The 288,358-nt window shown below is 42.7% G+C and overlaps 1 protein-coding gene across 1 annotated transcript; it reads right to left on the bottom strand.

Moving 5' to 3' along the window:
- Nucleotides 1–72,420: 72,420 nt before the first annotated feature.
- phlpp1 (PH domain and leucine rich repeat protein phosphatase 1) lies at nucleotides 72,421–280,020 on the bottom strand. The gene is made up of 17 exons (XM_043719602.2): nucleotides 278,397–280,020; nucleotides 147,002–147,192; nucleotides 143,275–143,400; nucleotides 126,225–126,391; nucleotides 120,263–120,409; nucleotides 119,693–119,923; nucleotides 112,735–112,937; nucleotides 110,471–110,531; nucleotides 107,940–108,035; nucleotides 105,532–105,687; nucleotides 100,122–100,322; nucleotides 97,070–97,232; nucleotides 94,155–94,285; nucleotides 92,120–92,236; nucleotides 91,135–91,329; nucleotides 79,069–79,297; nucleotides 72,421–74,403 (listed from the first exon to the last, which is right to left on the bottom strand). Exons 1-17 carry the CDS (start codon nucleotides 279,793–279,795, stop codon nucleotides 73,249–73,251), a joined length of 4,968 nt encoding a protein of 1,655 aa, XP_043575537.2. The 5' UTR covers nucleotides 279,796–280,020; the 3' UTR covers nucleotides 72,421–73,248.
- Nucleotides 280,021–288,358: the final 8,338 nt, after the last annotated feature.

Genomic DNA, 288,358 nt, shown 5'->3' with positions numbered 1-288,358 from the left:
AAAATAGAGAAAGAGACAAAAAAAAAGAGCTGACGAGCCTGTGCTGGGCTTCAACTCGGGTTCCCTAGCTTCCATGTCTTTCTCCATGGTAACTACTGATGCAAAATATTTGTTTAGGATCTCATCTATCTCCTGTGGTTCCATACATATAAGGCCCCGTTGATCTTTAAGGGGCCCTACTGTCTTGAGTTACTCTTTAGAATTAGAATTAGCTTTATTGTCACAAGTACTCAAGCGAGCACAATGAAAGATTTACAAGTGCCACTTAACGGTGCCATTTTAGGTACAAAGGTACCTAGGTATAGATTCTTTAGTACAAATTCTTATGGAAAAACAATTAGGAAAATAAAGAAATAAAAAGTTCAGACAGGACATTGGTTAGGCCACTGTTGGAATATTGCGTGCAATTCTGGTCTCCTTCCTATCGAAAAGATGTTGTGAAACTTGAAAGGGTTCAGAGAGGATTTACAAAGATGTTGCCAGCCTTGGAGGATTTGAGCTATGGAAGAGGCTGAACAGGCTGGGGCTGTTTTCCCTGGAGCATCGGAGGCTGAGGGGTGAATTTATAGAGGTTTACAAAATTATGAGGGGCATGGATAGGATAAATAGGCAAAGTCTTTTCCCTCGGGTCGGAGAGTCCAGAACTAGAGGGCATAGGTTTAGAATGAGAGGGGAAAGATATAAAAGGGACCTAAGGGGCAATTTTTTCACGCAGAGGCTAGTGCATGTATGGAATGAGCTGGCAGAGGAAGTGGTGGAGGTTGGTACAATTGCAACATTTAAAAGGCATTTGGATGGGTATATGAATAGGAAGGGTTTGGAGGGATATGGCCCAGGTGCTGGCAGGTGAGACTAGATTGGGTTGGGAAATCTGGTCGGCATGGACGGGTTGGACCGAAGGGTCTGTTTCCATGCTGTACATCTCTATGACTCTAATAACAGTCCTTCCAACTCAGTCCATGCCAGCGCCTACCTTTTTGTTTAGTATGTATATTTATTGAAAAAATTATACTTTTTTTTACAAACAAAGAAAACCAAAAGCTATAAAAGTACAAAAAAAGGAGGAACGTAGAAATAATACTGCATTATTATATTACAGTGATGTTAATAATAAACAACCTACTAATGTTTGAGATACAGTAGTTTCTTTCTTAATTTAACCCAAGTTAAAATAACCTCATTAAATAAAATAGTATTAAATTAAATTACTATCCAATAAAATTAAATTACACTATACTACATTACTCTACTCTACTCCACTCGTCGCACCTCCACCAAAGCACCTGTCAACAGGAGCAACAATTATTATACCCATATTCACTAGGCTTCCTCCCGCGGGATACCCAGACTACCATGCACAGCCCTCACGGCTATATAAAGGCCCTAATCAATACTGCACACCTCAACAGCCATTAATTTAGAGACTGTGTCAACTAAAAATTTGAGAGGATGCGCCGGAGGACAGTAAATGTACAGGACACCATATTCTTCTCCATGTAGCAGAGCCTTGAGAATGATGAACCGTCCATACTCATCCTTAATTTGATCTATCACCTGAAATGGGAGGTTTCTTCGTACCAATATGGCCACTCCTCTTCTTTTGGAGTTGAAGGAGGAGAAGAATACCCTATCATAGCCCTCCCTATTGTAACTTCAGATGTTCCCTATTGGTTAAATGTGTCTCTTGTAATAGAGTAATGTCAACTCTTTCCTTCTTAAGATTTGAAAGCACCTTTTTCCTTTTACTGGGGGAGTGGCTCCCCTTTATATTCCAGGTGCACCACGTATTCAGATCACTAGCCATGACTGCACACCTGCGATCCACTAACAGGAAGAAGCCCATTCAATGTGTGGTGAGTGGAAAAAAACACCCAATTTATCAAATTTGAAAACTATTCCTACAAAAGCTACTAAAACTAAAAATCTAACCACTACTCCTAACTTAAACAAAACCACAAATCTCCAGAGACACCCCCCATAGGGGACATTCATTCCCAACCTTACAGCCGTCTTGCCATCTTCCAATTAAGGCCGCGCCCCAAATCCCGGCAATGGAAAAAAACATGTTATTTACACTCATACAAGTTAACAATGGACACCCTCCCCTCCCCCTTCATACCTCAACCCCACACATCTTTACACCGAACAAGTAACCACCCCTCACCCAGAAAAATAGAACAGTAAAATAATAGACAACTGCCAAATGGATATAATATGAAATAAACCAGATTTTACACCAAAGCAATACCAAACTTATAAGGCCAGAAACCATGAAAGGGAAAAGAACAAAGAAAGAAAAGATTTTATTAAAATTATGCCATTGTCTGCAAACAACTCTTCCTCTTGCTCCGTCCCCCTCGGTCCAAGTCTATTATTTCAGCAAGTTCACAAATTCTTTTGCTTTTTCTATCAAGTAAAGGTTTTGGACATATTCCCCCATAATTAAAACCTTCTAGAATATTGAATATTTAAGTCTCTCAATTTTCTCTTGACATCATCAAAGTCTTCCTCTTCTTAATTACAGCATTGGAAGTCTTGAAAAAAACATTGTGTTTGAACTTTATATACCAGATCTCTTCCCAGTCTTCTGGATATTTCTATTATAAACTGCTTGTCTTTGTAGTGCTGGAGTCACACTAGGATCTGATCCGGACCTGCGCATCGCAATCCGGCGGGCCTGCTCCACGCTCACCCAGCCTAACCTGATATCCAGCCTGAGGAACTCTAGGAGCCACTTCTCCAGGAAATTGGTGAGAGGTTTGCCTACCTTGCACTCCGGAAGACCCACAACACGTAAGTTTTTTCTCCGACCTCGATTTTTGAGGTCATCTACCTGATCCAGCAGCGCCCAAGGCCAGCCTTCCAAGGTTCGGATCTGCCCCTCGGAGTTCTCCATTGCGGTCTCCGATGCTGCAGTCCTTTGTTCAACTGCTTCCACACAGCGATCTAATAACCAAATCTCCTGCTCATGCTTTACCAGCATGGCAGAAATTGGTTCCAGCGCCGTTTCAATTTTTTTCAAGGAGTTTTGCGAACTCCGAGAGTAGATGCTGTTCCACCGAGCTCAGCGGCACCTCCAAAGGGATCGAAGCAGTGGCTGCGGGTGTACCTGACACAGTAGGGGAATGCCCTGCCTGCTGTGCTCCTTTTGCTCCCTTTCTCTTGTTTGCCTTCATCTTGGCTCCAAAGCCTCCAAATCCAAATTAAAAAGGTTCTAAGTGTACTGCTTGTTTCACACTGACAATTTTTCTTAATGAGGCGGGGTGGTTAATGAGGCGGGGTGGGGGATACGCGTAGAAGCCCACCTTGCCTAGGGTATGGCACAGAGCCTAACGTAGCAGACTTCTCAGACTGCTGCCATCTTGAATCTTCTGGCTTTTAGTCTGCACTGGGCCTTGACTGCAGTCTGTATAGGACTTCACTTCAAGGCTGAGAGAATCATCTATGCATCTGCTATGGAATCATCTCAGGCTGGGACTCCATACTGGACTGAGAGACCCCAGTGTTGAGCAGCCAAGAGACTGTCACGCTGAATCAGAACACCACCACATTGGGCCACTGAGAGACTGCCATGGTTACCTGAGAAGCCACCAAACCAAAAGATTGCCATGCGGTCCACGCTGAGGCTGGGAGTTCAGGACATCACCAAAAAGAAGGAACAAAAAGAACACAAAAGGCAAAAGAAAGTGGATGAGCTCTGACCGCCATCTTGGATCTTTTGCCCTTAGTATACTTGTCGAATCTCTTTTGGATTTTCCTTTCATCTATCTGTCAGGGCTATCTCATTTCCCCTTTTTGCCATCCTGATTTCCCTCTTAGGTATTCTTCTACATCCCCTAAACTTCCTTGGGAGTTTCACTTGATCCCAGCTGTTAATACCTGATATATGCGTCCCTCTTTTTCTTGATCAGAACCTCAATATCTCTAGTCATCCAGTGTTCTCTCCTCCTGCCAACCATGACCTTTACACTAACATGAACACGCTGGCCCTGAACTCTCGTTATCTCACTTTTGAAAACCTACCACTTGACGGACGTCCCTTTATCTGCGAACAGCTTTTCCCATTAAACTTTTGAAAGCTACTGTGTGATACCATCAAAATTGGCCTTTCCCCAGTTTAGAACTTTAACTTGTGGACCAGGCCTATCCTTTTCCATAACTATTTTAACACTAATAAAATTATGGTTCTACAGTTCTTGCCCACGAACACCTCAGTCACTTGCCCTGCTTTATTTCCAAAGAGGAGGCTGATCTTTGCCCTTTCTCTCGAAAGGCCATCTACATATCGATTGAGTTTTCTTGAACACATGAACAAATTCCTCCCCATTCAAGCTCTTAACACTATAGCAGACCCAGTGTATATTTGGGAAGTTAAAATCCCCCACTATTACAACCCTATTATTCTTACAGCAATCTGCGATCTCCCTACACATTTGCTCCTCAATTTTCTGCTGACTTTTGAGATCCTTTAGTGCAATCCTAATAAAGTTACCGCCCACTTCTTATTTCTTAATTCATCATACATAGCTTCACTGGACAATCACTCAGGAATATCCTAAGTATTGCCATGGTACTTTACCTAATCAAAAACACCACTCCCCCCCTCCTCTCTTGCCTCCCCTTCCTATAGCATCTGTATCCCAGAACAGTGAGTTGCCAGTCCTGTCCCTCCATCAGACATGTTTCTATAGAAACTAATGGCATCCCAGTCTCATATTCACATCCATACCCTGAGTTCACCTGTCATACCTGTCAGGATTCTTGCATGAAATAAATGCAGTTTAATACATCAGTCTTTCCTCGCTCCCTGCTGCTGTTGTTTGCCTTATCTATTTAACTTGTTCTTGTTAACTTCTATATCAGCCTCAACTTTCTGTCTCATCTCACTACTGCTTAAAGTCCCAATCCTTCTTGCTTGTGAAACTCTCATGTTTGTAGAATTCATTTAAGTTTGATTTACTTTGAACTTGCAGTGTAATTTGGTGTAACATTTCAAAATGACAATCTCACATGCCAACACCAGCAGTTCACATTTTTATCCTCAATGTATAAATTGAACCCTGCTTTAGGAAGAGTTCTTTGAGACTTTGAAAATTGATGTATATACTGCTATGTATGGTAATTTTCAGATGATAGTCCAGGTGGGAAAAGTGAGGAGGTAGTTTTCAGTCCAATTTCCAACCCTCTGCATTTGTTCTGAGACAAATCATCATAAATACTCAGCATTCTTTAATTACCTTTTAACTGCATGATTATTGTTTATGTATCAAGGTTAGGATTAGGCAATGAGTGTCACCAAGATATTCAAATAAAAGCAAAATACTTGGTTGCTGGAATCTGAAATAAAAACAGAAAATGCTTGTAAAACTTATCAGGACTGGCAGCATCAGGTGAGAGAAAAACAGAGCTAATGTTTCAAGCACAAGAACTTAAAGAAGCCCTACTTCATGTTTCTCCAGTACTTTTTGTTTTTACGTCAAGATAGTTCATTTAAATGTGATCCTTCCCTTCCCCACTTTCAGCAGGATAGCAACTAGGTTGGCGAACCCAGATTCGTAATAGCTTGAATCTGAAGTTGGATTTGAAGGGGCTAAGGCCCATCTGTGAGCCACAGCTTCAGCTCAGACTGTGCTCTGATGCAGAAGCGAGCATCAACCTTGCAGCACTCCTACGTCCCATGAGACAAACAAACCTATCTAGATTACCGTATTACTGGAGAGAAGAGATATTTGAGCTTTGACAGCTCACTGACAGATCATTTGCTGATTTTTTTGGGACATTGTGTAACCCCTTATAGTGCTGAGGATGAGGGAAACTGGGTAATTCAACATTGATTACAAATGTTCCGATTTTCCTGTAAATTATATTTTTTTCCCCTAATATGCAAGATATATTGATAATTCAGTTTTGGGCTACAAACCTGTTTCTTGAACAAAGACCATTTTAGAATTCAAACTCGCACTTTATTAATTAATTTAATCCAGAGATTAAATTTCAAATCTGTTTAATTTGTATTGCTGAACTACTTGAAAAATATTGTTCGGTTTTTCTTTGATTCGGGTCTGTATACTTGCTATAAATATACAGCAATCCCATTCGCGAACAGAAAATACAAGCCAATGCTTTGATCATAAACCCTTTGTCAGAACAAATGCACCATGTATTCAGAAAATGTCTATGTATTTTTTCTTTTGCTTGCACAGATGTCTTTTATATTTCTGTTGTTCCAAAGCATTTGGGAGCAGCTTTCACAAAGGAATTGCTGTTTACAGGAGGCACTCCCTAAAGTGTATTTTCAGGAGTGTGCAGCTGTTAATGTGACGCAATTATATGGAGTCTAAAATTATCTCATGTACATAGAAGAAATGCCCTCAAGGGTCTTGTGGTGTAATGGTAGTGTCCTTATATCTGGCCTAGAAGATCTGGATTCCAGTCCCAGCTCAGAATGTATTTGCCAAGAAGGGTCCTTTTCAGGATGGAAGCTAGTGACTAGTGCTGTTCCACAAGGGTTGGTGTTGGGACCTCGATTTTTCACTTTATGCATTAGTGATCTGGATGAAGGAACTGAGGGCATTCTGGCTATGTTTGCAGATGATACAAAAATAAGTGGAGGGGCAGGTAGTATTGAGGAGGCAGAAATATTTAGGCTAGAGTGGGGAAAGAAGTGGCAGATGTAATACATGGGAAGTGTGAGGTCATGCACTTTGGTAGGAAGAATAGAGGCATGGATTATTTTCTAAATGGGGCGAAAATTCAGAAATCTGTAGTGCAAAGGGACTTGGGACTCCTAGTCCAGGTTTCTATTAAGGTAAACTTGCTGATTGAGTCAGTGGTTAGGAAGGCAAATACAATGTTGTCATTCATCTCGAGAGGACTAGAATATAAAAGCAGAGATGTACTACTGAGGCTTTATAAGACTCTGGTCAGCCCATATTTAGAGCATTTTGAGCAATCTTTGGCCCCATATCTCAGAAAAGATGCACTAGCCCTGGAGCGGGTCCAGAGAAGGTTCACGAGAATGACCACAAAAATGAAAGGCTTAACATATGAGGAACGTTTGAGGACTCTGCGACTATACTCGATGGAGTTCAGAAGGCTGATTGAAACTTTCAGAATACTGAATGGTCTGGATAGAGTGGACATTGGGAAGATGTTTCCATTGGCAGGAGAGACGAGGATCGGAGGGCACAGCCTTAGAGTAAAGGGAAGCCCTTTTAGAATGGAGATAAGAGAAACTAATTTAGCTAGATAGTGGTAAATCTATGAAATTCAATGCTACAGAAGGCTCTGGAGGCCAGGTCATTGAGTATATTTAAAATAGAGATAGATAAGTTCTTGATTGCCTATGGGGATCAAAGGTTACGGGGAGCAAGTGAGAAATTGGGGTTGAAAAACCTATCAGTCATGATTCAATGGCGGACCAGACTTGATGGGCCAAATGGCCTATTTTCTGCTCCTATGTCTTATGGTCTTATGGAGATGTGTAAGATATTCAAATAGGTTAATAAATATAGAGCAAATGCCAAACATGTACTATGATGATACATGTAATACAAGGACAGAAAGTGCTAGAGAAACTCAGCCGCCTCTGTGGAAAGAAAATCAGAGTTAATCTTTCAAAAGTCCAGTTACCCTTTGTCAGAACTATGTAATCTGATGTTTGGTCTACATGGGTTGAGCAAGACGACATTTTAATTAAAATTAGAGTTATGAAAATCTTGATAATCCTGACTAGAACGCCACCAAAATTGCTAAATTTAGTGTGTAATTGTTTTTGGTATAAATATCCACCACCAAGCCATTTTAGAAGCACTAAGCTTTTGTTGACATAACTGTGGAGTTCTTTGTATATGGAGGAACCCCTCTCTCTTTCTTTACCTCCCAAGAATGGTCAGCTTGGTCTATGTGCTAGAATTACTTGTTATAATTTTGCTAAATATTTCATCGCTTGAAGTGTTTCAATATTCACAATTTGTTAACAATACCAACAGCACCAATTTGTAGAACACCTCTAATATAATGTACCACGGTGCTTCACATGAGACTATAAAACAAACTTTAAGATAAAATTAAGGTTAAAGACACTGAGTCTCCTAAAGAAAGCAAATGATCAAAATCTTGATCGGAGATGGGTTTTAAGGAGAAGTGAAGTAAACATACGGGATACAGTGCATAAATCTCCAGCATTGCATCTACTGATCCCTCAAGCACCAGCTGGCTCACATGTGGCAGAGTCTGCAGATCACTCATTGTTCTCATTAGCCATCTCTGAACCCAACGAACAAGTGGAAACAAGTTGGCCTTTATCTCAAGAAGCTGCCTAAGAAGAAGAAATGGCTAATAACTTTAAATTACATGCACTGAGGCTAATTCCCTCCCCATCTATAATACCCCAAAATCTACCACTTCCCAAATAATGCAAACAGAAGAAGCTTGATAGGTACGATAAATCCATTCCTGATGAAAGGCGTTTGCCCGAAACATCGATTCTCCTGCTCCTCGGATGCTGCCTTATCTGCTGTGCTTTTCCAGCGCCACACTCTTGACTCTGATCTCCAGCATCTGCAGTCCTCATTTTCGCCTAGATATGACAAGCAACCTTATACATAACATGCATATCATTCCATTTGAAACAGGTATGATGAGTTAGATGGCTTGATTTTCCTGTTGTAAACATAGCTTTCTTGAAAAAAACTCCCAAAAAACAGTAAGTTAGAAATTGCCAACTCAACTTTGTTAATGAAAAATTCTTAAAAGGGGTCCACAGCAATTTTCACTGTGCTTGTTGTTTTGTTTAGTACCCCTTCATCAATTCAGACAAATGAAACTAGTGGAGTTTTGCATTACAATGTTATGGTCCAAAAACCAGACCACCAAAGCTGTTACAATCTGGCGAGGAACTTCTAACTTTGTTTTGCATAGAAATAGTATGAGATTTTTGGAGACATAATAAAACCGCATGATTCCATGGTTTTGAACAAACAATAAACTTTACTTTGCAAAGATGTAAAAGTAAAATAATCTACAATATATATTTATGTTCCTCCAGATTTAACGTGAATAAGCATTCAGAATTAATATGAGGTAAATATGGCTATCAGGGTTCCTCAGTAAACCTCCCCCCCACCTCCCACTATGACCCCAATAAGATGCAAGAATAAAATATTGGCATCCCTACACTATGGAAGCAGTCCATTCAACCCATCGAGTCCACGCCAATCCCCTGAAGAGCATCCTACCCTGACCCATTCCTGTAGCTCTACTTTTTCGATGGCTAGCCCACCTAGCCTGCACATCCCTGGACACAATTGGCAATTTAACATGGCCAATCCACTTAACCTGCACATTTTTGGACCTATGGGAGGAAATTGGTGCACCCAGAGGAAACCCACACAGGTGTGGGGATAATGTCCTGCTTAAATTTCTAAATGTGAGAGTCATTATTGAATTCAACATTTAAAATGATTCATTTATTTAAGTGGAATTTTTTGAAAAAAATTTTATAGGAAAAAAAGGAGTTTTTTTGGATATTACAGCAAATACAAAACAAAACAATTCAAAACAATACAAACAAATCCACTAATTACATAAATAAATGATAACTAATAGATCATGACAGTAATAATAATAGTAATAATCCAGCTCAATGAAACAAAGTAATACCCCTCAACATCGAGAACATAAATTTATACATATTCATGTGTTCATAGTTCCTCCTGTCTGGATACCAGACTCATTAAACAGAATCGTCATGACTATATAAAGGTCCTTATAATATGGCAGACAAATGTGTACCCAAGTAGTCCAAAAAGGGCTGCCGTGTCTTACAAAATTATGTTATATGGTGCACCATACATGTAAGAAAGGGATGTGTTCCATGACAAGCTTACGCCAGCCCGACAATCCCAGGAGGTTTTCAGACACCCATCCTAACAGAATGTTCTTTCTTGCACAAAAAGTGAGGATACTGAAAAGCTTTTTTTAGTGCATGTTGAACGCAAGTGAATTAACAAGGCCAAGAAGAAGAGATACTGGGTCCATCTCCACCTCTGTCCCAAGACCCTCTCAATTTCGCCTGCCACAACTCTTCAGTATGCCAGCAGCCTGTGGCAGGACCAGAGACAATGAGTGAGCATACCCATACTCATTTTGCATTTAGGACACATTGGAGATACTCCCATGTTCAATTTTGAAAGGCAATCTGGTGCCATTTGGACCCTGTGGATAATTTTCAATTGCAACACATGGGTCCTGTTGCAAATCGAGATCCTCCTTGTGTTTTCCCAGATATCTTCCCATACTTCAGAAGAGATCTCAAAGTCTAGCTCTCTCTCCCATATCTTACAGACCCTCTCCCTAATAGGTGATAGAGATTGTTGACAGAAAGTCAGTTCTCAGCACTCAGCACCCTCTTCTCCATGTCAGAGCTATAAGAATGGTCGCTTTTTGTGTGAAATATCTCATTTGAACAAAACGGAAGTGGTCCCCATTGGGCAACTCGTATTTCTGAGCCAACTGGTCAAAAGACATCAGTATATCCCCCTGGAATAAGTCATCCAGGCAAGACACCCCCTGGCTGCCCATAGTTTAAACCCCAAGTCCATCATCTCCAGCTGAAAATCCAGCATACCAACAATGGGTGTAAAAAATGACATCTTGACAATATTGACCTCACTCTGATGCATTGCCCTCCATGCTTTAACAGTATTAATAACTATTGGGCTTTGGCAATATTCCTTAACTGTCCTCATTTTGTCCAAGAACAGCAAGCTAATAAGGGGGCATCTTGCCTGAGATGCTTCGATGTCTAACCATAGTGAGTGAGGGTCCCTCGTGAGATAGCAATGAGCTTAATTGATAGTTGTTGATATCTGGGAGATCCTCTCCCTCCTAGTCTGTGGGGTAGCTGCAGTTAAGTTAGTTTAATAAGGGGTCGCTTGGGAAACCAGATAAAGAAACTGAACCAGCCATTTAGTCTTCAAAATGTTTGCTTAGTAAAAAGCAGAGGAAGCATTTGCATAGGGTACAGCAGGTGGGGGAGAATGTTCATTTTAATTAGGCCTATCCGACCTAGCCAAGAGATCGGAAGTGCCTCCCAGCTTCAAAGGTCTTGTTTGATTCTGTCAAATAAATTGGCAAAGCTGGTTTTAAATAGCCGATCAAAGACGGGAGTAATGAATATACCTAAGTAGAGAAAGCCCTCCTGTGACCATTTAAAGGGAAATCGCGATTCGTCCTCTGGACCAGGCATTTTCAGGAGACTGCCTATGGGCATGGCCTCTGATTTTGCAAAGTTGATCTTCCAACCCGAAAAGCCACCAAGTGAACTAATGCATTGTATTAGATGAGGCACTGAAACTGTTGGGTTTGATAAAAAGATGAGAATGTTATCTGCATACAATGCAATCTTATGTGACTTTGTCTCCACTTCTGGAGTGGATATATTGGGATCCCTGCTTATTGTCTTCGCCAGCGGTATCATCATGTGAAAAGCAGTGGTGATAAGGAACAGCCCTGTTGACAGCTCCTAAGAATATTGAAATTGCTTGACCATACACCATTGGTGAAAGCCACAGCAAGAGGGTCACTATACAAAACCTTTACCCATTTGATAACAACCTCGGCCAAGGCAAACCGCTTTAAAGTATTAAAAAAATATGGCCACTCGACCTGGTGAAATACCTTCTTCGCGTCTAGAGAGATCACTAATCCCTGTACCGATCATTGTTGCCATACTTGGGTCGTATTAAGTAACCTCCTGACATTATCCAATGAGCTGCAACCTTTTATAAAACCCGTCTGATCCTCCTTAATGATGGAGGGCAGTATAATTTCTAGTCTTAGTGCAAGAGTATTGGATGGGATTTTGAAATTGACATTCAGGAATGAGATGGGCCTATAGGAAGTACAGTCCTCTAGGGCTTTTCCCTTTTTTAAGGATAAGAGAGATGTTCGCCTCTCTTAAAGATGGCGGGAGGAGGCCACGACAATGTGAATTGTTAAATACTAAGCACCGGTCCTGACAGTATACTTATAAATTCCTTATAAAACTGACTGGTAAGTCCGTCAGGACCAGGTGCCTTTCCATTCTGAAGCTGCCTCATAGCCTCCTGCTCTCTTGAGCTGATAATGGAGCATTAGGGAAAACCTCTTGCTCATGGGTCATCTTTGGGATGTCCAAATTCTTGAAAAATGACTCCATCCTAACCCGCCCATCCTCACAGCTTTCAGACTGGTATAGTTCGGAATGAAATTCCTAAAATGCTGCATTAATCCTTTTAGAATCATGGGTTAAATTTCCAGTATCTTCCCTGATCGAGGTAATGGCTTAGGGAGCATTCCTTTTCCTGGAAAGACACACTTTGTACTTGCCCGGCTTATCCCCATGCTCAAACAACCTTTGTTTTGCAAATGTAAGCTCCCTCTTATATGTCTGTGTGAGCATGGAGTTCAGTGTGGACCGAAGTGCTGTGATCCTAAACAGTTTAACCAACAAGGGCTATCAAAGTATTCCTTTTCAGCTGCCTTCAGCTGTGTTTCGAGCAAGCGTTGCTGTTCACCCTTCTACCTTTTCTTACTGGCAGAATAGGAAATAACTAACACACTAGCATAGGCTTTAGCAGTTTTCCAGAGAATGGATGGGTTACTGGCCGAGCTTGAATTAATGTTTAGAAAAGCCCTGAACTCAGTAGAAAATAATTCAGTAAACTTGCTATCCTTAAGGATGAAAGGATCCAGTCGCCAGTACCTCAAACCTACCATAGTATCCTTACTCTTGATGATCAGAAATAGTGACATAATTGCACATGACACCACTGAGCCCAAATGCTACAGGAATCAAAAAGAGATCAATTCTGGTATGGCATTTGTGCAGATTTGAGAAAAACATAAAATCCCTACCGGTAGGGTGAAGGTGCCTCCAAACATCTACCAGTCCTAGTTCAACACACAAATCCCTTAATAGCTTAGATCATGAAGAAAATATTGGGGAACCTTTGGGCAGTCTGCCTACCGTAGGATCCATTAGACAATTAAAATCCCCCCCTATGATAATATGCTGAGATGCGAGGTTAACCAGTTTAGAAAGTGCACCTATCAAGGACTTGAGGGGGTGGGCCAGGGGACAATAAAAATTTAAGATCCCACATTCTTCTCCATTTATCAAAGCTTTAAAGATTACAAATCTCCTGTCTTTATTACACTTTCACAACTTAAATTGGAAATTCTTCCTAACAATTAAGCCCCCGCCCCCTACTTCTAGTGTTGAAGAATTAGAAATAAATATGGTCATACCCATTCTGTTGCAGTTTCAAATGCTCTGCATTGTCTAGATGTATTTATTGCAATAAGGCAACATCCACCCTCTCCCTTTTAAGACTGGAAAGTACCTTCTTCCTCTTCACCAGTGAGTGACTCCCCTTAATATTCCAGGTGCACCACTTGAACAAATCCTTAGCCGTAACCTTCTGTTGCACCAGACTCCAGAGAGGAAGAACCTGAACTGTGAATTGCCGAGCCTCAGTACAAGAAAATCCATAAAACACAAAAATAGATAAACTAAAACAGCTATAACTAACAAATCTACAAAACTTGCAAAAACTATGTACATCAAAAACAAAAAAGCAAAAAAGAGGCAAAGACACTGATTAGAGGAATTTACCTTCTATTCAAAGGGAGCACCTACACATCCCATAATCCTACTAACCATCCCAACCACCCTCTTAACTCCTACTAGCCAGGGTCGTGCCATAAACACAGGCAAGCCAGGATAAAGTAGCGAAAAAAAGGTAAAAAACAAGATTATTAATATACACAAGTAAGTTAAAAGTAAATCTGTCACCCATCCCCTGGTTATAACAACTTAGAAATTAAAGGTAAACACTGTATCCATCCTGAACATGATTTAATGTAATTTGTTACCAACAAAAGGCGACTTCACCAGGACCTCTCTAAAGAAGGACGAACCCAAACAACTCTGTTATCTCTGCCTATTCAAATGTCCGGCTTAAGTCAGCATGTCCACAAAGTTCCTCGCTTTCTCTGGCCAGTTAAATAAATGTACAGATCCATTATAATTAATCCGAAGCACTGCTGGATATCTTAGAGTACTGGATCCCAAACTCTGTCAATCTCTTCTTGATGCCGTTGTAGAACTTCCTTTTCCGGATCACTGCTGCTGAAAACTCTTGGAAAAACATAACCCTGAAGCCCTCACACACCAATGCTCTCACATCCTTCCCTTGGGCTTTGGAAGCATCCATGACCCTCTATTTGCCTTTATAATGGCAGAACCATACCAGGACAGGGCGAGGGCGCTGAGACCCGGTGGGCTCTCTCAATCTTTATCCTTCCCTTTTCAGACTCCAAACTAAGAAATCCCAGGAACTCCTTCTCAAAGAATTCCACTGGACGCTCATCTTCCATCCCCTCCGGCATGCCAGCAACACAAAGATTCTTTCTTCTGCCCCTGTTCTCAAGGTCATCCACCAGATCCAGCACACCAGTGACCTGTATTTCCAGGGCTTCAATCTGACTCTTGGATGAATCAGGCTCTGCTTCCCCTCCCGCCCGATGACCTGGCGTTCGAGCTAATCAGTCCTTTTCCCCAGGTCTTCAAGGTGCTGTTTGTACTTTTGCAGCATAGCAGAGACCGGGGCCAGCTTTTCCACAAGTTTTTTCTTCAATATGCTTCCCCAAGACCTCGTAAGATTTGGTGAGCTCCTCAACCAAGGCCTGGTGAGTAAGCAAGCCCGCCACCTCGGTGAATTGAGCTGTGGCCCCGGCAAACACCTTCCTTTCTTAGGCATTCTCCCACAGCAAAAGCAAAGGTAAGTGAGATTTTCAGGTTCATAGTTCTTTTACTGTTTTTTTGTTCACAGGAATGTAGGTGGTACAGGTTCTAGCTCTGTCCAGCTGATGTTGTAGCGCAGAGCCCAGCAACATGATCCCCCTAGTTTGCCGCCATCTTGGATCCACCAGTGGAATTTTTTAAATATTTAACTTTCAGCATTTTGTGACTTGAAGTATCACTTCACATGATTGTTATGGATACCTTAAAAGCAATCCTTGTCCTTATATTGGTGCTGTGAATTTGGTATTTAATTTTCCACAAACACAATGGTTTTTGTAACTTAATAAATTAACACAGACTGTATGTTGGTATTGGGTGTTTTAAAAATAACCACACCAAGCACTGAGTTTAGGATTATGATTTCAAAAACCTTTTTTTGCATAAAAGAGTCTCCTCTGCCACTTTAAAGCTATAATTGCTATTTGTGTTTTATACTTCAAGGACTTAAATATAACTAGCGAATACTAGTGGTGAAAAATTGAATAATTGTGAATATGAACTGCAAGGGTGGTATCATCCAGACAATGATATTCCATTTCATTTTGTTTGATTTTCATCTGTATTTCCTGCTCTATGGAGTTTAATTTGGATGGAGATGAGGAAGCAATTGCTTTACATTGTGTTGGAGGTTAATTTTGATAGGGTTTATGACAAGTAACCAGTAGTTCTAACATGCTGTTTCTCAGTAGCTTGATTGAGTTTTTTTGAGGAGGCATCAAAGAAGTTTGATGAAGGCAGAGCGGTAGACATAGTCTATATGATTTCACTGAGGCGTTCAACAAAGTTCCGCATGGTAGATTGGTTAGCAAAGTTAGATCACATGGCATATGGGGGAGGCGAGCCAATTGGATACAAAATTGGCTTGAAGTAGGAGGCAGGGGGTAGTGGTAGACGGTAATCTTTGGACTGGAGGCCTGTGACCAGCATATAGGGCCCTGGGGAGTGTTGCTGAACAAAGAGACCTAGGGATGCAGGTGCGTAGTTCCTTGACGTGGAGTTGTAGATAGACAGGGTGGTGAAGAAGGCAATTGGCACATGTGCCATCATTGGTCAATGGATTGAGAGTAGGTCTTGGGACATTGGTGAGGTCACTTTTGGAATACTGTGTTCAATTCTGGTCTCCCTGCTAAAAGAAAGATGTTAAACTTGAAAGGGTTTAGAAAAGATTTTGAAGGATGTTGCCAGGATTGGACATTTTGAGCTATAGGGAGAGGTTGAATAGGCTGGGGCCTTTTCCCATGGAGTGTCAAGAGACTGAGAGATGTCATTATGAAGGTTTATAAAATCATGATGGACATGGAAGGGTAAATAGCAAAGGTCTTTTTCCCAGGATGGCAGAGTCCAAAAGTAGGTATAGTCTAGGTTGACAGGGGAAAAACTTAAAAGGGACCTGGGAGGCAACCTTTTCATGCAGAGAGTAGTGCATGTAAGGAATGAGCAGCCAGAGGAAGTGGTAGAGGCAGGTACAATGACAACATTTAAAGGGCATCTGGCTCGGTACATGAATAGGAAGGATTTAGAGGAAGATGAGCCAAGTGCTGGCAAATGGGATTAGATCCGTTTAGGACATCCGGTTGGCGCAGGCAAGTTGGAACGAAGGGTGTGTTTCTGAGCTGTATAATGCAATGGCTCTAAGACCACTTTTTATTCAAATAATACAAACCCAGCATGTCCAATTCCCTGAACTGCTTCTATTGTAATTATGTCCTTTTTGTAAACAGGAAACCAAAATTGTACACAATGCTCTAGAGGTCTCAGCAATACCCTATACAATTGTAGCAAACGTCTCATTCCATTCTTCAAACTACATGATATTTACTTCTAAAATCAGTTCCTGTGCTTGCATACTATTTTTTTGTGATTCATGCATTCTATACCACGCAAGTTCTTCAGTCTCTCTCCATTTAAATAATATATTGCCTATTTATTCTTCACATTTCCCACAATACATCCCATGCAAAAAATCTATGTCTACTCCTTTAACCTATGTGTATCAATTTGCAGCCTTATGTCGTCTTCACAATTTACTTTCTAACCTATCATTGCATAATCCACACGTTTTTCAATCATCTGTTTGGTCCTTTCATTCAAGACTCTGATATTGTTTGTATTCAAGAGATGAGGGTGTTTGTCCATCCCTAATTATCCAGAGGGCTGTTTAGAGTCAACTACATTTCTGTAGATTCTGAACTGCATGTAGGCCAGACCAAGTACGGATGGCAGTTTCCTTCCCTAAAAGACATTAGTGAACCAGATGGGTTTTTTCAACAATTGAAATGGGTTCATGGTAATTATTAGACTCTTAATTCCAGAGTTTTTTTTATTGAATTCAAATTCCATCATCTGCTGTAGTGGGATTTGAACATGGGTCCCCAGAACATTAGCCATGTCTCTGGATTAACAGTCCAGTGATAATACCATTAGGCTATTGCCACCCTTTACGATTGTAAATAATTGAGGAACCAGCACTCTTCCCTTTAGCACACCACTAGTTGCATATTGACAACCCAAAAATAAATTGTTCACTCTGTTTGCTTTAGGCTAATCATTTCTCCCTCTAAGATAACATGTTCCCCCTAAACCATGACCTCTTCAAGGGTTCACTGATTCTTGAATTTTCACCTTTTGAAAGCCTATTGGAACCTTGCGATCAAGTTAGCATTCGATTCCAAACCTTAAGGAATAAAGGTAGGCCATTCAGCCCCCTCAGCCTGTTCCACCATTCAATGAGATCATGGTTGATGAGTAGACTATCTCCACATACCTAACTTTGGCCCATATCCCTTAAACAAAAATTCATCTGATTTAAAACCAACAAGTGATGCAGTTTGTGGAAGAGCTCTCCAAATCTATACCACCTTTTGTGCGTAGAAGTGCTGGCATCTCTCCTGAACAGTCTCACCCTAATTCTTTTACACAAACGCCCCCCGCCCTCCCTCCCACCATTGTAGAATCTCCAACCATTGGAAATAGTTTATCTTTATCGACCCTGTCTTTTCCTATTAGTATCTTAGATACTTCGATCAGACCATCCCTTAATCTTCTCAATTTTAGAGAAAACAGACCTATTTTGTGCAAACTCCTTTCACTTCTTTATCCCTGAAGTCCAGATATGAGCTATCTTTCCTGCAATAATTCTCAGTCTTATACTTTTTCTGACTGGAGTTGAATTTGATTCTGTTATTATTACTTATGAATTTTTTACCTAACCAATAACATACCATACATGCTTTTCCTAACATGCAATGCACTGATACAGAAAGTAGTTGACTAATGAGCTGTTTGCCTGATGGACACATTCTGTTACCCAATAGACAAGAAACAATAGGAGAAAACTTCCAGATGTTTCACAATGATTTACAATAAATCCCGTACGTCATTAACAGAATGAGCTTTATCTAGGTGTGAGCGCACTCATCTCTGAGTAAGGAAATCAGAGACTTGAGCACATAATTAAGAATGAAATTTCCATGAAACACTGAAGTCAGAGGTACCTCAGATGAGGTTCAATCTGCCCTCTTAGGTAGACCAATGAAAAACATGGATTTATTTGAAGGATAGAATGAGTATTCCACTCATGTTCTGGTCAATGGCTATTTCTCAATTACTGGTCAGAAATAGATTACTGGTCATTTATCTAATTGCAGTTTGTGAGATCTTCTATATGCAAACTGACTGCTATAATTTCCCACACTCCGCACTTCAGAAAAGCATATTAGCTGTGAAGCACTTGAGGACATCTGGTGGTGATAAATGGCATGATATTAAAGCAAGATTTTATTTTGCTTCTTAACAGTCTCTCTGTGGTCTTGCACACAGCTATGTATTAAAGAATGAGCTGCAGGGTCTCAGCTTGTGTTGAGAGAATCTGCATAGCATAATATGCATTGATGCTCCTAACCAGCATTGACAGAAAAAGGGCCACTTTAAAAGAGTCAGTGAGCTGCCATCACTTGTGTAAGTGAAGCTCAGTAAATGTCAGCCAGACAGACATCCAATTTCAAAAGTTACCTAAGTGCAGGATTCAGTTTTAGTGCACAGCTACTTTAGTAGAAATGATAGCTTGAAAGTGAACAATCTTTCATTTAGAACAAGAGCTGTACAGTGTCTTCAATCAAGAAGTGCTATATTGAATTTTGTGCTGTATGAATGAAATATCTTTATGTGATACTCTGTTATATCTCTGTGAATTCGACATCTTGTTTTATGATCTATTTTCTATTCTAAACTGTCCTATCCTGACAGGCTCACTAATGAGTTCTACAAGTGAGGGCTGCAATCAATAACTTGCCCAAGCAGTTGTTCCTCCTGTGAGAGTCTAACCAAAAATTTACACTTAGATAATATCTTTAATACAGTAACCCATTCAAAGAACTATTCTCTTGCAAAATTTGACTAGAAGCCAATTAAAGAAGATCAAATGGCAAGTGACTAAACATTTGGTCAAATAGTTAGGCTTTAAATATCTTAAAGAAGGGCAGAGGGATAGAGAAGTTAACAATGAATGTTAACCTGCTGACCCAATCTCTTCCTTTACAGCAGTCTGACATCTACATTCCACAAGGAAAGCAGTCAGTAACAACTCTTAATTATTCTCTCTCCTTGGCATGGGTGAATAGATGCTAATTGTAATGCTCTGCCCACTCATCCTAGCCATCATGAAGAAACCCAACATAATTAGTCATACCGAAATGGTAAACATTGAATAAATTTACCACATTGACTATAGCAGTTCAAGGCAGCAACTCATCCCTAACTTCTCAAGGATCATTAGGTATGGGCATTAAACACTGGCCCAGCAAATGATGCCCACATTTCTTGAAGGAATAAATAGTATAAATTCAATAAGAAGAATTTGTATTTATGAAGCACTTTGACAATTTGACATTAGCAAGGGGATTGCTTAGTTCAGTTGGCTGGATGGTTGATTTGGAATACAGAGTGATGCCAACAATTCAATTCTCAAGCAGGCTAAGGTCACTATGAAGGCCCTGCTTTCTCAACTTCTCCCTTTGTCTGAGGTTAAACTCACCAACTCTGTTAAGAGAGCAGCCCCATGGTCCTCAGGAACTATAGTGACATTATTATATATTGTTGCAAGGTAGGAATATGTAACAACTAATGTTGCACACCAATATCTGACAGATAGCAATGAAACAAGTCAAGAGTTAAAATTTATGTTCGAGATGGTTAGTTAAGGGCTAAATATTGGCAAGGTCACTGAGAAAGATTCCCTTCCTCTTCTAATAGCTACTATTGATTATTTTACAAACAACTAGGAGGCCTTTATCTTATCTGAAAGACAAAAAACAAAGAATATTTACAGCCCAGGAACAGGCCCTTCGGCCCTCCAAGCCTAAGCCGATCCAAATGTACTGTCAATTCCTAAGCATCTGTATCCCTCTGTTCCCCACCTACTCATGCATCTGTCCAGACGCATCTTAAATGAATCTACTGTGCCTACCGCTACCACCTATGCCGGCAACACGTTCCAGATGCCCACCACCCTCTGTGTGTATCCCCCTTAAACTTTCCACCTCTCACCTTGAAAGCGTGATCTCTGTTATTGAATCCTTCATCCAGTACCTTTGACCTTGTGGCAGTCCCTCAGTACTTCACTGTAGTTTGTTTATGTGCTGGTGGACTTGAATCCATGACTTTTTGACTCAAGTAAGAGGGTTGTACATTTGACATATTTTTTTTGAAGCAGGGGATGATACATGGTATTAGAGACATGTTCAAACAGATGCAATCAGCCAATGTCATGATTCTGTGCTGCAAGTGCGTATAGTTGTATGAATGATAAACAGAACTTTCAGCATAATTGAGAATTTGGATGAATGTCAACAAACCTTTCAGGATTTTTGACCTATTATTTTATAATGAATGTAAAACCTTTAAGGGTTTCCTGAGCTGTCTCCAAGTTTCCAGGGTTGTCTTATTTTTCACTAAACTACGAGCATACATGTTAAAATATATGTTTTCTGTAGTTGTCAAAAGGCATTTCTTTTTGTTAATGTTGTAAAGCATTTTAAGAGAAGATATCTTCTGCTGGCCAACATTACCAAGTACTCCTGAAAGCAGCTGATTTGCCTCCAGGATCCACAGAGAACCTTCCCTCCATTCAATACCCTGCTCCTGCAAACCAACTACAAAATCAGGGTAACTGATGTGAAGACTCAGAAATTACACAGAGAAAACTTTCCACAACACAGTAGTTACTAAAATAGGTTCCTCTTTTCCTTACATGATGGACTGAATACAGTATTTGCTCAGTCCAAGTCTCAGGCTCCAAACCAACAGATGGTTTCTTTTAACTTTAATAAACATTATAAAATGCTGAGCCATACATTTCACTGGCTTTCTCAGTACAAAAAATAATAAACATGCACCAAGGCCTATCCAATAGAAGCATACATTTTGTGCTATAATTTCCAAAGTAACCTGACCACTCTGTTGATTGACATAACTTTAATTCATAGAATCCCTGCAGTGTGCTAAGAGGCCATTTGGCCTAATAAGTCCACACCAACCCTTTAAGAGTAATCCACCCAGATTCATTTCCCTACCCTATTAATCTATATTTATCCCTGACTAATGCACCTAACCTACACATCCCTGAACACTGTGGACAATTTAGCATAGCCAATTCATCTAACTTGCATATCTTTGGATTATGGGACGAAACTGGAGAACCTGGAGGAAACCTGCACAAACACAGGGAGAATGTGCAATCTCCACACAGACAGTCAGCCGAGGTTGGAATCGAACACGGGTCCCTGGTGCTGTGAAGTGGCAGTGCTAACCACTGACCTACCACGCTGCCCCCCACCTCAAATAAAACTTTAAATATAGACTTTTATTTTGGCAGAAAGTTGAAAACAAGCACTTTCTAAGAATAACAAGTTTAATGCAGAAATGCAATTTTAACCTTTAAAGCCATATATAGTCTAGCTTGCATTTATGTAGCTCTTGCCACAATCTCAAAATGACCCAGCAGTCCTACAGCCAAGGAACTGCAGTCAAGTAATGCGACAGATTATTAATGGACAGTGAGGTCCCATGAACATCGGTGTTATTATCAAACCATCTGTTTTAGGTTTTGGTTGAGAAATAGTTATTGGTTAACAAAATAGCACTCCAGATGTTTTCTTCTCTTTTTGCACATCAGCTTGAAATTAATTTGAGGCCGGAGTTTAAAATCACATTCCAAAGATAAATACTAAAGCATTAGGCTGTTTTTCCCTCATCAATAAATTAATTGCCAATTTTTTACCTTGGCATTTAATGATTAGTGTGGACAATTGAATTTCTAGAGCACAATTTCAGTTAGCAAATGATATAAAACTTGGAGGTGCAGAAAAGAAGGTGAAGAATGGTTTAAAAGAAAACCTAGATGACATGCACAGGTAAAATGGATAGATCCATAGAAGATGCAGTGAAAGTGTGAAGGAAGACAGAGAATGGTGATAGAGAGTTGCTTTTCAGACCGGAGGCCTGTGACCTGGTCAGAATCAGTGCTCGGTCCACTGCATTTTGTCATTTATACAGTAATTTGCAAAATACTGTGCAAGAACTGTAATAAACGCTACATTGGACAAACAGGCAGAAAACTGACCACCGGGATACATGAACATCAACTAGCCACAAAACTCACTAGTATCCTTACATACAGATAAGGAAGGACACCACTTCGACTGGGACAACACATCCATCCTAGGACAAGCCAAACAGACATGCACGAGAATTCCTAGAAGCATGGCATTCCAACCGGAACTCTTATCAACAAACGCATTGATTTGGATCCCATTTACCACCCCCTGAGAAAAAGAACAGGAAATGACATCACCAACTCAAGGAACCCCAAACATAAATAGAAAGCAGGAAACACCAGCAGTGCTTTGTCCGGAGTCTCACTGAAGACGTTACCTAGTATAGTGATGAAATGTCTGAAAAAGAACCTTGCAGCTCAGTGAGCAAACCTATATCCAGGACCTCAAATTGAGCTACAAATCTTCTCAAAACTCATTAAAGGAGAATGCAGGAACAGTCAGGCCTGGGACTGAAAGTGACATCTCCAGGAAGATTGCTTAAAATAAATGTGTTTTTGCATCTAGTGATTAGAGGCATTGAGTTCAAGACCTCAGAATTTATGCCAAATCTTTAGAAATCATTGATCAGGCTTTTGCTGCAGTATTGTATTTGATTCTGAGCACCACACCTTAGGGAAGCAGTCAAAGTCTTGGAAAGGATGCAGAGGGCATTTGCTAAAATGCTACTCTGGTTGTGGGTTTTCAGTTTTATCGAGACTGGGGAAGATTGATAGAGTTTTTCAGAATCAATGATTTTGGTAGAACTTGAGTATTGCTTAAAAGATATACATTTTGCCCTAAAATGTCCATTATACAAAGATGACAACTTTGGTGTCATCTTCAGACTTACTAACAATACCTCCTTTGTTCACATTTGCCCATTCAGTCTTGTGCTCATCAGGATAAATCACAAGAAGTACCAAAGTAATAGGAAAACAAGATTTATACTGTATGAGAGGGGAGTGCTGATTGGTAGAAATGTTGCCATGGAGAACTCTTGAAGCAATGATAGCTGACAGGTGACTGATAGCTAACTGCCAAATTAAGTAGATTGACTCTGGTCAAAGCATACCCTGAGAAATGAGCTATAGATTGGCGTTTTTGGTGACTTGAAATAAGCTCATTGTGGATACATATTCTTTCCGACTGCATATGTTTTGATAGAATAAATTAGCAGAAACTGTTCACAGTTGTGGGAGGGTTGTGTAGTGATTGGAACCAGGGCCAAGTGATTGGGGTTGTTAATCTGGACCAACAAATAGAAGATTCAGACAGTCTTCTCACTGTTGGGACTGGCTGTGAACTGCCTGGTCAGACTCCATGCACTGTACACGTGGAAGTAAAAAGTGACTTAGTGATGGGATGTCTGCGTATGTGCGTTTTTTTCAGATTGGGAGGGGTGTAGGGGCTGGAAGAAAATGTAGAGAAAATGAAAATGAAAAAGAAAAATAGTTAATAGGAGATTCAGAGAGTCTTCTCACTCCAGAGACTGACTGAACTGGCTGGTTAGAGTCCATGTACTGTGCATTTGTAAATAAAGGGAGATTTCATGATGGGGTACTGATCTCCGTGCAACTATTTCAATGGTAACAAGAGAAAACAGTGTGTGCCTGAAGAAAATTCACTTGCAACAGTCTTTGATTTGGGATAAATATTTCTGGCATCATTTCTTTTTTGAGAAGCTCGATTCTTTTGATTAGGCCAAAAGAATGCAATATTTTTTCTCTGGTAAATGACATTGGGGCAGAAGAAAGGCAACGTGTAGCATTTTAAATTATTAGGAGCTTAACTTTTCCTGAGATACTAAAATCTTTCAGGGTTTGGCGGATTTAGTTAAGGAATAAGCCTCCTCTAATTCAGAGATGCTATTAGTTTTAATGAGCTGTATGAAAATGGGGAGAATCCATATCAGAATCTTTGACCAGGTTAAGATGACAGGCAGAGGCTTGTGATTTTGGGTTGACCCTGAATGAGATGCTGAGAGAGTGTTTTGTATGTGGCATTAATGACGTAACCATGCAAAAGCACTACTTGCTGAGTTGGACTTCATACAGGTGCTACAATGGGCTTTGTCATCAGAAAACGTGGCAAGTGGAGCTTGGGAGCTACAGAGCATCTTAATGGAAATGGACACCCTTGCTTGTCTGACTGAATTTGGGGAACATCATTTGATGTTCCTTATGCAGACCATATCATGATTAGAGACACCCTAGGTCAGCCCGCAGCAAAACTTCATAACAAAGCCAAGTCTTGGTCAAATGGCTAAAAGGTTCTTCAGGATCCGAGCCAGAAAGCCATTGTAGTTGTTGCCAGTATGTGGACTCAAGACGACAAAGAAGTCCTACGAGGCCTGACTTGAGTGAGAGAACTCATAGGCCAGTATCCAGAAAAGCAACACCCTGGAAAATCCACTTATATATGGGTTGGACAATTAAATTGCTTTGCAACATCCAACTCAGAACCAATTAAAATAAATGTCTAGTTACATAGTCACCCGGTTGTCATGAAGGACGAGACCAGTACAGTTGTCTCAGTGGTTGCAGAATCAGATTTTAAGATTTGCTCTGGACTCCAAACCATAGGTTTACGCAAATACTTGGTCAAATACTTGAGAATGTACACCAGTGAACCATTGCAGATTAAGGATACAACTTTGGTTCTGGTCACCTATGAGAAGCAATTGGTGCAGTTACCACTGATGATAGTAAGAAGCTCAGGCCCAAGTCTATTAGGGCAGAATTGGTTGAGAAAGATTCTCCTTGATTGGCTTAACATTTTTCAATTAGAAAATGGCTGCTTGGATTAAGGAATATTAAGTCTTAATTAAATACCCCTAAGTTTTTCAGTAAGTGTTCGGGACTATCAATGGAACAAAGGCCACTTTACATGTTGACCAGAAAGCAATTCTGTGATTTTGTAAGGCCTGCCCAGTGTCATTTCGCCAACATCTTCATTTTGTAAACCCCTGGATGACCAGAGTGGAATTGAGCCAGTATCTAGAGATTAACTTTACACGGGACATTCACTCTTGCTCCCCATAGTGATATGCTGTCATCTGCAGTGATCTGGTCTCACCAGTGCCAGAAAGGTTTGAATCCAGGTTGTGACGGCCCTTCTGTTTCCCTCATTACCACCTCATTTTAGTTTTGCCAGAGTGGGGCATCTTTGTGTCCACAGTCAGATATTATCAGCAGTGACCAGAAGGGTGTCCAAAAGGTTTAAAACCAGAATGGACAGTCCCAGGGGAGGCACCACCTGTGGAGTATCTGCGAGTAGGAGGTGGTTCAAGGCATCCACATTTGCCATTTGGCCTCCTGGCTGACGTTCCAATTTGTAATTGTACACAATGAGAAAAAGGGCCCACTGCTTAATTCAGCCAGAAGCCATGGGCAGCACAGCTTTATATTCTTTAAGTAGCCCAGAAGGTGGTTGTGGTCCATTACTATGACAAATTTATGTCTGTAAAGATATTGGTGAATGACCGCGAAACCTTCCTTCTCTAGTTCGGCATATTTGCGTTTTTGCACCAGCCAATGTCCAGGTAACATACGTTATTGGGCGTTCCTCTCCATTGGGCCACACTATCCTGGTACTGTATAAGGAGGCATTGCACGTCAGCACCACTCCCTGCTTGGGATCATAGTGGGCCAACACCTTGGATGATGATAGCTGCTTTTTCGCTTCTCTAGCGGCTACTTAGTTTTGTCTTGTAGCTAGGACTGGATACCAACATAGCCAGAATGCCAATAAAGTACAAAATTTACTGCTGCCAATGCCTCCATATTTGTGGGAATGGCCAAGTAAAATCTGGACTCAGTTACAAGTCGACTATTCCAGTCCTTTCCTGGGGTCAACATTCCTGGTCATTGTGGATGCACATTCAAAGTGCCCGGATGTGCATAGAGTTCATTCTGCAAACTCAGGGACGATGATTGAAAAGCTGTGAGCATAGTTTACGATACACGGACTCCTGGAAGTATTGGCCACGAACAATTGGACATCATTTATCAGCAGGGAATTCAAGCATTTCCTAAAGTCAAGTGGAATTTGGCAGGTTCATACAGTCCACACCATCCATCGTCCAACGGTCTAGAAAAAAGAGCAGTCCAAACATTGAAAGCAGGCTTAAAGAAACAGCCTACAGCTTCACTCGATACCAAACTATCCAAGTTTCTGATCGAGTATAGGACCACACCTCATGGAATAACAGGTGTAGCTCCAGCAGAGTTGCTGATGGGGAGAAGATTCTGCACCAGGTTAAACCTGATATTTCTGGACCGGGGTGGGGCAGTGAAATGGCAGCAGGAATGCCAATGCTGACCATATACCTCCTCTGAGTGAGAGAGACAGTTTACTTCGGTGGGGGGGGGGGGCAAAGTTTGGTGCTGGAACCATGGAAATGGCCCTGTATGGGTACAAGGCAAGGTCATTGTGAGCTCAGGTCCCATGACGTATAAAGTTAAGGTAGGTGAGGTGGTTCTGAACAAACACGTGGATCACTGGAATGCTACTATTGCACAAACGGGGCAAGAGCAAAACATACCTGGGCCCTCAGAACAGTCAGGAGAAAGTGAGGACTGCAGATGCTGGAGATCAGAGCTGAAAATGTGTTGCTGGAAAAGCGCAGCAGGTCAGACAGCATCCAAGGAGCAGGAGAATTGACGTTTCGGGCATGAGCCCCGGGCTCCTGCTCGATTCTCCTGCTCCTTGGATGCTGCCTGACCTGCTCCCTCAGAACAGCCAGAAAGGCTATCAAACACCATGGGCAAAAACATTCCAACATAAGCTACAAGAGAAAGAACAGGCCTACCTCCCCAATTTTGAGGTGGGGGGGGGGGTGTAATGTAGCGATTGGAACCAGGGCCAGGTGAATTTCATTGATCCTTGTTTGGGGTTGTTAAACTGGGCCAGAGAGCCCTAGCTGACAGGTATAAATAGAGTGGCTCACTGGCCACCCGGGTGTTTTCCTATCTTCCTGGTGGCGGAAATTGAATAAAGATTCGTGCACTTTGTGTCTTTCACTGTGTCTCACACCTGACAAATTAAAAAAAAACAGGCTTGTAAGGGCAGTGTTTGTCACTGGCCACCCGGGTGTTTTCCTATCTTCCTGGTGGTGGAAATTGAATAAAAATGTTCGTGCACTTTGTGTCTTTCACTGTGTCTCACACGTATACACACACACCATGGGTGCTGGGGATAAAATAAGCACTACCGCACTTAGGTGGTAGTGCGGGAAAAAAGAAAAAAAGAGAAAAAAAAAGAAAAAAAAAGTAACACCCGGCCACCCGGGTGTTTGCCTAATTTGAGTGTATGTGCAAGGACTCTCCTTGAAGGTGACTAAAAAATAAAAATAAATAAATAAATAAATAAATAGAGTGGCTCACTGGCCACCCGGGTGTTTTCCTATCTTCCTGGTGGCGGAAATTGAATAAAGATTCGTGCACTTTGTGTCTTTTACTGTGTCTCACACCTGCGCACACACACACACCATGGGTGCTGGGGAAAAAAAAAGAAAAATAAAATAAATAGAGTGGCGCCGCAGGAAGAAAAAAAAAAGAAAAAATAAATAAATAGAGTGGCTTTGGGCACCCGGTACGGAGGAGGAGGGCAGGTCTGAAGACCTCCTCGTGGGTCTGCTCCTGGGCCTGGCCAAACTGGCCATCAACAGGTCCAGGCAGCGGGCCGTGGAGGGGGTCGTTAGGGCCGACTGCCTGCCCCTCTTCCGCGGTTACGTTAGAGCCCGGGTGTCCTTGGAGAAGGAGCACGCGGTGTCCACCAACACCCTGGAGTTGTACAGGGAGAGGTGGGCGCCGCAGGGAGTGGAGTGCATCATTTCTCCCTCCAACTCTATTTTGATTTAGTCCCTACCCTCCCCTTCACTGGTTTGATCACACAGCACTGCCCTTTGATGTGAAGGGCACTGTTTGTCACTGGCCACCCGGATGTTTTCCTATCTTCCTGGTGGTGGAATTTGAATAAAGATTCATGCACTTTGTGACTTTCACTGTGTCTCACACCTGCACACACACACCATGGGTGCTGAAGAAAAAAATAAGCACTACCGCACTGAGGTGGTAGTGTGGGGGTTAATTAAAAAAAAAAGAGTGGCTCACTGGCCACCCGGGTGTTTTCCTATCTTCCTGGTGGCGGAAATTGAATAAAGATTCGTGCACTTTGTGTCTTTCACTGTGTCTCACACCTGCGGACACACACACCTTGGGTGCTGGGGAAAAAAATATATAAAAATTAAAAGAAATTTAAAAAAAAAATAGGAGATCTGTCACTGGCCACCCGGGTGTTTGCCTATTGTGAGTGTATGTGCAAGGACTCTTCTTGAAGGGGACTATCCCAAGACTAGCTGCCCTACAGAGAGAGGAAGGAAGAAAGAGGAAGAAGGAGGGACCAGCACTCCCACTGCTGGTCTCTGGGACCCCGCCCAGATTTGCCTCAGCTGTTGCTGCTTGGGGCCTACCTCACTGCTGCTGCCTGGGACTTGCCTTGGGGCCCCTCCCAGGACCTCCACCACTGCTGCTGTTACTAGAGGCCCACCTCCATTGCTGCTGCATGGGACTCATTTTTGGGGCTGCCTGAGATTTGCCTTGGGGATCCGCCCCAACAGGTCTGCCCCCACCACTGCGACCAAGGGCCTGCCCAGGACTTGCCAGAGGCCTGCCTCCACGGCTGCTGTTGTCTGAGGCCTGCCTCCACCACCGCTGCCTGGGACTCGCCTTGGGCCCCTCCCCAGGACCTCCACCGCTGCTGCCTGGGACTCAATTTTGGGGCTGCCTGGGACTTGCCTTGGGGACCCTCCCCAACAGGTCTGCCCCCACCGCCGCGACTGAGGGCCAACCTAGGACTCGCCCGAGGCCTGCCTCCACTGCTGTTGTCGCCTGAGGCCTGCTTCCTCCACTGCTGCCTGGGACTCGCCTTGGCCCCTCCCTACAACCCCCACCACCACTGCTGCTGCCGGAGGCCCACCTCTGCCGCTGCTGCCTGGGGCCTGCCAACGTCCAGCAGCAGAGTATGGCGAGCCTGAAGGTCGCGGGGCCCAGCCGCACCTACGCCGGGGTAGCCGCTGCTTTGGGCTCGGCTGTCCCAACCCCGGCTGCGACGTCAACCCCCTTCAGGCACCTGACCAAACGCCTGGGGGTAAAGGCCTATCCCCACCCCAACATGACCATCGAGGCCTGCAGCAAGGCCATGGCTAGTGTGGTCGGCCCACTGGCCATCGTCGCTGCGGCCCGGATGTACGGGAAGGCCGTCTTTTTCCTAAAGAACGAGCAGGCGGTCCACCTGGCCGTGGAGAGGGGGCTCACTGTGGGCGGGACACATTTGCCCGTCGACCCTCTGGAGGTTACGGCCCAGAGGGTCGTGATCTCCAATGTCCCGCCCTTCATTGCCAGCGAGCTCCTTCTCCCCCACCTCACCACCTTGGGGGAGAGTCGGTCAGAGGTCCAGCCGCTCCTGCTCGGTCTGAAGGACCCTGCCCTAAGACACATCTACTCCTTCCGACGCCAGGTATTTATTTGCCTGGCCCGGGAGGAGGTCACCGAGGGCAATTTTACCGTCCTCCACGAGGGCATGGCCTACCGCGCCTTCTGGACGGCGGACGGTGTGCGGTGCCACCTGTGCCGCGAGGTGGGGCACATAAGGAAAAACTGCCCCACCCAAAAGGCTGCCCAACCTGCCCCGATGGCTGATGGTGGTTCCGCCGCACACACTCCCCCTCCCCCGAAGCCAACACCTCCAGCCCCGGCACCGAAGCCGGAGGCTTGCAACGTTCCAGCCACTGGCAGGGAGGGGGGTGAGCGTCCGGCCGGCCAGAAGGCACGGAAGAAGACACGACGCGGAACCTAGCCCACGACCTGCCCCGCCCCGGCACGACAATGCCCCTGCGGCCGTGCCAGCGTTGCCCCGGCGCGGGAACCCTGACCCTCAAACCCCCGAACCTGTACCTGACCCTGACCCCACACCCACTCCCCACCCCGATGGAGAAACCACTCTGGCTTTAACGCCCGACCCTGGCGCCATAACACCTGGCCCGGGGGCCCCTGAGCCCGAGCCCGAGCCCTGCCCAACCCAGCCACACCCTGGGGGGAACCACCGCTGGACCACCTCCTGCGGCAACCATGTCTCCGGGCCCCGGAGAGGGAACCGGACCCCTGCCCCGCCCGCCCTCACCTGATAAACTCGGGGCAGGGCAGGAAGTGACACGACTGGCCCTCCCCACTCTGGCCACGCTCCCTGTCTTCCCCCAGCCATTCGTATTCCAGGAAAGGCTGGGGGGAGGGACCCCGGGCCCCATGACCACCAAGGCGGGCGGGGAGGGGAAGGCCCATAAATCCCCCCCGGTCTCTCTGGGGAAGAGGCACCGGCCCTTGAAGGGGAGTTACTCTCCAGCAGCTGCGCCGGCAGTGCTGCCCCTCTCCGGGGGATGAACCAACGGTGCCCCACGACTGTCCCGCACCGCGGCCCGACTTACCCAAACCCCCAGGGGCTACAGCAGGGCCTCCTGCTGCTTCGACTCCTCCGGCCCCTGGGGAGGACCTGAATAACCACAAGGGCCGTGGTGCGGGCGACGACGGAGGACCCTCCGCTGGGTCGTCGAGGGGAGGAGGGTGTTATCCACGCTCCTCCCTCCCAGACTGTTTTTCCGGGGGCCTTAGCCCTGGGGGACGACCTTTTCCTGTGGGATGACCTTTTCCCCGAGGAGCCAGGCGTCCCGGTGTCGGGAGAGGAGCGGGGCCCCGAGCCTCTGCCGCCCGACGACCCGAACTCGGGGCGTTCCGGGAAGGGGTGCGCCGAGGAAGGTACCGCCGGTGACCCTGGGGGTGGGGTCGCCGGGGGTTTGAGGCCGGTTGGCGGCACCGGACCAGCCCCCATCCTCTCGGTGGGGGAGGGGTCGGTGACCGAGGGCGACCACCCGGAGGAGGGTTCGGGATCAGTGGCGGACACCGGGGAGGACGCGGACTCCGTCTGCAGTGACGTTTTTGAGTCCCAGGTGCCCCCCACCGATCTCCCCCTCATCCCCCTTGAGGAACTCCGGGAATTTGTCGAGGAAAATCGGGGTCGCCGGGATAGAGCCCAACTGGCGCTCGACCGCTGGAGCTCATTTGAAAAAGTTTACTGGTCGGCCCACGCTGCCCGCCAGGCGCCTGGGCTCGACATTAATGAGCGAAAGCGAGTCAGGAACTTCCTGGGGGCACTCCTGGTGAGGGCGAGGGACTTCAGTGCCCCTCCCTCGTCCTCCCTGTAAATATATACACAGGTTTGTTAATTGTACTGGTGGTGGTTGCACAAAGCTTCCGACATGGAGACGACTATAGCCAGCCTCAACATCAACGGCAGCAGGGAGTCGCAGCGCAGATTCCAGACCCTCTTGGTTCTTCGGGACGGGAGGTATGCGGTGTGCTTCCTGCAAGAAACCCACACTACCCCGGGAGACGAAGCCACTTGGCTCCTGGAGTGGCGAGTGGGGGTCTACATGAGTCACCTCACCCGCAGATCTGGCGGGGTGGCTATCCTGTTGGCCCCGCATTTTCAGCCGGAGATCTTGAGGGTCAGGGAGCCAGTGCCAGGCCGTTTCCTTCACCTGACAGTTCGGCTGGGGGGCGCGGTGCTTCACTTGGTGAACGTCTACGCTCCCCTGGCAGGGCTGAGGCAAGCGAGCTTCTTCGAAGAAGTGTCCGCTCATCTCGCTTCCATCGACGAGAACCAGTGCGTCGTCCTCGGGGGAGATTTTAACTGTGTCCTCGAGGGCAGGGACCACGGCGGTGCCCGCACTGGCTGGGCGTCGGGGAAGAGGTTGGGGGACTTGGTCAAGTCCTTTGACCTGGTGGACGTCTGGCGAAATCTCCATCCCGACTCCATCGCCTTCACCTTCGTGAGGCCTGGGGTCGGAGCGTCCAGAATCGACCGCCTGTACGTTTCGCGGGCGTACGCCTCCTGTTTTCCAAAGGCCTCCACGCGGTAGGTGTCGTGCATGGACCATCACCTGGTGTGGGCGGAACTCCTTCCGTTCGGCGCCAGGCTCGGCTCCGCGTACTGGCACTTTAACAACCTGCTGCTGGAGGACGAGCGGTTCCGGGACTCGTTTCGTCGTTTCTGGGCCGGCTGGAGAAGGAAGCGGGGAAGCTCCCTCTACCTGAGGCTATGGTGGGACGTGGGCAAGGCTCATGTCCGCGTCTTCTGTCAGGAGTACGCGAGGGGGTCGACGAAGAGGCGGAAATCCAGGATCGGGGAGTTGGAGAGGGAGTTGCTCGACCTGGAGTCGCGCCTCAGTCAGCCCGACGTGGACCCGGCCCTGCGCGGGGCGTACGAAGAGAAGAAGGCCGCGCTCCGGGACCTGCAGCTCGTCAGGGCTCGGGGCGCGTACGTGAGGTCGCGGATCCAGCTCCTCCAGGACCTGGACCGCGGCTCCGCCTTCTTCTACTCGCTGGAAAAAAGGCGTGGCACCCGTCAGCAGCTCCTTGTGCTGCTGGCCGATGACGGGTCCCTCGTCTCGGATCCGGGATATCAGGGCCCACGTCCGAAACTATTACATGGCTCTGTTCTCTCCGGATCCGTCCAGCGAGGATGCTCGCAGAGTTCTGTGGGAGGACCTGCCACAGCTCAGCCCGGAGGACGCCGGAAGGCTCGACGCTCCCGTCACCTTAGAGGAGCTGACCGGCGCCCTCGACCGGCTCTCGAGGGGCAAAACCCCAGGGCTGGACGGGCTGACTGTGGAGTTCTTCAGGCATTCTGGGACATCCTGGGGAGCGACTACGCACAGGTCCTGGGGGAGTGTCTAAATGCCGGACTGCTGCCCCTTTCTTGGCGCAGGGCGGTCATCGTCCTGCTGCCAAAGAAGGGGGACCTTCGTTCCTTAAAGAACTGGCGTCCGGTCTCCCTCCTCAGCACGGATTACAAAATCTTCGCCAGGGTGTTGTCTTGTCGCCTGGCCTCCGTGCTGGCCCACATGATCCACCCGGACCAGTCCTACACGGTCCCGGGCCGGAGGATACACGATAACGTCCACCTGGTCCGGGACCTGATCCATTTCTGTCGACGGGCTGGTCTGCCGAGCGCCTTCCTGTCTCTCGACCAGGAGAAGGCGTTCAACAGGGTCGAGACATGCTCGGGACTCTGCGGGCATTCAGGTTCGGGACGCAGTTCGTCGCCCGGATCCGACTTTTGTACGCCGCCACAGAGTGTCTGGTTAAAGTTAACGGGTCCCTGACGGCGCCCCTTCGCTTCGGGAGAGAAGTGCGTCGGGGCTGCCCCCTGTCCGGCCAGCTGTATTCCCTGTGCGTGGAGCCTTTCCTGCGCCTCTTGCGGAGGAGGTTGTCGGGGCTGGTTCTGCGCTGCACGGGCACGGTGGTGGTCCTCTCTGCCTACGCCGACGACGTGCTCCTCACTTTCACCGACCCGGCTGACCTGGGGAGGATGCGCGAGTGCCAGGCCAAATGTTCCGGACTACTGGTCGGCCCGTGGCGGGTGGACTCTCTGCCGGGGGAGTTACGGGGGTTCAGCTGGAGTACCACCCATCTCCTCTACCTGGGGGTCTACCTCAGTCCGGCTGAGGAATCCTGGCCGGCCAACTGGCAGGAGCTGGAGGCCAAAGTCTCGGCTTGCCTAGGCCGCTGGACAAGACTGCTCCGAGTGCTATCTTACAGGAGTCAAGTGCTGGTCATAAACCAGCTGGTGGCTGCCATGCTGTGGTACCGGCTGGTCACTTTGGTCCCTCCTCCTGGCTTTGTCGCTGACATCCAGAGAACGTTGGTCGATTTCTTCTGGGACAAAAAGATGCACTGGGTCGCCGCGCAGATTCTGAGTCTCCCTATTGAGGAGGGCGGTCAGTCGCTGGTGTGCGTCCGCACCCAGGTCGCGACGTTCCGCCTTCAGACCTTGCGGCGATACCTTTACGTCGAGCCTCCTCCTAGGTGGTGCGCCCTGGCGACGTATTTTTTCTGCCAGGTGCGTAACCTCAACTACGACACGCAGCTCCTGTTCGTCGACCGTGACGGTTTGGAGTTCGCCCTCAAGACGCTGCCTGTCTTTTACCAGGACCTGATCACTGTCTGGAACATGGTCGAATCGCGTCGCGCCTACCCTCCGGCTGGAGTAGCGGCTGTCGTCAGGGAGCCGTTGCTCAGGAATCCGCACCTCCCTACTCGCGGGTTCGAGTGGCTGTCGGAGGGGAAGGCCGTGGCGGCGAGGGTGACCAGGGTCGCGGACGTGCTGGGTGCCGGGGGCCTGGGCTGGACGCTGCCGCAGGACATAGCAGGCAGGGCAGCGGTAGACGTCCAGTACGTGGCCACCGCCATCCGACGCCTTAAAACGGCGGTGCTCGGACCCGACGTAGTGCACCAGTTGGAGGACGCTCAGGTGTGCGGTGGGATCCCGTCCGCGCTCACCCCAGCCCGGACGGAATTTCACATTGGCCCCAAGGTCCCGTACTTCCCGCGGGAGCCTGTGCCCCACAACCTGAGCCGCCTCCGAAATTTTAATTTTGTCTCATTTAGGGATATAAAAAGGAAAGCCCTGTATCGACTGCTGCTGCACACCGTCCACCTCTTCTCCCTCATCCACCGTCCGGACACACCTTGGCGTGCCCATTTGCCACCGGGCGGTGGGGATCCCCAGTGGAGGGCTCTCTACGCGGGAGTCCTCCCCCTTTCTCTCGGGGATCTGGGGTGGAGGGTGCTGCACGCAGCAGTCCCCTGCAACCGCAGGTTGCGGTGGTTCACGGACTCCCAGCCCAACTGCTTTTTCTGTGGCGCTGTGGAGTCTGTGGACCATGTGTATATTGGGTGTGGGCGTTTGCACTCCCTTTTTGATTTCCTTAAAAACCTTCTCCTCTGTTTTTGGCTGCACTTCAGTCCCATGCTCCTGATCTTTGGGCACCCGGTACGGAGGAAGGAGGGCAGGTCTGAAGACCTCCTCGTGGGTCTGCTCCTGGGCCTGGCCAAACTGGCCATTAACAGGTCCAGGCAGCGGGCCGTGGAGGGGGTCGTTAGGGCCGACTGCCTGCCCCTGTTTCTTATTTGATTGGACTGTCTTCTGGAAGTGGGATTTGAGGTTGCCCTCATTTTCCCTCAAAACTGGTTGAACGGGTTTGGGGTCAGGCTTTCCACCCCTTTCCCTGTAAATTGCTGTTTCTCGTACACGGCTGTTCATGTTAACTGTTTGTTTTTAATTTGTATTGGTCAATAAAGTTTAAAAAAAAACAGGAATGTCAGGAAGTCCCCTCAGTCCAGGGATTGAATTTGAACTGACTGGTCAGAGCCCCTATATTGTGCAAATGTATATAAAGGGTGACTTAGTAAAGGGCTACTGACCTCTGTGCAGTTATTTCAGGTTGTTAGTTAGGAGATACAGATTTAAGACAACAGAACCAAGGGCAATTTGAATTTTTAAAATATCAATATAAGTTATTAAAAATTGGAAAGTGGTGCTTGAAAGCACATTCAATAGCAACATGCAAAAAATGGACAATCAATGGGATTGTTTTCAAAACTGTGGGTAAAGAATAGGGACTAGAACTAATTGGACTGCTCTACCAAACAAACCAGTACAATGGGCCAAATGGTCTCCTTTAATTTTCTGACACTCTTACTTATTTTTTGTTCTTTACTGCCTAACAGTAGTATGCTTATTTTCCCCCAGCATCCATGTCATATGTGTGCAGGTATAGGACACAGTGCCACCAGGAAGAAAGGCAACCGAGTGGCCCATGCCAAGCAGTGCCCTTCTCAACAAAGGGCAATGCTGCATGATCAAAAAAGTGAAGGGGAGGGCAGGGGCTACAGCATTCTTAAGTCACAGGTCACAGATGTACAGCATGGAAACAGACACTTCAGTCCAATCGTCCATGCTGACCAGATATCCCAACCCAATCTAGTCCCACCTGCCAGCACCCAGCCCATATCCCTTGAAACCCTTCCTATTTATATACCCATCCAGATGCTGCAATTGTACCAGCCTCCACCGCTTCCTCTGGCAGCTCATTCCATACACGTACCATTCCCTGCGTGAAAAAGTTGCTCCATTATATTTTCTTCTCTCACACTAAACCTATGCCCTTGAGTTCTGGACTCCCCGACCCCAGGGAAAAGACATTGTCTGTTTACCCTATCCATGCCCTTCATGATTTTATAAATCTCTATAAGGCCACCCCTCAGCCTCCGACGCTCTAGGGAAAACAGCCCTAGCCTATTCAAACTCTTCCTGTAGCTCAAATCCTCCAACCCTGGCAATATCCTTGTAAGTCTTTTCTGAACCCTTTCAAGTTTCACAACATCTTTCCGATAGGAAGGAGATCAGAATTGCACGCAATATTCCAACAGTGGCCTAACCAATGTCCTGTACAGCTGCAACATGACGTCCCAACTCCTGTAATCAGTACTCTGACCAGTAAAGGAAAGCATACCAAACGCCTTCTTCACTATCCTCTCTACCTGCGACTCAACTTTCAAGAAACAATGAACCTGCACTCCAAGGTCTCTTTGTTCAGCAACACTCCGGAGGACCTTACCTTTAAGTGTATAAATCCTGCTTAGATTTGCTTTCCCAAAATGCAGCACCTCACATTTGTCTAAATTAAACTGTACCTGCCACTTCTCAGCCCAGTGATTTTAAAAGATCTGGCACCAATTGACCTAATAGCATATTGGATTTGTTTTTTGTATTTTTTGGGCCTTGTAAATTTTACCATATCCTTCTCTGAGCATTTGCAATTTACTTTGAAAAATACCTGCTGGAAATGTAACACTGTTTATGTTGAGGGCAACAGAATTAGTGGCTGGGATTTAAGAATAGAACCATTGTAAGTTCTGTGAGGGAGGAACAGAATCAAGTGCACTTCAGGAATTTAATTAGTTACCACTGAGCCTTGCTTCATGATTGAGGAAGAAGATCTGTCAAAGAGCTGCTGACCAGAGACTGGAAGTTCACGTTGCCAGTGAAGTGGTGATTGCTGGTGGCACTACATGCCATCAGAGACTCAAGAACAAAAGCAACTGCAAGACACAGAAGAATGGGCAGGATGTGGGTCAGCAGAGAGGGGGCCAGGGTATTAGCAGCAAGGACATGGATTGGTGACTTTAGTCGCCACTCTCCTTGCCTGATGGCACAGAGTACCTGATAGCAAGGCCCTCCCACGAACATCCTGACCCCCAGGAGGCTGTTGGTAAACTCAACAAGTTTTGCAGGTGCTGGGCCTCCTCCATCACCATACCCTAACCACCCGATGCCTAGAGGAAAAACACCTCATCTTTCACCTTGGGACCCTCCATCCACATGTGATCAAAGAACAAAGAAAATTTACAGCCCAGGAACAGGCCCTGTGGCCCTCCAAACCTGTGCCTATCCAAATCCACTGTCTAAACCTATCGCCCAATTCCTAAGGATCTGTATCCCTCTGCTTCCCATCTATTCATGCATCTGTCCAGACAGACCATAAATGAATCTACCGTGCCTGCCTCTACTACCTCTGCTGGCAACACGTTCCAGGCACCTACCACCCTCTGTGTAAAGTACTTTCTGCATGTATCCCCTTTAAACTTTTCTCCTCTCACCTTGGAAGCGTGACCTCTTGATATTGAATCCCTCACCCTGGGAAAAAGCTTATCTCTATCCACCCTGTCTATACCCTTCATGATTTTGTAAACCTCAATCAGGTCCCCCCTCAATCTCCTTTTTCCGAATGAAAACTATCCTAACCTACTCAACCTTTCTTCATAGCTAGCACCTTCCATACCAGACAACATCCTCGTAAATCTTCTCTGCACCCTCTCCAAAGTATCCACATTCTTTTGGTAATATGGCGACCAGAACTGTACACAGTATTCTAAATGCAACCAAACCAAAGTTTTGTACCATTTTAACATGACCTGCCAGCTCTTATACTCAATACCCCATCCGATGAAGGCAAGCATACTATATGCCTGCTTGACCACTCTATTCACCTCTGCAGCCACCTTCTGGGTACAATGGACCTGAAGTCCCAGATCTCTCTGCTCATCAACTTTTCCCAAGGCTTTCTGTTTACAGTATAGTTTGCTCAAGAATTAGACCTTCCAAAATGCATTTGCCTGGATTGAACTCCATCTGCCACTTCTCCACCCAACTGTCCAGTCTATCTATATTCTCCTGTATTTTTTGACAGTCCCTTTGCTTTCTGCTACTCCACCTATCTTCATGTCATCTGCAAACTTACTGATCAGCCCACCAGTGCCCTCTTCCAGATCATTTATGTATATCACAAACGACAGTGGCTTCAGCACTGATCCCTGTGGAACACCACTGGTCACCTTTCTCCATTTCAAAAAACTCCCTTCGACTACTACTCTGTGTCTCCTGTTGCTCAACCAGTCCTATATCCACCTAGCTAGAACACCCTGCAAATGCCTTACTAAAGTCCATGTATATGACATCTACAGCCCTTCCTTCATCTATCAACTTGGTCCCTCCATCAAAGAAGGTAAAAACAATGACTGCAGATGCTGGAAACCAGATTCTGGATTAGTGGTGCTGGAAGAGCACAGCAATTCAGGCAGCATCCGAGGACAGGCAAAATCGACGTTTCGGGCAAAAGCCCTTCATCAGGAATAAAGGCAGAGAGCCTGAAGCGTGGAGAGATAAGCTAGAGGAGGGTGGGGGTGGGGAGAAAGTAGCATAGAGTACAATAGGTCAGTGGGGAAGGAGATGAAGGTGATAGGTCTGGGAGGAGAGGGTGGAGTGGATAGGTGGAAAAGGAGCTGGGCAGGTCGGACAAGTCCGGACAGGTTGAGTTACTGGAGGTTAGAAACTAGGATGAGGTGGGGGAAGGGGAAATGAGGAAACTGTTGAAATCCACATTGATGCCCTGGGGTTGAAGTGTTCCGAGGCGGAAGATGAGGCGTTCTTCCTCCAGGCGTCTGGTGGTGAGGGAGCGGCAGTGGAGGAGGCCCAGCACCTCCATATCCTCGGCAGAGTGGGAGGGGGAGTTGAAATGTTGAGCCACTGGGCGATTTGGTTGATTGATGCGGGTGTCTCTGAGATGTTCCCTAAAGCGCTCTGCTAGGAGGCATCCAGTCTCCCCAATGTAGAGGAGACCGCATCGGGAGCAACGGATACAATAGATGATATTAGTGGATGTGCAGGTAAAACTTTGATGGATGTGGAAGGCTCCTTTAGGGCCTTGGATGGAGGTGAGGGAGGAGGTGTGGGCACAGGTTTTACAGTTCCTGCGGTGGCAGGGGAAAGTGCCAGGATGGGAGGGTGGGTCGTAGGGGGGCGTGGACCTGACCAGGTAGTCACGGAGGGAACGGTCTTTGCAGAAGGCGGAGAGGGGTGGGGAGGGAAATATATCCCTGGTGGTGATCAAAGAACTCTACTAAGTTGGTAAGGCATGATCTCCTCTGCACAAAACCATGTTGCGTATCACTGATAAGCCCATTCTGTTCCAAATATGAAATAGATCCTATCCCTCAGTATCTTCTCCAGCAACTTTCCCACCACTCACATCAGGCTCACTGGTCTGTGGTAACCTGGAATATCTCTACTACCCTTCTTGAACAGGGGGACAACATTAGCAACTCTCCAGTCCTCTGGCACTTTACCTGTGTTTAAGGATGCTACAAAGGTATCTGTCAGGGCCCCAGCTATTTCCTCTCTTGCCTCCCTCAGCAACCTGGAATAGATCCCATCCGGTCCTGGGGATTTGTCCACTTTAATATCCTTTAGCCTATCGAACACATCCTTCCTCCTTATGTCAACGTGATCCAGAGTAAACAAACTTCTATCTCTAATCTCAACATTCATCATGTCCTTCTCCTCAGTGAACACGGATGCAAAGTAATAGTTGAGAATGTCACCCACTTTCATAGGTTCAACACACAACCTTTCTTCCTTATCCTTTAGTGGACCAACCCTTTCTCTAGTTACCCTCTTGCTTCTTATATATGAATAAAAGGAATTGGGATGCTCCTTAATCTGCTCGTTAAAGTTATTTCATGACCCATTTTAGCCCGCTTTGTTCCTCTTTTAAGATTGGTCCTACTCTCCCGATATTCCTCCAGGACCCATTCTGTTCTTAGCTGCCTGGACCTTACGTAGAACATAGAACAATACAGCGCAGAACAGGCCCTTTGGCCCTCGATGTTGCACCGACCTGTGAACTATTCTCAGCTTGTCCCTCTACACTATCCTATCATCATCCATGTGCTTATCCAAGGATTGTTTAAATCTCCCTAATGTGGCTGAGTTAACTACATTGGCAGGCAGGGCATTCCAAGCCCTTACCACTCTTTGACATCTGTCTTAAATCTATCACCCCTCAATTTGTAGTTGACGTCATCATGTATGCTTCCCTTTTCCTCTTGGCTAGTCACATAATTTCTCCTGTCATCCATGGTTCTCGAATCTTGCCTTTCCTATCCCTTGTTTTCAAAGGGACATGCCTATCCTGCACTATATTCAACCTACCTTGAAAGTCTCCTACATATCAAATGTGGACTTCCCTTCCAAAAGCTGCCCCCAATCCACACTTCCCAGCTCCTGCTGAATTTTGATATAATTGGCCTTGGCCCAGTTTAGTACTCTTCCCTTAGGACCACTGTCATCTTTGTCTATGAGTATTTTAAAACTTACAGAATTGTGATCACTATTCCCATAGAAATCCCCCCACTGCAACTTCGGCCACCTGGCCTGGCTCATTCCCCAAAACCAGGTCCAATATGGCCCTTTCCTTAGTTGGACTATTGACATACTGCTCTAGAAAACTTTCCTGGATGCTTCTTACAAATTCTGCCCCATCCAGACCTCTGGCACTTAGTGTATCCCAGTCAATGTTGAGAAAATTAAAATCTCTCATCACCACTACCCTGTTGCCTCTACATCTTTCCATAATCTGTTTAGCTACTTGTTTTTCTACCTCACACTCACTGTTGGGAGACCTGTAATACAGCCCCAACAATGTAACTGCTCGCTTCTTATTTCTTAGCTGCACCCATAATGCATCACTGCTCAAGCCCTCCATACTGTCCTCCTTTAGCACAGTCGTGATATCATCCCTGACCAGCAATGCAACTCCACCCCCCACCTTTTACTACCCTCCCTGTCCTGTCTGAAGTGTCTATATCCTGGAATATTTAGTTGCCAATCATGCCCTTCCTTCAACGAAGTCTCTGTGATCACAATAACGTCATATTCACAGGCACCAATCCTGTAAGTTAATTTGCCTTACTCACTATACTCCTTGCATTAAAGCATATGCGTTAGACCACCAGTTCATTTGCGTTTGTGTGCTCTCTGCCTACTCTTCCCCTTGGTAATGTTAACTTCATGAGCCTGTTCCTTACAGTCTCTAGTTTCCACCTCACTGTCTACTAGTCTTCTCTTCTGGTTCCCAGCCCCAAGCCACATTAGTTTAAACCCTCCCCAACAGCAGTAGCAAAAACTCCCTCAAGGACATTAGTTCCAGTCTGGTTCAGGTGTAGACCGTCCAATTTGTAATAGCCCCACCTTCCCCAGAACCGGTCCCAAAGCCCCACAAATCTGAACCCCTCCCTTCTACACCATCCCTCAAGCCACGTGTTCATCCTGTCTATTCTTTCATTTCTACCCTGGTTAGCACATGACACTGGTAGCAATCCTGAGATCACTACCTTTGAGGTCCTTCTCTTTAACTTCTCCTAGCTCCCTGAATTCTGCTTTCAAGACCTCATCATATATCGTTGGTGCCTATATGCACCACGACAACTGGCTGTTCACCCTCCCCTTTCAGGATGCTCTGCAGCCAGTCGGTGACATCCCTGACCCGAGCACCTTGGAGGCAACATACCATCAGGGAGTCTCGTTTTTGGCCACAGAACTACTCCCCTTATAATAGAATCCCCTATGACTAAGGCCCTATGAGTCTTTTTCCCGCCCTTCGGAACAGCAGTGTCCACCACGATGCCATTATACTGGAAACTGCTGCCCTCCCCTGATGAGCCATCTCCCCCAACAGTATCTAAAATGGTACTGTTGGAGGGAGATGACCGCAGGGGACACCTGCACTGCCTTCCTACTCTTTCTCTCCCTTTTGGTCACCCATTCGCTGTCTCCCTCAGCAATTCTAATCTGCGGTGTGACCAATTCACTAAATGTGCTATCCACGACCTCCTCAGCATCGCAGATGGTCTGCAGTGAGTCCATCCGCAGCTCCAGAGCCATCATGCGGTTAAACAACAGCTGCAGCTGGATACACTTCTTGTAAGTGTAAGAATTAGGGACATCAGCCACTGTCCTGAGCTCCCACATCGAGCAAGAGGCACATGCCATGGGTCTGAGGCCCCCTGCCATTGGAAGCCTTGACCTTAACTCAACCAACTAATACCGAACAATGCACTTGAGTATATAAAAGAAAAAAAGAACTTACCTTACAGAGTCCTTTTCTTATGGTTACAGGAGGGGTCCAGGAAGGAGATTTGAGCTTCTGCCGAAATATATACAAAGTCCTTACCTTCCCGGCCTTCTCCTGGTCCCAACATCACCTCCACTCTGTCTCCCACTGCTCCCGAACAGGCTTCAAAGGTAAGTATTTATATCAATGTGGATTTCACCAGTTTCCTCATTTCCCCTCCTCCCGCCTTATCCCAGATCCAACCTTCTAACTCGGCACCGCCCTCATGACCTGTCCTACCTGTCCATCTTCCTTCCCATCTATCTGCTCCACCCTCCTCTCTGACCTATCACCATTACCCCCACCTTCATTTACCTATCACACTGTTAGCTACCTTCCCCCAACCCCACCCCCTCCAATTTATCTCTCAGCCCCCAGCCCACGTCTGATTCCTGATGAAGGGCTTACGCCCAAAACATTGATTCTCCTGCTCCTCGGATGCTGCCTGACCTGCTATGCTTTTCCAGCACCACACTCTCGATACTCCAGCATCTGCAGTACTCACTTTCTCCAAGTTTTGCTGGACAGTTGTCCAAAGGTTGCAGGAGAATTGTGACAAATCACAATAGTTCAGAAATAACCTGCACCCAATCGTAGGGAGCCTCATTGACATCTTGCTGCCAGAAGCTAGGAATCCTGCATCAGCCCCATCTCATTCTCCGATTTCCCTATTGCTGGGAGACTAAAGCCAAGTCTCCCTGCAGTCAAGGCTTGTACCACAATGGCTGCATAAAATCCAGGCCAACGTTGATGGTGTTTTTCATCAGAACTGGATCATGTTAAGAGGTTTCATAACTCCTAACAAGTGCAGAGAATGAAGAGAGGAGACGAATGAAGAAAAAGGCCACGCAAAAAAACACTCCTGCTTGGAAAAAGGGTAGAAATGGGAAAAGCATTTTCCATTAGCCTAAAAAATGCTTGCTTCTTCATTTAACTCGCAGAACCTTGGGTATGATGGTGATATTTTGAGAAAACTACATTTTTTTTTCTGTTTGTAAATTGTTCATGTTTGCATAAAAAATTTTCCATGCAAAGTGCTATTGCCCAGTATTCCCTCACACAATGCTTTGATAGAGGTAATATAATAACACCAAAAAGGCCAATATCTATTCCATTCTCTTCATACATGGCAGTTTTCCCATTATATATTTCAGTACAATACATATACATACATGGTAAAGACCCAGAGATTTTGGACCAGAGCTGACAGTTGTAGTTCACTGCATAGCAGTCCAGCGTCTGAGTGAGAACATTGTAGATTTAAGTCCCACTCCAGAGAATTGAGCACAAAATCCAGGCTTGCATTCCAGTAGTGAAGATCTACCATGTTATCAGTGATGCCATTAACTGTTCGACCTTGGACCTCTTCTCTGTTAAGTGTTCATAAAGGATCCACACAGCAAGCATGTTATTCCTGAGTTTCCTACATGACAATAGTTGCATGATCACTGCTTTACAGCAACTGGGAGAAAGTGAGGACTGAAGATGCGGGAGAGCCCAGACTCAAAAACTGTGGTGCTGGAAAAGCACAGCAGATCAGGCAGCATCTGAGAAGCAGGAGAGTCAATGTTTCAGGATTAAGCCCTTCATCATGAATGTGGAGGGGAAGGGAGCTGAGAGACAAATATTGGAGTGGGGGGTGGGTGTGTGGCTGGGGTAAGGTAGGTGGGAAAGTGATAGGTGGATCCAGGTGGGGGGTGATTATCATAGGTTGGTGGGGAGGGTGGAGTGAATAAGGGGGGAAGGAAGATGGACAGGTAGGACAGGTCAAGAGGGCGGTGCTGAGTTGGACAGTTGGATCTGGGATGAGGTTGGGGAAGGGGAGATTTGGAAACTGGTGAAGTCAGTGTTGATGCCATGTGGTTGTGGGGTCCCAAGGTGGAAGATGTGGTGTTTTCCCTCCAGTTGCTTGGTGAATTTGATTTGGCAGTGGAACAGCAGCCTACGAGTATTTTCTTAAAAGTGGATGGCTACAGTTTCAGACAGAATACTCAACCATCTACAAACCATTTGCATCACTATTTCAATCTCCTATATTCTTTCAAGGTCATTGCAAAATACTGAAAAGTTTGGCAACTAGTAGAAAGATAATGCCATATCGTTTGGAAGAATTCCAACCACCTAGGTTCTCATGGAAGAAAGTTCCAACTTCAAATTTTTGAAATCACTATAAATCCTTAACTCTCGTAACATCCTTAACTAATCTTTTCTAATTTCTTTCATATGTTTTCTATACATTTAAAAAAATCATTCATGGAATGTGGGCATTTCTAGTGAGGCCAGCATTTATTGTCCACCTCTAATTGCCACCGAGAAGATAATGAGTTGCCTTCTTCAAGTGCTGCAGTCGTTGTTTTTGGATATTAGTGTTGTTGGGCCTGCATTTATTAACAATCCCTAGTGTTGGTACAGCTAGTGCGATTAGGGAAGGATGTTAACGATAGTAGCTCAGTGACAAGCCAGTATGGTGTGTGAATTGGAGGTGGGGGGCCCTTGGAACAGATGGTGTTTGCTATAAGTGTTGTCTTTGTCCTTCGGTATGATTGTTTCCTAAAACCAACACAATGCTCCAACCATTACCTAACTATTACTGTAATAATAAATGCAAAAGAATTATGTGTTCTGCACCTATTTTCTAACACTTACTGTTTCTAACACTTTCCTGACGAAGGGCTTTTGCCCGAAACGTTGATTTTCCTGCTGCTTAGATGCTGCCTGACCGGCTGTGCTTTTCCAGCACCACTGTAATCTAGACTCTGATTTCAGCATCTGCAATCCTCACATTTACCTATTTTCGAACACACTAATTAAATACAACCCATATTTCCCACTTGAACCACCGGTTTATGACATAGATATAATTTTCTGTAGTCACATTAATGAGGTTAAATGAATCAAATAAAGATAAAATTTTGGAATTCTATGAAGACATTACAAGCAAGGTAAACAACAGGAACCGAATGGATGTGGTGTACCTAGATTTCCAAAAGGCTTTCGATAAGGTGCCACCCGAGACTGCTGCATAAGACAAGGATGCATGGCATTATGGGTAAAGTATTAGCATGGATAGAGAGTTAACAGGAAGCAAAGAATGGGGATAAACGAGTGCTATTCTGGCTGGCCATCGGTGACTAGTAGGGTGCCTCAGGGATCAGTGTTGGGACTACAATTATTCACAATTTATATACAGAACAACCTTGATTATCGAAACGACATAGGTGGAGAATATTTTGTTCGGATAACTGACCTGATGGCTGTGGAGAGTGCATGTGAGAGCACGTTAAAGTTTCCCAGTGGCTGGTTGTGTCGTGCATTCCCCTTGCTATTGGCATGCCATTGCCCCGGATCTGGTCTCTCTCACTCGGTAAGTTCTCTTATTTAAGCTTTTATTTAATATGTAGCTATTATGTTGCAACAAAGGACTTTGTTTCAAATGCAGAATCATACTTCAAGTGATACAATGTAAGACGGAGCAGGAAATTTTTAACGACCTCAGGTCTCAGGCATCGTTGTTGTCAGAGTTTTGCCAAGCATCGGGACCGCGAGAACTTGTTAAGATAATCCAAAATTCAGATAATCGAGGTTCGGATAACCGAGGACGCTCTGCAGATGGTTTGGAGTTGGGAACTACATGTAGTGTGTCAAAGTTTGCAGATGACACTATGATGAGTGGCAGAACAAAGTGTGCAGAATAACATAGATACTTCAAGTGAGTGGGTAAAGGTCTGGCAGATGGAATACAATGTTAATAGATGTGAAACCATCCATTTTGGTAGGAGCAACAGTAAAAATGATTATTACTTGAATGGTAAAAAGTTGCAGCATGCTGCTATGCAGAGGGACCTGGGTGTCCTTGTGCACGAACCACAGAAAGTTGGTCTGCAGGTACAAGTAATTAGGAAGGCAAATGGAATTTTGTCGTTCATTGCTGAAGGGATTTTGGTTAAAAGTAGGGAGGTTATGTTGCAGCTGTACTGGGTGCTGGTGAGGCCACACCTGGAGTACTGCGTGCAGTTTTGGTCTCCTTACTTGAGAAAGGATATACTGGCACTGGAGGGGGTGCAGAGGAGGTTCACTAGGTTGATTCTGGAGTTGAGGGACTTGGCTTATGAGGAGAGCCTGAGTAGACTGGGATTATATTCATTGGAATTCAGAAGAATGAGGGAGCATCTTATAGAAACGTATAAAGTTATGAAGGGAATAGATAAGATGAAAGTAGAGAGGATATTTCCACTGTCAGATGAAACTAGGACAGGAGTGCATAGCCTCAAGATTAGAGGAAGCAGATTTAGGATTGAATTGAGAAGGAACTTCTTCACCCAGAGGGTTGTAAATCCATGGAATTCCTTGCCCAGTGAAGTAGTTGATGCGACTTTAATAAATATTTGTAAAGCTAAGATAGATTTTGTTTGAACAATATTGGAATTAAGGTTTAGGGTGAGAGGGCGGGTAAGTGGAGCTGAGGCCATGAAAAGACCAGCCATGACCTTATTGAATGGCAGAACAGGCTCGTAGGGCCAGACGGCCTACTCCTGCTCCTAGTTCACATGTTAAAATACTGCAGCTTCGGCACATCTGAAATAAAAACAAACTGCTGGAGAAATGCAGCAGGTCTGGTGATATCTATGAAGAGGGAAAAAGAGTTAATGTTGAGTCCAGTATGACTCTTGTTTGAAACACTTGTGATTTGACATAGTTTATTTTCATTGTGAAAAACTGTACATTTGTATGTCAAAGTTGAGATTGTAATAATTATGGGAAGTATTGGATTTGGACAAAGATTACCTCCATAAATTTTACAATTTAGTTTATCTAATAATTCCTGATGAAGGCCTTATGCCCGAAACGTTGACTTTCCCCCTCTTCTGATGCTGCCTGACTGGCTGTGCTTTTCCAGCACCACGCCGTTTGTCTGTGACCCTCCAGCACCTGCAGTCCTCACTTTCCTATCTAATAATTTATAATTAAAAAAAGAATATTTCCATTTTAATATAATTCTTTTTTTTATTTTCAATCATTATAATTTGAGGGATTGAGTTGTTTGTTCGTAATTTCCTTAAAAAATCAATATCTGTACAGTATAGTACTCATTGTCAAGCCTCATTCTGTCCGGATTTAAATTGTTCAGAGCTATGTTCAGGTCCAACCACGAGATGGCAGAAGATTCCACAACTGTTCTCGCAAATTACTCTGAATTATTCATACAATGGAAATTGGTCTTTGCCCACTGCAAACCAAATAGTTTAACACATTTCGTTTCAGTAGGATAAATTAGCTGCTCATAATTGTGAATTTTAGCATTAAAGAAAAATCTGAAATATTAATCAACATTTATTTAATTCTTAAGAAGTGTCCCTGGATTTGAACGTCAACTCTGTTTTATCTTCGTAGATGCTGCCAGAGCTGAGTTTCTCCAGCAATTTATTTGTTTATATGATTCATCTGTGTATGTGCAACCTAATAACGTTCTACAGATTGAAATCTAAGTTGGAACTTGCTTCTGCTCAAATCTAATGAGAGTGATGTTCATCAGTTTCTTAAAAGTGATGAAGTCTAATTATTACCAAATTTAAAGGCATCCTGGATTTGCTGAGCTGGAAATGTCAACTGAGATTCATTGTCAGATGAAGGCACAATTACACTATCTGCTAAATTAACAATTATGCTTTGCCTGTTCCTTTTGAAGATTCAGTAAATTTGTTTTGATTAATTTTCTCAATTTAACAATTATTCAATTCATTTTCATGTTTTAACAATCCATTTAATAATTAGTAAAATGTTCAGTGTTCAGCTGTAGGAAACTGCATCTCAGAATATTCAGCCACAGAAAACTGCATCCAGGAGTTATTAGATTACAAGTATAAGAGCATTATTTTATCTGATGAACTTTTCAATATATTAAAGGACTTCACTTTTTTTGTACAATTACATTTATTCCTCCTTGACGTCCACGCATTGACTTTTAAATCTTGATGTGGCGCTTTGTGGAACAGATGCGCCATTGATAAATTTTATCATCAAGTTTTCTTGCTTTCAGTTCAATAGCTTCATTGATATCAGAGAGAAAATTGACAATAAAAAGTCCTAATTAGAAACAACTCACTTTTAAAAGATGTATGAAGACGTCTCGAGGAAGGCATTGTTATAGAACATAGAACATTACAGTGCAGTACAGACCCTTCGACTCTTGATAGAACATAGAACATAGAACAGTACAGCACAGAACAGGCCCTTCAGCCTACGATGTTGTGCCGACCACTGATCCTCATGTATGCACCCTCAAATTTCTGTGACCATATGCATGTCCAGGAGTCTCTTAAATGCCCCCAATGACCCTGCCTCCACAACTGCTGCTGGCAACGCATTCCATGCTCTCACAACTCTCTGTGTAAAGAACCCGCCTCTGACATCCCCTCTATACTTTCTTCCAACCAGCTTAAAACTATGACTCCTCGTGTTAGTCATTTCTGCCCTGGGAAATAGTCTCTGGCTATCTACTCTATCTATGCCTCTCATTATCTTGTATTGATGTTGTGCCAACCTGTGAAACCAATTTGAAACCCACCTAACCTACACTATTCCATTTTCATCCATATGTTTATCCAATGACCACTTAAATGCCCTTAATGTTGGTGAGTCGAGTACTGTTGCAGGCAGGGCGTTCCACGCCCCTACTACTCTTTGAGTAAAGAAATTACCTCTGACATCTGTCCTATATCTATCACCCCTCAATTTAAAGCTATGTCCCCTGGTGCTCGTCATCACCATCTGAGGAAATAGGCTCTCACTGTCTACCTTATCTAATTCTCTGATCATATATGTCTCAATTAAGTCACCTCTCAACCTTTTTTATAACGAAAACCAGGCAACATCCAAGTAAATCTCCTCTGAACACTTTCCAATGCTTCCACATCCGTCCCATAATGCGATGACTAGAACTGAAGCCGCACCCCAGTTTTGGACAGCTGTAACATGGCTTCACGGCTCTGAAACTCAATCCCTCTCCCAATAAAAGTGAACACACTGTATGCCTTCTTAACAATCCTATCAACCTGAGTGGCAACTTTCAGGGAACTATGCACCTGGACACCAAGATTTCTTTGTTCATCTATACTACCAAGAATCTTACCATTAGCCCAGTACTCTGCATTCCTGTTACTCCTTCCAAAGTGAATCACCTCACACTTTTCCACATTAAACTCCATTTGCCACCTCTGCAGCTTATCTATGTCCCTCTGTAGCCTGCAACATCGTTCGGCACTATCCACAACTCTACCGACCCTGGTGTCATCTGCAAATTTACTAACCAATCCTTCTACGCTATTATCTAGGTCATTTATAAAAATGACAAACATCAGTGTCCCCAAAACAAATCCTTGTGGTACACCATGAGTAACTGAACTCTAGGATGAACATTTCCCATCAACCACCACCCTCTGTCTTCTTTCAGCTAGCCAATTTCTGATCCAAACTGCTACATCACCCTCAATTCCATGCCTCCATATTTTGTACAATAGCCTACCATGGGGAACCTTATCAAATGCCTTACTGAAATCCATATACACCACATTAACCACTTTACTCTCATCCACCTGTTTAGTCACCTTCTCAAAGAACTCAATAAGGTTTGTGAGGCACAACCTACCCTTCACAAAACCGTGTTGACTATCCCTAATCAACTTAACAAGATATTTATAATCTAGATGATTATAAATCCCATCTCTTATAACCATTTCCAACATGTTTGGAAAGTCAGTCTGTACCTAAAGTTGACAATGATATTAAAGGAGAAAGTGAGGTCTGCAGACGCTGGAGATCAAAGCTGAAACTTTATTGCTGGAACAGCACAGCAGGTCAGGCAGCATCTAGGGAACAGAAGATTCGACGTTTCGGGCACATGCCCTTCTTCAGGAATGAGCAGAGAGTGTTCAGCAGGAGAAGATAAAAGGTAGGGAGGAGGGACTTGGAGGAGGGGCGTTGGAAATGTGATAGGTGGAAAGAGGTCAAGGTGAAGGTGATAGGTCGGAGTAGGGTGGAGGCGGAGAGGTCAAGAAGAAGACTGCAGGTCAGGAAGGCGGTGCCGGGCTGGAGGGATTCGGCTGAGACAAGGTGGGGGGAGGGGGGATGAAGAAACTGGTGAAGTCCAAGTTCATCCCCTGTGGTTGGAGGGTTCCCAGTCGGAAGATAAGACGCTCCTCCTCCGACCATCGCGTTGTTGTGGTTTGGCGGTGGATGAGTCCAATGACCTGCATATCCTCGGTGGAGTGGGAGGGGGAGTTGAAATGCTGTGCTACAGGGTGATTGGGTTGGTTCGTCCGGGTGGCCCAGAGGTGCTCTCTGAATCGCTCCGCAAGTAGGCGGCCTGTCTCCCCAATATAGAGGAGGCCACACCGGCTGCAGCGGATGCAGTAGATAATGTGGGTGGAGGTGCAGGTGAATCTGTGGCGGATATGGAAGTTTCCTTTGGGGCCTTGGAGAGAAGTGAGGGGGGAGGTGTGGGCGCAAGTGTTGCACCTCCTGCGGTTGCAAGGAAAGGTGCCGGGAGTGGAGATTGGGTTGGTGGGGGGTATGGATCTGACAAGGGAGTCGCAGAGGGAGTGGTCTCTACGGAAAGCTGATAGAGGATGATATTAAAGAATTTTAATATTAAAGAATATTAAAGAATATTAAAGAATTAAATGATATTAAAGAACTTACTGTCACAACCCACTAGGGTAATGCTAGTGAAATAGGATATCATGTTCGCTGTTCTCCAAATCACCATAAACATGAAAAGATTTACTCAAACTATCCCAAATCCCCAGTTTACCTGACTGATGAACCCGACTTAAGAGAAAATAGTCACCAGGTCTATGTACCTAACAAGAAAACAATTATTTATTACAAACAAAGTGCGACCAGTTATGGGGTGGAGTAGTGTTTGTCCCTGATGCTATGCCGTCTTTGGTAGGATAGGTCTTTGTTCTTCCCTTCAGCTAATGTACAGGAACTCCTGGTCAGCTCTCAAGATGATTCCTTGTTCCCCCAGGTCCTTTCATTTCACCATCCACCCATGCACAGACTGTTTACTTTGAACAAGAAGGCTGAGGGAAGATCTCAAAGTATTCCACATTGTTAGAGTTCTGGGTACAGTAGTTGGGAAAAATGTTCCCTTTCATAAATTGAGAATGAGGGTACAAATTAGACCATATGATGTAGAAGCAGATGTCGGCTATTCAGCCTATGGCTGATCATGGCTGATTGTGATAATCGCTGCTGAAAATGTGTTGCTGGAACAACACAGCAGGTCAGGCAGCATCCAGGGAACAGGAGAATCGACGTTTCGGGCATAAGCCCTTCTTCAGGAAGAAGGGCTTATGCCCGAAACGTCGATTCTCCTGTTCCCTGGATGCTGCCTGACCTGCTGCGCTGTTCCAGCAACACATTTTCAGCTCTGATCTCCAGCATCTGCAATCCTCACTTTCTCCTCCTGATTGTGATAATCCCCAACTCCACTTTCCTGCCTGTTTCCCATAACGGAGATTTTGATAGCCGTGACTGAGTCAGGAAGGAGTGGGTTCTAGTCTCTCTGCATTACTGAAGGACATGTAGACCCCCTAATAGTCAATGGGAAATTGAGAAACAAACTTATAAGGAGATCTCAGCTATCTGTAAGAATAATAGGGTGGTTATGGTAGGGGATTTTAACTTTCCAAACATAGACTGCGACTGCCATAGTGTTAAGGGCTTAGATGGAGAGGAATTTGCTAAGTGTGTACGAGAAAATTTTGAGTCAGTATGTGAATATATCTACTAGAGAAGGTGCAAAACTTGACCTACTCTTGGGAAATAAGGCAGGTGACTGAGATGTCAATGGGAGAGCACTTTGAGGCCAGCGACCATAATTCTATTAGTTTTAAAATAGTGATGGAAAAGGTTAGACTGGATCGAAAAGTTGCAAGTTCTAAATTAGAGGAAGGTTAACTTTGATGGTATTAGGCAAGAACTTTCAAAAGGTAAAAACAATGACTGCAGATGCTGGAAACCAGATTCTGGATCAGTGGTGCTGGAAGAGCACAGCAATTCAGGCAGCATCCAAGGACAGGCAAAATCGACGTTTCGGGCAAAAGCCCTTCATCAGGAATAAAGGCAGAGAGCCTGAAGCGTGGAGAGATAAGCTAGAGGAGGGTGGGGGTGGGGAGAAAGTAGCATAGAGTACAATAGGTCAGTGGGGAAGGAGATGAAGGTGATAGGTCTGGGAGGAGAGGGTGGAGTGGATAGGTGGAAAAGGAGCTGGGCAGGTCGGACAAGTCCGGACAGGTCAGGGGATCGAGTTGCTGGAGGTTAGAAGCTAGGATGAGGTGGGGGAAGGGGAAATGAGGAAACTGTTGAAATCCACATTGATGCCCTGGGGTTGAAGTGTTCCGAGGCGGAAGATGAGGTTGGAAGCTGTGGGTGGGAGATCTCCTGAGGTGATGAGGTTCTGTATGGTCTGGGAGATGATGGTTTGGTGATGGGGGGTGGGGTCATGGTCAAGGGAGCGGTAGGAAGAGGTGTCCTCGAGTTGGCGTTTGGCTTCAGCGATGTAGAGGTCAGTGCGCCAGACTACCACTGCGCCCCCTTTGTCCGCTGGCTTGATGACCCCTCCAACCGCAACAAGGACAGAACGCCCCTGGTGCTCACCTTCCAACCTACCAACCTTCGCATAAACCAAATCATCCTCCAAACAGACCCCACCACCAGGGATATATTTCCCTCCCCACCCCTCTCCGCCTTCCGCAAAGACCGTTCCCTCCGTGACTACCTGGTCAGGTCCACGCCCCCCTACGACCCACCCTCCCATCCTGGCACTTTCCCCTGCCACCGCAGGAACTGTAAAACCTGCGCCCACACCTCCTCCCTCACCTCTCTCCAAGGCCCCAAAGGAGCTTTCCACATCCATCAAAGTTTTACCTGCACATCCACTAATATCATCTATTGTATCCGTTGCTCCCGATGCGGTCTCCTCTACATTGGGGAGACTGGGCGCTTCCTAGCAGAGCGCTTTAGGGAACATCTCCGAAACACCCGCACCAATCAACCAAATCGCCCAGTGGCTCAACATTTCAACTCCCCCTCCCACTCTGCCGAGGATATGGAGGTGCTGGGCCTCCTCCACCGCCGCTCCCTCACCACCAGACGCCTGGAGGAAGAACGCCTCATCTTCCGCCTTGGAACACTTCAACTCCAGGGCATCAATGTGGATTTCAACAGTTTCCTCATTTCCCCTTCCCCCACCTCATCCTAGCTTCTAACCTCCAGCAACTCGATCCCCTGACCTGTCCGGACTTGTCCGACCTGCCCAGCTCCTTTTCCACCTATCCACTCCACCCTCTCCTCCCAGACCTATCACCTTCATCTCCTTCCCCACTGACCTATTGTACTCTATGCTACTTTCTCCCCACCCCCACCCTCCTCTAGCTTATCTCTCCACGCTTCAGGCTCTCTGCCTTTATTCCTGATGAAGGGCTTTTGCCCGAAACGTCGATTTTGCCTGTCTTCGGATGCTGCCTGAATTGCTGTGCTCTTCCAGCACCACTGATCCAGAAAGAACTTTCAAAAGCTAATCGGGGGCAGATGTTCATGAGTAAAGGAACGGCTGGAAAATGGGAAGCCTTCAGAAATGAGATTACAAGAGTCCAGAGACAGCATATTCCTGTCAGGGTGAAAGGAAAGGCTGATAGGTATAGGGAATGCTGGATGACTGGAGAAATTAAGGTTTTGGTTAAGAAAAAGAAGGAAATGTCAGGTATAGACAGGATAGATCGAGTGAATCCTTAGAAGGGTATCAAGGCTACAATGGGAGTATACTTGAGGGAAATCAGGAGGGCAAAAAGGGGACATGAGATAGCTTTGGCAAAGGAGAAACCAAAGAGTTTTTATAAATACATTAAGGGCAAAAGGATAACTAGGGAGAGAATAAGGCTCTTCAAAGATCAACAAGGCAGCCTATATGTGGGGCCGCAGGAGATGGGGGAGATACTAAACAAGTATTTTGCATCAGTGTTTACTGTGGAGAAGTTCATGTAAGATATAGAATGTGGGGAAATAGATGGTGACATCTTGAAAATGTCCATATTACAGAGAAGGAAGTGCTGGATGTCTTGAACACATAAAAGTGGATAATTCCCCAGGACCTGATTAGGTGTACCCTAGAACTCTGAGAAGCTAGGGAAGTGATTGCTGGGCCCCTTGCTGGGATATGTGTATCATTGAAAATCACTAGTGAGGTGTCAGAAGACTGGAGGTTGGCTCATGTGGTGCTACTATTTAAGAAAGATGGTAAGGAAAAGCCAGGGCGCTATAGACTGCTGACCCTGACGTTGGTGGTGGGCAAGTTGTTGGAGGGAATCCTGAGGGACAGGATTTACATGTATTTGGAAAGGCAAGGACTGATTAGGGAAGAGTCAGCATGGTTTTGTGCGTGGGAAAACATGCCTCATGAACTTGATTGGGTATTTTTGAAGAAGTAACAAAAAGGGTTGCTGAGGGCAGAGTGGTAGATGTGAAGGTGGTATTTGGCATGCTTTCCTTTATTGGTCAGAGAATTGAGTATAGGAGTTGGGAGGTCATGATTCAGTCACACACAACATTGGTTAGACCATTTTTGGAATATTGCGTGCAGTTCTGATCTCGTTCCTATCGGAAGGATGTTGTGAAATTTGAAAGGGTTCAGAAAAGATTTACAAGGATGTTGCCAGGGTTGGAGAATTTGAGCAATAGAGAGAGGTTAAATAGATTGGAACTGTTTTCACTGGAGCGTTGGAGACTGAGGGGTGACCATACAGAGGGGCATGGATAGGGTAAATAGACAAGGTCTTTTCCCTGGGGTGGGGGAGTCCAGAACTAGAGGGCATAGGTTTAGGGTGAGAGGGGAAAGATATAAAAGAGACCTAAGGGGCAACTTTTTCACGCAGAGGGTGGTGCGTGTGTGGAATGATCTGCCAGAGGAACTAGGACTCTGGTACAATTGCAACATCTAAAAGCCATCTGGGACACCCAAGATGGCAGCAACCCAGCAAGTCTGAGTCTATAGTGCTTCTCCCAAGACTTGGGCAAAGTGGGCCACCCGCCTCCACTACACTCACCAAGTCATTTAAAATAGTTTTTCTTTAATATAATTAGTTGCTCTGTACTAAATTTAAACAGTCTAATCTCCAGCAAAAATGACTAAAGGGAAAGGTGCCCACAGTTCTCAGCAGAATTCCTGAAGAAGGGCTTATGCCCAAAACGTCGATTCTCCTGCTCCTTTGATGCTGCCTGACCTGCTGCGCTTTTCCAGCAACACATTTTCAGCACAGTTCTCAGCAGGCAAGAACCCCTCCCCCATCCTCCCCAGCTGCAGCAGAGGTTTCCGCAGCCGCCCTGGGTGACTTACCTATTGTGGCGAGCTTTGTGGAAATAATCTCCAAACTTGACACGAAGATCAACGCCTTCATCGAAGAGTGCCAGAGCAGATGGAATTCACTCTCGGCTGCGCTACAAAAGCACGACTAAGACATTGAGGAAATCGAGTGCCGAATCAGAGGGGTGGAAATAAAGGCCGCGACCTCTGAGATTACTGCAGAACCGGCCGTGGGTTGAGTCCGGACTCTCGAACAGTGAGTCCGGACCTTAGAAAATCACATCGATGACCTCGAGAATCAAGGTCGTCGAAAATATATTCGTTTGCTGGGCCTTCCCGAACGGGAAGAAGAAGGCCAGCTTACACAGTGTTGCTCGAGCAATGGCTTCCACAGCTGTTAAATCTGGAGACTAGATCAGGCCAGGTAAGGGTGGAATGGGCCTACCAGGTTGCAATGCGCGGGCCCGGCTCGAACCAGCGCCCCCGCCCGGTCCTAAGAGTAGATGCTCTTAGGAGCTTCCAGAAATCTTGGGAAAGTTCCCCAAGCCATGATTTATAAAGGATCCAAGATGATGCTATTTCAGGACTTATCCCCAGCTATAGTCCGAAAGAAGAAGGCGTTTAACGAAGCGAAGAAGCGTTTAAAGGACTTAAACATCCAGTACTCCCTGCACTACCTAGCAACGCTACATTTTAGCCATGAAGGGTCCGTGTACAACTTCGGATCGCTGGAGAAGGCCAAGGAATTTCTGGACTGTCTTAGATAAATTGTAAGAGTTAATTAGAGTGGTGAATGATGTTGTTCTGCCCTTCCCCCATCCCGGTTCACCCCCTTTTGTTTCCCTTTTATTATCTTACTGTTTAATATGCAGGTGGGGAGAGGAATTTATTTATTTGTTCTTCACTTAGCAATTTTCTTCCCTTTTTAAAAATATATTTATATATATAGGCCGGGTGGTCTAGTTAATGTAGGTGGGGGGAGGTGGTTACCTTATCCTATTTTATCTCTGTCTTTAAGAGCGGGGCTGTTTTCCCCTGTTATTTTGTATTACTATATTTAATTATTATTTGTTGAGACTGTAATTTTATAGTTATATATGTTCATACATGGTATTAACATTACCAAATATATCTAGGTATTGGTGTGGGTGGGGATAGGGTACCCACTGTTAACTCTAGCTTTGTAGTATATTTGAATTTTCTTTATTCTATCGTGGGGTGCCTGGGTCAAGGGTGGGGCACTGGTTGGGAGAGGATATGATGGGTTTTTGGAAAGGAAGTGATGCCCCCTGGGAACAAGGAGGAAAATCTCCGTTTAGAGATGTTTTATATTTTTTCTATTTAGAAATAGTTTTTTATTATATTGATGTGAATGTATTAAAGAACCTCTATTTTTGTGAGGTTCTATGCTCGGAATGTTTTGGATGGGGTTTCTTCTCCCGAGGGGTCTCAGACTTGCCCAGATGATTATGGTTAGTCAGTCGATTAAATGGTGCACCTGGAATGTCAAGGGGATTAATTCACCAATCAAAAGGAAGAAAATATTATCAAACCTCAAGAAAGAAAGGGTTGATATAGCTCTCCTACAGGAGACACATTTATTGGATAAAGAACACTTGAAATTACGGCAGGGTGGATTTGATCAGGCCTTCTTTTCTTCCTTCAGCTCAAAACGTAAGGGAGTTGTCATCCTTATTCAGAAGAATCTCCCTTTCAAAATCCTAAATCAGATAAAAGACGAATCTGGACGATATATTCTAATTAAAGCCCTTATAAATGGAGAGGAATATGGGATCTTAAATCTGTATTGTCTCCCGGCACATCCTTTTAAATTTATAACGGAAGCCTTCTCCAAATCGGTGGCTCTTGGTGCTCATGATACAATTATAGGGGGAGACTTTAATTGTATTATGGATCCGGAAATAGATAGGATTCCCAAGAGTACTGCAGGGGTATCCCCCAGATCCCGACAGTTGGTGGATTTGAATAAAGAATTAGGATTAGTAGATGTATGGAGATGCCTTCACCCGCAGGGCAGAGATTTTTCTTTTTACTCCAGTCCACATAAATGTCACACCAGAATTGATATGTTTTTTTGCCCCTCAAGAAAAAAAAGGCCCCTCAAACTATCACGTCTATCAAGGAAAGTGCGGGTACTCTGACTCATGATCACAAAAGGATTAACGCAATCTTTAGAAAATTTTACTCTGATTTATATAAATTGCAGGATTGCGAAGATAGAGCTAGGAGGATGCAGTCATAACCCTGGAACAGGTATCGGTCCTGAATGTTCCCCTAACAATCAAAGAAATACTTGATGCAATCAGGCAGCTTCAGAGCGGTAAGGCACCTGGCCCAGATGGCTTTCAAGCTGAATTCTACAAAGAATTTACAGGAATATTGGCTGGTCCACTTATGGACATGTATAACTACTCATATGGTCAGGGCTGTCTCCCACCTTCGCTGCAAGAGGCGAATATCTCCCCTATTCTCAAAAAAGGAAAGGACCCAGAAGATTGCGCATCATACAGACCAATATCCTTGCTAAATGTAGACTTTAAAATCCTTCCTAAAACATTAGCATTGAGGCTAGAAAGGGTATTGCCATACATCATAAAGGAGGATCAGACGGGGTTTATTAAGGGCCGTAGATCATCCAATGATGTTAGAAGGGTTTTGAATGTGATTCAAGCCTGTCATCAGGGAAAGATACCAGGGGTAGTAGTCTCATTAGACCCGGAAAAGACATTCGACAGGGTTGAACGGTCATATCTGTTTTACACATTGGCAAGATTTGGCGTCGGAAAGGTGTTTGCCAAATGGGTCTCAACACTATAATGATCCCAAAGCAGTTGTGATTATCAATGGATTAGGCTCAGATAGCTTCAGTGTGGGTAGGGGCTGACGTCAGTGATGTCCTCTCTCGCTATTGCTATTTACACTAATAATCGAGCCACTCGCAGAAACTATACGGGCTGACCTTAATATAACTGCCCCGAGGATTGGTACAGGTAAACATAAAATTACCCTATATGCAGATGATGTTCTCCTATTCCTCAGTAATCCCCTGATGTCTGTGCCTCGCTTAATCCAAGTCATTAATATATTTAGTGCATTTTCAGGCTATAAAATTAATTTTTCAAAATCGGAGGCTATGCCAATGGATGGTCTTGCTATGACACCCCACTTAGTGGACGGATCCCACTTTCCCTTTCGGTGGTCCCTGGAGGGTTTCTTATATTTAGTCATTTTTATCACCCCAGTATTTGGCCAGCTATACAAGGCCAACTTTGTGCATTTACTGGAGAGGGTAAGGCAGGACCTCCAGCGATGGGGAGACGTTCCAATTTCCTGGCTAGGTAGAATAGCACTAATTAAAATGAACGTCCTTCCCCGTCTCCTATACCCTATGAGAATGCTTCCGGTGATGCTGCCGAGGTTGGCAATACGTAAATTGTACGGCTGGCTGGGTTCCTTCATCTGGAATCACAGACGGCCCCTCATTAAGCTGAGGAAATTACAACTTTCACAGGCAAGGGGAGGATTGGACTTCCCAGATTTTAGGAAATATCAGTTAAGTTCCCTATTAAGCTACATAGCCGATTGGGTCTTATCTGACCCGCAATCAATCTGGCTGGACATCGAGGCATCTCAAGTAAAATGCCCACTTATTAACCTCTTATTTTCAGACAAGAGGAAAATCATCACGGATCACTATAAAAACCCCATAATACTAAATACAATTAAAGCTTGGAATACAATGTGGCAAAATTAGGGCAATTCACATAAAACATCCCTCTATACTCCGATAGTGGGGGCATAGGGGTTTCAACCGGGGCTTACAGATGCCACTTTCAAACTCTGGAGATCCAGGGGTATCTCATGTTTAGGGGATCTGTTTAAGGAAGGGGTCCTTAAACAGATGCATCAGAAATTTGGATTACCTAATGGTGATCTCTTTCGATACTTCCAAATTTGAGATTACATACAGAAGAAGACTACGCTATTAGATAGTCTTTATAGATCAGACAGAGAACGTAGAGTGTTATGGCCAATGGGGGTACCTTCGGTCAGCACTCTTTAACATTTATTATATGATGAAGTATTGGAAGATATGGACAATCTGCTTAAAACATGGGATCAGGATTTAGGGCTGGAAATCTCCATTGAAATGTGGAATGACATTTGGGAAAATGCCAGAAAAGTCTCCATCTGCAACATAACCCAGACCATTCAGTTGAAGATACTTCACAGGGCGCATATAGCACCGGACCGATTGGCAAAATTTAAGGCAGGAGTATCTCCAATGTGTCCCAAATGTAAAACAGAGGTGGGCACTCTTGTACACTGCTTATGGACTTGTCATAAGATCCGTAAATATTGGACTAAAGTAGCAAATGCCCTGTCAGAAATCTTGGGAACGGAAATTAGAGTGGATCCAGTATCTCTCATTTTGGGCTTTTTGAGCTTACCTTCTCTGGATGTGCACGGGGAGAGATTATTTTCCATTCTCTCTTTCTGTGCAAGGAAACATATTTTGGTAAATTGGGTGGCTGAGGGCCCTCCTGGACTCTCGAAATGGCATAGAATAATCATGGAATATATTCCCCTTGACTTCCTTACAAACATGGTGCACCAAAAACCGAATTATTCTATAAAATATTGCAGACCTTCTTGAATTACACAGATACAGATATTTTGACCATCCTATCAAGGGCTTTTATCTAATTGAGACAACGACCCTGGCTGGTCAGGGACCCCTTGGGAGAGGAATCCCGCATGAATACAGATTTTGTTACGATCTGATGTTAACACATTCCGAGCATGTATTTTACTACTCAATTTCTGTGTTATCTGTTGTTTTTTCTTTTCTTGAGTAATGTAAGAGATTTAATTATACACTCTGGTTAGTTGTAGGTTAGATTAGTAGTTAGTTGAGTTTTGTCTTTTTTCTTTTCAGTATCCCTTCTTTTGTTTGATAGATTTTGGCTATTATTTATTTAAGGTTTTAATTATATATCAATGTTTATACTTGTTTTTTTTTATTTGTAAACTTGTAAAAACATGTTAAATTTTCAATAAAAATATCTATTAAAAAAAAGCCATTTGGAGAGTATATGAATAGGAAGGGTTTGGAGGGATATGGGCCAAGTGCTGGCAAATGGGAATAAATTGGGTTGGGATATCTGGTCAGCATGGATGAGTTGGACCGAAGGGTCTGTTTCCGTGCTGTATATCTCTATGACGCTACGTTACGCACAACTGAAGTAAGGCTCATTGTTCTACAATTACCAGGGTTGTCTCTACTCCCCTGAACAAGGTGACATTTGCCTAATCACATCATGCCTTTCTGCCAGCTATAACTCTTGCCCTGCAGTATATGCCTATCCCTTTCCATCGCCAAAGTAAACATAAGCGAATTGTGGTCACTATCACCAAAGTGCTCTCCTACCTTCAAATCTAACACCTGGCCTGATTCATTACCCAGTACTATACCCAATGTGGCCTCGCCCCTTGTTGGCCTGTCCTCATGCTGTCAGGAAACCCTCCTGCACACATTGAACAAAAACTGACCCATCTAAAGTACTCAAACTATAGCATTTCCAATCAATATTTGGAAAGTTGAAGTCTCTCAAAACAACTACCTTATTTCTCTTGCTACTGTCCAGAATTATCTTTGCTATCCTTTCCTCTGCATCTCTGGTACTATTTGGAGGCCTATAGAAAATTCCCAACAGGGCGACCTCTCCTGTCCCATTTCTAACCTCAGCGCATATTACCTCCAGAGACGAGTCCTCAAATGTCCTTTCTGCCACCTTAGTACTGTCCTTGACTAACAATGCTATCCACCACCCTCTTTTACCAACTTCTCTGTTCTTACTGAAACCTGCAATGACCATTCCTGTCCCTGCTCTATCCATATCTCTAAAATGGCCACAACATCGATGTCCCAGGCCAACCCATGCTGCAAGCTCACCCAGCTTATTCTGATGCTCCTGCACACACTTCAAACCACTTTCCTGCTTGCCAGTACACTCTTGTGACCTTGAAATCTTATTTCTGACCTCACTACTCTCAACCTCCTGGACACTGAAACTACAATTTAGTTTCCCATCCCCCTGCTGAATGAGTTTAAATCCTCCCTCCTCCCCCCACAGGATATTGGTATCCCTCTGGTTCAGGTGTAGACCATCATGTTTATAGAGATCCCACCTACCCCAGAATGAGCCCCAATTATCCAGGAATCCGAAACCCTCCCTCCTGCACCATCCCTGTAACCACGTGTTCAACTCCTCTCTCTCCCAATTCCTCACCTCTCTAGCAGGAGGCTTGGGTAACAAACCAGAGATAACAACTCTGTTTGTTCTAGTTCTAAGCTACTACTCGAGCTCCCTGAATTTCTGTCTTAAATCCCCATCTCCTTTTCCTATGTCATTAGATTAGATGAATTACTTACAGTGTGGAAACAGGCCCTTTGGCCCAACAAGTCCACACCGACCCGCCGAAGCGCAACCCACCCCCCTACATTTATCCCTGCTCCTAACACTACGGGCAATTTAACATGGCCAATTCACTTAACCTGCACATTTTTGGACTGTGGGAGGAAACCGGAGCACCCGGAGGAAACCCACGCAGACATGGGGAGAATGTGCAAATTCCACACAGTTGCCTGAGGCGGGAATTGAACCCGGGTCTCTGGCGCTGTGAGGTAGCATTGCTAACCACTGTCCCACCGTGCTGTCATTAGTGCCTATGTGGACCACCACTTGGAGCTGCTCCCCCCTCCCCCTTAAGGATCCTGAAAATATGATCAGAGACATCACAAACCCTGGTACCTTGGGAAGCAACACACCAACAGTGAGTCTCTTTTGTTCCCACAGAAACTCCTATATGTCCCCCTAACTATGAAGTCCCCAATGACTAATGCTCTGCTCTTCTCCCCCTTCCCTTCTGAGCAACAGGGACAGACTCTGCGCAAGAGACCTATACCCCATGGCTTACCCCTGGTAAGTCTTTCCCCACCCCCTCACAACAGTATCCAAAACAGTATACTTGTTATTGAGGAGAATGGCCACAGGAGTTCCTGCACTGTCTGCTGTTTCCCCTTCCATCCCCTAATTGAAACCCATCTGACTTTTTCTTGTACCTGAGGTGTGACTACCTCCCTTAACTCCGCTCAATAACCCCCTCCACCTCCCAAATGATCCGAAGTTCACCCTGCTCTAGCTCCCTAACATGGTTTTCGAGTAGCTGGCATTGGGTGCATCCACTCCTCCACCAAAGGAACCAAAACCACATAAAAGATAACAATTTTGGAAAGTATGAGATGGAACTAATTGCATTTCTTTTCAAGCAATTGCAGGAACAATCACTGCTCCCTTGTGCTCATTGGGTCATTGAATATTTTTAAGGTAAAAGTAGTTAGATTCTAGATTAACAAGGTAGTCAAAGGCTATTAGGAATAGTTGGCAATGTGGACCTGAGGCCTCAAATCACATCAGGTATGATGTTATTGAATTGCAGAGGTGGTTCAAAGGCAAAACGGTCAACTTCTCCTCCTAATTTAAGACCATAAGACATAGGAGTGGAAGTAAGGCCATTCGGCCCATCGGGTCCACTCCGCCATTTAATCATGGCTGATGGGCATTTCAACTCCACTTACCAGCATTCTCCCCGTAGCCCTTAATTCCTTGTGACATCAAGAATTTATCATCTCTGCCTTGAAGCCATTTAGTGTCCCGGCCTCCACTGCACTCCGTGGCAAGGAATTCCACAGGCCCACCACTCTCTGGCTGAAGAAATGTCTCCGCATTTCTGTTCTGAATTTACCCCCTCTAATTCTAAGGCTGTGTCCAGGGGTCCCAGTCTCCTCGCCTAACAGAAACAATTTCTTAGATTCCACCCTTTCCAAGCCATGTATTATCTTGTAAGTTTCTATCAGATCTCCCCTTAACCTTCTAAACTCCAATGAATACAATCCCAGGATTCTCAGCCGTTCCTCGTATGTTAGACCTACCATTCCAGGGATCATCCATGTGAATCTCCGCTGGACACGCTCCAGTGCCAGTATGTCCCTCCTGAGGTGTGGGGCCCAAAACTGGACACAGTACTCCAAATGGGGCCTAACCAGAGCTTTATAAAGGCTCAGTAGCACATCACTGCTTTTATATATCAACCCTCTTGAGATAAATGACAACATTGCATTCGCTTTCTTAATCACGGATTCAACCTGCATGTTTACCTTTAGAGAATCCTCGACTAGCACTCCCAGATCCCTTTGTACTCTGGCTTTATGAATTTTCTCACCGTTTAGAAAGTAGTCCATGCTTGTATTCTTTTTTCCAAAGTGCAAGACCTCACATTTGCTCACGTTGAATTTCGTCAGCCATTTCCTGGACCACTTTCCCAAACTGTCTAGATCCTTCTGCAGCCTCCCCACTTCCTCAGTACTACCTGCCTGTCCACCTAACTTCGTATCATCGGCAAACTTCGCTAGAATACCCCCAGTCCCTTCATCCAGATCATTAATGTATAATGTGAACAGCTGCGGCTCCAACACTGAACCCTGCGGGACACCGCTTGTCACCAGCTGCCATTCCAAAAAAGAACCTTTTATCCCAACTCTCTGCCTTCTGTCAGACAGCCAATCCTCAATCCATGCCAGTAGCTCACCTCGAACACCATGGGCCCTCACCTTACTCAACAGCCTCCCGTGTGGCACCTTATCAAAGGCATTTTGGAAGTTTAGACAGATGACAATCACTGGGTTTCCCTGGTCTAACCTACTTGTGACCTCTTCAAAGGATTCTAACAGGTTTGTCAGACACGACCTCCCCTTACTAAATCCATGTTGACTTGTTCTAATCCGATCCTGCTCTTCCAAGAATTTAGAAACCTCATCCTTAACGATGGATTCTAGAATTTTACCAACAACCGAGGTTAGGCTAATTGGCCTATGATTTTCCATCTTTTGTCTTGATCCTTTCTTGAACAAAGGGGTTACAACAGCGATCTTCCAATCATCCGGGTCTTTCCCCGACTCCAGTGACTTTTGAAAGATCTTATGATCACATAATTTGTATGATCACATCTTCCTTTGCAGCTGGTTTAGTTTAGATTGCTGGAGAAATATGACAATGAGCTTAGAGTCATAGAGATGTACAGCACAGAAATAGATCCTTCAATCCAACTTGTCCATGCCGACCAAATGTCCTAATCTAGTCCCATTTGCCAGCACTTATCCCTTCCTATTCATATACCCATTCAGATGCCTTTTGTACCAGCCTCCACCACCTCCTCTGGCATCTTATTCCATACACATACCACCCTCTGTGTGAAAAGTTGCCCCTTAGGTCCCTTTTATATCTTTCCCCTCTCACCCTAAACCTATGCCCTCTTGTTCTGGACTCTCCCACCCCAGGGAAAAGACCTTGTCTATTTACCCTATCCATACACCTTATGATTTTATAAACCTCTGTAAGGTCACTCCTTAGCCTCTGACACTCCATGGAAAACAACTCAAGCCTATTCAGACTCTCCCTATAGCTCAAATTCTCCAACCCAAGCAACACCTTTGTAAATCTTTTCTGAATCCTTTTAATTTCACAACATCCTTCTTATAGGAGGGAGGGAATCCAGAACTGCACGCAATATTCCAAAAGTGGCCTAACCAATGTCCTGTACAACCACAACATGACCTCTCAACACCTATAGTCAATTGTCTGACCGATAAAGGACAGCATACAAAATGCCTTCTTCACTATTCGATTTACCTGTGACTCCACTTTCAAAGAACTATGTACCTGCACCCCAAGGTCTCTTTGTTCAGCAACACTCCCCAGGACCTTACTATTATGTGTATAAATCCTGCTCTGATGTGCTTTTCCAAAATGTAACACATCACATTTATCTAAAGTAAATTCCACCTACCATTCCTCAACCCATTGGCCCACCTGATCAAGATCCCATGTACTCTGAGGTAACCTTCTTCGCTGTCCACTACACCTCCAATTTTGGTGTCATCTGCAAACTTACTAACTATACCTCCTATGTTCACATCCAAATCATTTATATAAATGACGTAAAGCAATAGACTAAGAACTGATCCTGTGGAACTCCACTAGTCACGGGCCTCCAGTCTGAAAAGCAACCTTCCACTACCAAGATCTAACCTTGCTAACCAGTCTCCCATGATGCACCTCGTCAAACGCCTTACTGAATTCCACATGGGTCATGGTCAGGCAGCATCCGAGGAGCAGGAAAATCAATGTTTCAAGCAGGAGCCCTTCAATCCTTACCTTTCCAAATACATGAACATCCTGTCCCTCAGGATTCCCTCCAACAACTTGCCCACCACTGACTTCAGGTTCACTGGTCTATAGTTCCCAGGCTTGTCCTTACCACCCTTCTTAAACAGTGGCATTACATTAGCCAACCTCCAGTCTTCCGGCACCCCACCTGTGACTATCGATGATACAAATATCTCAGCAAGAGGCCCAGCAATCACTTCTCTAGCTTCCCACAGAGTTCTAGGGTACACCTGATCAGGGCCAGGGAATTTATCCACCTTCACCCGTTTCAAGACATCCAGTACTTCCTCCTCTGTAATATGGACATTTTGCAAGATGTCATCATCTATTTCCCTACAGTCTATATTTTCCATATTCCTTTCCACACTAAACACTGATGCAAAACATTCATTTAGTATCTCCCCATTTTCTGCGGCTCCACACAAAGGCCGCCTTGGTGATCTTTGAGGGGTCCTATTCTTTCCCTAGTTACCCCTTTGTCCTTAATGTATTTGTAAAAACTCTTTGGATCCTCCTTAATTCTATTTGCCAAAGCTTTCTCATGTCCCCTTTTTGCCCTCCTGATTTCCCTCTTAAGTATACTCCTACTGCCTTTATATTCTTCTAAGGATTCACTCGATCTATCCTGTCTATACCTTACGTATGCTTCCTTCTTTATCTTAACCAAACCCTCAATTTCTTTAGTCATCTAGCATTACCTATACCTACCAACCTTTCCTTTCACCAGAACAGGAATATACTTTCTCTGGATTTTCGTTTCTCATTTCTGAAGGCTTCCCATTTTCCAGCTGTCCCTTTACCTGTGAACAACTGCCCCCAATCAGCTTTCAAAAGTTCTTGCCTAATACCGTCAAAATTGGCCTTTCTGCAATTTAGAACTTCAACTTTTAGATCTGGTCTACCCTTTTCCATCACTATTTTAAATCTAATAGAATTATGGTCACTGGCCCCAAAGTGCTCTCCCCCACTGACACCTCAGTCACCTGCCCTGCCTTATTTCCCAAGAGTAGGTCAAGTTTTGCACCTTCTCTAGTAGGTACATCCACATACTGAATCAGAAAATTGTTTTGGACACACTTAACAAATTCCTCTCCATTTAAACTCTTAACACTATGGCAGTCCCAGTCTATGTTTGGAAAGTTAAAATCCCCTACCATAACCATCCTATTATTCTTACAGATAGCTGAGATCTCCTTACAAGTTTGTTTCTCAATTTCCCTCTGACTATTAGGGGGGGGGTCTATAATACAATCCCAATAAGGTGATCATCCCTTTCTTATTTCTCAGTTCCACCCAAATAACTTCCCTGGATGTATTTCCGGGAATATCCTCCCTCAGCACAGCTGTAATGCTATCCCTTATCAAAATGCCACTCCCCCTCCTCTCTTGCCTCCCTTTCTATCCTTCCTTTAGCAGTTGTATCCTGGAACATTAAGCTGCCAGTCCTGCCCATCCCTGAGCCATGTTTCTGTAATTGCTATGATATCCCAGTCCCATGTTCCTAACCATGCCCTGAGTTCATCTGCCTTCCCTGTTAGGCCCTTTGCATTGAAATAAATGCAATTTAATTTATTAGTCCTACCTTGTCCCTGCGTGCCCTGTTTAACTTGCTTCTGTTCTCAACTGGACCAGTCTCAGTCTCTTTCCTCACTATCTCCCTGGGTCCCACCTCGTCCTCTCCCCCTCCCTCCCCCCACTTACTAGTTTAAATCCTCCCGAGCAGCTCTTGCAAATCTCCCTGCCAGTATATTAGTCCTCTTCCAATTTAGGTGCAATCCATCCTTCTTGTACAGGCTACTTCTACCCCAAAAGAGATTCCAATGATCCAAAAATGTGAATTCTTTCCCCCTTCACCAGCTCCTCAGCCATGCATTCATCTGCTCTATCTTCCTACTCCTGCCCTCACTAGCTCGTAATACCGGGAGTAATCCAGATAGTACTACTCTCGAGGACCTCCTTTTTAAATTTCTGCCTAACTCTCTGTAATCTCCCTTCAGAATCTCAACCTTTTTCCTATGTTGTTGGTTCCAATGTGTACAATGACCTCTTACTGGCCACTCTCCCCCGTGAGAACAATGCACCGTCTCTGAGACATCCTTGATCCTGGCACCAGGGAAGCAACACAGCATTCTGCTTTTTTGCTGCTGGCCTCAGAAATGTCTGTCTGTACCTTGGACTAGAGAACCGCCTAACACAATTGATCTCTTGGAATCAGATGTACCCCTCGTTGCATTTGAGCCAGTCTCAATACCAGAAACTTGGCTGTTCATGCTACGTTCCCCTGAGAATCCATCATCCCCTACATTTTCCAAAACAGCATACCTGTTTGAAATGGGTATATCCACAAAAGACTCCTGCACCAGTTGCCTACCTCCCTTACCCGTCCTGGAGTTAACCCATCTATGTGACTGTATCTGAGACATTCCCCCTTTCCTATAACTGCCATCCATCACATACTGTTGCTGTTGCAAACTCATTGCTTCTAACTGTCTCTCCAACTGATCCATTCGATCTGATAAGATTCGCTGCCTACAGCATTTATGACAGATATAATCCGCAGTAACCCTTAAACTCTCTTTAAACTCACACATCTGACAAGAAGTACATATCACTGTATTAAATGGTCATCTTTGCTCCTTCACAATCTACAGACCCAGAAAATAACACCCTCGTATTCCTCTACAAACACTGCCCCAGGTTAAATTAATAGTTATGGCTTATATTTTAAGTTTAATCAAGAGATATATCTCCAAAAAACATATAATCAAGAAAGAACCCACTCTACTCCCTGCTGCAGATTCTCTGTGGGCCACACTTAAAAACAACGATTAACTTATCTGATTCTGTGCTGTGAACTTCGCCCAACAGTCCCTCCAAGATCAATTGTGAATTTCACTGCTTGTTAATTTTCCCAGACGCACTCTGATGTCCAGCGATACATGAATTCAAACAACAAAGGCAGTAACTGTGCAGGTTCTCTCTCTCCTGCAATGACCTCACCATGTACTTCCTTTGTCTGTTCTTCTCCCCAGCTCATTCCATACACGTACCACCCTCTGCGTGAAATAGTTGCCCCTTTGGTCTCTTTTATATCTTTCCCCTCTCACCCTAAACCTATGCCCTCTAGTTCTGGACTTCCCGACCTCAGGGAAAAGACTTTGCCTATTTACCCTATCCATGCCCCTCATAATTTTGTAAGCCTCTATAAGGTCATCCCTCAGCCTCCGATGGTCCAGGGAAAATAGCCCCAGCCTGTTCAGTCTCTCCCTGTATCTCAAATCCTCCAACCCTGGCAACATCTTTGTAAATCTTTTCTGAACCCTTTTAGGTTTTACAACATCTTTCTGATAGGAAGGAGACCAGAAATGCATGCAATATTCAAACAATGACCTAACCAATGTCCTGTACAGCCGCAACATGACCTCCCAACTCCTATACTCAATACTCTGACCAATAAAGGAAAGCATATTAAACGCCTTCTTCACTATCCTATTTACCTGCGACTCCACTTTCAAGGAGCTATGAACCTGCACTCCAAGGTCTAGTGGCTCTAAGTTGCTTTGAGTGACAAAAACCTCTACCAACAGAACTTATTGGTCGCATCAGTGTTCAGTTACTGACTGAGATTACATAAACAGGTTTGATCTGGATCATGACTTCTGTCCCCCTTTTAAGTTAATTGTGATAATGACCCAAGCTCATCAGCTAAATGTCCTGAATAGCATTAGCAAGTAAAACAGATTTAACAGTGGTTTCCAGAAGAGAACTGTATAAATATTTGAAGATTATAAAGTGTTTGCAAATGCAAAGAAGCAGTGGTGTAACAACTGGTTTACTTTTTGAATGTGTTGGTGCAGACCTGATAGACTGAAATAACCTGCTTCTGTACGTACTATTGTATGATTTCAAAATTGTCATTAAGACAAGTTATAAGTGGTTATCTACTTTGTTTGGATTAGACACCCCAATTCAATAGACAATAGGTGCAGGAGTAGGCCATTCAGCCCTTCGAGCCTGCACTGCCATTCAATATAATCATGGCTGATCATTCCTAATCAGTATCCTGTTCCTGTCTTATCTCCATAACCCTTGATTCCACTATCTTTGAGAGCTCTATCCAACTCCTTCTTAAATGAATCCAGAGAGTGGGCCTCCACTGCCCTCTGGGGCAGAGCATTCCACACAGCCACCACTCTCTGGGTGAAGAGGTTTCTCCTGAGCTCTGTCCTAAATGGTCTACCCCGTATTTTTAAGCTGTGTCCTCTGGTTCGGCACTCACCCATCAGTGGAAATATGTTTCCTACTGCCAGAGTGTCCAATCCTTTCATAATCTTATACGTCTCAATCAGATCCCCTCTCAATCTTCGAAACTCAAGGGTATACAAGCCCAGTCGCTTCAGTCTTTCAGTGTAAGGTAATCCAGCCATTCCAGGAATTGACCTCGTGAACCTACGCTTCACTCCCTCATTCTTGAGGTATCAAACATGGTATCAAACATGCTACAGTTGTATAAGTCATTGGTGAGGCCGCCCTTGGTTGTATTGTGTTCAGTTTTGGTCCCCCTGTCATAGGAAAGACATAATTAAACTGGGAAGAGTGTAAACAAGATTTACGAGGATGTTGCCAGAACTAGTAGGCCTGAGTTATAGGGAGAGGTTGGCCAGGACTTTATTCCTTGGAACGTAGGAGAATGAGGGGTGACCTTATTGAGGTGCATAAATCATGAGGGGCATGGGTAGGATGAATGTATATACTGTAGTCTTTTTTCCAGGGTTGGGGAATTGAAAATTAGAGGGCATAGGTTTAAGGTGAGAGGGGAACGATTTAAGGAGGACCTGAGGGGCAACTTTGTCACGTGGACAGTAGTGCGTATATGGAATGGGCTGCCAGAGAACGTGGTTGACGCAGGTACAGTAACAACATTGAAAATACATTAGGATAGGTACATAAATGGGAAGGGTTTAGATTGATATGGATAAAATTCAGGCAACAGGAACTGGCTGAGTGGTCAGCATGGACCAGTTTGGGCTGAAGGGCCTGATCCCATGCTGTATTAAACAATGACTCTATGTGATTTGTCTGTTCTAGGTCTTGAATGCCACACACATGAAACAGTCTGCTAAACAGGTTTGGGACACAAAATCCTTGCTCGACAGTTAGTGATCATAATTGTTGATGCCATCTGACTGTAACACTAACATATAACTTCTGAACAATGTTCGAAAAATATTACAGAGTATGTGGACTGAAAATTATCCACCAAGCATTAGAATTCAAATGACTAACATTCTCTGGTCAAAACAAAATCCACATGGACTTCCTAGTCTATTATTTTCTTTGCCTTTCTCGAATTGGACAAGCAGGGATTAAAGGGAAGAACATTCTTGCTATTGTTCAAAATAAATGCCCTTTATGCAAGTCTGAGAGCAGACAAAGTTTCAGTTTAACATCTCACAGTATGTTTTACAGTGTAGCACTTCTTCAGTATTGGTCAGCCTGGATTTTGAGCACAGGTTTCTGCAGTGGATTTAAATTCTCAACTTTCTGATTCAGAGGTTATAGTGGTACCCATTGAGTCACAGGCAAATCTCATGTCAGAATTTCATATTGATTTTCTCACCCAGCTCCCATCTATCTCTCCTAGTAAATTCCTGCAAGGATACTGTACGCATAAGACCCATTGTGAATCTATAGTTATTATCAAGTCATAAAAGGCTGGTATTTTCCTCTTTGTGAAACACTGAAATAAGGCAGTGACAACAAAAACACCTTGGTTCTATGCAATACCTTTTTGGTCTCTTGAAGTATACTGCTTAGGAATTGATCTTTAATGAAAGATGAACCATACAGGTTTACCTAAACTGCAGATTTATTTTAAACAAAAGTGTATTAACATATCTATTTAAGAGTCCTTTGTATATCATTTTATCTTCTTTGTGACAACATTAGGACACTGCTGGTGTGAGCAGCAGACGACATGGTAGAGCAGGAACTCAACTGTAAAAGCAGGCCAACTGAAAGAACAAAAGGTGATCCGAAAAGAGAAAGCATGGCAGGTGGTAATCACATCAAAATCCAGTTACTCATTACCTCATTATAGTTGCATTCAGGGGATGATTTTTTAAAAGAAAGTCCTCTTTGCTTTATTCTCTTCCAGATACAGGACTCTGATGGTGTAACATTGTGTTTTTGCATCACTATACAACATTTAAACTATTTACAAATAATTTGTGAATCAGCTGTTCTCTCGGAGAAGATTAGTAAAATCTCAGTGACTATGTCACATTAATGAGTTTGCAACTCCTAGGAGTTAGTCTTTAAAGTCTACAAATTTCTATGACTTTCACTTTAAAAAGCCATGATTTTAGAAATACATTTATAACATTATCTAGAATCATTCATTCATAATACTTAGGCTTCTGTTTTTAAAACAAATACTCAATAGTTTACAAATAATGACAGCCTGCAATATACTAAATATGTTCTCGTCTTGTACAAACAATGTTCTATATGAAAATTTGTTAATTTTTTTATCTTAATTAATCACAACATAAGAACAGTGCTAAAGATGATTTTTTTTAAAAAATGGCTGCACATCAGTGTGTGCAACTGGCAGAGAGGGCTTAGAAAGGGCAACAAAAATATCTCAACTGAACAGTCTCAATTTAGAAGTAAAAAGAGCATACAAGGCTCAAATTGATTAAAACTAATTGTTTTCCTGCTGGTCATAGAGGTGTATCATAGCAATCTGGGAGCAGGTCCAACTGATACTGACGTTGCTGTTGCTCCTGGTGTTGCTTCATAATCTCCTTCACTTCTTCCTCCAATTCTGGGGGAATGATGAATTGATCATCTGGATCAGGCTGTGCAGGGGCAGCAAAGTAGCCTCCACTCTTTTTCATCGGTACATCAGCTGCCACCTCAATCAAGTTGTGGCTCTTCTCCGAAGGTGCAACAGAACCATTTCCACGCCTTCGACCAATAGTCCCTGTAGTGGAGTACTCAAACCTACTGCTGTCATTATCCAGCCAATCACTGTCACCATGCATTTTAAGAAGATGTGTTTTTTCAGAGTTTTCATCTTCATTTGCGCTGATTACTATTCCCTCATCGCACGCATCAGAAGTTAAGTGCATTGACATTTTTTCCTTCATCTGACTACAATGAATGTCAACCTCAACTTCCACTCTGCTGCCATTGGAAAACACACCTTCAATAGGCTCCTCATCTTCGCTGTCCAATCCATTATCTGAAAACGTGCTGGAGAAGGTGGCACTGGACAGCTGCCGCTGGAATGAGCTGGTCAAACATACTGGATGCAGCATACAACGCTGCTCACCATGGAACGAGGAGCCCCCATCATTAATTGTGACTGGAGGAGGCTCATCAGAGGCCGTAGAACCCACTTCACTGCTCATTTCTGAGGTGGATATTTCACTGCTTATCTCTGAGGCAACACCACTGCTAGATGATGGCATCCCCAAGGTATCCCCCGGTCTGTCTTTTATTATCACATTTACTGATGGAGGAAAAATACCTGGGCTGGGAGGTGGTACACCATTCATGTCACAACAGCAGAAGCAGTCTTCACTAACGTTCAGCTGGACAACCACAGCACTGATGCTATCATTGCATCCATAGCTCTGGGCCAGGGTACAAAGCTTCTTGGCAGCAGCTTGAGCGTCAGGGACATTTCTCACAGACTCGACAGCTTCCAAATGGGAAATGCTGTCCCAGAGACCTTTACTACCCAGAATGAAGAACTCATCTTGAGGAGTGAGTGTAACAGAATGAACATGAGGTCGAGGCACAACATATGGATGAAGGAATGTGTAGCCCAAAATCCTTGTAGAATCAGTCACACCGTTAACTTTATTGTCCTATAATAAAAGGGGAAACATTAATTTCAGAACGAGTGCAAATAATAGATAAAGGAGGTGTAGAAATTATGCAGAATAAAACATTCACAGACTCCCTATACTGTGGAAGCAGGCCATTTGGCCTGTCAAGTCTACATTGACCCTCTGAAGAGCGCCCACCCAATCCCTGCAACTTCTCATTTCCCATGGCCAATATCCACCTAATCTACACATTCCTGGACACTATGGACAATTTAGCACAAATAATCCATCTAACCTGCACATATTTAGACTGTGGGAAGAAACCAGAACAGCCAGAGGAAACCCACGCAGACACAGGGAGAATGTACAAACTCCTCACAGACAGTTGCCCAAGGTTAGAATTGAACCTGGGTCCCTACTGCTGTGAGGCAGCAGTGCTAACCCCTGAGCCACCATGCTACCCTATATTTGTAGACAATACAAAATAGAAAAAAAAGCTACATCCTACATTTTTTTTTTAATTTGGTCAGAATTGGAATTCAGCAGCAGCAGCAGCTTCTTTGTGTCATAATTTGTTCAGAAATCAAGACATGAGAATATCAGACTTTTCAAAAAGCAACAGTTCTTAGGTTAAGTATTTTTAAAATATAATTATGGAAGGTAATTTTAACAAAAATACATGACAAGTTGGTTATGCCAAAGGTTTTACTTGGTCAAAACAACTGTTCTCTGCTCTGCTACTCAATACAGAAATTATGGTTTCCTGGATCAGTCAAGCCAGGTGTTTCAATCTGAAGAAACCTTAGCACAAACATTTCATTTCCAGAAAAGGGAGAATCAGTAGAATCTTTTGAAGTTCAGGTCATCACTGTATTGAGAATTAATTTGGGATTGTTACAGCTTTGTTGGCTGCATGTATACCATGCAATAAAATTATTAGGGTTAGAGTTTACAGATGTGCTCTTATTTCCTTAAAAATTGAAGGGAGTGAATGTTTGTGCATGTCTTTATCAACTAAATAGGCTGCTCTATCCTGGATGGTGTCAAGTTTGAACATTGTCAGAGCTGTACTCACCCAAGCAAGTGGGGAGAATTCCTGACTTATATCTTGTGGATGGTGGACAGATTTTGGGAGTCAGGAGGTGAGTTACTCACTTCAGGACAATATTTGTGGTTACTACAGTTTAATTTCTGGTCAATGGTAACACGTAAGATGTTGATTGTATGGGATTCAGTGAAAGTAATGCCAATGTATGTCAAGTGGTGATGGTTAGATTCTCTCATGGAGAAGATGGTCATTGTCTGGCATTTGTGCAGTGATCAAAGACTATGGTGCTGGAAAAGCACAGCCAGTCAGGCAGCATCCGAGGAGGAAAGTCGGCGTTTTGAGCATAAGCTCTTTATCAGGAATGAGGCTTCTGGCCCAAGGGGACTGAGAGATAAATGGGCGGTGGGTGGGGCTGAGGGCAAGGTAGCTGAGAAAGCGATAGGTAGATGAAGGTGGGGGTGAAGGCGGTAGGATGGAGAGGAGGGTGGAGTGGATAGGTGGGAAGGATGATGGACAGGTAGGACAGTTCAAGAGGACAGGGCTGACTAGCATGGTTGGCTCTGGGATAAGTGGGAGGAGGGGAAGTGAAGAAATTGGTGAAATCCATATTGATTCCATGCGGTTGGAGGTTCCCAAGGCGGAAGATGAGGCGTTCTTCCTCCAGGCGGCAGGTCATTAGGGTTTGGTGGTGGAGGACTTGGATGTCCTTGGTAGAATAGGAGGGGGAATTAAAGTGTTCGACCACAGAGCGGTGAGTTGTATAGTGAGATGTTCTCTGAAACATTCCACAAGTTGGCTCTATCTCCCCATTGTAGAGGAGACCACATCAGGAGCAACGGACACAGTAGGTGATGTGTGTGGAAGTACAGATAAATCTCTGTTGGATGTAAAAGGATCCTTTGGAGCCTTGGACAGAGGTAAGGGGGGAGGTGTGGGTGCAGGTTTTGCACTTCTTGCATTGGTAGGGGTAGGTGCCTGGAGTGGAGGGTAGGTTGGTGAGGGGCTTGGACTTAACAAGGGAGTCGCGGAGGGAATTGTCTCTCCGGAATGCAGATGAATGGGGAAGGAAATATATCCCTCGTGGTGGGGTCTGTTTGTAGGTGGCGGAAATGGTGGAGGATTATGTGATGTATCTGGAGGTTGGAGTGAAAGGTAAGGACCGGGAAGGGGGGGTTCTGTCCTTGTTGCAGTTTGAGGGATGGGGTTCAAGAGCAGAAGTGCTGCAAGTGGTGGAGATGCATTGGAGGATATCGTCATCACATGGGAGGGGAAATTGTGGTCTTTGAAGGAGGAGGCCATCTGGGATGTTCTATGGTAGAATTGGTCATCCTGGGAGCAGATGCAGCAGAGGCGCAGGAATTGGGAATAAGGGATAGCGTTTTTACAGGAGGCAGGGTGGAAGGTGTAGTCCAGGTAGTTGTGGGAGTTGGTGGGTTTGTAGTAGATGTCTGTGTTCAGTCAGTCACCAGAAATGGAGGTTCAGGAAGAGGAGGGAGGTGTCTGGGAACATGTGGTCGGGGTGGAAGGTGTTAGTTGTGCGGTTGTGAATGTTACTTGCCATTTTCCAGCCCAAAACTAGATATTGGCTGGGTCTTACTGTATTTTGACATGGAATGTTTCAGTATGAAAGGAGTCACAAATAGTGCTGAACATCATGCAATCATCAGTGAACCTCCCTACTTCTGACCTTATGAAGATGGGAAATCATTGATGAAACAGTTGAAGACAATTGGGCCCAAACATTACCCTGGCGAACGCTGCACAGATGTCCTGGAGCTGAGATGACTGATTTGAACAACATCATCTAATCAGCAGAGAGTCTTCCCTGATCCCCAGTGAATTCTGTTTGCTAAAGCTTTTTGACATTGCACTCAGTTCAATGCAGCCTTGATGTATGAACTGAGGCTGTAATGAGGTCAAGAGCTGAGTGGCCCTGGTAGAATCCAAACTAAGCATGAGTGAGGAGGATGTTGTTAATCAATACTGCTTGATAGTATTGTTGAGACACCTTCCATCACTTTATTGATGATTGAGAGTAGACTGATAGGGTAGTAATTGGTCGGCTTGGATCTATCCGCTGAATACTGGCCTTGGTGAGGCTGAGGACCTCTGGAGGAGGCTAAGATGGATTATCCATTCAACACTTTTGGCTGAAAATAGTCATAAATGCTTCAGTCTTATCTTTGGCACTGTGTGCTAAACTCCTCCATTATTGAGGATAGGAAGATTTGTGGAGCTTGCTTTTCCAGTAAGTTGTTTAACTGTCCATCATCGTTCACAGCTAGCTATGGTAGGACTGCTACACTTATATGTGACAATTGGCTGTGGAATCGCTTAGCTCTGTCCAAGCTACTTACACTGTTTGGCACATGAGTAGTTCTGTTTTGTGCTTCACCAGGTTGATATCTCATTTTTATGTATGCCTGGTACAGTTCCTTTTGGGATAGTAGCAGATCTTAGTTAACTATGTACGATGAATGAATGAGGAAGAATTATGGTTCAAAAAGTGACAGTACTGCAGTCCAATCCGCGACACTGACTGTGGCCTCAAGCTTGTTTTTTTTTTCCCCTGAAGCTAATTTCAAACATTTTTCCTCTGATTTTCAGATGTGGCCACATTCATGAGGGTGACCTTTTTTCAGAATAACTTTTTAAAAGTTTTTCTATGAGAATTGTTATAAATTGCTATAAATTGGTTGGAGGCAATAACGTTTGATAATAAGACTATGAAATGCACATATTTCTCTTCCGCAAAGTAATTTTAGACAATTCTGTCTGCTGTTCTCTCACAGTAAGCTGAAGTGAGGGATATGATACTCAAGTCAATTATGTCCTCAGCAGATATGCATAAACACAGCTGCTCAGCTTTAGCGAATGGTGAGAAAATTAGTTTCAGTATTGTTAAAAAAGACATTTTGTCCCAAAATGATTTGTCTATGCAAAAATACAAATGTAAAAGGGAATAACAGTGCTGATTGATTGGAAAGTATACTTTATAATACTGCTACCAGAGTCTACTGCAAGTTTATTCTTCATGAATTGTCTAAGTACCACATCCATTGTTCCTTTAGTATAAGGTGCACAATTTATTTTAGAAACATCATCGGTTTCATCAATTATTCCTGAATTTATAAATTGCACTCTTAAGAACAGCTACATTGGATATTTCAACAAGACAACAGCAGATCGCCTACTGGGTCAGGGATGTGAAAAAAAAAATCAGAAGTCTAGGAATGTGATAGTTAATTGCAAATCTCAAAACTTGTACATCTGGAAATAATCGAAAACTGTTTCAAATTAAACATTTTGCAGGAATTGGTTATTTGGAAAGCTGTTCTTGAAGTAACTTAACTTCATAGAGCTGAGTACTGGATAGCTTAGAGGAGAAAGTGAGGGCTGCAGATGCTGGAGATCAGAGCTGAAAATGTGTTGCTGGAAAAGCGCAGCATGTCAGGCAGTATCCAAGGAGCAGGAGAATCGACGTTTCGGGCATGAGCCCTTCTTCAGGAATGAGGAAAGTGAGCCCTTCTTCAGGAATGACTTTCCTCATTCCTGAAGAAGGGCTCATGCCCGAAACGTCGATTCTCCTGCTCCTTGGATGCTGCCTGACCTGCTGCGCTTTTCCAGCAACACATTTTCAGTACTGGATAGCTTACCTCAGTGACAATAGCTTTGTGTTGTTTAACTCTCTGTAATTCTTTATCGCAACGAACAGTGTATAGTTTTGAAAGTGGCAACGGCTTGCCATCTCTGCAGAGGACAGCTTGGCATTTTCCCACATTGGCTGCAGTCAATGTGAAGCAACCATTAGGATCCATGGGGTCATGCTTTATATGACAAAGCACAGCAGAGCCTCCAAGCTTCTGTCCAGCAGTTCCAAGTTTCCTAAAATAATAAAATCAGAACAATTATAGAATATAAAGATGTCAATTACATAAAAGGTTTTCAGAATTGAGAAATACCTCACATATCACAAGTATAATGATTGAAGTACATTTTCATCCATAAAGAATGCAATATTACCATAAGCTATTGAACAATTGTCCACTTCAAAAATTCTGTGAAGACTGGCAGAGAAATGGTGTAGGCGTATAAAGAATGCAATTCTGAATTTGCTTTCAGTAGCACACAGCAAAACACTTCCCTTGATGGGAAAGAATACCAAGGTTACCTGTGAATCCGCAGTGTGATCTATTTGAAGCATTATCTGTGGAGAATTGTGGGGAATTTCAGGTTTCAGAATATTCAGTATTGAGAATTTCATTAAACACACACAAATTAAACTGGACAAATAATTCTGCTACAGTTTTTGTTAAATGTTAAAATGATCCGAAGATGTTAAAATGATAGGGAAAAAGTTAGTAATGGGATTTGTGAGGTAGGGGATTGTATCAAACAGGAAATTAAGAGATGCATGCTGTAAGGGTACATCAGTTACTATGGGTGGCTTCAATCTACATATTGATTAGACTAGAGCTGAAAATGTGTTTCTGGAAAAGCGCAGCAGGTCAGGCAGCATCCAGGGAACAGGAGAATCTTCCTGAAGAAGGGCTTATGCCCGAAACGTCGATTCTCCTGTTCCCTGGATGCTGCCTGACCTGCTGCGCTTTTCCAGCAACACATTTTCAGCTCTGATCTCCAGCATCTGCAGACCTCACTTTCTCCCCATATTGATTAGACTAACCAAACTGGCAGCAATGTGATGGAGGAGGAATTCATGGAATGTATGAGGGATATTTTTCTCAACCAATATTTTGAGGAGCCAACTAGACAGCAAATCATCTTGAAATGGGTATTGTGTAATGACAGCGGATCAATTAGAAACATTGTGGTGCGAGATCCTTCATAATATGGTAGAATTCTTAATTAAAGTGGAAAGTGATACAATTGAATCTGAAACTAGGCTCCTAAACTTAAAGAAAGTTAACTTTGATGGTATGAGGCATGCATTAGCTAGGATAAGCTGTTCAAGGGTACTTAAGGAGTTGACAGTGGATAGGCACTGGCAGACATTTAGGGAACACATCTTTGAACTTCAACAACTGAACATTCCTATCTGGCGTAACAGTAAAACAGGGAAGGTGGCTCAATCGTGGTTAACAAGAGAGATCAGAGATAGTGTTAGAACCAAAGAGGAGGCACGTAAATTGGCCAGAAAAAGCAGCAAACCTGAGGACTGGGAGAAATTTTAAATTCAGCAAAGGAGGGATATGGGTTTAATTTGAAAGGGGAAAATAGAGCATGAAACTAAGCTTGAAATAAATAAAAATTGACCGCAAAAAGTTCCATAGACATGTGAAGAGTAAAAGAATGAAGACAAATGTAGGTCCCTTGCAGTTAGAAACAGATGAACTCACAATTGACAACAAAAAGATGACAGACTAGTCAAATGATACTCTGGATTTGCCTTCACTAAGGAGGACATAAATAACTTTCAGGAAGTTAGTAAGTTTGCAGATGATACCAAAATTAGAGGTGTAGTGGACAGTGAAGAAGCTTACCTCAGAGTACAATGGGATCTTGATCAGATGGGCCAGTGGGCAGAGGAGTGGCAGACTGAGTTTAATTTATATAAATGTGAGGTGCTCTAATTTGGAAAGGCAAATCAGGGCAGGATTTATACACTCGATGGTAGGAACCTGGGGAGTGTTGCTGAACAAAGAGACTATGAAGTACAGGTTCATAATTCCTTGAAAGTGGAGTCTCAGGTAGATAGGATAGTGAAGACGACGTTTAGTATGCTTTCTTTTATTGGTCAGAGCATTGAGTGTAGGAGTTGAGAGGTCATGTTGCGGTTGTAGAGGACATTGGTCAAGCCACTTTTGGAATATTGTGTGCAATTCTGGTGTCCCTCCTATCTGAAGAATATTGTGAAACTTGAAAGGGTTCAGAAAAGATTTACAAGGATGTTGTCAGGACTTGAGGGTTTGACCTGCAGTTTTCCATTAACTGTTCATTCCACTGTGACATCTAGGAAGGGGAGTCTGTTGTTCATGATGTTGTTAGTTAAAAATCACACAACACCAGGTTATAGTCCAACAAGTTTAATTGGAAGCACACTAGCTTTCGGAGCGACACTCCTTCATCAGGTGATTGTGGAGGGCTCGATCGTAACACAGAATTTAGAGCAAAAATTTGCAGTGAGATATAACTGAAATTATACTTTGAAAAATTGATTGTCTGTTAGGCCTTTCATCTGTTAGAACAGTGATAGTTTCACCTGATGAAGGAGCGTCGCTCTGAAAGCTAGTGTGCTTCCAATTAAACCTGTTGGACTATAACCTGGTGTTGTGTGATTTTTAACTTTGTACACCCCAGTCTAACACCGGCATCTCCGAATCATAACTACTATCGACACCACTAACTGCCGGCTTAAAGTGGAGAGGATCTCCAAGAAGATTGTACATATCGACACAGACATCAAGTTTCTACACACAATCACCTGATGAAGGAGCGTCGCTCCGAAAGCTAGTGTGCTTCCAATTAAACCTGTTGGACTATAACCTGGTGTTGTGTGATTTTTAACTTTGTACACCCCAGTCCAACACCGGCATCTCCGAATCATGACGTTCATGATGTTGTATGTTTCCTCTAATTTGTTCTGTTTTGTGATGACAAAGGTGTCATCCACGTAGTGGACTCAAAGTTTGGGTTAGATCGTGGGGAAGGCTGTTTGTTTGAATCTCTGCATTACTGCTTCTACTAAAGAAATCTGTTATTGGTGATCCCATGGGTGTTCCATTGATTTGCTTGTAGGTCTTGTCATTGAAGTGGGTAGTGAGGCACAGGTTTCTAGTTTGAGGGTGTTGTCCTTGCTGATAAAGTTGGTGCTGTCTGGTGTTTGTATCCTTGGTTCATCTATTCGTGAGGTCAATATTTATTTGGCCAGGCTGATGTCAATTGACATGAATAGGGTTGTTACGTCGAAGGAGACCATTATTTTGTTCTCTTCTATCTTGGTGTCTTTGATGATGTTCAGGAATTCTTGAGTGGAGTGGATGGAGTGGCATGAGTCTTCTTCTAGGTATTTCAGTTTTCGGTGGAGTTCCTTTGCTAGTTTGTATGTCGATGTGCATAAATTTCACAGAAAAAGAGAACAACAATAGACTCCCCTTCCTAGATGTCACAGTAGAATGAACAGTTATGAAGTTGTAGATGTGTACTGTACCTTTCAGGGAGCTGAAATTTCTGGTGGGCACAAAGTATTCTGAAAGACTTTAAAATGTAACAGTGGGTTGAAACAAATAGCTGGAGCTGTGTTGCCTTGATACAAAAACACATTCAAATTCGGCCCCAGATACCAAAATCCAATCAAATTTGAATTTAGTATTTTGACAACACCTAACCAATGAAACGATCCAATGTTTTGGGATATAAGATTAGACAGATTAGATTGGATACCCTACAGTATGAAAACAGGCCCTTCCACCCAATAAGTCCACATCAACCCTCCAAAGAGCAACCCACCAGACCCATTTCCCCACTCTATATTTACCCTGACTAATGCACCTAACAATATGGGCAATATAGCATGGCCAATTCGCCTGGCCTGCACATCTTTGGACTGTGGGAGGAAACCGGAACACCCAGGGGAATGTGCAAACAGTTGCCCAAGATGGGAATCGAACCCGCATCCCTAGCACTGTGAGGCAGCAGTGCTAACCACTGAGCCACCATGTCGCCCCAGTGGTAAAATCAGACATTTTGAACAATTGGAGGGAGAACAGCAAAGACGGCCAAGCCAGCACCAACAAATATACACTGCTAGACAAATAACTCTCTGAAAGGTACCTGTTCATATGAAGACCTGTGAAGCCGAATACCAAAGAGAAGACGACCTAGAGAAATCTACAGAGACAGTTCGACATCTGAAGGCGTCAACTAGGTTTGGAAGTGATTTGCCGTAAATTTAAGAGGGAATTTATCGGACTATTGTATTGTAGAGTGGGGAGGAAGAAATAGGTTTAAGAGAAAGGAGTTATAAATAGTTGTTATTTAATTTTGTCTTTTGGACTTAAATAATAAAATTGTTAATTTTTACTTTAAACAGTGAGATCTGGGATAGTTCTTTGACACTTGCAATTTAACAGATTACAGCACGAGATGAACATTTTCTGTGTGGCTAGTTTAAATTAGCAGAGGGTTTACCCTGTGCTGTAACACTTTGGGGGCTTGTCCAGGATAACTGTTAAAAACGTTTATTTAAGTAGCTTCAACTACTTCACTGGGCAAGCAATTCCATAGATTTACAACCCTTTGGGTGAAGAAGTTCCTTCTCAATTCAGTCCTAACTTTACTCCCTCTAATCTTGAGGCTATGCCCTCTTGTCCTAGTTTCATCTGACAGTGGAACATCCTTTCTACTTCCATCTTATCTATACCCTTCATAACTTTATATGTTTCTGTAAGACCACCCCTCAGTCTTATGAATTCCAATGAATATAATCCCAGTCTACTTAGTCTCTCCTCATTACCAACCTCTTCAACTCTGGAATCAACCTAGTGAACTTCCTCTGAACCCTCTCCAATGCTAATACGTCCTTTCTCAAGTAAGGAGAACAAAAGTGCATGCAGTACTCCAGATGCGGCCTCACCAGCACAGCTGCAACATAACCTTCCAACTTTTATCTTCACACTCTCCATCTGTATTCTAAATTCAACAATACTGTGATCGCTCCTTCCAAGAGGATCCCTGTGAGGTCATTAATTATTCCTGTCTCATTTCAAAGGATCACCAGACTCAAAACTTTAACTCATTCTCGCTCTACAAATACTGAGTTTCTTCAGCATTCTCTATGTTTTTTTTCAGATTTCTAGGATCCATTGTATGTTGTTCTGACTATACTCATGTAGATATTTCTTAATAAACCTGTTCACATATGTCTTTACTTCATGGTTGCTTGGTTGAATCCTGTCTCTTTCTGGGTTTTAGAATTAATTCTTTCAATGTTTCCAAATGTATTTTTTTCTGTTCATTCAACAGAAAACTGGACAAGGAATTTTACACAGAGAAAAAGAGAGAGAGATGGGAAAGGAAAAGATTGATGCAGCTAACTTTTGAAGGCCTTGTTTTGTTCCTTTGCTCTGTCTCACTCTCCTCAGAGACTGTGTTAAACTGCAACCTGGTACATCAGAAGCTAATGGCTGTGCTGAGCTTTCCTGAACCCAAGACAAACAGTGCCACTTTATTTGGATTCAATGTCCCTAAAAAGTAACATTCTTTTATATGGACAAGTTAGATTAACTTGTTCTTCCAAGGCTGCAACCAGCTGCTTGTACATAAATCCTTGTTTTTTTGCATGGAATAGGCACAGACCTTCTGTGGATACTGTGAAGGCCTGCACAGTCTGATGCAATCTGGCAATTAGGGAAATAAGAAAACTATTGAGTTTAGAACCAACCTTACAAGTATGCAGATCAGAGGGTAGCAAATCTACGTATAACAGCAAGTACAGTTTCTCCCCTTCTTTATGCTGTCTGCATGTTTCTCACTTTCAGTTGATAGTTCAAATAAACAGAGGTATGATTTTTCATAGGGGGAAAAATTGGAAGCTGCAAATTACATTGATAAATTAAGTAATGTTTAAAATAATTTTTAAATATGAAATGAATACTATGTAAAGGTATATATATATTAGTAAAGGTAAATATATCAATAAAGTTACAAAATAACAATCAGGCTCCACCTAGTGACAGAAACTGGTGAACTCTTGAAGCAGCCAAAGTAGTCCCAGGACTTCAGTCAGGGAATACTGAGAGTGGAAACAGGACTAAGAACCACTAGCTGAAGAAGACCCTAAGGATGGTACAAAAACAAAATGCTGGAGAAACTCAGCTGGCCTGGCAGCACCTATGGAGAGAAGAGAGTTAGCATTTTAAGTCTGGTGACCCTTTGTTAGAATTGATAGCAGTTAGAAAAATGTTCGTATTTGTGTTAATGTCTTGGGTGGGAGGGGGGAGGTCACCAGTGAATGTGTTCAATGGATGGAGACAGTGCCCAGATACAGCAAAAAATGAAAAGAAAGCAAAGGGTTGTTGATCGCAAGCCAGGAGAGAATTAAGTGCTGAGTGGGGGACTAATGCAAAGTGTCAATAGTTGTAAAGGGATTCTGTCTGACCTGCTGTGCTTTTCTAATTTCACATCTATTGACTTTGGCTTCGAGCATCTGCACTCCTTAACTGACCAATAGTTGAAAAAGGGTTGAATGCGCTGGGACCATTGCATACAGAACAGGTTGGGGTAGAAAACAAGTATGGAGGGAGGTGTTCATGCTCTGAAACAGGTGTGAGGTCTGAGTTGCAAGGTACCTGGATGGACAACGAAATCAGGTGCCTCCAACTTATGTTGGTCTTATCTAGAGCACTGCAGCAGACATGTCATTCCATTCCATTCTTCCAGTTTCTCTGTCTCTGTCGCATCTGTGTTGATGATGCCATCTTCTGTAAAGGGGCATTTACCCTTTTCGTCAACCAAATATTCCCTGCCATCGTTGCTGACCAGGGCCCTTAGCCGTGTCCAAGCTGTTTCCCGCACTTCTGCCCTCACCCTTTCCCTCCCACCAGTTTCCACATCCAACAGATCACAAGCTGTCATTTCTGCCATGTCCAGCAGGATGCTACCACCAGATGCATTCCCTCCATCCTGACAGCATTCTACAGGGACTGTTCCCTCCAGGATATCCTGGTTCATTCCTCCTCCATTTCCAACACTTCCCATATCCTCTTCCCATGCTGTTGCAGAAAGTGCAACATTTGCCCATTTATCTCCTCCCTCATCACTATCCAAGGCCCTAGGCACACCTTCCGGATGAAGCAGCGATTTGCCTTCATTAATTCTAAATTACTGTATTGTTGTTCACAATGTGGTCTCCTCTACATTGCAGAGACAAAAGGCAGACGTTGATCATCTGCAGAACACATCCGCTCTATCTATAAAAATGACCCTGAGCATCCAGTTGCCTGTCACTTTAAAACACCATATTCCTAGATCAGCATGTGTGTCTCAGATCTGCTGCAGTGCTTTCAGTGAAGCTCAATGCAGCTGGAGGAACAATGCCTCATCTTCAGCCTCACATATCTTACAGCCTTCAGGACTCAATCCTCAGCTTAGCAATTTCAGAGTGCGAACAATTTCCTCCCAAGTTTGTCACCCATCGCCTTATCCTCAGGTCCTGGTTCTGTATAGGTTACTCCCTGCAGAGTCAATGCATTTTCAACTATTCAAACATCCCATTCACACTCATTCAACATTTACTTCTTTCCTGGCTTACTATCAGCAATCCTTTTCTCTGCTTCCCTTTTCTTTCTCCCCTTTTTCTCAAGAACTTTCTCCATCTATTCGACTCTATTTTCTCTCTCTCACACTCACTTACACCCACCGACCCACCCCATAAACCCCATCCCCTGTGTGAGATATTGAATTATAAGTTATCTTTATTAATTCACTCACCAGCTGTATTTTACTGCATTTTATCAGCATTTGCTACCAGCAGTGTTAACCTCTGAATAAATGTACATACAGAACAATACCATCCTCAACAAGTCTCCATGAAACATTATAATATTAATCAACCCTCACCAACCATCTCCTGGACCTGACTATATTAAGTACCTGTTAAATACCTTTTAACTGGCCATTATCCCTTTAAGAACTAACTGACAAAACAGCGTTTCCATGAAATTGAACTGAATTGAATTTATTGTCACGTGTACCGAGGCACAGTGAAAAGATTTGTCTTGCAAGCAATACGGACAGATCCCAAAGTTAAGTAGCATAGATAAGTAAATAATAAACAGCGGCAAAAACAAAAAACACAGGTGCAGATGAATGCTAAGAGTTTGCAAGTCCATTCAGTATTCTAACAACAGTAAGGTAGGAACTGTTTCGAAATTGGCTGGTGCGTGCGTTCAGGCTTCTGTACCTACTCCTTGATGGTAGAGGTTGTAGAAAAACATTGCCAGGATGGGATGGATCTTTTGAGAATGCTGGCAGCCTTTCCTTGACAACAGGCCTGGTAGATGGATTCTATAGATGGGAGATTGGCCTTTGTGATTGTCTGGGCTGAGTTCACCACTCTCTGTAACCATCTCTGATCCTGAATGGTACAGTTGCCATACCAGGCAGTGATACATCCAGACAGATGGCGCACCTATAAAAGTTGGCTAGGGTATTTGTTGTCATGCCAAATTTCCTCAGCTGCCTGAGGAAGAAGAGACATTGTTGGGTCTTTGTAACCAGTATATCCACATGAAGAGTCCAAGAAAGCTTGTTGTGGATGACCACTCCCAGGAGCTTGACACTTTCCACTTGTTCCACCTCTATGCTGTTAATATGTAGGGGGGCATGAGTAACATCTCATCGAAAAGTCAATAATGAGTTCCAAGTCTTCTGAAACTCACACCGGCAAACAGTAAACAAATCTCACAACCCAGCTGCAGTAATCAGTTTAATATCCTTTATTCTTTTACAATTTTTAACTTATTTAGAGCAAGTAGGCCTAGTATTTTTACTAACATTTACTAATTTAAAAGACAAAAGAACTAACATCTCCTTATTATGCAAGCAGACTGGACAGATATCCTATTAGAAGTAACAGCCAGTAGTTAGCACATGTTTTAACCCATCTCCTGGCTCCCAGGACAGAAGCCCCTCAAACCTTTGTGTACTATAGACAAAAAAAATGTAACACCATGGTAACTGGAAATGTAATATATGTAAGAACTGTATATGGGGATTCTATTGCCGCCTCAAACTTATGCTGTGATTGCTGAATGAAGAGGCTACTTTTGCCACACACTGATTCCGATCATTATTTGAACACAATACCACACCTGTCATCAGCATGAATACCGCTAGCTGCTTTCAGTTCTGAAGAAGGGTCACTAGAGTCTATGGTAACTTGTTTTTTCTCTCCACAGATGCTGCCAGACTAAAGTTTCTCCAGAATTGTGTTTTGTTGCAAATCTCATGCTTCCACAGATTTTTGTTATTTCCTAGTGTTGGTAATGACTTTGAGAACAGACGATGGGGACGGGAATGAAGAATGACTTCAGAACTAAGGGGAGAAGCAAAGGCAGGAGAAACAAGTCAGCTGAAGACGATCAGGATGGTCAATGGATGCTGGAGAGTACAAAAATAAGAATGGAGCATGAACAAAAGGCATAGGAGGAAGAGTAGATCATTCACCTCCAAGCTTGCCCCATCAGTCAACATGATCATGACTGGTTTGTGGCCTCAACTCCTCTTTCATGCCAAGTCAGCATAACTGTTAACCCACTGATTTTTCAAGAATATTCTGCTGAATTCCTTACTGGACTTCTTGAGGGATATCTTAGATTGATGGCTTCTTGTTACGTTCTACACCACAAGAGAAAACATTCTCTCTGTACCCATGGCATAAAAACCTTAATAATTGTAAAGACGTCTATTAGGTCATCCCTTCTTTTACAAGAGAAGAGAGATCTTGTCCATCAATCCATACAATTCTGATGTCATGCTTATAAATCTGCCCTGCAGCTTCTCTAAAACCTTTATATTCATTTTATGATTTGGTGACCAAAACTGTATACAGTACACCTAAATATGTTCTCACCAAGATCTGGTGCAGGTTTAGCATAGAGTATGGAACATAGGAGCAGAAGTAGGCCTTTCAATGAAATCATGGCTGATCTGATAATCCTCAACTCTACTTTCCTTCCTGTTCCTCATATCCTTACTGATTAAAAATGTATCTATTTGGATATACTTATGACAATAGCCCCCTGTGGTATAGAATTCCACAGATACAACAACTCATTAGTCAAACCCCTTCCTACCAAGAATTAGGCTGGTAGTAGTAGGTCGAAAAGAAGGTTACCTCAGAGTACAACAGGATCTTGATTAGATTGGCCAATGGGCTGAGTAGTGGCAGATGAAGTTTAATTTAGATAAATGTGAGGTGTTGCATTTTGGAAAGGACTCATACATTTAATGGTAAGCTCCTGAAGAGTGTGGCTAAACAAAGAGACCTTGGTTCATAGTTCTTTGGAAGTGGAGTAACAGGTAGATAGGATAGTGAAGGTGGCATTTGGTATGCTTGCCTTTATTGGTCAGAACATTGAGTATCGGAGTTGGGAGGTTACCTTGTGGATATACAGGACATGGGTTAGGCCAATTTTTGGAATACTGCATTCAATTTTGGTCTCCCTGCTCTCGGAAGGATGCTGTGATGCTTTAAACAGTTCAGGAAAGATTTAAGGGATGTTGCCAGGGTTGGACGGTCTGAGCAATAACGAGAGGTTGAATAAGCTGGAACTATTATTCCTGAAGCATCAGAGGCTAAGGGGGAACCTTATTGAAGTTTATGAAATCATGAGCGTCATAGATAGGGTGAATAGCCAAGGTCTTTTCACCATGGTAGGAGAGTCCAAAACTAGAGGGCATAGGTCAGACGGGCAAGATTTAAAAGGGACCTGAAGGGCAACATTTTCACACAATGGGTGGTGCATGCTGGTAATGTCTTCTACTGTGAGATATACTTCTACTAAAGCATAACTCCTATTTAATTCCATCCTTCCAGTAGTGCTTAAATTGCTTTTTATGAACTTGCTAATTTGTGGCATCACCTTTAGCCATTGACGTATTTGCACACCAAGATACATTTGTTCCAGTACCCCACCTGGTACTTTCAAGTACAATGCAACTTCCATATTCTTTCTACCAAAATGTACTACTTCACATTTATCTGCGTTACATGACATTTGACAACTGTTTGCCCAGTCTGCAAGCTTTTTAAAATTCTCCTGTAATTTAGTCACACACCTCAATATTGACCACATCAGCAAATTTAGAAATCGGGACTTTTAACATCAAAGTCTAAACTGTTCAAAACTATTGTGACCATCGCTCTTAAAACAGCTGTTAGCACTTTCTGTGGAATAAGTATCTTTTATTCCCACTCTCTGCTTTCTATCTTGAAGCCAGCTTGCTATCCATTCTGCCACCTATCCCCTGACTTCATATTCTGTCACATTATTTCTTATTTTATTATGGGGCACTTTAGGTCATTTGAAAATCTAAATAAATTATATTGATTGCATCACAATGCCAAAAATTCAAAAAAGATGGTCAAACAAGATTCTCCCTTTTAAAATTAATGGTGACTATTCATAATTTTATTTCTTATTTCTAGGATTTCAATCCTTTTCCTACACTAATGTTAAGCTGACTGGTTTGTAATTCCCTGGACATATTCTATCCTCCTTAAATACAGGAACTGAGGGACGATCTGAGAGAAAATTAATTAATTACTCCCTCTTAACATATGAAGCCAGACATTGCACTACATCCATGTTGTAAACTTAATTATAATCCATTCATTTAATAAAAACATTACAGAGTGAAGAATAAAGAATGTTAAATGTTCAATATTTTTTAAAAAAGGAAACACTTCCTCGTTTACAAGTGAAAGAAAATGAAAATTTGGATTTCAGGTTTGCATCTTTTTAAATTTAAATCACTATTAATTAAAGATATAGGCAAACAGAATATTCATGAAGGCTGCATCATATCACATCCACAAAGTTATCCCCAATTAAGGTGAGCCAAGCTAACTCAACTGATCAAGTGATACCAGATAATCCACTAAATTTCTCTATTCAAATGGACTGGTATTAAATTGGAACACTAAAACTAAATAGGTATAACACATTATGATGAAACAGATTCCCAATGATTTTACTCACCTCTGCATGACCAGGAAAGTGTTAGTCATGTATTCCTCATCACTCCTCGATTTCTGCAGTTCCTCTGCCAAAACATCACTCATGGTGCACTGCAGGAGATAGGGCACTTCTACATTCCGGTCACCATCAAATACTCCATAGAGAGCCTCTCTATTATCACAAAAATTATTCACCGACAAGGCAGCTACACACAACCTGAGTTTTAAATAGAGAAAACAAGTTTACCGTTAGTTTTCACCACAATACTTTTTCTTTTAAAAAAAATCCTACTTTTTCAGTTGGTTTAATGAGACTTCCAGGAAATGTCCATGATTAAAATACAGATTGTGCAACTTTATAAGAATAGCTACACCATCTCAAAACACCCACTCAGGTTGATCTTAAAATATGCAGGGAATAGTTTAATTGTAATGTATAAAATCTCATGTAAAATCTTTATAGAAGAGTGTATATCACCCTCCATCACTGCATAATAAATCCTCTAATTACTTAAGGCAGCCTGATGCTTAAAAATGCTAACTACATTCATTTTAACAAAGGTAATGCAGCATTTTTAGGAACTGCCATGGTCACTTAAACTCTGTTCTATAAATTAAATTCCTTGAATATTAATTTTCTGAGGTCACTTTCATTTCTGTCATTCTTTTCAATTCTTTTGTAAACTTTCAGACAAAAAAAGAAGCCTTTCAATTTGTCAGGATCCATTTAGACTGTAGCTCTTTACTTCTGAAGACATCGGGATCTTATACAGATGTAACTGTCAGTTCCTTCCTGTATCCTAGCAACAGCACAAACAAATGAAAGAATCTTTTGCAAACAGATCAGATCATAACAGACAGAACCTAGCCTCGATGGTTGCAAATTATTGGAAGAACCAAACTTCTTTTAACTGACTTTCACACGAGAACCTCTCAGAGCAGATGAAAAAGATTCTTTACAGAATGCAGATTTCCTTTTCCCTGCAACTATCGCAACCTAGACATACCTGTTTTTCACTCCAGAAGCTTCTACGTAACCGTGACTCCACACAGCTGGTGCACTGGAAGCCTCACCAACAGTAAACGATGTGGAGGACTGATCTATCTTGAAGCAACGCATGTTACTGGAATAAGTGGTGCGGATACAGGAGATTTGAGAAGAAAGGAGAAATCTATTAGACAACTTGTATGGTTCAAGTCCCACCTGCTTCAGAGGAGTGTCATAACATCTCTGAACAGGTTGATAGAAAATATCAAAATGTATGAACAAGCACATCATCATTTTACTTGTTTTAAATGTCTGAATGCTTCTTAATTCCAGTGGCAACATTTCATTAGGATTCCGAAAGACGTTTCATAATGATAAGCATAATGATGAAAATGTAAATTAGAAATTCTACAGAAATTGGGACAAAACAATCAAAACACACACACTGTTCTACTTTACATCAGTAGTGTGTTAGTGATATTAATACACTACTGATGCAACATTTTCTATCATTTTATCACAGAGGTCAGATCTCAATCATTAGTATTGGTATTTGATACAAGAAAGATACAAAAATAAATTATCTTTGCAAAATCAAGCAGTTCAATCAGCCTTATTGACTTACAAGTTATAATGGAAGACAAGTGCTCTGGTTTATAACTGTTTATACTATTTCTATCTCAATTTTATGCATTTCTTACTGAATAAAGATGAATTCTTGACTCAGGTGAATTTTTAAAACTACATTTTTTTTTACATCTGCTATAATATCTCTTGTTGTATTCCCACAACGCAAGTATTTTCAAGCATGGAATTTTGTCATGGAATCATTCTGTGGTCAGAATATTTCTCAACGAACCAGACTTTTTTCCAACAGAACTTTCGCTGTTAAACTCAATTTCACCTCAGAAGCAGATTGGAATGTTTAAGAAATTTTTCTTTTTTCACTTGACCTTGTCTCAGTGGTTTGCTTATATGTTAGGCCCTCTAGCCCCTCAGCAACCATTTAATTCCCATGCCAACTCGTTGTGCCTGCCCTCTCCAAATAGCTCCTCATACTCCATGCCAATTAATGCCAATTCACCCAGTGTACATACTGTGCAGAATTAACAATCATTTGGTAACAATTACATGTGTGGACGACAAAGAAAACAACTATTATTCATTTTGGTAGGAAAAATGTTGATAAAGCATTTGACTAGGGGAAAAAAGGCTAAATATATTATCACAAACTGTCAACCAGGCAAATACTTCCCTTCTTACAAGCTGTATGAGCAAAACAAAACCACATATGAGAATCTGAGCTCTCAGTTAAACCTCATTCTTCATGCATTTTTAAGCACTGAAGTGCCATGTGTTAGCATGGTGGGTATGACAGCCATTGGGGGTGAGGTCACATGTCATAATATTCAAGGGTATGGGCCTACTGCAGGGAAGTGGGATTAACGTAGGTAGTAGGATATTTATGGTGATACCTAGAATAACCTTGATGGGCCAAAGAGCCTCTTCTGTATTGTATGATGCTATAAGGGGACATGGGTAAGACCTGTAGACTGTAACTTTTCAAAGGTTTCTGAATCTAGATTCTGTTGACTTGGACCTGAAAACTTAACCCACGTCAAGAAAAACTGGAGATGTCAGTGATGGGGTTGGAAATTCTGCAATCATGTCATCTCTGCCATTTTAAAATTCAGCTTACAGTTTCTGTTCCAGAGAGAGCTATGCAAATCTGGGCTGTGGTATTTAAAAGGGTACTTTCTTTTTAAAACAATCCAGATACCTGATAATGAAACAGAATTCTGTTTTTTTAGATCTATAAAATTAATTAAATCACCTTCAATGCATCTAGTATTTGCAAATATAGAAATATTAAGTTATTAAGCTCTGTCCTGGTTGATTGCATTCTTTTCTCATGCTTGAGTGATGATTAATGATTTAAACATTCAGTAAAATCTGATGTTCGAAGGCTGCGTTCACCACGTGCCACAGAAACCTGCACAGCAGAACAAGATTGATTGCTGACACAATATTAAATGGATATAATGATTGCCTACTTCAGCAGCTCCAAAGTTTTGTGATCCAGGACCAGCCTGGGATTTCCAGTCAGGTCTAGTTCTTGCAGTTTCAGTGGCAGATTTTCAGGCAACGTGATCTCGGTCAACTCATTACAGCTCAGGTCAACGCACTACAGAAAGAAGTACACAGGCAATAGGTTTGGCTGGATTCCAGTTCATCAACCTCCTGTTTCCCATACTTACAGTGTTATGCAAGATTCTGTTAACTACTGCCTCAGGCAAAAATCCAGGAGAATTATGAAATGTACTCTTGCAGAAACCGTGAGCACCTAAGCTTTCTTTCTTTCTTTTGCTTCTGACTGTACGGGTGAGTTAACAAATTTATTTCTGGTTCAACAGACTCCCAAAAAGGCAGTTATCACAAAAAAGGAATGTACAGCATATTTCTGAGTTAAAGCTCTCAACTGTACATACCAATTCCCTAAGTGCAAGTAACTGGTTTTGACCTAATTCCTGAGTATCATCTTACTTGTGCACACTCATATAGAAAATATCTACCATTGTCAAAGCTTCAAAGTCTTGATCACAAGCATTACAAGAATGGAAACTAAAAATATTATTCTATTTGCAAAAGTAGGCAAAAGGATTTGTAAATTTACAATAAATAAGTAACTGAAATTAAAAAAAAACGCCTATACCGAAATCCATCATAAATTTGATCCTTGATTTAATTGCCCAAGCAATAAATTTGTTTCCTCTAAAGAAATCTAATTTAGATGGAATATGAATTTATCAATGGTCTTCCTGGCAACTAAAGAATAATGTTCTCCTAAAATATGCTTTTGCTTTATTTGATCCAGGCAAATCACTTTTTCTAATTCTGTGAATTGACCTACTTAAGCATCTAGATGCAGATTTCAGAGATCTAAACAGTGAGGGCTTCTTTTAAATTAAGAATAACCAATTCCATTCACATTTGTAACATTTCAGATTGCAGCACATTCAAAATACTCATTTAATCAAATGTTTCAGTTCAGTCTCGTAATCACTGACAATAATGGATGTTAAGGACTAATATTAGACCATTATGTTGAGAGCCCATAACATAATCCAGCCTCAATATTTCAAATCCGTGTTAACAGCTTGAACTGAACTGTCTAAATTATATTCTCAACGTAACAGATGTTGTTACTTTCAATGCACTCTCGCAGCTAAGAATTGTGCATTTTTCTTTTGTTTCCCTAAATTGAAACAACAAAAGAACCTGATGAACATAACAGAGAATCAGTGCTTGAAACCTGGTGCGGTTTCTGGGATAGAAGAGAAAGTTAGGTTCAGGAAACCTGCTGTGGGTTCAGCAATGGGTTCTAATACAATCGGTTATCACTTAATTGGAATTAAGAAAGTAAACTGAACCTTTATGTTAGGGGATAATAGAGAAATGACCAGTGAAGGCCATATTAAACAGGAACAATATACAGTTCTTAGTGTTGGTAAGAGATTAAAGGATATCGTGAGAAGGAAGGTAAAGTTGGTTTAAGTTAATAAAAATAGTTTAGGTTTAAAGTTAATAACATATTCCCATTATTAAAATTTCTAATTTTTTCTCTTCTAACCATGTCATACTGGTACAGACCAGAGTCAACAACACATAATTTAAAAATCTGGAATATATTGTACAAAACATTCACAATGTCAGCTTTTCAGATACCAATTATTAAATCAGCAAAAAAAAACAAAGAACTGTGGATGCTGAAAAATCCAGAAACAAAAATAGAAATCACTGGAAAAGCGCAGGTTTGGCAATGTCTGTGCACAGAAAACAGAATTAATATTTTCGGTCCAGTGACCCCACCTTCAGAGCTCCAAAAAAGGGACGAAAAAACAGTTATCGAGTCATAGAGATGTACAGCATGGAAACAGACCCTTCGGCCCAACTCGTCCATGCTGACCAGATATCCCAACCCAATCTAGTCCCACCTGCCAGCACCCGGCCCATATCCCTCCAAACCCTTCCTATTCATATACCCATCCAAATGCCTTTTAAATGTTGCAATTGTACCAGCCCCCACCACTTCCTCTGGCAGCTCATTGCATACATGTATTACTTTGTATAAAAAAGTTGCCCCTTAGGTCCCTTTTATATCTCTCCCCTCTCACCCTAAACCTGGACTCCCCGACCCCAGGGAAAAGACTTTGTCTATTTATTATATCCATGCCCTTCTATAAGGTCACCCCTCAGCCTCCAATGCTCCAGGGAAAACAGCCCCAGCCCGTTCAGCCTCTCCCTATAGCTCAAATCCTCCAACCTTGGCAACATCCTTGTAAATCTTTTCTGAACCCTTTCAAGTATCACAACATCATTCCGATAGGAAACTGACCAGAATTGCACACAATATTCCAACAGTGGCCTAACCAATGTCCTGTACAGCAGCAACATGACCTTCCAACTCCTGTACTCAATACTCTGACCAATAAAAGAAAGCATACCAAGCGCCTTCTTCACTATCCTATCTACCTGCGACTCCACTTTCAAGAAGCTATGAACTTGCACTCCAAAGTCTCTTTGTTCAACAAAACTCTCTAGGACTTTACCATTAAGTATATACGTCCTGCTAAGATTTGCTTTCTCAAAATGCAGCACCTCACATTTATCTGAATTAAACTTCACCTGCCACTTCTCGGCCCATTGGCCCATCTGCTCCAGATCCTGTTGTAACCTAAGGTAATCTTCTTTGCTGTCCACTACACCTCCAATTTTGGTGTCATCTGCAAACATACTAACTATACCTCTTATGCTCGCATCCAAATCATAAATGTTAACTCTGCCTTCTCTCCACAGATGCTGCTAGATCTGCTGGGGTTTTCCAGCAATTTATATATTAAATCAGAATTTTCATTGTCATTTTTAAAAAATGTTTTATAGATATCAGGAGTTGGATGTATTTTCTTGCCTTAATTTCAGAGAGTTGCATCACTTCAGGGAAGACTTCAATACAGTTAGAATGTGCAATGACAGTGTGCATCCGCTTGCAGTTCGTAATGGTAGTTGGAATGGTTTTCAGTTTGTTCCCACTTAGATCGATTTCTTCCAGTTCTTCGAGTTTTGCCATTTTACTGTGAAAGATTTCATACATATTAATATAAACTTCATCACTCATCATCAGAGGAAAGGCAAGCATGTTGCCTCCAATTAACAATGTACTTCTGGATCTGTACGAGATGCAATATCAAAACACTGCTTCTATATCAGTGACACTGTGGCTCAGTGGTTAGTACTGCTGCCTCACAGTGCCAGGGACCCAAGTTCGATTCCAGCTTCAGACGACTGTCTGTGTGGAGTTTGCACATTCTCCCCATGTCTGTGTGGGTTTCCTCCAGGTTCTCTAGTTTCCTGCCACAATCCAAAGATTGAACTGGCCATACTAAATTGCCCATAGTGTTCAGGGATATATAGGTTAGGTGCATTTGTCAGGGGTAAATATAGGGTAGGGGAATGAGTCTGAGTGGGTTATTCTTCAGAGGGTCAGTATGGACGTTTTGGGCTGAAGGGTCTGTTTCCAGGGATCTGTGATCAGTGATCAAACACCAAAGGTTTATGGCCTGGGAGAATAAAACTTTCTTGGGAAAGCTACATAGATGAAAACAATTACAAGAGCTATTAATTTCCAAGAGTGGAGAAATGGTTAGAGTCATACTCCCTTACTACCAACTCTATAGCCACATCTAGACAACTTGCTGTGTTCACACAAGTCACTTCAATGAAAAATCTTCAGCATGTGGCCAGTGGAAAAAATACATTTTCATTGGCAAAGTGGGTTACAGGAATCTGTTCACATGCAGATAGAAAGAACTGTATTTATGTAGCACTTTTCAAGATCACCTATCACAGTGCACTTTACATCAAAAAAATAATTCTTTAAGTGTAGTTATTGTCATAATGCAGGAAACATTGCAGGGAATTTATGCTCAGCAAAGTCCCACATACAGAACTATGATAATGACCAGACACGGAATTTACTTGAGAATCAATTGGAGGGTAAATATTGGTCAGGACGTCAGTCTCCAGTTTTTTGCTCGCATTCTGGATTGGGACTTGAAACTGTATTCTTATTACTCAGAAGTACTAACTGAGCCACTATTGAACATAAGCTCATCTCTGAAAAATGAATCAGATTTACATTTATATTGAGTTACTGTTTATTCATTTGGTAAGAGTTAAAAAAAAATGAGCATAGTAAATAATATCTTCAGCGACAGAACACTTATCATCCAGCCATTCATTATTTTTAGAATTCCATTTTATTGTCACATGTACTCAAGTGCAGGGATACAGGAGTACAGTGAAAAATGTACAAAGTCACCATTCCTGGTGTCATCTTATGTATGAGGGTATCTAGGTACAAAATCTTAGGCAAAAAGTAGAAAAATAAAAAAAAGTTCAAATTACAGTTCGTTGTTAGCCACTGGCCTGCAGATGCTCCAGACTGGGCTTAGCATCACTCAGTGATTTTTTCCAAAAGAATCAAAGAAATATTACAGCACTAAAGAAGTCCATTGCATCTATGTTGGTTCTTTGCAAGAGCAACTTAGCCAGCTCAGCGGCCTGATTCTTGGCACATAGCTTTGCAATTATTCGTTTTCAAGTAATTGTTCAATTTACATTTGAAAGCTATGATTGAACCTGTCTCCACCTCTCTCTCGTTCCAGATCCTAAACAAATTCACTGCACAATGTTTGACATCATACACGACTTCAGGTACTGAAGCAGCCAAATTCATACACAACCAGAGCTGTACAAGATTCAGGCATGGGCTGATTAGTGACAATTAACATTTGTGCTACACAAGTGCAATGCAAAGACTATCTCTGACAAGAAAGAATCTAATCATCTCCCCTTGACATTTAATGGAATTACTATTGTAGCGTTCCCCCACCATCACATCCTACATTACCAACAACATAAGCAACAAATAAACAATTTAATTCAACAATATAAATACTGCAGCTACAAGAGTGTGGAAATTCTGAAAAGAACAATTCAATTCTTGACTCTCCACTTGCCGGATGTGCATAACACTCAAGAAGCTCCATACCATCCAAAAGCAGGCTACTTATTTGGTACTCTATTCAGCACCAAGGCACAGTACCAGTACGGTGTTAACATTTAGAAGATGAACCACAGTAGCTCAACAAGGCTCTTCTTCCAACATCTTTCAAATCTGTGACTTCTAAAACCTAGAAGGTCTTAGAACCAACACATGCATAGGAACACCTGCAAAGATCCCTCCAAGTTACACACAATCCTGACCTGGAACTATATAGTTGTTCCTTCAATCACCAGATCAAAATCCAGGAACTGCCTCCCTACTAACAATATGACTGTCCCTACGCCCCATGAACTGTAGCTCACCATTACACTCTCATTACCAATTAGGGAAGGCCAATAAATGCTGGGCTAGCCAGCAATGCCCACATTCCATGAACAGAAGTGCTACAGAAAACAAAAACCTCATGTTATCTTTGAATAGTTAATTCGCTGATGCTTTTGTTATAAACTGGAATCCTCTGGTTCTCAACCCTGTCAATAGGTACATATTCTCCCCATCTACTCTTTTAAGATCCAGCATGATTTTTAACATATTAATTACATCTCTTCTCAACCTACATTTTCTCTGAGAAGCACAGTTCTACTTCTTCAAGTTACGCTCATAGCAAAAGTCCCTCATCTCTGGCCCATTCTTGGAAATAGTTTCTGCATCCTAAATGCTTCCTAGCCTTCCTTAACTTTGCTATATCATCAAATTACTCCCTTATTCACTTAAGTCTGCTACTGCATTCGTGAGAATCACTGTACTCTATAAATAGCCACTGAGTGCAGCAATCTTTTAATAAAATTTTACATATGGCCATCAAACAACTTAGTTTTCACTAACACAATTCTCAAACGATAGAATTGCACAGAGAATTTCTCTATAAATTGTAGTTAGGTGTGGGGAATCGCACCTGGCTGGAAAGCTCTGGAGTCGGTTGTAAGCAAGATGTAGAACCTTAAGACAAGTGTGACCAGTAAGCAAGGGTACACATTTATCTGTGAGACAATTATTAGTTAGGTACAACTCCTGTAATGCACTGTTGCTTTCTTCAGACATGCAGGAAGGTGGAAGTATCTCCAGTTTATTTGCTGAAGCATTCAGACATCGTAAACTGTGGGAGACAAAAAAGAACTTCCAGTTACTTGTCAAATGTTAATGCATTAACTTTGTAAAGTTACGTATTTTAATGAAACAATCTCCAAAATGCTGCAGCAGGTCACTGAATCCTCAAACGTCAGCATATACATCAACCATTGAAGCCCACATACGGGAGTTGACTAATACACACAAGATAAAAGTGAATGAGCAACATTTGACACACAGGGTCTGCTCTATTTTAGCATGTTTTAAACTCCTGCAAATTTTTGTGACACAAACAGTTTCAGCTCTAATCACTTGCACCCAATAAGGTACATGAAAGTAAAACATGCATTTTTAGGTGAAAGATTGAGGGTGACCACCACCATCCTGATTTGGAATTATATTCCCATTCCACTGTTGTCACTGGTCAAAATCCAGCAACTCCCTCCCAAACAGCATTATTGATGTACCCACATCAATGGACTGCAAGCGGCTCAAGAATGCAACTCACATCACCTTCGCAAGGACAATTATGGATTAGTAACAAATAGTGGCCTAGCCAGCAACACCACATTCCAAGAAATGAATAGAAACAGCACAAAAATATGATAATCAACAATGTTTGTTAAAGAATTAACTCTAAATATTCCTTTTAGTGCTGAATACAGTACAAATTGTGCAGGACGGCAATGGTGACAGCAATTCATGCTCTGAACCACGAGGAGATAGCCAAAGAAGTACAAGCACATAATAGCATAGTTCAGCAATACAGTTTGACTTCCATGACTTTAAGGTTTTGCAACCAGTCATCATAATTTAGTCCATCCAGGGATGGATCTTTGAGAATGTTGACAGCCTTTCCTTGAGCTGAAAATGTGTTGCTGGAAAAGCGCAGCAGGTCAGGCAGCATCCAAGGAGCAGGAGAATTGACGTTTCGGGCATGAGCGCTTCTTCAGGAATCGGAGGAAGAGAGCTTTTTCAAGGAAGGCATCCTTGCAAGAGGATTCGCAGTAGGTTAAAATCTTCGAGGGGAAAGTGAGGACTGCAGATGCTGGAGACTCCAGCAACACATTTTCAGCTCTGATCTCCAGCATCTGCAGTCCAGCCTTTCCTTGAGAGCAGCCCAAACACTTCTGCAAAAATGGTGTCTGAACCTGGAGCAGCAACTAAAACCAGGAACTTCTCAACTGGATCCTAAGCAAACACCCTCTGGTTAAAAAAAACACACACAATAAATTACCTGCTACACTGGGTCCGAAGCAGACCCTCTGCAAAAATACACTGAACTGCAATGTACCTCCTCTACAGGGAAGGATCACTGAACTGGAAGCAGTCACAATCCACTCCACCAGACCACTCAAATGTAAGAAACCTGTGAGGAAGTGGGTAAGTGTGCTGGCCTGCTAGTAAGACTGAGACTAAGCGGTTTCAAGACCCCATTCCTAGTTTACTCCGAGCATGATTAGATTAGATTAGATTACATTACAATCTCTGGAGAACAAGATGGACAAACTCAGTTCACAGCTCAGCTTCCAGCGTGAACTGCGGGACTGCTATGCACTCTGCTTCACAGAAACTTGCCTCAACCCATCCATTCCCAACTGCGCACTTCAGGCTGATTGTCTTACCCGAGGACACTGTACGGTCCATACAATGGATAGAAAAACAAAGGATGGAGGGATTTGCTTTTAATCAACAATTTGTGGTGCATGGACATTGCAACCCTATGCAGCCATTGCTCCCCAACCCATCAAATGCCGCCCCTTCTATCTACCACAGGAATTTACCACTGCTATACTAACTGCTGTGTGCATACCACCACAAGCAAAAGTTGAGGGAGCTCTAAATGTGCTGTACTCCACCACTAACACCCTGGAGATGGAACACCTCAATGCCCTGTTTATTGTAACTGGCGACTTCAATCAAGCCAATTTAAGAAAGGTATTGCCCAAGTACCACCAGAACATTACCTGCCCCACCAGGAGCCTGAACATTTTAGACCACTGCTACACCACTGTGAAAGATGGCTACCATTCTATCCCTCACCCTCATTTCAGGAACTCCGACCATGTTTCTTCTCCCGGCTTACAGGCAAAAGCTCAAGCAGGAGACCCCCCTCGCGGATACAGGTCCAGTGCTGGTCGGAGGAGGCAGAGGATCAACTCCGGGGCTGTCTGGAATTGGCTGATTGGGCCGTGTTCAAACAGTCAGCAAGTACCTTGGACGAGTACGCAACCACCGTCACAGACTTGATCACCAAGCGGAGGACTGCATAACAAGGAAGTCAATCCAGGTGTTCCCTAAAAAGAAACCCTGGATGAATCAGGTCATACAGAACCTGCGAAAACCAGGCATGAGGCCTTCAGATCAGGAGACCCGCTCAAATATAAGGATTCCAAGTATGACCTTCGCAGAGCCATTAAGGCAGCCAAGGACCAACACCGATCCAAACTAGAGACCCAGACAGACACCCAGCAACTATGACAAGGACTGAATGACATCACAGGTTCTAAAAAGAGACAGTGCAAAATAGCAGACAATGACACATCCCTCCCAGATCGTCTCAACGCCTTCTATGCTCGCTTTGGGCAGAATTTCGGCGGAGAGGTAACACCTATTTCAACAAGTCCTGACGAACCTATCCCAACAGTCACTGCATCAGCGTCAGATCAGTTTTCCTTTGTGTGAATCCAAGGAAAGCAATGGGACAAGACGGAGTACCAGGCCATGCACTCAGAGCACGCGCAGATCGAATGACAGAGGTCTTCCTGGACATCTTCAACCTCTCCCTGCAGTAGGCCACTGCTCCTGCCTGTTTCAAGAGGGTCAATATCAACCCTGTGCCGAAGAAGGCTCATGCAGCATATCTCAATGACTACTGCCCAGTGGCCCTAACTTCAGTCGTCATGAAGTGCTTTGAAAGGCAGGTCATGGCATTAATCAACTCCAGCTTTCCCAGTATTCTTGACCCACTCCAATTTGCCTATCGGATCAACAGATCCACGTCAGATGCCATATCACTTGCCCTTCACTCCTCCCTATAACATCTTGACACCAAGAGCAGCTATGTAAGAATTCTACTCATTGACTACAGTTCAGCCTTCAACGCTACTATCCCCTCGAGACTGATTACTAAACTTAGTGATCTCGAACTAAACCCATTCTCTGCAACTGGATCCTCAGTTTCCTGACCCACAGGTCACAACCAATGAAGACTGGGGACAATATTTCCTCACTAATATTCAACACTGGAGCCCCCCAGGGATGCTTACTCAGCCCCCTACTGTACTCACTGTATACCCATGACTGCGTCACCAAGTACACTAATGCCATTTACAAGTTCATTGATGACACCACCATAGTCCGTCAAATCTCAGATGGTGATGAAACAGACTACAGACGGGAGGTGGAAGACCTGGAAAAATGGTGCACTGAGAATAACTTAGCTCTCAATGCTGGCAAAACCAAGGATCTCATTATTGACTTTTGGCGTGATGCTACTCATGCCCCCCTTCACATTAACAGCACAGAGGTGGAACAAGTGGAGAGTGTCAACCTCCTGGGAGTGGTCATCCACAACAAGCTTACTTGGACTCTTCATGTGGATGCACTGGTTACAAAGGCCCAACAATGCCTCTTTTTCCTCAGGCAGCTGAGAAAATTTGGCATGATGGTGAATACCCTTGCCAACTTTTATAGGTGCGCCATTGAGAGCATTCTGTCTGGATGTATCACTACCTGGTATGGCAACTGTACCATTCAAGATTGGAGACAGTTACAGAGAGTGGTGAACAAGGCCCGGACAATCTCAAAGGCCAAACTCCCATCTCTAGAGTCCATCTACAAGGCCCGCTGTCAAGAAAAGGCCGCCAGTATTCTCAAAGATCCATCCCACCCTGGCGATGTTTTCCTACAACCTCTACCATCGGGGAGAAGGTACAGAAGCCTGAACACACGTACCAGCCGGTTTCGAAATCGTTTCTACCCTACTGTTGTTAGAATACGGAATGGACTCTCAAACTATTAGCATTCGCCTGTACCTGTGATTTGGAGTCGCCAGTGTTGGACTGGGCTGTATAAAATTAAAATCACACAACACCAGGTTATAGTCAGCTGTGATCACCTGATGAAGGAGCAGCGCTCCGAAAGCTAGTGCTTCCAATTAAGCCTGTTGGACTATAACTTGGTATTGCCTGTACCTGTGTTTTGGTTTTTGCTGCTGTTTACCTGTCACTAACTTACCTATGCTATTTACCTATATGATCTTTCTGTATTGCTTGCAAGACAAAGCTTTTCACTGTGCCTCGGTAGATGTGACAAGAAATTCAATTCAATTCAATTCTGAAGTTTCAGTATACCCTGGTAAATCTGTGCTCTACATTTTCCAAAGTCAATCTATCATTTCAGGTGAAGCTGCAGAAATTTAATGCAGTACTCCAGATACACAGTTTGATCACCCATCATGACAACAATCGGCAGAAGCATCCATTTCCAATCCCCTTGAGATGAAGGGCAAGGTTTCATTACAATTTTTATAATACTTTTTTGTAATTGTGCTATTAGTAATTTCTGCAGACAGAAAACTAAATCCCTTTGCTCCTTCATCTTCATAGTCTTGCACCATTCCTAAAATATTATAATTTCGAAGTGGATTGCTTCACACTTCCCCTCATTGAATCTGATCGCCTTTAGCTATTTTACTTGTTTTGTCTATTTATGTGTCTGTGTAGGTTCCTGCATTTCATATTCAGCACAGTGTTTATTAAGTACAGTCATTGTTGTAACTTTTGCAGAGTTTACACACAATTTGTGCCCTGCAAGGTCCCATAAACAGTAATAAGATAATTGACCAGATAATCCAGTTTTAATGTTTGTTTAAAAATATGGTCGTCAAACAACTCGGTCTCTCTGCTTTTCAATGAGAGTCATGAGATCTGTTATGTCTATATGAATATAAGTTTCAATTCAGCATTTCAGACCATAAATATATCTCAGGTTATACAGTAATTTGTCAGCTCCAAAGTGAAGGTTACATGTGCTCGAGTCTACAGTGGGACTTGAACCCCTGACTTTCTAACTCAAACAGCGTGGTCGCTGTGCCATGATCATCATTCAACAATATTTAAAGATTAACTTTGAAATGCTTCTGATTACTGTTTCACTGCTGCCAGATTAGTCAGTAAATAATCATCAGATATAAATGGTACAAAAATAATTTGTGGTAGTCTAGAATTTATTACCAGTCAGCTTTTAGAAAAAGGTTCGAGGGCAACTCAATTAGGTGGTTGTGCTGGACGTCAATAACCTCTGTTTGTGCGCGCTCAAATCGTTCCGGAAGTCTCCGCAGCTGGTTGTGACCTGCCAGCAGTTTGCGTAAATTACTACTGCAGAACAATCTGACAAGGAAATGCACAATATTGAGTTCAACATTTCTTATCAGTAAAACTCTTAGCTCTGTCAAAAGCAATAAAAAAACCAGAACAATCCTGTAGGTAAGAAAATCTAACATCTGCAAAAGGGAATGAATATGAATATGGACCCTTGGTTGTTTTTTCTTTATCTATTGTAATGGCAATAAAACAGTAAACAAATTAGTACAATTTTGTTAACTGAGCCAAAATGATAGAGGTCATTGTAAAATAATAACATTTTGTACAACAATGCACAAATAAACAGTTTGCTGGATTTTCTGTATCTATACTCTGTCTTAATAATACCCCATTGGTTAGTATTAAGAGACTTCAAATCTTTTAGACTCCTTTAAGCAGATCTAATTGTCATCTCGTGGGCATCTTTGACTAATTGGCATCATTTTCTAAAACTATCATTGATTTCAGCTGATTATGCAATTATTAACAGTAGTCTGGACAGAGGCCAGAAAAGATATGCCCATTGTTGATGGCACTTTTCAATATTCTGTTTGGTCCCTGGGATCATTGATTGATTTAGGGGAAAACACTTCTCATTGGATTCCTATGACACTGTGATTGGATAATGAGAAAACAAATGGAAAATTTTATCTATTATTGATGTATTTTAATGAATACTGATGGCTCTCTTTGACCTTGGGGTTGTCACACTCTTCTGAGCTCTACTCTCTCAGTTACCCACAGACACTTGCACCATACTGCCAAGGCATAATCCTTAGTCTTAAACTCTTTCAGCTTACACGTGTATGGTGATGGAGATCCTACTTTACTCCTCCACATGCAAAGGCTATTACTATACTTGCTGCACATGGATGTCTGCATAATTTCTTAGGATTGAATATCCTCAAAACATCAGCAACACTTTTTTTGTTTCAGCAAACATCACACATGATCCTGGTTTTTACTTGATTAACATGTTTTTATCTGTCTCCTAGCAAGAAATGGGAACATTGATCCCAAGCAGAAATTCTTTCTGCATCTGTTCAGTTATCAAAACTACCCATTTTTCATTTTCACAGCCAACTCAGTTACACCCACTTTTGGTTCCTACTATCAGCTTCTCCTTCTCCTGAGCATACTATCATCAAAGCCTTTGACTCCCTAAATGTTGTTCTCTCACTGGGCTCCATCTCTTTGTCCCATGACCCCGATTGCTGCAATCTCCCATCTTTGACACAAATACCACCTTTTATAACCTATTATCAATTCTGAACACGGGTCATTGAATTCAAAACTCTGCTTTCTCTCCACAAATTCTGCTAGATGAGCTGAGTTTCTCCAATCATTTCTACTTTTGGTTCATGTTTCTACAGAAACACAGAAGACAGGAGCAAGAGTAGGCCATTTGACTCCCCAAACCTGCTCCGCTATTCAATATGATCCTGGCTAACCATCAATATACTAATCCCACCCTCCTCTCATATCACTTGATCCCTTTAGCAATAACAGCTATATCTACCACCTCCTTGAAAACATAATGTTTTAGACTCAACCATTTTCTATGGCAGTAAATTCCAAAGGCTCACCACTCTTTGAATGAAGACATTTCTCATCTCAGTTCTAAAAGGTTTACTCCTTATTCTTACACTCTAAGCTGTGGTTCTGGGCCAAAGGTATTTGTTTGAAATATTAATTCTGTTTCTCTCCTCAAATGCTGCTATGTCCAGAATTTTCTGATTTATTCCACCTTCGGAATATGGTTTGTTCTCCTCCAATGTCTCCTTCCATTAGTACTGATTTCCTAATCCACACTTTCATCTCATCTCAATAATAAATGAACTTAAATTAAAATGCCTTTCACATTCTTTGAAGATTCAAAGAGCTTTGCGATTTTGAATGGATTATTTCTAAAATGTAGCTAATTCATCAGAGTGACCAAAATGTAAAATGCCATTCAGTTTTTAAAAATACTGTTAGTCAATAGCCACAATTCATCCAGATAGTAGCACATTTCAGTTGTCGAAAGACTGTGCACATCATATTTTCAGTATTTGATTTACTTACATAATTTATCAAATACGTTTTTAAATGGGCTTCGGAAGAATTAGTAAGTTACTTGTTTTTTTCCTGATACTAGTTCTCAGTTTACAGAACTTTCAAATTAAAAATATTTATTGATTAGCTAGTTACCAGTACTTATCAATAAAATATGCAGTATGTTACAAATTGTTCTTGTTAACTTTTCTCTTTATGCTGGCATTACAAGAACCAATGCTTACTTTGCAGGGAGTTCACAAATCTGATTGTGGCTGATGTCCAAGATCTCCAGCTTTTTACCTTCAAACACCCATTCAGGTAAGCTATCCAGTTTGTTTCTGCACAAGCAAAACATGTAAAAACATGACGTGAAAAAATATTAAAAACATTTATACTTTCAATAATGCCCGACTTGTAAAAGCTGTGTTAGTGTTAAGCAATGGTACAGTTTCCTCTAAACATTCAAGTTCCACTCAACAAAATTATCAGTCTAAAATTGGACTTGCACAGACGTGCTTTGCCTTTGGGAGAAATTCAAGTACTTCTGTCTGTGTGGCCGACTTCTGCGAGTTGCATATTGATTCTGTTTACCAATGTAAAGCTATTTAGCCAGGGAAGTCATAAGAATTGATTGTACTACAGTTCACATGTATTATCTTCGAGGAGAAAGTGAGGACTGCAGATGCTGGAGATCAGAGCTGAAAATGTGTTGCTGGAAAAGCGCAGCAGGTCAGGCAGCATCCAAGGAACAGGAGAATCGACGTTTCGGGCATAAGCCCTTCTTCAGGGATGAGGAAAGTGTGTCCAGCAGGCTAAGATAAAAGGTAGAGAGGAGGGACTTGAGGGAGGGGCGTTGGAAATGCGATAGGTGGAAGGAGGTCAAGGTGAGGATGATAAGCCGGAGTGGGGTGGGGGCGGAGAGGTCAGGAAGAAGATTGCAGGTTAGGAAGGCGGTGCTGAGTTCGAGGGATTTCACTGAGACAAGGTGGGGGGAGGGGAAATGAGGAAACTGGAGAAATCTGAGTCAATCCCTTGTGGTTGGAGGGTTCCTAGGCGGAAGATGAGGCGCTCTTCCTCCAACCGTCATGTTGCTATGGTCTGGCGATGGAGGAGTCCAAGGACCTGCATGTCTTTGGTGGAGTGGGAGGGGGAGTTGAAGTGTTGAGCCACGGGGTGGTTGGGTTGGTTGGTCCGGGTGTCCCAGAGGTATTCTCTGAAACGTTCCGCAAGTAGGCGGCCTGTCTCCCCAATATAGAGGAGGCCACATCGGGTGCAGCGGATGCAATAGATGATGTGTGTGGAGGTGCAGGTGAATTTGTGGCGGATATGGAAGTGTCCCTTGGGGCCTTGGAGGAAAGTAAGGGGGGAGGTGTGGGCGCAAGTTTTGCATTTCTTGCGGTTGCAGGGGAAGGTGCCGGGAGTGGAGGTTGGTTTGGTGGGGGGTGTGGACCTGATGAGGGAGTCACGGAGGGAGTGGTCTTTTCGGAACGCTGATAGGAGAGGGGAGGGAAAGATATCCCTGGTAGTGGGGTCCGTTTGGAGGTGGCGGAAATGACGGCGGATGATACGCTGTACATGGAGGTTGGTGGGTTGGTAGGTGAGGACCAGTGGGGTTCTGCCCTGGTGACTGTTGGAGGGGCGGGGCTCAAGGGCGGAGAAGCGGGAAGTGGAAGAGATGCGGTGGAGAGCATCGTCGACCATGTCTGGGGGGAAATTGCTGTCCTTGAAGAAGGAGGCCATCTGGGTTGTACGGTTTTGGAACTGGTCCTCCTGGGAGCAGATGCGACGGAGACGAAGGAATTGGGAATATGGGATGGCGTTTTTACAGGGGGCAGGGTGGGAGGAGGTGTAGTCTAGGTAAACCGACCGACTCCCACAGCTACCTAGACTACACCTCCTCACACATCATTTATTGCATCCGCTGCACCCGATGTGGCCTCCTCTATATTGGGGAGACAGGCTGCCTACTTGCGGAACGTTTCAGAGAACACCTCTGGGACACCCGGACCAACCAACCCAACCACCCCATGGCTCAACACTTCAACTCCCCCTGCCACTCACCAAGGACATGCAGGTCCTTGGACTCCTCCATCGCCAGACCATAGCAACACGACGTTTGGAGGAAGAGCGCCTCATCTTCGGCCTAGGAACCCACCAACCGCAAGGGATGAACTCAGATTTCTCCAGTTTCCTCAATTCCCCTCCCCCCACCTTGTCTCAGTCAAATCCCTCGAACTCAGCACCGCCTTCCTAACCTGCAATCTTCTTCCTGACCTCTCCGCCCCCACCCCACTCCGGTCTATCACCCACACCTTGACCTCCTTCCACCTATCGCATTTCCAACGCCCCTCCCCCAGGTCCCTCCTCCCTACCTTTTACCTTAGCCTGCTGGACACACTTTCCTCATTCCTGAAGAAGGGCTTATGCCCGAAACATCGATTCTCCTGTTCCTTGGATGCTGCGCTTTTCCAGCAACACATTTTCAGCTTCACATGTATTATATCAACTCCAGCCATTAAAATTGAGTTAATACATGAATCTGTATTTGGATCATCATATTTGGAAAGTTTGATGGAAGTGCAACAAAAATAATGATCAAATTGTTTACACTATTATTTTGATACAAGATTACTTTGAAGCTGGAGTGAATCTGTAGAAATTAGATCAATAACTGCATGAAATTCAATCTCACCCCTTTCCATTTTAATCTCCAAAAAAAGACAAAACTGAAGAGGAATACTTCCTGGAGGATAACCAACTGTAAGTTACCTACCTTGACACATCCATATAAGTGAGATTGTTAGGTACCGGATAGGCATCAATGTATTCAAGCTCTGAAATGAAGAATAATTCAATTACTTTCTTAGTTTGCTTGAGAGGAAAATCTTTGTATGAATTCATTTTTATGTTTAATATTCTTCTCTTCTGATCTCTGTGGACTACATATTTCCTGGTGGCCATCCTCTCCTCAAGCTCCTGCAAATACCAAACTGGACTTGGTCAGAAGAGACCAAGAATAAAGATTACTGTCACTCTGCCGGTGAATCAACACACCGCATTGGTTTTTCCACAAAGCAAAATATATTTTCTGCTCATGCCTTTCTCGATATTTATTGAAATTTTAGATTAGATTACTTACTGCTTTCCCCTTCCATCTTATATACTGGCTGGTTTTACTAAGTTTCCTTAGGAGACTTTTGAACAATTATTTTGAATCATCATTATCTTCACCAGAATAACAAGCTACACAAATCTACTGGAGATTAGATTGGGGTTGGTGAGAGTATGGATTTAAATATGGCTTTTTTTCTACTAAGTTAATGCAAAATACTGGATGATGAATGCTAAACTTCATATTGTTTGATTATACTATGTGACCATACAAAAACCTTTCCACTTATTATGACACCATTTCATATCACCAAGCCACTTCCTGTTTATATAATTTCACCTTGCTGCAAGGTGACATCATGGGACAAAATTTTAAAAATGCTCCTTGCTGACCTGAGCCTTAAAAGAATGGATTGGGAAACTGCATTTGTACACCAGTGCCCAAGGATTCTGATTCTTGGAACAAAAAGAGCAGAAAACTGGGAAGATGGTAAATCAGGTGCAATGAGCTGCATAGTGGCTCAGTGGTTACCACTGGTGTCTCACAGGTTCGATCCCAGCCTCAGGTGACTATCTGCGTGGAGTTTGCACATTCTCCCCGTGTCGGCATGGGTTTCCTCCAGGTGCTCCCACATCCAAAGGTGTGCAGGTCAGGTGAATTGGCCATGCTAAATTGTCCATAGTGTTAGGTACATTAGTCAGGGGTAAATATAGGTTAAGGGAATGGGTCTGGGTGGGTTATTCTTCAATGGGCTGGTGTGGACTTGTTGGGCCAAATGGCCTGTTTCTAGACTGTAGGAATTCTAATCAAACAATTTACAAAACTTACCCAAAGGTTTCTAAATTCCAGCACAGATCAAGGAGCCTGAAATTTATTGTAAATTAACATGGTTCGCATCATGTTGAGCACGGTTCTTTGACATGACATATTCTCTTTTACCAATCTCAAAGAGAAGTGATTCTCAAAGTCAAGTCTGTGGACCGATTTAAAATGCAAGTCATTGATGACAGCATAGCCAAGGGAACATGCCAGAACCCTCACCTCTATCATATGTGCGGTTATCATATGTGCGGTATACACAACCAAAGTAACTTTTGCATGTGTGGCATAAGTACAAGCAATAACAATGTCACTTTATTAATAAAATTTGTATTACCATTACAATATACAAATGCAGGATTAGGGCCAAGTTAAAAATCACACAACACCAGGTTATATTCCAATAGGTTTATTTGGAAGCACTAACTTTTGGAGCAATGCTCCATAGGGTGATTGGCAACCACCTGATGAAGGAGCAATGTTCCGAAAGCTAGTGCTTCCAAATAAACCTGTTGGACTATAACCTGGTGTTGTGTGATTTTTTTACCTTTGTCCACCCCAGTCCAACACTGGCAGTTCCAAACCATGATTAGGGCCAAAAGCAAAGAACAGAAATCAGTTGAATGTGGTGCCCACCAATAGAGTGAAGCTTTCCAGCTGAGAAATAGGTGACATCTCATTGATGTTTCATCATGACGGTGCCATTCCTCCTATTAACACTGATGAGTCAACTTGCGATGGCAAGCAATAGTGAGTGGAGCACAACTGGTAGGTGATTGTAGAGGTTTTCAATCGAATTAACCACTTTCTACATGAATTGTTGTGAGTAACCACTCAAAACAATCGATGTAGAAAACCAACGTAAATCACTGCATCAACATGACAGGGATGGAATTGCCATTGAATAAGAAAGTGTATGGTTAGATGGAAGGAGATTCGAGCTAAGATGAGGAAGAGTGTATGTGAAATGGATAAAATTCATCGACATCCTTCTAAAGTTGAAAAATACTTGCATGTGTATCTTATTTTTATGCTCACAAATAATATTTATGCCGTTGAACTGAATGTCGTGTTTTTAGGTTCAGTGCCATGAAGTATCAACATACCATTTGTTGCAGCATAAAGATTCTTCAGGAAATATCCACTGACTTTAAGGCTGGTTAGGTAGTTTCGTTCACAGTGTATAACCTCAATATTCTCAAATACAGTGCCATCAAGAACAGTCAGTTTATTATCGCGCAGGTCTAGATGAGTAACATGTTGCAAGAAATCCACACTTGCCACGTCCAACTTGGTGATGTGATTGAGTCTAAATTCAATTAGGTAAATTTTAACAAAAGAAATTAACATTCCCAAAGAAAGTTTTGACTTGTTACGCTTAGTACTATATTTCGCACAAAGCATCATACAGTACAGATGAGACCCCTCGACCTGTCGAGGCAAAAACTACTCTAAATCTACACTTTCCCGCACTTGTCCCATGGCCTTGAATGTTGTGATATTTCAAGTACTCACCCAAGTATTTTTCAAAACATGGTGAAGTTTCCAGGCAATGGATTCCGGAATCCCATCACCCTCTGTGAAAATATTTTTTTCTCCAATTCCCACTAAATGTTCTTCTTTTCAAATTGAAATTGTGCTTTCTTGTTATTGACTCTTCATCAAGAGGGTGGGTGATAAAGGGGCAGATTCTTTTTATCACCCTGTCCATACTTCTCAATCTTATTCACATCTAACAGCTTCCCTCCCAGTTTTCTTTCTTCGAAAGAAATCAATTTGAGCTCATCCAGCCTCTCTTCATAAGTAAAATGCTCCACCCCAGGAAACATTCTGGTGAATCTCCTCTGCACCCCGTTCACTGCAATCAAATTGTTCCTATTGTGCAGAGACCAGAAGTGCACACGGAACACCAGCTGTGGCCGAACCAAAGTTTTGTATTTCTCCAAGATATTCTCCTTCCTCTTGTAGTCTATGCCATGAAAGATAGCCCTGTATACCTTGTTAACTACCCTATCAACCTGTCCTGCCACATTCAGGGATTGGTGGGTCGCGCTCCAAAATCCCCTTTTCCTTTGAGTTTTAAGTGTTTTGCCATTCATTTAGTACGCTCTTGTCACAGAGTCACAGAGATGTACAGTATGGAAACAGACCCTTCGGTCCATGCTGACCAGATATCCCAACCCAATCTACTGTCACCTGCCAGCACCTGGCCCATATTTCCTCCAAACCCTTCCTATTCATATACCTATCCAAATGACTCTTAAATGTTGCAATTGTACCAGCTTTCACCACTTCCTCTGGTAGCTCATTCCATACACTTACCACCCTCTGCGTGAAAAAGGTGCCCCTTAGGTCTCTTTTATACTTTTCCCCTCTCACCCTAAACCTATGCCCTCTAGTTCTGGACTCCGACCCTAGGGAAAAGACTTTGCCTATTTACCATATCCATACCCCTCATAATTTTGTAAACCTCTATAAGGTCACCCCTCAGCCTCCGACGCTCCAGGGAAAACAGCCCCAGTCTGTAGCTCAAATCCTCCAACCCTGGCAACATCCTTGTAAATCTTTTCTGAACCCTTTCAAGTTTCACAACATCTTTCAGGGAGGAGACCAGAATTGCGCACAATATTCCAACAGTGGCCTAACCAATGTCCTGTACAGCAGCAACATGACCTCCCAACTCCTGTACTCAATACTCTGACCAATAAAGGAAAGGATATCAAACGCCTTCTTCACTATCCTATCTAGCTGCGACTCCACTTTCAAGGAGCTATGAACCTGCACTCCAAGGTCTCTTTGTTCAGCAACACTCCCTAGGACCTTACCATTAAGTGTATAAGTCCTGCTAAGATTTGCTTTCCAAAAATGCAGCACCTCGCATTTATCTGAATTAAACTCCATCTGCCACTTCTCAGCCCATTGGCCCATCTGGTCAAGATCTTGTTGTAATCTGAAGTAACACTCTTCGCTGTCCACTACACCTCCAATTTTGGTGTCATCTGCAAACTTACTAACTGTACCTCGCATCCAAATCATTTATGTAAATGACAAATAGTAGAGGACCCTGCACCGATCCTTGTGGCACTCCACTGGTCACAGGCCTCCAGTCTGAAAAACAACCCTCCACCACCACCCTCTGTCTTCTACCTTTGAGCCAGTTCTGTATCCAAATGGCTAGTTCTTCCTGTACTCCATAAGATCTAATCTTGCTTATCAGTCTCCCATGGGAAACCTTGTTGAGCGCCTTAATGAAGTCCATATAGGTCACATCTACTGCTCTGCCCTCATCAATCCTCTTGGTTACTTATTCAAAAAACTCAATCAAGCTTGTGAGACATGATTTCCCACACACAAAGCCATGTTGACTATCCATAATCAGTCCTTGCCTTTCCAAATACATGTAGATCCTTTCCCTCAGAATTCCCTCCAACAACTTGCCCTCCGCCTACGTCAGGCTCACCGGTCTATAGTTCCCTGGCTTGTCCTTACCACCCTTCTTAAACAGTGGCACCACGTTAGCCAACCTTCAGTCTCCTGTGATGCAAATATCTCAGCAAGAGGCCCAGCAATAACTTCTCTCGCTTCCCACAGAGTTCTAGGGTACACCTGATGAGGTCCTGGGGATTTATCTACCTTTACCCGTTTCAAGACATCCAGCACTTCCTCCTCTGCAATATGGATATTTTGCAAGATGTCACCATCTAATTCCCTACAATCCATATCTTCCATATACCTTTCCACAGTAAATACCGATGCAAAATACTCATTTAGTATCTCCCCCATTTTCTGTGGCCCCACACAAAGGCCGACTTGCTGATCTTTGAGGGGCCCTATTCTCTCCATAGTTACCCTTTTGTCATAGAGTCATAGAGATGTACAGCATGGAAACAGACCCTTCGGTCCAACCTGTCCATGCCGACCAGATATCCCAACCCAATCTAGTTCCACCTGCCAGCACCCGGCCCATATCTCTCCAAACACTTCCTATTCATATACCCATCCAAATGCCTCTTAAATGTTACAATTGTACCAGCCTCCACCACCTCCTCTGACAGCTCATTTGATACACGTATCACCCTCTGCGTGAAAAAGTTGTCCATTAGGTCTCTTTTATATGTTTCCCCTCTCACCCTAAACCTATGCCCTCTATTTCTGGACTCCCCCACCCCAGGGAAAAGACTTTGTCTATTTATCCTATCCATGCTCCTCATAATTTTGTAAACCTCTATAAGGTCACTCCTCAGCCTCCGACGCTCAGGGAAAACAGCCTTAATGTATTTGTAAAAACTCTTTGGATTCTCCTTAATTCTATTTGACAAATCGATCTCATGTCCCTTTTTGCCCTCCTGATTTCCCTCTTAAGTATACTCCTACTCCCTTTATATTCTTCTAAGGATGCACGCGATCTATCCTGCCTATACCTTACATATGCTTCCTTCTTTTTCTTAACCATTCTCTCAATTTCTTTAGTCATCCAGCATTACCTATATCCACCAGCCTTTCCTTTCACCCTAACAGGAATATACTTTCTCTGGATTCTCGCTATCTCATTTCTGAAGGCTTCCCATTTTCCAGCCGTCCCTTTACCTGCGAACTGTCAAATACTGTCAAAATTGGCCTTTCTGCAATTTAGAACTTCAACTTTTAGATCTGATCTATCCTTTTCCATCATTATTTTAAATCTAATAGAATTATGGTCGCTGGCCCCAAAGTGCTCCCCCACTGACACCTCAGTCACCTGCCCTGCCTTATTTCCCAAGAGTAGGTCAAGTTTTGCGCTTTCTCTAGTAGGTACATCCACATTCTGAATCAGAAAATTATCTTGTACACACTTAAGAAATTTCTCTCCATCTAAACTCTTAACTCTATGGCAGTCCCAGTCGATGTTTGGAAAGTTAAAATCTCCTACCATAACCACCCTATTTTTCTTATAGATAACTGAGATCTCCTTACAAGTTTGTTTCTCAATTTCCCTCTGACTATTAAGGGGGGTCTATAATACAATCCCAATAAGGTGATCATCCCTTTCTTATTTCTCAGTTCCACCCAAATAACTTCCCTGGATGTATTTCCGGGAATATCCTCCCTTAGCACAGCTGTAATGCTATCCCTTATAAAAATGCCACTCCCCCTCCTCTCTTGCCTCCTTTTCTATTCTTCCTTTAGCAGTTGTATCCTGGAACATTAAGCTACTAGTCATGCCCATCCCTGAGTCATGTTTCTATAATTGCTATGATATCCCAGTCCCATGTTCCTAACCATCCCTGAGTTCATCTGCCTTCCCTGTTAGGCCCCTTGCATTGAAATAAATGCAGTTTAATTTATTAGTCCTACCTTGTCCCTGCCTGCCCTGACTGTTTGACTCGCTTCTGTTCTCAACTGTACCAGTCTCAGATTGATCTCTTTCCTCACTATCTCCCTAGGTTCCCCCCCCCCCCCCACCTTACTAATTTAAATCCTCCCGAGCAGCTCTACCAAATTTCCCTGCCATTATATTAGTCCTCTTCCAATTTAGGTGCAACCCGTCCTTCTTATACAGGCCACTTCTACCACAAAAAAGATTCCAATGATCCAAAAACATGAATCCTTCTCCCATATACCAGCTCCTCAGCCAAGCATTCATCTGCTCTATCCTTCTATTCCTGCCCTCACTAGCTCGTAGCACCGGGAGTAACCCAGATATTACTACTCTCGAGGATCTCCTTTTTAAATTTCTGCCTAACTCTCTGTAATCTCCCTTCAGAATCTCAACCTTTTTCCTTCCTATGTCATTGGTTCCAATGTGGACAATGACCTCTTGCTGGCCACTCTCCCCCGTGAGAACATTCTGCACTCTCTCTGAGACATCCTTGATCCTGGCACCAGGGAAGCAACACACCATTCTGTTTTTTCGCGGCTGGCCACAGGAATGTCTGTCTGTGCCTTGGACTAGAGAATCCCCTAACACAATTGATCTCTTGGAATCAGATGTACCCCTCGTTGCATTAGAGCCAGTCTCAATACAGAAACTTGGCTGTTCGTGCTACGTTCCCCTGAGAATCCATCACCCCCTACATTTTCCAAGACAACATACCTGTTTGAAATGGGTACATACACAAAAGACTCCTGCACTAGCTTCCTCTCTTACCCTTCCTGGAGTTAACCCATCTATGTGACTGTATCTGAGACTTTCCCCCCTTCCTATAAATGCCATCCATCACATACTATTGCTGTTGCAAATTCCTCATTGCTTCTAACTGTCTTTCCAACTGAACCATTCAATCTGATAAGATTTGCAGCCAACAGCATTTATGGCAGATATAATCTACAGTAACCTTAAACTCTCTTTAAACGCCCACATCTGACAAGAAGTACATATCACTCTATTAAAGGCCATTTTTGCTCCTACTCAATCTACAAACCCAGAAAATAACACCGTCTTATTCCTCTACTGCCCTAGGTTAAATTAATAGTTATGGCTTATATTTATGTTTAATCAAGAGACATATCACTAAAAAGCATATCATCAAGAAAGAACCCACTCTACTCACTACTGCAGATTCTCTATAGGCCACACTTAAAAACAACGATTAACTTATCTGATTCTGTGCTGTGAACTTCGCCCAACAGTTCCTCCAAGATCAGTTGTGAATTTCACTGTTTGTTATTTCTCCCAGATGCACTCTGATGTCCAGCGATACATGAATTCAAGCAGCAAAGACAATAACTATGCAGGTTTTCTCTCTCTCTCTCTCCTGCAATGACCTCACCATGTGCTTCCTTTGTCTGTTCTTCTCCCTTTTGAAACTGCTGTTGTTTTGATGTTTTTTCCCCAAAGTTCCAAAACAGTGCAACAGCATATAAAACAGAAATTGTTGATCCTGGAATTCAAGGAAATCATCTCCAGCATCCAAAATATCTCAAAAAAGGAGCAACTGTTACAGCCAGAAATTCTTCCTGTCGTCCATCTCTTGTCTTGCTATTTCCTCCAAAGTGTATTACCTCACACTTATCAGGTTTAAATTTCAACTGTCACTGATCTGCCAATATCCACCTGTAACCTATGATCTTCTTCCTTACTGTCAATGGCAAACGTATTTATTATTCTCTTCATTCCAACACCACCACATTCACCCCCTGCATCCCATATTTTCTATATCATTTATATATTTCACAGAACATTAAAGGATCCAGCACTGATCCAAGGTATGTCACTAAACTGTAGCCTCCAGTCACACAAACTGCATTCGACCTTCACCTTCTGCCTCCTACCATTAAATAAATTTGGCTCCACCTTGTCAAGTTACCCTGGATCCTATATGCTTTCATCTTATTTATCAGTTTCCCTTGTGGGACCTTGTCAAAGGCTTTGCTGAAATCCACAGAAGCTACATCAACTCCCCTACCCTCATTTACACATCTGATCACGTCCTTGATTAACTGAATCAATTTTGTTAGGCATGGTCTCCCTCTGACAAAGATATGCTGACTATCCCTGATCAAACCTTGCCTCTCCCAAGTGGAGATTAATTTTCTCCTTCAGATGTTGCTTACAGAAAACTAAACAAACAAATATTATTCCATTCAAGGGGAACAATGGAAAAGATTTAATGAATAAATAGAATGAAAAATTATAAAATGAACCTATTTAATGAGTGAGTCTGTGCAAATAACAATGCATTGTAAATTTAGAAATGCAATAAAACAAGATTGCCCTGAAGCGCAGAAAAAGCTCATTTTGCATCAAGGATGAAACAAGAGACAACCTCGGCAGGCGGTAGACCAAGTGCAACATATTGCCAGTGATGGCCAATTAACAAGCCATTGTCCAACTCAACACGCAGCCTGCATCCAAGAGCAGCCTACCGAATCCAAGGACTGGCAGCTCAGCAGCACCACAGGAAGAGTTGGCAATTGCCAGACTGCAGTTCTAAACAGTCCAAAATAACAAGTCAGATCATTCTAATGATTTGAGGTAGGCGAACACAAATGTTAGTTACCTTTGTTTTACACAGACCATGGAAACAGAGTTGTGCGATGAATGCTGTAAATTTATTAACCCAGGTGAATTTGCAAAAAACCTACCTTAAATCCACTTGTTTGATGTGAGGCATTCTCCTCAAACTTTGCAAGCATAATGTCTCAATGTAGTTGCCTGACATACAAAGCTTTTCCACAGCTTTCAGACTCTCCAGAACTACAGGAATGCTTCTGAATTCGTTGAAGGAAAGGCTCAGGTAGTTCAGTTGCACCAGTTTCCCCAGCTCCAGAGGAAGAGAACCAAGACAGTTGCCATCCAGTAAAAATGTCTGTAGGCTGATTTGCATAAAGAGAGAAACAAAAAGAGGTGCATCAGTCTTTATATTCTCAAGCGTACTTGAAGGTTCCAGCCAAATAAAAAAACAAGAACAGCACATGTTGGAAATCAAAAACTAATTCAGAATTTCCTGGAAAAACTCATCAGGTTTAGCAGCAAATATGCAGAGAAAGCCGAGTTAACATTTCTGGTACAGTGACCCTTCTTCAGAATGGCTCTAGCTTTCTGTTTGTCCCCCTTTAAAAGTAAAATATTACTGGCAATATGGAAAAAATTAATACAGTAATGAAAGATAAAAATGTCTCGTATCAAAATTTGCATCAGACTCCAGTACTTACTTATTCATGTTGCTAACCGCTGAAGGAATAAATCGTAGGGCATTGCAGGAAAGATTGACTTCAGAAAGGGTTGGTATATCACAAATGGCAAGTGGAAATTCTCCCATGTGATTATTGGAAAGGTTTAAACTTTTCAGCTTCATGAACCTGCAGCATAAATTTATCAGGAAAAATTTGAAAAATATACAACTGAAACAACAGCTTGACATTGCAGGTCAAAGATCAAATAATAAAGAAATGGAATTGATATTATCCAGAACCTTTTGTCTTGTGAGTCATTTTTCAAATTTTGCTTCTTTAAAATCTTTGGATGTCCATATAGTACTTAGCACTCTTGAGATCACTTATTTCCAACCACTCATGGGGGTGGAGGTTAGGATGCATTGCCTGTTCACTGAAGTGTCAGCAATAGAAAGCAGTTTATGTAATACTCACTGACTCTTAGCATAAGTCACATTGAAAACAGAAATGATGTTCTTGTATCAATGAGGTTACTTAGCAAAACAGACTTCTCTGGCAGACATTTTGCAAACTTTTGACAGTCACACATGGATCATATACACACTGGCAGGAAACATGGTTTGGCTAAAATGAACAAGTTAACAACAAAAAAAAACTGACCTACTACAAAAACAAAGATCAGACTTGACTTGCTTTATGGGGCTCGACCTTTAAAATTATTTTTCCTGTTTAAATATACAAACACATCTTTTTTTCATTTTGCACCAGTTGAAGGTGATAAAATTTGTCTTGCAAAGTAAAAAAAGTCCTGAATATCAAAATATATGTGAAGAGTTTTCAATGTATAAGTGAGTGTCTTCATAGGATTCAATGAAACATGCCCTAAGCAGTAAGTACAAATTCAGACAGTATCAAAAGCAATCTTTTGAGACACTTAAGGATGCCACATCATTATATCTGATTGGAAAAAAAAATCTAAAAGTTTCGACTTTAATTTAAAAATGGCAGGCAAATTCTATAGCAATACGAAAAACAATAAATCGATCCACTCATCGCAATCCAGGAAAGACTCATGCTCACCCCTGACCTTCCAAATGGGATGGCTGATAATAACATAGCTGGAACAGCGTATAGACAACCTTCAAGTCTGAAACCAGTTACTGAAAATGAAAAACTACTTCTAAGCAAACTGCACTGAATCAATGGACCCATGATAAACAGCAGAACAGCAACTTTACAAAAGCCTGCAGCTCTCTCATAAATATATTCAAAAATAGCTATAATGTGCAATGCAAGAACAGGATTCTATCTCATTTGGAAAATATTGTGTGATCCCTGTAGAAAAGGTTTGTTAAAATGGCTGACAGAAAGTCTTCACTTAGCAGCTTTTCATTAAAGAAATATTTTTCTGTAATATAGCATGGCTCATTACTGGATCAGTAAATAGCATATAATAACTTGATCCTTAACACCTTTATTTTTGACCAACCTTTTGGTCACTTATACAAGATATCTATGTGGTTCTTTCTCAAATTGTGTCTTACAATACTTCTAATAAATTCCCAGGGATGTAATCATGTTTGAAGCACTTTATAAATTTAAGTGAGTCATGGCAAATTATCAATTGACCATAATTTTCAATTTTGCATACTATGTTATTAGAGTTACATGTAACATTTTCAAACAATAAATAATGTAATGGGACTCTTTTCAAAAGAGGGTAAGCAACGTGATTGTAAAGGTTATTTCACTTTAAAAATAAGCCCTTGCAAATAATATTCCAAAAGTGTACACAGCTAGGATTATAGAGATGCAGGCATCCTTTTTCTCTCAAACAATAAGAATGATTTTGAAATAGAATTTTTGGTGATATACTATTTATAGCATTAAGTTCATCATTCTTTTTGAGCAAAGCATGAATATCCTCAGTGCTTCAGACTCAATGCAAAAACAAATATGAAAAGGTCACTAATAAATATTTCACAGCAGCTAAAACTGTTCAATCTAAACATGGTTTACAGCAACACTCGAATAGCACTCTGGTGTACAGTATATTAAATTAACTAGAAATCCATTTGATTCATTCACTGCTTCATCCTGTTCAAGGTTCTCAAAACAGACGGCTGGAGATTTTATCTTCCCTTGAACCATACCATGTCATAATGCAAATTAACCTTCTCTGCCACCATTTTCTTCGAATATCTGAAAATATCCAGCACACCATTCTACACTGATGATTCAGATGCCACCTCTAAATGGGGAAAACAATTTATATTTCCTTTGAAACTGCTAACTCTACACTGCAATCTTTAATCCATCTCTAAAATGCAGCTTTATTATAAAGGAAAAAAGAAAAAAGGTCCCATTTGGTCCAAACAGGGCTATGGTGTGGAGCAAAGTAAAGTGATTCTGGGAACAAAGGTTAGATTAGAATATAACTTGGGGAAACAGCACATCATTTATAAACCAAGATTAATAAGTAACGTTTCTTTTGAATAGGCAAAACCTAGGAATATATTCACTTAAATTCCTCTGCACTCTTCTACATTTAAAAATCCCTGCAGTTCACACACATTGCCAAAATCACAATCACACCAAAATACTTTGAGCAATCTTTTTCACCTCCTCAAATAAATGCTGAAACAAATCAATGCCAACATTATAAGGACTCTATTCAACTTCTCAGTTTTCATTTAGTTAGTAATACAGCATGTATGTTAATTGCCAGTTCCAAATTACCTATTCATATAAGACTAAACTTTCAGTCTGATCGATGCCTATCCTGAAAAAGTTGGCCAAAATTCACCATCAAGGAAATTATAAAAAGAATAGCCTCTTAGATGGTGCACACAGACACAAAGAAGATAGAAGCAGGGGTAGACCATTCAACACCTCAAATCAGCTCCACCATCCATTATGATCATGGTTGATTATTGAGCTCAATACCCTAATCCTTCCCTCCCCACATATCCCTTGATCCCATTAGCCACAACAGCTATATCTACCTCCTTTTTGAAAACATGATGTTTTGGCCTCAACCACTTACTGTGATAATGAATTCCACAGGCTCACCACTCTCTGGGTGAAAGAATTTCACCTCATCTTAGTCCTAAAAGGTTTACATCTTTTCCTTAAACTATGACTCCTGGTTTGAGGGTACCCCATCATCGGGAATATCTTTCCGACATCTAACCTGTTAGAAATTTATACATTTCTATGAAATCATGCCCACCCCTATTCTTCTAAACTCCAGTGAATACAGTCCTAATGATTCAATCTCTCCTCATGCATCAGTCCTATCATCCCAGGAATCAATGTGGTAAACCTTCACTGTACTCCCTCTATAGCAAGAACATCCTTCCTCAGATGACTCTATTACTCTATACGGAGACTAAAACTGCTCACATTCCAGGTAGGGCCTCATCAAAGCTGTTTATGATTGTGAATTCTGTTGCTGTGAAGACTAACATACAATTTGCCTGAAATAAAAACAGAAATTGCTGGAAAATCTCAGCAGGGCTACTTTGCCTTCTTTACTGCCTGCTGTACGTATGTGTTTACTTTCAGTGATTGGTGAAAGGAGACCCCCAGGTCTCGTTGAACGACCCCTCTCTAAATTTATAGTTGAAAAATGTGGCGCTGAAAAAACACAGCAGGCCAGGCAGCATCCGAGGAGCAGGAGAATAGACATTTCGGGCATAAGCCCTTCTTCAGGAATGAGGCTGGTGTGCCAAGCGGGCTGAGATAAAATGGTAGGGGGGAGGGAATTTGGGGGAGGGGGCGCTGGGAATACGATAGGTGGAAGGAGGTGAGGGTGAGGTTGATAGGCCGGAGAGGGGGTGAGGACGGAGAGGTCAGGAAGAAGATTGCAGGTTAAGAGGGCGGTGCTGTTCCGGGGGTTGGGACCTTATCTCAGGCCCAACACCCGGATTCAGCAGCGCCCTCTTTAGCTGCAATCTTCTTCCCAACCTCTCCGCCTCCACCCCTTCTCCGGCCTATCACCCTCACCTCCTTCCACCTATCGAATTCCCAGCTCCCCTTCCCCCTACTTTTATCTCAGCCTGCTTGGCACACCAGCCTCACTCCTGAAGAAGGGCTTATGTCCGAAACGTCGATTCTCCTGCTCCTCGGATGCTGCCTGGCCTGCTGTGTTTTTCCAGCACCACATTTTTCAACTCTGGTCTCCAGCATCTGCAGTCCTCACTTTCTCTAAATTTGTAGCCAAATAATAATGCACCTTCTTATCTTTTGCTAGGAAAGTGGGTAATGTCACATTTATCCACATTATATTGCATCTGCCATGCATTTGGTCACTCACTGACCCTATCAAAAACACTCTGCAACCTCCTCACAGCACACTCTTCCACCAGCTTGTCATTGCAAATTTTGAGATATTACATTTAGTTCCCTCATCTAAGTCATTAACATATCAAGTGAAAGCTGGGATTTTAGTAACAATCCCTGCAGTACCCCACTAGTCACTGCAGAATGCTATTCTCCTCAAGAATGTGCTTTCAGGAAAATATAATTGATGAAAGAACTGGAATTAATCGAATGTCTTTCAGGGTCTCACAATGCCCCAAATCGCTTCACAGCCAATTACGCGTTTCTGAACTGTGGTTGCTGTGGAAATGCATATGAACATGGTAGCCAGTCTATGCAAAAAAGGTTCCCACAAACGGCAATTAAATCATTGACCAGAACGTAATTTTGATGTTGATTAGGGATAACTACTGACTAGGTCATGGGGAGAACTCTGTTGCTTTTTATTTGGAGTAGTCAAGTGGAACATAGAATCATAGAATCCCGAGAATTACTGTGTGGAAACAGGCCCTTCGGCCCGACAAGTCCACACAGACCCTCCAAGGAGCAAGCCATTCAGACCCATTCCCGTACCATATTATCCTATATTTAACCCTGACTAACGCACCTAACCTACACACCCCTGAACAATTTAGCATGGCCAATTCACCTAACCTGCACATCTTTTGGATTATGGGAGGAAACTGGAGAACCCAGAGGAAACCAACGCAGACACGGGGAGAATGTGCAAACTCTGCTTAGACAGACGCCTGAGGTTGGAATCGAACCCAGGTCTCTGGTGCTGTGAGGCAGCAGTGCAAAACACTAAGCCACCGTGCCACACAAACCACTATGCTGCCCACAATTTAAGGCCACAATAGAATCAACAATAGAACCACCAATAAGACAGCAATAGTTACCTAACAAAACCTTATAGCTGTTCACCAGATTTTGATAAGATTGAACAGACTATCTATTAGTAATTCTGATTAAATTAAAAGCTGAAGCAAGAACATAAAAAGTGGCTTGTGAAAATCTAAGATCAAATGTAAATGTCCAGCTTTGATCATAATCAGATAAGAAATAAATGTGCTATCAATTCAGTTCAGTGTTAAATTTATTTCAGTCGATATTCTCTACTTTACATCTAAATACTACATTCCAAAGCACAGCTGCAATCTGTTGGCTCAGAAGAAATTAATGAATAGAATAGGAAGGCAAAATGACTTCTAAAACGGGTATTTGTAAATATGAAAACTATAATTAGCCTTTCAGTAGAAGGTCCTAATGCTAAAGCAAACCAGACAAAACACTGCACCTGAAAGTAAAAATGTCCTGCCAATTGGTGCTGCTGCTTTTTCAGCTTACACTGAATTTTGAGTATGGTTCCTCTAAGTCAATTCCTCAAAAGCACCAAGTTCTCATTGCAGTGGGTACTTACACTTCCTCAATAACAGATTTGGAATTAGGAGAGGATAGCAAATTTGTCTGGGAACAAAGAATGCTTTTAAATCAACAGTCATATTTTTTATAACTGTGCTCTAGAGGGATAGGTGAGTAATGTTTTAATCAAAAGCACTCCATCTAGACGTTCTTTTCCACCTTAGGCACAATAAGTAAATATTAAGAAAAGGGTGATGATTTAAAATATTAACAAAACCTTTTAAGGTACTTTTTAAAAGAAATTAGAAGTAGGTACCTTTGAAGATCATTCAAGCCTCCATTTGCTCCAGGCCCTAAATTCTGCTTGAGGAAATTCTGTTTCAGGTTCAGGTGAGTTAGATCCTGGCTATAAAAAAGGTTACGTGGAAGATTTTCCAAGCTGCAACATGATAAATCTACTGATCCAATTCTCTGGGACACGATCTAAAACAGAACAATAGGCACAAGACATTTTCTTTATTGTTAAACCAAACTTCTTTATCTCAACACATTACACCTTATGGAATAACATCTGAAAGAAAATCCTCAACTGGATGAGGACTGTAAAAGGAGGTCTTTTAAAATGAAACACAATAGTAAGTTAGGGAGCAATGAGTGAACAACAGGGACTTGACTCTGGACATTATAGAACTCTTAATTAACAAAATAGCTAAAATGACTGAAAAATAACCTGTAACACTGTTGTAAGGAGCTTTAATTTTTTTTGCTGTAATGGTTCACAAAAATAACACAGCATTAGATGCACTGCTAAGATAATAAGGAACAATATAAGAATACTGGCCTGGTTTGAACACTTCATTATGGGACAGATTTAACTAAAGACCACTTGACTAACTTTCAACCTAAAAAGTTATAAGTTACAATGAACAGCTTACTGTACAGGTCTTTATTTGCTAGAAGATTTAATTTAGCATTTTAACATAATGAAAAAACTAGATTGTGTGCATATGGCTAGACTATTTGAATCAGACAGCTGAAAGAGAATCAGGGGATAAGCTCTCAAATAGAGAATTGGTTTGGATATTGACAAGATTTTATTTACAGTCACTGACCTCAAGAACAAATTGTCATCTCATGCAGATTCAGTGCATGCATTCATAAAAGTGACTTGGTTAAATTCCTTCCTGTGGCTAACATCATTTCACAAAAAAGGTAGGTGTAGTAGTAAGGATTGTATGTTATGGTTACTGTAACAAACACGTTTACTGGTTATGCCTCAAAAGAGCCTATAAAATTGATATGATTCGTCTCCACTCCACACCCAAAATATGGGATCCATTTTTAGCCCCACATTTCCAACAGATGGGAAAATGGAAGGCTGGCACATGGCAGTGAGATTCAACAGAAACAATGTATGTATGATTCTATTAACCTTTGCTCATTGAAGGTATAAACCAAAAAAAATTGCTTTAGCAGTCAGTCAATTCTTGTCTTTCTCAATGGTTAACTGTCAATAGTTAACTCAATGGTTTTTGTCTGCTTTCTCATTTATATTTTATTTTTTAGCTATTAGAAACAAATCAAACAGAGACCAGGAAAATAAGAAAACGAAAATACGATAAGGAAAATGAAAATGAGAAAACAAGCAAGGAAACCAAGCGAAAAAAGCAAAGGGAAAAGGAAATTTGAAGAAAATTGTGTACAAGTTCATGTCCTGACAACTGAACGTTGAGCTTTGTTCCAGAAAAGCTTTGAATTAGGGAACATGGGAGGGAGAGGGAGAGGGAAGAGAAGTTTTTTCTGATGTAACACAAATTACAAGTCAATTCTAGCAGCTTCCATTAAATTTGTGATCGTGATTCTGGTAAGTATTTTTAAATCTGATTTTACTCTTTGATGTCTGGTGATTGATCATGGAAGTGACAACTTAAGAAAAGTTCAAATTCTGAGTCAAACAGAACTGAATAAGGTCTTAACTTCAGTCAAATAAAAGCAAAGTACTGCAGATGCCGGAGATTTACAACATGAACAAAGTATCGAAGAAACTTGGCAGTTCTAGAAATATCTGTGAAAGAGAAAGAGGGTTAACATGGAAATCAAAATGACTATCCTTCAGAATTTTGCTTCAGTCCTCAGCTTGATCTAAGTTAGCAGTGAAATGAGTCAGATTCCATATCCAGTACAGCAAGAATAAAGTGATTCAATGCTGAGGGTATGCAGATGAATACTATGTTAACACAAAGTTGTGGCTGACTGCAAAATCCCCGACAACACCTCACACTCAAATAATTATCCATATGCAAGTGTCAACTGACACCCAATGCCAACTATGTCAAATGCACGCAGAAATCAAGCTTGCTACTGAAATGGATTTCAGTGAGGGGGTGGGGGGAGGTGAAACAGTGCAGAGTGCATATGCATGCTGTATCAACAGACACGGTCAAAACAAAAATCAGAAAAAACTTACATTCTATTCTTGGATGGTTATGAGTAGACAGATCTAAGCAAAACAGTTGATGAAAAGAAACAGGTTAGTGGGCAAGGTTGGAGAGTTTGCCATGGTTCTGTTACAAATCATTGGCCAGTGACCTTGGCTGAAAACAGAAGTCTCGAGAACGAAAGAAAACACCATTAAGCTCAGCTGTGAAATGTTCCCTCACAACTTACTGGATAAATGCAGCAAAAATGGAAAACCGTGGAGAGATTCAAACATGAAGAACATTTCTTCAGACATGTTACCACAAGCTTGCAGGGGCTGGTGATAGTGAGTTGTCTGAATCACCACTTCATCAACAACAAGGCAGGACAAATGGGGAACGATAGCCAAACCTGCATTTCGGCCAGAAAGCTAAGCAGTCCAGTGGCTGCTTCATGTCTTGATGTCAAATTTGGAAATTTGACTTTCTCTAGCACATCCCAAAAAAAACTATTACACTGAAAAATTAGAATCTTGAATAAGTGAGACTGTTATTATGGAAATAGCGAAATATCTAACAAAATCAAGTATTTGACACAGTATAAATTCATTCATTAATGTTGATTTAGTTTAGTACAAAATAATATTGTAAGAATGTCAGTCAGCTCTGAAACATTAAATTCTAAGTAGAGAAAGTGTATGCATAAATATCTGAGGGGAGATCAGCTTTAGCTTTTGGACTCTATCCAGATAGCAAAACAGCCATTCAAGACCAGAACCTGTTGCATTTTTTAAAGTATGTACAGTAATCTTATGATTCACATACTCAAATTTTCCTTTATTCCAATTGGAAATCATAATTGCAAATCCTGTTTGATTAAAGAACAGTAGATATATTATGAATTTTATTTTGTGATAATTAAAATTGAGAAGTCTTTACCAACAGAATGTTTCAAATTTGCAGATTTGTTTTGGAAGGAATATAAATGAGAAATCGGAATTACATTTCAACTGTTGAAATAAATGCATAATTTGAAGACATTATTTTGATTTCTTGTGTTTTCTGAACGATCTTTTTATACTTTGTTATAACAAAAACAAGATACAACAGTATGAATGGGAATGCACCGTGTAAACCTGTTTTGGGGAAAAAAATTACTTGGAAGCAGTATAAAGGCAACATTTGAATAAGCAAACAAAGGCACATTGTGTAGATTGTTCACTCTTAACATAATCAAGAGGAGTGTATTAATCTATTGCCTAACTGCTCAAAACTTAGATGTTTCATTAGCATTCCATACACTGCTTACTAGCATTGAAAAAATGTTGATTTAGAAATGTACAAAATAGTTTCATTTTCTTCCCTCTTTTACAATGATTCCTCTGAACACAGATTGTCAACTGAGTCCTGCTTTAGTATAAAATATGCAAGATAAGCAGCCGAACTTTTTCACACCAGACATTGAATAATACCCTTCAAAATAAAGAAACAGTTAAAAGGATTTCTGCTCAAGAACGTCACCACAATTAAATCTTTGCAGGCCAGAGTCTTTTGGGGTAAGTCAAAATAAACAATATAATGATGACTCAAAAACTATTCACAAACAATGCAGGTCTTTTTCTGCATTTCCAAGGAAAAAAATCCAATTTGATTTGTGGTATAAAAATGCACCATAATATTTTCTTTTTATCCATCTTTCCTGAAGATGTAGACTTGTATAATCCCATTTGTGCTGCCTCTGGCATCTCACTCTCATACTCATCTTTGTGTCAGCTAATAGCAAAGTGTTTACAGACAGTTTGACCACAAAAGTCATTAGCCAACAGTCTAGTCTTATTCTCACTGACATAAATACATACTGGCACAGGCTGATAAAAATCAGCATGAAGATCTTTGACTCTCCTTATTACAAGGTGCTTACAATACCATCTTCAGTAACTATCTGGAAAATTAATGGCACCTTCCAATTCAAACCTACCTAGCCTTTGGCTCTCCATTTGACACAGCTTTTCTGCAGTTACTGATTCACTCAACGGCAACCTCATCTCAAACGTTAATGTCTTAGTCCCCAATAAAACCATTACTCTCCCTCAAGCTGGCCTTTCTCCCTAGAATCACCCTCATCACCACTCCCTTAAACCCAAGAGTAACAGACTTGAAAGGTTTAGCTACACATCACCAGATCTGGTTGGGCTTCTTAAAACACAGTTGTGTATAGTTCTTGTCTGCTATAACTGCTTACCATTCCAGGGTCATCCAGAAATGTTAAGATAACTTTGCTTCTTTTCTCCACACTAAACCAATTTCTTAAACCCTCTTCATCTGTCCCTTCCATCCTGCCTACAGCAAGCATAAGGATTTCACAGCTTATTTTGATATTAACATCAAAGCATTTTGATCAACTGATCAGCCACATCCATTCCTCTCATTACAACATGTAACCAAACTGTCGTTTATGCTTCCACCTGTCCTATCCATACCTTGCACTAGATTTTTTTCAAACAATCTTCATGCCTCTTTCAGTGCAAATCATCCATAAGACACACCTCCGAAACATAATCCTGTTGTCACTAAAATTATCACCCAAATTCCCTTCCTGTCTCCCAATTTAGCTGATATTGTAAACTATTCCTTCTTTCCTTTAAACCTGCAGTCACCACTGCCAGTTACAATAAAATAAAACTCTTTACCCTACCATTCTCAGAACCTACAGCCGGATCGTCAATTTTCCTTTTTTCTCCAAGGTCCCTGCACATATTGTTGCTGTCTTTCAAATCCATTCCCATCCTTCTGAGAATTCCTTCTTTAAATCTTTCATCAAATCTCCACACCGCCACCATGCTGAAATAGTTTTTAACAGTCATCCATGACATCCTATGCAATTTTATTCAATATAAAATGTCCCACTTTTTCCATCTCAACCTAACATCAGACTTTGTCACAATTGACCACACCATCCTCCTTCAACACCTCTCAACTGTCAGGCACCTGGGTTGGACTGCTCTCACCTGGTTCTATTATTTTCTTATTACAGCCAGAAAAATCACTGACACTGGGTTCTCTTTCAGCTTCAATATAGTTATCACTGCTGTTGACAAGGATCTATATTTGGCTGGCTTCTATTTCTCATCTATTTGTTACCCCTTAACAACATCACTTCAAGATGCAGAGGTAGTTTTCACATATCAGCTGAGGTGCAGTTCTACCTCACAAATAGTCTCTTGACTTTTCCACCGTTGCTAAAATATCAGACTGCCTGTCTGACATGTAGTACTGGCCAAACAAAAATTTTCTCTAATTAAATATGAAGACAGAAGTCAGTATTGCTGACTCCTTCTCCAAGTTCAGTTCCTTAGCTAACAACTCCATCCCTTTTGTGGCAACAGACTGAAATTCAGTTAGTCTGTTTGCAAGCTTGCTGTTGTAGTGATTGTAACTAGTTTAACCAGCTGGACCTTAGAATATGAGTTCTTTGATTGGTGTTGTTAATTCTGGTCCAATCAGGGAGCCCCGACTGACATTTAAAAATGGTGAGTGTCAGAGATACTGACACACGTGTGTCTGACTCTGTATGAGGCAGTACTATAGTCAAGAACTGTTCATGCATAAATAAAGGGCGACTTGGTGACCGGATACTGTCCTCTGTGGAGTTATTTCAGGTGTCACGTTTGATTTGGGATAAGCTTCCAACAATAACTACCATCACTAACACCAAGTATTTCCACCATGTGGTGTCATCCCCTCTCAGCTATTTTATTTACTCTTTCATGGGATGGGGCATTGTTGGCAAAACCAGTAATGGTTGGTCAACCCTGATTTCCCTCAAGGAGGTAGTGATGAGTTACTACCTTGAACTGTTGCTGTCCATGTAGTATAGGTACAACCATGGTACTGTTAGGAAGGATGTTTTGACCCAGTAACAGTGAAGAAATGGTATTAAATGTTCCAAATCAGGATGGTGTTTGGCTTGGAGGGGAACTTGGATGTGATGACATTCCTATGCACCTGCTATCCTTGTCTTTCCTGGTATTAAAGGTCATAGTTTTGAAAACTTCTGCAAAAGGAGGCTTGGTGAATTGGTGCAGTGAACCTGGTTTGTGGTACAAACACTGTTGCCACTGTGTGTTGGTTGATGGGGTGCTGATTAAGATTTGTCCTGGAGGATGTCAAGGTTGACTGTTGTTATCCTGGATTGGAGACAGAATCCCATCAAACACCTGAATTCTAGTTTGTAGACGATGGACAGGCTTTGAGAACTTAGCACAGAAATGCCAGCATCTCAACAACTCTTTTTCCAACAATATTTATATTGCTATCCCAGTTAAGAGTCTAAGAGAAAGTGAGGACTGCAGATGTTGGAGAGTCAGAGTCGAAAAGTGTGGCACTGGTAAAGCACAGCAGGTCAGGCAGCATGTTTTAGTGGGCGGCACGGTGGCACAGTGGATAGCACTGCTGCCTCACAGCGCCAGAGACCCGAATTCATTTCCCGCCTCAGGCGACTCTCTGTGTGGAGTTTGCACATTCTCCCCGTGTCTGCGTGGGTTTCCTCCGAGTGCTCCGGTTTCCTCCCACAATCCAAAAATGTGCAGGTTAGGTGAATTGACCATGCTAAATTGTCCGTAGTGTTAGGTGAAGGGGTAAATGTAGGAGTATGGATCTGGGTGGTATACGCTTCGGTGGGTCGGTGTGGACTTGTTGGGCCGAAGGGCTTGTTTCCACACTGTAAGTAATCTAATCTAATCTAATCCAAGGAGTTGGGAGAGTCAACATTTGTGGCACAAGCTTTTCATCAAGAATGTGGGGTAGTCCAGTGTGTTAATACTGGGCATTTCAGCAGTGGTAATGTTATTGGAGAGATGATTAGATTCTGGTCTTGTGGTCAATGCACAATACTTGCATGATATGAATGTTACTTACCACATATCAGCCCAAGCTTGTATGCTGTCCAAGTCTTGCTGCATATGGACACATGTTTTAGTATCTAAGGATTGTGAATTACGCTAAGCATTATGATGAAGTTGTGAGATTTATATGTATGCATTGCAATAGTGTTTACTCCAAGTTTGGGTTCTTGGAATTCTAAGTTAAGCACATAGATTTGTCAGTGGTTGAAGTTAACAATTAACTTTTAGAAACTACAGTATCTGTAATTCAAGAGAGAAGTAGTTACTCGGGGGCTCAGGGGGAGAACATTCCAGACTCTGTCTTCCATTTTTAGTCTATGCTGGGAAGTTATTCGAGACAGAATAAAGAACAAACAAAGAAAATTTACAGCCCAGGAACAGGCCCTTCGGCCCTCCTAGCCTGAGCTGAGCAAAGAAGCATGTATTAAACCCTGAAATGGTGAGAAATCTTTTGATGGAGTGAAATACTAAGCAGCATTCCTAAGAAAAGGAATTTAAAGTAATTATTTCAGAATAAGAATCTATTATAAATCTCAGACAGGAATGATGGGATGTAATTGATGGAAAAAAAAAAGAGAAGCTGTGTTTTTGAAATTAAAAGAAATGGAATTGAAGGTACATCAGGTAAAGTATAGCACTAGGAGGAAGTGTAACAAGATGTACTGATTCGCATTCAAAGCTGTTGTTTCTGTTCAATCTGTTCAGTGGATTATTTCCACTGTAAAAAGTCTTGAAATTTGTGATATAAGGGAACAGTGATTTATTTTCCCTCCCTGGTTTATCTTTAGTTCTCTTGTTGTTAACTTTTCTTTTATTGTTCTAAGACTGCAACATTGAGACCTTACGATGTAGTGAAAGATCACTCAGTAACAAAAATAAGAAAAAATTCTTCAAGCCAGATTCCTGTCAGGAAACTGACTTATCCAGTACTAACATCAACTGGGCATTACCTGATAACAATTGGAGTCACTAGGATGGAAGGATTAATGAAACAACTGAAGATGATGGGGCCTTGGACTCAACCCTGATGAACTCCTGATTCCTTGAGCACCCCCTATTTTAATTGCTGCACCACTTGTGACCACGTTCACTGGAGACCATGACTCATGATTTCCTGTTTAGTTTTATTAAAGCCTTCAATTGAAAACACAGAAAATGTAGAAATTTTAACTGTTCTTGGCAAGACATGTCCTTAGCCTGCAATATGTCTAGGTAAGTGACATTTCTTTTTTAAATTCATTTTTTGCTAAATTTATAATTAAGCCAGCTATGTGCAGTTACATAAACAGGACTCAAAATTGTCTTACTTGCTCTCCCCCTGTGTTACAGTATCATCTAAATCAGCTACAAAGATAGGGATTTCAGCTACAACTTGACTTGTACGTCTTTAGAATGCAGCTGGGATGTTTTAAAACCCAAATCAAATGGTTCAGTATTAATATAATCCATTTGGTGTAACAAAAGCAGTTTGGGTTTCCTTGAGTTGGTGATGGCATTTCCTAGGTTAAAAACAAGGACTGCAGATGCTGGAAACCAGATTCTAGATTAGAGCGGTGCTGGAAAAGCACAGCAGTTCAGGCAGCATCCGAGGAGCAGGAAAATCAACGTTTTGTGCAAAAGCCCTTCATCAGGAATAGAGGCAGAGTGCCTGCAGGGTGGAGAGATAAATGAGGAGAAAGTGAGGTCTGCAGATGCTGGAGATCAGAGATGGAAATGTGTTGCTGGAAAAGCGCAGCAGGTCAGGCAGCATCTAGGGAACAGGAGAATCGATGTTTCGGGCATTAGCCCTTCTTCAGGAATGAGGAAAGTTGGTCCAGCAGGCTAAGATAAAAGATAGGGAGGAGGTACTTGGGGGAGGGGCGTCGGAAATGTGATAGGTGGAAAGAGGTCAAGGTGAGGGTGATAGGTCAGACTGGGGTGGGGGCGGAGAGGTCGGGAAGAAGATTGCAGGTTAGGAAGGCGGTGCTGAATTTGATGGATTTGACTGAGACAGGCTGGGGGGAGGGGAAATGAGGAAACTGGTGAAATCCGAGTTCATCCCTTGTGGTTGGAGGGTTCCTAGCCGGAAGATGAGGCGTTCTTCCTCCAACCGTCGTTTTGCTGTGGTCTGACGATGGAGGAGTCCAAAGACCTGCATATCCTTGGTGGAGTGGGAGGGGGAATTGAAATGTTGAGCTACAGGGTGGTTGGGTTGGTTGGTCCGGGTGTCCCAGAGGTGTTCTCTGAAACGCTCCGCAAGTAGGCGGCCTGTCTCCCCAATATAGAGGAGGCCACATAGGGTGCAAAGGATGCAATAGATGATATGTGTGGAGGTACAGGTGAATCTGTGGCGGATATGGAAGTTTCCTTTGGGGCCTTGGAGGGAGGTGAGGGGGGAGGTGTGGGCGCAAGTCTTGCACCTCCTGCGGTTGCAGGGGAAGGTGCTAGGAGTGGAGGTTGGGTTGGTGGGGGGTGTGGATCTGACGAGCGAGTCACGGAGGGAGTGGTCTTTACGGAATGCTGATAGGGGAGGGGAGGGAAATATATCCTTGGTGGTGGGGTCCGTTTGGAGGTGGCGGAAATGGCGGCGGATGATGCGCTGTACATGGAGGTTAGTGGGGTGGTAGGTGAGGACCAGTGGGGTTCTGTCCTGGTGGTGGTTGGAGGGGCGGGGTTCAAGGGCGGAGGATCGGGAAGTGGAAGAGATGCGGTGGAGGTCTTCGTCGACCACGTCGGGGGGGAAATTGCGGTCCTTGAAGAAGGAGGCCATCTGGGATGTGCGTTTTTGGAACTGGTCCTCCTGGGAGCAGATGCGGCGGAGTCGAAGGAATTGGGAGAATGGGATGGCGTTTTTACAGGGGGCAGGATGGGAGGAGGTGTAGTCCAGGTAGCTGTGGGAGTCGGTTGGTTTGTAGTAGATGTCCGTGTTGATTCGGTCGCCTGAGATAGAAATAGAAAGGTCGAGGAAGGGGAGGGAGGAATCTGAGACTGTCCAGGTGAATTTGAGGTCGGGGTGGAAGGTGTTGGTGAAGTGGATGAACTGTTCAACCTCCTCGTGGGAGCACGAGGTGGCGCCGATACAGTCATCGATGTAGCGGAGGAAAAGGTGGGGGGTGGGGCCAGTGTAGTTGCGGAAGATAGATTGTTCCACATATCCTACGAAGAGGCAGGCATAGCTGGGGCCCATGCGGGTGCCCATGGCTACTCCTTTTGTTTGGAGGAAGTGGGAGGATTGGAAAGAGAAGTTGTTCAGGGTGAGGACCAGTTCAGTCAGTCGAAGGAGGGTGTCTGTGGAAGGGTACTGGTCGGTACGGCGGGAAAGAAAGAAGCGGAGGGCTTTGAGTCCTTCGTGATGGGGGATGGAGGTGTACAGGGACTGGATGTCCATGGTGAAAATAAGGCATTGGGGACCGGGGAAGCGAAAATCATGGAGCAGGTGGAGGGCATGGGTGGTGTCCCGAACGTAGGTGGGGAGTTCTTGGACTAAGGGGGACAGGACGGTGTCAAGGTATGCGGAGATGAGTTCGGTGGGGCAGGAGAGATAAATGAGAGGAGGGTGGGGGTGGGGAGAAAGTAGCCACAGAGTACAATGGATGAATGGGGATGAAGGTGATAGGTCAGCGGGGAAGGTGGAGTGGATAGGTGGAAAGGAAGATAGGCAGGTAGGACAAGTCATGGGGACAGTGCCCCCATGACTTGTCCTTCCTGCCTATCTTCCTTTCCACCTATCCACGCCACCCTCCTCGCTGACCTATCACCTTCATCCCCACCCCTATTCACCCACTGTACTCTTTGCTACCTTTCCCCACCCTCCTCCGTGATGTATCACCTACATCCCCTCCCCCACTCACCTATTGTGCTCTATGCTACTTTCTCCCCACCCCCACTCTCCTCTCATTTATCTCTCCACCCTGCAGGCACTCTGCCTCTATTTCTGATGAACGCTTTTGCCTGAACCGTCTATTTCCCTGCTCCTCGGATGCTGCCTGAACTATTGTGCTTTTCCAGCAATACTCTAATCTAGAGATGGCATTTCCTGGCGGTCAAGATCATCAATAATATCCTTACTGGCATAAAATTCACTGAAGAGGGGGAAAACAATAACCAACTGCCATTCCTAGATATCGCAGTAGAGCAAACAGCCAATGGGGAACTCCAAATCAGCGTCTACAGGAAAAGAACACATACAGACCAAATATTGAACTACAGAAGCAATCATCCCAACATCCACAAATGAAGCTGCATTAGAACATTACTTCAATGGCCACCATACACTGCAGCACAGAGGAACTACGCAGAGCAGAGGAAAATCACCTATACTGTGTATTCGAAATCAACAGGTACCCAATGAACACAGTCTGCCGATTTCTGAACAACAAACCCAAACAAGCAGACAAAACATGTCCTGAAACCCCAGCCACTCTCCCCTAAATCAAAAACATCTCGGAAATGACTGCCAGACTACTCAGACCCCTTGACACCATGGTAGCCCACAAACCCACCAACACACTAAAATAGCAGCTAATGAACACAAAAGAACCTATACAGACAAGCAAAACTAATGTCATTTACAAAATACCTTTCAAGAACTGTAACAAACACTGTACTGGACAAACAGGCAGAAAACTAGCTACCAGGATACATGAACAGAAACTAGCTACAAAAAGACATGACCCTTAGTATCATTACATACGGATGAGGAAGGACACCACTTTGACTGGGACAACACATCCATCCTAGGATGAGCCGAACAGAGACACGCACAAGAATTCCTGGAAGCATGGCACTCCAACCAGAACTCTATCAACAAACACATCGACTTGGATCCCATTTACCACCCACTGAGAAAAAGAACAGGAAATAATATCACCATTGGAAATGATGTCATCACAGGAAATGACATCACCAACCCAAATAAACCAAACATATAAATAGAAAGCAGGCGACACCACCAGTGCTTCAGTCGGAGGCTCACTGAAGATATTACCTAGTATGGTGATGAAATGCCTGAAATCGAACCTTCTAGCTCAGTGAGGAAACCTACATCCAGAACCTCAACCTGAGCTACAAATCTTCTCAAAACTCACTATAATGCATTTAGGTATATCTACAAATTTTCCTTATAATTCCTCAGTGGTCTCACTAAATCTTCCCATTGTTCTCTCTCTCAAAATGAAAGCAATGTGTTTAACTAAGTACTTCTGTGTTGATGTGTCAATTTGTAGAATGTTCACTTTAAGAACTATCGACCTCTCATTTTACCTCACTCTTATAAAACTTTGTCATCATTCTCTATTCTTACCATCTGACACACGTTTTCCTCCATATTTTCTTCCCTTCACCTGTTATTTAAACATTTTTAGATTCTCTATACTTCCATATATGAAATGTTAATGTTCTTATCTTCCACTGTTACCCTCAGCTTATAAAACTTAATTGATAGAGCAAAAGTGTGGGATATGTCAGCATTGACTTACTTTGCTTGTTCCTCCCTTCCAATGGAAAGCTGAGGGATGTATATATAATTTAAGTTATCTACAACAGGAGCTCCTAAACTCAAATTCAGCACCAAGTGAAGCTCCTTCCAAAGGTATATCAGGAATAAAAGAATGACTAGAGTAAGATTAGGGCCAATCAAGGATAGTTAGTGGGAGGTTGTGAGTGGAGTCAGAGGAGATTGGTGAAGACTATTTTTCATCAATATTCACACTAGAAAAAGGCAATGTTGGCAAGGAGATACAGGCTACCAGACTAGATGGAATTGAGGTTCACAAGGAGGAGATGTTAGTAATTCTGGAAAGTGTAAAAATAGCTACGTCCCCTGGGCTGCATGGAATTTATCCTAGGATTCTCTGGGTAGCCAGGGAGGAGATTGCTGAGCCTTTGGCTTTTATCTTTATGTCATCATTGTCTATAGGAATAGTGCCAGAAGACTGGAGGATAGCAAATGTTGTTCCCTTGTTCAAAAAGGGAAGGAGGGACAACCCTGGTAGATTAGATTCCCTACAGTATGGAAACAGGCCTTTCAGCCCAACAAGTCCACACAGACCCTCCGAAGAGTAACCCACGGGGACCCATTCCCCTACATTTACCCCTGACTAATGTACCTAAAACTATGGGCAATTTTAGCATGGCCAATTGATCTGACCTGCACATTTTTGGATTATGAGAGGAAACTGGAACATCCAGAGGAAACCCATGCAGACACGGGAAGAATGTGCAAACTCCACACAGATAGTTGCCCAAGGCTGGAATCGAACCCGGGTCCCTAGTGCTGTGAGGCAGCAGCGCTAACCACTGAGCCACTGTGCCGCCCTAAATGAGCCTTACTTTGGTTTTGGATAAAATGTTGGAAAAGACTATAAATGATAGGATTTGTAATAATCTAGAAAGGAATGACTTGATTAAGGATAGTCAACACGGTTTTGCGAAGGGTACGTTGTGCCTCACAAACCTTACTGAGTTCTTTGAGAAGATGACCAAACAGGTGGATTGAGTAAAGCAGTTAAGGTGGTGCACATGGATTTCAGATAAGGTTCCCCATGGTATGCTATTGTACAAAATATGGAGGCATGGGATTGAGGGTGATTGAGGGTGATTAAGCAGAAATTGGCTAGCTGAAAGAAGACAGAGGGTGGTGGTTAATGGGAAATGTTCATCCTAGAGTTCAGTTACTCATGGTGTACCACAAGGATTTGTTTTGGGGACACTGATGTTTGTCATTTTTATAAATGACCTAGATGAGGGCGTAGAAGGACTGGTTAGTAAATTTGCATATGACACTAGGTCGGTAGAGTTGTGGATAGTGCCGAAGGATGTTGCAGGTTACAGAGGGACATAGATAAGCTGCAAGAGTGGCAAATGATGTTTAATGTGGAAAAGTGTGAGGTGATTCACTTTGGAAGGAGCAACAGGAATGCAGAGTACTGGGCTAATGGTAATGTTTTCTTGGTAGTGTAGATGAAGAGATCTTGGTGTCCATGTGCATAGTTCCCTGAAAGTTGCTACCCAGGTTGATAGGATTGGTAAGAAGGCGTACAGTGTGTTCGCTTTTATTGGGAGAGGGATTGAGTTTTGGAGCCGTGAGGCCATGTTGCTGCTGTACAAAACTCTGGTGCGGTTGCATACAGTTCTGGTCACTGCATTATAGGAAAGATGTGTAAGCACTGGAAAGCGTTCAGAGGAGATTTACTAGGATGTTGCCTGGTAAGGAGGGAAGGTCTTATGAGGAGGAAAGGCTGAGGAACTTGAGCCTATTTTCATTGGAGAGAAGAAGGTTGAGAGGTGACTTAACTGAGACATATAAGATAATCAGCGGGTTACATAGGGTGGACAGTGAGATCTTTTTCCTTCAGATGGTGATGGCTAGCACGAGGGAACATAGCTTTAAACTGAGGGGTGATAGATATAGGACAGATGGGGTGGCACTTTAGTTCAGTGGTTAGCTCTGCTGCCTCACAGCACCAGGGTCCCAGGTTCGATTCCAGCCTTGAGCGTCTGTCTGTGTGGAGTTTGCACATTCTCCCCGTGCCTGCGTGGGTTTCTTCCGGATGCTCTGGGTTTCCTCCCACAGTCCAAAGATGTGACGGTCACATGAATTGGCCACGGTAAATTGCCCATAGTATTCAGGGATGTGTAGGTCAGGTGCATTAGTCAGAGGGAAATGGGTCTGGGTGGGTTACTCTTCGGATGGTCGATGTGGATTGGGCCGAAGGGCCTGTTTCCACACTGTAGGGAATCTAATCTAATCTAATGTCAGAGGTAGTTTCTTTACTCAGTAGTAGGGACATGGAACTCACTGCCTGCAATTGTAGTAGACTCGCCAACTTTAAGGGCATTTAAATGGTCATTAGATAGACAAATGGATGAAAATGGAATAGTGTAGGTTAGATGGGCTTCAGATTGGCTTCACAGGTCAACACAACATTGAGGGCCAAAGGAGAAAGTGTGGACTGCAGATGCTGGAGATCAGAGCTGAAAGTGTGTTGCTGGAAAAGTGCAGCAGATCAGGCAGCATCCAAGGAGCAGAAGAATCGACGTTTCAGGCATAAGCCCTTCTTCAGGAATGAGGAAGGTGTGCCAAGCAGGCTAAGATAAAAGGTAGGGAAGAGGGACTTGGGGGAAAGGTGTTGGGAATGCGATAGGTGGAAGGAGGTTAAGGTGAGGGTGATAGGCCGGAGAGGGGGTGGGGGCGGAGAGGTTGGGAAGAAGATTGCTGGTCAAGAAGGCGGTGCTGAGTCCGAGGTAAGGTGGGGGGAGGGGAAATGAGGAAGCTGGAGAAATCTGCATTCATCCCTTGTGGTTGGAGGGTTCCTAGACAGAAGATGAGGCGCTCTTCCTCCAGGCGTCGTGTTGCCATGGTCTGGCGATGGAGGAGGCCAAGGTCCTACATGTCCATGGTGGAGTGGGAGGGGGAGTTGAAGTGTTCCGCCACGGGGTGGTTGGGTTGGTTGGTGCGGGTGTCCCAGAGGTGTTCTCTGAAACGTTTCGCAAGTAGGCGGCCTGTCTCCCCAATGTAGAGGAGGCCACATCGGATGCAGCGGATGCAGTAAATGATGTGTGTGGAGGTGCAGGTGAATTTGTGACGGATATGGAAGGATCCCTTGGGGTCTTGGAGGGAAGTGAAGGGGGAGGTGTGGGCACAAGTTTTGCATTTCTTGCTGTTGCAGGGGAAGGTGCCGGGAGTGGAGGTGGGGGGTGTGGACCTGATGAGGGAGTCGCGGAGGGAGTGGTCTTTCCAGAAAAACCACTCCCTCCGGGACACCCTCGTCAGGTCCACACCCCCCACCAAACCAACCTCCATTCCCAACACCTTGCCCTGCAACCGCAAGAAATGCAAAACTTGCGCCCACACCTCCCCCCTCACTTCCTCCAAGGCCCCAAGGGATACTTTCATATCTGTCACAAATTCACCTGCACCTCCACACACATCATTTACTGCATCCGCTGCACCCGATGTGGCCTCCTCTACATTGGGGAGACAGGCCACCTACTTACGGAACGTTTCAGAGAACACCTCTGGGACACCCGCACTAACCAACCCAACCGCCCCGTGGCTGAACACTTTAACTCCCCCTCTGCCAAGGACATGCAGGTCCTTGGCCTCCTCCATCGTCAGACCATGGCAACATGACGCCTGGAGGAAGAGCGACTCATCTTCCGCCTAGGAACCCTCCAACCACAAGGGATGAATGCAGATTTCTCCAGCTTCCTCATTTCCCCTCCTCCCACCTTATCTAAGTCCCAACCCTCGGACTCAGCACCGCCTTCTTGGCCTGCAATCTTCTTCCTGACCTCTCCGCCCCCACCCCCTCTCCGGCCTATCACCCTCACCTTAACCTCCTTCCACCTATCGCATTCCCAACGTCTCTCCCCCAAGTCCCTCTTCCCTACCTTTTATCTTAGCCTGCTTGGCACACCTTCCTCATTGAGGGCCAAAGGGCCTGTACTGCACTGTAATGTTCTATGTTCTCCCATACAAAGACGAAATGCTTTCACATGGAAGAGAGTTAGAAAACATTCCAAGAAAAAGATGTTATCTGTCTTCTCCCAGTATCTGAATGTACATCTGCTTGATGGAGGCTTGGAAACCCCTCATTTTTCTGAATAGTGTATGGTTCTAGAAGACAGGTTGCAAATCAAAATGTAGTAAAATTAAGAAAGACTCACAGATATGATAATTTTAACACAGTAAGCATTTCCTCTGGGCACGACCCACAAGTCTTACCACCTCATTGGCACATTAACTGCATATCTTACATTGCACATGATGCAAAAATAAGTAGAAAACTGTCAGTTGTGAAGTAATCTTTTTCAAAATGTTGTTTTGTTAATAAATTATAAGTTACTCTATCATCACATGATACACTGGCATATGTAAAACTGGTGAATGAACTTTGCTAATATTTTGCAAAAAAAAAGTGGAATTTGAAGAAACAAATAAAATTGCAGAAATAACCATCTAAACTTGAATCCCAGCATGCAGATAGAGGGTTGCTGTTTTACCAAAAGCAATACTTTGACGCACAACACCTAATGGTTCGAAGCAAAGTCTCTGCAGCCTCACCTTTGAAGCCTGCCGAAGCCAGCGTAGATACACTGGAAAAGTATCAAAGCTGACATAATAGGTCTGACTGTGTGGTCCTGATGAGGTGAAGGCCAAACAGTATTGGTGCTTTTTCACTTCTTCCACCTGTGAAGAAAAACCTTCACATTTACACGAAGCCTATATCACATCACTTTAGAGTACTTATAAATAGTAATTAGGCAAATTCAAACATTCTATGCTTGAATATCTCACAGGGAGCAATGAGGAAAGAGACTAGTCTGCCTGTGTCTTGAAGGAACATTGACAGTATAGCCGAGACAACAGGAGACTGTCCTGCTCTTGTCTGAAAATTGATCTTTACAATAAGCCTGCAGTGTGAGAACAGGAGGCCTGGATCTTGATTTAGCCAAAGGACCCATCTGCCATTTTTGTTACTTGATCAGACTAGATAGTCAGCTTATCTGCTCAAATCCTGTAAAGGGGCTTGAACCAACAAACTCTGTTACAGAGGCACAAGGGTTGCAATTCAACAGCATATAAAATAAGAGCAGCATAAGACCCAATGGCCCATTGAGCCTGTTCTGTTATTCAGTACAATCATGGCTGATCATATTCAACTCCCACTTTTCTGGCCTGCGCTCCATATATCTTGATTCCGAGTGCTAAAATGTTTCTCCAAACCCTAACCATATCTAAAACATATCTGGTGTGGAGAATTCCAAAGATTCACAACTCAGAAGTGAAGAAATTTTTCCTCACTTCAGTAGGAATAGGTCCAGTCAAGGATAGTAGTGGGAAGTTGCGTGTGGAGGCGGAAGAGATTGGGGAGACACTGAATGAATACTTTTCTTCAGTATTTACTCAGGAACAGGGCATTGTCGTCGATGTGAATACTGAGTCACAAATAAGTAGAATGGATGGCTTTGAGGTATGTAGAGAAGAGGTGTTGGAAATCCTGGAAAAGGTGAAAATAGATAAGTCCCCTTGGCCTGATGGCATTTATCCTAGGATTCTCTGGGAAGCAAGGGAGGAGATTGCAGAGCCATTGGCCTTGATTTTTATGTCCTCTTTGTCTACAGGAGTAGTGCCAGAAGACTGGAGGATAGCAAATGTGGTTCCCTTGTTCAAAAAGGGGAGTAGGGATAACCCTAGTAACTATAGGCCGGTGAGTCTCACTTCTGTTGTGGACAAAGTCTTAGAGAGAATTGTAAGGGATAGGATTTATGAACATCTGGATAGGAATAATGTGATCAAGGATAGTCAGCATGGTTTTGTGAAGGGCAGGTCGTGCCTCACAAACCTTATTGAATTCTTTGAAAAGGTGACGAAGGAGGTTGATGAGGGGAAAGCGGTAGATGTGGTATATATGGATTTTAGTAAGGCGTTTGATAAGGTTCCCCATGGTAGGCTACTGCAGAAAATACAGAGATATGGCATTGAGGGTGAGTTGGAGGTTTGGATTAGGAATTGGCTGGATGGAAGAAGACAGAGGGTAGTAGTTGATGGCAAAGTTTCTTCATGGAGTGCCGTCACTAGAGGTGTTCCGCAAGGATCTGTTTTGGGACCACTGCTGTTTGTCATTTTTATAAATGACCTGGAAGAGGGGTTAGAAGGTTGGGTGAGCAAGTTTGCGGATGATACGAAAGTCGGAGGAGTTGTTGACATTGAGGAAGGATGTGGCAGGTTACAGCAGGATATAGAGAAGCTGCAGAGCTGGGCAGAAATGTGGCAAATGGAATTCAATGTAGCTAAGTGTGAGGTGATCCACTTTGGGAAGAATAACAAAAAGATGGGGTACTGGGCTAATGGTCGGATACTTGGTAGTGTGGATGAGCAGAGGGATCTTGGTGTCCATGTACACAGATCTCTGAAAGTTGCCACCCAGGTAAATAGTGCGGTGAGGAAGGCATATGGCGTACTGGCTTTTATTAGTAGAGGAATTGAGTTCCGGAGTCCTGAGGTCATGATGCAGTTGTATAAGACTCTGGTGCGGCCGCATCTGGAATATTGTGTGCAGTTTTGGTCGCCATACTATAGGAAGGATGTGGAGGCACTGGAACGGGTGCAGAGGAGGTTTACCAGGATGTTGCCTGGTATGGAAGGAAGATCGTATGAGGAAAGACTGAGACACTTGGGGCTGTTTTCATTAGAGAAAAGAAGGTTTAGGGGTGACTTGATTGAGGTGTACAAGATGATTAGGGGGTTAGATAGGGTTGACAGTGTGAACCTTTTCCCGCGTATGGAGTCGGGTATTACAAGGGGGCATAGCTTTAAATTAAGGGGGGGTAGATATAGGACTGAAGTTAGGGGTAGGTTCTTCACTCAGCGAGTCGTAAGTTCATGGAATGCCCTGCCAGTAGCAGTGGTGGACCCTCCCTCTTTATGGGCATTTAAGCGGGCATTGGATAGGTATATGGAGGATAGTGGGTTAGTATAGGTTAGGTGGGCTTGGATCGGCGCAACATCGAGGGCCAAAGGGCCTGTACTGCGCTGTATTCTTCTATGTTCTATGTTCTAAATAACCACCTCCCCATCTTGAGATTTGATCCTGTATTCTAGAATAGAGTGGTGCTGGAAAAGCACAGCAGGTCAGGCAGCATCCGAGGAGCAGGAAAATCGACGTTTCGGGCAAAGGTCCTTCATCAGGAACGCCCTCCAGTAGCACAGCCCTCCCTCACTATCCTTACATAGTACTCCTCTTCCATCTTGTTGTCCACTGGCTTAATTTGTCTAAATTTCTTTACAGCCTTTCGTGTCTTCTTCATAGCCTAAATTTACACTGCTTTGTAACATTATCAAATTAAAATACATTACTTTTGGTGCTCTTGTCAAAGTAATCAATATAGATTGTAAATAACTGCAGCGCTAGTGCTGATCCTTGCGTGAATCCATTGGTCACAGCCTGCCAACATGAAAATGTCAGGTTTATCCCTAAACTGCGAGTCCTGCCTCTTAACTTATTCTCTCTCCTTACCAATATATTTCAAACTCCATTCTGCTATTGAGTGCTTTTTGGGAGTTCAAATATACTACATGTATTAGTTCTTCTCTATCCAGCCTATTAATTATATCCTTGAAAATCTTCAATAAATTTTTTAAAAGAATTCTGACTTTGTCTCATCATACTAAGAATTCAAAAGAGAATTCAGGATTTTCCAGAAGATTGACTTCAGACAAACTTGCCTTTTCTGTCTCTACTTTCTTGTCACATTCATTGGAAGCCAATTGGGGGGAAGTGTTCCAGAACCTTGGCAACTCTGGATCACAATCAGCACATCCATTATCTGTCCAGATACCTCTTTTAGAGGTTGGGGATAAAGACCATTGGGACTGAGGGATTTATTGGATGTTAGTCCCATATCTTTCTCCAATATTTTATCTCTGATGTTAACTATCTTAAGTTTTCATCTATTTTAGACCATTTGTTACCCCTATTTCTGGGGTGTAATTTGTGTCTTTTACAAATAGCTCAATTGGCAGATAAATAATTGATTAAGTATTAGAACAAAGTAATCTTCACTTTTCATAGTGATAGCAAAAGTATTTTAAAAATAAGATACTGTCCAAATGTTTTTGATAAAATCTAAACTATTTCCTGAAAGCATCTTTTAACGTGGAATCACAGATTTTAAGACAGACTTTGAATAGCAAAATTATAATGATAAGTAAACTCTGCATTTTAAAATCTGTTACAAAATAACATTAATGTTTGTATACACCTCAGTCAATCACCAAACCAAAATACCTTGCCGCCAATTAAAGGAAGAACGTGCATTTTTCCAGACTGGCTATCTTTCACAGATGAAACGATCAAACAGGTACCACACAGGATAACTTGACGGTTGGTCCACTTGTGAAGCTGCATCTTCCCTTTCCGGACATTGAACAACCCACAAAGCTGGATCTGCTCTAGGTGGTCAACACTATATGGTTTCCCTAGACACAAAGAAAACAATTAATCACCAGCAAGGGTGGAGGGTGTTAGTGACATTTAACATGGCAAAAATATATCAATGTAATTCAGCTCTATTTCAAAATATATAGGTCAAGATTACATGCAGTTGTAAAACCTCATGAATAAATAGCTTGCTAATAAAATAAACTCCAATGAGCTTCTGGAAGATGCAGGAAATGAATTCTAGAAAGCAAAGATAGAAAGGAAAAAGTAATGATATTGGTCACTCCAATTTTTGATTGGATGATTAGCACATGGCATCATTTTAACTCAAATTCCAAGAGAGCAGAGTCACTGACCTGGCTCCCAGGGCTAAATCTGGAAATTTTATCCAATTCAATTGGAAAACACAGGCCTATCTGATGTGAAGAGAAGGGCAGATTTATGTTTCAGGTAGGGAGCCTTTCTGAAAACTGCTGAATGATCCACATCAAAACATTACTTTGACTTTTCTCATCGGTTAGGCCACTTACGGAATATTGCATGTAATTCTGGCTTCCTTCTTTTCGGAAAGATATTGTGAAACCTGGAAGGGTTCAGAAAAGATTTACAAGAATGTTGCCAAGGTTGGAGGATTTGAGCTATAGGGAGAAGCTGAATAGACTGGGGCTGTTTTCCCTGGAGCGTCAGATGCTGAAGGATGACCTTATAGAGGTTTATAAAGTTATAAGGGGTGCGGATTGGATAAATAGACAAGGTCTTTTCCCTGGGCTGGGGGTAGAGGGTGGGAGTCTGGAACTAGAGGGCATAGGTTTAGGGCGAGAGGGGAAGGATATAAAAGCAACCCCAGAGGCAACTTTTTCATTCAGAGGGTTGTGCAGATATGGAATGAACTGCCAGAGAAAGTAGTGGAGGCTGGTCCAATTGAAGCATTTAAAAGGCATCTGGGTGGGTATACGAATAGGAAGGGTTTAGAGGGATACAGGCCAAGTGCAGGCAAATGGGCCTAGATTAGGTTAGGTTATCTGGTTGGCATAGAAGAGTCTGTTTCCATGCTGTACATCTCTAGGACTCTGACAGATTTTCATGATTCTGGACCTTGTTATTTCTTTTTTAGATTTCCAATTCTGTTGACTCCCTTACTCCAGTGGTGAATGAGTGGACCAATAAAAATGGAACAGATGTTCCTGACCAATAAGCTCTTTCTGTATTGTAGTTTCTGTAGTTGTGTAAAGGAACCGCATTTAGCAATGCTAAAGTCAAGAGTGTTTGACAGATGCAGGTCTCATAGGACCTGAGGAAAAACAGTAATTAACAAACATGTATTAATCAGCATATCAGCCATTACAATGTCAATTATACCCAGACTATGTGAAGCCTGACACATCACATCTGGATCAATTATAACTGTCTATTCCCACATAAGGATCTTTCACACTGACTTTGTGCATCTATTATAGTTACAACTTTTGACTACATTTATTTGTCACAATTTGTGAAGTGATTGCAACTGTTACTCTGATATTCAATGGCAGCATCATCACCGGACCCCAACAACAACTTGGACAACATCATAGTTAAGAATCCTGGTTGCACCAGCCAGATAAAATGTTAAGATCACCAGTGTAGGTCAGAGACTGGGTATTTTATGACATGTGGCTTAACTAGGATAACACTACTATTATAGGACAAGCCAAACAGAGAACAGCCAGGGAATTCCTAGAGGCATGGCACTCATCCACAGATTCTATCAACAAACACATCGACCTGGACCCAATATACCAGCCACTGCAGCGGACAGCTGGAACTGACAACCGGAAGTGGCAGAGACAAACCACTATAAATGCCGGAGGAAACATCACAGAAGCGCTTCACAAGCACTGAGATGTCACCTAGACAGGGGATGAAACATCTGCAACACAAATTCCCAGCTCAGCGAACAGAACCACAACAACGAGCACCCGAGTTACAAATCTTCTCACAAACTTTGAACTTTGAATCTTAAGTAGAAAGTTAGAGGACTTAAATGATGCACAAAGCCCAACACTATCAGTCATTTCAGTTTATGCTCTGAAGATGGTAAAATTCAATCCAAAAACTTCACTGCTTCTCTCTCTACAGGTGCAGTCAGATCTGCTGGGTGTTTCTAAGTTCAAGCACGAATGAGCTCAGGCAGATGAGCCTGACAGAATATGAGTTCACTGATTGGTGCTGTTAAAGTGGTCCAATCAAGGAGCCCTGGCTGACAGATATAAATGGGAGTTTCAAGAAAAGAAAAGAGAGAAAAGAAAAGACAGGAGTTTCAGGGCCCTCTTGTGGTGCAGTGGTAGTGTCCCTACGCCTGAACCAAGAGACACAGGATCAAATCCCACCTGCTTCAGAGGTGTATAATAACATCTCTGAATAAGTTGATGAGGAAAAGTAGGTTAAAAGAAACAGGGGTGTCAGAAGTTCTGCTCACTCTGAGAGCTGGCTCTGAGGAAACCAGATCAGTGTCAAAGAAAATAACGGATGACTTGGTGATGGGATACCAGCCTCTGTGGAGTTATTTCACAGCATGTCCTATTTTTAATCTCAGTTTCTGTGCTACTTTCTGAACTGGGCAACACTTTAACACTGATGTACTAATTTTCTCAATTATAAAAAAAAGGTTAAACTGACTATGGCCAAACGAAATACCTTTAATTTCATACTCTTGTCTTTAATAAAAAGGCAACAGTCACAGATGATGCTGAAACATTCAGTAATCTCCTCAATTACTAATAGATGCATAGATATTTACAGCACAGAAGAAAGCCATTAACCTATCATGTCTGCACCAATCAACAAAGATCTCACTACACTAATTACACTTGCCAATTTTTAGCCCACTACACTGGAAGTTATGGAAACACAAGTGTATTTCTTAATACTGTTTAAATCTTCTAAGAATTTCTGACTCAATCACCTTTTCAGGCAGTGAGTTTTTTCCAAGACTCTCGCTGCTTCAAGTGAAAAAACAATTCACCTCAAAGCCTCTATCTCTTACCTTAAATCTATGACTTCTGTTTATTGATCCCTCTATTAATAGAAAAGGTGCCGTCCAATATATCAAACCTATCTAAGGCCCACAAAATTTTATTTAATGCCATCAGGTCCCCTCTCAACCTTTGCTGCTCCAAGGAAAACAACACTAATCTATCTAATCTTCCTTCATAGTTCAGACCTTTTAGCACATGCAGCACTCTGTTAAATTTCCTCTGCTACCTCTCTAGTGAAATTACATCCTTTCTATAATGTGATCAGAACTGTATGCAGTACTCCAGTTTTGGCTTTTAAAGTGTCTCAGCATAATCTCTTTGCTCTACTACTGTTGCTACCTGATACACTTGCTTTCCTTACACTCTCCTCTGTAATGATAGCTTTTCAACATGTTTATATGACCTAAATGATTTGTCTTCCCACAATCAAGAGTATTTATCAGATAAGAACTGAAAATGTGTTGCTGGAAAAGCGCAGCAGGTTAGGCAGCATCCAAGGAACAGGAGAATCGACGTTTCGGGCAGAAGCCCTTCTTCAGGAATGAGGAAAGTGTGCCCAGCAGGCTAAGATAAAAGGTAGGGAGGAGGGACTTGGGGGAGGGGCGTTGGAAATGCGATAGGTGGAAGGAGGTCAAGGTGAGGGTGATAGGCCAGAGTGGGGTGGGGGCGGAGAGGTCAGGAAGAAGATTGCAGGTTAGGAAGGCGGTGCTGACTTCGAGGGATTTGACTGAGACAAGGATGGGGGAGGGGAAATGAGGAAACTGGAGAAATCTGAGTTCATCCCTTGTGGTTGGAGGGTTCCTAGGCGGAAGATGAGGCGCTCTTCCTTATTTATCAGATAAGTCAAGTTACTAACCTTGCTAACTACCTCACACAAACCACTAAACTTTGTTTTCAGAGGTCCACCATGCAAAAGCAACAATGCCAATACTTAATTTCCAACTTAAAATATCCTTGTGGTTGAATATTAATGTGTGCATTCTTTCACTTTCATTTGTGGAATGTTTTGAATGCTCCTGTAGTCCCTCCACCTGTGAGGCTTTCTAGAAACATAGACATGTGATCCATCACTGAGGATTTGAATTTCTGTTTTAAGAACTTTTCTTTTAATCAATTTTAATGGACACTGTGAGGTAGTGTTTGAGGTTATCTTTACTAACTCATTCACCAGCTCGCTATATTCACTAATGCTGGGTCCCCATTCATTCATTAAGAACCCTTTAAAAACCCGTTGTTTACTATAACATTCATTCATTAACAAAACACAGTTATAACTCTGAATAGGTGTCAGTATCATAAACAATACCATCCCTATCAAGTCTCCACAAAACATTATAATACTAATCAATCCTTAACAACCATCTCCTGGACCCAGAACACCATACGTTTTCCCCAAATAGCACGTACTTGTTAAGTACTTTTTAACTGGGCTGTTCTCCCTTTAGGAAACTAACTGTCAAACCAGCACTTATGTGAAATTGCATTCATGAATGAAACACACACCAGCAAATAGTAAACAAATCTCACAACCTAGCTGTGGTAATCAGTTTAATATTCTTTATTATTCTATTAAATACAGGTATAATTTCTAATTTATTTAGAGTATATAGGCCTAGTATTTTTACTAATATTTACTAAGTTAAAAGACAAAAGGACTAACACCTCTTAATTATGCAAACAAACCAGACAGACACTCTTAATCCCATCAGAAGTAACAGAAGTATGGGCACTTAGCATCTCCTCTCCCAGGACAGAAGCCCCTCAAACCTTTGTGTATTATATATAAAAAATGTAACACCATAATAATGGAATTTTAATATTTATAAGAACTATGTAAAAAGGAGCTTTTGTAAGAAATGTATTTCGATACTCTATTGCCACCTCAAATTTGTGCTCTTGCTTAATAAAAGGCTATTTTCCATGCATAAAAATGTATTTTTATGAAAAAGTACATTTTTGCAATAAAACTCTGTGTTTTGGGCCCTGCTGATGCCTCAGCTAAATGCCAAGAGGTTGATTTATAACTCAAGAATGATGAATGTCAAGGTTTAATTTGTTCTCTGTAAGTAAAGAAAGTATGGATCTGAACAAAGTTAAAAATCAAACAACACCAGGTTATAGTCCAGCAGGTTTATTTGGAAGCACTAGCTTTTGGAGCACAGCTCCTTCATCAGGTGTTTGTGGTGAAAGCTAGTGCTTCCAAATATAGAGGAACCTCGATTATCCGAAGGAGATAGGTGGGCACTATTTTGTTTAACTGATTCAACGCCTCCCCTCTGGGGCTTGTGTTTTCTGAAGTTTCCCTTTTCCTCACTCTGCCTGCCTTGCTCCCTCTTTGTTTCTTAGGGTTTGCTCCTGAGCAGACACACACTTGTGTGTAAGGGACCTACAGCATTGCTGAAGCCTCCCGCTCCCCACCAACACCAACACCAACCCCCCACTCCCATCAGTTCAGAGGGATTGACACTTTCCTGAAGAAGGGCTAATGCCCGAAACGTCGATTCTCCTGTTCCCTAGATGCTGCCTGACCTGCTGCGCTTTTCCAGCAACACATTTCCCACAGTGAGCACTTGCTAAGTCTGCTCCCCATTTAGGAGACAAGGCAGCAACACACCAAGCGCAAGCCCCCGTCCGAAACCCCTTACCCCACTCCCGTCAGACCCCCCTCAACCCCACCCTGCTTCCCCTGTCTGACCCATCCAATCCGCTCTCCACCCCCTCCAGGGCAGCTGATCAACAGTAAGAGCCTGGGGGATGAAGAAGGGCTTATGCCCGAAATGTCGATTCTCCTGTTCCTTGGATGCTGCCTGACCTGCTGCGCTTTTCCAGCAACACATTTTCAGCTCAGGGATGAGTGTGTGTATACACACACCAACCTTTTGACAGGTTCCACCTTGAGATTATCTGGGGAAGGGGGGTTTAGGGTACATCCCTGCGTAGATCTCCAGGGAGAGTGTGGGGAGAGGGGGGGGGGCAGGTGGTCCATCAGTTGGAGACGATCACCGGGCTCCCATCGATGTCCAGGACTGTTCTTGGCAGCATTTCAGGAAGCTGAGTTCGTTTTTAATCATTGTAAACAAAAGGCATGATCAGTGTTGGAAACACGTCTTTGATGTCATGTTTCAATTGGGACCTCCAGATCTCCTTCGGATAATCCAATATTTGGATAATTGATATTCGGATAATCGAGGTTCCTCTGTAAACATGTTGGACTATAAACTAGTGTTGTGTGATTTTTAATTTTGTACACCCCAGTCCAAAGCCAGCATTGCCAAATCATAGATCTGAACGGCATCAATAACCGTATATGTACTTAAGATTAGTTTTTATGAAGGAAGTGTTTTTTCCAATAAATAAGAAGACTATTTTTGCTACTCAATAATTTCAGTCATTATTTGACCACGGTCCCACAACCCTTAATCTTTATGAAAATAAACCAATTCAAATGGACTAAAGTCAGTAGATTCATCTGAGGAATCTCTGGTAGCAATGGCTTTAATCATGGTTTTGAGAATCTGATGGTGTCTCTCCAAAGCTCCCTGTGTTTACAGCTGATGTGCAGTTGACTTAAATTGTTTTGTTTTATGCCCAACCTGCTAACGTCCTGGAAAGCTTTAAGCATAAAGTCAGGACCTTGATCAGATTGTATTTCAATTAGTAGTCCATAACATGTCAAAACGTGAGTTAAGTTTTCACCTACCATCTTAACTGTAATGGTCCTTAAAAAGGAATACTTTTTGGGAATTCAGTAGTCATAGCCGTAATTGCAAGGATATACTTTATGTTGTGCTTTCATTTAGGATAATGGACCAACACAATCTACTACCACTCAACTGCATGATATCCAGATCAGCATCTGATGAACTAAAGATGCAGGTTTAATTACATGTTGAAATTTTCCTACCAAGTGACGTGGTGGCTGAGTGGTTAGTACTGCTGCCTCACAGCACCAGGGACCTGGGTTCGATTCCAGCCTTGGGTGACTATCTGAGTGGAGTCTGCACATTCTCCCTGTGTTTACATGGGTTTCCTCTGGGTGCTCCGGTTTCCTTCCACAATCTAAAGATTTGCCGGTTAGGTGAATTGGCCAAGCTAAATTGCTCATAGTGTTCAGGGATGTGTAGGTTAGGTTGCATTCATCAGGAGTACATGTAGAGTAATAGGGTAGTGGAATGGGTCTGGGTGGGTTAATCTTCAGAGGATCGATGTGGCCTTGTTTGGTCAAATGGCCTGTTTCCATATTGTAGGGATTCTATTTAAATGTATGACGTGTTACAGACATTACATCTTTATGGTGCATTGACCATTTAAAATACTGTTTATTGATGTTAATGTTTTTGTATTTTTATTTCTATGTCCTGCAATAGGAATTTCATGTACTGTTTGCAATACCTTCTTACAATATCTGGGCATCGAACTATTTGATGAACAACCATCCATTCTTTGCCTTGTAGTTTTACTGTAAGTGCTGATAATGGACTTTGTTTAGCCATTACTCTAGTAACTACACAAGACAGGAAGATACCCAAAATTGTACTTGTAACTATCCCATCTCTTTAGCCTCACTTGGACTTTGTGATCGTAGGCAAAGATCTAACTTTTAGTTCAATCAAATCACTCCTCAGGAGTAAATCAACTCAATCCACAGGCAATTTCCTAATTGCCCAGATTACCACTATCAGAGAAGAAATCACACTCCAATTAGACTCTGTACAATTTTCTCCCTTCCTCTGTTGAAGAGACAGGCTTGCTGAAGTGATGATTTGGAGATGCCGGTATTGGACTGGGGTGTACAAGCTAAAAATCAGGTTAGAGTCCAACAGGTTTAATTGGAAGCACTGGCTTTCGGAGCGCTGCTCCTTCATCAGGTGGTTGTCCTCACAATCACCTGATGAAGGAGCAGCGCTCAGAAAGCTAGTGCTTCCAATTAAGCCTGTTGGACTAAAACCTAGTGTTGTGTGATATTTAGCTTAGCTGAAGTGAAACCTTTGAGTTCCTGATCACAAGAACAACCTGGGGAATCATGCTGAAGAAGGGTCACTAGACTTGAAACAATAACTCTACTTTCTCTCAACAGGTGCTGCCAGACCAGCGGCTGAGTTTGTCAGCAATTTCTGTTTTTGCTTCATATCTTCAGCATCCATATTTCTTTATATTATGGTGAAGAGAGCAGTGAATATTGCTAAATGTTTTGAATACTGTTGAAATTGATCCCGCCCTTAGTGCACGTGCACTTTCCAAGCATCAATGGATAGCAATCAGTAGTTGAAGCTTCCTCAATATTAAAATAAATAAAAAACTGATTGAGAACTGCACTTTGAAACAAGTGTAAACAGGTAATATTTGAGTTCAGTTGAAATTAAGGATGACAACACTGTATCAAAATCCAACCGGCATTTCAAAATAATGAATTTTTTTTCCACTTTTCAGAGGAAAATATTACATGCTTTTTGTACTAACATTCAAAAGATCTTTCACTTTGCTAAAGGTGCTGATTTGTGGTGAGGTTCAATTCCTCAGTCACTGGTCAGCAGCTGTTATTTTTTCCAACATTTAAAGCAATGTTAAAAGAAAACAATTGAACAAAGAGTCAAAATATTTAGCTATGGGAAGCACCGTATATATTTGCAACACAAATTTATTTTCCAGCAGAGGTCTCTATATAACAATCAGAACTACATTCCCTGGTCTGCACAGACAGTATCCTCTATAATTGACCTTGGTCTTTCATCTCAAAAAGGAACAAAATGTAGTATTTAATTAAGAAACAAATCACTGAAAAATGTGATACATAGGCAATAAAATGCTAGAATCTATCATAACAGATGTAATAGTCGGAATGGCTTCATGAAGGGGAAATCATGTCCAAAAAATTACTAGAATTCTTTGAGAAGATAAAAAGTAGGATAGATAAAGGGGAAATGGGGGATCTAATGTATTTGGACTTTCAAAAGGTTTTTGACAAGGTGTCACACACTAAGCTACTTAGTAAGACCATGATTGGAGGTAATTTTAGAATGGATAAAGGATTAGCTAAGTAATAGAAGACAGGTAGTTGGGAAAAGCAGACATTTTTCAGGATGGTGACTTATAACTAGCGGAGTGCCACAGGGATCAGTGCTGGGGCCACAATCTTTTATTTACAATATATATTCGTGACATAGATGAGAAATGTGAATGTACTATAGCCAGTTTGCAGATGACATAAAAAGTAGATGGGCAAGTGGTGAGGATGACATGAAGATTCTGCAAAGGGATATGGACAAGCTGAGTGGACAAAAACTTGGCAACAAGAACAGAGGAGCTGAACTTTCTTTAAATGTGGAAAGACTGCATGCTGAAAGCTACAAAACATAGGGATTTGGGAATCCTCGCCCATGAATCACAAAAGCATCCAAGTTCACTGGGTAACACGGAAGGCAAATGGAAATGTTAGCCTTTATTTCCAAGGGAATGGAGTATAAAAGTAGGGAGGTTTTGTCTAAAACTATAAAAGGCACGAGTCAAACCACAGCTGGAATACTGTGAACAGTTTTGGGTCCCTTGGAAGACAAAAGATATATTGGCATGGGAGGCAGTCCAGAAAAGATTAACTAAGCTGATACCAAGTATGGAGGGGCTGCCTTAGAGTAAAGGTTATATAGATTGGGCATGGAATATATTGGAATATAGAAGATTGAGATTGACCTTATTCACAAATACAAGTTTCTTAGAGGACTTAACATGATGAAATCTTAATCAGTTAAGAGAATCAAAGATTATGGGGAAAAAGCAGCAAAGTGGAACAAAGAACAATACAGCACAAGGACACAATACTGCGCTGACACATGAGACCTTTGTAAACTAAAAATCTTTTGCCTCCATGCAGTCCATATCCCCTATTCGTGTAGGCAAAAGTGAGGACTGCAGATGCTGGAGATTACGGTCAAGAGTGTGGTGCTGGAAAAGCACAGTAGGTCAGGCAGCATCCGAGGAGCAGGAGAATCGATGTCAATTCTCCTGCTCCTCGGATGCTGCCTGACCTGTTGTGTTTTTCCAGCACCACACTCTCACCCTCATTCATGTGTCTGTCAAGGTGCCTCTTAAACATTACTATTGTCTCTGCTTATACCAACTCCTCTCACAGCTCATTCCAGGCACTTAACAGCCCTGTGTGTGAAAACTTCCCTCTTGCAAAACCTTCAAACTTTCTCCTTCTTACTTTAAACTGATATCCCTTAAGTCATTGACATTTCTACTCTGGGGAAAAAAAGACTCTGACCATCCATGCCTCTCATTTTGTAAACTTCTATTAGGACGCCCCTCAGTCTCAAATTTTCAAGTGAAAACAATCCAAGTTTGTCCAATATCTCGGCAATGCTAAATATCCAAACCAGGCAACATCCTGGTTAACCTTGTCTGTGCCCTCTCCAAAGCCTCCACATTCCTCTAGTAGTGTTCAGACCAGAACTGTACCCAATATTACAAAGTGGCCTAACTGAAGTTCTGTATAGCTGCAACATGACTTGCCAATTTTCATATCCCATACCCTGACCAATGAAGGTAATTATGCTGTACCTTCTTGATCACCTTATCCACTTGTGTTGCCACTTTCAGAGAAATGTGGACCTGTACACCAAGATCCCTCTGTAACTGCTTCTTGGGGTTCTGCCATTTACTGTATACTTCCCTCCTGCATTTGACCTTCCAAACTGCATCACTGCATATTTGTCCAGATTAAATTCTTTCTGCCATTTCTCTGCTCAAATCTCTAGCCTCCCTATATCCAACTGAATCCTCCGCCAATCCTCATTATCCACAGCTCCCTAATTATTGCGTCATCTGCGAACTTACTAATCAGACTACCTGCATTCTCCTGTAGTAAAATGTAGCACTAGAAAAAGTACAGCCAGTCAGGCAGCATCTAAGGAGCAGGAGAGTCGATGTTTCAGGCATAAACCTTTCATTAGGAATGTGGAGGGCTGAGAAATAAATGGGTGGAGGTGGGGAGGGGGGGATGGTTAAAGGTGGATGCAGGTGGGAGGCGATTGTGATAGGTCAGTGGGGAGGGTGGAGTGGATAGGTGGGAAGGAAAATGGACAGGTAAATCAAGTCAAAAGGGTGGTGCCGAGTTGGAGGGTTGGATCTGAGATGTGGTGGGGGCTGGGGAAATATGAAACTAATGAAGTCGATGTTGATGTGGCGCAAGTTGACACGGTATCAACATCGACCTGACCTAACTGTCCATCTTCATTCCCACCTATCAGCTCCACCCTCCCCACCACCTCCCACCTGCATCCACCAACACCATCCCACCTAGCCTCCTCCCAGTCCTAACCCCACCTCCTATTTATCTTTCAGCCCCCACTCCCCCTCCACATTCCTGATGAAGAGCTTATGAGCAAAATGTAAAATTTCCTACTCTTCGGATGCTGCCTGACCTGCTGTGCGTTTTCCAGTGCCATACTTTTCAACTGACTCTCCAGCATCTGCAGGCCTCTCTTTCTCCTTCAAATCATTAATATAGGCTACTAACAACATGGATCCCAACACTGATCTCTGTGGACCACCACTGGTTACAGATCTGAAGTTAGCAAAACAACCTTCCACCATTATTCTGTCTCCTATAACCAAGCCAATTCTGTAACAATCTTATCAGCTCACCATGATCCCATATGACTTCATCTTCTGCTAAAGGTTATCAGATTAGCCACGTGCTTATTGAATAGCGCAGCAGACTCAATGTGCTGAAGGGAAAACTTCTGCTCCTACAACTATGGTCTTAAGGTCTTAAACTCAGCAGCATAGCTTCAGAGGCGGACATTGATTTTGGTGGCCCATCCGTACAACAGTAAACGTTATAAGTCAGCAAATCAGGAATGGCTTGGAGGTGCTGGTGTTGAACTGGGGTGGACAAAGTTGAAAATCACACAACACCAGGTTATAATCCAACAGGTTTATTTGGAAGCACTGGCTTTCGGAGCGCCGCTCCTTTGTCAGGTGGTTGTGGAGGTTAAGATCATGCTCACAGAGTTTATAGCCAAAGAAGTCCAGTGTCATGGAGATGTGATACGGTAAACAATCTTAGATTAAAACTTTCATCTTTTATAATAGGATATGCTGGTCTCTGTTCTTTTATATGTAAATCCGAGAACTTTTAAATTACATTTGCAAGATAGCTCAGGTTTTTAAACAATAGGTGTGAAGTCTGTCAGTGTCCCAATGTTATGTCAGACCGAAAAACCCTCTGTATAGTTTTACAGTTTGACATGGATTCATGCAGTTTTTGAGAGAGAGAGAGACACACAGAGACAGAGAGAGAGAGAGACAGCGAGAGACACAGAGACAGAGAGACACAGAGAGAGAGAGAGACAGAGAGAGAGAGAGAGAGAGAGGCACAGAGAGAGAGACACAGAGAGAGAGAGAGAGACATAAAGAAAGAGATGGAGAGAGAAAGACAGAGAGACGGAGAGAGAGAGAGAGAGAGAGACACAGAGAGAGAGAGAAAGAGAGACACACACACCTTCAGGTCACCATCCTCCAAGGCAGACTTCAGGATAAGCAACAGCGTAGAGTGGCAAAAGTGAGGACTGCAGATGTTGGATATCAGAGTCAAGATTAGAGTGGTGCTGGAAAAGCACAGCAGGTCAGGCAGCATCCAAGGAGCAGGAAAATTGACGTTTCAGGCAAAAGCCCTTCATCAGGAATGCGTGGCTGAGCAGAAGCTAATAGCAAAGTTCGGTACCCATGGGAATGGCCTCAACAGGGACCTTGGTTTCATGTCACACTATAGGTGACCCCATTATACGGCGCGAGTGCGCGCGCACACACACACACACTCCCTCATACACAAGCTCTCTCTCATATGCTCATATGCCCCCCTGCAATCACACTGATACATGCACCCTCTTACACATACCCCATCTCTCACACACACACATATATATACACACACTACCACGTGCACTCACACTCAATCTGCCGCTCCTACATGCGCACACATATATACTTATAGAGTGAATTTGTTTTTGCAGAATTAAATGTTATTTTGCTCAAAAACTGCATGAATCCATGTAAAACTCTGTAAAACTATACAGAGGGTTTGTCAGTCTGACATAGCATGGGACACAGACAGACTTTACACCTGTTGTTTAAAAACCTGAGCTATCTTGAGAATGTAATTTAAAAGAAGTTCTGGGATTTACATATCAAAGAACAGATGTCAGCATATCCCATTATAAAAAATGATAGTTTTAATCTATGATTGTTTACTGCATCACATCTCCATGACACTGGACTCCTTTGGCTATAAATTCTGTGAGCATGATCTTAACCTCCACAACCACCTGATGAACGAGTCGCACTCCGAAAGCGAGTGCTTCCAAATAAACCTGTTGGACTATAACCTGGTGTTGTGCAAATCAGGAGAGTGGATGAGTTCAAAATTCATTTCCAGCCATTGAGTTACCTGTGAATTACTTTACATACACACATGACATGCCATTGTCTGCCATAAAAATTAGGGCACTGCAGATGCTGGAAATCAAATAGAGAGTGTGGTGCTGGAAAAGCACAGCAGGTCAGGCAGCATCCGAGGAGCAGGAGAATCGACGTTTTGGGCATAAGCCCTTCATCAGGAATCCTACCTGAGACTCCATTTTTAAGGAACTATGCACCTACCCTCCAAGGTCTCTTCACGTGTGAAAAGGAGTGAACATAAATCCTTACACAGCCTTGATGCGAGAATCATTAATCTACTTAGACTTAGACAGACCTTGCTAAACAAATTCCACGAAGAACCCACAGGGGTAATTCATATGGAAGATGCAGCCATTGTCCTAATGGACCACACAGCTGGTCTCGCATTAGAGAGAGGCAAACGATGATGGTTAACTGGAGGGTCACCATGCCTCCACCAAGGGGAAAGGTCGAGAAGAGTCCTTCATGGTATCCTCAGCCAATGTAGGAATTAAACCTACACTGAAGGCATCACTCTGCATCGCAAAACTGAGCTAAATGACCCTCTACAGAGATAAAGAACAGTGAGGGAATGGTTGTTGAGTGTATTTCGGAAATGATCGAGCCAAGGTCCCTTTCACTCCATTAAATGCAAGAAATCTGTGAAAGAATACATGTTGATTTCTTTGAAATTGAAAAAGAGGACCTTGTTTTGTTTGATAGCTGCAGCAAGTGGAAAAATGTTGAATTACCACAGTATTAAAACTAATAAGGTTGGGTTCACAATTTAATAATTGCCAGAAGTGTTAGTGTGAGATAATAGCTACAGCATACATCAGAATAATTTGAAATACTCTTGGAGGACCCATGATGGGAGGTACTAAGTAAATCTTTTTTCAAAAGGTTCAAGTCAACTGGCAGAGAATAGCAAACCTTTGTTTGAATTACGTATTACAGCACTGGATCACACAGGAAAGAGCTGATTGATGAGCAGATTTAATTTAGCCAAGGCAGCCATAAACAGCACTAGTACAATCTGAATGCCATTTCCAGCATGGCAAACAAAAGCCTGCTCCAGCAAGCATAGCAGTCTTCTGGCAGACAATGAGACAAAGGAATGCTCCAGTCTTCCAAATGCAAAGTACAGCTTGGTTTACTTGATAATAATTTTATCTTCAAATGAAAAGATTCTGGGTTCAAACACCTTTCAAATGCATAATCTAAGCACTTCACTGCAGTGCTAAGGGAATGCAGCACACTTTGAAGGGGCAGTCCAAAGAAAAATTAAATTGCAGTTCCACCTCACTGTTGTGATTGATCAAAAAGAACTCTTGCAAACTTTTCTCAGTGCCCTGGTCAACATTCCCTGGTCCAAATCTTGGTCAAATTTGCAAACATACTCATTTAATTGTACAATGCCAAGAGCATTATTTGATGGATTTTAAGTATTCTATTCTAGAATCTAAATCCATCACTGCATCAAAAGTATCGAGAAAGACCAAAATCTGAATGATTTAACAAATTCCACAGTTGATTGGAAAGGAGTATTGCTCTTATTTCTTCCAACTGTCATCAAGTTGTTAGTGCAAGAATATAAGACAGACCTTGGTGGGGGGTTGGGGAGGGGGGGGGGAGGTGAATCTCTTATGATACACAGAGTGTCTCTATGTCTGGGTTTAAGTCCCATCGGTTATGAAGGTATATCATAGCATATCCAGTCAGGTTCATTGCGAAAAATAAGGTAGGTACCAATAGTACGAACTTATTTGGGATCCCAAAGATGCTGAATGTTTGCCAGAGGGCAGTTTAAGCATACAAATGCTGATAAGGTCAACATAAACCACAGATTGCAAATGATATAATTTATTCTCTGCACTCTTGCTGAGAGTGAGATATGCCCTTGTACTTTTCAGCAAGTTAGCACCTCTTCTACAGAAGTAAAGGCAATAGAAAAAAAGGTTTCAGTCCTAACAAATCAACAGTCAATTTGATACCAATAAAAGCATGAACTGGTTATCTATATTGTTTTTTGTAGAGTGGTCAGACTTTCAAGATAAAACTTGACCAGGACACTGATAAAGTTCCATGTGCTTCCAATAGATGCAAGTGATCTTTTAAATCAATCAGAATAACCAGATGGAACTTCAATTTAATGTATCTTTGGACAACACCTTCAACTGTTGCATTCCATCAGTACTGCAGCAAAATGCTTGAAGTATGCCCTGAAGGCATGCTTGAACCCACAATCTTTTCATTTGGAGATAAAAATGTTACTAACTGAACCAATCTAGACCCAGAGCAAAGACATTGGTTATTAGGGCTCCATGATGATCCAAATGTTGGGTGACCAATGGCAAGAGTCTTGGAAAGGGCCATTTGAAAGTGGGAATCCACATGATGACATCAATCAGAATATGTACACCCATACTAGCAAAACCATTCTGCCGATTGTTTAATAGGTACCAAAAAAAGGAGCAAATGCATGCTTCTGTATACAATGCAATGCAACATGATGAGTATTCACAAGAAGAGGAATCCAATTTCACGCAGATTTTCTCCCATCAGACACAGTTTATATATGACAACAGCGAAAAGCTGAAAATTGGGACAGCTGAACTATTTTTAGGAAATTGTAACACAAGGACATTTAATAAAGAAACCAGGACTGCCTATGACAAACCATGACAACTAGTCACCCCGTTCATATTTTCTGATGAAGGGCTTTTGTCCGAAATGTCCAACCAGATATCCAAACCCAATCTAGTCCCACCTGCCAGCACCCAGCCCATATCTCTTCAAACCCTTCCTATTCATATACCCATCCAAATGCGGCACGGTGGCATAGTGGTTAGCACTGCTGCCTCGCAGCGCCAGAGACCCGGGTTCAATTCCCGCCTCAGGCGACTGACTGTGTGGAGTTTGCACATTCTCCCCGTGTCTGCGTGGGTTTCCTCTGGGTGCTCCGGTTTCCTCCCACAGTCCAAAGATGTGCAGGTCAGGTGAATTGGCCATGTTAAATTGTCCGTAGTGTTAGGTAAGGGGTAAATGTAGGGGTATGGGTGGGTTGCGCTTCGGCGGGTCGGTGTGGACTTGTTGGGCCGAAGGGCCTGTTTCCACACTGTAAAGTAATCTAATCTAAAAAAAGTAATCTAATCTAATCTAAATGCCTTTTAAATGTTGCAATTGTACCAGCCTCCACCACTTCCTCTGGCAGCTCATTCCATACACGTACCACCCTCTGCGTGAAAACTTTGCCCCTTAGGTCTCTTTTATATCTTTCCCCTCTCACCCTAAACCTATGCCCTCTAGTTCTGGACTCCCTGAACCCAGGGAAAAGACTTTGTCTATTTACCCTATCCATGCTCATAATTTTGTAAACCTCTATAAGGTCACCCCTCAGCCTCCGACGCTCCACGGAAAACAGCCCCAGCCTGTTCAGCCTCTCCCAATTGCTCAAATCCTCCAACCCTAGCAACATCCTTGTAACTCTTTTCTGAACCCTTTCAAGTTTCACAACATCTTTCTGATAGGAAAGAGACCAGAATTGCACGCAAAATTCCAAAGTGGGCCTCACCAATGTCCTGTACAGCTGCAACATGACCTCCCAAATCATGTACTCAATAATCTGCCCAATAAAGGAAAGCATACCAAACGCCTTCTTCACTATCCTATCTACTGTGACTCCACTTTCAAGGAGCTATGAACCTGCACTCCAAGGTCTCTTTGTTCAGCAACACTCCCTAGGACCTTACCATTAAGTGTATAAGTCTTGCTAAGATTTGCTTTCCCAAAATGCAGCACATCGCATTTATCTGAATTAAACTCCATCTGCCACTTCTCGGCCCATTGGCCCATCTGGTCAAGATCTTGTTGTAATCTGAGGTAACCCTCTTCACTGTCCACTACACCTCCAATTTTGGTGTCATCTGCAAACTTACTAACTGTACCTCTTATGCTCACGTCCAAATCATTTATGTAAATGACAAAAAGTAGAGGACCCAGCACTGATCCGTGTGGCAGTCCACTGGTCACAGGCCTCCAGTCTGAAAAACTACCCTCCAGCACCACCCTCTGTCTTCTGCCTTTGAGCCAGTTCTGTATCCAAGTTCTTCCTGTATTCCTTGAGATCTAACCTTGCTAATCAATCTCCCATGGAGAACCTTGTCGAATGCCTTACTGAAATCCATGTAGATCACATCTACTGCTCTGCCCTCATCAATCCTCTTTGTTATTTCCTCAAAAAACTCAATCAAATTTGTGAGACATGATTTCCCACGCACAAAGCCATGTTGACTATCCCTAATCAGTCCTTGCCATGTTTCCATGCTGTACATCTCTATGACTATATGACACTATAAAAGCTGTCTGTCTGCTTGCTTGAGTCATCACTGCTTTAAATTACAAGAATGTCAGGTTTCAAAAACCCCATTCCCACTTTTGACACTCCTGATAATGTCACACAAAGATTTAAACATTGAGGAATATTATACCATCGGCATAGTTTTCTCCATGTTTCAAACATAGTCCTACAGAATATAGACAATACACTAGTTATACATGGTTGGGGTGATGCCTTCAAAAGATACAGCAATGAATGCAGCATATGGTATATCATCAGCACATACTGGATTATTACTTTATAATTCTCCTTTAGTCAGATAGAAATTAAAAACGTAGGCTTTGATTATAGTCTTTTCTGTGTAGAGTGTTGTGCTGGGAAAGAACAGCAGGTCAGGCAGCATCCGAGGAGCAGCCAAATCGATGTTTCGGGCATAAGCCCTTAATCAGGAATGAAGGCTCCTGCTCCTCGGATGCTGCCTGACCTGCTGTGCTTTTCCAACACCACATTCTCAATCTGATATTCAGCATCTGCAGTCCTCACTTTCTCCTATGCGTGCAAATTATATTGCATACGAAGGAAGAATATCTAACACTCTAGTGCATCCTCTTCTTTTAAAAAATTGCTAGATTTTAGCTGCATACTTTTCAGGCATCAATACATCTGGTCACAACACATGAATTATTCGGCCTGATTACTTTTCAACCCAGCTGAATCAGATATACCTTGTAATAACAGTTGAATCAATGCCTGCAAATAGGCCTCACAAGATTGCACATCAGCAATTTTAAGCACAGACATACCATTTCATTTACAAGTATGTGTTTTACAGACACAATTTTCATCAGAAGTATTTTGCATCAAACAGCATTCAGAAGAGGATGATTGCCAAACACTGGAAGGAGATATATCACTTAGACAGAGCATATATTGATATTTTAAAGATGCATTAATAGAAATATTACCTAAATGATACACAAAATCAGATCAGCAGAGAAACTGCTGATTAATTTTAGCAAAGAATGAACTTGCATTCATATAGCAACTTTTATGTACTTGGACATTCCAAAGTGTTTCAGTCCATTAAGTGCTTTAAGAAGTGCAACCACTGCTGTAATGCAAGAAACACTGCAGCTAACATAAAAAGATTAGATTTTTTTTAGATTAGATTACAGTGTGGAAACAGGCCCTTCGGCCCAACAAGTCCACACCGCCCCGCCGAAGCGCAACTCACCCATACCCCGACATTTACCCCTTACCTAACACTACGGGCAATTTTAGCATGGCCAATTCACCTGACCTGCACATCTTTGGGCTGTGGGAGGAAACCGGAGCACCCGGAGGAAACCCATGCAGACACAGGGAGAACGTGCAAACTCCACACAGTCAGTCGCCTGAGGCGGGAATTAACCCGGGTCTCAGGCGCTGTGAGGCAGCAGTGCTAACCACTGTGCCACCGTGCCGCCCAAAAGGCCCTGTGAACTTCGCAGAGAAATGACCAGATAATCTAAAGGCTGTTAGTTGAGGGAAAAATAATGTGCAAGGCCCTGCAAAGAATTTCCCGCTTTTCAAATAGTGCTTTTGGATCCCTTACTTCAGATCTTTCTAAAGTCGGATTCAGGACCCCTTGGGGTTACGAGCAAAGAGTTTGGAGTCACCACAGAGCTCTGTCTGAGTTAAGACAACTGAGCTTCTGCTCCCTCTCCTCCCTATGAGCTCTGAGGCTACAATAATTCATTGCAGGGGCAGAATGGGAAAAAAACAAAGTGTCTGAGGCCTTCAAAATTGAAAATGTCTATTTGGTTTGTGAAAACCAACCTCTTTAGCATAGGAGACTACAGCATAGTGCAATGCCACTGAACAAACAATTCAAAGTTCCAGACAAATGTTCTAGTGGTAAACTTGAATCCCATCATATTAGGTTTTGAAATCAGAATTCACCTGATGAAATCATTGTCAATTGTTGTATAACCCCATTTCTTTAAATAAGGAATCTGCTATCTTTACCTGGTCTCGCATACTCATGACTCCTGCCCCATAGCAATGTGTGTAACCCGTAAACCACATAGAAGGCCATCAATACTCAGTTTCATTAAAAAGTCTACAAAGTAATTAAATTACACTAACTAGCATCAACCAAGGCAGTGGAAATGAAACTACAAACTCATCACTGCCAATCCTGTAAAGCCTCCTACCTAATATCTGGGGGAATGTGGCAAAATTGATGAGATATCCCACAGACTAGTCAAGCACCAGCCTGGTACTGGATCATATCAGTGTTCCAGACACCATCAGTAGGATAGAGGTGGTACACATTGGTATATGGACAGACAGGAGCTGGCATTGGAGGCCTCAAAATCGATTCCAGAGGTGTCACAGAATCAGGTCAAATGTGGGCAAGGAAATCTTCAATTAATAATCAGCTAATATCTTCCCTCAGTGATGAATCGATACAGTACATGTTGAATTGTAATTGACAGAAGTATGAAGGGCAGCAAGGGCAGAGAATGGGTAGGTTCATCACAAAGGGTAACCTGGTGACACCACTTCTTGCCCTATGATAAAGAACAACTTTCAGAAAGCATTTGATATAGTGCCACGTCAGGTTGGTTAGCAAATTCGAAATGCTGGTGATAGATGAGTCCTTGGCAGTGTGGATGAGGAGTTGGCTAGAAATATGAAACAGAAGGTAGGTATAAATGGAATTTCTCAGATTGGAGAGGAGTTGAAAGTAATGTTTCCCAAGGATCAGTGTCAGGCCTCTTACTTTTTTGGATTTATATAAACAATTTGGAGATGGGTGTTGAGGACAAAATCACTAAATTTGCAGATGATACTAAGCTAGGGTGAATGGTGAACTGTGAAGATGATGCTGAGCGACTTCAGAGGGACACTGAAACTGGCCAAATGGGCATACATCTGACAGATGCATTTCAATGCTGAGGAATGTGAGCTAATTCAATTTGGTAGAAGAAATACGGAGAGGCAATACAGGCGTATTGGTACAACGTTTAGAGGAGCCTCAGGTTTCACGAGCATGAATCTCTGAAGGTGGCGACGAGTGTTGAAACAGTTGTTAAGAAGGCTTGGGTTTGTAAATTGAGGCTGAGAGTATAAAAGCAAGAAAGTGATGCTATTTCACTACAAATCACTGGTCAGACCACATTTGGAGTATTGTGTTCATATCTAGGCAGCTTATTTAAGGATGGATGTTAAAGCTCTGGAGAAAGTTCAAAGGAGATTTACTAGAATGATATCAGGAGCGAGGGACTTTAGATAGAAAGACAGGTTAGGGAAATTGGGCTTATTCTCCTTAAAGCAGAGATTAAGAGGTGACCTTATTCAGGAGTTCAAAACCATGAACAATTTTGACAGGGTAAAGCAGGATATTTTATTTCCACCAGTTGTTAAGTAAATAACTAAGGATCACAATTTCTGAAGAAATGTCAGTGCACCTGAAATGTTAACTCTGCTTTATCTTTATAGATGTTGCCAGGCCTGCTGAGCTTGTCCAGCAATTTTTGTTTTTGTTTCTGATTTCCAGCATCTGAAATTTATTACATTTTGCTGACAATTTCAAGATGAGATGAGAGTGGGATGAGAAATTTCTTTATTTAATGGTTAGGATTTGGAATGTGATGACTGGGAGAATGGTGGAAGCAGATTCCATTGAAGATTTCAAAAGAGAGCTGGATTCAGTATATATTTGTAAGTGATGAATTTAGAGGGCAATGGAGATAGGGCTGGAGAATGGGACTAGCAAGGGTAGCTCTTTTGGGAACTGGTACAAACACTATGGGTTGAAAGTTTCCTTCTGTACAATAAAATACGATGATTCTAACAAAGCTATTAGATTTAATCTGTGACAGCTAGTGAGGGAACCAACAAGAGGGAAAAACTTTCTTGATTTTGTCCTCAATCTACGTGTTGCAGATATATCTGTTCATGACAGTACTGGAAGGAGTGGTGACTGTACAGTCCTTGTGGAAATATATACACTTCAAACCCAGGGCATCAATGTGGATGTCACCAGTTTCCTCATTTCCCCTCCTCACACCTTACCTCAGCTCCAACCTTCCAGCTCAGCACGGTCCCCATGACATGTCCTACCTGCCAATCTCCCTTCCCACCTATCCGCTCCACCCTCCCCTCTGACCTATCACCTCCATCCCCACCCCCATTCACCCACTGTACTCTTTGCAACCTTCTCCCAAGCACCACCCTCCGTCCCGCCCCCATTTATCTCTCCACCCTGGAGGCTTCCTGCCTCTATTCCTGATGAAGTGCTTTTGCCCTAAACGTCGATTTTCCTGCTCCTCCGATGCTGCCTGATCTGCTGTACTTTTCCAGCACCACTCTGATCTAAACTCTGGTTTCCAGCATCTGCAGTCCTCACTTTTGTCTTGTGGAGATTAACCAATACCTTCACGTTGAGCATACCTGCAATGTGCTGTGTACCATTACCACAATGCTAATGCGATGGGTGTTGAACAGACCCAGCAATTCAAAAATTGGGCATCCATGAGGTGCTTTGGACCAATAGAAGTAGCAACAGAATTGTATTCAACCACAATCAGTAATTTCATATTCCACCATATCTCTACTCTACCATTACCATCAAATGGGGAATAACCTGGATTAACAAGGACTGCAGGGTGAACAGCACCAGACACCAATAAAAATGAGATGCAAACGTATTAAAGCTACAACACAAAACTACATGCATGCCAAACAGTGGAAGAAGCACATGCTAGACAAGGCTATGCTATCCAATAAACAACTGATCAGATATAAGCATTGCAGCCCTGTCATGTCCTTCATGAATTGTAATGAACAATTCAAAGGAGGAAGAGGTTCCAAAAAATAGCCCCAAAAGCAATTGGTGTTCAGACCACACAAGAACCAGACATTAACCTTCTCCAACAAGAGAAAACATAACCATTACCGACAACATTAAATGGTGTTACCATCTTAGGATACCACACTAACATCATCATTACTATTGATCAGAAACTGGATTGGACTTGCAATATGGACAATTAGTTCCAAGAGCAGGTCTTTGTCTAGGAATCCTGCAGTGACGAACTTGGCTGCTGACTTCCCAAAGCCTGACAATCATGCACAAGTCACAAATCAGGAGTGTGATGGAATACGTCTCAGTTGCCTGGATAAGTGCAGCTTCAACAACACTCAAGAAACTTGACATCATCCAGGACATCACAGTGTGTTTCACTGACGCCACATCCACAAGCATTCACTTCTTCCATCACCAACATTCAGTAGCAGCAATGTGTGCCATCTATAAGATACACTGCAGAAAGTCACAAGAAAGTCATCAGACAAATCCTTCCAGACCCACAATCACTATAATTTACAAGAACAAGGGTAAGAGATATACAGACATGCCACCGCCCCAGAGTTCCTCTCCAAGTCGCTCACTATGTATACTTCCTTCAGTATCACTGGGTCAAACGCACTGGCACATCTAACTTCACTATAGCCTTAGGCTAAACATGGTCAAAAGAGCTGATATCCAGAGATAATGCATGAATGATTCACATTAAGGCTGCATTTGACGCAGTCAAAATTAAGGAGCTCTAGCAAAACTGGGGTCAATGATAATCAAAGATAAAACTCTCCTCTAGTTGTGGTTGTTGGAAGTCAATCATTTTAGTCCCAAAGCATCACTGCAAGATTCCTTCAGAGTACTGTCTTAGGTCTGACCAGGATCAGCTCCTTCATCAGCAATCTCCCCTCCAACATTGTCAGAAATGTGGATTATTCATTGATGGTGACATGTTGTTCTGCACCATTTATGACTCTTGAGATGAACCAGCCCACACTCATATGAAGGAAGACCTGGTCATCCATGCCACAAAATTGTTAGGCAATGACCACCTCAAACAAGGGATGATCCAACTATCTCTCCTAATACTTAATGGCATTACCATTGCTGGATCCCCCACAAGCAATATCCTGAGGCTCCCTGTGACCAGAAATGTAACTGGAACTGCCCTATATTACCATAGCTACAAGAGCAGGACAGAAGCTAGAAATTCTGCAGTAACTTATCTCCTTTGTCCCCATGCCTGTTCACAATCTACAACGCGCACATCAGGAGTGCGTTAAAATACTCTCCACTTTCCTGGATGGGTGCATCACTGAAGAAGCTTAACATCATTCAACAAATTTGAAGAAGCTTAACATCATTCAACATTGTCAACATTGATGTCATTTCAGATCCAAGCCAGTTGGCAAGACGGAAGCCAAAACACCTCTCTTCATGATTAGAGTTTATTAATGATTCAGTCTTACAACTCCTTCCACAAACCTGATCCCTGTTTAATTTTTTTTTCTCCAGACATCGGTAGTATGGTTTATCTAAATGGAGTTGGTATATTTTGCGACTGCTTTTGTGCCTTCACAGACAAATGTTTGGCCAGTTTCCATGACAGCAAGTGGCGTATACTGGTTTAGCCAAGAAGGTCTGGTGCTTGTGGTAGCAGGTAAGATACGAGTCCTCAGAGGTGAGGTGTTCAAAAATGTCAATAACGGAGTTGTGCATGACACTTGTGATATTGGATAAACTCCTGGTGAAAAGATGGACCTTGGTCAGCAGTCTGTAAGAAGGTAGGTTCTGCTTCTAATTTTCTTGGAAAATTTCTTTTAACTTCAGTTTCAATGTCTTTCAGGATGCAACGGTCTTCTTCATAGCCAGCAACACTGGCATTCCGTCCAACTCCAGCAAATGCAAATCCAATGTCCCCTTTTTATCTACGCAGTCAAAAGTAAACAACTTCAATTACCTGCTTAACTATTTGCTGAAATTAACAATTCACTCCCTTCATAAACACACAGTGGCAGTACTGCACATTATCTGCACGATGCACTGCAGCATCTTAAGGTTCTTCCAAAAGTACCTACCAAATCTGCAAACTCTCCCACCTAGAAGAATAAGGACATGAGAATGCAAACATCTGAAATCTTCCCTCCAAGCCACACACCATCCTGACCTCCAAAATTAATCACTGTTCCTTCACGGTTGCCAGGTCAATATCCTTGAAGGCTCTTCCTAACAGCCCTGTATATGTTCCCACAATTCAAGGACTAAATGTAGCAGCTCAAAAGGAGCAGATCATCAACCAGTCCATTACAAATGAGCCAAGTTAGCAGCTTGTTTGAGTTTCACCAAGGCATAGCAAATGAATGGAGAAACTTGATGAAAATAAACAGGTTGCAGCTGTGTCGAGATACTTCAATGTGTAGACAAGGTTGACCCATCAGAGCTTTGGGAATCTGTAAGGTTGTTGTTAGGGTAAATAGGTTGAATTTTTCTTTCTGATTTTGTAAATTAGACTACTTAAGAAAATTCTCATATTGTGTCATTGAGTTGTTTTACTGGATAATAATAATGTATTTCTCTTCACAAAGAATACATGTAAAAGTAATAACCAGAATTATTAAGGGGGATTTCACAGATTGGACGAATAAATGACCTCCTCCTCAATTTTCAAGATATCCTGGTTTTGCCCTTATACATGGCTTGACCTCCTTTGGTCAGCTTACATTCAAAAATTCTTTCATAAATAAAACCAACTGCTTTCTTTCCCGAAGTAACAGGAAAATAATTTCACATGCAAATAATTATTCACTTTCTTCAGTTTGTATTGTTAAAAAAACTATTTGCACATGGGTATCAACTCAATTATTTAAGTGGATTAAAAAAGGCCTAATATTTTTGATGCTGGGGTTCCCATGAACACCAAAAACACAGGAGCAAGAGTATGCCATTCAGCCCTCAAGCCTGATCCACAATTCAATGAGATCATGGCTGACCTGTGCCCTAAACTCCATATACCTGCCTTTGGCCCATATCCCTAACACCTTTGCCTTACAAATATTTAACAAAAAGAATTCAGTTGAACATGTGTGAGAGCAAAGAACAATTATACCTTAAGTAATATAAATGGACACGTTTTCACATTCAAGCAATAAATCCTAAAAATAAACCCTAAAACTGATGATTCAAAATGAATTTGTCATAATTTTTCCAAGTCAATTCTACTCAGTTTTAAACTTGGATAAAGACAGGACTGCAGATGTTGGAACTTTAATGAACAAATTTAACTTCCTTCGCTTAAGAGACATGTCCAGTGTCCAATGCTCAATGTCAATGGCCTGAAAAAAATTAAATGAGCAATCGGGGCTAGTTACTTTTTATATAGTTACTTTACTATATAATGTAATTGCAAATAAATAAATAAATCAAAGTTGCGGATTTCACAATTTTTCAAGTCAGAGAGGTGAATGAGGTCATCTGCTTGATAATCTAAAAACTGTCCTTTTAAAAATAAGCAGGGTACAATACATAAAAATCAGATCTTGTGCAATGTGAGGGTTCAGCATTAATATAACTAATCCATTTTGACAATTGAGAATGAAGTACTCAAAAGCTCATTATGAACTGCTCCACTGATTCAGCTGGTTAGAAACAACATCTTTTGTCTGAAACTCATCAGCCTTTTTTTTGTGCAGGGCAGTATAACATCTCTGCTAATAGAACATTTTGCTTCCTAACTGTTGGATGTGGAACCCTGTGGGATTTCTAAAAAGCTCATTAAGGTCTTGGGCTAAAAACATCAGTTGAACAACTTCAGTTCTGTTGCTACTGACGAATTAGGTTGTATGTGCATCTCTTGATTTAAAGTAACTTTATATTTGTTCATATATTTATCAAATATGTGAGGGCCTTGCATCTCTCTGAAAGAAAGGACCAGGGCTTGTTTAAGATACGGACTATGGCTGATAGACCGAGGCCACATCTTTCTTGCATACTAAGTGGTGAACTGAATCAAAGACTAGACAAACAGTAGAGGTAAACTGTTAGCATAGACCAGAGGTGGGGAACCTTTTCATGTTGGAAGGCCACATTATGTTAGTTGTAATCTAATAAGGCCGCATCCAAGAAACTTCAATTATATATTCTTCAAAATTCACATTATTTGTAAAAATCTAACTACTATGTACTAACTAACTTAAAAAAAAGTTAATTCTAAAGTTAACTAACGTTTTAATGACTTTGTTGTAGAAGGAGCAGGAAAGGAGAAAAACAGGATCAAAGTAGAAGCCCTTTAAATTTTTGCTTTATCCTTGTACTTTAAAATATTTTCTTAAGTGCCTCCATATCACTTTTACACAACAGAGACCAAAACTGCAAGCACTTCAAGTATGGACTAACTAAAATTCTGTAAGGCTTATACATGTGTATACACTATGCATTGCTGTTTGAGTGACTTGAGTAGCTGCATTCGCAGATCCCACTTTACTCCTTTACCTGATTTTGACTCTAATTTTCCAAAGAGATATACTCTTTCCCTATTCTTCTAATAAGTGCACCACTTCAAATATCCACACTGAAATTAATTTGCCAATTTCATTGCCATTCTGCAAGCTTGTAAATGTCATCTCGTATTTTATCACTACCCGCCTCATTATTAACACAATCCTTGCCTCGATTTGGTGTCGTTAGCAAATTTTGAAATTCCACTTCCAATTCCTAAATCTGGTGTATGTAAATCATAAACAATATGGAATCAGTACAATACTGATGAATGGTCAATGATTAAACACAGATTCTTTACTCATATAACTGTCCCATATGTTGTATATACAATTCATGCTTATTGTGCAAAGCCAATGTGCTAGAGGGATTCACCTTAGTGAGCTGGAAGCCTTTTCTCACCTTTTTTTTAACTAATGATAGACTTCATCCGTTAATCTGATTCACATCCCCAAATACCAGATTTCTGAAATGAGACTTATTGTGTTTAAAATCTCACTGCTTCTTACAGTGTCTCTTCTATTCGATTAAACATAAAATGATAGCTCAAAGTAGCTCTTTGCATTTACTAATATCAATATAGAAATAACTCCAGTATAATTCCTATTTCTTTTGTTAATTAAAATGAAGTTGTAAGAAATCAAATTGCTTATTAATGTTAGCCTGATCCCATTGCCCTGGTGTCCTGCCTTTGTGCACTTGTAATAGGGTATAATAAGTGAACTTTATTCATAAACACATCCCACATCATTGTTGTGACAGCCTCCTAATTGAAACAGCACCACTTGGGCAGTCTTTTGTTCTCCCTCCTTTGAACCTAAGTCAACATAAGACCAGAAATCAGGATAGTTGGTGTTAATGCTAATAGACTGATTTCCAGATCTACAGCAGTTGGGTATATTGAAATGGATATGCTATTGCACTTTAAGGGAATCAAGTGGTTTGGGGATCAACAGGAATTGTTGAGGTCAAAGAACAGCTATGATCTTACCCAATGGTGAAGCAAGTCTGAAGGACTGTACAATCTAATCCGATTATTTCATCTTACATTAATATTTCAGATTTATTATTTTTTAAATTCAGTAAGTCCTGCAACATTGAAAGTGTAATTAATATACTAAAAACAGAATATGCTTAAAAAAGCTCAGAGGGCTTATGTAGAGAGATCAGAGTTAATGTTGATTTTGAATTGTAGATTATCACCTACAGATAATAGTGACAGTTGTAAATGAAGAAAGGGGAAATTATTCTTTAACATGGAGAGGCAGCTTGCTTAGGCTTTGAATCACAGGGATTTTGAAGTCAGGCATGTTTCTGTCATGATTATAGATTGCTAAAATCCAAGAGGTTTTTGCAGTTTGATCCTGGTCATGCAATGACCTTAAACATATATAGATTAGATTCCCTCCAGTGTGAAAGCAGACCATTCAGCCCAACAAGTCCACACCGACCCTCCGAAGAGTAACCCACCCAGACCCATTTCCCTCTGACTAATATGCCTAAACACTACGGCAACTTAGCACGGCCAATTCACCTGACCTGCACATCTTTGGACTGTGGGAGGAAACTGGAGCACCTGGAAGAAACCCAGGCAGACACGGGGAGAATGTGCAAACTCCACACAGACAGTTGCCCAAGGCTGGAATCAAACCTGGGATCGTGGTGCTGTGAGGCAGCTATGCTAACCACTGAGCTACCGTGTCGCCCTAAAGAGTAACCACCTAGACCCATTCCCCTCTGCCTTGACCTGCACATCTTTGGACTGTGGAAGGAAGCCGCAAGACCTGGAGGGGACCAACACAGACATGGGGAGAATGTGCAAACTCCACACAGATAGTCACCTCGAGGTTGGAATTGAACCTGGGTCCCTGGTGCTGTGAGGCAGCATTGCTAACCACTGGGCCACTGTGCATATATTTGCATGAGCGATGAGTCCTGAGTTTTGGAGAAATTAAACTTGCAACCTGATAGCTAACAAATGACTATAGCTAAAGGAGCATGTTAAAGGGAGTAATTCCCTAAAAAAAGTCAGCAGAAGCATTGAGAAAGTGTTCAATATTCAGTTTCTCCTACCACATGCACGTTTATGGCCAGCATAAATAGAAAGACATGGGCACCTTTGTTTGGTCACCTTTGCGGGGAGAATTCCAAGTAGGGGAGGATGTTGGGATACAAGGAAGATATCTAGTTGGTATAAAGAATTTTAATTTATTTACTTTACTTAGTGCTTTGGGGTTTTGTTCCAGTGCTTAAAGAGCTGTCTACACAGCCTGAATGGTGGACTGAAAACTGTCAGGAATTCTTTGCGTTTCCACCTCAACATTTGTATCGTCAATGTTTTGTTCAAGGATTAAGGCTGTGATTGTTTGTTTTAACTATTTGGAGTTCAATATCTTCAATCTTCCCCTTTATCTGTAGTATAGGAACTCAGACATCTGTTGGCACTAAACAGATAGCTAGAGTTGGTCATGGAGGAATAATGATCAAATTCTAATCCATTGTAATGTTATAAGCTGGGATAGTCCATAGGGAATTCTTTGGTGAGTGGTACTGTGCTCCTGTACTGGTTTGACTTGAAGAAGGCATTGTTAAGGTTGGAAAGAGCACATTTGTTGTATTCTCAGGATTGGGAGAGTGGCTATGGTTATGGCAGGGTCATTTTCAGTCCCTCAAGTATTAATGTTCCACTTATCTATGGAGAGATCAGATCTGCAACTTCTTTGGTGAGAAAGCTGCTTGATGTGCTGGCAGAAACTTCAAATTTCAACATGTCTGAACAAATACTGTCTTCTTTAGAAAAGCAAAATGCTTTGAGTGGGTGGGGTGTGGGGTAGGTGGGTCACGGGAGTAGGGATTGCACAGAATCCCTACTAGACTGCGCAGTTTTACTGTTAACATTCAATGTGTGGCTCTCAGTGAATTTCCGAAGTGAAACTTCAACAGACACACCACCAGAACAGGAGCTTGAAACTGGAATATCATGTGTTGACATTTACTCTCCACATACTTAACTCCACGTAAGTATAAATTATTAACACAGTAAAATTATCCTTTAAGAAAATATGCACTTTTGTGATCTGTATAACTGCTGAATTTGTTTAAACTGAATATCATTGTGTGCCTGCACTTTTATCCAAGCGGGCATTTTAAACAGGTTTGAGAAAGGGATGGAAAGTAAGGCTGAATATACCATTTTCAAAAGGAGACACATCACTTTGGCAAGATAAGGCACAATCGAAACAAATTACAGACTCTCTAATTATTTTGCAACAGGGCATGGAAATGTGGCACTTTGGAAGAAGCAGTGCTTTGAAACCTAGTACTTTCTAATAAACCTGTTGGACTATAATGTTGTGTTGTGTGATTTTTTTTTCAAACTTAGTCCACCCCAGTCCAACACCAGCACCTCCAAGTTAAATTTTAAAGCAATAAATTTACCTCCAACATTAGGGATAATAATGAAATCACCACAAGACTCTCATTGCTTCCAATACAATACTAGTTCATTTATGCACTTCCAAGAGTTTGTTACAAGACTCCAGCTTTGGAATAACATTGGATTATGTGGAAACTCACGAAAACATTCTTGAACTTTGCCTTTTTCATCACTGTTACTTCATCTCTCCAACCCTCACCCAGATCAGGCTTCCTCTTGCATTTAATACATGACATCAAGTTCTCCACAGGGATCAAAAATAGACAATAATTTAATGATACCTCTTCAGGTCTCATGCATTCAATAATATACCACTTGCATTAAAGCTCTAACAATTCTGTGTTAGATGACCTAAAATCCACAAAACAAATATATTACTTTTAATATAAATGAAATTTCTATTTAATAAAAATCAATACCAAAACAGATACCAAAAATATTTGACAGCAAGTATTTTAGAACTGAAAATACACACAAGCCTATAATAACAAATGATGTATAGATAAACATGTTTCAAGGACAGTTATATGTGCTGCATAAGGTTACTATAAATAGAATTCAAAAGTATTGTGGATTTTAATAATAATTAATTTAATTCATACTGTGAATGCATAATTGTATTCATTAAATTGAAAGTGTCTGGGTTTTAAAAAGGTTTCCGCTTCCCTGAATTATAGCTCATTCTAAGCCCTGTGTCAGTTGAAATTATAGTAGTTCATTACACAACTCTCTCTAGAGACAGAGAAAAATGAACTGGAATCATCCAGAAAAAAAAAACTCCAATGTTAGCTGGTAATCTGCTCAAGGAGCTCAATACAGTAATAGGTTTGGGGGTACTAGGGAGACAGGGGAATGGAGCGGGAAATAAAAATTCAAAGGCTTTAGAGGACACCCCATCTCAATCAAATTAGGTAAACTACAACACAACATTTGTGAAATTTTTCACACGTGACTTTGCTCAAATTGAAATGCTAACCTACCTTTTCTATTTTCAAGTGCTGGCAAATGTACTGCATATTCTCATCATACAACTATACCACCTGGTTTGAGAATATTCAATTTAAAACAACAATTCCCTAAAAGCTCATCTGCTAATGCTTGTCTATTATTGTTCTGCATTTCACAGATAGGGAAGCTGTCAGGATATTTACTTCCCGGACTGAAATGGATGCTGTTTGCTTTCTGTCAGAATGTTGACTGTTCAACATCTAAAGCAAAAAGTATAAGCTTCTAAACATTGTCAGTCAACCATGCACTTTAAGCCACCATACCAACCAATAAACTTGAACCTGGCAAAACAGATTTCATTCTGAAATTTCAACTGCTGAATCTATTAAGAACTATCTACACTTATCCATAAAACACAAAATAAAACCCTGTGCCGGGTTTTAAAATGCAGACAATTAGCTCCTAAATTTCAAGGTCAAAAAATCCTCTGCATTTTGACTACATTTCTCAAACTGCAAATATTTTCTACACATTGTTATTAAATTTGAGGTGCACAGATTCATGTTTCAATGCAACACTAAGACTGTAATTCAATGTCTAAAATGAACCACCAGTTAGCTAAGTGATATTAAACCAGTGCAAAACTTCCACAAAAAAAAAACAAACAAACGTCAAATGGATTTGCTCTGAATTTTGATAGGCAAAACCATGTTTCAAAAAATCTAATCAGTAGCGTGAAAAAAAGTTCCTTTCCTTCAATTTTTAAAATACTGACATTTTCATTCTAATAAGTTATGATATGCCACACCACAGAGAAAGATACCATCTATACTGCACTGTCCAGTACATTAGTTTGCATCATACTGTACAGTTGCTTTCTGCACAGTAGCAGAAATCTCAATACTGGAATTCTCTTGGGTGGTGGTGGTGCTAAGCAAAGGGATAAATTACCCATGCATTTCCCCAGAGTAACATAGAACATGCTTTTGCAGAGAAGGAATACAGAAACAGGGACAAGCTTAAAGTCGCAACACGGTATCCAAGAATACTGGTAGAGGTAGTCTGAAAGAATCAGGCTTTGAGACAATTACAAGAAATTTATTTTCTGTTAAAACAAGGTTGTTCAAATGCAACATAAAATGTGCAGTCTCAATTTCTGTGGCAGCTATTTACGAGTTCAACAAAAAGCAACACAGAACCTGCTTTTGCAACCATCAACATTCAACAATGAACTGTCCCGATTACTAATATTCTCCTCTCAATTCACATACCACTGGTGACCAAACTGCACTGTTTATGGTAGACAAGAAGGCAGGAGTGATACTGGAGTGCTGCATGTGCCAACCAATTTTGCACCTAAAATGAGATTGTTTTTCATCCTTTCTTAGACATAGAATCACAGAACTGTTATAATGTAGCAGGAGGCTGCATTGGTTCTATTACCTAGTGCCAATCTCTTGCTTTTTTCCTCATATCCCAGCACACCATTCCTACCCAAATAATGATCCAATGCTCTTATGAATAATGACATAATGGAACTGGAAACCAAATGTCAAAAACATGTCTGACTTCATAAAGTAACACCTTTTTTTAAGTACCCAACTTGTGTTTTTATATAGAGAAACAGGAGGCTGGAAGAACACAGCAAGCCAGGCAGCATCATGAGGTGGAGAAGTCACCGTTTCATGTGTTAGCCCTTCTTCAGGACTAAATATAGGGATAGGGGGAGGTACAGATATTGGGGGTGGGGGTGGGGGTGGGGGTGGGGGAGGTGGGCGGGGAAGTAGCAGAATGGTGAGTTAGTTACAGGTGGACACAGGTAGAGGGTACAACCTGGTTGGTCGATGGGAGGGAAGAATCTGATTGGTAGCTGGATGGAAGGTTTGGTAGGTGAAATGGGAGGAGGTAGGCTGGAATGGGAGCCAGAGAATGGGTGGGAAGGTTATTTCAAACCACAGAACTCAATGTTAAGTCCTCCGGGCTACAGGCTGCCCTGGTGGAAGATAAGGTGTCATTCCTCCAATTTGTTGTCTGTTTCATAGCAGCAATAGAGGAGGCTGAGGATGGTGGGGGAGTGGGAGGGGGAATTGAAATGGGTGGTGACCGGGAGATCAGGCTGGCCATTTTTAGGAGGTGAAGATGTTTGGCAAAATGGTCATCTAGTCTATGTTTGGTCTCACAAATGCAGGGAAGATTATATCAGGAGTACCAGATGCAGCAGACTAGGTTGGAGAAGATGCAGGTGAATCTCTGTCTCACCTGGAAGAACTGGATGCAGGTGAGTGAGGAAGTGTAAGGACAGGTGTTGCATCTTCATCAGTTACAGGGGAAGTTGGAGAGGTTGGTGGAAGTGTGGCACAAACCAAAGAGTTGTGAAGGGAATGGTCCTTGCGGAAGGGAGAGAGGAGTCGAGAGGGAAAGATAATCTGGGTGGTAGGATCTAATTGGAATTGCAAGTGTTTGAGGATGATATGCTGGATGTAGAGGCTGGTGGGGTGGAAAGTGAGGACAAGGGGGACCCTATCTTTACTAAGGTTGGGGAAGGGTGGGTATGTTTAGAGCAGTGGGGGAGATGCAGTGGAGGGCTGTCTGGATAACAGAGTGGGGAAGAAACATAGTTTGAAATAGGAGAACATCTGGGAGGCTTGAGAGTGGAACGCCTCCTCATCAGAGCAGATGTGACAGAGACAGAGGAATTGGGAAAACAGGATGGAGCTTTTGCAGGATACAAGATGGGAGGAGGTGAGGTCCAGGTAGCTATTGGAGTCTGTGAATTTACAATAAATACCAGTCTGCAAATTGTCACCGGAAATGGAAATGGAGAGGTCAAAAAAGGGGAGGGAGGTGGTCCACACAGACCTAGTGAATTTGAAGGCAGGGTAAAAGTTGTTAGTGAAGTCGATTAACTGCTCCAGTTCAGCACAGGTATAGGATGCAGCACCAATGCAGTCATTGATATAACTGCAGAAGAGTTAGGAAAGAGTACTGGTGTACATTCTGAAGAGGGACTGTATTAATGTAATAGTTGGGTAGGGTGAACACTTCACACTCTCTCCCCTTCCCCCCCCTCTTTTGCATAACTATTGGCCCCTTTACACTTCATGTCAGCTCTGATGAAGAGTCATCTGGACTTGAAACATTAGCTTGCTTTCTCTCCATGGATTCTGCCTGACCTAGTGTGATCTCCAGCATTTTTTGTTTTCAGAACAAAATATCAATGTTTAATGCATATCTAAGGAAATATTCAGAAAAAGAAAATCCTGAGTAAAAACCAACATGTGTTAATTCATTTGATTTTAGCTAATGTTTTTGCTAGAGTAACTAAGCATTGCTGATGGAACAGAAAGGAATAACAAATTTATTTTGAAAGTTGAGTTTACAGATCCTTTCCTTAAATATGAACATGTTCCTAAGCATGCAGTCAAAATGGACATGAGTGTGAAATTGTAGAGACTGAAATTAATTTTATCAATTAAGTACTGGGATCTTAAATTTTATTGATATATTCAGATATCTCTATTAAAAATAGGTCTGAGTTGGGGATTTAGACTTAGCCTTGATTTTATGTGTCCTTTAAAATCAATACCAGCCTGCTAAACACAAATGTTCAACATAATTTTGCTTGACCATACAGGTGGAAATCTCTTATTTCACTGATAGATCAGTGCACTATTATGAAACAATGAGATTGTTTGCTCTTGGGCACACAATTAGGAAAAACCAGGAGCAGTGAACTGGTCCAGATGGACACAAATAAAAATATACATCCTTAAAGATGTTGGATATCGTACCGCATAACACACCTCTCATCTTTTAATGTAATACAAACTTTGACATAGAATCATAGAGTCATAGAGATGTACAGCATGGAAACAGATCCCTTGGTCCAACCCATCCATGCCGACCAGATATCCCAACCCAAACATGCACAGGACTAAATAGAGTGTGGTGTAATAAACATTAGTATACAAGTGTATACATCATCTTATTACTTATCACAATTGCAAAGATGCTTCAGGGTAAAATCTTACATTTGACATATCAGACTTTCAGCCATGCTGTGATCTTCTGCATTCTTTTTACATAAGGCTTGATGGTTGATCTCAATTCCCCTTGCATTATTTCTTGTGGTACAGCCATAACATGATTCTATTTCCATCCATCTCACCAAAATTAGCGCATGCCAGGTAATGTCGTCTTGGTTTTGTCCTAACTCCCACCTGATTCTTTCAGAAGCCACTTCATGGCTCCATCTTCTACATGCTACGCATAAAAGTAAAAGTCAGAAACATTGGGCAAATTTCCATATGCATGCTGACAATGCCCAATTCTACTTCTTTGACAGGAGGTTTAGTTCTCAACCACCACTGCCATGTTCAACTACTTCATAATCACCAATACCTGGTTAAGTAAGAACTTCCTCCAGACCAAATTGAAATCTCTCTCGTCAACTTTGCATTTTGTTCAAACTCTGACTGGCTTCCAAGTTGCTTCCTCAGGTTGAACTCAACAACGCTTAACCTCAGTGATCCAGCTGATCCTGACTTCTGACATCCTAGGCTCATCGTGCAGGGTGCTTACTTCCACAACATAGTCCATGACTCCCCATTATTGCTCACACAGTTTTACCCATCCCACTTGCTCAGAATCAATTGTTCTGTCTGCCTCTCTCAAAAGTGTCCCTCTCATCAGATGCTAGCTCAATCCTCCCAGTCAACATGGATGATTTCAACATTGCCTGGATATCTTTGAACAAACTGGCATCCTTGGCCCCAATGCCATCTTTAAATGATGTTCTGCACCCAAACAAGCATTCGAACTCCAGAGATGCCCTGCACAGCTGCAGAGTTTGGTGGATGCCACAGCAGACAAGGGGAAATTGATGGCCCGCTTTGTAAATGTGAACTTCAAGGTGCTAGTGGACAGGATAGTGCAGTAAAAGGGTTCCTCTTCCCCAACACTGCAAACAAAGCCATGCCACCAGACTCTGCTCGCCTGATCTGAAATATTTACCTGCAGTAGTGCAGTCTCCTCAGTTCAGAGAAACATTAAAAGAAGTAGGAAGATTATTAATAATCTTCTCTACCCTGTCAGGGTAAGTGTCACTAACTTCTTTCCACTACCTTATAGTCACTCTAATGACAGCTACTGCACACAACTCCCACCAAAGTTCTACCAATCTTGCTGATTGCAGCAACTTCCCTCACTCACTCTTACCCAACCCAGTAGTTCCACATTACTATCCATGCATACTCATACATTGCTACACACTTGCTCAGGACACCATGAGATACAGGAATAGAATTAAGCCATTTAACCCATCCAGTCTGTTCTACCTCACCGTCTTGCCCCCATCTATACCAGCACTAACAGCGGTGCCACCTCATGTCACCTCACTCAATCGCTCTCTCTCTCTCTCTCTTGCTACAGAAGTAATTGGTCCACAATAGGTCTGAAAACGCCAGGAGGTTTGGTGGTGAACTGGTCCACATTGACTGTAGTTAAGACAGTCCCTCGTACAAGGCAACCACCTCAAAGGAGGAGAATACTGGCAAGGCTGCCTCCAGCACTACCACCAGCTCAGATATGGACAGCTCAGCAGGGATTTTATCCAGGTTAGAATTGGTGCACTTACTGATGAACGCATTGCTGCCATGTCTTTGCAACTGGCCAAGGAAGAGGTGCTCTAGGTCACTGGCACTTAGGAGGGCTGTCTGAGATCAGGCAACTGCTCAGCCCCAGGAAGAAGACTACCCCATAGTATCAGCAATCAGTGACTTCATACAGTGAACAAGCAGGCATAGGAGTAGGATTGTTGAGGGCAATGGTCAAAATAGTGCAACAGCTGCAAGAATGCCATGGGGACCCTGCTGCCTCAGGATTGTAATCATCTGGCTGTATCCTCTAACAAAATAGCAGCTGCTATGGAGAGCCAAGTCTAGCAGTCTCAGAGTTTGCTTAATAAGTGGATGGACCTACACACTACTGCCTTTGCCATTGGTCCCCAACACCTACAGCAAGAGGACAGGGGAATAAGAAGGCAAGGCAGTGCTAGCAGCACCCAAACAGACAAGGAAGCTCAAAGAGAAGGTGCAAAACTTGACATACTCTTGGGAAATAAGGCAGGGCAGGTGACAGAGGTGTCAGTGGGGGAGCACTTTGGGGCCAGCGACCATAATTCTATTTGTTTTAAAATAGTGATGGAAAAGGATAGACCGGATCGAAAAGTTGAAGTTCTAAATTGGAGAAAGGCCAATTTTGACGATATTAGGCAAGATCTCTCCACGCTTCAGGCTCTCTGCCTTTATTCCTGATGAAGGGCTTTTGCCCAAAAGGTCAATTTTACTGCTCCTTGGATACTGCCTGAACTGCTGTGCTCTTCCAGCACCACTAATCCAGAATGTGGTTTCCAGCATCTGCAGTCAGTGTTTTTACCAAGAACTTTCGAAAGCTGATTGGAGGCAGACGTTCGAAGGTAAAGGGACGGCTAGAAAATGGGAAGCCTTCAGAAATGAGATAACAAGAATCCAGAGAAAGTATATTCCTGTCAGGGTGAAAGGGAAGGCTGGTAGGTATAGGGAATGCTGGATGACTAAAGAAATTGAGGGTTTGGTTAAGAAAAAGAAGGAAGCATATGTCAGGTATAGACAGGATAGATCGAGTGAATCCTTAGAAGAGTATAAAGAAAGTAGGTGTATACTTAAGAGGGAAATCAGGAGGGCAAAAAGGGGACATGAGATAGCTTTGGCAAATAGAACTAAGGAGAATCCAAAGGGTTTTTACAAATATATTAAGGACAAAAGGGTAATTAGGGAGAGAATAGGGCCCCTCAAAGATCAGCAAGGCGGCCTTTGTGTGGAGCCATAGAAAATGGGGCAGATATTAAATGAATATTTTGCATCAGCATTTACTGTGCAAAAGGATATGGAAGATATAGACTGTAGGGAAATAGATGGTGACATCTTGCAAAATGTCCAGATTGCAGAAGAGAAAGTGCTAGATGTCTTGAAACAGGTTAAAAGTGGATAAATCCCCAGGACCTGATCAGGTGTACCCTAGAACTCTGTGGGAAGCCAGAGAAGTGATTGCTGGGCCTCTTGCTGAAATATTTGTATCATCGATTGTCACAGGTGAGGTGCCGGAAGACTGGAGGTTGGCAAATGTGGTGCCACTGTTTAAGAAGGGTGGTAAAGACAAGCCAGGGAACTATAGACCGGTGAGCCTGACCTCGGTGGTGGGCAAGTTGTTGGAGGGAATCCTGAGGGACAGGATGTACATATATTTGGAAAGGCAAGGACTGATTAGGGATAGTCAACATGGCTTTGTGCGTGGGAAATCATGTCTCACAAACTTGATTGAGTTTTTTGAAGAAGTAACAAAGAAGATTGATGAGGGCAGAGCAGTAGATGTGATCTATATGGATTTCAGTAAGGCGTTCGACAAGATTCCCCATGGGAGACTGATTAGCAAGGTTAGATCTCATGGAATACAGGGAGAACTAGCCATTTGGATACAGAACTGGCTCAAAGGTAGAAGACAGAGGGTGGTGGTGGAGGGTTGTTTTTCAGACTGGAGGCCTGTGACCAGTGGAGTGCCACAAGGATCGGTGCTGGGCCCTCTACATTTTGTCATTTCCACAAATGATTTGGATGTGAGCATAAGAGGTACAGTTAGTAAGTTTGCAGATGACACCAAAATTGGAGGTGTAGTGGACAGTGAAGAGGGTTACCTTAAATTACAACAGGATCTGGACCAGATGGGCCAATGGGCCGAGAAGTGGCAGATGGAGTTTAATTCAGATAAACGCAAAGTGCTGCATTTTGGGAAAGCAAATCTTAGCAGGACTTATACACTTAATGGTAAGGTCCTAGGGAGTGTTGCTGAACAAAGAGACCTTGGAGTGCAGGTTCATAGCTCCTTGAAAGTGGAGTCACAGGTAGACAGGATAGTGAAGGCGGCGTTTGCTTTTCTTTCCTTTATTGGTCAGATTATTGAGTACAGGAGTTGGGAGGCCATGTTGTGGCTGTACAGGACATCGGTTAGGCCACTGTTGGAATATTGCATGTAATTCTGGTCTCCTTTCTATCGGAAAGATGTTGTAAAACTTGAAAGGGTTCAGAAAAGATTTACAAGGATGTTGCCAGGGTTGGAGGATCTGAGCTACAGGGAGAGGCTGAACAGGCTGGGGCTGCTTTCCTGCAGCGTCGGAGGCTGAGGGGTGACCTTATAGAGGTTTACAAAATGATGAGGGGCATGCATAGGATAAATAAGCAAAGTCTTTTCCCTGGGGTTGGGGAGTCCAGAACTAGAGTTTAGGGTGTGAGGGGAAAGATATAAAAGAGACCTAAGGGGCAACTTTTTCACGCAGAGGGTGGTGCGTGTATGGAATGAGCTGCCAGAGGATGTGGTGGAGGCTGGTACAATTGCAACATTTAAGAGGCATATGGACGGGTATACGAATAGGAAGTGTTTGGAGGGATATGGGCCGGGTGCTGGCAGGTTGGGATATCTGGTCGGCATGGACGGGTTGGACCGAAGGGTCTGTTTCCATGCTGTACATCTCTCTGACTCTATGACTCTATAAAGATTTTTAAACACCCCCTCTCAGGACATGCCAAAGCTGGCCGAACCTTCCAGCACCACCCCTAGCCCTGGGGAGTCGAAGCCTAGGAAGGTGCACTTGTTTCTGGCAAGGACACACCTAGCACTGTCTAGCCAAAAACAACCTCCTGCCCAACTGACCAAAGTGCTAAAGCCAATGGGCTCCACTGTCTGACAGATTTCCTCTACCCTAGTTGTGAACCTAAGGATTGCACTGAGATATAGTGAGAGAGAGAGAAAGAAGATGACCTTCTGAAGGCACATTTGAAGTGTAGGTGACATTTCATTGTCAATAAAGTCACACATTTGTCAATATATATGTTCAATTCTGACTACTGTCTATTTAACAAGTCTCTGTGCAGTCACAAATGCAATCTTTAAGGTACAGAAGCCACCAATCCTTAGTGCTAGATAATCTTCCTTGTACCATGGACATGCAATAGGTGCAATGCAGATGGCAGCAACCTTGACACTAAGCTCCATTTTATCTGGTGTGCAGGCAATGCTATTGCATCTCAAGCATCAGTGGAATTCAGCCATTAACCTAATGAAATGGTTAGGAATGCTGGGACCAAGGAACTGGAGAGTAGCACAGAGTAGGCTAATGTCCAAGGATTACTAGGAATGTTGAGCTCACAACAGTGTTTCACCTTCACTGTATGGCATGTCTCTACTGGTGGTACCTTTTGAAGGGTTCCACGTAGCTATACTCCTAACTATAGGAGTGGGCGGCACGGTGGCACGGTGGTTAGCACTGCTGCCTCACAGCGCCAGAGACCCGGGTTCAATTCCCGCATCAGGCGACTGACTGTGTGGAGTTTGAACGTTCTCCCCATGTCTGCGTGGGTTTCCTCCGGGTGCTCTGGTTTCCTCTCACCATCCAAAGATGTGCAGGGCCAGGTGAATTAGCCATACTAAATTGCCTGTAGTGTTAGGTAAGGGGTAAATGTAGGGGTAGGGGTGGGTTTCGCTTCGGCGGGTCGGTGTGGACTTGTTGGGCCGAAGGGCCTGTTTCCACACTGTAATCTAATCTAAATCTATCGCTACATGTTGCAGACTCCTCGCAGGTGGCAATCTTAAGAAATCCACTCCGGATATGATCACAGCTGTATTAAATTTCCATTGCACACTTACGACTTATAAGACAATGGAAGGCAACAATGACACCACCCCTCCCTCCAAACCATGAGCTCAAGGATTCACCTCTCTGTGCCAGTGAACCGCCAAGCATTAGCATAATTTTTCTGAGAAGCCTTCCCACGAACACATAGGTATCTCACCTCCTCAACTCCGACCAACTACTAAATTTGCATCAGCCCACCGTTTGCCTCCATCCCCAGGCATATGCAGTGAACTTGCCAGGTCTGGTAGTGCACTGTCCTCCTCTCAAAGTCAGGGTGCTGCTCACCATCAAAGACCCCCACCTCTCCTATCTGACCTCCTGCTACATGCTCACTCATGCTACATTGTTTCTCTCCCCCACCCACCACTTATATTGGGTTGCTGTTCATTCATTTTTGTAATCCCCTCTGCATTCTACCTCCAGTTCCCAGTCTCCCTCCGACAGTACCAAACCCCTAATAACCCCGGTCCCATTAAAATTTAGTAGATGGAACTCCTGGACTTATTGCAGTCTAACCTCATGAGCAATTTAGCCAGATATCCCCAGATGATGAGAGACAAGATACCTGTCAGATATCTGTACAGCTCCCTAACTCTATTTCCACAACTCACTGGATTGACCATGTTGATTCACAGGGCTGACAATGACCCTGTCCATGCCTAAGCCCATGGATTAATATAGGAGGCTGCCCTGGATTTACAGTGCTGCAACCCCTTGACTGACTGGTGGTTCCTGGACATCAATAAGGACAACTTCCCTAAGATTTTGAGACATGCCGTTTGCTGCATATATGATTGGCACATGGTGTAGGTGTGAAATTGACACATCAATTTGCCATCCTTTAACATGTCCATCCCTTTGATTGGAGAAAGTGAGGTCTGCAGATGCTGGAGATCAGAGATGGAAATGTGTTGCTGGAAAAGCGCAGCAGGTCAGGCAGCATCTAGGGAACAGGAGAATCGACGTTTCGGGCATTAGCCCTTCTTCAGGGCTAATTCCTGAAGAAGGGCTAATGCCCGAGACGTCGATTCTCCTGTTCCCTAGATGCTGCCTGACCTGCTGCGCTTTTCCAGCAACACATTTCCATCCCTTTGATTGCTAATTGTTAACCACCTCAACAAGATTACGAGCTTTGAGTTAGCAATGAATAAGGCACTACAGCAATACTATGGGCCTTTAAGATCTGGCTGACAGGACAAACCACAAAAAGGTAAGGGAAGGCAAATCAGGGAGATTTTAAGTATCCAGGTAGGTGCTGAGTTAATGTGCACTAAGAAAGCTATCAAACAGCCCTGAGATATGGCTTGATCAAATCCATGAGCTGTTTGTCTGTCCCTATGCATTTACTGTCCATGCAATTCAATTTATAGATAATAAAGGCCTTAAGGGGTATAGAAAGTAAACAAGAATATGGTGTTGAAGTAGAGGATCTGCCATGAACGCAGAACAGGTTAGAAGGGCTATATGGCCCACTCCTGCTTCCAGTTTCTAAGTTCCTATAGATAACAGTACACTCTAAAACGCAGCACTGAAATGTAGCAGCATTCTGCGAGGCTCATCAGAGATATACTATGATGGTGTGGAGAGGCTATTTTATGTCAGATGCCAGCATTCATAGGTATGGGATGCATGCACTGCTGTCAGAGAGCATGTTGGATGTCCAAGATGGCAGTCTGGAGAAGCACGCAGCAAGCTGGAGTTGCCAGGTACTCAGACTTCCATGTCAAGAATTCTCAGAATTTAGTTTCCTCACAGTGAGTAGTGGCACAGGAGGCTGTATATTAATGAGGCAAGACATGCAGGTAAATAATTATGCTCAAAACAAGTAATTATCCCTATTAATGAGCACCTTGCTGGTACTGCAATAGGGAGGGATTATCTAAATTCAGGAAACCAGGATATAGAAGCAGTCTCGGTAAAGACGAGGAAAGATAAAGGCAAGAGGTCATCTTGAGAGTTGTGTACAGGCAGCCTAACGGAAACCACATGGTAGAATAGAATATCAGAGAAGAATTACTGGGAGTTTGTCAAAAGGGTACAATGATTATCATGGAGGATTTCAATCTGCATATATGCCAAAAAAACAGGATGGGAGAAAACAGTCTAGGTGAGGAATTAATTTAAATTTTTGAAGACAATTTCTTGACCAGCATGTTATGGCATCAACCCGACAGTAGGGTATGACAGACCTGATTTTGACCAGCAAGATAGGATAAATTACTAAACTTGAAGAAAGCAGTGGTCACAATAGAATTGAATTTTACATACAATTTAAGGGAGAAGTGTGGGTTCAAGATGACTAGCTTGAATTTACACAAGGGTAATTATCAGAGCAGGAAAGCAGAGGTAATGAAAGTGAACTGACAATTTAAGTTAAGGGATAGGTCAAGAGAGATGCAGTTCCAAACATTAATAAATACATAGAATCATTACAGTGTGGAAACAGGCCATTTAGCCCAGAAGTCCACACCGACCCTCCAAACAGTATCCCACCCAGAGCCATTCCCCTACTCCTATTATTCTACATTTCCCCTGCCTAATACACCTCACTGAGACATCCATGAACACTAAAAGCAATTTAGCATGGCTAATTCACCTAACCTGCATATCTTTGGATTGTGGGAGGAAACTGGAGCACCCAGAGGAAACCCACGAAGACATGGGGAGAATGTGAAAACGCCATACAGTCAACCAAGGGATTTGAACTTGGGTCCCTGGCATCATGAGGCAGCAGTGTTAACTACTGAGTTACCGTGCCACCCCCAACATGCAAAGGGATATTCCAATAAAGTGCAAAATAGATGCATTTCAGTAAATAAGGAAAATTCTAAGAGACAGGTCCACCATGCTTGGTTAACTGAAAAAGTCAATGATAGTATCAAGCTCTTGTGACAGAATCTAGGAAATAAGGGTCACAGTTTAAAAATAATGAGCCACCTATGTTTGATAGATGAAAGGAACATAAATGCCTCAGAGAGTTTAGAGGATTTGGAATTTCCTTCCTTAAAAGGCAATGGATGCAGAATCTTTAAATTTTTCTAAGGCAGAAGTAGATAGATTCTTGATTACCAAGGGGATGAAACATCATCGGGGGTTATGCAGGAATGTACAGCTGATGTTAAAATCAGATCAGCCATGATCTTATTGAATGGCAGAGCAAGCTCAAAAGGCCAAGTAGCCTACTCTTGTTCCTTAGGCAAAAGTGAGGACTGCAGATGCTGGAAACCAGAGTTTAGACCAGAGTGGTGCTGGAAAAGCACAGCAGGTCAGGCAGCATCCAAGGAGCAGGAGAATTGACGTTTCAGGCAAAAGCCCTTCATCAGGAATATTCCTAATGAAGGGCTTTTGCCCAAAACCTCAATTTTCCTGCTCCTCGGATGCTGCCTGACCTGCTGTGCTTTTCCAGCACCACTCTGATCTATACTCTTGTTCCTTGTTTGTAGGCTACAAACATGCATATCTTTACAATGTTTTTTGAAAAATGATGTAACATTTGCAATTCTCTTGTTCTCTAGCACCTCTGATGTGTTATTTTGCTGATCTGATACATTTATAAAAGCTGCTACAGTATATTCTCTTATTTAACAATGAAAAATGAATTAAAGTTGCTTTCTCTCATTGGAGTACAAAATGATCCTGAACCATATGTGAAGTGACTTTACACAAAGTAATTAAATGCTGTATTGTAGGTCACCCAAGATCCAAGAGAAAATCAAACCCAAAAACCCAATTTCTATGCAAGATAATCACACATCAATACACTTGTTGTTAGAGTTCCATGAGCATTAGTTAGTATTACTACATTCTGAGACATGAGGTATTTTCTAAGAGATTTTGTGCACGGATATAAGCAGGCTTTTATAAAAATTTGTACAATGTAGATACAGTGGCTTTTGTCTTTCCTGATTTAGAAGTAACAGTTATAGCCATGCTTCCTCAGTAAATCAGTGTTCTCCAGTTTGGATTTAATATAGTTGGGGATAAAAGGATCATAGCTAAATGATGAACAACTTTCTTGCAAAGTGTGTTTTGAAAAGTCTTCAGACAAGCTGTTCTGCTTCGATCAACACTTCAATTTGGTCTGGTTGTGCATCACCCCTCAGTGGGACTGTAACATTAAAGAAGAATCTTAGTCAAAGTGCTATAACCTTGATTTGAAGAGACTTCATCAATTTAAGATAAGTTGAGTAGGTCAAGAAGTGCTAAACTTGAAGACTGCTGTGCAGTTGCCTCTCAATGCAGTTACATGTATTAATTGAGAAAGTGAGTTCTCACGTACAGGTACTTCATTAGAACCTTTGAAACTAAGCATACACAGAAATATCTATGTTCACCACATTAGATTAGTATGGAATGAAAAATCTTTTGTAGCTTACATATCTTTTCAGTTTGCTGCAGATCTAGCATCAAACTAGACAGAATCTATGGGTACTACTTTCTTGTTTTCTAAATCATCCAACTAGCTTTTATCTCAGCGCTCCTGGTTTTCTTACACATAAGAACATCCTATAATGGTATGAACTGGTTGACACTTTGTTAAAGCAGCTCTATGGTATATGACATGTTGTAATGCTGGCAAAATGTGTTAATGGATGGTTAATCACATTGGCAAACTTAACAATGTCTTTAAGGTTTAGAAAAACGCACAATAAGGAAAAGTAGAAACAAAATGCCTAACTGCTATTACATAACTTAGGAATTCGTGGAAAGGGGAAGGTGCTATGTAAAACAAAGTACTACAGAAAGCCAAAGGGTAACATACAATCAAAACTATCAAGTAAAACTAATCGTCTCTGGTTCTTGTAGTGGTAATGCTCCCTACCTCTGGGCCATAAAGACCCAGATTCAAGTCCCACCTACTCCAGAGCTGTGTCATAACATCTCTGAACAAGTTATAAGACCTTAAGATTTGGGGCAGAATTAGGCTGAATAAAAATATCTTGAAAGGTAGCCTGAATGTATTAAGACATTTGTAAAATTTTGTATTTCAAAGTTTGCTGAATGCACATAAAATAATACAACTTATTTAATCATTCCTTAAAAGTCATAAATACTGCACAAAAAATAGATTCAGCCACTGAATTTTGAAGAACTAATACGATGATTGCTGCAGCACGTAAAACATGCTGCATTTCCTGGAAGACCTTCTCTTTTTCCCCCAAAAGAGTCATACAATCCCTTGAATGCAGAAATAGGCCATTCAGCCCATCTAGTCTACACTGACCCTTTGAAGAGCATTCCACCCAGACCCACGGCCTCATACTATCTCCGCAACGCCGCATTTACCATGGCTAATTCACCTAACCTGCACATCCTGATGAAACAAGAGCACCCAGCGAAAATCCACACAGCCAGGGGGAGGATATGTAAACTCCACGCAGACAATTGCCCAAAGCTAGAATCGAATCCAGGTCCCCGGTGCTGTGAGGCAGCAGGGCTAACCACTAAGTCACCATGCCACCCATCAGTTAACATTATTTCAAACTCGGGTAAAGGGTGAGACAGAGGGTAAATGTGAGAGAGAGACAGAGAGAGAGAGAGAGACAGAGACAGAGAAAGAATAAACAAGAGATCAAAAAGAAATGCGAATGATGGGGGAAAGTTTTGTACTTTCAAATTTAATTTTAACATTCAATGCAGATATTTAATTTTGACCAAGTTGATACTTTGCACATTGTTTAAAAAAAAACCTCTGAAGATTGGTCACTGGACTCGAAACAATAACTCTGCTCTCTTCATAAATACTGCCAAACCTGAGTTTCTCTAGCAATTTGTTTTTGTTATAATTCTGTTCTTTATTATTCTAAACTGTGGTTCACTCACCCCACCCTAAAATTTCTTGCTTTAAAGTTACAGAGCTATGACAACCTTATGAACTTTATTATAATCTGCAGACTAAGAACATTGCTGTGAACCCTAGAAATTTGCTTATTTGTTCACCTCTTAACTTGCTATTAAAATGCCTGCTGTTTTCTGCAGCTCCATATTTGCTGGATGACTTGAAATCCCTGCCAAATAAATGATTTGTACATGAACCTGAACTGTAGAATGTTTTTTTTTAACTTCAGATGGCATCACAGTCTAATCCCATCATAATTCAATGCCTAAGATGCACACTTTCTAGAGGGATATTATTCCTTTGTTGCTGAGGGTAGCAGATCCCATTTGGGCTGTGCTGAATTAGACCATCTTCATTTGAAGGGGGTAATTATTAGGTACAATAAATAGAAAATCAGCCACAATTCCCAACCTCCACCATAATTCAATGACCTGCACAGAAAGGATTTTTGAATAGGCTAGAACTCCCAAAGTTTTCTGTTTTCACTTGGCCTACAGCAACACGTTTGATTTATGTTGCAGACATAATAATTCAATCTGTCTCAAAATAGATTTTAAATAACTAGCCTGTAAACATCCACTTTTAAAAAAAACAGTTTGAAACTTGCCCATAAATTTTAAGTCAACCACAGGGCATCATATCGTGCATATCTAGCCTTGGGATTGGGGATCTGCCTTCCTGAGATTGCCTGCTTTTAGGTTTCATGACTCACTTCCTGAACAAAGCACAATAAATCAGTATAAGGAACCTCTGCTAGTAACCAAATATTGAATAAATGCAGATAACTTTTCTCACACTTACCTACAAAACATATACATGCCTCCTGCTGGAAAATGGGATTAGAATAGTTAAACATATGTTTTTGCCCGACACAGGTTCGATGGACCAAAGGGCTTTTTCTGTGCTCTATGAGTAAAACTTTATTGGTTGACTTTGCAACTGTCTTTCATAGATCCCATTTGACAATGATTAAATGAACTGAAATGTTCATAACATGTCCAAGATGTGTGGGCGTCAAAGTCCAAACAAAAAGTAATCAAATGTTTTACCCAACTACCAGAATTGAACATAAGGCCACAATCTGACATTTTTTAAAAAAAGTATAAAATTAATTTCTCAAACAAATATTAACAGGACAACAGAGACACAGATAAAAATGAGCATACCTCATGCAGGGAAGTCTTTGCCTTTTTCCAGACCTGTTCATTAATCCTGCTGTTCTAATAACCTGGTGAGGCACAAATATAATGCTGCACCAGTTACAGGCATTTTCCAAAGACAGATTACGTCTTAATGAAAGGGCATATGAGAACCAGGTGCTTTCACTAAATAATCTAAATGTTGACATGCTTGGTTGTTGTTGTTGGAATAACTGGTATTTTTACAATTAATACATAATTCCTATCTTTCTTCTAGTAAGTAAAGGTTATTCCAGCTATTATTTCCTTTCCAGTTAGATGGGGATGGGGGGTGGCAGTGTGCGAGCAGGAATACATGCCTCTTTACCATTCTCTTCATAGCTATTCAGGGTCATAGAGATGTACAGCATGGAAACAGACCCTTCGATCCAACCCGTCCATGCCGACCAGATATCCCAACCCAATCTAGTCCCACCTGCCAGCACCCAGCCCATATCTCTCCAAACACTTCCTATTCATATACCCACCCAAATGCCTTTTAAATGTTGCAATTCTCTGGCAGCTCATTCCATACACGTACCACCCTCTGCGTAAAAAAGTTGCCCCTTAGGTCTCTTTTATCTCTTTCCCCTCTCACCCTAAATCTATGCCCTCTAGTTCTGGACTCCCCGACCCCATGGAAAAGACTTTGCTTATTTATCCTATCCATGCCCCTCATCATTTTGTAAAACTCTATAAGGTCACCCCTCAGCCTCCGACGCTCCAGGGAAAACAGCCCCAGCCTGTTCAGCCTCTCCCTGTAGCTCAGATCCTCCAACTCTGGCAACATCCTTGCGAAGTGCCCTGAACAGTACAAGATAACTTTCTTTTTTTTTAAATGACACTTACGTTCTGTACTACCAAATGACTATAATGTATTTTGACTCTTTCTTGAAATGACAGAGGTTAATGCTGTGAAATGGAACACACAGTCAGAGTTGTACAGCACAGAAACAGATCCTTCTATCCAACTTGTCAATGCCGAGCAGATACCCTAAATTAATCTAGTCCCATTTGCCAGCATTTAGCCCATACCCTGGAGTTAAAATGACTTTGTTATTTTAAGACTTCTGAAACTTTAAGCTCAGGGGAGAGACAGCCAAAAGAAATTACAGGGAATATTACATGGCTGTGTAGGCCAATGCTGCTCAGAAGTAAAGGATACAGTGAACTATATTGCTTTAGAGTAAAGAGCTGATGTTATTCCTGGACCATGTGTTGGGATATAACCCTGAAGAGGCTACTTAAAGGTGAGTACATTGGACTTCAAATGCATAACAACTCCAGGAAGACACCATTCCCAGTTCTAGTCGATAAGTTAAATGCACAAGTGACTTAAATTTACCAAGTTGTTAGATATAGTGACACTGATAATGGATTATATTGTACAAGTGGTGCTTTAAAATCATGTACCAAGTATTATACAACAGCTGTTTTCTTTTTAAATTTAAGAAAGTATGTTTTGGGGTGAAAAGGATTCTACTCTAACTGTGTGTTTAAAAATCTTTGAATCTGTATTATAGGGAAATGGTTTGGTTTATTTTATCTTTTTCTCTTTTGTTAATAAGCTTCTATTATATTAAAAATCTGCAAGCATTGTATGCTCATGTTGCATCAAGAGATCACTTGTCAAAACAAAAAAACAAAATATGATCCATTAAGCCAGGCTTCTGTCTGGGATTTGATGTGTCCAGATAAGCAGCTGGGATCATAACACAGTAATCATTGTCTTGTCACTGTAGTTTAATTTTGAATGATTTACAGTATTAATGTGATTTCCATTAACGTAGTTTTTGAGTTTCCTATCTTACACTCTGACACCAAGAGCAGCTTTTAGCCGTAAATTGGAATACTTCGGACCATTTAACAATAGGTTATAATGGTATTTCACTTCTTAATTCCATTCACTCAATTAAAAATGTGTAGATTAGGAGCTAATAGATTCACCATCACTTTCCCACAGTTTTTAAGAATAGGATTTTACATTTTTCAAAGTGGCAATACACTATTGCAAGATCTTGCTATGCTTCAGAAAGATGATCACCTAGTCACGCCAAATAGAAAACTTGGAAGAAGTGCACAGCAGCATGCTGGGTGAGTAGGGCTTTTATAAAACTGTTGCCAAATATCTGCACACATATCCATTCAATCAACAGTACTACAGCAGTAAAAAGGTTGCTGTAGCCTGACAATGTCAGTAAGACGAAGTCTCAGTTAAAACCTTTTCTCCCCTATGATGACTAACCTGTGTATTTCCAGCATTTGTTGTCCTTGTTTCTCATCACAGTACTTTATAAGCAGTTCACTTGGATATTGCTTTAATTTTGCCACATGCTGTGTAGCTAATTAAATCCATTAGGTATGGAAGTGGTAACAACACAGGTTACAGAGAAGAATGCCCTCAAGGACACATGAGGCGGGGACAATTGCAATAAGCTCAACAGTATTCTAATGTACAGTTGGCATTTTATGAGTCATACACATGTTAAATGTATATCGGAGTAACTGGTACAAATGCAAAGATGGGCAACAAAATGGCCGCTTAGACATATGGACCAGATTATGGCAGTTGATGAGGACAGATGATCCTATGCCAGACTGAAATTGCATACTAATGTCACACTGGCTGTGCATGTACAAATGTCATTCCTAAGCACATGCAGGAATCAGGCACTAAGAATCCGAGAGCAGGACACAAGTCATGAAAGTATCACCAGTCGATACGTGGTGCAGCCAGCAGCTCCTCATTCCAGAGGAAGGAGAGCTCTTGGTTCTGGGCTGAATTTTTACTTGCTCACTGTACCACTCACTTTCTCCTGCTTCATTGAATGCCAGGGCATTGGCTCATTAGACTCCTGATTGGAGGGCAACTGTGTCAATCCCTTGGCAGTGATGCAGCACTGTCAAATAGAATGTCGGCACCTGCATGCCCCTTGTACTACCTAGAGGTGGCATTCTTATAAATTCCCATTAATATGCATATCGCACTGACATCACCATTGCTTAGCCTCCAAGCCCACAAAATTCAAAGTTAGCAAAAACTGCTCCTCCATTCAAGACATGCCTCACATCCATTTTCCTGCTTCCCTTTAACCGCTGATTCCTCTACTAATCAACAATCAATCTATCTCAGCCTTAAATATACACAAAGACATTGCCCTCACAACTCTCTGTGGTAAGAAGTTCCAAAGATTCTCAACCCTAAGAAGAAATCCCCTCCTTATCGCACTCGTTTAAGTTACATTTGATAGGGTCACAAATCCAAGGATAATTCACCATCAGATGTGTCTTAGCACCCTCACAGTTTCAAGCTAAAATTACGTCACCAGAGATTCAAGCATTTTAATAATCAACTGCAACAGCTGGAACAAAACATTTACAAGTAATCTGCTTTATTTATTTTTTAAAAAGTCCTAGTGGTGAGATTTTGCTCAGCAACTTGGTAGATCTCCTGAATGAAATCACAGGGTTAAAGTAGCCATGCTTGTGCAATAACCATCAAACTGGCTCACTGAGCATCAATTTCTAATTTCAAGGCTCAGGTTCAAGTCCCACTCCAGGGTTTAAACACAAAAACTAGACTGGAAATCTAGTACAGTACTGTTAGCACATTGCACAGGTGCAAGTGCCAGCTTTTGTTTAAGCAATGAAATCAATGTGCCTGCTCTACAGAATGCAAAACAGCCTATGGCTCTATTCTGAAGACAAGTTGGACAGATTTCCCTGGTATCTCAGGTAATGTTTATCATTAAGTCCAATCCTTAAATCAACATTACCAGAAACAGATTGTCCTGTCTGAGATCACATTTCTGCTTCTGGGAGTTTGGGGAGCATAAATTAATGACCACATTTGATATGTTAGAACCATTACTGCACTGGCTGTAAAGCACAGGAGCATACTGTGTTCTTGACAAACATGACATAAATGTGTGCCTTTCTTTTCCACTTATATTTATTCTATGAGCAAAATCTTGGTGACACAAGTCTTCTGTGCATTATCATTCTCTTTACTTATCATTGTAATCCTTCATAATTCTTCCTTATGTATTCAGTTTAAATTGGAATTTTATTGAAAACTAAAGTAAAAGAAAAAGTCCTTTCAATATGACAGCCAGTATCTGGAAAATGAACTTTAGTGCAAATGGAATGCAATTAGATTAGATTAGATTACTTACAGTGTGGAAACAGGCCCTTTGGCCCAACAAGTCCACACCGATCCGCCGAAGCGTAACCCACCCATTCCCCTACATTTACCCCTTTACCTAACACTACGGGCAATTTAGCATGGCCAATTCACCTGACCTGCACATCTTTGGACTGTGGGAAGAAACCGGAGCACCCAGAGGAAACCCACGCAGACACGGGGAGTACGTGCAAACTCCACACAGTCAGTCGCCTGAGTCGGGAATTGAACCCGGGTCTCTGGCGCTATGAGGCAGCAGTGCCACCGTGCCGCCCACCAATCTACAGCACGAAGTAGAAAATGTTTCAAAACATACATTCTTCTTTATTTCACTTGTGGAATGTGATTGTTGTGGCTCTGGCAGCATTTATTGCCCATCCCAAGTTGCCTTGGAAAAGGTAGTGGTGAGCTGCCTCCTTGAACAGCTGCAGTCCAAATGCTGTAGGCAGACCCACAATGCTTCTGGGAGGAAATTCCAGGACTTTGACCCAGCGACACTGAAGGAACAGCGATATAATTCCAAATCAATGCGAGTGGTTTGGCAAGGAACTTGCAGGTGGTATTGTTTCTATGTGTCTGCTGCCCTTATTCTACAAGATGGAAGTGGTCGTGTGTTTGGAAGGTGCTGTCTAAGAATCTTTGGTGGTTTTCTGCAATGCATTTTATAGATACTTCACTCTACTGTCACTGAGCATCTGTGATAGTGACTGGATATTTGCAGGTGTGGTACCAATTAAGCGGGCTGCTTGGCCTGGATGGTGCATTGCTTCTTGAATGTGATTGGAGCTGCACTCATCCAGGAAAGTGGAGAGTATTTTATCACATTCCTGACTTGTGTTTTATAGATGGTAGGCAGGCTTTGGGGTGTTAGGAGAGGAGTTATTCACAGCAGTATTCTTAACCTCTCACCCGCTCTTGTAGTCACTGTATTAATATTAGATTGGATTAGATTCCCTACAGTGTGGAAACAGGCTCTTTAGCCCAACCAGTCCACACCGACCCTCCAAAGAGCAATCCACTCAGACCCGTTTCCCCTCTGACTAATGCACCTAACACTATGGGGAATTTACCATGGCCAATTCACCTGTCCTGCACATCTTTGGATTGTGGGAGGAAACCAAAGCACCTGGAGGAAACCCACGCAGACACGGGGAGAATATGCAAACTCCACACAGCCAAGTCCAGTTCAGTTTCTGGTCAATGGTAATTCTCAGGACTTTGATAGTGGGGAAGTCAGTGATTGTAATCCCACTGAATGTCAAGGAGTAGCCAGTGGATTGTCTCTTACTGGAAATGGCCATTGCCTGGCATTTGTGTGGCATGAGTGTTGTTGTTATTTTTCCTCAACTCCCCTATAAACCTCTCCTGATTTTCACTTTGAAGTGTCCCCTCTTGCTCTTGACACAACTCAGGGGACAGCTGCTTTCTATCTACACTATCCATACTTCCCATAATCCTACACACCTCTAAGATGTTCTCCTTCGACCTTTCAGCTCCAAAGAAAATACCTATGCTTATTCAGCCTCTCGCCATAATTAAACCAATCTATTCCACACAACAAGCTGCAAACCTCCTTTGCACCCTGTCCAATGCAATCACATCTTTCCTATAGTGGTCAGAATTGTACATATTACTCCAGCTGTGGCCTAACCGAAGTTCTGTACAGCTTCAACATGCTCTTATAATCTATGCCACAACTGATAAAGATAAACACTCCATATGCCTTCTTACTTATCTTATTAATCTACCCTGCCGTCTTCAGGGATTTGTAGAAAATATATCAAGAATCCTCTGAGCTTCCTAGTGTCCTATCATTCATTGAGTACTTCCTTATCTTGTTCCTTCTTCCAAAGTACACATTTATCAGGGCAAAATTCAACCTGCCAATGTGACCAATCCTTTTATATCCTCCTGTAACCCCAGACCTTCTTCCGCAATGTCAACCATCTAGCTGATCTTTGTGTCATCTGTGAATTTAACTTATCCCCCACATTAGCATCTACATAATTTATATAAATGACAAACAATAAGGGATCCAATATTGATCCCTGTGGTTCACCTCCAGATACAGGTATCTGAACACAAGCAGCCTTCCATCAACAAACTCTGCCTCCTGCCACGAGGCAAATTTTGGATCCAACTTGCAAAGATAACAACATGGAAAGGGAAAAGGATGAGATTCTGAAGGGAGAATATAGGAAGTTAGGCAGGAATTTAAAAAGGAGGTCCTCGAGGGTAGTAATCTCTGGATTACTCCTGGTGGTAAGAGTTAGGGTAGGAATAGGAGGACAAAGCAGATGAATGCATGGTTGAGGAGCTGGTGTATGAGAGAAGGATTCACATTTTTGGATCATTGGAATCTCTTCTGGGATAGAAGTGACCTGTACAAGAAGGATGGATTGCACCTGCATTGTAAGGGGACTAATATACTGGTAGGGAGATTTACTAAAGCTGCTCAGGAGGATTTAAACTAGGAAGATGGGAAGGTGGGGCTCAGGGAAATAGTGAAGAAAGAGATCAATCTGAGACTGGTACAGTTGAGAAAAGAAGTGAGTCAAAGAGTCAGGGCAGGCAGGGACAAAGCAGAGAGAGCAATGTAGGACTGATAAATTATTTCAATGCAAGATGTCTAACAGGGAAGGCAGATTAACTCAGGGTATGGTTGGGAACATGGGACTGGGATATCATAGCAATTACAAAAACAAGGCTCAGGGATGGACAGGACTGGCAGCTTAATGTTCCAGGATACAAATGCTACAGGAAGGATGGAAAGGGAAGCAAGAGAGGAGGGGAAGTGGCGTTTTTTTGATAAGGGACAGTGTTACAGCTGTATTTGGAGAGGATATTCCTGGGAATACATCCAAGGAAGTTATTTGGGTGGAACTGAGAAATGAGAAAGGGATGATCATCTTATTGGGATTGTATTATAGACCCCCTAATACAGTCATAGAATGTACAGCATGGAAACAGACCCTTCGGTCCAACCCTTCCATGCCGACCAGATATCCCAACCTAATCTAGTCCGACCTGCCAGCACCCGGCCCATATCTCTCCAAACTCTTCCTATTCATATACCCACCCAAATGCCTCTTAAATGTTGCAATTGTACCAGCCTCCACCACATCCTCTGGCAGCTCATTCCATACACGCACCACCCACTGCGTGAAAAAGTTGACCCTTGGGTCTCTTTTATATCTTTCCCCTCTCACCCTTAATCCATGCCCTCTAGTTCTGGACTCCCCGACCCTAGGGAAAAGATTTTGTCTAGTTATCCTATCCATGCCCCTCATAGTTTTGTAAAACTCTATAAGTCGGAGGCGTCAGCCTCCAACGCTCCAGGGAAAACAGCCCCAGCCTGTTCAGCCTCTCCCTATAGCTCAAATCCTCCAACCCTGGCAACATCCTTGTAACTCTTTTCTGAACCCTTTCAAGTTTCACAACATCTTTCCGATAGGAAGGAGACCAGAATTGCATGCAATATTCCAACAGTGGCCACACCAATGTCCTGTACAGCTGCAACATGACCTCCCAAATCATGTACTCAATAATCTGACCAATAAAGGAAAGCATACCAAACGCTTTCTTCACTAACCTATCTTCCTGTGACTCCACTTTCAAGGAGCTATGAACCTGCACTCCAAAGTCTCTTTGTTCAGCAACACTCCCTAGGACCTTACCATTAAGTGTATAAGTCCTGCTAAGATTTTCTTTCCCAAAATGCAGCACCTCGCTTTTATCTGAATTAAACTCCATCTGCCACTTCTCGGCCCATTGGCCCATCTGGTCATGATCCTGTTGTAATCTGAGGTAAACCTCTTCACTGTCCACTACACCTCCAATTTTGGTGTCATCTGCAAACCTACTAACTGTACCTCTTATGCTCACATCCAAATCATTTATGGAAATGACAAAAAGTAGAGGGCCCAGCACCGATCCTTGTGGCACTCCACAGGTCACAGGCCTCCAGTCTGAAAAACAACCCTCCATCACCACCCTTTGTCTTCTACCTTTGAGCCAGTACTGTATCCAAATGGCTAGTTCTCCCTGTATTCCATGAGATCTAACCTTGCTAATCAGTCTCCCATGGGGAATCTTGTCGAACGCCTTAATGAAGTCACATCTACTGCACTGCCCTCATCATCCTCTTTGTTACTTCTTCAAAAAGCTCAATCAAGTTTGTGAGACATGATTTCCCATGCACACAGCCATGTTGACTATCCCTAATCAGTCCTTGCCTTTCCAAATACATGTACATCCTGTCCCTCAGGATTCCCTCCACCAATTTGCCCAACACCGAGGTCAGGCTCACCGGTCTATAGTTCCCTGGCTTGTCTTTACCACCCTTCTTAAACAATGGCACCACGTTTGCCAACCTCCCGTCTTCCGGCACCTCACCTGTGACTATCGATGATACAAATATCTTAGCAAGAGGCCCAGCAATCACTTCTCTGGCTTCCCACAGAGTTCTAGGGTACACCTGATCAGGTCCTGGGGATTTATGCACCTTTACCCGTTTCAAGACATCCAGCACTTCCTCCTCTGTAATCTGGACATTTTGCAAGATGTCACCATCTATTTCCCTACAGTCTATATCTTCCATATCCTTTTCCACAGTAAATATTGATGCAAAATATTTGTTTAGTATATCCCCCATCTTCTGCATCTCCACGCAAAGGCTGCCTTGCTGATTTCTGAGGGGCCCTATTCTCTCCCTAGTTACCCTTTTGTCCTTAATGTATTTGTAAAAACCCTTTGGATTCTTCTTAATTCTATTTGCCAAAGTTATCTCATGTCCCCTTTTTGCCCTCCTGATTTCCCTCTTAAGTATACTCCTACTTTCTTTATACTCTTCTAAGGATTCACTCAATCTATCCTGTCTATACCTGACATATGCTTCCTTCTTTTTCTTAACCAAACCCACAATTTCTTTCGTCATCCAGCATTCCCTATACCTACCAGCCTTTCTTTTCACCCTGACAGGAATATACTTTCTCTGGATTCTTGTTATCTCATTTCTGAAAGCTTCCCATTTTCCAGCTGTCCCTTTACCTGTGAAAATCTGCCTCCAATCAGCTTTCAAAAGTTCTTGCCTAATACCGTCAAAATTGGCCTTTCTCCAATTTAGAACTTCAACTTTTAGATCTGGTCTATCCTTTTCGATCACTATTTTAAGTCTAATAGAATTATGGTCGCTGGCCCCAAAGTGCTCCCCCACTGACACCTCAGCCACCTGCCCTGCCTTATTTCCCAAGAGTAGGTCACTTTTTGCACCTTCTCTAGTAGGTACATCCACATACTGAATCACAAAATTGTCTTGTACATACTTAACAAATTCCTCTCCATCTAAACCCTTAACACCATGGCAGTCCCAGTCTATGTTTGGAAAGTTAAAATCCCTACCATAACCACCCTATTATTCTTACAGATAGCTGAGATCTCCTTACAAGTTTGTTTCTCAAGTTCCCTCTGACTATTAGGGGGGGGTCTATAATACAATCTCAATATGGTGATCATCCCTTTCTTATTTCTCAGTTCCACCCAAATAACTTCCCTGGATGTATTTCCAGGAATATCTTCCCTCAGCACAGTTGTAATGCTATCCCTTATCAAAAATGCCACTCCCCCTCCTCTCTTGCCTCCCTTTCTATCCTTCCTGTAGCATTTGCATCTTGGAACATTAAGCTGCCAGTCCTGCCCATCCCTGAGCCATAGTCAGAGGGAAACTGAGAAATAGGGCATGGTTCGGAACATGGAACTGGGATATCATAGTAATTACAAAACGTGGCTCAGGGTTGGACAGGACTGGCAGCTTAATGTTCCAGGATACAAATGTTGCAAGAAGGATAGAAAGGGAAGCCAGAGAGGAGGGGGAGTGGCGTTTTTTTGATAAGGGATAGCGTTAAAGCTATACTTGGGAAGGAAATTCCTGGGAATACGTCCAAGGAAGTTATTTGGAATTGAGAAATAAGAAAGGGATGGCCACCTTATTGGGATTGTAATATAGACCCTCTAATAGTCAGAGGAAAATTGAGAAACCAAACTTGTAAGGAGATCTCAGCCATCTGTAAGAATAATAGGGTAGTTATGGTAGGGGATTTTAACTTTCCAAATATAGACTGGGACTGCCATAGTGTAAGGGTTTAGATGGAGAGGAATTTGTTAAGTGTATACAGTACAAGAAAATTTTCTGATTCAGTATGTGAATGTACCTACTCGAAAAGGTGTAAAACGACCTCCTCTTGGGAAATAAGGCAGGGCATGTGACTGAGGTGTCAGCGGGGAAGCACTTTGGTGCCAACGACCATAATCCTATTAGATTTAAAATAGTGATCGAAAAGGACAGACCAGATCTAAAAGTTGAAGTTCTAAATTGGAGAAAGGCCAATTTTGACGGTACTAAGCAAGAATTTTCGAAAGCTGATTGGAAGCAGACGTTCAAAGATAAAGGGACGGCTGGAAAATGGGAAGCTTTCAGAAATGAGATAACAAGAATCCAGAGAAAGTATATTCCTGTTAGGGTGAAAGGAAAGGCTGGTAGGTGTAGGGAATGCTGGATGACTAAAAAAAAATTGAGGATTTGGTTAAGAAAAAGAAGGAAGCATATGTCAGGTATAGACAGGATAGATTGAGTGAATCCTTACAAGAGTATAAAGGCAGTAGGAGTATACTTAAGAGGGAAATCGGGGTGGGGGGGTCACATGAGACAGCTTTGGCAAATATGGCTAAGGAGAATCTGAAGTGTTTTACAAATACATTAAGGACAAAAGGGTAACTAGGGAGAGAATAGGGCTCCTCAAAGATCAGCGAGGTGGCCTTTGTGTGGAGCTGCAGGAGATGGGGGAGATATTAAACAAATATTTTGCATCAGTGTTTACTCTGGAAAAGGCCATGGAAGACATAGACTGTAGAGAAATAGATGGTGACATCTTGAAAAATGTCCATATTACAGAGGAGAAAGTGCTGGATGCCTTGAAACACATAAAAGTGGATAAATCCCCAGGTCCTGATCAGGTGTACCCTAGAACTCTGTGGGAAGCTAGGGAAATGATTGCTGGTCCCCTTGCTGTGATATTTGTATTGTCAATAATCATAGGTGAGGTGCCAGATGACTGGAGGATGGCTAACGTGGTGCCACTGTTTAAGAAAGATGGTAAGGTCAAGCCAGGGAACTATAAACCAATGAGCCTGACCTCGATGGTGGGCAAGTTGCTGAATTGAATCCTGAGGGAAAGGATGTACATATATTTGGAAAGGCAAGGACTGATTAGGGATAGTCAACATGGCTTTGTGCATGGGAAATCATGTCTCACAAACTTGATTGAGCTTTTTGAAGAAGTAACAAAGAGGATTGATGAGGACAGAGCGGTGGACGCGATCTATATGACCTTCAGTAAGGCATTCAATAAGGTTCCCTATAGGAAACTGGTTAGCAAGGTTAGATCTCATGGAATACAGGGAGAACTAGCCATTTGGATACAGAACTGGCTTGTGGTGATAGAGGGTGGTGGTGGAGGGTTGTTTTTCAGATTGGAAGCCTGTGACCAGTGGAATGCCACAAGAATTGGTGCTGGGTCCACTACTGTTCATTGTTTATATAAATGATTTGGATGTGAACATAAGAAGTATAGTAAGCTTGCAAATTACACCAAAATTGGAGGTGTAGTGGACAGCGAAGAAGGTTGCCTCAGATTACAACAGGATCTTGATTAGATGGGCCAATGGGCTGAGGAGTGGCAGGTTGAGTTTAATTTAGATAAATGTGAGGTGTTGCATTTTGGAAAAGCAAATCTTAGCAGGACTTATACACTTAATGGTAAGGTCCTCGGGAGTGTTGCTGAACAAAGAGACCTTGGAGTGCGGGTTCACAGGTCCTTGAAAGTAGAGTCGCAGGTAGATAGGATAGTGATGATGTTTGGTATGCTTTCCTTTATTGGTCAGAACATTGAGTACAGGAGTTGGGAGGTCATATTGCAGCTATACAGGCCATTGGTTAGGCCACTTTTGGAATATTGCATGCAAATCTGGTCTCCTTCCTATTGGAAGGATGTTGAGAAACGTGAAAGGGTTCAGATAAGATTTACAAGGATGTTGCCAGGGTTGGAGGATTTGAGCCACATGGAGAGGTTGAATAGGCTGGGGCTGTTTTCTCTGGTGTCAGAGGCTGAGGGGTGACTTTTTAGAGGTTTATAAATAGACAAAGTCTTTTCTTGGGGTGGGGGGATTTCAGAACTAGAGGGCACAGGTTTTTGAGTGAGAGGGGAAAGATATAAAACAGACCTACGGGGCAACTTTTTCACGCAGAGGGTGGTACATGTATGGAATGAGCTGCCAGAGGAAGTGATGGAGGCTGGTATAATTGCAACATTTAAAAGGCATCTGGATGGGTATATGAATAGGAAAGGTTTGGAGAGAAATGGGCTAGGTACTGACAAGTGGGACTAGGTTAGGTTGGGATATCTGGTCGGCATGGACAAGTTGGACTGAATGGTCTGTTTCCATGGTGTACATCTCTATGACTCTATATGCTTGGTCCCATATGCTTTTGCCTTCTTTATCTGTGTCACACGCAGAAATTTGCAAAGGCCTTACCGAAATCCATATTAACTTCATCAATTAACTGCACTACCCTCATCTGCATGCTTGGTCAACACTTCAAAAATTCAACCAGGTTTGTTAGGCATGACCTCCCTCTGAGAGACCCATGCTGACCATCCCTGATTAAATCTTGCCTCTCAATGCAGATTAATCATCTCTTTCAGAATTTTCTCCAATAGCTTCCCTACCATTGATGTTAGAGTCACTGGTCTATAACTCCTGGAACCACATTAGCTGTCCTCCAGTCCTCTGGAACCTCCCTTATGACAAGAGAGGAAGCAAAAATTTGAATCAGGGCACTGTGATTTCCTCCTTTGTCTGCCTGGGAAACATCTCATTCAAACCAGCGAAAGTTTTAATTTTGTCGAAACCTCCAAGACCTCATGACTCCAATCAATCTGCTCAAGAACATCTCAGTCCACTTTCCTAAGTGCTCTACCTACATCCTCCTTTTTCCAAGTGGAGACAGATGTGAAGTACTCATTTAACACTCTACTAATATCCTCTGGGTCCTCAAGCAGATTTTTCCAGTGGTCTCTATTGGGCTTAACTCTCTCCCTGGTTATTGCCTTCCCCTTGATATACTTGTGGAATACCTTATGGAATTGACTCAGGTTTGCGAGGTCTCCTTGCCACTTCACTTGGTCAAACACAGATCTGACAACTGGGGTTGTCATGCTCATCTCACCTCTGAAATTTAGCTCATTTGTCCATGTTTGAACCATGGCTGTAATGAGGTCAGTAGCTGGGTGGCCCAATCAGAACCTAAACTAGGCATCAGTGTGCATATTGCAGAGCAGGTCTGCTTGTTAGCACTATTAATGACATCGTCTATCACATTACAGATTATCATGCATAGATTGATAGGGTGATAACTGTCAGGTTTGATTTATCTCACTTTTTTTGTACAGGACATACCGGCACAATTTTCCAAATTTCTGGAAAGATGTGAGTGTTGTAGCTGTACTAAGTTCTGGAGCATACGTCTTCAAGATTACTGTTTGAATGTTGTCAGGCCCCATAGTCTTTGCAATATCCAATGTCTCCTATGCTTTAATGGTAACACATTAAATGATTCAAACTGGCTGAAGGCTAGCATCTAGGATGCTGAGGATTCTGAAGGAGGCCAAGATAGATCATCCTCTTGGCATTTCTGGCTGAAGACTGTTGTGAATGCTGTAGCCTTAGCACAAGTGCTGGGCTCTCTCATTACTGAGGTTGGGGATATATATGGAGCATCCTCCTCCACTGAATTGTTTGATTGTCTGCCATCAGTAAATGTGGCAGGACTGCAGAGTATAGATCTGATGCATTGATTGTGTGCTCACTTAGCACTGATTATCATTTGCTTTTTGATGTACAAGTAGTCTTGTTTCGTAGCTTCACCACGTTGACACCTCATCTTTTAGGTATGCCTGGTGCTCAAGAAGAGCTTTCTTTTATGGCACAAAATGGACACTGTAATTAAAAGAAAGTTACCAAGGCCAGATACATTTTCAGCACTCAGTGAAATAAATAAGATGAACTTTTAACATGTCTGGATTCCAACTTCAAGGAAATTGTTTAAGGAATCTGAGGAAGCATACTGACTCAGTGGTTAGCACTGCTGCCTCACAGCACCAGGGACCCAGGTTTGATTTGGGTGACTGTCTGTGTAGAGTTTGTCCATTCTCACAGTGTCTGCGTGGCTTTCCTCCTGGTGTTCCGGTTTCGTCCCACAGTCCAATAATGTGCAGGTTAGGTAGATTGGCCATGCTAAATTGCCCATAGTATCCAGGGATGCGCAGGCTAGGTGGATCAGCCATGGGAAATCTTGGGTTACAGTGCAGAATAGCGGAGGTGAGTCTGGGTGGGATGCTCTTCCGAGGGTCAGTGTGGACTCGATGGGCCAAATGGCCTGCTTCCACAAAAGTGATTCTATTCTATTCTAAAACTGTTCTCTATTCATGCTTCTCCCTGAATTAAACACGGATGCACTGTTATCTTGTCTTATTTTAAGTTAGTACAGTGAAATAACATCATCACTCTCACAGACATTTTAAAATTTAGTGTAAATGAATTCGATAAAGGACCAAGAACACTGTTGCTATTTTTCCTGATGATAGAAAGATCGAAAGGAAAATAAGTTATTAACAGTTGTGAAAAAGGTAACAAAGGGATATAAATTAAGTGAGCAGGGAAAGGTCTGAAGAATAAAAGTTTAAGTGATTGAATGCAAAAACACTCATTTTGATAAGGAAAATTAAAAAAAGCATATTACTTAAATGGTAAACAAAACCTCGAGATGCAGAGAGTTCTGGGTATCCTACTACACAAAAGACTAAAATGCACACACCACGAGTATTTAGGAAAAACAGAGAGATGTTATTGCTTATTGCAAGTGAAACTGAAATCAAAAGTGAGGGATTGTGTTTCAATTATACAAGGTGCTGGTGAGACCACATCTAGAATAATACCGTGTATAGTACTTATCTCCTTATTTTAAGGAAGGATGTAAATATATTAAAAGCAGAGATGGTTTATTGGACTAATACTTGGAAATGGCCACGTCCTCGTCAGAGGAAATGTTGAATCAACAAGACTTATGAAGTAAAAGGCAACCTGATAGAAATATACAAGATCAAGAGTGGTTTTGACAGGGTGGATGTGGAAAGGATACTTCCTCTGGGAGAATCCAGAACTAGGCACCACCATTTAAAAATAAGGAGTTGCCCACTTAATATAGAGATGAGGAGAAATACTTTCTCTGAAGGTTCAGTGTCTTTGGAATTGTATTCTTTAAAAGGATTTGAAATCAATTTGAACATTAAGGTAGAGGTGGAGAGATTTTAGGTAAACGAGTGGATGAAAGGTTATCGGGTAGACAGGAGTGTAGAATTGGGATCACAACTCGATTGACCACAGTCGACCCACAATATCTTAGGCAATGATGAGAAATGAATTTAGACAATATAAATGGAGGTCAGTTGCAAGTCAAAAGCCAGATATCCATACTACATATACTGAAGAATAATTTAACATTTCCATTGACAAGCAACAGTAGGAGCCAAAACAAAAGTGTCTTGCAAGTCCTACAACCAGGAGACTGATTTCTCTTCCAAATGTCCCCATCCAATATGCAGTTCCTTACCCCACCCACTTCAGGACAGACATGTGTCCTTCTTCCTCTCCTCATGAAGGATCAGTCTGCTCTCAAACGTATTCCTCATTACCAGTTCTCCTTCAGTACAACTCGGAGCTATATTTTCCTGCAGGTAAACATTCTTTTCAGATGGGAATTTCGGATTTGACGAAATGGCTCCAAGACCGTGAATTTTCATTCTCACCAAATATTCCTGGACCATGGGGTGGAAAATATAATTTGCACTCAGGTAGCAAACATGTGACTTCTGCACAGGAACTCCAAATGCATTCTCAAACCTTTTGGCACTCACTGTTAATGCTCACTTTGGCCAAAGTTTTAAGGTAAGAACGTCACTCAAAGGCTTTCAATAGAATGTCCAAAAAGAAGTAAAATTTTGTGTGACAGCTGAAAGCTCGCGCAATGTTTTATCTGAGCTTTCAAAAGGTCCCGAGCATTACTGTATTCCTGCAATATGACATTGTATACTATCTAAATTTGAACAGTGCTGAAAGCCTTGAGTGGGTGGAAAAGGGGTGGTGGCAAGTTTTTCACATGAACAAAATGTGTAAGTTTTAGCCAAGACTCAATCAGCTCTTTTACAGAGTCTTTTTTTTTTTTAAAACCTTCCTATTTAAATAGATTTTGTCAAAGAGTCATAGAGTCATTTTGAGATGCATGAATGGGACAATTGGATTTTCTTTTAAAACACATACCTGATCTCTACAGCCTTTCCCATGCGATCATCAACTGGATTCTTATGCAGCAATTAAATTCTGAGTAAATATAATTTATCAAGGGTAAGGATGGAAATCCACAAACAGGTCACCATATACAAATCAACAAGAACAGGGCCTTTCACTTTCTGATACTGCATCTTGTTCAAAATTACAAGACTGCCACTAAAAAATACATACCGCTCAATACTTCTGGACAAAAACAACTGTTGAATAAAGTGTGCTGTTAACAGAGCACTGAATTTTAATTTAAATCAATCTGCTTGTGTTGAAAACTGCAGGTCAAAACACTGTCCTTGACAGTAAGTCACAGCTACACACAAATACTTCACGCTTTACTGGAAACCAACCAGTTAGACTATCTCATGTCATGCCAGTTTTCCCTCAATAATGACAAATGCCTACAAACAAACTCATCTTCAGAAGATCTTACACATCTACTAAATCCATTTGACCAAGAAATTTCTGACAAAACTCTGCTGCGAAGTAGACTTCACTACAGACTGCCATTTCTAAATATAGCCACACTGCAAAATATGCATACATTATATACAGTAGTAACATTTCTCTTTTTTTAAACACAAGCTTTAAATAACTGCATTCTTCACAAATATCTACAAGGTACTAGATAACAAGAAATTTCAGTCAAAATAAGCCTTAGAACAACTGAAAGTTCAGTCATAAAAGAAAATGTAACTTCAAGTATTAAAACATAAAACCAGTCACATCTCTTGCCTTTGTGTCCTTGTGAGGAAATGACAGCATTACTGAAATAATCACATTTCCAAAGAAAACATTGGCTAAATAAAAATACACCCATTATTGTCAATGTAAACTTTCAAAATGCTGTGCTTTCTTTAATGTCTCCCTGAACAGAAAATCCAGGGCATCAGCAAAACGCCAGTGCTGCAACACTTTCTTGGTACAAAAATATCAGCATAAGTCACATATTTAAGTCTTGGGCTGGGAATTTGCACCCAGAACCTATTCTGAAGAGGAGAAGAAGCTTGAGTAATTAGATTAGATTAGCTTCCCTCCAGTGTGGAAACAGGCCCTTCAGCCCAACAAGTCCACACAGACGTTCCGAAGACTAACCCACCCAGTCCCATTTCCCTCTGACTAATATACCTAACACTATGGGCAATTTAGCATGTCTAATTCAACTGGCCTGCACATCTTTGGACTGTGGGAAGAAACCAGAGCACCTGGAGGAAACCCACGCAGACACGAGGAGAATGTGCAAACTCCACACTGACAGTTGCCCGAGGCTGGGACCCTGGTGCTGTGAGGCAGTAGTGCTAACCACTGAGCCACCATGCCGCCTCAAATAAGAACCATTTTCTTCCAAGTGAAGAAGTGAGCCATTTGCTAAATTTCTGAGCTTTAAATATCAGTGAAGTAATGTTTCTTGTTTAATTATGGCATCGTCTCCAGCCTTCATTCAATTGCTATATATTCTATTGTACTTTCTAACATTACAGGTTTTATTGTACTTTTTGTTTTTAGATTTCCTAAGATATACAAGCTACCCTTTCCCCATGGAACTTGGAATTATATTGGATTTGAAACAGTAATTATATTTCACTCTTGAGAGGTGCTGCCAGACATGCTCATTTTTTCCCCATACTATCACTTTTCATCCTCATGACCAAATGGCCATCTCAGTCCAATACAGCTAATTTTACAAGACAACTGTCAAATATTACAAAACATACAATCTTCCACATTATAAAATGAAGAAATGTTCAAGCTCAGGTGAAATTGCTGGGAGCGAATTTAACTAAGGACCTTGAAAGTCATAAACAAAAAGAGCAGAGCTTAAGCAATCCACAAATGTAAGCTAATGGCCTGAGAGAATTACTGCTGTAAACACATCATCTGTTACATTATTCTTTTATAATTCTACAGAAAGGACTTTATATCACTTTTTAACACAAACTTTTTTTCTGTTTCCTCTTATGATGTGTGCATAACGCAGGTATTGTGCAATTACCAAAGTACTTTCTGGAAAGCAGGACACACAAGTTCACCACTTTCACTATACTTGAAGCACAACAGGACATGGCAGGAAACAAGTCAGAAACAAGTCATTAAAACAAGACAGAATTGAAAGATTTAAGGGAAGCACCAACTTTTAGACTACGTAAAGGATAATTAAAACAGGAGGAAGCCTCATTGTTCTGCCTGCTGTCAGTTAAATTGTGCAGAGATCTGGTCCATACTTGATTTGTAAGTTTTAGAACTTTGTTCAAACCGTGCTGTCTCACTACGAGCTGTCAGGCAGGGAGGAAAAGGTTGTGTGAGGGAGCCGTGGTTTAATAAGGAATTGGAATCTCTTGTTAAAGGGCGGCCTATGTAAAGATGAGGCGTGAAGGTTCAATTGGGGCGATTGAGAGTTATAAGGTAGCCAGGAAGGATCTGAAGAGAGAGCTAAGAGCAGTAAGGAGGGGACATGAAAAGTCCTTAGTTGGTAGGATTAGGGAAAATCCAAAGGCTTTCTATAGGTATGTCAGGAATAAAAGAATGACTAGGGTAGGAATAGGTCCAGTCAAGGATAGTAGTGGGAAGTTGCGTGTGGAGGCTGAAGAGATTGGGGAGACACTGAATGAATACTTTTCGTCAGTATTCACTCAGGAACAGGACATTGTTGCCGATGTGAATACTGAGTCACAATTAATTAGAATGGACGGCTTTGAGGTATGTAGGAAAGAGGTGTTGGAAATTCTGGAAAGGGTGAAAATAGATAAGTCCCCTGGGCCTGATGGCATTTATCCTAGGATTCTCTGGGAAGCAAGGGAGGAGATTGCAGAGCCATTGGCCTTGATTTTTATGTCTTCGTTGTCTACAGGAATAGTGCCAGAAGACTGGAGGATAGCAAATCTGGCTCCCTTGTTCAAGAAGGGGAGTAGGGATAACCCTAGTAACTATAGGCCGGTGAGTCTCACTTCTGTTGTGGACAAAGTCTTAGAGAGAATTGTAAGGGATAGGATTTATGAACATCTGGATAGGAATAATGTGATCAAGGATAGTCAGCATGGTTTTGTGAAGGGCAGGTCGTGCCTCACAAACCTTATTGAATTCTTTGAGAAGGTGACTAAGGAGGTGGACAAGGGTAAAGCGGTAGATGTGATGTATATGGATTTTAGTAAGGCGTTTGATAAGTTTCCCCATAGTAGGCTACTGCAAAAAATACAGAGGTATGGCATTGAGGGTGAGTTGGAGGTTTAGATTAGGAATTGGCTGGCTGGAAGAAGACAGAGGGTAGTAGTTGATGGTAAAGGTTCACCTTGGAGTGCAGTTACTAGCGGTATTCCACAAGGATCTGTTTTGGGACCATTGCTGTTTGTCATTTTTATAAATGACCTGGAGGAGGGGCTAGAAGGTTGGGTGAGCAAGTTTGTGGATGATACGAAAGTCGGTGGAGTTGTTGACAGTGAGGAAGGATGTGCCAGGTTACAGCGGGATATAGATAAGCTGCAGAGCTGGGCAGAAAGGTGGCAAATGGAGTTCAATGTGGGTAAGTGTGAGGTGATTCACTTTGGTATGAGTAACAAAAAGATGGGGTACTGGGCTAATGGTCGGATACTTGGTAGTGTGGATGAGCAGAGGGATCTTGGTGTCCATGTACACAGATCTCTGAAAGTTGCCACCCAGGTAAATAGTGCGGTGAAGAAGGCATATGGCGTACTGGTTTTTATTGGTAGAGGAATTGAGTTCCGGAGTCCTGAGGTCATGTTGTAGTTGTATAAGACTCTGGTGCGGCCGCATCTGGAGTATTGTGTGCAGTTTTGGTCGCCATACTATAGGAAGGATGTGGAGGCACTAGAATGGGAGCAGAGGAGGTTTACCAGGATGTTGCCTGGTATGGTAGGAAGATCGTATGAGGAAAGGCTGAGGCACTTGGGGCTGTTTTCATTGGAAAAAAGAAGGTTTAGGGGTGACTTGATAGAGGTGTACAAGATGATTAGGGGTTTAGATAGGGTTGACCATGAGAGTTGAAACTTTATTGCTGGAACAGCACAGCAGGTCAGGCAGCATCCAGGGAACAGGAGATTCGACGTTTCGGGCACAGGCCCTTCTTCAGGAATGAGCACAGAGTGTTCAGCAGGAGAAGATAAAAGGTAGGGAGGAGGGACTTGGAGGAGGGGCGTTGGAAATGTGATAGGTGGAAAGAGGTCAAGGTGAGGGTGATAGGTCGGAGTAGGATGGAGGCGGAGAGGTCAAGAAGAAGACTGCAGGTCAGGAAGGCGGTGCCGGGCTGGAGGGATCCGGCTGAGACAAGGTGGGGGGAGGGGGGATGAAGAAACTGGTGAAGTCCAAGTTCATCCCCTGCGGTTGGAGGGTTCCCAGTCGGAAGATAAGACGCTCCTCCTCCGACCGTCGGGTTGTTGTGGTTTGGCAGTGGATGAGTCCAATGACCTGCATATCCTCGGTGGAGTGGGAGGGGGAGTTGAAATGCTGTGCTACAGGTTGGTTGGGTTGGTTCGTCCGGGTGGCCCAGAGGTGCTCTCTGAATCGCTCCGCAAGTAGGCGGCCTGTCTCCCCAATATAGAGGAGGCCACACCGGCTGCAGCGGATGCAGTAGATGATGTGGGTGGAGGTGCAGGTGAATCTGTGGCGGATATGGAAGTTTCCTTTGGGGCCTTGGAGAGAAGTGAGGGGGGAGGTGTGGGCGCAAGTGTTGCACCTCCTGCGGTTGCAAGGGAAGGTGCAGGGAGTGGAGGTTGGGTCGGTGGGGGGTGTGGATCTGACAAGGGAGTCGCGGAGGGAGTGGTCTCTACGGAAAGCTGATAGGGGAGGGGAGGGAAATATATCCTTGGTGCTGGGGTCTGTTTGGAGGTGGCGGAAGTGACGGCGGATGATGCGCTGTACATGGAGATTGGTGGGGTGGTAGGTGAGGACCAGTGGGGTTCTGTCCTGGTGGCGGTTGGAGGGGCGGGGCTCAAGGGCGGAGGAGCGGGAAGTGGAGGAGATGCGGTGGAGGGCACCGTCGACCACGTCGGGGGGGAAATTGCGGTCCTTGAAGAAGGAGGCCATCTGTGTTGTACGTATTTTGAACTGGTCCTCCTGGGAGCAGATGCGGCGGAGACGAAGGAATTGGGAGAATGGGATGGCGTTTTTACAGGGGGCAGGATGGGAGGAGGTGTAGTCCAGGTAGCTGTGGGAGTCGGTTGGTTTGTAGTAGATGTCCGTGTTGATTCGGTCGCCTGAGATAGAAACAGAAAGGTCTAGGAAGGGGAGGGAGGAGTCCGAGACTGTCCAGGTGAATTTGAGGTTGGGGTGGAAGGTGTTAGTGTAGTGGATGAACTGTTCAATCTCCTCGTGGGAGCACGAGGTAGCGCCGATACAGTCATCAATGTAGCGAAGGAAAAGATGGAGGGTGGGGCCATGAGAACCTTTTTCCACGTATGGAGTCAGCTATTATGAGGGGGCATAGCTTTAAATTAAGGGGTGGGAGGTATAGGACAGATGTTAGGGGTAGATTCTTTACTCAGCGAGTCGTGAGTTCATGGAATGCCCTGCCAGTAGCAGTGGTGGACTCTCCCTCTTTATGGGCATTTAAACTTGCATTGGATAGGCATATGGAGGATAGTGGGCTAGTGTAGGTTAGGTGGGCTTGGATCGGCGCAACATCGAGAGCCAAAGGGCCTGTACTGCACTGTATTTTTCTATGTTCTATGAGCTAAGGTTAACAGTAACATTACTAGCTATCATTCCATTCGAGATTTACGAAATCAGCAAATTGAAGATTAAAACTTTTCAACTGACGCAGCTCTGAAGTGCAAAGGAATTCTAGTTTCAGTACTTCATCTGACTGGAAATTAATTAAACAAGCTAGTACATTGCTGGTCTTAAAATATCAGAAAGTAAGATAGCAACATTCAAGCCATACCTAGTAGAGATATTAAAGCCCCAAACTGAATTCACTGATAGGAAGATGTACCTTTAAGCAGATAGGCTTGAGCAGACAATTTTGTGAACAAAAGCAGCAAAACATTTAAAAAAAGAAATTTTTGAAGTCATGTCCATCACTCAGGTGGTTGCTCTCTCAATTCAAAGTCAGAACATTGCAGCTCAAATTCCACATGAACATAAAAGATTAGACTGTACTGTATTGCACTTGGATGTACCATCTTTTACAGTTGAGAGTATGGTGCTCTTGCCCGAAACGTCGATTCTTCTACTCCTCGGATGCTGTCTGACATACTGTGCTTTTTCAGCACCACACTTCCGACTCTGATCTCCAGCATCTGCAGTTCTTACTCTCTCCCTGTACCATCTCTTATAGGAGTCAGTAAACCAAGTTCTCAGGTGGATTGCTTGACATATTTCAAAGAAATTGTTCCCAGTATTGTCACAATACTACAGCTTTAAGAGGTGTATTTTGTCCTTATTTTAAATGAAGAAAGGTTGAGACAGAGGTGATGAGCAGTCTGCTCAAAGCCATTAAACAGCTCGTAAGACTGTGCCTTTTTTAAAAGTTGAACAATAGAAGCAGCCTGAATGGATAGGGTTGAGCTCCCACAGAATGAGAATTTTTAATTTTAGCTTTCTGTAGTTGCTAGTGGAGATAAAGTGTTAGTGTTATTCCCAGTGGTAAGTGAACTTTTAAAGGCAAGATTTAGTGGGCCTTATCAAATTAAAATAAATTGAGGAAGGGGTATTGTTTGATAAGACCACTAGACAGAAATAAATCTCTCAGAATGAGTCATGAGAATATGCTCAAAAAGGTACTTTGAGAAGGAAGGAAAGCAAAAGAAAATGTGTTATTGGTTACAAACAGTGAAGAACCAAGTTCAGATTATTCTGAATTGAAGGTTCCTCAAATTAAACTGGACAATGAGGAAGTTCTCAAAAATTGAGATAAATTATTGAGTTACTTTACAGAAGAAAATCTTAATGACCTGGAAGAGTTATCACAATCTCATGGGGAGATATGTGGGAATAAACTGGGAAACAGTAACCTAATTATGCATGATGTAGATATATGAAATGCTGTTCCAATTAAGCAACATCCTTATGGACCTAATTCTCTAAAGTTGGCACAGGTTGAAAAAGAGATTGAACACATGCTGAAAGACCAAATCATCAAAGTGAGTTGCAGTGAATGGAGCTCAACCACAGTAAGATATCAAAACCATGATTAAGTGTGGACTATCGCAAAGTCATTGCAATTACAAAACCTGACTCATATCTTATTCCATGTTTGGAAGACTGTATTGAGAAGGTGGGACAAGCAACTTAAAAACATAAGTTGGACTTGCTCAAAGAATACTGGTAAGTATGTTTATCTGAAAGAACAAAGTAAATTTCAGCTTTCATGATGCCGAATGGCAGCTTACCAGTTTAAAGTCATGCCATTTGGTATGTAAAATGCACTAGATTTGAGCAAAAGTGAAATAAGTTTAGGTATTCTCCAGCCTCCCTCTAGTTTCCAATATGATAAAAGTAATTAATGAACCATAACTATTTAACACCAAGCAATACTACTATGGAGAGTTAGGATGGTCTTCATCAACTGCAGTTGAGGTACATTGTTAAGACAACGAGGAAAGCTTTATGGTGCATCCAATCATGTCACAGATAAGATAGCTTGACGTCTACAAGAAGTATGTTGTGGGTGTACAGGACATCGGTTAGGCCACTGTTGGAATATTGTGTGCAATTCTGGTCTCCTTCCTATCAGAAAGATGTTGTGAAACTTGAAAGGGTTCAGAAAAGATTTACAAAGATGTTGCTAGGGTTGGAGGATTTGAGCTATAGGGAGAGGCTGAACAGACTGGGGCTGTTTTCCCTGGAGCGTCGGAGGCTGAGGGGTGACCTTATAGAGGTTTACAAAATTATGAGGGGCATGGATAGGGTAAATAGGCAAAGTCTTTTCCCTGGGGTTGGGTAGACCAGAATTAGAGGGCATAGGTTTAGGGTGAGAGGGGAAAGATATAAAAGAGACCTGTGGGTCAACTTTTTCACACAGAGAGTGGTAAGTGTATGGAATGAGCTGCCAGAGGAAGTGGTGGAGGCTGGTACAATTGCAACATTTAAGAGGCATTTGGATGGGTATATGAATAGGAAGGTTTTGGAGGGATATGGGCCAGGCGCTGGCAGTTGGGACTAGATTGGGTTGGGATATCTGGTTGGCGTGGACGGGTTGGACCGAAGGGTCTGTTTCCATGCTGTACATCTCTATGACTCTAAATAGATATAGATTAAGAAAAAGTTCAACATATACAGTACTAATACTACACATGTTGCATCGTATACAAACATAAACACTTAATAATATAAAAACAAAGATTTGCAGCACAGTAAGTCATTCAGTTCATCGTGTTCATGTCAACCTAAATAAAGTTATCCCTTTTAATTGCATTGCCCAATTTTTGGTTCATAGCCCTGTAGAGAATGGCACCTCAAATGCATATGAAAGTATTCTTTTCAAATGTAATGAGGTTTCTGCCTCTGGCACCCTTTTAAACAGCAAGTTCCAGATTCCCACTCATCTTTGAATAAAAAAGACTCCACAACTTACCTCCAATCCTTCCAGCAATTACATTTATTTTTATCATTCATGGGTATCGCTAGCTAGGTCAGCATTTATTGCCCATCTCTAATTGCCTAAAAGGCAGTTAAGATTCAACCACATTTCTGTGGTTTGGAGTCACATATAGGCCTGACCAGGCAAGGAAAGTAGATTTCGTTCCTTAAATAAGGACGTTCATGAACTTGATGGGATTTTACAACAATCAACAATGGTCATGTGGCCACCATTAGGTCATTTGACACGCATGTTAGTTAATACATGAACAACAAAAGTTTTAATTTTTATCTTTGTAACAAAAATAGAATCTGCATGATCATACATCAGATCACTCAGCACCTCTGAAAAGAAAACTTACAGGCTTAAGTTTTGGGTATAATCTTTCAAAAAATCCATTTAGAATCTGAAAATCCCTTTACTCTAAATGTACTGTATTGTAAATCCCTTCTTGCAAATCTGGCACACAATTCAAAACTGAAAAATAAAATAATGGAGGGATGAGAAAGTTCAGGTAGGACAAAAATAAAACTGAAGAACCTGTCAATGCTGGGGACAAAGGTTCTGCAAAACATGTCATTTGGATTATTTTGCACCTGACAGCTGACTGAACTGACACCTTTTACAGTGGCCTGAAAGAAAAACCAGTGGCAGCAGACTATAGAATAAAGAACAGTACAGCACAGTACGGGCCCTTCAGCCGATGATGTTGTGCCAAACATTGATCTTAATCTCAGATCAACCGAACCTACACACTCCTCCATTTACTGCTTGTCCAGCAGTCACTTAAATGCCCCTAATGTTTCTGACTCTACTACCACCACTTGCATTGCATTCCACCATCCATCACTCTCTGTGGAAAGAACCTACCTCTCCCCTATACCTTCCTCCAACACTCGCAAGTACTCCTTAAACAGCCTCCACATTTCAGTTGTTCATTTTCCATAGAACACTTGCTCCCAATTTATACTCCACAGCTCCAGTCTAATAGCAGTATAAATTCCCCTCCCCCAATTAAATACTTTCCCATACTGTCTGTTCCTATCCCTCTCCATGACTATTGTAAAGGTGAGGCAGTTGTGGTCACTGTCACCGAAATGCTCTCCAATCGAGAGATCTAACACCTGGCCTGGCTTGTTGCCTAGCACCAAATCCAATATGGTCTCCCCCCTAACCACCCTATCTACATATTGAGTCAGGAATCCTTCCTGGACACCATGACAAAATCATCTCCAGCTGCACTAAGGAAGTTCCAATCAATATTGGTGAAATTGAAGTCACCCATAACAACAACTGTTATATCTGCACCTTTCCAAGATCTACTGTCCAATCTGTTCTTCCATCTCTCTGATGCTCTTGAGGGGTCAATAGAAAACATCCAATAAAGTGACTGCTCCTTTCCTGTTACTGACTTCCACCCATACAGACTATAATTGGCAACACTTGGGAGAATCTCTGGCAATCAGAGGGGGAAGGGTGTAATCATGGAGTGGAATGGCAGGCATTCTTCATGAAGTTAGCCATTTGGAAAGGTGAAAAAAGCAGCAGTTATCAGCAAAGTGATGGCCAAAGGCTCCCTATAGAAGCTGCGTGGACACTTCTACTATCTTTTCTTGGCAATAAGGAGTTCTGAAAAAGGCATTTATTTAACTTGGATTTCCTAACTTCCAGTTAACACATCCAGCAACATGCTATTAGCCTTAGAACTGCACTATAGAGATCTGATCCTACACTATAGAGATGTGAAATATCTGCCCTATCCACTGTACAACACTCTGATCTACAAAATACAGCATCATAAAATTAGCAATGCGTGCATGCGCATCAGTTCTTGCATTTCGTGATTTAAAACTCCCACCTAGACTTTTTTTTAAGAGGTGTATGGACCAGATCAGACTCCCCCAAAAATATTTTAAGGTGGTAGACTTGTCCCTAACTTCTACTTATTTTTAAAGGCAAACGTAAAGTGTCTCAGATGCAATATGAGTGGTCAAACTATTCAGTATTGAGAAAAACACCATTTATTTAAACACTTGTAGTTAAAATATAACCAAAGAAAAAAGAATTTATAGTAATTTAACAGATTGGAAACTTAACAGAATAATAAATATAGTAACTATTATTAATTAACTGTTCCAATATAGTAGCAGAAAATGTGTTGCTAGAAAAGCGCAGCAGGTCAGGCAGCATCCAAGGAGCAGGAGAAACCGAAGAAAGGCTCATGCCCGAAACGTCGATTCTCCTGCTTCTTGGATGCTGCCTGACCTGCTGCGCTTTTCCAGCAACACATTTTCAGCTCTGATCTCCAGCATCTGCAGTCCTCACTTTCTCCTCCAATATAGTAGCATCCCATAAACACACATCTTAGGAAAAGGAAAATTCAGAAACACATTTTCACATACAGTTCTCCATCCAGCAAGAAAAAAAACAAGAGAAGATTCAGAAAGAGTAGCAGCCAAGAGACATTCACCAAAGCTTCCAACTCTTTTGAGACCCCATATCTAGAAATCTGTGAGAGCTGAACACACCCATTCTGGCTGTTAAAAAAAACCCAAGGCCTCCTAAGCTGCTTACTCAAGAGGTCTTCAATAGCCAATTTGGCGACTCTGCCTTACAACTTCTCTTCAAAAAAAGGTCAAAATAACCTCTTAAAGTGAAAGCATTGTCACAGAGGGAAGGCATTGAGTTAAATATTGAAACTAAACCTTATCATACTATGAGAAAGTGAGGACTGCAGATGCTGAAGATCAGAATCGAAAAGTATGGCGCTAGAATAGCACAGCACATCAGGCAGCACCCGAGGAGCAGGAGAATAAATGTTTCGAGCATAAGCCCTTCATCCTTCATTCCTGAAGGACTTATGCCCAAAACATTGATTCTCCTGCTCCTTGGATGCCGGCTTATTGTATTATGCCCAGGACTGCACCTCACTGGCAACTGTAAACAAAGGGAAATTTCTACCTTGGAGCACACTATTAATGTTCTGTGCACTAAAGTGAGCATTTTATAGATAATAGGAAAATAAAATAAACCATAATTTGATTGGGTCAAGCTGTTCAATATTTCATACTATTCTAATAAGCCAGGGTGGCACAGTGGCTCAGTGGTTAGCACTGCTGCCTCACAGCGCCAGGGACCCGGGTTCAATTCCCGCCTCTGGCAACTGTCTGTGTGGAGTTTGCACATTCTCCACATGTCTGCGTGAGTTTCCTCTGGGTGCTCCGGTTTCCTCCTACAGTCCAAATATGTGCAGGTTAGGTGAATTGGCCATGCTAAAATTGTCCATAGTGTGAGGTGTAGGGGAATGGGTCTGGGTGGGTTGCTCTTCAGAGGGTCGGTGTGGACTTGTTAGGCCGAAGGGCCTGTTTCCACACTGTAGGGAATCGAATCAAATTGAATTGAATAAATGCATGCATCATTTATACATAGGAAGCATATTAGAATGCAACATGCAACTGATTGCTATTGTGCGGAGATTTCCCCTTTTGTTTTGCATAGTAAACAATTGTGCCCAGCTATTATCAAGACAAGTTCACAACATGATTATTTTGACTGGGCCACTCCCCTTTCCTGCCTTAGGTAAGACCATAAAAGGCAGTAATGTTAAAGCTCGCAACACTCTGGACTTACAGCATGTCAGGATCCACTGTGCTCCAAAAATCCATATCTCCTCGAGGCTGAAAATGTCTAAAACATAGGCAAATCTTCTAAGTGGGATTTTGACAATTAAACATGAGATTACAGATACAATGTATTGGCAGGCAAACAACACAGATGAGAAAAAAGGGGTGCTATGCGTAACAAGATAGCAATTACAGCCAACAATGGCCAGATTGAACTTTAGGCCATATATCGAAATGAGTCACACTTGTTTATGATAACCTTACAGAAAATTACTGGTGGCAAGGTTAAAACTGGAACTACAAAGCAATCCAACATGAAACTGGTAGTACAACAGTCAATATACATAATGTAAAAACTTTCCCCAAGAGGAGAGAGCTGAAAATTGTTATGCCAAGCTGCACAAAGGCAACTCATACCAAACACTGCCCAAAACTGCAAGCTGAAAACCAACCATGTGTTCGACCATAAATTGTATGAGGTGACCTCTGAAGTAAATGCAGGTTAGTGCACTGTCGGTTTTCTGCTGACACAAAACCCCATTTAGAAAGTTTCCTTATGTTTCAGTCATTTGAGTATCTAAAATTGCCCCATTTGTTTGAATTTGCAGAAAATCTGGCAGATGAGCAACTCAAATCTATAAATCAAATATTCACTCTGCCTTAACTCAGAGAAGGAACTACTTAGCATAAGCTAATTGATTAGCATCTAAGCCAAGATCCTGCCTGAAGTACAGATAAAGGGCCTTGCAGACTGTTGGACTCTAAAGTCAATTTTGAAGGTCAGTCAAGGTTTACATCAGAACACACGCTGTTCTAAAATTATAGAATATAACATTCTGGGTTTGTTCCAAAACAAAAAAAAATCTTGCATGGATTAGAGCAGATCAATTCAGCAAACAAGTCCAGTTCAACCTAGGATGGAATGTATGCCTTTGTTGGTACGATTTCTAAATTTTCTTGTGTACAAACCCAACAGCCCAAATTGGTTTGCTGCTGGCATTAGAAACTGAAATTTAGTTTAAATTTTGCAGTTGCTAGCATTAAGCAGCACTTTATTTTCAAGAGTTCCAGTTAATCTATCTCCAGCTGAGTGGATCCTCATTAAGGTGTCTCAGATGGAGCTTTTCTGCTGGGAGCTCACAAAAGTGGGCAACTTGGTGTGACTCAGTACGTGAAGTACGAATTACAAAAGAGCACCAGAGTTGAGCACCTCGGGGAGTGAAGTGGAGGAAGGGAACATCATACCAGGTTATGTTTGCCTAAACAAAGCAGCTGATGAGTATTCTCATTTTTAAAGTAAAAATAAAATCTTCAAGATTGAAACTAGTAAAAAATTACAAAAATGTAAACAGCATGGATTCTTGAGTAGTTAATTAATATATCTAATAATATCATAATGCTGGCAGGGTGGGTAATGTCTTGCTGCAGCAGCTCATGTGAGCTCCTGGACATCAAGGTGATCCGAGCAAATGCATCTGTAGCAAGTGTTTGCAGCTAAAGCAACTCCAGTTCCTCAACTCACAACTGAAGTCCAAACTACAGACATGGCATCACTTCAGGGAAGACACCCGGATACCTTGCCCAAGGAAACAGTTACACCCCTCATATTAAGTAATTCACATTTGATCTATGAAGAGAAATAAGAGATTATGAGTGCAGATAAAGCAGGAATAGGGGGCCAAAGAGTAATTTTTTGAGATATCTCAGTTCCAGCAGTCGTTGAACACAGAAGATTTTCACAAGCAATGTGGATGAGGAACAAGAGCATGGTTGGAGATGTGGAGCCATTAAATGAAAAGAAGCATAGTACAAAAACAGAAATTGCTGGGAAGCCTCAGCAAGTCTGGCAACACCTTTTGATTCACTGATCCTTCTTCAGAACTGATTGTAGCTAGAAAAAGGTTGATATATATGTTGAAGGGGGGGGGAGTGGAGGGAGGGGAGAGAAGACGGGTTCGGGGAAAGGAGTAAACAAAATGTGAAGATAGAGCCCAGAGAGAGAGAGAAAAAAAACAACAGTACGACAGACAAGGAAATGAGTAAAGGTCAGCCTGAGGGAAATCAATAGCTACTAATTGGGACTATTAGTAGTTAACAATGGGATGGTTGTCGTAACAGCCCATGTGATACAAGGCCTAATGTGTGAGGTTTGGGTTAAGGACATGGGAGAAAGTTCCTCAGGCCCTAAAATTATTGAACTCGATATTGAGTCCCAAAGGTTGCAGTGTCCCCAGGCTGAAAATGAGATGCAGTTCTTCCTTGAACTTTGCTGCAGAACTGTAGCAGGCCTGAGACATATATTGGCTGAGGAACACAGTGGTGTGTTGAAGTGACAGGAACAGAAAGTTCAAGGTCACTTTTGGGGAGAAAATATAGGTGCTCTGCAAAGTGGTCACCCAGTCTGCATTTCATCTCCCCAACGCAGACAAGACCATATTGTCAGCAGCATCTTACTTTCCACTCAGGGACCCTGTGGCTTCCAGGACTCAGTATCGAGTCAATAATTTTAGGGACTAAGCACCTTCTCCCATATCCTTACCCCAATCCCCACACACTAGGGCTTGCCTTCACGTGCTGCTACCACAACCATCCATTCTCAGCTACTAATGGTCACAATCAGCTATTGATTCCTTGAGGTTGACCTTTACCCATGCCTTGAAAATGTGTTGCTGGAAAAGCGCAGCAGGTCAGGCAGCATCCAAGGAACAGGAGAATCGACGTTTCAGGCATAAGCCCTTCTTCAGGAATGAGGAAAGTGTGTCCAGCAGGCTAAGATAAAAGTTAGGGAGGAGGGACTTGGGGGAGGGGCTTTGGAAATGCGATAGGTGGAGGGAGGTCAAGGTGAGCGTGATAGGCCGGAGTGGGGTGGGGGCGGAGAGGTCAGGAAGATAGATTGCAGGTTAGGAAGGCGGTGCTGAGTTCGAGGGATTTGACTGAGACAAGGTGGGGGGAGGGGAAATGAGGAAACTGGAGAAATCTGAGTTCATCCCTTGTGGTTGGAGGGTTCCCAGGCAGAAGATGAGGCGTTCTTCCTCCAACCGTCATGTTGCCATGGTCTGGCAATGGAGGAGTCCAAGGACCTGCATATCCTTGGCGGAGTGGGAGGGGGAGTTAAAGTGTTGGGCTACGGGGTGGTTGGGTTGGTTGGTCCGGGTGTTCCAGAGGTGTTCTCTGAAACGTTCCGCATGTGGGCGGCCTGTCTCCCCAATATAGAGGAGGCCACATCAGGTGCAGCGGATGCAATAGATGATGTGTGTGGAGGTGCAGGTGAATTTGTGGCGGATATGGAAGTGTCCCTTGGGGCCTTGGAGGGAAGTAAGGGGGGAGGAGTGGGCGCAGGTTTTGCATTACTTGCGGTTGCAGGGGAAGGTGCCCGGAGTGGAGGTTGGTTTGGTGGGGGGTGTGGACCTGATGAGGGAGTCATCGAGGGAGTGGTCTTTTCGGAACGCTGATAGGGGAGGGGAGGGGAGGGAAAGATATCCCTGGTGGTGGGGTCCGTTTAGAGGTGGCGGAAATGACGGCGGATGATACGTTGTACATGGAGGTTGGTGGGGTGGTAGGTGAGGACCAGTGGGGTTCTGTCCTGGTGGCGGTTGGAGGAGCGGGCTCAAGGGCGGAGGAGCGGGAAGTGGAAAAGATGCGGTGGAGGGCATCGTCGACTACGTCTGGCGGGAAATTGCGGTCCTTGAAGAAGGAGGCCATCTGGGTTGTACGGTTTTGGAATTGGTCCTCCTGGGAGCAGATGCGGCGGAGACGAAGGAATTGGGAATATGGGATGGCGTTTTTACAGGGGGCAGGGTGGGAGGAGGTGTAGTCTAGGTAGCTGTGGGAGTCGGTCGGTTTATAGTAAATGTCCGTGTCGATTCGGTCACCCGAGATAGAAATGGAAAGGTTTAGGAAGGGGAGGGAGGAGTCTGAGACGGTCCAGGTGAATTTGAGGTCGGGGTGGAAGGTTTTAGTAAAGTGGATGAACTGTTCAACCTCCTGATGGGAGCACGAGGCAGTGCCGATACAGTCATCGATGTAGCGGAGGAAAAGGTGGGGGGTGGTGCCAGTGTAGTTGCGGAAGATGGACTGTTCCACATATCCTACAAAGAGGCAGGCATGGCTGGGGCCCATGCGGGTGCCCATGGCTACTCCTTTGGTTTGGAGGAAGTGGGAGGATTGGAAAGAGAAGTTGTTCAGGGTGAGGACCAGTTCAGTCAGTCGAAGGAGGGTGTCAGTAGAAGGGTACTGGTTGGTACGGCGGGAAAGGAAGAAGCGGAGGGCTTTAAGTCCTTCGTGATGGGGGATGGAGGTGTACAGGGACTGGATGTCCATGGTGAAGATAAGGCGTTGGGGACCGGAGAAGCAAAAATCATGAAGGAGGTGGAGGGTGTGGGTGGTGTCCCGAACGTAGGTGGGGAGTTCTTGAACTAAGGGGGACAGGACCGTGTCGAGGTGTGCAGAGATGGGTTCGGTGGGGCAGGAGCATGCTGAGACAATGGGTCGGCCGGGGCAGTCAGGTTTGTGGATTTTGGGCAGGAGGTAGAAACGGGCGGTGCGGGGTTGTGGGACTATGAGGTTGGAGGCGGTGGATGGGAGATCCCCTGAGGTGATGAGGTTCTGGATGGTCTGGGAAATGATGGTTTGGTGGTGGGAGGTGGGGTCATGGTCTAGGGGGCAGTAGGAGGAGGTGTCCGCGAGCTGGCGTTTAGCCTCAGCGGTGTAAAGGTCGGTGCGCCAAACTACTACCGCGCCTCCCTTATCTGCTGGTTTGGTAGTGAGATTGGGGTTGGAACGGAGGGAGTGGAGGGCTGCACGTTCCAAGGGTGAGAGGTTGGGGTGGGTAAGAGAGGTGGAGAAGTTGAGGCGGTTAATGTCGCGGCGGCAGTTGGCTATGAAGAGATCGAGGGCGGGTAAGAGGCCAGCATGGGGCGTCCAGGTGGATGGGGTGTGTTGGAGGCGGGAGAAGGGGTCGTCAGAGGGTGGGCGAGAATGCCTTGCCTGTCCTCCTGTTAGCCTCTCTCTCTGGGCTTCATCACCAAAGATTTACTCCATGCCCTTCACATGCACCCCAATCCAAGCACATATACCAGCCTTTTCCTAAGAACATACACAGGTAGTGGACAGCTTAATTGTGGGGATTTTCTGAAGCCCTGAGGGTAAGTCCTGAAGGCTGCTTTGCCCTCCTGATGACAAGGTTAAGGATACCTCCTCCAGACTGAAATGGAACTTGACATACGAGTGAGTAGGGAAATCCAGTGTTCATCATCTATGTTGGTGCCACTGACATCGATAAGATGAAAAAGGAGCTTCTGTCTAAAGAATTTGAGCAGGTAAGATCCAAACTGAAGGCCAGAAACACCAAGGAAATAATCTCAGGATTACCACTTATCCAAGGACAAACCGGTATAGGATAAATAAAGTCAAGGTTTTAAATCCACGGGTCAGAGTTTGGCGTGTTAGGAATAGGTTTCCATTAATGGGGCATAAGTACCCCCCCCCCCCCCCCCCCACCCCCCCCCCCCCCACCACCCCCACCCCCACCCCCCACCCCCCACCCCCACCCCCCCCCCCCCCCCCCCCACCCCCCCCCCCCCCCCCCCCCCACCCCCACCCCCCCCCCCCCCACCACCACCCCCCCCCCCCACCCCCCACCCCCCCCCCCCCCCCCCCCACCCCCCCCCCCCCCCCCCCAGCACTGGTGGAAGAGAGCTGTTCAGGTTGAATGAATATCACTTGAACTGTGCTGAGACCAGCACCCTAGCAAACTGAATAACTAGGGCTAGAGGCCTTTAAACAAAGTGGAATGCCAGGGGTTTGGAGAGGGCACAGGCTTGCACAGTAAAAGGATATGGCACCACAGCATGGCAGCAACTTAGGTAATAAATACCTTGAATGGGACAGAATGTACTAATTTTTTTTAATGTAGCAAATACATTCACCAGAAGAAAAAGTGGAAAAAAGTAATGACCCTTTACTTAAATATTGTATTTGTAACAAATAAATGATTTAATAGCACAAACAGAGGTTCAGGGATACAATTCTTATGGTTATTACAGAAACAACAAGATCAAAGCTTGAAATTAGATATTCGGGGTATATTACTTTTAAAAATGACAAGCAGGGGACTCTGCAAGATGGCGGCGATTCTGTAGAACTGCTGTGAACAGCTCTGCCTAACAGCCAAGGCATAACGGTGTTTTTTGCCATCCCTGACCAACTTATGCGGTGGAATTATTAGTTTAAAACCTTACAGAACACATATTTGTTAATATTTGGGAGTGGGAAGGATGCCAAAGGGAAAAGGAAACAAGCAAACAGCAGCAGGGAGGACCCTTCCCTGCAGCACCTACAACACCAGGGACTGCAGCAGCAGCAGCCTCTCCTGAACCCCCCGGGGACCTGACAGACTCACAGGAATTGGCTGCGGCGAGTTGCGGCTGCGATTGAGGAAATCCATGGGGAGATTCGTGCCAAGGTCCAACCTATTGCATCCATGCTGCAGAATCCAGGGCCTCGGGGAGAGGCTGGAGGAAGTGGAGGGTCAAACTAAGACCTCGGAAGCTGCGATGGAGTCCTCATCCAGTCGGATCCAGGTGCTGGAGCGAGAGGTGTGGGCCTTGCGAAATCATATCGACGACCTCGAAAATCAAGGTCAGAGGATAAATCTCCGAATTGTTGGGCTCCCTGAAGGTGAGGAAGGTGATCAACCGGTCAGCTTTTTTGAAAACTGGCTGCCGAGGTTTTTGGGCCTGCACATCGAGTCCAGCAGGCTTCAGATTGAAAGGGCGTATCGGGTTACAGTGCATAGGTCAGGGCCGGTGCAGCACCCCCGCTCGGTCCTAGTGCACTTCTGTTCCTCTAAGGACAAGCAAAACGTCATAGAAGCTTCCAGATACCTGGGAAAAGATCCACAGGCACTGCTGTACAAGGGGTCAAAAATAATGTTTTTCAAGGATTTCTCTGCAGCTGTAATTTGAAAGAGGAAGTCCTTCGATGTAGTTAAAAAGAGGCTGAGCCACCTGGGCATCCAGTACTCCATGAGATACCCCGCAGTGCTTCGTTTCAGCCACGAGGACTCAGGTTATACATTTAACTCAGCGGATAAGGCTAAAAACTTTGTGGACACTTTAAAATAGGCGGATTGGCCTGAATAAAATGGTTAATGTTTGTTCTCTTTTCTATCTTTCCCCGTGTTTTCTCTTTTTTTATTATTCCTTTCTTTCTCCCTATTAATTTCCTTTTTGGAAAGGGGGAAAAGACTTTGGAATAAGTTGTTCCTTTTTTTTTAATAACTAGATTTTCTGATGGGAAATTTTGCGGATGTTCTTTGTTGTCTCTCTACTTTTTTTTGTTTGTTCTGCTTCTCTTTTAGTCACAAGTAGGGGTGACATGAAGCCAGGGATGGGTGGAGTGCTCATCCTGACTTTGTCTTTTTTTCGGTTGATTTAAGGATCATCTCTTTGTTTTTTTCTGGCCTAAGGCTGTGACACAGTCTGGGTTTGAAGGAGCTGTGAAGGAGGGGATGGGTAGGGTGAATGCCCCCTATGGACAGGGGGAAGAGTCTTCCATTCAAGGTTCTATTGTTGGTTTTCTTTGTAGTTTTTTGGTAGTAATAGTTGTTTATAGTCATGATAGAGTAGTTTTTCAATTCTATGAGTCTTTATTTATTTATGCTCAGCGCTTTGTAAGCAGGGTTCTCCCTCTGAGGGGTTCAAGGATGTCTGAAAGGGGATATGGCTAAATGTCTTATTAAATGGTGCACCTGGAATATTAAGGGAAGTCATTCGCCTGTTAAAAGGAAAAAAAGTGCTTTCGAGCCTTAAGAGGGGATATTGCTTTGTTGCAGGAAACCCATCTTGATGATGGGGAACACCTGAAATTACAACAGGGGGATTGTGACCAGGTATTCTTTTCATCCTTTACTACTAAAACTAGGGGAGTGGTGGTACTTATCCAGAAAAATCTTCCGTTCACATTATTAGAGCAGGTGAAAGATGAGCAGGGACAGTTTGTGATACTTAAAGCCCTGATACATGGGGAGGAATATGGCATTTTAATCGTCTATGTCCTCTGGCGCATCCCCTCAAATTTTTGATTAGTGCTTTCTCTAAGTTGAGTGCTTTTGGAACACGGCACATTATTATGGGGGGGATTTTAATTGTCTTTTGGATCCAACAGTGGACAGGATGCCTTGTGGGCCCCTAACTATTTCTTCGCAGGCCAAGCAGGTGGTTTACTTATGCGAGGAGTTGGGGCTGGTGGATATTTGGAGATGTCTTCACCCTACCAGCAGGGACTTCATCTTTTTTTCAAACCCACATAAATGTCACACAAGGATTGACCTCTTTCTGGCTCCCTCAGCCCTTCTGGATTAGGTTATGAATTGTAAAATTGGGAATATAGCTATCTCTGATTATGCAGCAGTATATTTGGAGGTTAAGGCCAAGAGTGAAGGGCGAGGTTTGCGGCACTGGCGTTTGGACCCTTTTCTCCTTAAGGATTCCAAAATTGTGGAATACGTTTTGAAGGAGTTTCAGAATTCTTGACTATCAACTCAGGCACGGCTAGTAGTCCATCCATGCAATGGGAGACTGCTAAGGCCTTTGCTAGGGGATTAGCTATTTCCTATTCGGCTAGCCGGAAGCGACAGAAGGAGGGACAGCAGCATCTACTTGAGACGCAGTTGAAAGCTGCGGAGGCAGCACATTTTGCACAGCCTTCGGTGACTAAGCTACAGCGGATCACAGCCCTTTGGGCTGCCTTGAATTCAATACTGACACAAAACACAAAGGAAGAACTTGCTTTTGCTAGACAGAGACTGTTCGAATATGGGGATAGGCCAGGAAGTATTTAGCGTACCTGACTAGGAAAAAGTGTGCTCCCCAATCCAATACTGCAATCAGAGACAGCGCCGGGGTCCTTACATACGATGCTAAAAAGATTAATGAGGCTTTTCGGAGCTTTTACTCTGAATTGTATCAGTCTGAAGGTTGCGAAGACAGGAGGGCTAAAATGGAGACCCTTTTTAAGAACCTGGACCTCCCAGGGGTAACCTTGGAACAGGCCTCTCTCCTTAATGCCCCCTTGACAATTTAGGAAATACAGGAGGCAGCTAGACAACTTCAGAGTGGGAAAGCGCCTGGCCCTAATGGTCTTCCGGGTGAGTTTTATAAGGAGTTTATAGGGATTCTGTCAGGGCCGATGTTGGAGATGTACAATCACTCCTACATGCATGAATGCCTACCACCATCTGTGAGAGAAGCTAATATTTCCTTAATTCTTAAGAAGGGAAAGATTCCTGAGGATTGTGCCTCATACAGCCCATCTCTCTATTAAATTCAGATTCTGTCCAAGATCCTGACGCCGAGATTGGAAAGGGTGTTGCCCCATATTATTAAAGAAGACCAGACAGGCTTTATAAGGGGCCTTGGTCCTCTAATAATATTAGAAGGTTGCTGAATGTGGTCCATGTTTGTCAGCAACGATCGATTCAGGGGTTAGAGATTTCCTTACATGCAGAGAAAGCAGTTGACCGTGTGGAATGGCTGTATCTATTTTATATCTGAGAACAGTTTGGGTTGGGTGGGGTCTTTGCTAGGTGGGTGGAGGTTTTATATCGCCACCCTCTGGCCGCGGTCATCACCAACGGGGTGAAGTCTGGGAATCTTACGATTGGTAGGGGTAGTCGGCAAGGCTGCCCCCTCTCACCGTTGTTGTTTACATTGGTGATAGAGCCGCTGGCAGAGGCCATTCATCAGAACTTCCACATAACCGCTCTGGAAGTGGGATTGAGGGCACACAAGATTACACTGTATGCGGATGACGTCCTTCTGTTTTTATCGAACCCGATGACCTCTGTACTCCATCTGATACAATGTATCAATTCATTTGGGGCTATTTCAGGATATAAGATTAACTTTTCAAAATCGGAGGCTATGCCTTTTTGGGGAACCTTAAGGATGTGCCAGAAGTTGAAGGTGGCTCTATGTTCTCTTTTAAGTGGTCATGGGCAGGGTTCCGGTACCTAGGCATTTTTATTACCCCCAAGTTTGATCTTTATTTCGGACTAACTTTGCTCACTTGCTCGACAATATTAGGCGAGATCTCCAGAAATGGGAGGCTCTTCCAATTTCATGGCTGGGCCGAATATCTCTCATTAAGATGAATGTTCTTCCTCGTTTGCTTTATCCCGTGCGTATGCTCCTATAATGTCTCCCAGGTCAACCCTACGGAAGCTTATGGGGTGATTTGGTTCCTTTGTCTGGCATTGTGGGCGGCCCCTCATCAAACTTACTAAATTGCAGTTGTCTCAAGGAGGGGGAGAAGTTGATTTCCCAGACATCAGAAGATATCAATAGAGTTCCCTGCTGTCCTTTGTCTGCGATTGGGTAGGTAACGATCCAAACTCAATATGGCTAGATATTGAGGCCTCCCAAGCAAAGTGCCCTCTTATTGACCTGTTGTTCATGGATAAGTTGAGGATCGTTATGGACCACTGCCAGAACCCCATTGTCATTAGTACAATCAGAGCATGGAGGGCAATGCGTCAGAGTGAGGGTTGTTTATCCAATACTTCGCCACTTACACCTATAGTTGACATGCCAGGGTTCCGACCAGGAATGATGGACTCAGGGTTCAAACTATGGGCAGCGAGAGGAATTTCTAGTTTGGGAGACTTGTTTGAGGGGGAGGTTATGATGTCTTTCGAGCAATTGAGCTGCAAATATGGGTTATCCAGCAGAGATTTTTTCTGTTTTTTCCAGATTAGGGATTTCATTCAGAAGAAGACAATGCTTCTCACTAAGCCCAATAGGCTCGATACAGAGAGGTTGTTGCTAAGTTCCACAAGCACCCTTTCGATTAGTGCCCTCTATCGCCTGCTGGGAGGCAGGGCCTGGCAGGACATTAACCGGTTGTGAGAGGTCTGGGAGCAAGAGCTAGGAGTGGAGGTCTCTTCTGAAACATGGGAGAACATATGGACGAATACTCGAAAGATCTCAGTCTGTAATAGACATGCGCTACGCAGTTAAAAGTTCTGCACAGGGTTCATCTGACACCAGACCGCCTGGCGAATTTTAAAAAAAGGGGGATCTTCAGTGTGCCCCAAATGTAAAATAAGTGTACTCTTATCCATTGCTTCTGGACATGCCACAGGCTCCGTGTTTATTGGAGCGCTGTGGCGGGAGAAATAGGGAGGGTATTGAGGACTGAAGTCAAAGTAGACCTGATATCTCTCCTCTTAGGTTTATCGAATTTACCATCTTTAGACAGGCATGGGAAGAAACTATTTAATATTCTTGCATACTGTGCACAGAAGAATATTCTGATGAACTGAGTGTCTGAGAACCCTCCGGGCTTGCTGGGATGGCAGAAATTAATTATGGAGCACATTCCCTTGGACTTTTTTTTACAAACATTGTGCACCACACAACAGACCATTTTTATAAGATATGGCAGCCCTACTTGAGTTATTTGGAAACAGATTTGTCAGTTGTCTTAACTGGGGGTTTTGTTTAACCAGGATGGTTAAATTTGTCAAGCCATGGGCCCTGGAGGGGGTCTCCTGAGTTAATACGGGTATATATACAATGCTCCCGTTCCTCTGTTTGTGAACTTTGCGCCGAGCATAACTGTTCTGTATTCTGTTTTCTCTTTTGGTTTTTTTTGCCTTTCTTTCTTTTTTTTCTGATGTTGCTTTGCACAGTGTTAGGGCTTGTTTTGTATTAGACGGTAGGTTAATAGTTAGGAGACAGTAGTTGTACTGTTTTTGTGTTTGTTTTCTTTTTATTAAACAGATATTTGTTATTGATTGTATTTTTCAATAATTTTATATGTTTGTAAAGTTTAAAAAAAAGTTTGCTATTAAATATATTTACAAAAAAAATGACAAGCTGGAAGGAAAGGGTGGTAGGATAGTTTTATTAGTACAAGTGGAATAAGAGCCATAACAAGAAATGACCTTGCATCAGATGATGTAGAATGCACATGGGTGGAAGAAAGAAATAACAAGGGAAGACGACACTGGTGTCTGCAGTCCCCCTGTTTGTTCTGTTAAGGTGGAGAATAAATTGGTACATAATAAGATCATGTAAAAGTAACTGTATATTAATCATGGCTGACTTTAATCTTAATGTAGATTGGGAAAATCAAAGTGACAAAGGTAGTCATGAGGAAGAATTCAGAGTGTATTCAGGACAGTTTCCAAAGAAGCAAAGCAAAGAAATGTGTATTCTGGAAATCTGAAACAAAGACAGAAATTGCTGGAGAAACTCAGCAGTCTGCCCGCATCTGTGGAGAGCGTGGTCCCCAGTTGGATCCGCAATGTGGTGTTCTCATACATAAAAACAGAAGTTTGCTGGAGAAACTCAGCAGGTCTGGTGTGGTGAAAGGGTTAAAATTGTGTCCCAATACATGTGTGAATCTAACCGAAAATGGAAGGTGTCGCTTAGTCCCGTGTGAATCTTATTACACACCTTCCCGTGTGAATCTTCTTATCTGTATGTGACCAGAATGGAATGTGTTTTTCAGCCTTGCTCTGCTGTTCACATGAATGTTTAGATCTCGAAAAGAGTATATCAGCTGGAAAAGTCTCCAGTTCGGTAGAGTCTGCTCCGGGGTTGCGTTTAACCGCCGAGCGTGGGTTGTTGGCAACCGCTCTACGAGAACTGACGGCTCCCAGTTCCGGTAACACGTAGAGTGAGTATAAACCAGACCCGTTGTAAGTACGAGACCTGGTTGTGGCGACGCTGTGGGGAATAAAACACTTATATTCTAGCAGACTCGCCTCTTGGCTGTTTGTTCTGTGTCAGACTACTTTCCTGCGAGCCTGGTCCTTGACCTTGAGAATTTTTTAAAACATTTTGGCGTAGTCGGCAGGATCAATCGCAATTGAGGAAAGATTTTGATACAGAACAATGTTTTGGAAAAAGGCTAAGAAACCAGAGGAACAAACTGTGGAGGTCCCGACCGTCCCGGGATGGCATGGACCGTGGCATGGCGTGGCAGTTTGTTTGAGAAATGGTGGGGGGCGACCGGAGAACTGGGAGGCCGAGGGCGTAGGAACCCCAGGGTCGCTGCTATCCACCCTTGAGAGGATCCCAGTCCTGCCGAAGAACCCCTTGCCTGGGGTACAGCGGAGGATGTGGGCCTGTTCGGCGGCTTGTAGACAACAGTCAGACAAGCGCCAAAAAGCTGAAGCAGAATTAGCCCTCCTGAAACATGAGCAGGGACTCAGTTCGGGAGATGCCTCTATGTTGAGGCAGGAAATTATGAAGTTAAAAGCTGAATTGACAGCATTAACTGAACTAGCAGGACGAACTATTATGTATCTGTCTGCTAAGAAACGGAAAGAGAAAAGGAAGGTCCCTCGAACCCCGGACCCAGTACAAGTACGGGCGTTTGTAGCCCAGTTAAATAACGGGGATCGGTGGGATATCGATCATTGGGATGGGAACATTTGGGGAGATTCAGATGATCAGTACGAAGAGGACCCACCCGTACTCCAAGCTAAACCAGTGGTTAGGAGAAAGCAGGTTCAGAGACGTCTCCCAGTGCAACGGGAGGTAATGTTAGATGAGGAAGGAAACCCTATACGGAATGAACAAGGGGAGGCAATTATGCATGAATTACCGCGGGCTCAGCCTCCTGCAGAATTCTCTGAATTAACGGAAGACTTCACTACCGATGAGGTGCTGTTTATCACCCAGAAAACCCGACGTAATCCTGGGGAGCCGTTAGAGCTATGGCTAATTCGGCTCCTCGAGGAAGGGGGGCAACAAGTGCAGGTAGACTATCAGGATGCTCCCAAGTTTGGTGGATTAGCAAAGGATGCTGCCATAGACCTGGGGTACCGCAGACAAGCCAAGGATATGGTAATAGATCGCAGTATGGGGACCTTATTTGGGATGTATGCCAGGGCAGTGGCCGAACAGTATCCCTTCCCGTCCGATTGGCCCCCCTTGGAAGGAACTTGGACAACAATTAAGGAAGGGGTTCAGAGGCTAACCCGTTTGTGTGTGCGGGATGCCCTGTTGCTGGGAGTGTTGGACGAGGTAGATAACACAAATGTTAGTAGACAGACTAGAGACCACCTAGTGAAGACTGCCCCCCCCCCATTATAAACCACTGTTATTAACCATAATGTTGAGTGGACGGGGAGAAACCCTAGGAGATGCCCGTAGTATGATGAGGGAGATGGGTGGTTTGGGGGATTGGGGACCCACAACCCGTGCTTCTCAGGGGGGCACGGAGGGGCGTCGCCCTGAGGCTCGGGCAGGGGGAAAAGTAAACCCTAATCAAGGAAGTAACCAAGGCCCCTCACGGCGTGCTTTGTGGCAAGCTTTGATACGGGCGCAGGTCCCAGCATCGGAGATTGATGGCCTACCTACACCGGAATTAAAAGACTTATGCAGACGAAAGGGACTTAAGGTGTCCCGGGTAGAGACGGAGTCCCGACCCACTATGGAAGACCTAGTGGAATTACTAATACAAAAATGTCAGACACGGGGTCCGGTTGTTAATGAGCCTCGAAGGGGTAGAACTTCCACTTCCCAGCGGTGGGAATCCTCGGAGGACGAGGAGGAGGAGGAGGTACAGCCTCCCCTCCGAGAGTGTTATAAAGTGGATAGGCGTGGCCGGAAACCTGGTAAGAAAGGCAAGAACAAAGAAGGGCGAGGCAAACGTCTTTACCCAGTGCTGTCTGGGGAAGATGAATGGGAGGAACAATAGGAATCGGGCCAAGCCCCAAGGGTTTGCCCACGAACGAGCCAATGGTCAGCAGACGACATTCGACCTCATGTATCATTGACTATCTATTGGCGCAAATCCGTCCAAACCGTTATGGCTCTAGTGGACACAGGGGCGGAGGCCACCTTAATCTATGGGACGCCCCATAAGTTTAAAGGAACCCCAGTCACGCTGGTTGGGCTGGGAGGTAATCTGATTGAAGGAAAAACAGTACAATTGCCCCTAAAGATAGGTACAATGCCCATTAAAACTTATTCAATTATCATTACACCAGTTAGAGAATGGATCCTGGGAATGGACATTCTGGCCGGTTTAACACTTCACCTCCAACAAGGGAAGTTTGAATTTGGAATCACGAAAATGGCTTTGCGCTGTAGGACGGTGTTAGTGGGAAAGGTTAAAATGGACCCCTTCCCCATCCCGATCGCCGATCGCGTAATAAGTCTTAGACAGTATAGGATTCCCGGCGGACATAAAGAAATATCCGCCACAATTAAGGATTATTTGGAAGCGGGAGTGCTTAGGACATGCACCACGGCGTGGAATAACCCCTTATGGCCCGTACATAAAGCCGATGGGTCATGGCGGATGACAGTAGATTATCGGCAACTAAACCGTCACACTCCGGCCTTGACGGCAGCGGTCCCGGATGCCGTCACTATTATAGGACGAATCCAACATCATCCAGGGGTGTGGTACGGAGTAATTGATTTGGCTAATGCCTTCTTCACAATTCCTATTCCCGAAGATAGGCAGGAACAGTTCGCATTCACTTGGGAGGGTAGACAATTCACGTTCACGCGATTGCCCCAAGGATATCTGCATAGCCCTACTATCTGCCACCGGATAGTTGCAGAACACTTGGCTGCCTTTAAAGTGCCTGACGAAGTGATGATCTCGCACTATATTGACGATATGATGATACAGGGGACAAGTCAGAAGCAGGTTCAGGAATTGCTGGACCAACTGGTTCAACATATGCGAGGATATGGGTGGGAGATCAACCCAGCCAAAATCCAGGGTCCCTCACAAACGGTAAAATTCTTAGGAATCGTGTGGAACAAGGGGGAAAGGGAAATCACTGCGAAAGCTAAAAATAAGATTCAGGTCTTTGCCGTCCCTCACACCCAGAAGGACGTGCAGCAATTTATTGGGTTATTCGGATTCTGGAGACAGCATATTCCCCATTTAGGACAAATTTTAAAACCTTTGTATCGAGTTACGAGGAAAAAGGCAGCGTTCGAATGGACGGAGGTCCATCAAACTGCATTTGAAATGGCCAAGCAAGCGATACAGCAAGCTGTATCCTTGGGAAAGATACAGTCAGGACCTGTAGAACTGCAAGTCTCAGCACAGGGGGATTATGCCAATTGGAGCTTATGGCAAAAACAGGGAAGAACCCGTAAGCCATTGGGATTTTGGTCCCGAAAATTACCCCCGGCAGGGGAACGGTATACCCCCTTTGAGAAACAGTTATTAGCATGCTACTGGGGCTTGGTGGAAACCGAAGCCCTGACCATTGGACATGAAGTGATCATGAGAACAGCTATCCCTATTCTTCCGTGGGTACTTAGTGACCCCACTACCCACCGAATAGGAACTGCCCAAGAGAGCAGCATCATTAAATGGAAATGGTATGTGTCGGAGAGTGCGGACTGGACAGAAAGGAGTGTCAGTCCTACATGAGCAAGTGGCGGAGGCCCCTGAGGAAGGGGAAAAACGGTTTGAGGTGATTGAATACAAGGAATCACCCGTTAAGATGGGAAAACGGTATGATGAACTGACCCCGGATGAACAAGCCACGGCTTGGTTCGTAGATGGGTCAGCCCAATGGAAAGCGGGACAGCGTAGATGGAAAGCTGCCGCCTTTAACCCAAAACAAGGCACTACCCTAGAAGAATTAGGGGAGGGAAAAAGTAGTCAGTGGGCAGAATTAAAAGCAGTGCATATGGTAGTCATGCAAGCAGGGGTCATGGGAGTTTGTTTGTTCTCTGACTCGTGGTCAGTGGTTAACGGCATGACACAATGGGTGCCAACTTGGCAGGCCAATCAGTGGATGATCCAGAATAGGGAAGTATGGGGTAAACAGTTATGGGAAGATATATGGGAGAAAGCTCAATACCTGGTCATATACATCACCCACGTAGATGCCCATACATCTCGAAATGATGTGGAAGCTCTACATAACCGATATGTGGATGGTATCGTCCGAACCATGATTGTGCAAAGGGGCACCTCAGTGGACCTAGCTAGATGGGCACACCTTAAGGCTGGGCACTGGGGAGTGCAAGGAACCTTGCAATGGGCTCGAGACCGAGGAATAGATCTTATGGTAGATGATGTTAAGACTGCAGTAAACCAGTGTGAGCAGTGTCAACATCAGCGGCAGGGAGTGCCCCAACACATGATGGGACATATCCATCGGGGGGATGGTCCGGGACAGAGCTGGCAAATGGACTTTGTGGGTCCCTTACCCTCCTCACAAGGATGTAACCACATATGTACAGCTGTGGACACTATGTCTGGGGTTTTGGTAGCCCATCCCTGTCGTCACAACAATCAACAGGCTACCTTGCGATGTTTAGATTTGATTGAACAATTTTATGGATTGCCCATACAGGTCCAGAGTGACAATGGCTCCCATTTCACAGGAAGGGTGGTAAAGCAGTGGTGTCACGATAACCACGTGGAATGGGTTTATCATGTACCCTATCACCCACAAGCTGCGGGACTTATAGAACGAATGAATGGGCTTCTGAAGTCCTCACTACGAAAAGCAGGAGGTTGCAATGACTTAACAGGTTGGAAGAAGCAACTAATTCGTGTGGTGAAACAAATTAATAACCGCCCATTAGGAAATGGGGTAACACCCTTGAATAGGATGATACGAGTATGTGATACCCCAAAGACTCAGCCTATTAAAATGTGGAAATTCGCTGAGGAAGCTGATATTCCCGTAAGGGCCACGCCGGCTTCGGCTGGACTGGACCTACGAGCACTAACTGCCCAGACTTTGATCCAACAGAAACCTACGGTGATTAAGACCGGATTAGGATTGATTTGTCCCCCTGGAACCTATGGGCATATCCTCCCGCGGTCGGGACTGTCACTAAAGGGGATTGATGTGATGGCAGGCGTAATTGACGCGGACTACCAAGGGGAGTTGGGGGTGGTCCTGGTCAATATCACTGCTGAACCTTACGTGATACAGAAGGGGGACAGAATAGCGCAATTGGTCATTAAGCCATGTAACCTTACAACGGTGGAAGAGACGGGAGCTCCCGTTACGGTTACTGAGCGTGGGACGGGGGGATTTGGGTCTACTGACACTAAGGGGGCCAAGGTATGGGTGCGCCAGACGACCGGCCCCCCCAGGCCGGCCGAAATCATAGCACAGGTGAAGGACAGTCTGGTCACCATTATGTACCCCGGGGACCCGACCTGGGCAAACGTCCCGGCGAACCAGTGCTACTTACGTGAGACCTAAATAATGTTGTAATTGCTATGCACCCGCAGGCTGGCCCTCCGCCTTGAACATGGGGTGGTCATGGGGATTGCGACTCCTATTGGCGATGTTCGCGATCGGATGGCCACTCCAGGGCATCGGTATCACGGCCTGGACGCTGGTACCGGTCGCCCGCCATGAGGTGCGGTGGGAGGCCAGTAGCCAGCGACGGACGCAGGACAATTTTACATGTGAACCCGGTCAGCAGTGCGTTGTTCTGACTCTCACCAGCGACTGTCAATTGTACACGTGTGCACAGTGCTACATGCGCCGGGATGGGGAAAAATATGACATATCGTTCATACCGCCTAATTGCACCCTGGTGGTGAATGCCCAAGTCAAGACGTGTTTGTGGGACCGACGCACCCAGACATGCGGGACAACGGGGACTCATTGGAGCGTCACAGCTCGGGGGGAAGATCTGTGGCTGCGCAATGCCACCGATATTCGGAATCGTCATCGATTCATGTGGTTAATAATGGTACTGCCCTCGACGAACGCCCCGTCTGAGGCGTTATTAAACCCCACGCGGGGCGGGCCAGCACCGAAGAGGGGTGCCACGGGGGGCGTGCGGTCGCATCGAACACAGTTGGCCCCTATTATGTCAACTTGTCAACAGATGGCCCGGGCGGCACTGCACACTGATGTTCATTGGCGGGTACAGTTGCCCCTCATACCCGAGTGTCATACCAAGAGGCGGCGACGAGCGTGGTACGACACCCTGCTGGGAGGCGCAGGAACTGTTATGGGTATCTCGAATGCCATTGACTCTGAGGTAACCCGTACTAAATTATCTAACACGGGACAGGCCACCTCACAAGGACTACATACTATTGGAAGGTGGATGCCATCCGTAATGATGACTCAAGGAGAGACAGCTGAAATAATGATACGATCTCTGCAATGGGAACTGGATGTCTGGGGTGCCACTCAGGAACTGTTTGAGAACATTACGGCTCAGTTAAATTGGACTGCCTGTCATATTCAAATGTTGCATGCTCAAATACAGAAAGAACGCTTTTTGCGTGTGGTAACATCCCCCAATGTACAAGCGTGGAGGGGAATATGGAATGTATCTGAGAAATTGTGGATGATAACCCATCCAGAACGAACATGGTGTAACGCAACTATGTGTAACGGATACTTTGTTACCATGAATGTAACCCACACTGTTACGGTCTGTCGATATTATGTATTACCAGTGATTACATCTTCTGGATATTATTTTCTGAAGACAAGGGGACAGTGGTTTAGCCCAGATACCAATATTACCTATGATCTGTCCGCTTGTGAACAGACTGATCAGGGGAAAACTTGCCTACTGATGGACAGGTATCGGGACCCTTGCTTGACTAAGGGAACGGCCCTGTGCGAATGGACTGTTGAAACTCCAAGGGGACATGATGTGGCAGATTGGGCCACACACGCTCTGTGTGGCTACCAATAATCCACATCCTATGCTTCCCTCAGCATCGTTCTCGGGATGCCTCTCAAATGTCTATCAGTGGCACTGGCAGAATCAGACCTATCTGTTGACCACTTATAGCAGTGCTCGCCACTTTACCAAGGTGCAGTGGAAAGTGCTGATGAATCCTTGGAACATTTCCCTGGATCGGTTTAAGCGAGCATTGGACCGATCCGAGGAGCTTAAGCAGATATTACGAAAGCATCAAACCAATGTCACCAAGGTTACGGTGTCTACCTTTATACATGGACAGGAGGTAGTACATGCTGCCCGTGTAGTGGACGTGGAGTCAGCTCATCATTGGTGGGACATATTGAGTGGTATGTCCTCCACTGCGGGGACATTCCTGTTCCCACCCTTGTCGATCCTGGTAGCGGTCCTGGTGATTTTAACATGCTGTAATGTCCTGACTTGCTTGTATATTTGGCGTGTACGTAGGCGCTTGTTAGAAAGAATACATATGGGCATAATGTAACACATGTATTGGGCCAAGCAGTGGAATGTGGTGTAAAATTATGTCCCAATACATGTGTGAATCATAATGTAACACATGTATTGGGCCAAGCAGTGGAATGTGGTGAAAGGGTTAAAATTGTGTCCCAATACATGTGTGAATCTAACCGAAAATGAATAAGATTCGCTTAGTCCCGTGTGAATCTTATTACACACCTTCCCGTGTGAATCTTCTTATCTGTATGTGACCAGAATGGAATGTGTTTTTCAGCCTTGCTCTGCTGTTCACATGAATGTTTAGATCTCGAAAAGAGTATATCAGCTGGAAAAGTCTCCAGTTCGGTAGAGTCTGCTCCGGGGTTGCGTTTAACCGCCGAGCGTGGGTTGTTGGCAACCTCTCTACGAGAACTGACGGCTCCCAGTTCCGGTAACACGTAGAGTGAGTATAAACCAGACCCGTTGTAAGTACGAGACCTGGTTGTGGCGACGCTGCGGGGAATAAAACACTTATATTCTAGCAGACTCGCCTCTTGGCTGTTTGTTCTGTGTCAGACTACTTTCCTGCGAGCCTGGTCCTTGACCTTGAGAATTTTTTAAAACATCTGGCAGCACTTGTGGAGAGAAAGCAGAGTCAACGTTTTGCATCCAGTGACCCTTCTCTCCACAGATGCTGCCATTCTGCTGAATTTCTCCAGCAACTTCCATTTTTATGTCCGAGAACACTACGTTGCAAATTCAATTGGGGCCCAGGCTATTTTAGAGCTGGCAATGTCTAATGCAACTGGTTTAATAAATGATCTGAGAGTAAAAAATACTTCTCTGAAACATCAACCATAAAATGGTAAAATTTAACATTCAGTTTGAGAATGAGAATTTTGAGTCAGAAATAACTATGCTGCACTTAAATGAAGATACGAGATCAGAAATGGCTGGAATGAACGGAGAATTGAGTCTAGCAAAAAAAACACTGATGTATAACTGTAGATACTTAAAGAAAAAGTCCTGACTTACAGCACAGATATATGCCAGTGATATAGAAAGAATCTAAGAAGGGAATAAACTAACTCTGGCTAGCCAAGGAAGTTAACGACAGTATAAAATTCGAAGAAAAACCTATAATGTGACAAATACTAGTGGTAAACTAGAAGTGCAGGAAAGGTTTTTAAAAATCAACAAAAGATGACTTAAAAATACAACAACTAATAATGTTCAAAACCAAAACAAATATTTTCTTGAAATTTTGAGTGAAGAAACAGGTAACATTCAAAAGGAAAAACAAATATTTGTTTCAAAGAAGAGTCATAATGGACTTGAAACTAACTTGCTTTCTCTTGCAACAGATGCTGCCAAACCTCCTGAGTTTCTTCAGCTCTTTGTTTTTATTTCAGATCTCCAGCAACCAAAGTTCTCTGCTTTCGTTAACAAATATTTATTAATGGGAGCTCTGAAATTTAGGTTAACTGATAAGCTTGACAAGCAAACCTCTTAGCTTAAAAATGTGTTGCTGGAAAAGCGCAGCAGGTCAGGCAGCATCCAAGGAGAAGAAGAATCGACGTTTCGGGCATAAGCCCTTCTTCAGGAATGAGGAGGGTGTCCACTGACAAACAAACAGTACCCAAGTAAATGATAAATATATGTGTCATGTATGTCAATGAATGAAAGAATTTTCTCTCATAACTGAATTCCCTCAGCAGTTTAAAACCTGCTGATCACAACATTTGGACTGTGAGCTATTTCCTCATCCGTCCATTCAACGGAGGTATGTTCTCAATACATAATATATTCAGGGCAATTCTGCCATCAGAAATATGTTGTCATTTTAAACCCCAATGGCCAAAAGTGAAAGACCATGAAAAAATAATCAACATTTATCATTGTGAAGCATAAAGAATTGCATGCATGTGCATGTTATCCTCTCAGTACACTATCATTGACAGATGTCTTCAGGCAAATATTTGCAAGCTTGGATTTTTTAAAAATCAAACGTATCAACATTCTAGTGAATCACACTTCTTCAGAACCTGGGTTTTGGACAGAATATGTCTTCACATCAGAATAAAAAGAACTATTACATGATATGATTATTAACTTGTCTGTGGGCGATGTTGTGACCTTGGGGTTACACCCTGGTTTTAAATTGCACTCATTTATTTACATAGGTGCCTGTTAGGCCAGTTAGATTCCTATATTACAACATGATTACAGAGCAAAATGGTTTACCATTAGGCAGCACAGTAGCTCAGTGGATAGCACTGCTGCCTCACAGTACCAGGGATCTGGGTTTGATTCCAGCCTCGGGTGACTGTCTGCATGGAGTTTGCACATTCTCCCAGTGTCTGTATCTTTTCAGATGTTCTGGTTTCCTGCACAGTCCAAAGATGTGCAGGCTAGGTGGATTGGCCATGCTAAGTAACCCATAGCATCCAGAGTTGTGTAGGCTAGGTGGTTAGCCATGAGAAATGCAGGGATGGGTTTGGGTGAGAATCTCTTTGAAGGGTCAGTGTGGACTCAATGGGCTTTTCCAGCACCATACTCTTGATGTGCTACCTGACCTGCTGTGCTTTCCAGCATCACACTCTTGAGATGCTGCCTGACCTGATGTGCTTTTGACTCAATGGCCTGTTTCCAAACAATAGAGAATCTATGATACTACGATTCTATGCTTGCAATGCACTTTCGACATTCTCAGGTCATGCATGTACTGTTGAAATGAAAGCACTTATTTGCTTTTGAATTGTGGCAGTCTCCTGGAGCTCCTTCTTCACTATATTTTGCACTCTTATTTATGGCCTTCCATGGCTCGCTTTTCCACATTGCAATGTCTTAATGCTTGGTGTACAGCCCACAGCTTTTATTCCAAGCTTTAACCCCTATGTTAGCCTATTGGCAGCTGTTGAGTACTTTAACTTGTTTGTGCATTTGGCCAGATAACCTCTATTATCTTGTGAAGGTGTGATATCCAAAGTGTCAAGTTTCTTCTTTGTAACCTTTTTACTGTTAAAGTTCCACATTGAACAGTCTGATTTTGACTTGGGGAATGGTATGGTATTTCATCTATTGGTATCCAATTTGTTACTAACGCCAACTGCTTTGCCAACTTTAATTGATAACTCTTCCAAAACTAGCACAGATATATATTGCAATTCTATGATGGATGGGATGCTCACAATCTGCAATGATTCTTCTGTGATCTTGATATATTAATATACACATAAAAACAAAAATAAATCATTTGCCCATTAACTGAAACAACAGAATACAAATGGTGAGTGATATTTTACACATTGTTTCTTTAAAAATACAACTGTTTAGATGAATATACATTTTACAGAAGTGCATCTAAAGCACAAGACTGATCTGTTCTATGGTGAGGCGTACCACACCTGTACCAAATCCTTCTGAATGTAACTATTTTACTCTTGTATTCAGGATATTTCAATTAGAAGCATTACCACAATTATAAGCTCAATTTTGCCCAAGCCATCTGACAGGAGCAGGAATAGTTCAGGAAGAATGTCCCTTTTGCAATATACCTGTTTTTGCACTCCAATTCAGTGGGATTGCATAAATAAAAGCCTCAAATTTAATCAACCAGCCTTCCATATAAGTCATGTCAAAACAAAAATCAGGGATCCCGTTTCTGTAGTTATGTTGACTCAATGTTATTCCTTTAATACTTGAAAATTAAAATGAAATGCTGTTGAATTCATTGAAACAATAATATTGCTGACTTCCAGTTAAACCATCAGTACAGGGCTACCAGATCAATTCACTGAACAGGTAATAAGTATCAAGGCATAGTATTCTGCATCAAGGTTTGTTCACTTGAAGTCATTAAAATACTGCATCAGTGGCAAATTTGCTGCTGAATTTTCAATGCACACTTAAACAGCAGTCTTTTTTAAAGGCCAATTTAACACAACCCACATTTCATGATTACCCTTGAGATTTTCTAAGCAGTCTTATATGTTTCATTAGGTACCAAAGCACAAATCTGAACAGTATGTATTCGCTTTGCTCTATCTGAACAACAAGGGGAAATTTCACATAGCAGCCCAAATACTTCTGAAAAGCATTTTTGGTGTAGAATAGAAATGTTCTCTTTTTTACATCTGCCAAAGTGTAAAGCTCATTCCATGAAAGTCAATATACTCATCATAATCAAAGTTCTTGAATAACCAGACAAAAAAAAAATATTGGGCCGCACAAGCTCATGTTCAATGATTTTGATGGCAGTCAGAAGATTTTTAAGAAAATTAATTATGCTGAGTACAGTTGTTAGGGACACTGAATTATCAGCACTAAAAGCAGTCTAGACCTGGCAGCACTGGGATGACATCTCAGGATCTGGGAGTACTGCATAAGATGTTTTGGGGAGCTGGAAAAAATTAAACAATAGGTTTGGTTCGGGAAGACGGGTGCTGATGCCATGGTGCTGGGTATAAAAAATGGAATCGAGCAATCTTAATGGGAAAATGGCCAGACGAATCAAGTCAAGACTGTCTTCAGCATTGTTTCTCAAATTACAACAAAGACAGCACCTTAAAAGTACTGTAAAGTACTTTGGATCAAACAGAGATCACAAAAAGTCTATATATAAAGACAAGTCATTCTTTTGGATTACCACTGTCCTCCATTGCATTGGCATTAGTAACTTTATACATACAGTCAAACTTTCTTTTGGAAAATCAATAATCACTAGCTAATTTGTCAAATCATTTTTATCTTAAAACATATTATCCAGTACGGTCTTATTACATTTGAACTAAATTAAGTATAGTGGCTTAAATGTTACTGTACAACTCTTGAATGTATCAAACAAATTGCATTGCTTTCATTCTTTCACCGTAAATAACTAAGCTTCTGCATTGTTTCAAGGAAGGAGGATGATAAAGATGAAACAATAGTAAATCCAAACCTGTGACAACCTAAAATCCATATTAGGTGCGAGTGAGAGTTTAACCACCAGAACTCTGTTTAATCACTTAGATACTTGAAGTTTTTAAAAAATCTTGCCGTTCTTTCACTGTTATCAGTCAAAGATCGACCTCCCCCCCTAACAGCAGTGCAGGTGCTAGTTGCGGCTCAGCAACATGGTCGAAATGCTGAAAGACATTTCAAGTTCAATTTATAGATTATGAACTAAACAAAATACATTTGCAAAAGTTATTGCAAGTTTATAAAGTAGAATTTTAAAATTATAGCCATGCCTCAAGCCCATAGTCACAAAATTTGAACTTTTTGATCAACTCCAAAAGAACGTCCATTTGAGACAACTGGAGAGGAGAGAAAAGGCAAATTGGCTGCATAAGGTGGTTTTTATTCAGTAACTAGACTCTGTAAGCTATCAAGACTTAAGACATGAGGCAATAAATACTTTTCAATGGTATTTCAAGGGTAACAGAGTCACAAGTTGAATATGAAGTTTTTCCTATGAAGAAAATAAAACTCTTGCTCAAACTATGGATCTCTCTGCAAAATACAAATTGAAAAATGTACAGAAAACAATTATCATTTAAAAGCACACATTGTAAATTCCTTATTCCTTACCAGATATGAGCTATCTTGATCAATCTGAAAAACAACCAACTCATCTCACTTCTTGCTTGCTCCTATTATCTTGCCAGCATTGGTCATCTCCAACCACTATCATTCATTTACCACAGTGTAGAGAAGCGGTGAGCAGCAGGATCAGGCAGAGAAATGACAAACAAAAGGGTCAAGATGCAAGAGACCAAGTAATAGCCAGAGAGGAGAAAATAAGAATGGTGGGTGAATAACTGCGCTGGCTGGCATGTGCAGATGAGAAAGGGGATAAATGAAAAGGTGACATGAGATGAGGAGTTAAGCAAAAAGGCAGTCTGAATAATTATATTTTTAATTTTTAAAACAAGTTTTTTTCACTTATGAATATAGGAACTTAGATATGCACAGTATTTCAAAGTACAGGATATATTGTTTTATTTTTGGACATAACTGTAACTAAAGCTTTTATACCAAGTCTAGTGGGAAAATCTGATTCCCTTAAATAATACTGAGGGAGGCAAGGGAGGATATTGCTGGTGCTTTGATAAAGATCTTTGCATCAGCTTTAGCCACAGGCAAGGTCCCAGAAGACTGGAGAAGAGCCAATGCTATTCTTTTCTTTAAGAAGGGCAGCAGGGACAATCCAGGAAATTATAGGCCAGTGAGCCAAACCTCAGCGTTACAGAGAATACTGGAGAAGATTCTTAGCAACAGGATTTACTTGCACTTGGAAAAAATTGACTTATTTGGGAAGAGTCAGGATGGCTTTGTGCAAGGGCGGTGTTATCTCACAAATTTGATTGAGTTGTTTGAGGAATTGACAAAGGTGACTGATGAAGGTAGGGCACTGGATGTAGTCTACATGGACTTCACTAAAGTATTTGACAAGTTTCCACATAATAGGCTGGTCCAAAAGATCAAGTCACATGGGATCCACAATGAGTTGGTAGGTTGGACACAAGATTGACTTGATCACAGAAGACAGAGGATTGATGTGACAGGGTTTTTTTCTTGACTGGACATCTGTGACCAGTGGTGCTCCTCAAGGGCGTATATAAATTATCTGGAAAAAACCATAGGTGGTCTTATTACTAGGTTTACAGAAGACACTAAAATTGGTGGAGTTGCAGATAGTAAGGAAGGTTGTCAAAGGATACAGCAGGATATGGATCTGTTGGGTGGAAAAATGGCAGACAGAATTTATTTTGAATGTGAGGTGATGCATTTTAGGAGGTCAAATGTAAGATGAAAGTATGCAGTAAGTGCAAGACCCCTAGAAGCACAGATGTACAGAGGGATCTTGGGGTGCAAGTTCACAGCTTGGTAACAAATGGATAATGTGGTAAAGGAGGCAAAAGCATGTTTGTCTTCATCAGTGAAGCAATGAGTATAAAGATTGGTAAGTCATGTTGCAGCTGTAGAAGACTTTAGTTAGGCTATATTTAGTATTATGTGCAATTCTGGTCGTCACACTATAGGAAGTACGTGGAGGTTTTGGAGAAGGTACAAAAGAGAAGGTACCAGATGTTGCCTGGATGGGAATATATTGGCTGTAAGTAGAGGTTGGACAAACTTGGATTGTTTTTGTCAAGCATCAGAGGCTGAGAGAAACCTGAAAATAAAGTTTATAAAATTATGAGAGGCATGGACAGGGTGGATAGTCTGAGTCTTTTTCCTAGGGTGGAAATGTTAAATACCAAGGCGGCATCGGTTTATGGCGAAAGGGGAGAGTTTAAAAGTAAAGTGTGAGGTAATTATTTTTAAAAAGAAGAAATGAGGGAGATTGATGCCTGGAATATGCTGCCAGGGGAGGTGGTAGAAGTAGGTATGATTGCAATGTTTCAGAGGCATTTAAACAGAAACATAAAGCAGGGAATAGAGGGATGGATGTGAACCATGTGCAGCCAGATGGAATGAGTTAAGAATGGCATCATGGTGGGCCAAAAGGCCTGTTCCAGTGTTGCGCTGTTCAATGTTTAATAGTAAGGAAATGAAGGGTCACACAAAAAATGCAGGAAAGTTGGAGCTGAAGATCATACGATGAACCATAATCTGACTGAATGATGGAGTAGATATGATGGGACAAGTGACCTATACTGCTAATATTGTATGGGTTCCTGACTCCACCACTCTTCAAAATAATTAGCTCTAGAGACATTACCTTAAAACTATTCCCCTGGATATTGACCCCTGTAAGGGGTTAGGTTTCTTCCTATCTGTGCCCCTTATCATTTCATATATCTTAATCATGTCACCACACATCCCCTTCACCATTTTTGGTTTGAAGGAAAACTACTCTTGGATATATAGCCTTTCTTCATATCTGAATGCTCCAGCAAGATCCTAGTGAATCTTCTCTAATGCAATCATATCCTTCTTTTTTTCTAATTTAATGTTTTGTTTTTAAACCAACCTGTTCAGAGATGTTATTACACACGCATGGAGCAAACGAATCTTGAACCTGGACCTCCTGGTCCAGGGGTAGGGACATTACCTGTGTCATAAGAGTCCCTCATCCTCCTCCGTAGTGCAGCATCCAAAGCTGCATACAAATGTGGCCTAACTAATGTTTTAATTTAACAGAAAATGCTGAAAAAATAGTAGGTCTGACAGCAACTCTGGAGACAGAAACGGAGTTAACATTTCAAGTACGACAGCTTCTTTAGAACCGAGTTGGGTTCTGAGGAAAGGACCTACGTCTCACATATTCCATATACCTTCATCACAACCTTATCTACCCATCCTGCTGCCTTCAAGGATCTATGGAAATTTAACAAAGAACAATGTAGCACTAGAATAGGCCCTTCAACACTGTGACGGCACACAATGCCTTTCTAAGGCCAGAATCTTTCAATTCTACATGGTCTGTAACCCTCTATTCCCTGCCTATTCACGTATCTGTCAATTTGCCTCTTAAACATTGTTTTTGTATCAGTCTCCACCACGTCCTCTGGCAATGCATTCCAGGCACTACCACCCTCCGTGTAAAAAAAAATCTTGTGTCTCACATCTCCTTTAATCTTACCCGCTTTACCTTAAACTAATGTCCCCTCGGAATTGACATTTCTACCCTGGGAAAAAGACTGCAACTATCCATTCAATCCATGCCTCTTATAATCTTGTATCAGATCGACCCTTCGATGTTCAAGTGAAAACAAAGTTCATCCAAGTCAAGGTGTATGACTTTTTGAGACCTTGCAGATTCTCTCTGTCTGCTTGCTTGTCTTTCAAGACAAAATAATGTATAAATAAACAAATTAGTATTATTTGGTTCTCTTGAAAGATTCAGAAGGAAAGTAAATGTTAAGCTATGGTATATCACAGAATTATACTAGGGGACTATTCTATGTTATTTTTATCCACTTCAGGTCATAAATTGTAGTTTTACACAAAACGTTTATTCTTCAAACCATAAACAGTTACACACACAATTAAAGGGGTGGTGCATGTATGGAATGAGCTGCTAGAGAAAGTGGTGGAGGCTGGTACAATTACAGCATTTAAAAGGCATCTGGATGGGTATATGAATAGGAAGGGTTTAGAGGGATATGGGCCAAGTGCTGGCAAATGGGACTATATTAGGTTAGGATATCTGGTCGGCATGGACGAGTTGGATCGAAGGGTCAGTTTCTGTGCTGTACATCTCTATGACTCTAAATATTTCAGACATTTTGGCATTGCAGTATACAGTGACTGGTGTGACAAGTGCAAGTTTTCAATGAAACAGTCATTTAGTATTGTGATTTTTTTTAAATGAAGATGCTAAAGGATGCAAAATGAAAAGAAAACATTTGATCTGCCATGCAAAGTGCCAGAAATTTTAAAAGGAGGTAGCTGCAGTTTATCATATCAAAGTGTTTGGCTGAAAGTAGAAGTGCAAATTGGAGGTCAATTTGATTTGGTGAAATCCTACAGCACATTCTTGAATATTCCTCCGCTCCAACCTATGTTTGCATCTGATTAGACTCACATTACAATGTGAAAATACTGAAATAAGTTGCACAGACACACAGAAAATAGGAACAGCAGTAGGCCATTCAGCCCTTTGAACCTGAATCTCCATTCAATATGATCATGGTTGATCAAGCAACTCAGCACCCTTTTCTTGCTTTCCATCCATACCCTTTGATCCCTTTATCCCTGAGAACTATATCCAAGTCCCTCAAAAACACTCAATGTTTTGACCTCAACTGTTTTCTGCAGCAGGAAATTCTACTGGTTCACCACTCTCTGGGTGAAGAAATTTATAATTTCAGTCCTAAATGGCATACCCCATATCCTTAGACCATGAATGCTGGTTCTGGATCTCCAAATGGTCACCAGGAACATCCTTCCTGTGTTTACCCTGTCTAGTCCTGTTAGAATTTTCTAGGTTTCTGTGAAATCCCCCCTCATCCTAAATCCAGTGAAAATAGTCTGAACTAATCCAGTCTCTCTTCACACACTATTTGTGACATTCAGGAATCAATCTGGTAAACCTTTGTTGCACACCCTCCATCCACCCTTCCTCAGATAAGGAAACCAAAACTGCACACTATACTCCAGGTGTGGTCTCACCAAGGTCCTGTAAAATTGCAGAGAGACATCCCTTCTCATATTCATAAATCCTCTTCATGTGAACACAAACATGCCATTTGGCTTCTTGATCACCTGCTGCACAGAAACGGCTCGTTTCAATAACTGGTGAACTTGTCCTCATCATACTTAAAAACCTTTGCATCCTCCTCATAGCGCACACTCTCACCCAGCTTTGTGTTATCTGCAAACTTGGAAATATTACATTTCGTTCCACTGATCTAAGTTATGAATATACAGTATTTTGTGAATAGCTGGGGACAAAGCACGGATCTCTGCAATACCGCACTAGTCAATGGCTGCCATTCTGAAAATGACATGTTTATTTCCACTCTTTGTTTTCTGTCTGCCAAACGTTCTCTATCCATGTCAGCACATTATTTCCAATCCCATGTTTTAAGTTTACATGCTAATCTCTTATGTGGGACTTTATTGAAAGCCTTGAAAGTCGACGCAAAACACATCAAGAAGCTTCCCTTATCAACACTACTAGTCACTTCCTCAGAAAATTCCAGAAAACTTGTTAAGCATGATGTCCCCTTTGTAAATCCATGCTGATTTTATCCAATTGTATCACAGTTTTCCAAGTGCTCTTCTATCAAGTCTTTTAGAATTAACTCCAGCATTTTCCATACTACTGATGTCAGGTTAAATGGTCTATTTCCAGTTTACTCCTCTTTAAGTTACATTAGCTGCCCTCCAATCCATTGGAACGGTTCTAGAGTCTATTGACTTGTATGTACTTCTTCATGCATGTGCATATTATGATGACACGAAGGCATACAACCAAATCACATCAGCCTCCCTATTCTTGTATTTGCAACACAGTAAAATTAAACATTCAATACCCTCAAAACTGACCTCACTGGCTTCTAACTAAACTTTTTGAAATAACCAGGACCACCTTCTGAATAACCAATACCACAAATCAGGATATTAGCTTCAACAGAAGACTGAATAATTGTGATGATGCTGCTCCTTTAACAAGGTTATGTTATCCTTGGTTTTTCTCAGGAGGTCATTAAAGCACAGGTTCCGTAAAATCTGGAGCTGAAGGTTTTTATGGCCAATTTGATTATAGCTAACAGACACTGCCTCGGACAAAAGGCTTTTAAGTTTTAAAAAAGGACTTGTACAATGAAAGGGGAGTGGCCTGTTCTCAACTTGTCTCTGGTTTGGTTTGGTCTGACTATTCACTGAAAGCAGTCAGGCAGTTGTAAACGCTGCTGGACCCAAAGAAGCAGGTCCGTATTTGGACTTCTCTCCTGTTTGAGCCTGTGTCTGATTTTACTTTTTGGTGCCAATGGGTGTTTATGGGGATTGTTGTAAATACTGAGAACAGCATGATTATTTTGGGATAATCTGTTGGGTTTTCAGATAGGTTGTTATTCAGTATGGTTTCTCTTTCGTTTGTGTTTCATTTGATAATCTTGAAAATAAATCCAATTTATTTAAAGCTAAGTGGTTTGACCAGCGGCATTTCTCCTGGTGTATCCACTTTATGGAGAAAGTGAGGACTGCAGATGCTGGAGATCAGAGCTGAAAATGTGTTGCTGGAAAAGCGCAGTAGGTCAGGCAGCATCCAAGGAGCAGGAGAAACTGAAGAAGGGCTCATGCCTGAAACGTCGATTCTCCTGTTCCTTGGATGCTGCCTGACCTGCTGCGCTTTTCCAGTATCCACTTTATACCTGCTTAAAACAACTAGTAAACTAAGGGTCCGGGCTACTTTCTTGAAATATTTTGAGGGGAGTCAGGCCTGGTCCATAACACAATTTATTAAGAATTGAGTGGCTTTAGCAGAGCAAACTTAAGCCATAAGGTAATCTAATTCATGTTGTGAATGTAAACCCAATGTGCCTTGCTTCTTGGCCCTCTATACACACACACACAAAGGTGAATAGGCAGACAGTTAAGGGATGAATAAAAGAAATAAATGTGACTGACCAGTTCATCTAAGCAAATGTTAAGAACAGTGAACATCACATATGTTGGTATTTTGCTTGGTTTCCGAAGACAACGATGCATATAACTAGCTTCTAATGCTCAAAGGAATATTCATTTAATAATTATATCAGAGATTCTAAACTCTGGGCTTTCAATAAGTTGATAATGGGACGACAACCAGAGAGCAATCAAACCTCCACCAGGTAATTTTCAAAGGTGTAATGCTTCTGACTTAAACAGTTCAAACTTTCGGTGTTTCCCCATATAGTCCCAGTTAGTTAATACTCAACATCCACCATCTGTTTGAGCAAAATGCATATCTGGTGTAGAAGCATCTATAGAACACTTAACAAGAATCAACTTGCAAGCCTGGTGACAAACAAGTATCAGTTTGCACATTGTCCTTTTCTAAACAAAAGTAAGCTGCTAATCACAGCCCAAAACAAATCACAGCTACAAATCAAAAATAATAAAAATAAAAATAATAAAGTTAACAGAAACAGAATTTGCTGGAGAAGCTCAGCAGGTTTGGCAGCATCTATGGAAAGAAAACAAAATAATATTTAGAAGAACTATCAATGGACTTGAAACATTAACTCAGTTTTCTTTCCATGGATGCTGCCAGACCTCCTGAGCTTCTCCAGCAAATTCTGCTTCTGTTTGTTTCAGATTTCCAGCATCTACAGCTCTTTATTTTAACTAGTTTGCTATTGGATAAGTGACTGCCATCATATCAATGCTTCTTTTAATGACTTCTGCAACATAATAAGTGCATCGTTGGTTCATCAAGATGTTTGATTAGTAGCAGTTTATTGTCTTTACCATCCTTCTGAAGTATTTCAAACATTCACAAAATTTTATTTCAGTTATATCACTACTAGTGGCTTAAAATAAAGTAGTATGAGAAAAACATTCATGTGGAGTTATGCAGGTACACAGATTTTGCTTTAAAATCAATATAAGATGTAGTGAAGTAAAATTATTTCACTTATATCTGCTAATCCAATTATAATAATTAATTTCAAGTGTTTTATTGAATGCCAGGAACTGTTTGAGCTTTGGACTGCTTGTGCCAAGGCAGGTCTTCAAAGCAAAAGATCATGAGAAAGACTTGCCTATCATAATGTTGCTTAAAAGGAAAATGAAGCCATCAACACATTAATATCAATGTAACATAGTGGAGGCCAACAAATGAGTTTCCACAGTAACAGATGTAAAGATTGTTAGGCAACAAAGTGAAATGAGAATGCGGGAGAAGAGGTGGAGATACTGCTTTCAACCAAGGCAAAGTTAAGTTGACGGTATCAATGCAAAAGGAAAACAAACACAACTCTGTGAAATCCAACTAGTGAAGCCAAGTTGGAATTCCAACTAGATGACCCCAACACAGCTATTTAGAACATTTCCCTCCGGATGTTGTTCATTGTCAAATTAAAAGAAAAAAAAGCAGGATCCATTCAGTAACTTGAACATTGTTGAGCTTGTGAATTCCTCTAATTTAGTGGCAAGACAGGGCTTTCACAGAGCTCTGCACTGGCTTCCTGACTTATTGCCAAAACCTATTCACAATGCAATGAACACAGGAAGTTCTCACATTCATTGAAAAAAAAGCCACATAGAAGAGAGACAACTGTTAGGAAAACACACTAAGGCCTCCAAGAGCAACTGACCTACTTTTAATAGTCTGTACTTCAGAGTTTACTGCACTAATTGACCTTTGACATGTTACAGTATGCCTGTAAAATGACAACTGTTTTACGAACGTTGTTGCTAAGATGCCCAGACCATGGTTTTAAATGCTATGGCTTTTTATCAGGACTTATGAGAGGTTTGGCATAATTATCAGGCAGTTAACTTGTAATTGAGCATGTGTAACAGCAGTGAGCCTTCATGGTCACCCAAAGTGAAATTTTGTTAAAATAAATTAGGATCTTTTAGATCTATTTTTGTTGCTGTGTATTTGTTTCCCCTTTAAGAGCAACATCAAAAGTTACGTGGACAAGGACAACTAGGGATGGGTGATAAATGCTGACCCAGCCAGTGAAGCCCACATACAATAAGTGAATTTAAAAAACATAAATCCACCAAAAATATACTGACAGGACAACAATATTATTACAATAACACACTATTCATCACCAACTCTCTCTATTACATAGAAGCATACAAGATAGGAGAAGTAGTGTCAAGAGTGTGGTGTTGGAAAAGCACAGCAGGTCAGGCAGCATCTGAAGAGCAAGTGAATCGATGTTTTGGCCATAAGCCCTTCATCAGGAATGAGGATGAGAATACCCATCCTCTGATATACCCTGGTGACCAATGAATTTATATCACTGGTTCAGTTAAATTTCTGGCAAATGGCAAACCTCAGGGTGGTGGTGACAACAAATGCAGTGATTTTAATGCAGCAGAATGTCAAGGGGTGGTGGTTAGGTTCTCTATTGCTGAAGATGATCATTTCCTGGTATGTGTAGTGAATGTTCTCTCTAATGCATTAGCTCACTATTCTCAATTGTACTTTATTAAGGAATAGTAAGGGATGAGAGAGAGGAGAAATGTAAAAGTTCAAGTCATACTTAGATTAAAGAAATGTAATAAAGTGCAATACAATAAAGCACTAAATCACTATCAGCTTGGCTTAGTTGACAGCACTCCGGATAGAGTTATACATTGTGGTATCAAGCTGCTTTCCAGGACTAGAATGCAACATAAGCTGGCACTTTAAATTTAGGTACTGAAAGATAGCCATTGTTTCAAATGCATCTTTTGGATGAGATAGCAAACACAGATATGAAACTCAGTTAGATTTTTCTTTTCAAAATGTTATAAAAATACTACCTTAACATAGAAGGGATTCTCTTTTTGGCAACCTCGTTAATACTGCTTCCTTGACCAATGTCACCAGAAGCAGATTTTACAGTCAATGCATTGACCCACAAACAAGAGTGAAAAAATGAAAAACTGATTTGCATAGTTGATTTATATCAGAGGCTATAATTAATTTATAAACTATTTGACATAAATAGCTTTGAGGGTGTCCAAGAGCATAAAACACATCAATTAAAATTAGCAAAGTCAACCACCATGTGACATAAATGAAAAATAGCAATGAGATTTTCATGAAGGACTAATCAATCCCATTCTGTTACAAAGGGAGATGGTTTCCCGTCCGCGCTCACCCCAGCCCGGATGGAATTTCACATTGGCCCCAAGGTCCCGTACATCCCGTGGAAGCCTGTGCCCCACAACCTGAGCCGCCTCCGGAATTTTAATTTTGTTCCCTTCTAGGGGGTAAAAAGGAGGGCCCTGTATAGACTGCTGCTGCACACCGTCCACCTCTTCTCCCTCATCCACCGTCCGGACACGCCTTTGCGTGCCCATTTGCCACCGGGCGGTGGGGATCCCCAGTGGAGGGCTCTCTACGCGGGAGTCCTCCCCCTTTCTCTCGGGGATCTGGGGTGGAGGGTGCTGCACGCAGCAGTCCCCTGCAACCGCAGACTGCGGTGGTTCACGGACTCCCAGCCCAACTGCTTGTTCTGTGGCGCTGTGGAGTCCGTGGACCATGTATATATTGGGTTTGCACTCCCTTTTTGATTTTCTTTAAAACCTCCTCCTCCGCTTTTGGTTGCACTTCAGTCCCATGCTCCTGATCTTTGGGCACCCGGTACGGAGGAGGGAAGGCAGGTCTGAAGACCTCCTCGTGGGTCTGCTCCTGGGCCTGGCCAAACTGGCCATCAACAGGTCCAGGCAGCGGGCTGTGGAGGGGGTCGTTAAGGCCGACTGCCTGCCCCTCTTCCGCGGTTACGTTTGGGCCTGGGTGTCCTTGGAGAAGGAGCACGCGGTGTCCACTAACACCCTGGAGTTGTTCAGGGAGAGGTGGGCGCCGCAGGGAGTGGAGTGCATTATTTTCCCCTCCAACTCTATTTTGATTTAGTCCCTACCCTCCCCTTCACTGTTTGATCACACAACACTGCCCTTTGATGTGAAGGGCACTGCTTGTCACTGGCCACTCGGGTGTTTTCCTATCTTCCTGGTGGTGAAAATTGAATAAAGATTCGTGCACCTTGTGTCTCTCACTGTGTCTCATACCTGCACACACACACACACCCACCATGGGTGCTGGGGAGAAATAAGCAAAAAAAAAAGTAAAAGAGGACATCAAATAAGCACTACCGCAGTTAGACGGTATTGTGGGGGTTAATTAAAAAAAAAGAAAAGAAAAAAAAACAAAGGGAGATGGTCGGGACTAGGGTGATCATACAATTAATCTCAGAGAAAGTCACAGGAATTTTTAATTTGATTTATTTTTGTCATATGTACCTAGATACAGAGAGAAGTAACGCTTTGTGTACTGTCCGGACAAATTATACCTTGTTGTGGTTCTGTTCGCCGATCTGGAAGTTTTTGTTGCAAACGTTTCGTCCCCTGGCTAGGCGACATCATCAGTGCTTGGGAGCCTCCTGCGAAGCGCTTCTTTGATGTTTCCTCCGGTGTTTATAGTGGTCTGTCCCTGCCGCTTCCGGTTGTCAGTTTCAGCTGTCCGCTGTAGTGGTTGGTATATTGGGTCCAGGTCGATGTGTTTGTTGATGGAGTTTGTGGATGAATGCCATGCCTCTAGGAATTCCCTGGCTGTTCTCTGTCTGGCTTCCCTATGATAGTAGTGTTGTCCCAGTCGAATTCATATTGCTTGTTGTCTGCGTGTGTGGCTACTAAGGATAGCTGATTGTGTCGTTTCGTGGCTAGTTGATGTTCATGTATGCGGATTGTTAGCTGTCTTCCTGTTTGTCCTATATAGTGTTTAGTGCAGTCCTTGCATGGTATTTTGTACACTACATTCATCTTGCTCATGTTGGGTATCGGGTCCTTCGTTCTGGTGAGTTGTTGTCTGAGCGTGGCTGTTGGTTTGTGTGCCGTTATGAGTCCTAGGGGTCGCAGTAGTCTGGCAGTCAGTTCAGAGATGCTCCTGTGGCTAGTCCTTTTGGTTGTGGTGTGTCCTCGTTCCGTGGTCTTTCTCTTAGGCATCTGATGAAGTTGCGCGGGTATCCGTTTTTGGCGAATACCTTGTAAAGGTGTTCCTCTTCTTCTTTTTGCAGTCCTGGTGTATTGCAGTGTGTTGTGGCCCTTTTGAATAGTGTCCTGATGCAGCTTCGTTTGTGTGTGTTGGGGTGGTTACTTTCATAGTTTAGGTCTTGGTCTGTGTGTGTGGCTTTCCTGTATACTCTTGTAGTGAATTCTCCGTCAGGTGTTCTCTGTACCATCACGTCTAGGAATGGGAGTTGGCTATCCTTTTCTTCTTCTCTCATGAATCGGATTCCTGTGAGTGTGGCGTTGATGATCCGGTGTGTTTTTTCTATTTCCGTGTTTTTAATGATTACAAACGTGTCATCGACATATCTGACCCAGAGTTTGGGTTGAATTTGTGGTAGGACTGTTTGTTCTAACCTTTGCATAACTGCCTCTGCTATGAGTCCCGAGATTGGTGATCCCATGGGTGTTCCGTTGATTTGTTCGTAAATCTGGTTGTTGAATGTGAAGTGTGTTGTGAGGCACAAGTCCAGTAGTTTAAGTATGCCGTCTTTGTTGATAGGTTCAGCGTCCTGTTTTCTGTTCTGTATGTCCAGTAGATTGGCTATTGTTTCTCTGGCTAGGGTTTTGTCAATCGAAGTGAACAGTGCCGTCACGTCGAATGATATCATGGTTTCTTCTTTGTCTATGTGTATATTTCTGATGATGTCCAAGAATTCCTGTGTTGATTGTATAGAGTGTTTGGATCCACTGACCAGGTGTTTCAGTTTCTGTTGTAGTTCTTTGGCCAGTTTGTATGATGGTGTCCCTGGTAGTGATACTATGGGTCTGAGTGGGATGTCTGGTTTGTGTACTTTAGGTAATCCATAGAATCTGGGGGTGTTGTTGCTTTCCGGTTTCACTCTTTGTAGGTCAGCTCTGGTTATCTGTCCGTTTTTTTGTAGATTCCTTAGTGTGTTATTTATCCTATTGGTGAGTTGATGGGTGGGGTCAAACTCCCTCTTTTGGTAGGTGTTGGTATCTTCAAGTAGTTGTTGTGCTTTTTGGATGTAATCAGATTTATCTAGGATGACCATCATTCTGCCTTTATCTGCTGGTAGTATGATTATGTTCTTATCGTTTCTTAGTGATTTCAGTGCTTCCCTCTCTTTGGTGTTGAGGTTATGTGTTTGTCTTTTCCTTATTATCATAGGTACGACAGTTTGTCTCACTGTTTGTTGTGTCTCTTCTGTCAGTCCATTGTTCCTGAGTGTGCATTCTAGTGCTGCTAGGAAGTCTGCTGTCTTGGCGTCCCTGTGGTTGTAGTTGAGCCCCTTGGCCAGTATTGTTCTTTCCGTGTCTGTGAGCTGTCTGTGGGAGAGGTTTTCAACCCAGGTGTGTGTTGTAGTGTCCTCTTTGTTGTGTGTTAATTTGGCCATTTTTTCTTTTAGTGCCGTTTTTTTGCGGAGTGTAGTCCTGTTCTGTCCTATGGTGACAGCCTGTTCTATGGTCCGGGTCCATTCCTGATTCGTGGTTTTTGAAATTAACGACTTTTGGCGCGCAATTTCATGTCTGTATCTGTGAAGTCAGTTGTGCGCGTCTGTGATCATTACCTGGATCATCCTGAATCCGTTCTGCTGGGTTGTTTCCCTGGCTTGTGGATTGTTGACTGGTGGTCTGTATCTGACACATTGTGGAAGGATTCGATTCTTTCGGCATTCATGCAGGAACCGGAGTTGTTCGTATGTGGCGCTTAGTCGGTGAGCGCAGGATTCCCATTTCCTGGCTTGTCTCAGCGTCTCTCGCCCGTAAGTGTTCAAAGTTTGTGCGAAGATTTGTAGCTCGGGTGCTCGTTGTTGTGGTTCTGTTCGCCGAGCTGGAAGTTTTTCGCCACAAGGTATTCGCCAAAAACGGATACCCGCGCAACCTCATCAGCAGATGCCTAAGAGAAAGACCACGGAACGAGGACACACCACAACCAAAAGGACTAGCCACACTACCATACATCAGGAGCATCTCGGAACTGACTGCCAGACTACTGCGACCCCTAGGACTCATAACGGCACACAAACCAACAGCCACGCTCAGACAACAACTCACCAGAACGAAGGACCCGATACCCAACATGAGCAAGACGAATGTAGTGTACAAAATACCATGCAAGGACTGCACTAAACACTATATAGGACAAACAGGAAGACAGCTAACAATCCGCATACATGAACATCAACTAGCCACGAAACGACACGACCAGCTATCCTTAGTAGCCACACACGCAGACAACAAGCAACATGAATTCGACTGGGACAACACTACTATCATAGGGCAAGCCAGACGGAGAACAGCCAGGGAATTCCTAGAGGCATGGCATTCATCCACAAACTCCATCAACAAACACATCGACCTGGACCCAATATACCAACCACTACAGCGGACAGCTGAAACTGACAACCGGAAGCGGCAGGGACAGACCACTATAAACACCGGAGGAAACATCAAAGAAGCGCTTCGCAGGAGGCTCCCAAGCACTGATGATGTCGCCTAGCCAGGGGACGAAACGTTTGCAACAAAAACTTCCAGCTCGGCGAACAGAACCACAACAACGAGCACCCAAGCTACAAATCTTCGCACAAACTTTGAAATTATACCTTACATAAGTACATTAGGGTCACAAGCCAGAATGCAGAACATAGCGTTACAGCTATAGAAGAGATGCAGAGAAAGACCAACTCCTTTATATTCATTCATAAGTCTGATAACAGCAGGGAAAAGACTGATCTTGAACCTGTTGGTGCATGCTTTCAACTTTTGTATTTTCTGCCTGATGAAAGAGAGCATAACAGGGGTAGCAAGGGTCTTTGATTATGTTGGCTGCTTTCTCAAGGCACTAGGAAGCACAGATAGAGAATGCAAGGAAGGCTGGTTTTGTGATGGACTGGGCTGCATTCACAACTTTCTGTAATTTTTTGCGTTCTTGGGCAGAGCAGATGCTGTACCAAGCTGTGATGCATCTGGGAATAATGCTTTCTGTGGGGCATCTATAAAAATTGGTAAGTGTATTTGTGGATATGCTGAACTTCCTTCGCCTTCAGAGGAAGTAGAGCCATTGTTGTGCTTTCTTGACTGTAGTGTCGACGCGAATGGACCAGGACAGATTGTTGATGATACTTACTCCTAACAACTTGAAGTTCTCGGGCATCTCCACCTCAGCACCATTGATACAAACAGGGGCGTGTCCTCCACTCTGCTTCCTGAAGTTGATGACCAGCTCCTTCGTTTTGCTGACATTGAGGGAGAGATTGTCGTCTTTTCACCATGCCATTAAGCTGTCTCTACCCTGTACTCTGTCTCGTCGTTGTTTGAGATCTGACCCATTACAGCAAATTTGTAAATGAGATTAGAGCTGACTTTGGCCACACAGTTGTGAGTGAATAAGGAATTTAGTAAGGGGCTGGGTAGCTGGGCATGGGTGTTCAGGACTATCATGGAGGAGACTGTCGCTATCCTTATTGATTGCAATCTGAGGTCAGGATGTTGAGGATCCAGTTGCAGAGGGTGGAGCAGAGTTCTCGATCTCTGAGTTTGGAGTTGAGTTTGGTTGAAATTAAGGTATTGAAGTCAGAGCTAACATCAATAAATAGGAGACTGACGTGGGTGTCCTGGTTATCCAGATGTTCTAGAGATTGAGTGTAGGGCCAGGAGATGGCATCTGCCATGGACCTATTGCGACAGTAGGCAAATTATAGTGGATCAAGGAAATCTGGAAGACTGGAATGATATGTGCCATTACTAACCTCTCAAAGCACTTCATAATGATTGATATCAGAGCCACTGGGCGGTAGTCATTAAGGCACATTGCCTGATTTTGCTTTGGCAATGAGATAATAGTGGTTGCCTTGAAGCAAGGGGGAGCCTCACGTCAGAGTAAGGGAAGGTTCAATACGTCTGCAAATACTCCTTCTAGCAGGTCCACGCAGGATCTGACTGCATGGCCAGAGACTCTACCTAGCCCAATCACTTTCCATGGGTTCACTTCCAAGGCCGCTGATCTGACACGTGCAACGATAACTCTGAGTATGATGCACGCAAGGCTGTCGGAGCAGGTGACATTATTTCATTCAACACCATCATAAAGTGCAATATGCTTATCGAGTAGGTATGCATTGCTGTCAGTGATTCTTACCAGATTTCACTTTGTAGCCTGTTATATCGTGTTAGCCTTGCTACAGGCAACATATTCGTGTGATTAGCATGGGACTCCAGTTCAGTCTGGTATTGTCACCTGATATCCCTGATGGCTTTGCGAAGATCATAATTAAGACATAATTTGAGCTGGGAACAGATTCTCACAGGTGGTTGTACAACTAAATATTCTGACCACAGTGAAACTGCTGCTGAATTCATTGATGCTTCTGCCCTCAGAAGGCAGATAAATAACTTACTGCATTTGACATCATGGTAAACTAAACTTTATTTCATCAAAACATTGAGTGTTCTGTTCCCATGCTTTCTGATCTACTTTGACTTCTAGTCAAGCAACATCTTGGATTTTAAACTTAATTTTCTTCACAAGTTTTCAAATCCCTTCAATGGGTTGACTCTATATGTGTAATTTCCTCCAACCCCAATCACCTGAGATGTCTGATCTTTTCCCATTCTGGCCTCTTACGCATTCAAAGTTGGTGGTCAAGTCTTTTGTTATCTAGACCCCAAGCTTTGCAATTCCCTCTCTCTCCCTTTCTACCTCGCTACTTTCCTTTACAAAACTTAAGATTTTTCATTTTTGTTCAACGCTTTTGACATCTGATCTATATCTTACATGACTTGGCATTAAACTTTATTTCATAAAGATCCTATAAAGTTCTTGACATTTTGTGGTGTGAACGAACTACATAAAGAAAAGCTCCTGAAAACAACTTGCACACGTTTTCAAAAAACAGTGCTGGGAATTTTATGGGCTTTCTCTTGTTTCGTCGTTTACACTGCAAGCTTGAAGAATATCACATGAGAACAGTCCTACTGATACTTGTTACTAATTTGGGGAAAACCCCAATTAGGTTTCTGTCATAAATTTCCATGTTTCTAACTGTCATATGCAGGCTTCCATATGCTATTAGGCAGGTTAAGTTGGAACTTTATGTCAAAATTGGCAATAGTACTGCTTGGGAAAGCACAGCAGGTCAGGCAGCATTCGAGGAGCAGGAAAAATCGACGTTTCAGCCAAAAGCCCTTCATCAGCCATTCCTGATGAAGGGCTTTTGCCCGAAACGTTGATTTTCCTGCTCCTTCAATACTGCCTGACCTGCTGTACTTTTCCAGCACTACTCTGATCTAAATTCTGGTTTCCAGCATCTGCAGTCCCCACTTTTGCCTAATAGTACTGCTTGCCTAAATTAAGATTTTTCATCAAGAATGAAACAAAATTCATGTTTATAATGACAGCATTTTCATCTGAAACTCTGATCTGAGATTTGAGCTTGTAATCTAGGATGACAATTGAGTGCAGTGCTATTAGAGGGTCTGCCCTCTACATTAGGGAGGGCCCATTTACCAGTTCAGCACTTACAAAAAAATTTGCAGCATGAATAGAAGATCAGGGTAGTTCTTCAGATATATAGCCCCCCAGTCAAAACTGAAGGTTTTGTTAATCATTCATATGCTGTAGAAGTGGCAGATATATCCTCTCCCTAATTGTGCTTAAAATAGAGGACATGAAATAAATTCCAATATTAGCTGTAAATCAGAAGATGGAAGGGAGCAATGAACTTAGTAAAACTACTATTTAATATATAATAAATGGCCAGAGTTTGAATATTCTCTGGTAAGTACATATGCCTGATAACTATTTGGAACAGATTTGGTGGATGCATGCATTACTACAAGATAGCTACTATTAATAGAACAGAAGTCCTATCAGCTTCTATGAAAAAGTAAAAGCAACTACTTACAAGGCTGCAATTTTTGAGTACAAAGGTGGAAAGTGGAAGAAAACTATATTGATGAAATAAACTGCATGATACAAGTTACTGCTCCACACAGATGTGATGACAAGACAAGAAAATCTTCATTCTAAAGGCCAGCAAATCTTATTTAAATTGAATCTGCCCACATATAGGTGAAAACTTGAATACAAGTTTAAATATTCAATTTATTTTAAAAGACAGCGAGATACAGGATAACTCCTGCTGCAGCATTGCAAACTGCTACCCAAAACTGCAAAGACTTAACAAGGATTTCAAATCAGTTTATTTAAAAGGGGTTTAGGCACTTTCATGCAGTTAAAGGTTACATTCTTGATTTAGAAAATGTTTAAATTGAATCATAACTTCTTTTGAGTACTTGCAGATGTAAAATCATCATAGCTGAGCTAGTTACCAGAGGTCTGTATTTCTCAAAATAAAACAAAAGAATTGAGAATGCTGGCAATCTGGAAATAAAAACAAATTGTGGTGGAAACTCAGCACATCTGGCAGCTCTGTAGAGAGAAAGCAGAGTTATCATTTCCAGTCCAGTGACCCTTGTGCTGTTCTATAGATGGGTCACTGGACTGGAAACGTTAATGACTTTGATTCATATTCCCCATGTCCTTGAATTTCCTTCCTAAACCCCTGAAGACTGCCACTTCTCTCTCTTCACATTTACTATTTCCCTTTGACTACATCTTTGACCAAGCTTTTGGTCACCTTGCCAATAACGGATTATTTCATGCAGCACACACTTTAAACTTTCATATTTGCTGCACAAGTTGCTCTTGTTGCATGTCTGCTAATAGATACAGCTTATTAACCTCATAACCAAAAGCATCGGCAGCATAGATTCAGGTAATTGTAGATCCCCATGATATTTACAAACACCACAGAACATTGAGCAAACATGCTCAAGTCATGTCAGTTGTAATGGCTAATTAGCCTAGAAAAAAAAAGTTCCCTGGGGACTATATTAGCTCAAAGGAAGAGAGAGTCAGTTTGCATCTCTGAATAACTTTCAGAACCAAGAAATGTGCACCTGACTTTGATTAGAAGTATCTAGAAAGTTTATGAAAATGTAACATTTTCACTCAGTTTCAGCAAAAAAACAAATTCTTCAGTCAAAACTGACTGGATTTGATAATATATATTGGAAACTAAGTTCTAAATTTTTGATTTTTTTTTACCCACTTTAAAATGATGTGCCAAATGACAATTATTTTATATAATAGAATGAAAGATAGCATATGATAACAAAGAAAATTACAACACAGCAATAGGCCCTTCGGCTCCTCAAGCCTGCGCCGATCCAGATTCTCTATCTAAATCTGTCGCCTATTTTCTAAGGATCTATATCCCTCTGCTCCCCGCTCATTTGTGTATCTAGATACACCTTAATTGATGCAATCGAGCCCGCCTCTACCACCTCTGCTGGCATCTCTTTCCAGGTACCCACCACCCTGTGCATAAAGAACCTTCCACGCATATCTCGCATAAACTTTTTCCCTCTCACCTTGAACTTGTGACCGGGTAATTAAGTTCCCCACTCTGGGAAAAAGCTTCTTGCTATCCACCCTGCCTATATCTCTCATAATTTTGTAGACCACAATCAGGTCCCCCCCCTCCCCAACCTCTACCTATCTAATGAAAATAATCCTAATCTCCTCAACGTCTCTTCATAGCTAGCATCCTCCATGCCAAGCAACATCCTGGTGAACCTCCTCTCCAAAGCATCCACATGCTTTTGGTAATGGGGCAATCAGAACTGTATGCAGTATTCCAAATGTGGCCAAACCAACGTCCTATACAAATGTAACATGACCTGCCAATCTTCTACTCAATTAAAGAAAGCATGCTGTATCCTTTTTGACCCTTTTATTGACCTGTGTTGCAACCTTCTGGGTACAATGGACCTGAACACCCTGTTGTCTCTGTACACCCAGATGTCTCTGTACATTAAATTTTCCCCCGGCCTTTTCCATTTAGCACATAGCTCACATTGCTACATTCCCAGAAGCATTTTTTGCTTAAAATGTAGTTATAGACAATGAAAAGCTACTTAAACTGATGTAACTAAAAGGGAAGTTAGGCTTCATAAGGCACTGGTGAGACCACATCCAGAGTACCATGCATAGTACTGGCTACCTTATTCAAGGAAGGATATAAAAGCATTGGAGTTCAGAGAAGATTTACCACACTAATACCTTAAATGGTCTGGTTATCTTATGAGGAAAGATTGGAGTTAAGAGTAGGAAGTGACTTGATTAAAACCCATAAGATCTTGAGGTATCTTGAGAGGGTGAACATGGAGAGGATGTTTCCTCTAGTGAGAGAATGTCGAACCAGGATATCACTATTTAAAAATCAGAAGCCTCCAATTTAAAACAGGAATTAGGCCAAACTTTGTCTCCCAGGCCCAAGTATCTTCCTGAAAAGATCATGGAAACCAAGTTCTTCAAAATTTTTAACAGAGGGAGATTTTTGTCAATCAAGGATGTTTCAGTTATCAGGGTAGGTGAGAATGTGGGTTTGAGGTTACAATCAGATCAACTCTGATCTTACTGAATGGCAGAATAGGCTTTACAGACTAAATGGCTTTCTACTGTTCCTAATTCATCTGCTTATATATAATCTGCAATACTTAAATATATTTGGAAAATATTAGCAGTGGAAGAGAAAGAGAAGGAAGGAGCCAGTGGGGAAATAGTGACTGAAATAATTTGCTTACTTTTCAGATTGCATAGAAGCATATGCATAATTAGAAATATCTTTACTTAACCATGTATTTAACCAAATGGTTTATTACAACACTTGCAAGCAGCAGACAGACTAACACAAAGTAAAAGCTACCAGGGAAGATTTCCAAGATGGTTTAGAACGTGTTCTATTAAAAAAAACACAGGCTTGAGTTACTAATCTACTATTAATTAATTTGTGTTTTAAGAGTACAAACCATACTTAAATGCAGTCAAACAAAAGTGCCATGATTGTTTGATAAACAAGTGGTATTGCAAATCTATACTGCAATACCATCTAAAACATGGGGCCAACGTGGAGAATTTTCTCAGATAGGAGCTATTGAATTAAGAATACAGAGCTGAGTGCAACCTTGCATGTTGCCTTGGGAACACTGGACTGGTCACAGGAAGTAGTATGGTCTTCAAAGCGATCTTTCATTTAAAATTTCAGGTTGTTAACAGTGCTGGTCTTAACTGTCAAATGCGAAGCTCTTTTAAAACACAATCAACTGCATTTTGATTTACATGAATGGTTTTAAAAACTAAAGAAGCTTAAACAAAAAGATTGATACAAGAAAAGCATTAATGCTGATATCAGAAATGAGAGAATCATCAAATTAAAGTCATGCAGAGACAGAAAATACAATTAAGAATTATTCCCAATGGTTGTTCATTTTGTTGTAGTTTTCACAGGAATATTACACCACTCAACTGACAAAATACTGGTGACTACATCAGCATAATCATCTTGTAATATAACAAGAACATTACAAATCTCAAGAGTGCCACTACTAAACCAAGGAAAAAGCACATCATCTTCCTTCTCCATTTGTAGAAGTACACATTTTATACTCCCTAATTCCAGATGATTCAGATTTTAATTGCAGTACACTTGCCCAACTACTTTTTCACTGTCTTTAGGTAAAAACAAATGACACTAATATCTGGTAGATAGAACAATGTTAAAATTTCATTTGTTTACATCCATACCTTGATATGAAAAATAGTACAATATGGTCACGAAATTTCCATATGTGTACACAAAATGCAAATGTTCAGTGATTTGCACACAAAAGTGAATTGTATAGCATAAAATTAGCACATTATCCAACTCACTGAAATGAATATATTTGAAATAAATCATATAATCTTGCAAGCACTCGGCGCGAAAGCAACAAGATCAGGTGTATCCCAGAACTTTGTGGGAAACTAGGGAATTCATAGAATCCCTACAGTTTGGAAACAGGCCCTTTGACCCAACAAGTCCACACAGACCGTCTGAAGAGTAACCCACCCAGACCCATTCCCCTACTATTCTACATTATCCTAGACTAATGCACCTAATCTCCACATCCCTGAACATTATGGGCAATTTCGCTTGGCCAGTTCACCTGATCTGCACACCTTTGGATTGTGGGAGGAGACCGGAGCACCTGAAGGAAACTGATGCAAACTCCACATAGTCACCCAAGGTGGGAATTGAACCCAGGTCCCTAGCAACTGTGAGGCAACAGTGCTAACCACTGAGCCACTATGCCACCCCAATTGATTTCTGGGTTCCATGCTGAGATATTTGTATCATAGGTAGCCAGTAATATGGTGCTAGAAGACTGAAGGTTGGCTAATGTGGTGCCATTATTTAAGAAAGATGTTAAGGTAAAGCCAGGGAATGATAGACCAGTAAGCCTGACGTCAATGGTAGGTAGGAGAAAGTGAGGACTGCAGATGCTGGAGATCAGAGCTGAAAATGTGTTGCTGGAAAAGCGCAGGTCAGGCAGCATCCAAGGAGCAGGAGAATTGACGTTTCGGGCATAAGCCCTTCTTCAGGAATGAGGACACACTTTCCTCATTCCTGAAGAAGGGCTTATGCCCGAAACGTCGATTCTCCTGCTCCTTGGATGCTGCCTGACATGCTGCACTTTTCCAGCAACACATTTTCAGCATCAATGGTAGGCAAGTTGTTGGAAGGGATTCTGAGGGACAGGATTTACCAGTATTTGGAAAGGCAAGGACTGATTAGGGATAGTCAATATGGCTTTGTGCATAGTAGATCATGTCTCACAAATTTGTTTGTTTTTTGAAGAGATGACAAAAAATACTGATGAAGACAGAGCGGTGGTCTTTGTCTATAAGGTCTTCAGTAAGGTGACCAACAAGGTTCTACATGGTAGACTCGTGAGCAAGGTGAGATCGCATGAAATCCAAAGACAGCTAACCAACTGGATACAAAATTGGCTTGGGTAGGAGACACAGGGTGGTGGAGGGTTGCTTTTCTGATAGGAGGCTTGTGCCAGCAGTGTGCTAGAAGGATCGGTGCTGGGTCCGCTGCTTTTTTTCATTTACATAAATGATTTGGATGTGAATATAGGAGGAATGGTTAGTAGGTTTGCAGACAACACCAAAATTGATGGTACAATGGACAGTGAAGGAGATTATTTCAGAGTACACGGATATGGGGTCCAAAGTTATCTCAGATGGACCGAGGAGTGGCAGTTGGAGTTGAATTTAGATAAGTGTGAGGTGTTGCATTTTGGTAAGGCATAGGCAAAAGTGAGGACTGCAGATACTGGAGATCAGAGTTTCGATCAGAGTGGTGCTAGAAAAGCACAGCAGGTCAGGCAGCATCTGAGGAGCAGGAAAAATCGACGTTTCGGGCAAAAGCCCTTCATCAGGAATAGAGGCAGGAAGCCTCCAGGGTGGAGAAACAATGGGGGGTTGAAGCTGGGGAGAAGGTAGCAAAGAGTACAATGAGTACAATAGGTGAATGGGGGTGGGGATGGAGGTGATAGGTCAGAGAGGAGGATGGAGCAGATAAGTGGGAAGGGAGATTGGCAGGGAGGACAGGTCACGAGGACAGTGCTGAGCTGGAAGGTTGGAACAGGGGTAAGGGGGGGGGGGGGGGGGAAATGAGGAAACTGGTGAAGTCCACATTGATACCCTGGGGTTGAAGTGTTCCAAGGTGGAGAATAAGGCTTTCTTCCTCCAAGCGTCAGGTGGTGAGGGAGCGGCAGTGGAGGAGGCCCAGGACCTGCACGCTCTCAGCATTGTGGGAGGGGGAGTTGAAATGTTGGGCCACGGGGCTGTGAGGTTGATTGGTGCGGGTGGCCCAGAGATGTTCCCTGAAGCGCTCTGCTAGAAGGCATCCAGTCTCCCCAATGTAGAGGGGACCGCATCGGGAGAAACAGATACAATAAATGACATTGGTGGGTGTGCAGGTGAAACTTTGATGGATGTGGAAGGCTCCTTTGGGGCGTTGGATGGTGGTGAGGGAGGAGGTGTGGACGCAGGTTTTGCAATTCCTGCAGTGGCAGAGGAGGGTGCCAGAACAGGAGGGTGGTTTGTTGGGGGGTGTGGACCTGACCAAATAGTCACAGAGGGAACTGACTTTGCAGAAAGCTGAAAGGGGTGGGGAGGGAAATATATCCCTGGTGGTGGGGTCAGTTTGGAGGTGGCGGAAATGTCGGTGGATGATATGGTTAATGTGAAGGTTGGTAGGGTGGAAAGTGAGGACCAGGGGTGTTCTGTCCTTGTTACGGTAGGAGGGGTGGGGTTTGAGGGTGGAGGTGCAGGATGTGGATGAGATGCGTTGGAGGGCATCTTCAACCACGTGATAAGGGAAATTACAGTCTCTAAAGAAGAGGCCATTTGGTCTCTTCTGTGGCGGAACTGGTCCTCCTGGGAGCAGATACGGCAGAGACGGAGGAATTGGGAATATGGGATGGCATTTTCGCAGGACATGGGATGGGAAGAGGTGTAATCCAGGTAGCTGTGGGAGTCAGTGGGTTTGTAAAAGAAGTGTCAAGTCGGTCGTCATTAATGGAGATGGAGTGGTCCAGGAAGGGGATGAAGGTATCAGAGATGGTCCAGGTGAATTTAAGGTCAGAGCAGAATGTGTTGATGAAGTTGATGAATTGCTCAACCTCCTCGCGGGAGCCCAAGGAGGCACCGATGCAGTCATCAATGTAGCGGAGGAAGAGGCGGGGAGTGGTGCCGGTGTAACTACAGAAGATGGACTGTTTTACATAGCTGACAAGGAGACAGGCATTGCTGGGGCCCATATAGGTACCTATAGCTACCCCTTTGGTCTGGAGGAAGTGGGAGGATTCGAAGGAGAAATTTTTTAAGGGTGAGGACCAGTTCATCCAAACGAATGAGTGTGTCGGTGGAAGGGTATTGTTGGGGACGTTGGGAGAGGAAGAAACGGAGGGCTTGGAGGCCCTGGTCATGGCAGATGGAGGTGTAGAGGGATTGAATGTCCATGGTGAAAATGAAGCATTGGGGGCCAGGGAAACAGAAGCCTTGGAGGAGGTGGAGGGCGTGAATGGTGTCTCGAACGTATGTGGGGAGTTCCTGGACTAGAGAGAAATAGAACAATGTCGAGGTAGGTGGAGATGAGTTCGGTGGGGCAGGAGCAGGCTGAGACAATGGGTCGGCCAGTGTGGTTAGGCTTGTGGATCTTGGGAAGGAGGTAGAATCGGGCGGTGCAGGGTTTCCGGACTGAGGTTGGAAGCTGTATAAAGAAAGTTACTGAAGGAATGAAGCGCCGGGCAGCACTTGCAGTTAACTGGATGCGAAGATGCGATCAGACGGATTTCAAGGAAATCAAAGTAGCTACTGAACTAAAGCCAGAGCTAATGCCTTTTGGTAAGGTATATCAGGGCAGGACATGTACACTGTACACTTGTAGGGTCCTGGGGTGTGTTGCCAAACAAAGATGCCTAGAGGTGCTGGTTCATAGTTCGTTGAAAGTGGAGTCACAGGGAAACAGGGTAGTGAAGGTGTTAGTATGCATGCCTTCATTGTCCAGTGCATTGAGTACAGGAATTGGAATGTCAGGTTAAATACACTTATTCAGCCACTTTTGGAATACTGCATTCAATTCTGGTCTCCTTGCTATAGGAAGGATGTTGTGAAATTTGAAAGGGTTCAGAAAAGATTTACAAGGACCTTGCCACAGTTGGATGGTTTAAGCTATAGGAAGAGGCTGAAATGGCTGGGGACTTTTTCCCCTGTAGAGTTGGAGGCTGAGGGGTGACCTTATAGAGGTTTATAAAATCATGAGGGGAATAGACTGGGTGAATAGGCAAGGTCTTTTTCACAGGATAGGAGAGTCCAAAACTAGAGGGCTTAGGTTTAAGGTGAGAGGGGAAAGATCTAAATAGGTCCTAAGGGGCAACTTTTTCACAAAGTGGTTGGTGCATGTACAAAATGGACTGCTGGAGGTGGTGGTGGATGCTGGTACAATTACAATATTTAAAAGGCATCTGGATGGATATATGAATAGGAAGGGTTTAGAGGGATATGGGCCAAATGCTGGCAAATGGGACTAGATTAATTTAGGACATCTGGTCAACGTGGACAAGTTGGACCAAAGGGTCTGTTTCCATGCTACACATCTCTATAACTCCATGACTGTGAATACTTAAATATCCATTGAGTAACAAATAGTATTTTCACATTACCACAAGTGTAATTGCAAACAATGTTATATAACACAGCTAAAAATCACAACACCAGGATATAGTTCAACAGGTTGACTTGGAAGCACTAGCTTTCGGAGCACTGCTCCTTCATCGGGTGGTTGACAACCAACCGATGTTTAACTTTATACACCCCAGTCCAACACCAGCACCTCCAAATTATATAAATAGCATTTTATTGAAATAATAGATAAATACCACATGAGAGTTATTTATGATGTTGCAGTTGCCTGTATATCTTCACCCTTTGCAGGTTTTAGTGGAATTTTTAATGACATTTTTTAATTATTGAGCACTTTATAAGATTCAAACTCAGGACCAAAAAAGGTCCTTAAACAGGTAGATAGCACTAATACAACACACAAAATAAAAGAAAAATTCCAGACAAAAAAAACATGTTCATCTAGCTTACATTCTGTCATCCTAGAAGTTCCATGGTGCAGCAATAATAGATTAATTGATAGAGTAATGACTATAGGAATCAGTCTACAAGAGACCTAAACACAAGGCCAAGAAGATCCCAAGTGGTAGAGAACCAAGGTCACTTGTTCTCGCAAGCATGCTGCACTCACCGCATATCAGGTCTCAAACCTCTCAATTCTGTACCCAAAATTTAATTTTTGGAAGTAAAATCAACTCACATTTGAATATATCTTTACTAACTGCTCCTTAGGGAATGTGTTCTATGGGTTAACCACTCAGTCACTGAAATATTGGTTAGACTACACTGAAAGAACCCCATTTAAAATGAAATGTGTTTCTTGCTGTCCTACTGGTCTGCAGTCAGGCACACACATCTGTTCAGGTAAATAATAATTCAGATAACCCACTCTGTATTGGTTTAAATGCCATTTCATATTAAACCAAAATGACCTAAAATTATAATTGATGTAGTATAATAAAATAATTACTAAACCTATTGAGCGCTCAAGGCTTTGATAGATATGTGGACATTTTTTTCCCCCACACATGTTCCTTGGCATTTCAGAAGAAAGAAAGAAAGATATACCCATATGCCCTTGGAAGAGCTATACAGAGAATTCCTACAGTGCGGAAAGAGACCATTTGACCCATCAAGTCTGTACTAACCCTCCAAAGAGTATCTCACCCAGGTCCACAACCCCACCCCCTCCCATTACCCCTATTTACAATGTCTAATCCACCTTTTGAAAGAAATGTTATAATTACACATGAAAATTATGTACAAGAACTGTTCAGAAGTTTAACCAAATTTGATTAATTTGTATTTAGATGAATAATGTGAATTTTTTTCAACATTGCATTATTAGTTAGTTGAAGTTATATAGCATCTTTAACATGGGCGATTATTTTGCTACAAATGGTGTGCAAGGATATGGGGAAAAAGGCAGGAGATTGGCACTAGGTAACAGAACATATGCTGGCACAATGGGCCAAATGGCCTTTTTCTGAATCTCTACTTCTATTGTGATACTGGTGCAGTTATAGGGCATGATCGGCCAAACTGAAATATTCTTCTTATGCTCTATCATGAAAAAGCCAAGTATGCAAAAAGATTAGTTCAATAACATTACACATTAATCACTTTAATTGCTTTCAGAGAATATTCTGCAAGCAACATACGGCACAAATTATAAATATTGCGAATAAACCTGATACAAATACAAAAGGAGATTGTCATGTTATCATGAAAAGCACAAGATCATTGATCACGTAGTGGAAGTGTTATTTTACATTGGGAAGAACAAAATAACCATCTGTAATGACAATAAAGCTCATAGTAGTCACCACTGTAGTCAGCTATCGTCAGCACTAGCACCTTTTGTGTAGCATATTCTGGAAGTGAGTCAAGCAGTTTCACTGCATTATTTAAACCCTTAACAGAAACAGCATTATGCACTAAAAAACAAACATTCAAAGCACTCTTGAATGCCAATCCAACTACACAAACATAAAAGAAGCAACACATTCAAATGAAAAGTATGCAGAGAGAAATATAACGTTCTCCTTGGATTTGATGGCGGTCTTAATTCACTTGCACAGGAACAACATACATCCAACTCATGCCATAATCAGTGCCATGTTCTTTTGAAAAACTTGAGTTATAGTATTCAATACCTATTAAAATACGTTAATGCTGTATTTAAAGCATTTTGTTCACGTCAATTGAACAATTTATAAACTACTCACTGCTGGTACTTTTAAAATCACTGTAGGTAATATTATAAATATGGGAAACACAAGTTCTCACCTTTCTGCCATTTGTAGACTATTATAATTTCACTTTTCCCACCTGAAAGAATGATTTACAGATATTATCTAAAAAAAAGTGGTTCCCAAAACTTTTCTCACGGCGACCCTATTTTAAGGCTGGAAATTGTCATACCAGTCAGTGAGAAATGAGAGCATGGGGTCCTACGAAAGCAGAGGTAGAGCTGCTATATCTCCATCAAAGTTCAATAGTAGTCATTACTACCTCAGAGCTTGAGACTCCTTTGGGATCTCACTCCCCACTTTGTCTAGTCTAAAAGATAGGTAACCAAACTAAGTCACTGCAGCCAAACAAACATCTGTTTCTACCACTTTCTTTTCTTTCAATAAAGAAATATTTGTTGTTTTAAAATTCTAAACCATCACTGAATATTTTTACTATATCTGCAATGATGTTTCTCAGCATATGTCAGAGTACATCAGGAAAATGTTTAGTGCTTAAAGTAAATCCATAAAAGTTATTGATTTTAAGATTGCTAACTGGTAGCATTCCAATTCTGTTTTGGTAAAGCAAGTTCAGAGCTAAAAATCAATGATCACCTAAAGGTCATACCTGCATAAAATCGAATCAGACAGCCAATTTCAACATCCATTCCCTCCTCCTGCACCCTACAAGGATCTTTGAATCCCAGTTTAAAGAGGTACTCATTTTGTATTTCAAGTGGGTTTTCATGTGGCTCCAGCCTCCTGGTAGTTTCACCATGAAGTTGCACATAAACCACTGATGTGAGCAAACCATCAGTCACCTGCATTCCCAAAGTGTCAGGGTTTGAAGACTTCAGCCGGCTTTCACTAGTAAGGGAATCACTCCTCATTTCAGATCTGTCCACACATTCTCCCATGACCATAGTGTCAGTTATGGTATTGCTATTTACATTTTCATTATTTGCCATGCTGCTGTCCAGTGAAGGTCTAGCAACAGTGTCCAATGCCATCGATTTAAAAGAATTGTTTGACGATTTCAGTTGATTGGTATTATTATTCAATGAAGACCTGAGCCTGTTAATTTCAGTATCAGATTTTGGTCCATCTCTGACAATGACTGGTGCCAAGTACACTTGCCTGTCACTCGTATTTACTTCTTTTTGTGTGGCATTCTGGTTATCCAGTGAAGTCTCTAACCTGGCAAGGATGGTATTAGCTTTGTCATACCGGACAATATCAGTATTTGAGTGTTGGCCAACACTGGCAGCAGTGCCTAATGTCAATCTCAGTTTTCCGTGAGCAGCCAAGCACACACGTGCTTGCTTCTTAGCAGCAATATTTGACGATCTGGTGTTCGATGTCTCGGTTTGTCTTGACCTGACCGAAGAGCCCAGTCCTGGCTTGGCACCGATGCTCCTCGACATCCCCAATCTGGCACCGCCAGCGTTGTCCAAAGGGGTCAAGTTGGCCACGCCCGCACCATTTGCCTTTGGTATACTCCCTGCCCCTGTGCGGCCAGAGTGCAGCAACCTGGCAGCGACCTCGGCCGCGGTGGTGTCCAGGGTGCAGATGACAGGTCTCAGATAGGAGGACATGTGCCTATCGTACAGATGCAGGCAGCCCCTCTGCACATCGGCTCGGACCCACTCCCGGTCGGCTGCCGTCAACTTGGTGACCGGCATCTTCCTGCGGTCCAAGCTGCGGCCCTGGCCACAGGAAGGGGCGGCGGCGGCGGCGACGGCCGAGAGGTTCCTCCTCAGTCTCCTCCTGGACAGCAGCGAGTTGGAGTTGTTGTTCCAGCTGCGGTTACCAGGCTTGGGCTGAGGGTGCAAGGTGGCTACGGCAGGGGAAGGCGGCAGCATTTGCCCTGATCCGCTGCACCCACCTCCCCCTTCCCTGCAGGAATCCAGTCGCTGCACCTCCTCGGCGCTCACAGTACTGCCGCCGCCGCCGTTCACTTTAACACTTTTACACCTCGACACAGCCGAGCGCTCCCTCTGGAGATCGCGAACCAACGCGGCTTCCATGTTCCCCAAGACAGTTTTGTAGTTGCTGTTTTCCACACGCACAATACACGTGAAAAAAAAGGAATCGAAAGATTATTTTATCAATAGCCAGTCCGAAATATTTGTCTTCTCCTTGATTTCGGGGCCTAATGATAACATTTTGGGAGTGTCATTGGCTTTTCCCTCCCTCAGTGGCTCCAGCTTCCAATCGCCATTAGCGAGCTGGAAATGCTCGAGCGCGGTCGAACGACAATAAGCAGGAGAGGGCGGGTTCAGCCTCATCAACAATTCAGACTCCGCCCCCTCAACAAACCCCGCCCTCTCCCCATCCCCTTGAACCAACCCCTCCCTCACGCCACCCACTCCCCTTAAACCCAACCTACCCTCCACTATAAAACAACCCCTCCCCTTAAACCCAACCTACCCTCCAATATAAACCAACCAGCTAGCCACAAAAAGACACGACCCCCTCTCCCTCATAGCCCTACACACGGATGAAAAAAAACACCATTTTGACTTGGACAACACATCTATCCTGGGACAGGCTAAGCAAAGACATGCCAGAGAATTCCTAGAGGCCTGGCACTCCAACCACAACGCCATAAACAAGCACATAGATCTAGATGCCATCTATCAACCCCTCAGAAAACAAACAGGAAATGTCATCACCACAAACCCCAGGAACCCCATCCAGGAGAAAGGTATAAATAGAAAGCAGGAGACAACAGCTTCGCTTCACTTGGAGGTCGCCACTGATGATGTTACCTAGCCAGGTAATGAAATATCTGGATATCAAACCTACAGCTCAGCGAGCAAACCTACACCCTAAACCAACCCCTCCTACACCCCCATCCACTCCCCTTAAACTGAACCGATCCTCCACCATAAACCAACTCTTCCCCTTAAACCCAACCTACCCTCCACTGTAAAACAATCCCTCCTTCACCACATCCACTCCCCTTAAACCACTCCTACCCTCCACTATAAACCAAACCCCATTAAATCCAACCTAGCCTCCACCATAAACCAACCCCATTAAATCCAACCTAGCCTCCATCATCATAAACCAACCCCATTAAATCCAACCTAGCCTCCACCATAAACCAACCCCATTAAATCCAACCTAGCCTCCACCATAAACCAACCCCATTAAATCCAACCTAGCCTCCACTATAAACCAAACCCCATTAAATCCAACCTAGCCTCCACCATAAACCAACCCCATTAAATCCAACCTAGCCTCCATCATCATAAACCAACCCCATTAAATCCAACCTAGCCTCCACCATAAACCAACCCCATTAAATCCAACCTAGCCTCCACCATAAACCAACCCCATTAAATCCAACCTACCCTCCACTATAAACCAACCCCCATTCATTCCGCTTAAACCGAACCTAGCCTCCACCATAAACCAACTCCTCCCCTTAAACCCAACCTAGCCTCCACTATGAACTAACCCCCTTAAACTGAACCTAAACTCCACCATGAACCAACCTCTCTACCTCCCCTCCACTATAATCCCAAGCCTCCTACCCCACCCTCTTAACCGAACCTACCCTCCATTATAAACAAACTCCTCCCTCACCCCATCCCCATAAACCAAACCTCCCCTCCTGAAACCAATCCTTTCCTCTCCCCACCCCTCATTCCGGCCAACGGCTGGCCCTTCATTAATATTCATTTTCACCATACGCTCCCCCCCCATTTCCTTTTTATTTTTCTCATCCTCAGATGAACATATGTTTTTATACATTTCTTACAAAATGGAATATCCTACAGGCAAACACGACCACAAATAAAAATCATCTTGATCTTGTTTCTATTTATTACGAGGGGCGGGGCTGGGACAATGAATATTCACAACCTCTGACGGCCCGCGAAATGTGTGTGTCGGGGGGGAAGAGATAGCATCCTCGCGACCTGGCCGTTGGGAAGGGGCTCCCGCTTCCCCCGCCAACCCAACCATGGGGATCACCAACCCTGCGTGCAAAGCACCCCGGGAATTGTAGTCCTCCCCTGAATAAGAACGCGTGCCTCCCGACTGTGCGAACTACAGTTCCCGTGGGAGAGTGCGCTTGTCCCGACGCCTGCGACCTTGACCGTTGAACGGTATGGAGGCGTTCTTTCGAAATGGATGCACGGAGATCGGCTACTGTGTTACGCTTTATGATATGAGAGGAAATTTCTTTTGCAGCACGGGACAACATGAGCCGAAACAGTCCAGCGGATCCGAACCTGTTAGCTTCACAATCTTGTGTCTGTCTGCAAAGTTCATATGATAACTATTGATGACTCACAGCACCCGCCTGTCTCGGAATATTAGCGGCTTCGTTACTCACATGGTGGCCTGAACCAGGACCTTGGACTCATGTCATACTACAGGTGACCCCCACTACACTATATGCACTGTCTCTCTCTCACACACTCTTACATACTCTAACCCTCACGCAAATGCTCTCTCATGCACACATATATACATACACTCTTTACCAAACTTTCATACACCAGCTCAGGTGCACTCACTCTCTCTCTCTCATGCACATGTATACACATATAAGTCCATGGGGTGAATTTGTATTTTCAGATACATTCAATGTTGCTCAAGAAATACACAGTCAATACACATAATATTTTGTAAATTCCACTTTGGAAATAGAACAAGTCTGACTCAAGATTGGGATACAGATTCCTGAAGAAGGGCCTGTGCCCGAAACGTCGAATCTCCTGTTCCCTGGATGCTGCCTGACCTGCTGTGCTGTTCCAGCAATAAAGTTTCAATACAGATAAACTAACCTCACACCTTTTAATGCATTGTTTTATAACCTTAAACTATCTCAAGAAGGTGACTTAGAAGTTCTGGGATTTGCATATTAGCGAACCAAAACCTACACCCCATTCTAAAAGATGAAAGACTTAACAATAATCCAGGTTTGTTCAATATATCATTTCAATTGAATGACATTAATCTTTTGCTGTAAATTCTGTGTCCAATGGTCTTAATCTCCACAAGCACCTGATGAAAGAGCAGCACTCCAAAAGCTCCAAAATAAACCTGTTGCGGACTATAACCTAGTGTGTAATTTTTAACTTTTTCCATCCCAGTCCAACACCAGCTCCTCCACATCATGGAAAATATTTGATAATCACTGAGCTCTTAGTGATTCATACTTTGACACTCTGCATCGAAAGTAAAGTTCTTCAGTTTTGAGGGATATTCATTCTGGCATTACACTCAAAAAATTCTTGTGTAAAGAAACAGATCTGCCAGCTTTTAGATCAAAAGTACTACACGTGGATCTTATTTCAATTAGCATTTGCTGAGTCGCTGGTCCGGCCAATATTTAATCCATTGATTTATCTTTCTGCGATTTTGGCAAAGAATTGCAGTTCTGAAAATTTAAAAACGACAAAGGCAGAAATTGCTAGAGAAACTCAACAGGTTTGGCAACATCTGTGGAGAGGAAACAGTGAACATTTTGACTCCAGTGTTTAGAAGAAGACTCACTGAACTCAAACACTCTTTTCTCTCCACAGATGCTGACAGGCATCTTCAGCAATTTCTGTGTTTTACCACAGGAAACAGAGCTAATCATTCATTATTGAATAACTGGGAAAGTTGGCTTCTGCAGTTCATAAAACAGTGACTAATTGCCCTCCATAACATTGATTGTAAAGCACTTCTGGGTCACCCTGCACTCAGTAAATGTGCTGTGTGAATGCAAATTTTATTTGTGACCCAGTCTGGCAGACATGAATTGTTGGTGTTCATAGGCAGTCTAGAACTTGGTGCTCACTTTCATCCATCTACAGTTTAAACAGCAGAACAATTTGCTATTCAGAAACCTCTCATTCCTCAAAAAATACAGATATGTTGTGCAGAATTTAAATTTAAGCAACAGGAATTCTAGAATTTGAACTCTGAGAACTAACTACCTTAGCAGCAGTCTGGGAATGGACATTGTAAAGTGGGAAGTTGCATATCCATGTCATTAGGGACAGTTTTCTGGCACTGAGTCATTAACACTTCATTTGTTTGGTTGTGGGTCTGGTTGTAGGAGAGGACAGACCAATAAAACAGAGGGTCAATCTTCTGTAAACATTTAGTCCTCAAAGTCCCATCTACCCTCCCACCAATACTGTGGAAATTTCACAGATGCTGGAATAAGCCCATATTTATCTACATTCTATATGAAGTAAGTCATAATTAAATATACTTAACATTACTTTGGCTGTGCTTACACTTTCACTGCTATCTTCCAGTCTCTTCTATTGGACTGAAATAGTCTCTGCACTCCAAATGACCAGAAACATCTTACATAAATATCCTTTAAATTTCCAAAATAATTTTTTTATTGACTCGACAGTCAATAAAGCACAACATCTTTACTTCCTCAGGAGGATAAGGAAATCTGGCATGTTTACAAGAAATCTTATCAATTTTTATTCACCATGGAAACCATCTTATCTGGATGTATCACAGTGATGTGGCAACTGCTGTTCCCAAGACTGCAAGAAACTAGAGTCATGAACACAGCTCAATCCATCAAGCAAACCAACCTTCCATACATTGACTCCATCTATACTTCCCACTGCCTCAGGAAAGCAACCAACATAATCAAGACCCCTCCCACCCTGATTATACTTCCTTCCACTCTCTTCCATTGGGCAGAAGATATAAAAGTTTGAATACACATATGAACAGATTCAAAAACAGCTTCTTCCCAGGTATTATCAGACTATTAAACGGACCTCAAAGGTTAATTCTGATCTCTCTCTCTGCGACTGTAACGCTATATTCTGCATTCTGCTCTGCTACCCTAATGCACTTTATATGATACGATTTGCCTGAATAGCATACAAAACAGCATTTTTCACTGTATCTAGGTACATGTAACAACAATAGATCAAACAAACAAACTATTTGTGTTTAGCAACCAATTCTTTTAAAAATGCACATACTGCATAAAGTGTGGCACTGGGCACAATTCCAATTCCGTATAGTACAGTAGACAGTAACTCATTTGCAACTTCACTGTCTGCTCACTCAGACTGCAAAATAATAATGTGTGCTATACCTACATTAATTATTTATTTTAATATAACTGAGTTGCACAGAATTGTAACAAGCTGTTTTGACCAGCGTTAATCTACTCATACCTACAAATGCAGACTATGCAAACATTTTTACAAATTTTGGCCTTCTGTACAACGGCCGTAAACATCTGGCAAAGGCTGAACTTTGGCAGCTATTATGCACTTAAGAAAACAAAGATGAGAATAAGATTTGTTTCAATGCTAATGCACAACCAAAAGGATTGTCTGGAATTAGAGAATGAGTTATTATGTTATTGATACATATAGACTCAAACCTGGTAATTTACTTTTATATTAAGATAAATTCTTGCTCTAACATGTGAAGGTAAATCAGCACTGCCAGAGGTTTACATAGCACTTTTAAGATTGAAATGCTTTTATGTGCTTTTCCAAAGTGTAGCCAGAAAGTGAACCTTGAACCAAAGGAAGCAATAATAGGTGTTACCAACTGCTTGGTTAGAGATAGATGAAGAAACAATTGCTAATTATGGGGCAAAAAGTGGGTTAAATACATGAGGTGCCAGAATAAATGGAACAAAGAGTTTGAAGGAAGAATTATGCTGGAAGAAGTCAGAAAGCTGAATATAGGCAGGACCACAAACTAATTTGGATAATTTATAGATGGCTGGAGCTTCAGTACAAACCTCATGCATTTATAGAAAGTTACAAACAATGCTGCACATTACCAAGGAGTGTCCCCTTTAAAAGGTGGCCTAATCACCTGAAACTCAGCAAATTAGACAATCTCTTTACTCTGGGATTTGCATTTGCTAAATAAATAAAGCAGACCTGGTACAAGTTAAGACATGAGAAGCAAGGTTTTCGATAAGGTGACATTTATTAAGTGTGTAGGATAGAAGTGCAGCTTGGTCACATTAAATTCATTGAGTATGGGGGTAATAAAAGTATAGTTGAGTGGCCTGTGGACTAACTTAAGGAAGCATATGGACTAAGTTGGATGTAGACAGGGTGGACTTGGTTTGGAGTTGGAAGATTAGATGAGGGTTAAATAGGACAACCAATTTCAAAATATCTAGTTTAACTAAAATGGGATTTTTTTATTGGCAGCTCATTATAGCTTTCTCCAGGGGTATCAGGGATGGGGAATAAATACTGGTCTAATCAACAATCGCATAAACAAAAAAAGTTACTATTGAGGCTAGAGGTATTACTCTTGCTTTAGTCCATCTGCTCCAGTGTGACTATCAGTCACAGCATAAAAATATTATTTCCAGTTACAAAGGTGACCAATGCTACCCATATTAGGTTTTAATCAAGATCGATTTACTGACCAGATTTCTTAAAAAAAATAATCATGAGCTTATTAACAAAGCAAAACTCATTCAATAAAGAAATATTTGGTTAACATTCACAGTAGGTAATATAGAAGTACAAATTGTTATCATTTTAAGTATTGCCAAAACACAGTAGCACTTCAGGAAAAGAGATAAGAAAAGATTTCTCTGCAGAGCTTGGCTCCCCTAAGAAAATAAACACTTTAGACAATGGGTTATTTTTGAAAGCAAAAGGACAAAGTGGAGAATGTTCCAAAACTCTTTGTTCTGATGTTTGGCACAAGTAGATAGGCCGAACAGTAGCAGATGGAGTTTAATTTAGATAACTGTAAGGTACTGCATTTTGATAAGGCAAATCAGACCAGAATATATACACTTAATGGTAAGGTACTGGGGAGTGTTGCCAAAAAAAGAGAGCTTGGAGTGCAGGTTCATAGTTCCTTGAAAGTGGAGTCACACGGAGACAGGATAGTGAAGAAAGTGCTTAGTACGCTACAAATTGAGTATAGGAGTTGGGAGGTCAGCTGCACAGGACATTGGTTAGGCCACTTTTGGAATACTGTGTTCAATTCTGGTCTCCCTCCTATAGGAAAGATGCTGTGAAACTTGAAAGGGTTCAGAAAAGATTTACAAAGATGTTGCCAGAGTTAGAGGGTTTGAGCAATAGGGAGAGGCTGAATAGGCTTGGGCTATTTTCCCTGGAGCTTCAGAGGATGAGGGGTGATCTTATAGTATGTTATAACATCATGAGGGGCATGGATAGGGTGAACAGTCAAAGTCTTTTCCCCAGAGTAGGGAGTTCAGAACTAGAGGGCATAGGTTTAAGGTGAGGTTGGGGGGGGGGGGGGAAGATTTAAACGGAACCTAAGGGACTTTTCCCATGCAGAGGGTGAAACATGTATGGCACAATTACAACATTTAAAAAGCATCTGGGTGGGTACATAAATAGGAAAGGTTTAGAGGCATACTGGCCAAATTCTGGCAAACGGGACAAAAAAAGCACCTCAACCGATTTCTGTTCTTCATTTAAGTGCACAAATGCCACCTAGGGGAAGTATTGTGGAAGCAGCAGCTTACTCTATCTCATGTATGTTTGTTTACTTAAAGTTGCTGAACATAGATAATGTTTTTGCAGAGGTTTGCAAAGATACTTTGACCTGAACTAAAATTTCTGAACTACAGGAAAATTTAAGACAAATTTAACGAAGCCTTATTTGTTGAGACCATGTGGCAGGGAATGTTTTTGTGCAAGTGAACTATATTATATTTTCTCACGATTTGAGATTCCTTGCAAGATTTTAAGAGGTCACTGTTGGAGTTGTTGCCGGGTTGTTTTCTTTTTCCCTCTTCATTCTTGGTTAGGTGGAGAAAATGATAAAACTGTTCCAGCTTTTTTTCCTATACTCAGATAGAGTAGGCGGGGAAAAGCAAGCTCATAGATATATATATAAAAAGATATATTTAATTTTAGTGTGGTGAGTCATTTCATTGAGGGGTTATGGACTCATCAGCACTCTCTACGTAACATGTCAGATTAACCACTTCCTGAGCTACTTACTGTTTTTAGATTTTCCATCTCATTAAACAGAAACGTTGTACAAGGAAAGCCAGTGGTGATTCTCCACCTGAATTTCCTCCAAGGGAAACATTTGGCCTATATTTATTGCCAGAGATTGAGTACCTCTCTGGAGATAATCGTTGCTGACAAGGACTGATGTAAATCAAATTTAACAATGATTTTAGATGTACTTCTTTTGAAATAGTGTCATGGGGATTTTGGGGTACTTTTTGAACTTTATGTTTTAATCCTTATTTTAAAACCATTGTGAAAGACATTCAGCTTAAATGAGAGAACACATGAATAGCTGGGCTGATTTTTACTTCCTGAGTGGAGGTCAGTTCCCTGGTACAGTCCCATTAGCAGTCTCCAGTGGTGGATGATTAAAATGGTTCTATATAGCCATTTAATGAGGTTTCAGAGCTTCCAGCCCTCTGATTAGGCCAGGGCTTTAGGAGCCTACCTGCCGACTTTAACTGGCTGATAAACATACAGGCAGCCAATTGCCAAGAAGTGCAGCTTGCAGCCCACTTTGACCCCTGAAGTTAGAGTCCCAAAGTCTAGAAGCTTTTGCTTCTAGAAACCATCTTATTGTTTCTGGCAGTTAAATAAGGGTAAAGCCACCATAGTCTTA

The sequence above is a fragment of the Chiloscyllium plagiosum genome, unplaced genomic scaffold (assembly GCF_037043375.1).
Source record: "Chiloscyllium plagiosum isolate Xiang-an unplaced genomic scaffold, Cpla_swu_hap1 HiC_scaffold_34, whole genome shotgun sequence".
NCBI lineage: Eukaryota > Metazoa > Chordata > Chondrichthyes > Orectolobiformes > Hemiscylliidae > Chiloscyllium > Chiloscyllium plagiosum.
The sequence above is the reverse complement of the archived record's forward strand: the minus strand, read 5'-3'. Positions and strand labels throughout refer to the sequence as shown.

Excerpts from the sequence above, each read along its gene's own strand:
- phlpp1 (XM_043719602.2), bottom strand. The coding sequence starts at position 279,795 with ATGGAAGCCGCGTTGGTTCGCGATCTCCAGAGGGAGCGCTCGGCTGTG. Across the intron at positions 119,924-120,262 it reads GCGGTTAGCAACATGAATAA|CCTACAGACATTTTTACTGG; the intron begins GTAAGTACTGGA and ends TATGCAAATCAG. Across the intron at positions 112,938-119,692 it reads ATCAAACAAGTGGATTTAAG|ACTCAATCACATCACCAAGT; the intron begins GTAGGTTTTTTG and ends AATTGAATTTAG.